Source organism: Trematomus bernacchii, unplaced genomic scaffold (genome assembly GCF_902827165.1).
Source record: "Trematomus bernacchii unplaced genomic scaffold, fTreBer1.1, whole genome shotgun sequence".
NCBI lineage: Eukaryota > Metazoa > Chordata > Actinopteri > Perciformes > Nototheniidae > Trematomus > Trematomus bernacchii.
In genome coordinates, this window is record NW_022987690.1 from 20,001 (window position 1) to 256,806 (window position 236,806).

General features: G+C 41.7%; 7 protein-coding genes and 1 non-coding gene across 9 annotated transcripts in view; 3 read left to right on the plus strand and 5 right to left on the minus strand.

Annotated features, from left to right (window-relative positions):
* The first annotated feature begins 28,501 nt into the window (after nucleotides 1-28,501).
* Nucleotides 28,502-28,574, plus strand: trnak-cuu. The gene has a single exon. It is a non-coding gene; the product is annotated as a tRNA-Lys (tRNA).
* Nucleotides 28,575-38,910: 10,336 nt separating this feature from the next.
* slc5a6a (solute carrier family 5 member 6a) lies at nucleotides 38,911-117,769 on the minus strand. The gene is made up of 19 exons (XM_034138303.1): nucleotides 117,575-117,769; nucleotides 117,036-117,460; nucleotides 76,813-76,879; nucleotides 73,769-73,975; nucleotides 71,889-72,110; nucleotides 71,369-71,434; nucleotides 70,137-70,188; nucleotides 69,905-69,972; nucleotides 69,412-69,566; nucleotides 62,610-62,750; nucleotides 62,176-62,305; nucleotides 62,002-62,090; nucleotides 61,496-61,608; nucleotides 61,103-61,170; nucleotides 60,860-60,946; nucleotides 60,592-60,776; nucleotides 60,198-60,301; nucleotides 42,149-42,276; nucleotides 38,911-42,061 (listed from the first exon to the last, which is right to left on the minus strand). The coding sequence occupies exons 4-19, from the start codon at nucleotides 73,892-73,894 to the stop codon at nucleotides 41,861-41,863; spliced, it is 1,935 nt and encodes a 644-aa protein (XP_033994194.1). The 5' UTR covers nucleotides 73,895-73,975; nucleotides 76,813-76,879; nucleotides 117,036-117,460; nucleotides 117,575-117,769; the 3' UTR covers nucleotides 38,911-41,860.
* Nucleotides 54,246-55,365, plus strand: LOC117489077. Its single transcript, XM_034138304.1, has 2 exons — nucleotides 54,246-54,403; nucleotides 54,450-55,365. The coding sequence occupies exon 2, from the start codon at nucleotides 54,520-54,522 to the stop codon at nucleotides 55,303-55,305; it is 786 nt and encodes a 261-aa protein (XP_033994195.1). The 5' UTR covers nucleotides 54,246-54,403; nucleotides 54,450-54,519; the 3' UTR covers nucleotides 55,306-55,365.
* Nucleotides 117,770-120,223: 2,454 nt separating the features above from the next.
* rpl7l1 (ribosomal protein L7-like 1) lies at nucleotides 120,224-127,764 on the minus strand. Its single transcript, XM_034138305.1, has 6 exons — nucleotides 127,680-127,764; nucleotides 127,179-127,287; nucleotides 126,893-127,056; nucleotides 122,140-122,277; nucleotides 121,950-122,059; nucleotides 120,224-120,775 (listed from the first exon to the last, which is right to left on the minus strand). Exons 1-6 carry the CDS (start codon nucleotides 127,691-127,693, stop codon nucleotides 120,567-120,569), a joined length of 744 nt encoding a protein of 247 aa, XP_033994196.1. The 5' UTR covers nucleotides 127,694-127,764; the 3' UTR covers nucleotides 120,224-120,566.
* Nucleotides 127,765-130,637: 2,873 nt separating this feature from the next.
* Nucleotides 130,638-139,110, minus strand: LOC117489075 (transcription factor 24-like). 2 transcript variants are annotated; one of them, XM_034138301.1, is made up of 5 exons: nucleotides 137,657-139,110; nucleotides 137,139-137,291; nucleotides 132,494-132,658; nucleotides 131,451-131,521; nucleotides 131,122-131,217 (listed from the first exon to the last, which is right to left on the minus strand). In XM_034138301.1, exons 1-4 carry the CDS (start codon nucleotides 137,801-137,803, stop codon nucleotides 131,474-131,476), a joined length of 513 nt encoding a protein of 170 aa, XP_033994192.1. In that variant the 5' UTR covers nucleotides 137,804-139,110; the 3' UTR covers nucleotides 131,122-131,217; nucleotides 131,451-131,473. The 2 variants fall into 2 exon arrangements, with proteins under 2 accessions (XP_033994191.1, XP_033994192.1); XM_034138300.1 differs by lacking the exon at nucleotides 131,451-131,521 and having other exon boundaries at nucleotides 130,638-131,217.
* Nucleotides 139,111-141,964: 2,854 nt separating this feature from the next.
* ephx1 (epoxide hydrolase 1, microsomal (xenobiotic)) lies at nucleotides 141,965-156,541 on the minus strand. Its single transcript, XM_034138308.1, has 9 exons — nucleotides 156,420-156,541; nucleotides 151,862-152,056; nucleotides 149,737-149,917; nucleotides 149,422-149,640; nucleotides 149,212-149,341; nucleotides 148,917-149,131; nucleotides 148,725-148,833; nucleotides 144,342-144,464; nucleotides 141,965-143,059 (listed from the first exon to the last, which is right to left on the minus strand). Exons 2-9 carry the CDS (start codon nucleotides 152,042-152,044, stop codon nucleotides 142,849-142,851), a joined length of 1,371 nt encoding a protein of 456 aa, XP_033994199.1. The 5' UTR covers nucleotides 152,045-152,056; nucleotides 156,420-156,541; the 3' UTR covers nucleotides 141,965-142,848.
* Nucleotides 156,542-156,834: 293 nt separating this feature from the next.
* On the minus strand, nucleotides 156,835-158,341 carry srp9 (signal recognition particle 9). The gene is made up of 3 exons (XM_034138310.1): nucleotides 158,075-158,341; nucleotides 157,857-157,925; nucleotides 156,835-157,582 (listed from the first exon to the last, which is right to left on the minus strand). Exons 1-3 carry the CDS (start codon nucleotides 158,144-158,146, stop codon nucleotides 157,463-157,465), a joined length of 261 nt encoding a protein of 86 aa, XP_033994201.1. The 5' UTR covers nucleotides 158,147-158,341; the 3' UTR covers nucleotides 156,835-157,462.
* A 30,128-nt stretch (nucleotides 158,342-188,469) lies between these two features.
* Nucleotides 188,470-236,806, plus strand: part of enah (ENAH actin regulator) — a gene marked incomplete in the record, with an annotated part of 176,162 nt that continues 127,825 nt past the window's right edge. Inside the window, 1 exon segment of the mRNA XM_034138311.1 lies at nucleotides 188,470-188,862. Coding sequence (XP_033994202.1) covers nucleotides 188,858-188,862 — 5 coding nt within the window.

Below are 236,806 nucleotides of genomic sequence, written 5' to 3' on the forward strand. Positions count from 1 at the left end.
AAACATATAAAGCATATTTGTCCACTCATATGTTGATAAGAGTATTAAAAACTTGAAAAATATCCCTCTAAGGTACATTTAGAACAGATAAAAAATGTGCGATTAATTTGCGATTAATCGCGATTAACTATGGACAATCATGCGATTAATCGCGATTAAATATTTTAATCGACTGACAGCCCTAGTATTTATACATAAATGTAGATATTTATGAACATCTAAATATAGTTGTTAAAGTCAGGCCTGTAGAGGCTAAGCCAACGCTTTAAGCCTCTGAGGGTCCGCTATGTTGGCGTAATTGACGCACACAAAGTTTGCTGCTGAATAAAAGTCCGAAACAAAGTTTCCAGTTCGAAACAGTCAATTTATTTCCTTTTTTACTGGTTTCCATTTAACTTGCTTCTTTCCATCATTCACCACACGATATTACGGTTCACACAATACCTTTTACATTTGTTTGTAATCCTGTGTTTGTGTGTGTGCCCCGTGTGTGCTATGTGTGTGTGTGTTCTCCGTGTGTCGTCCGTGTGTGCTCCTTGTGTGTGTGTGGTCCGTGTGTGGTCAAAAACTGTATGGCCTTCAGGCGGAACCTCTAACCAACAAACATAGGTTCCTACCTTTATACCCACAGTGTTAATTGGCTCCTACACACCGGCCCCTAATTGGTAGTACAGGTAACAATTCAAAACAATTAAGGAGCCAAATGTGAAAATCATTTTTCAATACATAGAAATGCACATCCTACACTTCTTGTACTAAACATAGTTTAGTAATAGGTCGCACAATAATGTTGGTCTTGGTCTGTAGCTTTACAGAGCGCACCAGTCCTCCTTTGTCAGGAAAAACGTCCAATACTTAGTAGTCCATCTTCCAGAATCGGATCCAGCTTGTAGATGGAACTGTGTCTGCTCACTGTTCCTGTTTCAGATGTTAAAGAAGTGATTTCATCGTTAAACCTATGCTGCTGACCGTAGCGTATTATAGCCAACTCGGCTTCCAAGAGATCTTTAGGTGTCAAGATGTGGCTCTCCGGGTTGACTTTGGGTTTCAGTCTTTTCACTTGACCAGCTTGTGCAGAGGGATTCAAATCCTTTCTTTTACGACTCAACTCCAACAGAATTGTCTTCAGCCTGAGAAACCAGGCCACCGACACTTTGAGCCTTTTCCAGTCTGAGAAGTAAGTCATGAGCTGGTCTGTTGCATCAAGTGATTCATTGACTATGATATTAACCGAGGTATCTTTTCTGACTTCTAGGTCAACCAAATCCAATATGACATCACCGCCATAATATGTAGGCCATTCCTCTTTAGACTTTACAAGAAACGTGGGACCCTCAAGCCAACTGCGGCTCTTCAGAAAGTCAGGGACCTTCATTCCTCTGGATGCAGCATCAGCTGGGTTGTCTTTGGTTCCTACACATGCTTCCATTGACATGGTCTTGAAACCTCTCTTATGGTTGTGATCCTATTTGCCACAAATGTGTGGAAACGCTTGTCCTCGTTGTTAATGTACTTCAGAACTGAAGTACTGTCTGTCCAAAACACAGACTCATCCAAATGAAGTTGAAGCTCTGATTTTAACATCATATCCACTCTGGCAGCCAGAACAGCAGCTGTTAGTTCCAGTCGTAGGAAAGAAATAGGAAAGCAACATGAACATCGCCTTTGCAGTTCAGTAGCCTGATGTAAGTTACAGTCCCGTAGCCATTTTCACTGGCATCAGCAAAGTGATGTAGTTGAGAGTGTATGGGTTCACCGAAGTCCTTTGGCTTCATACATCTGTCCACTTTGAGTGATGCCAACAACTTAATGTCCTCCAACCACCGTCTCCACTGTTGTACGATATCTAGTGGCATGGCATCATCCCATCCACAGCTTCTCCTGCAAAGCTCTTGTTGCATTATCTTGGCTGGCAAAGTGACTGGTGCCAAAATACCCAAAGGATCATACACCGAGCTTGTTGTGGATAGCATGCCATGTCTGGTTAGAGCCTGCTGTTTCACTTCCATCTTAAACTTAAAGGAATCTGACTCGACGCACCAGAGTAGTCCCAAAGCTCTCTCAAGAGGAAGATTGTCTCTATCCAGATCCAGGTCCTTTAGCTCTTTAGCCTTCTGCTCTTCTGCGATTGTCTGCAAAACTGCCCGACTATTGCTGATCCATTTTTCCAGCACAAAACAGTCATCCACATAGAAATTTCGCTTAACCGCTTCAACAGTCTCAGCAGAAAAGTCAGACTTGTTGTCGTCAGCAGTTTTCCTTAGCGCATAGCTAGCGCAACTGGGAGAAAAGACAGCCCCAAACAAATGCACCGTCATTCTGTATTCCTGGATCTCTCTGGTGAAGTCTCCCTCTGGCCACCAGAGAAAACAAAGGAAATCTCGGTCTTCTTCTGTGACTTTGACCTGGTGAAACATAGCCCGTATGTCGCCCATGAATGCCACAGGTTCCTGCCTGAAACGAGTGAGAACTCCAAGCAGTGAACTGTTGAGGTTGGGACCTTGATAAAGTACATCGTTTAATGATGTTCCTTTAAATGTGGCACCACAATCAAACACCACTCGGAGAGAACCTTTTCGTGGATGGTAAACACTGTGGTGTGGGATGTACCATAATTTTCCACTGCCACAGTGCTGCTGTGTTGGTACCTGTTCAGCATAACCCTTTTCAATCACTCCATTCAGAAAGCTGGCATATTCCTTATGCAACATTGGGTTACTCACAAATCTTTTCCTCAATCCAAGTAGCCTTTGCTTTGCCACTGCAAAGTTGTTTGGAAGAAGGACGTCAGGTGTTTTAAGGGGCAACTTCAGGCTGTACCTGTAGTGTTGCAGATGTATTCATGATTTCCATAAATTGTTGGTCTTCCCTTGACATCTCTTTTTCCTCTGAGGGCTTTTCATTAAAGTCATGATTATACTGACTGCTAAGCATGAGCTCCAATTTGGAAATAGAAATCCTATTCACCACAACAGAAGAAAGTTCCATGTCAACATCGCTGCCATTGCTGCTTCCATTGCTGCTTCCATTGCTGCTTCCATTGATGACCCATCCCAACACTGTTCTTATAGCGTATGGGCCATTTCCACAACTGTTGACAATTTCCCAAGGTTCCAATATCTTGGGAGCGTTGGTTCCAATCAACATGTCAACATTGGCATTTATGCTGGGGATATGAACTTTTGACAAATGATTCCACCTCTTCACATCTGCGGCTGTAGCAATGTTTTCTTTGGTTACTGGCATTTGCTTCTGTGTGAGGACTTCTGGAAGAGGATAAAAGTTATTTTCCTCAAGACCAGATACCTCCATCCCAAATAAGGAGTAAGCTGGAACAACCTTTTTCTGTCCCATAGTCTTCAAATGAAAATTAGTTATTTTTCCTGTGATGTTTAATCTGTGCATGAGATCTTCTGAGCAGAATGTGATTGTGCTTCCAGGATCTAAAAATGCATAAGTCTGTATAATCTCACTTCCCTTTGTGGATTTGACCTGCACTGGAATGATTGAAAGAATGCAGCCATCATTTCTGGCCCCTGTACGTCCACATGTCTGAGGAGGGGTTTGTGATTTAGCGGTTTGTCCCAATTCCACATTAAATGTATTTATGTGGAGCGCAGTAGGATGTTGCTGTTATGGCAGAATGTTTAATACAGCGTATTTTTGATATTCATTAATGATCACATGGTATTCCATATGATGTGTGTTACTGAGTTGGGTCACACACAGTTAGAGAGACAATGGTCGTTCTGAATTATCAATAGATGTATTCATTTTAAGTGAGCTGACACCGAGGGTATAGGAAGTTCAGAGAAGGCCTCAGGTTATAAAAACAGTTAACCTTTGTTAGTTAACTAATCCTAAGGATGTCATGAGATGATGACGTTTAAACATATACAGGTATAGCTTTCAGAGAGAAAAACATGTGACATTTGTGTGGTTGGCTGCATGATAAAATGTGTGTGCGTTAAACATGTTTGTGGAACATGTTCGTGTGTCATTTAGAAAAGTATATATAGCCCTGTGTTTCTTGTTCTGGGGGGGCTTTTCCGCGATTGGCTGCTGTGGCAGCAGGTGATGTACTTCCCATTATTGTTTGTTTGTTGCAACAACTAAATAATAATTACTTATCAGCTATATCTGTGTTTGTGTTTTATTGATTCCTCTCTGTTTCATTCTTTCCTGTTGTGTTATGCTGGATATCTCCACAACATTTTGGAGGTCCTACCGAGATGCCAATGCTGGGGGTTGCTGTGTTCCTTCTCTGGGGGTCTCAACTCACCCTGATCAGGCAGCTACATAGAAAGCTGTGGTAAAATCTCAAGGAATTGAGAAACCAGACTTGAGACTTCCACAGAAGAAATGCCGACTCACAGTAAGCAGAATGTATTTGGAATGAAATTGACTTTTGAAGTTGTATTGGTTATTTTTCCAAATTTAAGAAAAAAAGCAGAGGAGTGCTCAGCTATGGCTGAGATATGTTTGTTGATTGTTCTGTCTGCTGGTTGTCATTGTTGATTCGTAAAGGTCTTGTTTTATGTTGATAAATGTTTATACTAGAGAGATCACTGTATCTGACCTCGTAGTCTGCCTGAGAAGCTAAAGGTTTGACTGAGGGGATATGATCTTTGCTAGCCGTAAGGACATGTTATGCTGGAGGAATCACTGTATCTGACCTCGTAGTCGTGAATTCTGCCTGAGAAGATCCTAATGATTGTCTTAAGGTTCAGATATTCATTTGGCTGAGGGGATATGATTTGCTTTGCGAGCCAAGTGCACATCCGGTCCGTTCGGTAATTAAGAGATTAATAAGCCCGATCTGAGTTCAGGGAGTTAAAAGTATAAAACTTGCCTGGCGACTCTGTGAATTCACTGAATACAAAAGTGGAGGTTTCCATGTTTTGTCAGGCCGTAATATAATGTAGAGCCTGTGATAAAGCGCTAAATGTTTTGGTATACCATAGTTTGTTGTTAATTGTTCAAAGAAGCCCCCTTCTCCTGAAAAGGCTGAGAGCTCCAGCCGGGGTGTGTCTGTATTTGTCTGTGAAAGTATTTCCCCCTCTTTCTGATTCTGTAGAAGAGGAGACCCTTTGTTTTATCAGCCGTGAGAGCAGCAGTGTGTCTGTTTGCTCTTTTCTCTGATGCCTGAAAGAAGGAGTGAGTTTAAAAAGAAGAAGTAGAAGATCAATGAGTGATCTGAAGTTGGAGTGAATACATTGAAAATAAATAAGAAACAATGATTTGTTGTTTTTAGCATAGTTTTTGTAGGATACAGTTACGTCACATTGTGGTTTTTATGAGAAGTTTTGAGAACTGATTGTTACCATTGCATTGCATTGTGAATTTCATGGTATTTGTCATTAACTAAGAATTGTACTTAATTATATTTCATACAGTAACATTAAGGGAAAGTAAAAAGAGATTTACTGAGTATATGAAGTAGCTATATTGAAATAAAAAGATTTAGTTTTATTTTCACCTAGAATTAAGATGTTTTGAAAAGTCTAGAGAGAGTAAAAGTTATATAAAGTTAACTACTATTCTGGAAAATGTTCCTATGGTTTACTGTTTTATGAGTAACATAAAATAAAAATAAATATATTTACTAGATATAAGAACAACATGCTTATCTAGGTTAACAGAAAGTTGCTATTAACCAGTTTCAGCTGCAACTATCCTATCTTTGTTCTAAAGAGAACATAAATTGAATTTACAATTAATGTTAAGAAAGTTCACAATGTATACCATTAAAGACCGTTTTGGATTAATAGGGCGTGTTTGTCATAAACATTCATGCTTAGATGGAATAAAGTGTTGAGATGTTCTCAAAGTGGGAGTTTTCACAATGCCTTCTTTGTTTTTATTGAAACAATTAAGTGATAAAGAAAACTGTTCCGTGATGATTTCTGTAGGTTTTAGCTTTAGTAATGAAGATTACATTTTGTGAGGAAACTTTTCCACCAATAATTCCTTTAAGTGTTCCAAAAAATATATTCATTAACTGAAATCAGATTACTTGTTTTTCAAATATGGGCTGAATACAGTTAGTTTTGTATTCTGTTACAAACCTAACCATGCTTGTAACACAACTTGGATAAACAATTAGAAAAAGAATAGAATAAGCAAATAGATAAAAGATGAGTCTATAGTGGTTAAGGAGGGTTTCCTTGTTTTGCTCATTGACTTAGAACTGAAGTAAAGAAGAATAGTGTTTTATGAGAACTGTCATTCCTCATGGTTTTTAAAGATAAATCATCAGTTTTTATGGACTTTGATGTTAAAATGGATCATGGTAAAGAATTAATACCTTTTTGGTTTCGAATTTAAGAAGATTTTAAAGATGATGTTTATGTTCTTTTCCTGACCAGAATTTAAAAGCAGGACGTCAACTAGACAAAAGAGATTTTACAATTTAGTTTTACTACATTTAACGAAGTAAAGAATCTGGGTAAACTACCACCGTTAGTTTGTTTTAACATTCACATGTTTCAGCATTCCTGACCATATAGACACTCAGCCATTTTGTAACCCGTTGGGGGAGAGATTTAAATTGAGTTTTTCTCTAGTAGCTGATTGGCTGTGATTACAGCAGCACTGGATAGTTGTGCGCCACCTTTGGGTTGGACTCTGAATCAGTGTGTTGGTGAAATGTTGCTCACTACAGAAACAGAAGAAGTGTGCAAAGAACGCATCTCTGAGGAGGTTTTGACATTTTGCTTGTGCCTCGTTGTCAAGGCAACAGTGGTGTAAAGAGGAACTGCAGTTTTGGGGATTTCTACTGTGCAGAGAACAACGTGTGTCTGCTGATTGTACCACATTGATCCAAGAGTTTCCTCCCCTCCAGACATCCCAATGCCAAAAAGAGTTTCCTTGATCCAACTGACTACAGCTGCAGGGGACAACGAATCACTGACTGTTCTCATTATGAAAAGATCTTGAGACAGGCTTGTCTCAGACTGTTCAGACTCTGAAGAAATGATGCAATGATTTTATAGCATAACTGTGCAAGAGTTTTCCAGAGGGTGGTGCAGAACATTATGTTTAGTGTTTAAGAAAAGAGGCTGCTTGTTTAACGATGGTCTGGAATACTGAAAAGATTAAAGTTTAATATCCTTGTTTAGCATACAATACATCTGATTATTTTATCACACAGAATAATCTTGACATATAAACTAGCTATGGGTAAAACGTGTGGTCGTTATACCATTGTTATCATGAACTAAAAATAAATAGGGAAATAGTCTGGTTAAAGAAGAACATATTTGATATCCTAGAGAGGGTTAGTTATATTGTGAATACTTCACAAAGTATTTACTAATGTATTTTGAAGAACAAATAACAAAAATAACAAGTCCAATTTTGTTTTGTTTTGTTTTTAGATTAAATTGTCCATTACCAAAACTGTTCACCTTAGGTCTAGCTTTAGACTTTGATAGTAAAGGAGTATTTAGGCTTATTTTTATATATCTGACATTTTTGAAACATGTTGGCTATTTCCTAGATGGAGAGATGGCATTACTCTCCAATTGTTAAGAACATTTCTGAAGATTTAATATTTGTTCCATTTCTAATATTCCTATTTCAAACGTAATTTTAGAGTAACGAAGGCTGATGCTGAACTTGGAAAACATGTGTTTGCATGTCGTAAACAAAGAGGCTTTGTTTGTTCAATCACCAGTTAAATCTGATACAGTAATAATGATTGATTTGGCTAAAGCTTAGTTTAACATCCTGGTGAAACATTATGAGATATGTTCACTTTTAAGGGTAAACAAATTGATTAAAATGGATTATTGTTATTATTATTGATTAAATTGGAATATTAATTAAAAAGGCCGTTATCTGCAGGTTCACTTAGGAATGCCTTGCATGAACATTTGTCAGGCTTTGTGTTTCCTAGGGGCAGTACATTAATGAAGTTTATTGATAATTTGTTTGTTTAAACATCTGAAGAAAATTGTGCTGCGAACACGGGAAAAACTTTGTTGCATTGTTTGACATCAACACAATGATGTCACTAGTAAAAACTCCAGCTGGTAGAATATCAAAGTGCACTACTAAAGGACATGAGATCTCGAGACTGACTTAGACTTTGCAAAGACTGAATGAATGTGAATTGATTTGTCAATTCCTGACTGTTACAGTAAAACTGACCCACCGACGAAAGGTGATTTTATTTTGGGATGCACACAATGCTTTTGGCAATGGTTTTCTGACTATGCCATATTAGTTGAACCATTGTGAGACATGACGCATGAACTTTGTTTGACTCTGCATGATCCCTGCATGGCTTGATGACTATGTAGCTTGATTTTTAACATTGCTGATTCTTTTCGACAGGAGAACGTTTTTTTTTCCTTTGTTTTAGGTGTTCCTAATGATGAGTCATATAGGACTTTGAAATAACATTGTATGTGAAGATGGGTACTCTGAAGTATCTTACTTGGGGAAACATGGTCTCTATGGTTTGGAGGACAATGTTTCCAGGAGGGGTATAATGGGTTTCTTGTTCAATTTAGTAATTTAATTTCAAGATGTATTTGATAATATTTTGTTTCCATCCCAGTTGAAATCTTTCATTATTTCTTCTGTGACACATTGGTTTCAGATTTCTTTGAATTCTTGTCACGTGAATCTTTTAACCCTCACATGATCCAGAGGGCAAATGAAACTTGTCGCCTAAAAAAACTTTTTCCCACATGGTTAAGCTCTCGATTGGGTTCTGCTAAGACGTATGATTAAATGTATTGTTCAAAGTTGGGATCTGATTGGTTTCAGCACCGTGGCTGAACAATGTTGCAGGAGATGTTTGTTGTGTGTTTAGGAAATTGTGGGTAAGTATAAAACACAACACAAACAACATTTCATGGTTTCAAGAAGTTTAAAAATGATAGATAAGACTCTAAGACCTAGTGGTCGACTGTAGGCTGTTAACCCAGAATGCAAGTGCTATTTTCTGCCCAGGTTAAAGCTGTTTTTCCCCTTGCAATCTTGAGGAGGGAAGATGGATCATTCTGAGGCAGACTGGAGTATCAATGAAGGCAGCTGGATGACTTCCAGCTATTCTTCTACTGCTATTGTCTTATGGGTTTGGGTCAACACGAAGTACAAAACCCAAAACTTCTGAGATGATTTACAGCCAAGTATATTAGTAATCTCAACACTCCAGAGAACATATAGAAGATCCACCGTTAACTGTTCTTTTACTGAAGTCTCAGTTTTTCTGACTACAGTTCCGTCCAATTCAAATGATAATGATGTTGCTTGAGATGTCATCAAGGGATTTTGCTATGAGATGGGACACCACAGCATGAAGGCTAAGATAGATATTCCATCTAAAGGCTACGCATGGAGATCGGAACGTGCACATCCTGAAGAAGTGATTACTGGACAATATAACAGAAGTAGAAAAGGATGGACGACAGTTACATCTTGCTATAAGTGTTTTGGAAGATTTTTCATTATGTATAATCAAGTATTAATTGTATGTTGCTTTGTTATTAGGCTATGTATGTAAGTTTGTTAAACTTGAATGGGACAAATTGATTTTTTCCTCTTAAACATACTGAGGTTTTTAAATGATTTTCCATTTAAGTAGAGTAGGATTAGCGCAATTGTCTTTTCTTCCACTTTTTGTGTTATAATCAAAAAGGTGGTTTTTTTGGCTATTGTGAGTAGGTACAGTACAGGTGACCTGTGACTTCTGCCTTAAGTAAAATGATTACCCATTGATAAATATTTTTCAGAAAGTCATTTTGGGCTTTCGAGGGCGGAACTCAGTAGGTTACTTGTAATAATAATCTTTTTTGATTAAGTGATCTTAATTAATAAAAGGAGGGAGTGTTATGGCAGAATGTTTAATACAGCGTATTTTTGATATTCATTAATGATCACATGGTATTCCATATGATGTGTGTTACTGAGTTGGGTCACACACAGTTAGAGAGACAATGGTCGTTCTGAATTATCAATAGATGTATTCATTTTAAGTGAGCTGACACCGAGGGTATAGGAAGTTCAGAGAAGGCCTCAGGTTATAAAAACAGTTAACCTTTGTTAGTTAACTAATCCTAAGGATGTCATGAGATGATGACGTTTAAACATATACAGGTATAGCTTTCAGAGAGAAAAACATGTGACATTTGTGTGGTTGGCTGCATGATAAAATGTGTGTGCGTTAAACATGTTTGTGGAACATGTTCGTGTGTCATTTAGAAAAGTATATATAGCACTGTGTTTCTTGTTCTGGGGGGGCTTTTCCGCGATTGGCTGCTGTGGCAGCAGGTGATGTACTTCCCATTATTGTTTGTTTGTTGCAACAACTAAATAATAATTACTTATCAGCTACAGTATATCTGTGTTTGTGTTTTATTGATTCCTCTCTGTTTCATTCTTTCCTGTTGTGTTATGCTGGATATCTCCACAACATTGCTTTTCACAAACCTCACAGATCAAGCGTTGTTTACAGTCCCGGCTTATGTGTCCAATACACAAGCATCCAAAGCAAATTCCTTTCTCCTTTAGAAATTGAATTTTGTCTCTGTGCTTCCTTTTGCTGAACTGCTTACATCTGTCCAAACGATGAGTATTGTGATCACAACAATGACACACCAAGCTCTCCTGTGGTTTTGAGTTATTTGTCGTTTTAATTCCGACCTCACTCATTGGGAATACTGTAGCGGCAAAACTACTTCCTTTCATTCTGTTCTTTGATTGTGGCTGAAACATGTTGAAAGATTTTATAACAACTGATGTATGTCCTAAATCCTCGATGTCTCCAAAGATCGGATCAGAAAGGACCCGTACATGTCTCTCAATGAATTTGACCAAGTCAATGAAATGAGCTCTGTTGTTTGAGGCTTCCATGATGTTATGAGCTTTGTTTCTCCATTGTTCCCTTAGTTTGTATGGCAACTTGAAGACAACCATTTTCATATTGGAGGGCAAATCCAACTCCTGCATGTACTGAAGTTCTTCCATCACATTAGCACATCCACGCAGAAATAAAGCATAGGCTTGTAGTGCTTTAATGTCTTCTGCCTTTGTTATTGTTGGCCAAGCTAGAGCCTTTCCTATGTAAGCAGCAGCGATCTTGTACTCATTCCCAAAATGTTCTTGCAACAGACCCTTTGCCACAATGTAGCCACGTTCTGGAGCCATGTGCTGGCAGCAAACGGTAAACGTAAACGTTGCTGGTGAACCAGTGCAGCTGTTATTTCATTTTGCTTTTGCATTATCGTGAATAAACCTTCAGGTGCAATTCGATTGATTTGCTGATGGTGATTTTCCTGTTGATTTTCCCATGCAGTTGATTCACCAGTTATCAACCCATGTGATGTTCCTAGATAATGTTGATTTTGTACATAAGCATTCAGCTTGCTTTGGTCCCATGTCCATCTTTGTTGGTTTGCTGGATGATATTTTCCATGATGTGGAATCATACTCCTTTGCCAGGGGGTTAAGTATGTTTAACGATGCCATTTTCCCTTTTTCCTTTTCCAGGTATGAGTTCATTCCATTTGTTGGTGCAAGAGACGAACGTCGTAAATGTGAACCCTGTAAAACTGCTAGCCTAGCAGTAGATACAGCTAGCTCAGTTTCCAAATCAAGCTGTTCCTTTCTCCGCTTTAATTGTAGCTTTAATTGTAGCTCCTGTTCCTGCGTTCGGCGTGTTGTTGTCCTCCTCCCGGCGTCAGGTAGAAGATGAGCAGCCGCTCTCAGCGTTCGATAAACGCAACGAAAAATGTCCTCTTGATAACTCCAAAAAAGGCTAGTTTTTGACTAACTGTAGAGGCTAAGCCAACGCTTTAAGCCTCTGAGGGTCCGCTATGTTGGCGTAATTGACGCACACAAAGTTTGCTGCTGAATAAAAGTCCGAAACAAAGTTTCCAGTTCGAAACAGTCCATTTATTTCCTTTTTTACTGGTTTCCATTTAACTTGCTTCTTTCCATCATTCACCACAAGATATTACGGTTCACACAATACCTTTTGCATTTGTTTGTAATCCCGTGTTTGTGTGTGTGCCCCGTGTGTGCTATGTGTGTGTGTGTTCTCCGTGGGTGTTTCTCAATCGCGAGTAAAGCTGCTCCAGAGCCACTATTTCAAGCATACTACGTCATCGAGTGCCGCCGAAGTACTGTTCCAATCTCCAGCATACTTGGAAATCTACCGAGCCCGGCGTACTCCGTTTGGAGAAATATTGAGGCTGCACATGAGTAGACTCCGCGGTCTTAAAATCCCCACAATGCTTTGCGCACGGACCAATATCCCCAAATCTGTGACGGAAAATGTAAGGCGGGGCCTCTCATATGACGCACACCTGCACACTTGCTAGCGTGTTCCACTCTTCGTTTTCCGAATGCCAGGAAGTATTCTTGACTCGATTCTGAAGCAAGATGCTCGGCAGACATGTGCTACCAAGCAAGCGTACTCGACATTGAGAAACACCCTTTGTTTTCCGAATGCCAGGAAGTATTCTTGCCTCGCTTCTGAAGCAAGATGCTCGGCAGATGCTCGGCAGATGCTCGGCAGACCCCCCGTGTGTCGTCCGTGTGTGCTCCTTGTGTGTGTGGTCCGTGTGTGGTCAAAAACTGTATGGCCTTCCGGCGGAACCTCTAACCAACAAACATAGGTTCCTACCTTTATACCCACAGTGTTAATTGGCTCCTACAAGGCCAGTAATGAGCTCAATAATTCACATGTATTATTACTTTATAAATTAAGAGCACTAGGCGTCTATTACAAAACCTTTGAAGGAATCGTCATGCATTCTGAATGTTTCTGTACTTTAAAAACAGGCTTCATGGCTCAAGATCCTGTTCATACTAATTTGTGAATTTAACATCCATATTCACTCTTCAAAACTGAAACACCAACAACATTTTTTTTAAAGCATTGCAGGCCTAAAGCTCCATGTCAGTGACCTATATTTAATTTCTTCCATCAAACTTTAAAAATGGCAAACAGCATGTTTTTAAAGATTTAATCTTTTAAGAAACAAAATATCAACTTTGAACAGAAGGTTTTAAAAACACGTTTTTAATGCAAATAAACTTGAAACATAAACCTATTTGTCATTTCAAAATTCACTTTTATTGTCTGTGTGAAAGGCACAGTAGGCTATGAGCGAATACATAAACATTAAACAATTACAAAGTCGTACAATACATACCATGTGCTACTATCGATTAAAGGAAACCTAGCATGCTATATTTAAATGATATATTGTAGGGCCATACCTATATAAGGTATATTTATACGTTTCTGTTTTCAAAATACCAAACAGATCATGCATTTTAGCCATGCCTCATTTCGCTCTATGTGCTGTTTGCTGTCTACGGGTCTGATTCTGCTGACCACGCCCCCCTGCAGGAGAGGGGAGACGTGCTCTGATCAGCTGCTGGGCTGTCAGAAGAGGGGGAGAAAAAGAGATCTCCGTCCTCCGTGTTATTATAGGCCTATAGAGTCGTTATTCATTTGTTTTAAAGCTCAATAAATAACAAAGAAGACCTTTGACCGGCACTTTTCTAATTTTGTCCGGAAGATTTAAACTTTAACGGACATCTTGACCGGCGAAAGAAACTGAAACTGAAACTCTGCCGCACGGTCCCCTCGTTCCTTGGAAGAGGCGGAGAGGTGGGTGTTTGTCATCTGCTGGTGGACTAACCGGAGAGAATAGGCTTTGTTTGAGACAAGCGAGACCTGCGCAGACCTGCGCAATTGCGATCAACGTCTTGCTAGTGCGTTGCATGATGGTTAGTCATTTTGTCCGACTTGCTCTGGAGGCTCGCCTACATGAGACGTTGAAATCTCGCGGGACAAAGACGCCCGCAGACTTGAGAGCGAGGCGCGGCGAGGCGGCGCAGTTTCTCTCCACGGGCTGCGGAAGCGAAATGCTTGATGGGAAACGACTAGCTGGTATCTCGAGCTGAGCGCTCATTGGTGGTTTTTACCCCGTGCTGGTGATGAAACTCTCCATTGGCTCGGCAAAAGTGTGTTGTTGTTTTGTGTCGCCACTTCCATTCACATTTTTCATCATTGTTCCACAATGTTTATCATCATTAAATTAATATCTATATATTTTATACTATAGGCCTACTTGCACTGCTTACCGTTGTCATACTTTATATATCTTAGCATATTCATACAACACACTGTTCATACTAGGCTAGGCTACTATGTATATAGTGTACTATTCATACCCCTCACTGTTTTTTCATCATTCAATTCATTCTATATTTTATTCTGTAGATTGTGTACTTTTCACTTTACTGCTTTTTGCACTCCTGGTTAGAAGCTAAACTGCATTTCGTTGTCTCAGTACCTGTAATCTGTGCAATAACAATAAAGTTGAATCTAATCTTGAGCAGGAACAAATGTATTTACTTAGTACATATCTGACATTAACGATTAAACACATTTGTGCATTCTTTATAAATGCAAACCGAGTCAAGCCGACTCCGGATGTGGCGGTATGCACCTTAAAGTTGTTTGCAATCCGCCAAAAAAACGAGAGAAGAAGAAGAAGAGGAAGAAGCCGACTCCGAGCTGTCCGACTTCAGGCGAGCTTTTTGAGACCTCCCCCGGCTGCGATCGGCTATTCTCGTCTACTTTCGAGGCGAGCCGCAGCTCGTCTCAAACAAGCCTAATTACAGTGCTTGCCTCGACGGGGAGGGATTGCATTGAATTAAAGCAGCAGAAGGAGCAAACGCTTGCCTCGGGGAGGGAGAAAGAAAGCCACAGCGGAGAATAAACAGAAGGGTAACCATGGTAACCAAGTCTTCTTCGCTGCTTTTGTGGCAGACTACAGCGCCACTTACAGGCCTGGCATATGTACTACAGCGTCTCCAGCGCTTTCGAACGGCAATGGCCGTGGCTGTCTCCTCCTGATTGGTGGAGTTGGCCCAATAGCCGTAGCGCCACTGTCCTGACGTCAGGACAGTGTTCAAATCTGGATCAGTTTTTATCAGATCTGATGCAGCCCCTTTTTTAGAGATTTGGGTATGGAGGAAAATAGAGAGGGTTGTGTTTTCTGACACTTGGTGAGTTCCCTGGAACACCGGGGACACATATTCATGTATAAAAGACGTACAAAAGTGCATTTTGCATGATAGGTCCCCTTTAAGTATGATGAGAGTTTTCAGCCTGCGACCCCCAAAATAACAGTACCAGAGACTGGCGACCCCCGACGGGATAGTGATCTCCAGTGTGCAGGTCTCCCTTGAAAAAGAGATCAATGATCTCAATGGGATTTCACCTGGATAAATAAAGGTTTTTGAATTGTGCTGGGCAGTGTGGCTGCGGAGGGAGCCGAGGGCACCACCGGAGGAGACGAGCGATGACAGCAGCATCACCGTGGTGCAGAACGGGGAGTACCTGGGCACGGCGCCGCTCCCCGCACAGACTGAGGGGACTTGTTGCACGGAGCCCATCACCGGGGAAGCTGCCGGACCGAGAGTTTGATCGTGCCTGCGGCGGGAGAAGGCGGTCTGCTCGGCCTGCCCTTGGCTCTGGGGTCCCTCCTTAAACAAATAAATAAAAACCTTTTAAATAAAATATTCATCTTAACAGATAAGATTTGATCATTTATTTTAAACGTCAGGCCTACAGCATGGCCACAAACCCCATCTAAAAACAGAGGCTCTGTCCTAATTACCTGATTGCATCTGTTATGCCCCACATATGGGGAAAATATCAGACAAGAAAACAGACACGTTGTTAGTTTGCTTCAAGTCCAATGTATTATGCCAACCAACGACATAGAATAGAATAGGGTCACTCTCACTGAAAGAATAACTTTTACCACGTTTTTACAGACAATATTGAGAGTAAGCGTATTGTGCCTCCTATGTACAAGGTTAACATTGAAAGTGACGATGATATGTCCCAATGCGTCTCAATGTACATGTTACTCCAGCTGCCTATCAGTTTACTCCACTCAAATTGCGCAAAACTCGCGTTCCATGGACAGACATTTAAACACTCAAATTACAATAGATGGAGCTCTAGACTAATTTATAAAATTTGTAAAAATGTTGTTAACACTCTGGGTGTGTGAGACGAGTGAACCAAAACGTAAAACCTCCGCAATTAAAACAGTTTAATCGAGTTTGAGCACTAATATACCCATGTTTTGAACACTTTAGCGGGGTAAACATGTTATCTTTTCACTCTGGGTGTGTGCTAGAAGTGAAACCACACTTAAAACCTCCTGAATTAAAACATTTCCCACGACTTTAAACACTAATGTGCCCATGATTCAGACACTTATTCCTGGGTACATGTGTTATCTGTTCCCCCCTGGGTGTGTGTATGTCTGCCTGTGAGTGTGATATGCTGCTTAAAGCCGTGATTCTGCTGTTTTTAGTTTCTTGTACATTTAACAAATTAAATATGATTAATATGTACATTGTCCTGTCTATACTGACACGTTTATGTCCATAACTCCGTCTGTTTATTGAGTCCAATGTACACCGTCTAAAAACGACAATTATGACTGAATTAAAACAGTTTGACCTTATTTTAACACTCATGTAGCCAGGTTTGCAGCGCTGCTCACCGGGTAACACATGAATTACACTCCTGTTGAATTAAAACATTTCCCACGACTTTAAACACTAATGTGCCCATGATTCAGACACTTATTCATGGGTACATGTGTTATCTGTTCCCCCCTGGGTGTGTGTATGTCTGCCTGTGAGTGTGATATGCTGCTTAAAGCAGTGATTCTGCTGTTTTTAGTTTCTTGTACATTTAACAAATTAAATATGATTAATATGTACATTGTCCTGTCTATACTGACACGTTTATGTCCATAACTCCGTCTGTTTATTGAGTCCAATGTACACCGTCTAAAAACGACAATTATGACTGAATTAAAATAGTTCCCCCGACTTTAAACACTAATGTACCCATATTTTGCCCACTTATTCCTGGGTTAATATATTATATTTTCTCCCTGGGTGTGTGTGGCACCATCTGGTGGAACATTTGTGAATTACACTAGAATCCAAAACTTTAATGTTTTTTATCTTAGCGAAATAATGGTTTAATGACCCCAATGTAATGATCATTTATGATTCTGCAGAAGTTGTCTACACGTGTATTTTTTGTCAATATGAGATGCACTGTTTTCATGTCCCATGTACATGTCTGTACATATGGCCTCACGCACTACTAACACAGAGATAAATAGTAGCAGTTCTTCAATACATTATATTAGATGCACATTCCATAACTTTTTGCATGGAAAAACCCCTCAACTTCACTGATGTTTAGGTGATCTAGTATTTAGTATTGTTTAATGGAATGTATATCAGTGTATTAAAGTAAATACTTCATTTATTTAAACCAATATCTTTCTTGATTCTTTGCACAGTATGAAAAAAGAGTATTTGTACCTGTGCTGAAGTTCACTGCTGTGAGGAGTCCAGTTCTGTCTCTCACTCTCTGGTCCAGGCTGTCTGGATCACCTGGAAACGTTAAACAAACAGATATATGTAAATTACCATGTGTACAAAAAATATAACTGATTGTCTTCTGTTGAACATGTTGCATTGTGTATTGTCCGAGTCAGGGTCCTTTTTATTTTACTGTAACTTTGGAAGAACAAATTAAATGCAATGAATAAGCTTCCTTTTAACTGAAGCACACATAACGTCTGATCTAATATTTTTAACAAATCATCCCTAAAAGCATTGACTAGGCTATTCATCGTCCTTAAATCAGGGATGAAAACTCATCAGGTATGAAAAAGGTGACAAGGATCCGAGCCCCCCGACCCCACGGAATATCGGCTTTAAAATGAGGAATAACAGAGGATTTTAGCAGTCAGAACAACTAAAGCAGCAGTGTTAATAATAACAGAAACGCCAAAGAGTCACATCTAATAGAAATATATAAAAGCATTTATTTTAATTGTGTAGCAGTCAGTTTATACAGTTGAGCATTTTTTAAATGTATTTTCATGCCTCTGTGCAAGGCTTAGTCTTTCTATCTTTATAGCCACTGGTGTAAAGTAACTAAGTTCATAAACTCAAGTACTATACTTGGGTACAATTTTGAGATACTTGTACTTTATGTAAGTATTTCAATGTTTTGCTACTTTGTTCTTCTTCTCCTCTACAGTTCAGAGGTAAATGGTGTACTTTGACTCCACTACATGTATTTAATACCTTTAGTTACTTGACAGATGTGGATGAATGATGTGAAATATAATCAAGTGTTAAATCAGACTTTAGTTCCACCTGGAGTAAATTCACAAGCTACCCTGCAGTATACAAAGTCATTCAAACTAGCTGCACCTTTACCAGCTTTGAGAACACTTTAATGATCAAACATTATAAAACATATCATACTATCAGACTACTTTTGGTACTTGAACTATATTTTGGTGATAATACTTTTATACTTTTACTTGAGGAACATTTTGAATGCAGGACTTTTACTGTAACAGAGTATTACTACACTCTGGTACTTTTACTCAAGTACAAGACCTGAGTACTTCTACTTTTACTCAAGTACAAGACCTGAGTACTTCTACTTTTAATCAAGTACAAGATCTGAGTACTTCTACTTTTACTCTAGTACAAGATCTGAGTACTTCTACTTTTAATCAAGTACAAGATCTGAGTACTTCTACTTTTAATCAAGTACAAGATGTGAGTACTTGTACTTTTAATCAAGTACAAGATCTGAGTACTTCTACTTTTAATCAAGTACAAGATGTGAGTACTTGTACTTTTAATCAAGTACAAGATCTGAGTACTTCTACTTTTAATCAAGTACAAGATCTGAGTGCTTGTACTTTTACTCTAGTACAAGATCTATACTTATACCACCTCCGTTTATAACCTATGAAAAAAGCTATTAGAAAACGAAGGCTAAAGCTAACGTTAGCAGATATGTGATGCTAGTTAGCTAGCTCAACGATAATATTGCTACAGGAAAACTTTTCAGTGCACATCACGCTCTGCCGCTCCGACAGGGAGCTCTGCTGTGAACACCCCGTTCTAACAGCTGTTCACCAGCGGTCCAGTCTGTGCCACAGTGACTCCAGACCACACAGTTAATATTAACGAACGCACCCGTAGGTAATGTAGCTGCTGAAGCTAGACCATCATCGCGGAGCAGCAGAGCCTTATTATACACACATGAGCAGAGCCGACAGGCAGGAAGACTCGAGCACACAGCTCGCGCTTCATTATAATATATAAAAAAAGAACACCATGCGTGTCATGATGGCACATAACAGCTCGCGGCCGCAGATTAGTCCGGGTCCCAGACCCCCCCCATACCCCAAAGATATTGTTATTGCAGATCGACATGAATCACACAAACTACCTATTTTGGATTCAAAACGGCGAATTTCGCCAAAAGGTGACAAGTTTGCATCCCTGTAACTTAAATGCAGGCATTAAGTTACATGTTCACGTTCTACAGCCACAATTAGTCGGTTTCACAAGTGTAATGAAAATCAAATAAATAGTAATATTGATGTGTGCTGATTCTCTCGCGTCCAGGAAGAAGTTTAAAGATTAAGAGACAAATGAGTCTCTGTAAGGGTTCAAATTGGTTACTTTAATTTAAGCAGCGTGGTAGTGAAACAGACAAAGGGTAGTTGGGGGGACAAAAGCAGATGTTGTCCCGCAGCTGGTACCAAGGCAAGAGAGCGAGCACACGTTGATTCTCCCGCTTGCATCTCTCCTTCGCTCCTCCTCTCTGGGGGCCGCCCACCTCGATCTTCAATCGCGCATTACAGAGGATTTCGATATTTTGTATTCATTGCTCACTTCCACACGCCTTTTCTCCTCCTACTCTCTTTCATTACTTTTTATTTAATACTTTATAAACAGCTGTAATAGTTAGTTTAGAAACACTTTTACGGCACAGTTCTCATTTTCGGTAACTCCCTCTGACGTCATAGCTACTCACGTATGTGAAAACACTTTACGATTAACTGTACCTTCATTTAATATTCAGCAGTAATAATATCTCGACGTCTATAGATGTAGTGTTAAAGTCCGTAGGTTTTGGTGTGCAACACTCCATGTCATTTTCACTTTACATTCAGAAAACGTATTATTATTAGCCACATGCTAACTGCTAACTGCTAACCGGCTATGAAGGGTTTTCAGAATAAAAGCTTGGCATTGAGATTTCCTGAGAACTTCCGGGTTTTTTCACAATAAAACAGCTTTTAAACTGACGATATGTTTTAGACTAAATGATGCTATTAAACATTGATTTTAATTTCTAACAGTAAGCATTGGTATTACAATACTTACTATTTATTTGATACCAATTTGGTAATACAATTAATAAAAACAACAAGGTTTGGGTTCGTTCTTCAGATTTGACGTTAACGTGTAAGCTCAATAATGAACTCCAGCTCAACAAAACATATTGTAATATAGTAATCATCTTGAAATATGACATTAATAATTGTAATATACACACATCTTATTGTGAGGTTGATTTCACATACACTACGCTGCTATTCAACACTATTTGACGTTAGCTTGCCTACATACTCGAGCATAGCGAATTTAAATGAACCTTAGCGATGCATGCAGTTACCTACATAATCAAATATCTCTCTAACTTACAAGGATGACCTTATTTTACCAACCTCAAACAGAAGCCGTTTGTTTTACAGTATTATCCCACTTAAAGGGCCCATGTCATGGCCATTTCCACTGATCATAATTACATTGTTGAGGTATACTAAAATAGATTTATACTGTGCAATTTTCCAAACTCACATTGGTTTCGCATACAGCATCTCTGTAAAGTATGTGTATTCAGCAGTATTCACTCTCTCCACTAAACGACTCGTTGGAGCTCTTGCCCCCCCCCTCCCTGTGAGCCTAGTGTGCTCCGATTGGTCAGCTCGGCCACTCTGTTCTGATTAGTCAACCACCAGAGAGGCTCCGCCCATGTCTAACAGTGCTTTTTTCGGCTCGCTCTCGGAACATCAGTCTTATAATGGCGTCGGTACAGCCGTATATTTTATACGCTAACTAACCGAACTGTACCTACAACTGTTGTTATAGAAGAGTAAGTTATTTTTACCTGTAATAAACTACTACTGTTTGATGAGAAATCAAATCATGGTTTGCTATATATGAATGATATGTTATAGGAGCAAATAATTCAGGGAAGAAAGGATAGGCCTAAGTATTTCCATCAAACTTTATTTTTAGAAATGTACAAAATGAACATAAATATACATATATACACGGTATATCATCCATTCCTCCCCGTTGTCGGCATCTTGCCTATCGCAGCCGGGGCTTTTTAGGACGAGGCCTCAGTGTGGTAGTCCCGTCCCAGTCATGTATTTTCCGCCAGGATCTGGCTGGACGAAATCAAATGCAAATCACAAAATATTAGAGAAACTTCGTTGTTTTAGATTCGTTAGTAGTAGTTGTGGTAGGAGTGTGGATCTATCTAATCCATCTATATAATCAACACAGTAAGCTTGCCAGCTAATATGCTAACCTAGCTTTCTTGTTTACCTTGTTAGCAAACACGATATGAACGTTAGCTCGGAGGTACGGCAACTATAATGGAGTGTAATAAAACTACTATGAACAAAAGCTAGTGGTTCATATTAGGCTAGCAATAACGTGTTTATAATTGCAATCTTATACGGGTAGTCTGCTACGTTCGGTCATTCATTGTAACTGGCATGAATACGATGTTTCCCGCTAGCATGTATAGCTAGCCTCGTTAGCTATACATGCTATCAGCGTCGGAGGAAAGCCAACTGTAATGTACCGTCCTTTGGGGGTCTGTGAGCGGGCAAAGAGAGGGGATTTCCCCGTTGTCTCTGCTGGAAGTGTGAAATAAACGTAGTTGTTTGATGTTCGTCAGCTTGCCAGCTGGATTACAATGCTAATCTGATTGATTGATTGATTGAAAAGTTTATTAACAGCTTGTATATTGGGTACAGTACAGTACAGCTCAAAACATACAATTGTTAAGGGGATGCAGACCAGAGAAAGACTTTCGTCTTGTTTACATCAGGGTCCCCCATTTCCAATTTATCATATCATTTAAGACATATAAGACATATTTGACATGCAGATGGCTTATTTACAATTTACATACAGCTGGTTTTTTACATACAGATGGCTTATTTACAATTTTCATTTTAGATTTCGTTCTAATACATCCTAACCGGACATTTAAGACATACCAAGTCTACAGATATACAGTTAGTAACAGAGTCTAAAATGCGAGTATATACATAGATGGGGGGGGGGGGAAGCTGTCCATTGTACGACAGGTTGAGATTTGTACCATTACCGGGGCCAGTTTTGCAATGCTCTCCCCCGAAGGTGCTCTTTAAGAGAGGTTTTGAAGGTAAGTATAGTTTTACTTTCCTTTACAGTTGTGGGAAGTGCGTTCCACCTTGATGTGGCGTAATTGCGAAACGTGTATTCCCCCTTTTTTGTGCCAAATCTGGGTTTTACATGATTTGTGGAGCTCCCTCTGGTGTTATGATCATGGTATTCCTTGACCTTTGGGAAGGATTTTGACATGTACATGGGTACCATAGAGGTGTAGTGGATCTTGTAGACCAGGCCCATTGCAAGTAGCTGTACTCTGTCGTCTACTCTAAGCCATCCTAGGTTGTCAAAGTGGGCAGAGGTGAGGTGGGTTCTAGATGAAAGGTCAAGCAGTAGTCTGACCAGTTTATTTTGCGATGTTTGAAGTTTTATTTTTAGCGCCTCGGAGGTGCTATGGTACCATGACGTGCAAGCATAGACATAGGACCCTTGAATGAGTGCTCCTGCCAGAGTTTTCAGGGTGTTTTTGTTTACCAGAGAGGAGATCCGGTATAGGAATCTAGTTCTTTGATTGACTTTTTTTATTACATTGGATGCCATTTTGTCACAGGAGAGGTTTGCCTCAAGAATAGATCCTAGGTATTTAATTTCCTTCTTACTTGTGACAATAATGTCACCCACTGCAACTGAGAAGTCGTCGGATTTGCTGAGATTATGTTTCGAACCGAAGAGAATGGACTCTGTTTTACCCAGGTGTAATGATAATTTATTATCTGCGAGCCAGGTGCAGATTCTGCCGAGCTCGGAGCTGAGGGTTTTTTCAACCTGCAATCTGCTCCTGTCAGAGACCAGCAGGGCTGAGTCGTCCGCGAACAGGAACAAGTTGCAGTCACATGCTGATGACATATCATTTGCATAAATTAGGAACAGTAACGGACCTAATATGCTTCCTTGTGGAACACCACAGCTCACTGGGAGGGGGGGGGACAAAGTACCGTTTACCTCCACCATCTGTTCTCTCCCCTCCAGGTAGGATTGCATCCAGCTCACCGATAGTTTATCAAAACCAATTGCTTTTAGCTTGTCAATCAGAATGGGGTGATTAACAGTGTCGAAAATCTACGTTTGCTAGTTGTTCAGTTGTTCAATATGCTATACTATACTATGAACAACAGATAGTGGTTCATATTAGGCTATCAAGCACATGTTTACAATTGCAATCTTATATGGGTAGTCTGCTACATTCATTGTAGCTGGCATAAAAACAATGTTTTTCCGAGCAAACTCATGTCTAGCTCTTAGTAGCCTTGTTGTTTAGCTCGGTAGCATACACGCTAGGAACGACAGCTATATTGTAATTACGTTTCGCGACTGACCGTACGGTAAATCACCTGGAGTATACTGTCTATGAGTATTTCGTGTGTGAATGCAGACATTCTCCTGCTATGAGATATATGTATATAAGGCCATCTGCTGATATTAGAGTTGATATGGAAACGCTAGCAACTTAGTTAGCACAGTTAGCACTGGCTTAGCAGTCCGAAACATGTTTACACATTTAAACAGTCGTGGTAGATACCTTGTTTGATAAATACACAAATAACCAGTGACGTGCGGTGAGGTTCATGGCTGGTGAGGCACTGACTCTTTCAGAGTCCGATTTACAAATATTATATTTTGACCTTAATCGAAATATTCGGTTATTTTCAAAAGCTTTTTTTAGTCTGATGCTTCGATTCATTTTAAACAGACCGATCAACAAAAGGATACCCAAAATCTAATTATTGGATTGTTCTTTCTTAGTAAGATCCCATGTTCATTACAATTGTGGTCTTACCTTGACTTGAAGATGAAGTCCATGCTATCCTTCTGGACAACAATCTCCATTACTTTTTTGTAAAAGTCCTCCTTATCTCCCTCTAGTTTCAAAACAAAAGTCTAGTTTGTTGTTTGCGTCTACCGTCTCTGCGTAGAATAACAGTAGCAACAAGAACCTGTGGGCTCACGTGCGCCCCCTTCAGTGCGGCAGAGGTTATGGCTGCCTCTCCTGGTGCTTTTTTCATTGCCGTTGTATGATGAGACAAGCGGGCCTAAATATCATATATACGTGAAATAAGTTATTTAGACACTATGGATGGTGAGGATAAATGTAATAAAGGGATCTACAAACATTACATTAGCCGCGTTCACACCAAGTACTTTGCCGTATTTAGTGCCGGCACTCAGAGCCCCGGCACTTATGACCCCAGGGCATTTAGTACAGATCGCGTTCACACCGGAGTACTTTTCCCTGAGGGAAGATTACACAAATGAGCCGCTCACGTCACTTCGTCTTCTTCTGCTTTGGGTTTACTGGCAGGCAGCAAACAACTTCACGGCGTATACTGCCACCCGGAGTCCCCGGCCGGAAGTCCCCGGAGTTGGGGACTGGCTTCAGTAGAAGCTGCTGGGACTCCCAGCAGCTTCTACTGAAGCCTTCCGAGTAAATCGCCAGAACGCCGACACCTCCTCATCTCCACCGCTCCCATGTTTTGTTTTGCGTTGCCATAAGTTAGTCTCTCTGCGTTTGTGCGCTGGGCGAATGCTAATGCTAATAATGCTAATGCGAGGATAATAAAATGGCGGCTCTACAAAACATTTCAGAGTTGTACGGGGCGTGGTTTGCAATTCGCCCAGCCAACCAGAACTGGGGCACTTTTTCCCCCCAGGAAAGTACCATCTCTCAGCAGGCACTAAAAATGGGGGTAAAAGTTCCCGAGATTAAGTGCTCTTTTTGGTGTGAACGCGACATAAGGGGTACTAACGGAACTAAACGCGAAAAGTACGGTGAAAAGTACTCCGGTGTGAACGCGGCTAATGGTGACATACAGTGAGATGGTAACAGGCATGCGCTTAGGGCCTGCTTTCCATCCAGTTTCTGTGGGGTGACGCATTCTGAGGTGAGGCAGAGCTCATCTGTGCCTCACCTCACACCACAGTAAGCAAATGAGCCTGGCTTGAGCGCGCTCACAAAATAAGTGCCCGCGCTACATTAGTACCCGCGCTCCAGTCAGTTACTGTGGGCTTACGTGAGGCAGAGCTCGTCCCTGCCTCACTCCTCATCGCTCCATTGTAGTTGTAGCGGAGTTCGGCCAATTTGCTGATTTTGACTATAAAAAGCGATTGGAATTATACAGAAATCACACTTACAACACAGATCAGTGGAGACATTTTATTATTATTACTATTTAGTTTTTCTTTAGTTGTTTTTCTGTTACATTGGAGTATGACAGGTGAGGCACACACACACACACACACACACACACACACACACACACACACACACACACACACACACACACACACACACACACACACACACACACACACACACACACACACACACACACACACACACACACACTCAGGTGTACCTGCAGGTCTGCTCCAGGTTCTGCCAGGTGAGGTCGGTGTGGTTGTACTTCAGGTCGTTTGCACGGATATAACAGCCTCCATTCATGTTAGGGTTAGGGTTAGGGTTAGGTTGGGGGAAAGAATCCGGTAACCAGACAGAATCTGATTACACGTAGAGCTCTGGCCATCCGGGGACCGACATCGGTGTTAAAGTTGGGGCTTCCTGTGCCGACAAAGTTGTTTTTAGTTTAGTCATCAGTAGTGGTTCCTTAGATCATTGAATGTTTCGACCCTTCACTAGACATTCTCACTTAAAGTGGACCTATCATGCTATATTTAAATGATATATTGTAGGGCCATACCTATATAAGGTATATTTATACGTTTCTGTTTTCAAAATACCAAACAGATCATGCATTTTAGCCATGCCTCATTTCGCTCTATGTGCTGTTTGCTGTCTACGGTTCTGATTCTGCTGACCACGCCCCCCTGCAGGAGAGGGGAGACGTGCTCTGATCAGCTGCTGGGCTGTCAGAAGAGGGGGAGAAAAAGAGATCTCCGTCCTCCGTGTTTTATTATATAGAGTCGTTATTCATTTGTTTTAAAGCTCAATAAATAACAAAGAAGACCTTTGACCGGCACTTTTCTAATTTTGTCCGGAAGATTTAAACTTTAACGGACATCTTGACCGGCTAAAGTAACTGAAACTGAAGCTCTGCCGCACGGTCCCCTCGTTCCTTGGGAGAGGGGATGTAATTCTCTCCGGTTAGTCCACCAGCAGATGACAAACACCCACCTCTCCGCCTCTTCCAAGGAACGAGGGGAACGAGGCAAGCGTTTGCAGCGGGAGCAAATGCTTGCCTCGGGGAGGGAGAAAAAGTCAGGACAGTGTTCAAATCTGGATCAGTTTTGATCAGATCCGTTGCAGCCCCTTTTTTAGAGATTTGGGTATGGAGGAAAATAGAGAGGGTTGTGTTTTCTGACACTTGGTGAGTTCCATGGAACACCGGGGACACATATTCATGTATAAAAGACGTACAAAAGTGCATTTTGCATGATAGGTCCCCTTTAAGCTTCTTTTAAATGTTGAGAAAACCAAGGTAATGCTCTTTTCTAAAGCTAAAAAGACTCCAGAGACTGCTTTGGATATTGTTACTATGCAAGGACAAGTACTCGAAGTGGTTACCTGTTATAAATACCTTGGTATCTGGCTTGATGATTGTCTTACTTTTAAACTTCAGGTCATTAATCTGCTTAAAAAGCTGAGGGTTAGACTAGGTTTCTTTTTCAGAAACAAGTCCTGTTTCTCTTTTGAAGCCAGGAAAAGGCTAGTCACTGTGACCTTTTTACCTGTGCTGGACTATGGTGATTTGATCTATATGAATGCACCTGCCCATTGCCTGGAAAGGTTAGATGCCGCCTATCACAGTGCTCTGAGATGTGTTACTAACTGTAAAGCACTTACTCATCACTGTACCCTGTATGCCAAGGCAGGTCTGCCTTCACTTACTGTACGGAGGCTCAGTCATTGGTACATATTCATCTATAAAGCTATGTTGGGTAAACTCCCAACTTATATATGCTCTTTGATCTCACAGAGAGTGGGAAGTAGCTATTGCCTGAGATCCCAGGATGTGTTTTCATTACATGCGCCAAGTGCTAGGACTGTTTTAGGTACTAAAGCTTTTATGTGCGCTGCTCTTCTAGCTTGGAACACTATGCACATTTTTTTGAAACTGAGCATTTTGATTCCCTTGCATTATTTTAAAGCGCGGCTGGATGAAATGTTATTAGATACCTGTCATTGTGAATAGGTTGCTAATTTATACCCCTGTAATTATGTTGTGATGTCCTTTTTGTTTTCTGTTGTTTTTATGTGTAACCAATGTACTGCAGGTCTCCCTTGAAAAAGAGATCGTTGATCTCAATGGGATTTTTAACCTGGTTAAATAAAGGCTACAAACAAACAAACAAACCCTCGCGGTGACCCTGACTTGGCTTTTCCACATCCCAGCCCACACGAAGAGGCATGTTGTCCTGTAAAGAACTGAAGGTTGTTAATAGCAGTTATGCTTAGGGTACTTCAATTCTGCAACCAAGGACTTTCTTTTCATTCCTGCTCAAAGTTTGTCTGGTGACAATGGAAAATATAAAGGGATTTCTTTCCTTTCTTGATTTTGTCTGTCAAAAGTGCATTCGTTGAGCGCATTGCCATGGTCATTGATTGTAGTTCTCCTTCAATGATTTGAAGCATGCACTTGGTAGCTTTGTCATGGATGTTATAATGATGACCGTACGAAAGTTCAGTTGCCATGGTTCAGGGACAGGCTTATCCGAAAGTGTTTCCAAGGGCCTCTTGGTGGCATCCTCGTTCATGAGTTGATCAATGCTTGCCTCCTTTGGTGAATAAAGGCCGCCTGTTATTGAAAATTCTCTCCGTCGGGGAATCGAACCCTGGTCTTCGCCTCTGCGTGACAAGCAGAGATACTGTCCACTATACTAACGAGGAATGCTCTAGCAGCGATCCTAGCACGTCAATCCTAGCACGTCAACCCTAGGTGGCGCTCCTCGAGGGGTTACAGGTCATATCCAGGATAGCATTTGGGTTCAGTATACAGTTGCTGTCACGAAAGTCCATGACGCTGCAGCTGTGACTGGATCCAGTGTACAATCTCTCAGTCTCAGAAATCAACATGTGGTCCGTCGTTTTGAAGGTTTACAATTAAATATCAATGTTGCATCTACGCGCAAACGTGTACGTAGCTTTTCAGCAGTTTCTGTAGTTTAGTGGTCATTACCATCATTGGTGCTAGCCCGGCTAGCTCAGTCGGTAGAGCATGAGACTCTTAATCTCAGGGTCGTTGGTTCGAGCCCCACATTGGGCTGTAGTGTTTTAGGGTGTCTTAATCCTAGATCATTCAGACCAGTTTTTTCGAAACCTTGAACCTTTCACCTCCAGGTTTGACTAAATGTGAACACGGCAGAACTAGGGCAAAACGAGAAAGCCTAGAGAAGGGTGTTTCGGATTGCCCTTCAATCAAACTCTGTACCCCTTTTCTTGCAAGCGGAATGCAATCGGCCCTTCCATCTGAAATTAAAAAATCTTGGTCTATTTTAGCATTGTTACTAGCCCGGCTAGCTCTCCCTGTCGCCTGTGAGTCGAGCTCATTCTTGGTAGCGACAGCCAATCACGTTCACGTCTGCTACCAAGAATCTACCAAGAATGTAGAGCTCTGGCCAATCAGCGCCCGTATTGCTACCAAGAATTGCCCCCGCAGCAACCAAGAATTGACCAATCAGCGTCTCCGTAGGCAGGCTATACTCTGCGGACGCCGCGAGCGAGAGATTCACTTTTTCCCAACATCACGAAAGCAAGTACATTGTAACATCTTGGTGAATACAAGATCTTTGATTACGGAGATCACGTTAATGACGTAATGCATGTGTGCATGTTACGCGCCAGTTGAATAAAGATGGACACTCGGAATGTCACAAGTAGTCCGCTTCATCTGTTTATGTAGACACTTATATGTCCATAGAACAGAATATTACATGGTGTCAGAGTTAGTTCAGTTATCATCGACCTGACGACGGAAGATGGAGAACACAGGCGTTCCAACACCACGAATGGACTGGGACTCGTCTAATCTGCCGGACGCATGGAGAAAATTTCGGCAGCATGTGCAGCTAATGTTTTCAGGCCCGCTACATGCTAAAGACGAGGAGGAAAAATGTAGCTATCTACTCCTATGGATTGGGGAAAAAGGCAGAGACGTCTTTAACACATGGACTCTCACAGAAGACCAGAGTAAGGTACTAAAAACGTACTATGACGGTTATGAAGCTTATGTAACTCCGAAAGCAAATCCCATATTTGCGCGCTATAAATTTCATGAAAAAATCCAAGGAGACAGTGAGAGTTTCGACCAGTTTGTAACGGAGCTAAAATTGCTAAGTAAAGACTGCAACTACCCAAACAGTGAGGAAATGATTAGAGACAGGATTGTCTTTGCTACAAACTCACAAAGAGTGCGTGAAAAACTGCTATGTCACGGTCCAGACTTGACGCTAGAGAAAGCCATTGACATTGCACGTTCACATGAGCTATCACAGCAGCAGCTAAAGACAATGCTAACCCCCGCTGCTAGCCACGACAGTCGCTCTGCTCACGCAGTTAGCAGAAAACCTTTTAGAGCAGACCAAGCATCCCGTGGGCACAAGACGACATGGAATGATCGTAACAGCACCGTGAGGAGCAAGGAATGTGGAGCATGCGGGAGGGAGCACAGTCGCACTGAGGAATGTCCAGCAAAGGGTCGCCAATGCAGCAAATGCAATAAGCCCAACCACTTTGCTAAAGTGTGTACGTCACAAACACAGCAGCCACAGACGAGATATAATCCCAGAAAATTGCATACCATCTCAAACAGTGCCGAACAGTCACTAGAAGAACCAGAACTCTATATTGATGCTATCATAAAAGAGCATGAAAACACAGATAGAGAACAGGCATATGCAGAAGTAGAAATAGGAAAAGCGAGGCACAAACTGAAGTTTAAAATGGACACTGGTGCTCAGACTAGTATTATACCAGCAGACACATTCCGCGAGATATATGGAAGTGTAATACTAGGCCCCCCATCAAGCAAACTCTCAGATTATGGTGGGCACAGGATAAAAGCAGAAGGAACATGTAGACTGACATGTAAACACGGTGAGAAAACAGCCATGATAGGTTTTGACATAGTCCATACAAAAGCTCCACCTCTGTTAGGCTTAAGAGCATGTCTAGATTTAAACCTAGTCAAAATGATACATGTAGTTGATGCAAAGCCGATAACACACACAACCATGATGGAAGAGTTTGCTGATGTGTTTGAAGGCATCGGACTGTTTCCACCAGTGGTATGTCCACCTCGTCGCATCCCATATGCTCTGCGTGACCGGCTCAAGAATGAGTTGGACGACATGGAAAAACTGGACGTTATCCAAAAAGTCACAGAGCCAACTGAATGGGTTAATGCACTAGTAGTGTTGGAAAAGCCGAAAACAAATAGGCTGAGAATATGCCTAGACCCCCGCGCCCTGAACAAAGCCATCCAAAGACCCCACTATCCACTCCCTACTCTAGATGACGTCACACCAAAACTGGCTGGAGCACAGTATTTCAGTGTACTAGACGCCAGATCTGGATACTGGAATATAAAACTCACACACGACTCATCTATGCTAACCACGTTCAACACGATCTACGGCAGGTACCGTTTCAAGAGACTGCCTTTTGGAATCATATCTGCACAGGATGAGTTCCAGAGGAGAGTGGATGAGGCCTATGAGGGGCTTCCAGGCGTTGCCGCCATCGTAGATGACATCATAGTCTACGGCCGCACCAAAGAGGAGCACGACGCTAGCCTGCGTGCCATGCTGGAGAGAACCAGAGAAAAAGGCATAAAGCTGAATCAGGACAAGTGCAACATCTGTGTGCCTGAGGTAAGCTATTTTGGGCACAAGCTGACACGAGAAGGCATCCGCCCTGACCCGAACAAGATTAAGGCCATCAAAGAAATGCCTAACCCACAAAGTAAGGCAGAGTTGGAGACCATACTGGGCATGGTCACTTACCTTTCCAGGTTCGCCCCGAGAATGTCAGAGGCAACAGCCCCACTCCGGCAACTGATAAAGGAAAACAGTGAGTTTCCGTGGGACTCAAATCATGATGCAGCCTTCCAACGAGTAAAAGACATCCTAACACAGGAGCCTGGCCCAGTACTCACCTACTTCGATCACACAAAGGATGTGAAGTTACAAGTCGATGCTTCCAAACACGGCTTAGGAGCTGTCCTGCTCCAGGAAGAGAAACCAGTCGCATACGCATCAAAGACACTGACTGAAACTGAAGAGAACTATGCTCAAATCGAAAAGGAGCTATACGCAGTGCTCTTTGGATGTAGGCGGTTTCATCAATACCTGTATGGACGACAGGTGATCGTCGAGTCAGATCATAAGCCACTTGAGTCAATCATGCGTAAGCCCTTAGCAGCTGCACCACCGCGTCTGCAACGCATGATACTGCAGCTACAGAGATATGACATCACTATCGAGCACAAACCAGGAAAACAAATCCCCGTCGCAGACACTCTGTCCAGAAAGCCACTTGAGTGTTACGACCGCTCCATGAGTGAAGGCATGGACTACCAAATACACACTGTGATCAGCAACGCTCCGGTAAGCGACCGCAAAATGGCAGAGATCAGAGCCGCTACAGCCAAAGATGAGCAGCTCTCAGTGCTGAGACAGGTGATCCAAGCAGGGTGGCCCGAGAAAAACAAAAAATGTCCACCTGCAGTCTCAGAGTATTGGAATCATAGGGATGAGATATCAGAGACAGATGGCATCCTACTGAAAGGAGAGAAAATCATCGTGCCGCACTCACTCAGGGCTGAAATGCTTTCACGCATTCACACTGGACACTTAGGGATGGAAAAGTGCAAACAACGTGCAAGAGATGTGCTGTTCTGGCCAAGGATGGGTAAGCAGATAGAGACATTAGTAGGGACCTGCAGTACCTGCCTTGAGCGACGCAGCTCACTCCCAAAAGAGCCTATGATGTCACACCCAATCCCAGAACAACCTTGGCAAGTAATAGCCACTGATCTGTTCACATGGAACAGTACTGACTATGTAGTTGTAGTTGACTATTATAGTAGGTTCTTTGAGGTAGAAAAAATCACCAGCCTCACCTCCTCAGTAGTCATCCAAAAGCTGAAGGCCATGTTCGCTCGATTTGGAATACCGCAGACACTAGTCAGCGATAATGGACCTTGCTACAGTTCACAAGAGTTTAAAACTTTTGCTCATGCATGGGACTTCAAGCATGTCACAAGCAGTCCTCTGTATCCACAGAGCAACGGGCTAGCAGAAAAAACAGTTCAGACTGCCAAAGCTCTCATGGACAAAGCACACGCTCAGAGAACTGACCTGTACCTCAGCTTGTTGGAGTATAGAAACACACCAGTGGATGGTTTGAAATCGCCAGCGCAGCTACTCATGAGCAAGCGTCTGCGTTCCATCCTTCCCACCACTGAAAAGCATCTACAACCAGAGCTTGCCTGTCACAGCACCGTTCACAGCAGGAGAAAACAGTGTCAAACACGACAAAAACAATATTATGACAGGAATGCCAGATCACTGCCTGCACTACCAGTGGGAGCCACGATCCGCTTCCAGCTTCCAACAGGGACATGGAAACCTGCAACAGTAGTCGAGCCAGCAGGTACCCAGAGATCCTACAACATCTGCACGGACGGAGGTCACAAGTTTCGGCGCAACAGGCGTCACCTTCTACAAACGTGTGAGAGTGACACAGATCAGGAGACTCCATCAGACGAGCAGTTGGAGCCTGAGAACACTGAGACTTTGCAGCAGGACACTGAGAAACAAACAGGCCCCAGAGAGCAATCACACATTGTTTACAATAAAATCACAAGATCAGGCCGCATAGTGAAGCCAAGAGATGTGTTAGACCTATGAAAAAAGAAAGGAGAGGGAAATGCAATACTGACAGTGCACTTTGAGTGAATCTGTTTATAATGCAACACTGACAATGCACTGTGATTTTTGTTTGTTTAGAAATTTAAAAACAGTTTTGTTTCAGAAGCAGTACGACATGCTCTATTAGAATTATTTCTGGGCAACTGTTCAAAAAAGATAAGTTTAACTGCAGAAGTGTTTACTAAATGTTGATGTACCAGCCTTATAATATTCCCTCAGTGATAGAGTAATCACAATTAGTAGATATAGTGCCTTAAGACGCACATTCATTTTAAATGCTTTAAATGCATATGGTTATAATTTGTTATGGCAGCTATACTATTCTTTTCTAAAGAAGGGGGATGTAACATCTTGGTGAATACAAGATCTTTGATTACGGAGATCACGTTAATGACGTAATGCATGTGTGCATGTTACGCGCCAGTTGAATAAAGATGGACACTCGGAATGTCACAAGTAGTCCGCTTCATCTGTTTATGTAGACACTTATATGTCCATAGAACAGAATATTAGATACATAATCCTTTAAATATGTTGTCAATGTTTATAAACTGTCATATTAGATGTATAGATATATTTTAACTAAACAACATGTTGCACAGGGACATTTTACTAATGACTAGTGAACCGGACATGTCCCGTAACCGTTCCATGTATGTGATGTTTACCGGTAGCGGATTATTATGTACATGTATCGTCAATTTAATGTTGACATATCTGGCTAAATAACATGCCTGTTTATGACATTACCCAGTTTAAGTTAAGGACTAACATAACTACGAGCTAGAGAGAATCTCGGACGGGACCGGACGGGACCGGACGGGAGCGAGCGGAGCTTCTTTTATTTACTTTTTTTTCTCCGTCACCGGTGGCAGCGACCGACGTGTTTTAAAAGTGAATTTAGTCTTTAAGTGAGCTTTAACAGCATGATATACAAATAAAACAAGAGCAAAACAAATCTTGCCCTTGACTGTAACCGGACACCTGTTTTTATTTTACCATTAATTGAAATACTAAACCTCACTTGTAAACAATGAAAGTCCGGGGGGGACAGTGAAGAGAAGTTACAATGCAGTTAACACCACCTTTTATTATGAAATACTTGTACTTGAGTAGGCAGGCCTGTTTCCATTGTAAGGTACTTTAATACACTATAATTGAGAGGAAATTATTAAATAGTTAGTATGAAGGTCGAGTTTTTCATACAAAATATAGGCTATTTATACATTTCGATTGATTGATTACATTTAAATGCATAATCTGCATTTGTACTCGTTTTTATTCATCTTTAATTTGTATTGTATGTAGTCATCAGTTTTTCTTTTAATCAATATGTAATCTTTTACAGCTTGTTTATTAAATATTTATTATAAATTACATATTTCTCAGTTTTAAAAAAAAATATGACTATTTTCGTATTCTCTAGATCAGCGGTTTTCAAAGTGTGAGGCGCGCCTCCCTGGGGGGGCGCCAGAGATGAGAAAAAAATAACGAGAACAAGATGAGTAAAGTGTCACTTGCACACTTTTGGCTGTCTGTGGAGACCGAGTTCCCCCACCTCGCCAAAAAGGTTGTAAAAGTGCTCATTCCCTTCACCTCCACCTACCTGTGTGAGTGCGGGTTTTCCGCATTGACTTTGATCAAAAGCAAGTACCGGTCAAGGCTGCAGCCAGAGGATGATCTGCGTTTATTCCTGTCTACATTGCATCCCCGCCAGAGTCCTGCACGGGTCTGATTTTCAAGACCCGCTCACGCCCCGCACCTGCAACGAGCAATACCGAACCCGCCCCACCACCCGCACATATTGCCAATTAGTTCCGCAAACCGACCCGACCCGTCGGCACAAGATCAGCAAACCGACCCGAACCCGCATATCCTAGGAGCACTGAAAACATGCAATTATTAACACACGCAGTTGCGTATTTGGCTCAAAAAGCGTGGGATGTTGGTTATTTTCTCCATCCAGGATGACACCAAAAGCCTCCTAGATGTTGGATTTCGCTCTTGAAGAGTTATTTACAATGCTGTATTCTCCGCTAGAGCTTCACCTCAGCCATTTCGAATGTGGCGCGCTCAGCAGCAGATTGATGCGGTGCAGAGGTTATGATTATGCGCGGTCCCGCGGGGAGAGGTCTGAGGAATCTTACCACCCGCGAATCACTTTTTTTGCGGGTCATCCGTCGGGTACCGACCCAATGCAGGACTCTGATCCCCGCAGGACTCTGATCCCCGCATCATCCACCTGTGCGCATCAAAGACGCAGACTCATTGTTCCCAGCACTAAAGTATGGGTGAGTGTAATAAGGAGGCAAAGTTGATGTTCAGTGTGTTGCCGGGAGCATATAAGGATTCATCCACGATGTTGAAAATGTAAAAAATGTTTAAAACAAATATTTAAAACAAAAAGATAAAAAGGTTTTAAAAAGTTATTTTTTAATGTTTTTAGGAGGTGATGCTACTCAGCCAATCAAATCGGTGCTGTCAGTGAGTCAGCACGATAGATTCAAACACACAGAGACGAGACAAGAAGAGAGAAACAGTTGGAGTAACTTCAAATGGCGTGCTCAAAAAAGAGAAAGGTAGACAGCGAAAACAGAGCATTTAATGACATTTGCTCTTACTGGACCTCTTTGAAATGCAATTGAATAACCCTGCATTATAGCAACAACAACAATAATAATAATAATAATAATAGCAATAATAATTGGGAGGGGGGGCGCGGCTGTTCTCATGTTCTCTGAGGGGAGGCTCACCTTCCCAGACTTTGAAAACCCCTGCTCTAGATGGAACCACGCTTTCGAAAACGGGACGGTATTCTTAACTTGAGAGACACTTTGGAAGCAACAAAGGTCAAGAAGTCTAACAAAGATATGCCGTGGATTCAACCTCTTTCCCCAGAGGAAGTGATGGACAAGGCCAGAACAGCCATAACAGCTCTACGCACAAACTGGCTCCAGTGTGAAGGGAGGGCACCGCCTGCCAACATACCGCTGTGCCAGAGGCTCTACTTCACTGGAGTCATTTCACCTGCACCTGAACCGGTTCATCCCAGGTAAATATGTGTTTCCCTTTTCTCATCCTATGGTTAGATTAATCACCATTGGATTGGAATAAATAACATTGTGTGCTGTGTTTTTATCTATACAAATGTTGAAATGATCTGAAATAAAAACATGATACATTTCAAAATGTACTTTACAGGTACTCTGGCAAGTGACACCTTTTTCCAAGTCTATCTTTTGGATGGACTGGCATGCTGGAATGAGGACCGGGCTATGGCAGCAACAAGGGATGAGCAGCAGCATCCACACTGCTACAATCATCTTCTTCGCCATGCTGTGAATACTCTGGCAGAGGAGGTTCAAGGGAAGAAGATCATCCCTTATGTGGCCACGAAAATACACTGGTAGATACATATTTTATTTGCTTGTAGTATACTAATAGCCTACCATTTTATCACTTGCATTATGTTTTCTGATTGATATGCAAATAACATATCATCTAAATACCAAGAGTAATTAGATTAAGTCATTTATATTTAAAATCATATTATATATATGATGGTGTATTATCTAATTGTATTTTTATTTGATTTTAAAGAGGAACTGATGGGTGTGGAGTACCTTTACCAGCAAACTGGTCAAGTTCTTCAGGACTACAAGCTGGCCATACAAGAGTCAGAGAACAGCGAGGTGGCAATAGAGGTTCATGAAGGTCATGCTGAACCTGAGGAGTTTCAGGACTTCACTGTCCCCACCTTCCACCTTCAAAGGTTACCTGCAGCCTCATCAAAAGCATCGTCCTCTTTATCTCCGTCTCCATCCACCAGCACCCTGTCCTCCCTGTCTGTGGTCCCTACATCGACAGTGTCACCTCCATCTACCAGCACCCAGTCCTCGCAACAATCCACCTCAGTCGATGTAAGGACCAATTTACCTTTCTTATGTTTATTTACATGCTTGTAACACAATCTGGGTTATGTCAGCTACAATTAATAGCATTTGTTGTTGCTATCAAATATGTTTTAATTATCTTTCATTTTAGGATTGTGTTGGCCCTGACAATATCGAGGGGTATGGAGCCGTCCAGGAGCTGGCAGAGTTTTTGTTTGGTCTCCGAGAACACCTACTGGCCTTAAGTGGAGACGAGTGCGCCAAAATAATCACTCTGACCTGAGCAGCTTCTTGTGGCAATGCAGAAAGGGACATCTCTGTATCCTGGCAGTTTGGCTGAGCCTCACACCTTTGTTCTGCCACCAAACACTGCTGGTGAGGCAAAGCTCCAGAACAGATCACAACCAGTGGCCATCTCACAGGCCCCACCACAAACCTCCATACTATGCTCTTCCCTTCCTTGCACCGACTCTGCAACTCTCAACACCATACATGGTACCATCTGTGCAGCTTCCTCAAGTGCCTGGACCCTCACAGGTTGTGCCTGGAAGCTCTCAGATTATGCTTCTCAACATGCCATTGCCATCAGCTACTCAGGCGCTAACATCCGGTCAGAGTAACGTGCCGTACACCACACAGCAGTACAGGAAAAGAAAAGAGGAGAGGGAGCAATCTGGATCAGGCAAAAGAAAATATGTCAAAAAGACAGATGCCATCATTTGCAAAAACTGCAACAAAGACAGGAAGCCACCAGCCCACTTACAGTTCTTTGGCAATTGGTACTGTAAAGAATCAGAGACCCAGTCCTATGAGGACTGGAGGACTGTGCTGGAGCAAAGAGGGTATGGGAAAAAAAAGAGAGGGGATGCACCTTAAAGGACCACATGCTGTGAGCAGGTGCAACTTTTTGCACTGTTTTTATTGTATAGCTTTATTTTACACTTTACAATACATATTGTAAGAATTGTTGTTATTATTACTGTTGTTTTAAATATATAAATACATATAAAACAAGTATGGATGTTTCTGTTTTGAATATTTCATCATCATATTTCACTTTCATTATTGTTATATTATACTTTGTTCTTAAGTTTTAATACATTTATTAAAAGTTGTAATTATAATAAATGCACAACATAACAATAATCCTCATACATATTTGTCATATTACTTATATTCTAAGTACTATTTTATGTTAAGTACATCTATAGAAGTACTGTACAGTGATGTACTGACTTGCATGCTCCTTAATACTGCACTACATTTGAGAGGCAAAGATTTGACTCTGAACCTCATTGATTTGATAACATGAGTTACTTTAAAGATTTAGATTCTGTTACAAAGTACAATAATATAAACAGACAATGAATCATGAATGATTATGGTGAAGAACTGAAATGATCCATTCATTTTATTCACAACCTACCCAAAAGTATGGTAAAATAATAAATAAGCTCCACCTTTACATTTATGCATGTTCTGACATACAAGGGATAGAGCGGGATTCGAAACCGGCTCGCAGGGCGTATTTCGGCTACTTTTCGGTTATCAAACATAGAGTAAAGCGCTATGTCTTTGGCGCACCTCACTATCCATTAGACCACCACTATCAAACCCAAAGATGAGTCCAAAATATGTCAATGCAAGGATAGAGCTTCTATCGCACAAAGAAAATGCCATTTATGTGTTCTTGGTGCATTTGGGAGCCTCTATAATGACATTCACTACCAATAGCCAATAGGTGGGGATATGCACAAAATGTACACAAAATAGTAACTGAATTTGTCATTTTTTTAATATCATCCCAACTCAAGTACATCAAACTTATACATCTATTAGTCATACATCCAAACAACTATGAAACATGTCAGCAGATTAAATTGTACATCTTTTTTGTCTCATGACAAAGGGCGAATACATCATTACCATTCACTTATTTGTCTGGACTTGGTCCACTCCTCCACAGACGTTTGGAAGTGAGCTGATATTCATGCCAATATCATGTTAATTTATGGAAACTAAATCAGGACACAAGAAATAACATTTAAAAAATGAAGGCACAGCCAAAGCAGTGGAGTCATCTTGACGTCAATGCTTTGGGTTTTTCTTTTCTTTTTTTGGAATGCATAATAGAGAGAATTCTTGTGGTTGGGAGAACAAACATAATAAATATTGTTAAAAACAATATTTATTGTTGCAAATTATAAAACTTACAAAGTGTGATTTCTTTCTTTTATAAATTGTATACAAAATCATTTAATTTTGCAGTCCAAACTAATTCATTGTTAGAGAATGAAAACGTAATAATGGTGAAATTAAAATCAGAATAATACTGTTAATTAACAAAAACTGCTGGCTTCGGTTGGAATATCAAGACTGTGTTAATTGTGCTTTATTGGGTGTGTTGGTGTAAATTAGTATCACAGTGTTCCACCCATTCTAGGTTTAGAAAATACATCTTCATCTTCAGCAATAATATCAATACTAATGTCTGCACTTAAATGATGTTACCCTACATTATAAAGCGGTTTTATCTGGGCATAATTAAAGGTAACATTACAGGCACACACTTCAAGTAATTTCAGGTATATCACAACTCTATGCATTATGAATACATTACACATTTGCATGTCCTTTAAAACATGTTAATAAAAACTGAGAACCAATAAAATGTCTTGAAACGTGATTGTGAAAGTCAGCATATGGGATGTAGCACTGAAAAACATTCCCCCTGTGTCAAATAATGTAGCAGGGGATGCTGTTTTGACATTAAAAAAAAGGAAAATGTCATGGTTCTTGCATATAGAATTCCATATTTTAACTTCTGAAATGTTGCTTTATATTATATTGTATTATGATTCTGATTTATACAAATTTACAAAAGATCTGAAATATATTTTGTGTTGTTAAAACAATAGTTTAAAGTAATCCATCTTCTATATGCTTTAAATAATTGAGGTATTTCCGAGTATGATTGTACAGGCATGTTTAAACTGCTACACTGGGTCTGCCATTTACTTCACATACAATTGCAACTCCAGCAATGTGTATATGTAGACCAACGCAACTGTCTAAATGTAGGAGAACATTTGTATTATTGCATTTCATATGGACTTTCCATGAACTGAAAAACATGTTCTTTGGAAACATGTGACAATGGTTTGGCACTGAACATAGTAAGCCACATGGCTGACTCAAAACATCACCTATCTTCTAATACAATAAAAATGGATAACTCAAATGCTAAAATGGGGTCGGTCAAGAATTCTGTGATTCCAAAAAACATGATAACAGTGAAACAATTAAGCAAATGAATCGCATACTGGCACAGACAACAACCTGAAGTATGAACAGAAAGGCACCAACAAAAATGTTTAAACACATGTGGTTCCGTGTTGATAGTCATCCTACAGTAGAACTTATTGAGATAATACTAAGCAGACACCTTACAGGGTAAATACCAGCTCATCAGAGAACATGGAGTCAACCTATCCTGACAGTCATGACTGCTGGAGACATGATTACTGTGACTGTGAACACAAACTGTGTACTGTATTTTAAAAATTAAACTTGAGTTTTGATGCTTTACATTGTTATGTAAAACATACTGCTTCTTTCTCATAGATGGCATGGCTTTCCTAATTCATTTAATGGGCAGCATATTGGTCTTGGTTATGTCAATGAATGTGAATTATTTGTACTGGCCAAGCATTATGCCAAGGATTTACCAATAACATTATGGCAAGTAATGTATTAAGAGCAACTAGGAACCAATCTAAAATATTTTTTATATCTTATTCTCAACAAGATCATCTCAACCTCCCAAAGCTGTGTGTTAAGATCCGAGCAAAGATGGTGTGTCATGGTGCCAGAGTGCTATATATATATATATATATATATATATATATATATATATATATATATATATATATATATATGTGTGTATATATATATTTATACACACACACAATTATACATATTCACATTCATACATACCTTTGCTTTTGTCCACTCTAAAGCAGCTAGAAGGAAACTTATTGCATTGAACCAATGCATGTAAAGACACAATACCACACTACTGTTGTGCCTTTCAGTCTTTTTACATTTTGCTCCTAAACTTATTGAGATTTTAAGGCTCCATTTTCACTATGAAAATAACACAACTTGTTAACATAATTTACATAATTATCTATTAAAGGTGGGGTAGGTAAGTTTGAGAAACCGGCTCGAGATCGCTAGAATTTGAAAATACACAACCGGAGAAAATCTGCCACTTCCTTACAGAGCCCCTCCTCCAACACACACGAACGCGCACATGACCAATGAGGGCACGAGATAAGTTTGTGCACAGATGGAAGGCTGACAGGCAGGTAGGCCATCCAGTTATTTTAGCCGGGCCGGCTAAAATGATTGGTCGTACTTTTTACAGTACTACGGCTTCCACAGATGATATTTTTTTATGGATTTGTTGTCAAAGCACTTAAGATATTCATTGCTATCGGGATGTTAAGAGCATTCCATGGAATATAACAAAAAGTGTATCTCGAGCCGGTTTCTCAAACTTACCTACCCCACCTTTAACTACCTGATTTTTTGTCAAACAGAATCACTTTGGAACAGCTCATTGTGCAAGAGAGTGAAGCACTCTTATCTTCAAACTGCACACATATAACTTTTTTCTCACAAACACATATCTGAAAGTGTACACCTGTCATAAGAAGAAAGGATCATAAGGCCGTCTCCTGAACCATATGAGTGGTCAGCTGACATGAGGGCAGAGCCATCCTTATTTCCAAGTCTTCCTGCTCTGTTTGTGCTCTGTCACTCTCCGTCTCTTTGTCCTCTGTCACTGTATCCTCTTTGCATTGAGCTGCTTTGTTGCCATCTTTCTTGGCCCTCTGATAAGGCAAGGTCTTTGTTTCTTTGGCCTGACCAACAATGATTAAGCATTATTAAAAGTACAGCTTACAGTTAACAAACAGAGAAAACACTTGTGAGTGTAAATGTGAGGTTACCTTATGTGGATTGGGCAGAGGAGTTACACAGCAAAGCTTTTCTCTGTAGCGTTCAGGCAGGAAGAAGAGCAGTGTGCCCATCACTGGAAACACTGTGCCAGGCATCAGATCCTTCTCCTTCATAGGGCCTAAAGTTTTAGAGAAACACCAGTATAGTAATGATGAGGTATTCAAACTAGGGCTGTCAGTCGATTAAAATATTTAATCGCGATTAATCGCATGATTGTCCATAGTTAATCGCGATTAATCGCAAATTAATCGCACATTTTTTATCTGTTCTAAATGTACCTTAGAGGGATATTTTTCAAGTTTTTAATACTCTTATCAACATATGAGTGGACAAATATGCTTTATATGTTTGTTTATTATCATTTGAACAATGACAAATATTCTCATGAATATTAAACACAACAACCTGAACATTACAAATATTCGCCTCAATTCAACCTGGAACCTCTCTCATACAATAATACTGTGTGTGTGTGTGTGTGTGTGTGTGTGTGTGTGTGTGTGTGTGTGTGTGTGTGTGTGTGTGTGTGTGTGTGTTTTGGAGCTATGTGCCGCTCAAGGCATATATGCTCGAACGTGTGCTGCCTGGACGCTGCAATCATGTAGCGCGTACTATCCGTGCTGAGTGAGCTGACTTTTCGTACAATGTCCCACTGTCTGGCTGCAGACTGCATAAAGTCAAGTGCTCGGCGCAGTTGTCGGCGAAATGTCCTTGAAACAGCTCCTTAGCGCAGCTAGCTAGCACCAGATGCTAACAACACGTAAGGTGTGCCTCGCTCGCGCGAGTCGCGCCACACATACACACTCCCTCCCGGTCCTCCCGATGGCCAGTCCGGGGCTGCCGGTGAGCGTGGAAGTGTGGTCTGCCACAAGCGGGCAGCAGGAGCGGGGCTGTCAGCATCAGCTTGTAGATGGTATTTTAAACTCGATGCGCTCTGAAACTACGGGGCGGCGAGGACAAAAAATACACATGCGTTAATCACGTTAAAATAATTAGTGGCGTTAATTTTTTTTTGCGTTAACGCGTTATTAACGCGTTAACTTGACAGCCCTAATTCAAACAAAGGGCCAATTTATTTGAGAGAATGCTGCAAAGTGACACAATTAACATGACATGGCCTCTGACATATAAATAAAAACCAAAGGCTTAATTAGAAGCACACAGTGCAACTACCTGTATGCTTGATCTGGGACAACGTCAGTGTTTCAGAACTTGCCTGACAATCCTCCAACTTTTAAGATTTATTTTGTAAAAAAGTGATATAGCAAGAATTGTTACATCCATAGTTACAACAACTAAGTAAACTTAACTCTGAATAATTCATTCCACAAACGTAATTTCCTAAATTGTAAAGGAACACATTCCGACACAATGTTTCCATGGCAACATTTTCACTCCTGTTTCTAATACAAGTTCAATGTTCACACAAAAATGTGTCAGATCTTCCAAGTTGCACAATTGGGACCCAAAAAATGTATTGAAATTTGGTCTGTGGTCATTATTCAATTTTATATTTTTGAGTTAAGCACTAAATTAAAAAGGTAAGAAAAAGCTAATTGTTTTTTCTTTTTATTCTCAATTGAAAAGATCACAAATGCACTGCCATTAAATGTATACTCTACACTGTTAGATACATCAAACTGCTAACACCTTCAGTCATTTACTTATGACTGTGGCTTTCGGCCAGGTGAGGATGTTGTCAGGTGTCCAATGTGTCCCCATTGGTCATGAAATCCCACCCGCTCGTTTTAAGACAGTTCTTTTAAGTTGCGGACACATCAATATAAATATATATAATATATATATATATATATATAAAAGACAAGTGGATTTTGCATAATAGGGGACCTTTAAGATGTGAGTCTTTTTATACAGTACAGTGTTACTTGATTGTAGGACTGTGCATCTTCACTGGTCTCACGATTAGATTACGATTATTCTGTCAACGATTCGATTCGATATCACGATGCATAACAATGCATAACAATGCGTTGCATCATACATTTTCTATATTACTGCACATGGCTACTTGTTCATCAATGAATACATGCAGTCAAACAAATATTAACTACATATTTTCATTATTTAGAAAGTGCATCGGAAAACAATAACATAAATGTCTTGAAATGAAATGGTAAACCAAAATAAATAAATTGTATTTTGAATTGTTCCATCCTCAAAAACAAAACAAATACTTCTGCAGTCTAGCTGCAGCTTCCAGCAACTGTCTTCAGCTCAAAAAAAGGACACTGAATGTCCTGAATGTGGCATCACAAACATGACTGGAGTCTGAAAACAGACTTACGTTCCTCTGTCTTACTGTTACATCCAGTGAATCTATGAGATTAAGTCAGCCTCATCACATCTCATCAATCAGAGATCAACATTTTTTAGTGAATAATAACGTTTTTTTTAATTATTTCAAGCACTTTTTAAGTATTTATAATTTGAATTCAGCAATATGTTATTAGTCTGAATGCCAAAACTTTGAAAACTATTTTATTCAGGGAGGGTGGGGCGGTGAGGAAACAGTGATCACTGAGGTTTTGTTCCTGCCTTCACAAACTTTACACAAGTATTTATCGTCTGAATATAGCGATAAGACGTTCATACTCTGCAATCCACATGACAGTAACGCATGTAACGCATGTTTTTCTAAGAAACAACTCTGTGCACAGCCGCAGCGACATGGACTGATTCAGAGTGGGTCATTCTGCCTGTTGGTTCTGGACTGATTCGGAGCGGGTCATTCTGCTGTTGGTTCTGGACGGATTCAGAGCGGGTCATTCTGCTGTTGGTGCTGGACGGATTCAGAGTGGGTCATTCTGCCTGTTGGTTCTGGACTGATTCGGAGCGGGTCATTCTGCTGTTGGTTCTCGACGGATTCAGAGCGGGTCATTCTGCTGTTGGTTCTGGACTGATTCAGAGTGGGTCATTCTGCCTGTTGGTTCTGGACTGATTCAGAGCAGGTCATTCTGCTGTTGGTTCTGGACGGATTCAGAGCGGGTCATTCTGCTGTTGGTGCTGGACTGATTCAGAGTGGGTCATTCTGCCTGTTGGTTCTGGACTGATTCGGAGCGGGTCATTCTGCTGTTGGTTCTGGACGGATTCAGAGCGGGTCATTCTGCTGTTGGTGCCAGACTGATTCAGAGTGGGTCATTCTGCCTGTTGGTTCTGGACTGATTCAGAGCGGGTCATTCTGCTGTTGGTTGGTTCTGGACGGATTCAGAGTGGGTCATTCTGCTGTTGGTGCTGGACTGATTCAGTGGGTCATTCTGCTGTTGGTGCTGGACTGATTCAGAGTGGGTCATTCTGCCTGTTGGTTCTGGACTGATTCAGAGCGGGTCATTCTGCTGTTGGTTCTGTTGTGCACCGACAGAAATGCTAGAGAGATGCATGTTATTTACGTTTGCTTTCTCTCATTCCAGGCTTCCTGATTATTTTCACCTGTGTCTCCTGTGCTCATCAATGTCAGCCCCGCCCCTGATTGGTCCCACCTGTGTCTAGTTACCCTGTGCTTATATTCCCCTGTCTCCCAAGTGTTCTTTGTCAGTTCGTATTGTCTCTTGCTATGGTCAGGTCTATGCTCTTTGTACTCTTGTAAAGTTTGATTCCTCACTACGTGAGCGCTTTCATTTTGTTCCTCTATTTTTGTCATCTCGGTTAGAGATTTGATAGTTACCTTTTTTGTTGTTCATTGCTGTATTTTGGAAAATAAAGTATCTTACTAATACTTTACCTCTGTCTCCCGGGTCGTGCAATTGGGTCCTACATCCTAAGTGTCTGAGTTCGTAACAGAACGAACTGACCATTATGGACCCAGCCGACCCAAGAACGCTTCACGCAGCGCTGTCAGCACAGGGCGTGAAGATCTTTCATCACGAGGAACAGCTGGGCCTAGTCAACCAGGAAATGCAAGAACTAAGAGGACGCCAGGCCGGGATTCAGGAAGCATTATCCACACAGATGCAACAACTGGCTGTCCAAATGAATCATTTTTTCACTCACCAACAGACTGCTCCTCCGGTGACGTCATCCACAACTGAGAGGTTGCCTGTCAATGCTCCAGCTGATTTCCCAAGTCAGGCTGTTTCTTCCCCTTTACGGCTGGCTCTTCCGGAGAGATTTTCCGGAGATTCTTCTAATTGCAGAGCCTTTTTGGTACAGTGCGATCTGCATTTTCAACACAACCCAGGAGCCTTTTCATCGGACCATGGTAAAGTGGCGTTTATTGTGTCTCATTTAACGGGAAGAGCTGCAGCCTGGGCTGCTGCAGCCTGGGCTACTGCAGAATGGTCAAGAGAAACTGAACTATGTTACTCATTGACCAATTTCATAGAGACTATGAGTCGTATTTTTGACCACTCATCGCCTGCTACAGAGGCCAGCAGAAAACTTTTTCATATACGCCAGCTCAACCGCCAGGTGGTTGATTACGCCATCGAGTTTCGCACAGCAGCAGCGGACAGCGGATGGAATGTTCCGGCTCTTCGTGACGCCTTCATGACGGGACTTTCGGAACCGATAAAAGACCAGCTGGCTCCACTGGAGACACCCCGGGATCTGGAATCTCTCATCGCCGTGGCCATCCGGATCGATAACCGTCTTCGGGAAAGAGAGAGGGAGCGTCGACGCAACCGAGACGTTATTCCCAGCTCCCAGAATGCATCTTGGTGGGTCGCGCCGCCAGCCGAGGATGTCCAGCCCATGTTACCACACCGTCAGAGGATTACACTTCCGAATGACTCCGGGGAACCCATGCAGCTGGGAAGAACCAGGCTTTCTCTGGAGGAGAGGCAGCGCCGTCTACGGGAGGGTTGTTGTTTCTACTGCGGCCAGTCGGATCATCAACTCGCTTCATGCCCGGGAAAAGATCGTGCTCACCAGTCAAAAGGAGGGCGCTGGTGAGCAAGTTTCCCGCAGACTTTCCTCCTCGACCTGTTACGCAGGTAAACATTTGTATTAACAATCAAACCATTGACCAGGGTGTGTTAATAGACTCAGGGGCTGACGAAAGTCTTATGGACTGGGGCGTAGTAAATCAGCTAGAAATAAAGACTGTTCCGCTATCTCATCCTATTAATGCCAGTGCCTTAGACGGCCGCTTGTTGTTCACAGTCACCCATTGCACTGAGCCCATTCAGATTACTGTGAATAAGGACCATACCGAGAGCATGCAATTCCATATTTTTGAGTCGGCTCAGCACCCGATTATTTTGGGGTTTCCATGGCTAAAGATCCGCAATCCTCACATTGACTGGCGTTCAGGGAAAATTAAGGAATGGGGAGAGGATTGTATGGGCAGGTGTAAACTTTCACAACCTGTTAATGCACCAACAGACTCTCGTAAAATCATTATAGATCACCCCGACTATCCTGATCTACAGAAGGTACCTTCCTGTTACCATGATTTAAAGGAAGCCTTTAACAAATCCAAAGCCATGTCGCTACCTCCTCACCGAGATTTTGACTGTCCCATTGATCTCTTACCGGGAGCCCCCATTCCCAAGGGGAAACTTTATTCGATTTCGAGACCTGAGAGAGCAGCAATGGACGAATACATTTCCTCTTCACTCAAATCAGGAATTATCCGTCCTTCATCTTCTCCAGCCGGAGCGGGATTTTTCTTTGTGGGAAAGAAAGACGGGTCTCTGAGACCTTGCATAGGCTACAGTCCACTAAATGACATTACGGTGAAGAACCGCTATCCTCTGCCACTCATGACATCTGCCTTTGAACTACTTCAAACTGCCAAAATATTCACCAAGTTAGATTTAAGAAATGCATATCACTTGGTTAGAATAAGAAAAGGGGATGAGTGGAAGACAGGATTCAACACTCAGAGTGGTCACTATGAGTATCTAGTAATGCCCTTTGGACTATGCAATGCACCGGCTGTGTTTCAAGCTCTTGTGAATGAGGTTTTACGGGAATTTTTGAATATTTCAGTGTTTGTGTATCTGGATGATATTCTGATTTTCTCCCCAGACACTAAGTCTCATGTTAACCATGTCCGTCAGGTTTTGCAGAAACTGCTAGAGAATCAGTTATATGTCAAGGCAGAGAAGTGTGAGTTCCACACAAAAGAGGTATCCTTCTTAGGATACATAATCTCACCTAATCATATGCAAATGGATCCGGCTAAAATCAGTGCAGTATCCCAGTGGCCTACACCAGACTCCAGGAAGAAGGTCCAACAGTTTCTAGGGTTTGCTAACTTCTATAGGAAGTTTATTAGGAATTTCAGTTCTGTTGCTGCCCCTCTACATGTTCTGACTTCTCCTAAGGTTCCTTTCAAGTGGACTCCCCAGGCGGACTTCGCTTTCCAACGTCTCAGAGAGAGATTCACATCAGCCCCCATACTCACCATTCCAGATCCCCAGCGCCAGTTTATGGTCGAGGTTGATGCTTCCAATGAGGGAATTGGAGGAGTACTGTCTCAACGTTCTGCAGAAGACAACAAGATGCATCCATGTGCTTACCTGTCGCGGAAACTGACAACGGCAGAGCGGAATTACGACGTGGGGAACAAGGAACTGTTAGCTGTAAAAGCTGCCCTCGAGGAATGGAGACACTGGTTAGAGGGTGCAGAGCAGCCGTTTTTAGTCTGGACAGATCACAAGAATCTGGAATATATAAGAAAGGCTAAGCGTCTCAACTCCCGTCAGGCCAGGTGGACACTATTCTTTAGTAGGTTCAATTTCACCCTCTCTTTTCGTCCCGGGTCTCAGAATCAAAAACCCGATGCTTTGTCTCGTCTTTATGATCCGGAACCACTTGCGGTAGAGCCCAAGACCATCCTTCCACTTAACCGTGTGATCGGAGCCTTTTCCTGGCAAGTGGAGTCGGACGTAAAAAAGGCGAATGTCAAGAATCCAGCACCTAGCGAGTGTCCCAACAATCTGCTGTTTGTTCCTGAGGCTCTTCACTCCAAGGTCATCCACTGGGCTCACTCATCTGTGCTTTCGTGCCATCCGGGGGTAACAAGGACAATGTTCAGGATACAACAACGTTTCTGGTGGCCAGCCATGAAGAAAGATGTGGCAGAGTACGTAGCGGCTTGTCCGGTGTGTGCGTGTAATAAGACCTCATCACAAGTCAAGATGGGCTTGCTCCAGCCCCTGCCGATTCCCCAACGTCCTTGGTCACACATTTCAATGGATTTTGTGACAGGATTTCCTTCATCCAGAGGCAAGACTACGGTCCTAACAGTGGTGGATCGATTTTCAAAGATGGCTCACTTCATCCCATTGACCAAGCTTCCCTCTGCCAAAGTCACCGCAGAGGTCATGATGAATCACATATTCAGGATCCATGGATTCCCTGATGACATTGTTTCCGACAGGGGTCCACAATTCATTTCCGTTTTCTGGAAGGAGTTTTGTCGACTCATAGGTGCCACCGTCAGCTTGTCATCAGGATATCATCCTCAGTCAAATGGACAGTCGGAGCGTCTGAACCAGGAACTAGAGACTACGCTACGTTGTCTCGTCTCCCGGAACCAGACTACCTGGAGTGACCACCTCACATGGGTCGAGTTTGCCCACAATACTCTTCCTACGGCAGCCACAGGTCTCTCTCCATTCCATTGTGTCAATGGTTTCCAGCCTCCATTTTTCCCTAACAACGAGGAAGAGGTGAGGGTTCCATCGGCTCATGCCATGATCAGACGTTGTCGACGAGTTTGGGCTGGTGCTCGCCAGGCTCTTCTCCGAAGTTCAGCTCGGATGAAGGCTGTTGCAGACGTCCATCGCAGGGTCGCTCCCTCCTACAGACCAGGCCAAAATGTTTGGCTTTCCACTAAGGACTTACCACTCCATGTCGCCTCAAAGAAACTGGCTCCGAGATTTGTGGGTCCTTTCCCGGTGTCCAGAGTCATCAACCCGGTGTCTGTACGCTTGCAACTCCCCAGAACTATGAGAGTACATCCGACGTTTCACGTCAGTAAAATCAAGCCGGTGTGCGAGAGCACACTTGTTCCCGCCTCCAAGCCCCCTCCACCGCCCGAGTTCTTTGAAGGGGGTGAGGTTTACAAGGTCCGTAAGCTACTGGAGGTCCGTAATAGGGGGAGGGGGAAGCAATTCCTGGTAGACTGGAAGGGTTACGGTCCTGAGGCTAGAAGCTGGGTAGCTGCGTCATTTATCGTAGACAAGACGCTTATCCACGATTTTTACAATCAGCCTGGGCCATCAGGAGTTGGCCCTAGAGGGGGGGGTACTGTTGTGCACCGACAGAAATGCTAGAGAGATGCATGTTATTTACGTTTGCTTTCTCTCATTCCAGGCTTCCTGATTATTTTCACCTGTGTCTCCTGTGCTCATCAATGTCAGCCCCGCCCCTGATTGGTCCCACCTGTGTCTAGTTACCCTGTGCTTATATTCCCCTGTCTCCCAAGTGTTCTTTGTCAGTTCGTATTGTCTCTTGCTATGGTCAGGTCTATGCTCTTTGTACTCTTGTAAAGTTTGATTCCTCACTACGTGAGCGCTTTCATTTTGTTCCTCTATTTTTGTCATCTCGGTTAGAGATTTGATAGTTACCTTTTTTGTTGTTCATTGCTGTATTTTGGAAAATAAAGTATCTTACTAATACTTTACCTCTGTCTCCCGGGTCGTGCAATTGGGTCCTACATCCTAAGTGTCTGAGTTCGTAACAGGTTCTGGACGGATTCAGAGCGGGTCATTCTGCTGTTGGTGCTGGACTGATTCAGAGTGGGTCATTCTGCCTGTTGGTTCTGGACTGGTGTTGCTTGTGTCGGTGGAGAAAGCAGACTGCTCCTTGTTTGGTGTCTCTGAGCCGCTGTCACTTGTGACACTGTGACAAAGTGGCTTGGGCCTAACCCTATGGAACAATCAAACCAAATGTGTGCAGTACACATACTCAACCCTGCAGCAAGTGTGAATATGGTCTGGCAAGAATGTTATGGGACGCCAGAGGCAGGGACGTGCACAGGTACGGGCTAATGTTGCCCGGGCATCGGCCTGTTTTCCCTCTTTGGCTGACCTGCCCCTTTGGAGAGAGCGAAAGTCTTTTTTTTCTGTTGTCACCGAATCAACATAAGCTCACAATTAGTATTATAGAGTCTCGCTGCAATAAAACCAATAAAAAACACACCTTGTCAGCGCTCAGCGCTGTCATCTGCCACCAGTCACGTGACTTTGTTTACAATCTGACAGCTGAAAGCAAAGGAAAGCCCTCCGGCGGCCGGCCTCATATGGCAAGGTGAAATAAAATTGTAACAAAGTTGATGTTTCAATGGTGTGGCGCTTGTTCGCAGCAATACAATTATTGTAGCCTTAGCGTTAGCATTTAGCATTAGCAGCCTCATTCTTCTTCTACTACTTCTTTTACTTATTCTTCTTCTCCTTCTTCTTATATGTAATTGCCCGTGAAATTTTGAATGAATATCTCGTTTCAGTGTGAACTCATTCCACAGTATGACCACACAAGTGTTTTAAACCAGGTACGTTTTTATTATTTATGTTCTATATCGCTATGTGTGCGATTACATGTTTTACATATTGTATTGGTGCCGGTGCGTTAAAGACCCAGGGACGTGCACAGACATTTGGAGGGGCTATATATTTTATTATCAGTATGTCTGCACAGCAGTTACAATGGTCAAACTACATTGAAACAGAATTGTCCCCATTTTTTCTTTAATAGTTATAACATTACATATTTTTAAGAGATATGGGCCGCAAAACAAAAAATGTCCCTTGTTTTCATTTTAAAAATCAAGTCACTGAATGCAAGTAGTCGCCTTAGCTTATTTTGTTATGAGATGATGATGTGAATTACTGTTCAAATTAGTTAATGTAATAATAGTTTGGTTATTTTATGCATAGCCTAATGTTACATTTCTGTGCTTAAGAATGCTTTCAAGACAGAGAGTGAAGCAGAGAGAATCTGAAGGAGGCAGCTAAAAGGACTGCAACTTTGCAGAGCTGGATAAAAGGTGCCAGCAGGGCATCTGCAGGTGAAGCACTGTGATTATGTCAAGCAACTACATAAGTTGGAGTACACTAATAACTCATTAAAACAAATATTTAAATCAGTGATAAATGCAAAGCCTCTATCTGTGCTGAGTGAAGTTAATATTTCTCTGTTGGGGGCTAACCCCAAGCCTCCAGTTCAGAGCGCATTTGAGAGCTTGGTGATCTAGTAAAAGTGCAGGTGTTTACAGGTCTTACGGTGGGGTGGAGCTGAGGAGGCCAATCAGCGCGATCACAGACACCTGGCCGGAGCCGAGGTGCTATTAAGCCCAGCTGCCCGGAGTCACATGGCGGTCCTGACTCTCTCCAAGCCGGCTGCAGAAGGACTCTCGCTCTGGTCCTTTACACTCGTCCGTCTTCTCCTGTTTTTGGTGTTTGCTCTTTGATGATGATCAATAAAGTGCCGTGGTTTTTGGAACCTTTGAACACCTCTCTTTGTTTTCCTGTTGTGGCCAACGGGCCGGTCATAACAACTGGGGGCTCGTCTATCGTGAGTATGAACCGGGAGTTGGTTGGGTTGTTTGGCGTTAGCTGTGCCTGATTTAGCCTGTGTTCGTGGCTAGGTGGTAGCCTGAGTTTTTTTGGGGGGGGATTCCCTCTGAGGACAGTGACGTAGGTGACCTTATATGGTGTTGGGTGTGCACTCTATGGGTGCCTAGGAGTTATTTTGGGAGCGCGTATGGTCCCGGGTTTGTGAGATTTGAGGAGATTTGTTTTTGTCCGGTAGCGGTGATCTGTTCTCCTAGATATTCGCAGAAACATATGAGGTAGTGGTCCCATCTGTGTACACGATACCTGTAGGAGTGTTTCCCCTGGTAGATTCAAGAGGTGTTTCCCCTTTGGGTTTCGTCTGGGGGGGGCTTTGATAGTGTTGAGGTACGTTGGTTTGAGCTTCACTTTCCCTTTTCCCTAAACTTGCTCGGGAGCACGTCCAAAGCTGCGGGTGGAGTTGCCAATTGCTGGTTGCTTTACCGGGCTTATGGGTTTAAGTGCATAAGTACCCACCGCTACGCCTCATGAAGACTAGGGGGGGAGTTGTGTAGTAAGTTTATGGTTAGGAAGTCAGCTAGCAGGGCTGCTCATTCCTACTGTGTGCACAGGTGGGCTAAGAAATTGCATTTCCTCTGTGTAAGCTATTATTGGGTAAAAATGGAGGATATTGTGGGGGCGTTTGTGGCTGCACCTTCTGAAGGATTCCTGGATCAGTGCACCAAGGATCAATTAGTGAGCATAGCTCAGTATTATGGTTTTGAAGTTGGCGATAAGAGAGTGAAAGATTCTGTGAAAGCGAATTTGAAGGCTTGTTTGTTGAAGAGCAAGGTGTTTGATACTCCTGTCCCCGGGCGCACAGTAGAAATGGCGGGTCAAAGTGCTGTTTTGAGTTTCGACCAACAGAAGGAGTTACTCAGATTACGCTTAGAGTTGGAGACGGAAAAGGAGTTGGCCGTGGAGAAGATGCGACAGGGCATTGAGCTTGAAAGAGCGGTGTCCTTGGAGAAATTGAGGCAGGAAACTGAGCAGGCTAAGTTGGAGTTTCAGAGGGAGAAGCTGGAATAACTTAGAGAGGGCAAAGTAGCGGCTGATGTCCTGTTTCCTGATAATTCAGCTAGTCAAAGCGGGACCCCAGGGAGGTCAGTGGATGAGTTGAATGATTTGAGGCTGGTGCCCAAGTTTAATGAAAAGGATCCGGACATTTTCTTTTCGATGTTTGAGCGTCTCGCAGGTGTAAGGGGGTGGTCTGAGGCCACTCGCGTGTTATTGTTACAGTGTGTGTTAACCGGGAGGGCTCAGGAGGCTTATTCATCTTTAAGTGGCAGTGACTATTTGCGTTATGAGTTAGTCAAATCTGCCGTTCTTAAGGCTTATGAGCTGGTGCCTGAAGCTTATCGTCAGAGGTTTAGGAATTGGAAGAGAGGTGATAAATCTCACCTCGAGTTTGCTCGGGATATTTCCACCCATTTCGATCGCTGGTGTGCGGCAACTGACGTTGATTCTCACGGGGCGTTGAGGGATCTCATTATTCTGGAGCAATTCAAAAAATTCTGTACCGGAACACATTGCGGTGTATATTAGTGAGCACGCAGTCAGGACAGCTGCTGAAGCTGCTGCATTAGCAGATGACTATGTTTTGACACACGTTGGTGGAGGTGCTGCCGTACAAGGCAGACAGTGGAAATTCCTCCGGTATGGGAGCGTGGTCTGGTCGTCCATTGAGATCTGCTGGGCAAGAGAGAGGGCATGTACGTGGTGCACGTGAGCCTGACAATGTGTGTCATTACTGTCATGAGCAAGGGCACTGGAGAAAAGACTGCTATGCATTTAGGGCTAAAGCTGAGCAGGAAGGGACTAGTGGTAGTCCCAGGCCAGCAATGTTCGTGGCACCTGTCGCTGAGCAGGTGACTGGGCGTTTAGACAGTGAGTTGAAACCACAGGGGTCTAGCTCAGAACTGCAGTCTTATTTGCCTTTCATGACTGAGGGTTTTGTGTCTCTGGTGGGGAGAGATGAGAAGGTGCGGGTGAAGATATTACGCGACACCGGATCATTTGATTCGTTCATTTTAGCATCTGCCTTACCGTTTTCAGAGGACACATACATGGGGTTGTTCATTCCGATACTTGGAATGGGATTAAATGTTCTTCGGGTACCTCTCCATAAGATGATGCTGTTTTCGGATCTGTTTCAGGGTGAAGTAGCGGTTGGCGTGCGGCCAGCTCTGCCCATAAATGGGGTCACGATGATCCTGGGTAATGACATTGCGGGTAGTCGGGTGTGGGCTGATGGGGCACCTCCTGCTTTCGTGGCGCCAGTGCCCCTGGTTAGTATTAAGCCGGACAAGAGCGAAACGGAGTATCCTGACGGGTTTACAGCATGCGCTGTGACACGGGCAATGAAACATGGGCAGGCGGAGGACATGAGCTCAGCTGACATCGAAGAGGCCTCACCGCAGCATGGGGTGACGTGTCTGATGGAGAGTGTTCTGCCTGGTGGGGAGGTGAGAAATCATGCTCGGGGGTATTCGCTTCAGAAGAATATTCAAATGGGAAACTGGATACCTCAGTGGGAGCATTTTGCTGGTGAACCTCTTTACCAGGTTGGGGGGCATTCCAGGCTCCGTGGCATGGCGAAAAAGAGGAAAAAAAACAAACACATGTAACACGCTAATCAGCTGAACTATTCAGTGTTGGGGAAAACAGTGACTGATTGGTAGTTTTTTTTGTTTTTTTCTTTATCATTGTTGTGGGCACTATGTTCTGGGTTGAGTGGTTGATTTAGGTGCCAGGGTTCCGATGGGGACCCTGACTTTATGGGGGGGGCTGTGACGGCCCCAGAGCCTGTGTGCAGGTGTGTTTACAGGTCTTACGGTGGGGTGGAGCTGAGGAGGCCAATCAGCGCGATCACAGACACCTGGCCGGAGCCGAGGTGCTATTAAGCCCAGCTGCCCGGAGTCACATGGCGGTCCTGACTCTCTCCAAGCCGGCTGCAGAAGGACTCTCGCTCTGGTCCTTTCCACTCGTCCGTCTTCTCCGGATTTTGGTGTTTGCTCTTTGATGATGATCAATAAAGTGCCGTGGTTTTTGGAACCTTTGAACACCTCTCTTTGTTTTCCTGTTGTGGCCAACGGGCCGGTCATATCACTGGGCAAAACACTTCACCCCAAATTGCTCCTGTGGGGATTGCCCACAGTATTGAGTATGTAAGTCGCTTTGGATAAAAGCGTCTAACAAGTGACATGTAATGTAATTTAATGTAACATATTTATTTTCACATGAATGACTATAGATATAACCTTCTCCAATCTAAAATGATACTGACTGCACTAGTGTTCAGTTGTCTTTGTATGTTTTTATAGCAGTAAAGAATGAAGTGTATATGTTACTTAATTCTGATTCTAATAATTCTGTTTAAGAATACAAATATATGTTAAGTGTTTATTTTGGAGACAGCTCCATCTTTGAACTCCTTTATAGTGTGAAAAGGAGATCACAACGGTAATAATGCTTTCATTATTTGAACACTTAGCAACAATAAAGAGCTCTAAAACATTCTCTTAATTGTATTTGATAGATGGTGAGCCTGAGACAAAACACAATGATGCCCAGAACAGTTCAGACTCGGAGAATGAAGAAAGGATAGAGACAGAATCTGAAAATGAGGAGAAAGAGAGAGGAATTGAGAATGAAGAGATAGGAAGTGAGGACAAAGAGATGGAAGGGGAGGATATGGAGATTGAGAGGGAAGAGATGGAGAATGAGGCAGTAACATCAGAGTCAACAAGAGTGAAAGCACCTTCAGAATTTGTTTTTTTGCTACAGCTACCAAACCCCACCGATCCAGCCCATGTTCAGAAGAACAATATCAAGTACAATTAGGTCTTCGTCAAATTTTCAAACTCAATTGGACCCTGTCGTCCTCTGGTCCAGTTCCAGAAAAAAATCAAGATGGGCGGTCTTTTCAGGGCCACTGGTATGATGAAAACCCCTGGTTGGAGTATTCTCCACAGAATGATGCTATGTACTGCTTCAGCTGTCGCATTTTTATGACGATAAGTACAAGAGTAGGTCTACAAGGAAGTCTGGAGCAGGGTTTCCGTTAGCCGGTAATTACCGGTTTTTAGCTGGTAACATTTATTAAAAACCGGTAAATTCAAAACCTGCCGGTCAAAATGTCCGGTAATAATTAGGGATGCTCCGATCGATTGGCCGCCGGTCATTATCGGCCAATATTCACTCTTAATAGTTTGATCGGTGCTCTCTATAAAGGCCGATTAGGAGAGCTGGATCTGATCAATATGGACATAAACGCGAGTGAAGTATAACCGGACGCGCGAGAGAGATCAGATCAGCTGCTGAGTCTGACGGAGACACGCAGCTCTGCATGATCACCTGAAGCCCCGCCCACTGTTTAGCGAGCTGCATGAGAAACTGACGGGCTGTCAGGAGAGAGGGAGGGAGAGAGGAAAAGAGAGGATCCGTTTCTCCCGTGTTATTATCCAAAGTTAATGTACACTTTTGAATAATGTACTTTATCTACTACAAGTAGTTTGTTTGAATGTAATAATTATGTTGTTTGTTGTTTGTGGAAGCGCATCATTTATTGAAAAATAAATCTGAACTTTTCGATCTGTTACGATTATAAACTGAAGCAATATAAAAATGACTCCCATGAACTGAGTTTTAAACATCAGCATATCCGGTCATAGTCCGGTAATTACCTGCTAACGGAAACTATGCTACACAATTCTGAATTATTGAAACATGACCGGTAAGTTTCAAATTTGTCCGGTAAAATTAATTCTTTCCGGACATTTGACCGGCAAGAAAAAATCCTAGCGGAAACCCTGGTCTGGAGGTGTAAACAAGTGGAGGCAGGCAAAAGTAAGAAGGAAGGAGCACTGCTGCAGTGAATCGCACATGATTGGCATGACCAAGTGGAATGAATATAAGATACATCCATTGAACATGGCTTTTGCAGTAGCAGATTCGCAGATGCAAGCAGCAAAAGAAAGAGAGAGGCAAAAAAACAGAGAGATCATCTTCCGGTTAATAGAGATCATATTATATCTTGCAAGACAAGGCTTGGCCTTCAGGGTTAGAGATGAAAGGGGGGGTGCCTTTTTCCAGTTTAGAGCAATAGCCCCTCCAAATGTCTGTGCACATCCCTGGCCAGAGGTAATTGAAATTGCACTGCTCAAGAATACTTTCCAAAGCTCACCAACAAAGATAAAGGTAAACTGAGTGAGCGAATTAACATTCTCCTCAAACTGGAGTGTGCCAAGGAAGACGGTGCTCTGCCAGGGCTCTCGTATTTGGATACAGCTCATGGGGTAAGAGAAATAATTGAAAAGCTTCCCTATAACCTACAAGAAAAGTGGCCTAACCTTGGAAGGAAGTACAAGGAGGATTACAGAGTAGACTTCCCTCCTTTCTCTGTCTTCTCCAAGTTTATACAGCAACAGGCAAAGATTAAAAACGATCCAAGCTTTATTATATCCACACCAAGCAGCAATGCCTCCTTTAAGACCAAAAAACCTACGAGGTACAACAACAAAGCCTCTGTGACTGTGAAAAAACAGACATTCCAGAAGGCATCCAAAGCAGTCCTAAGTAAATGTCTGGTATCTTCTGTCATCCACAGTCATTAAAATGATTTACTAAGGGACCATTACAAAAACAAATGTCGTTTTCACCATGATAGTACACTCAGCTGGAGGGTCAATGTTGAAGGACTGTGCTCTAGACCAGGGGTTCCCAACCCCCAGGTGTTACTGCCGGGCCCCGAAATAGCTGTGAGTTTATCATAATATTTGCAGAATTATAAATATATAAAAATATATTTATCATAATGTTTTTTTCAAAAAGTGTTTAATTTTCGCACTTATACCAGTCATATTATTTCATCCAGTAGCTAGTTAAACTTCCACCAGAAAACAGTTGAAAATGGCTTTTATGGTGTTCCGAGGGATTCGGCGGCTCAGCCTAAGGTCTCAGCCTCTCGTTCGCACGAGAAGGTTACCGGTGCGCCAAGTAGGAAGAGGAGCGCACAGGAGACGACCGTTTCATTGCAGACTGTTATGTTTATGTGGGGAATAACGTCGTATTTTTTGCTTTTCCATTTTTCTGAAAAACAAAAAAACACCGGTTCTTTTTTTTCTTTTTTTAAAACGTTGTTAATATGTTTTGGATGCATATTATTCTAGTATTTGTTCAGGCTGTTACATACAATTAGCCTATGTTGCTACCTGCTGGTGAGTAAATATTAAAATCAGTTAAAATTGACAACCGGTCCACGACCGGTTGAAATATCAGCCTGAAATTACAATGGTCTTTAATGGAGACATGTTGAATGTTTTTGTCACTTCATGCTCTCAAGAGGCATTTTGTTTAATTATTTTTGCTTAATTATTTGTCATTTTTCAAGCTACGAGATGTTTTCCTAAGTTTGTCATGAAAAAAAATATGAAGGCAAATTTCAAGATTTCCTACACTCTAGCTGTGACATCACGCACTCTAGGTAATGTTAAAATCTGAAGAAGGCCTCTGTACCAAGGTCTGAACAATGTTTAATATCTCTAAAAGTAAGAATCAGATTTAAAAGTTGTGTTGCACAAATAATGGCAGAAAGATGTGTAACATTTTAAAGTTGGAATGAGGTTTCTGAGTGAAAGTATGAATGAACAGTTAGCAGTTGAAGTCGCATGAAGATTGTTCAAGTCTGAAGATTTTCTCCATTGATTTCAATGGTTAAAAATGTGATGAATTATGGGATGTATCTCTGGAATTATGAAAGTTATGAATGAGAAAAGTAATAGCCATCGATTCCCGACCGAGCTGAACGTTTTGATGTTTGAACGGAGTTTCTGCGATGTTCAATGCGGGAGAAGAAGACCGGCAAAATAACGGGCGGAATAATAAAGAATTTCGTGCATAGAAGAACAGATAGTTGGAATGCTGTAAACAAGTTCAGTGTCACTCATTTGTATTCCTATTTCTGTATTGTCACAGTTTTACAAAAATCAAGAGTCATCTTCACCGCAAACAAAAACATTAAATTAAAAGCATTGTCTTGTTTTGCTTCACCCAAAAGGTTTTATGTCAACCTGTATTGGTCCTTAATAAAATAAACACGCCTGGCTTACTTCTTCGTCCTCAGTCTACGAGACCAGCCCTTCTCAGTCTGCATAGTTGCTCTTGAAGTCCACTAGTCGGATCTTCAATGCCTCCTTTGCTGCTTTGCCTGCTCTTTCTTTAGTTTTATAGCCCTTCTTACATGCAAGATCTCTCTCCTCCTACTATGGGGTTGCTTTCCAGTTATTCCGCTGGGCCTTGTTCAGTTTTGTTGCCTTAGCACTGGAGACCCAGGGGATTTACTGTTAGACAAAACAAACTGTCCAATTGGAACGTTACGTAACACAAATACCAATATCGTGATAAATATACCGTGGACTTGTTATCGCGATATTATCGTACCGTGAGTTTTTGGTATCGTTACATCCCTAGTCCATACAGTCTTGGAATTGAACATCCAATCAAATAATGTAGTGTGTACCTGTTAGCAAGCTGACCAAAAGTCCCACTACCACCACCACGGTGGAGTTGTGGGCACTATACCACATGTAGGATAGCGAGTAGAGTGCCTCCACACCTGTCGGCCTGAAGGAAAGGGGAAGATGAAAGACAGAACGATGTTAGCACTAACCGATGATCATTACATGACTGACCTTATGCAGTTTACCTATAGTGTTAAATGAAATAAATGCAGTAACTTTAAATGCAAAGTAAATAAACGTTAATTGTCACACATATACACATGCACATAACCAACAGTTACATTTAGACATTGCTTTTATCCATCCAAGAAGCAGTCGGCAGCTACTTGTCTGTGCGGGGACTTAAACTGTTGACCCTCCTATTTACAAGCTACTGCAGCCTGCATGCGTTACCTCAGCTTGGCTGTGGTGGCGCTGACCAGTGTGGTCATGACAGCGGTGGTCATGTTGTCAAACAGGGGCAGATTTGTGGTGTTGAGGGCTCCCATTGCGTTGGCCTCAGACATGCGCAGCAAAAAGCTGCCAATGCCGATCCAGAAGGCCATGGCAAGGCCTGCTACCAACCCGACCAGTGCACCCTGTAGAGGTAATACATGGGTTTGTTCAAACCTCATCTTGAACCAAGCTTGTAAATAATAAAAGCACAAATGAAAGAACTCACAGTAGAGTTTGCCCACGGAAAAAACAATCCAAGGCAGAAGACGCCAAGCAGAGGACCACCAATCATCCCAAAGATGCTGAAGGCTGCCTGAGGACACAGAACATGGGTAAAGGTGTCGATCATTTGTGTGATAGGTAACTGCACTGAACGGCTGCATTAAATAAACAAAACACTTTTTACCGAGTATTTCCTTTTAAACTATTTTAGAGAATGTCATTTTTCTTCATGTCAAGATTGTGTTACCTGCAGAACAGATCCCATAATAGAGGCGACGTAGGCCATGGCCAGACACACCAGGCCATATACCAAAGCTGTGGGCCAAGCACGTTAGAAAGAAATATTTTTTGTTTACACATGCTACATCATCAGCAGGTTATATACTGAAAAGTAGGTTCAAGTATAAACTGAATTTAGCATCGTTAAGCAGCATTTGAGTATCTAGACTTCTTTATAAAACACAGTATGCTTGGCTATAGACTGTTACTGATAAGTAACAGTAGGACATGAGAACAATTTAAATCTACACAAATATTTTATATTCAACAGTATCAAGATATTTAATACTACAGTATCTAGTAGTTCATGCCAAAAATGTTTGGGAAAGGTACAATAAGTTCATTAAAGCACTTGTCTTACCGAGTCCCTTGGACAGCAGCGTAGCTTTGGCTTCAGTCATGTTTGGAAAATGAGGTTTAATCAGGTCCTCCATGGTTACTGTCGCTAGGGAGTTAAAGGCTGATGATATAGTACTGGAAGGAGACAATAATGGGATTCAATTAACAACTGGGAGTTTGTAACACATTATATGGCTTCTCTTTGCAGCACAAGTCTTTAGGATATTGATGTATTGATGTATATACTGTAGTATTAAGAAACTTTCTAAAAATGAGCAATACTCATTTCATGTCCAGCTGATGTTAGAAAATACACTCTTGGGAAACAGTGAAATTCCCTATTCAATTTCAAAAGGATGACATGATAAATTATAACTGACAAAGACATAATGATGAGTGGTGCAAGTTTAGAATCCCCTTCATTGTTATACCTAACTGCTGACACAAGTACACTTTAAAGTAAGTGATGCTGTTTGTTGCTTTGTTGTTGTTGCGTTGTTGTTGTTGCTTTGTTGTTGGTTCATTTACCTGAGAGCTCCACTGAAGAGACAGGCTACAAACAGTCCTGCAAGCCCGGGCAGATCCTTGAACACGTCCATCACAAAGTACAGGACCATCTGCACAAAGCAACACAACATCAGGATATGCTTCCAAAAGTCAAATATAACAAAGACACATTATTCCTTACAAATGAATGTTAACCTGGTCATTAGATTTGACAAAGCCCTTGTCCAGGGGGCTGTCCTCTCCATACCGAGCAAACATGACCAGGCCCATCATACAACCTAAACATAAGACAATCTGCTGGCATGGGAAAACTATGTAGCAGGACCTAGAAGGATATGGCAAACAAGAAGACTGTTAACAATAAAGAAAATCATAGAAAAGGTACACAATGTAACAATATAAAAACTGTAAAATACTTACACAAATTAGCAGTAATTACAAATAGATAGCCTGTGCAAAAGCAGCATGTTGTTGAACATGTTTGTACAGTTTGAAATGGTTTTGCTTTTTTGTATTTAATGTTTTTCCCTTAACTCCAAGATCAAATACGCAACAGTCATTGTATCATCTTCTTAGAAAACAGAAAGGGTTGACCTAGCACGTTGTTGTGAGACATTGATGGTACTCACATAATGGCCTCTTTTTCTGTACGAGAACTGAGGTACCTCTGGACCTGGGCCTGGTTGACCCCGTATAGAGCCAACATCAGGAAGACTCCTCCCACACCTAGTGTCCAGAAGGTATGGCGCTCCAAAGGGTCGGGGTTCAGGCTACGGAGGCAGAGAATCAATATAACATGATATACCTTAAAATTCTCCTATTATACTATTTTTAGGCATATATTATAGGTTTCAGATAGGGATGCTCCGATCGCCAATTTTGGTGCCGATCACCGGGAATCAGTATCGGCCGATGCCGATCCGATCGAGTGGGTGGGGGCTATGGGGATCTTCCATTTAAAGGGATGTTTAAAACTCAGTTAATGGGGCTCAGTTAATGGCGCTTCCACAAACAACAACCAACATAATTATTACATTAAAGGACAGGTGTCATGGCCATTTCCACTGATCATAATTACATTGTTGAGGTATACTAAAATAGATTTATACTGTGCAATTTTCCAAACTCACATTGGTTTCGCATACAGCATCTCTGTAAAGTATCTGTATTCAGCAGTATTCACTCTCTCTACTAAATGGCTCGTTGGAGCTCTTGACCCCCCCTCCCTGTGAGCCTAGTGTGCTCCGATTGGTCAGCTCGGCCACTCTGTTCTGATTAGTCAACCACCAGAGAGGCTCCGCCCATGTCTAACAGTGCTTTTTTCGGCTCGATCTGAGCGGAACATCAGTCTTATAATGGCGTCGGTACAGCCGTATATTTTATACGCTAACTAACCGAACTGTACCTACAACTGTTGTTATAGAAGAGTAAGTTATTTTTACCTGTAATAAACTACTACTGTTTGATGAGAAATCAAATCATGGTTTGCTATGTTATAGGAGCAAATAATTCACGGAAGAAAGGATAGGCCTACTAAGTATTTCCATCAAACTTTATTTTTAGAAATGTACAAAATGAACATAAATATACATATATACACGGTATATCATCCATTCCTCCCCGTTGTCGGCATCTTGCCTATCGCAGCCGGGGCTTTTTAGGATGAGGCATCACTGTGGTAGTCCCGTCCCCGTCATGTATTGTCGGCCAGGATCTGGCTGGACGAAATCAAATGCAAATCACAAAATATTAGAGAAACTTAGTTGTTTTAGATTCGTTAGTAGTAGTTGTGGTAGGAGTGTGGATCTATCTAATCCATCTATCTAATCAACACAGTAAGCTTGCCAGCTAATATGCTAACCTAGCTTTCTTGTTTACCTTGGTAGCAAACACGATATGAACGGTGGCTCGGAGGAACGGCAACTATAATGTAGTGTAATAAAACTACTATGAACAAAAGCTAGTGGTTCATATTAGGCTAGCAATAACGTGTTTATAATTGCAATCTTATACGGGTAGTCTGCTACGTTCGGTCATTCATTGTAACTGGCATGAATACATTGTTTTCCGCTAGCATGTATAGCTAGCCTCGTTAGCTATACATGCTATCAGCGTAGCTCGGAGAAAAGCCAACTGTAATGTACTGACCGTACGGTAAATCACCCGGAGTATACTGTATGAGTATTCCGTGTGTGAATGCAGATATTCTCCTGCCATGACAAACATGTAAGGCCATCTGCTGACATTGTAGTTGATATATTTAAACGCTAGCAACGTCGTTAGCCCAGTAAGCACTGTGTCAATGGCTTGTTTAGTGTAATAAAACCACTATGAACAAAAGCTAGTGATTCATATTAGGCTAGCAAGAACATGTTTAGAATTGCAATCTTATATGGGTAGTCTGCTACATTCATTGTAGCTGGCATAACAACAATTTTTTCCCGAGCAAACTCATGTCTAGCCCCGTTTTTTAGCTCGGTAGCATACACGCTAGGAACGACAGCTATAATGTAATTACGTTTCGCGACTGACCGTACAGTAAATCACCCGGAGTATACTGTCTATGAGTATTTCGTGTGTGAATGCAGACATTCTCCTGCTATGAGATACATGTATGTAAGGCCATCTGCTGATATTACAGTTGATATATGGAAACGCTAGCAACTTAGTTAGCACAGTTAGCACTGTGTCAATGGCTTAGCAGTCCGACACGTTTACACATTTAAACAGTCTTGTTTGATAAATACACAAATAACAATGCAAACTTACAGGTTGTGTACCCGAATCTTCCCCTGCTCCAAACGGTCCAAAAAACTAGGAATAGCATCGTCCTTCAGTTTCAAATGCTGTGCATATCCGGCCTCAAACTGGGCAATGTTTTGGAAGCTTACGTCTGTGAAATGCCGCGCACACAGTAACGTTCTTCGAACCTCTGAAGGAACAGTGTTAAACAGAAATTTCAACCACTGACTTCGTCGTGGTTCTTCCGTCGGTAGGACAAACAGCTCAGATTTCTCCTCACATTTCAGGAAACAGGTCCTTGGCATTGGCATGACTGGATCGATTGTGAACTGAACCAGAGCTTCCAACAGTAAATGTTAGGCTGGCAGAGGGTGCGGCCAGCGCCGCTGGGTGTGGCCATAGCTCTTCCGGATTGGTCCATTTTGTTCCGGGTACCGCATTACATCATGCGGTACCCGGAAGAATCAAATGGACAGTGACGTATCTCCAACGAGGCGTTTTGGGGAGGTATTTTCTGTGTTAGAGTTTTACTCGCTACAGGGTGTACTTTGAGGGTTTTGACTCTGCACACCGTTTACATGCATAAAAACCTTCATAACACACAAGGGGACGGGTAATAACCGGAAAAGCATGACACCTCTCCTTTAAAATGAAGTACATTATTCAAGTTTACATTATTTTTTGATAATAACACGGGAGAAATGAGCGGAAGCGCTCTCTTTTCCTCTTTTCCTCTCTCCCTCCCTCCCTCTCCTGACAGCCGGTCCCTATCCGTCTCATGCAGCTCACTGATCCAGTAATGAGTGACCCGACAGTGAAGAATAAATATATTTATAACTAGTTTAGCTTGTTCCAGAGGTAGATAAAATAGCTAAGTGTGTTAGGTCTAACTCTTAGTGTGTGTTTTGCTCCGCTCACCGGTCCGTCACAGCGGGCGTAGCTGCAGGATTTCTGCTTCACACACGTTGCATACCGCTATTTTACTGTCTTTTTCGGACACCTTAAAATACTGCCAGACTGGTGAAGCCATTTTGGCGAGCTTGTTTTGCCGCGCACAGAGAAAAGTGTCATGTATTTTACGTCATGTGATCGGCTCTCCCGATCTGCATTTATAGAGAGCACCGATCGATCGGCAGAGAGCGAATATCGGCCGATATCGATCGGTGGCCGATCGATCGGAGCATCCCTAGTTTCAGATATATAAAAAAACATGTCTCTGAAGCTCAAAATACCAAACAGATCACCCATTCTAGCCATGCCTCATACCCAGAGATGGGGTTGTTACTCAAAAAAAGTGATATATTACATATTACTTATTACTTTAAAAAAAAGTATATATATCCCCACTGCCCTCGTTAAAGCCTGTATGCCCTCTACTTGCCCCTTGATCACAAGAATCATTAACCCGTCCCTCGCAACTGGAACTGTACCGCCAAACCTCAAAACTGCTGCAATAACACCAACACTCACAAAACCTGGAGCTGACCGAGATGACCTGAATAACTACAGGCCCATCTCTAATCTCTCCTTCATCTCAAAAACCCTTGAAAGAGTGGTTGCTGCCAACTTCAAGAACACCTGGACAAAAACAACCTTCATGAACCCTTCCAATCGGGTTTCCGCTCAAAGCACAGCACCGAAACAGCGCTGGTAAAAATCACCAACGACCTCCTCCGTGCAGCTGACTCTGGACTGCTCACCATCCTAATCCTCCTTGACCTCACAGCTGGCTTTGACACCATCTCACACCCACTGCTTATCAAACGTCTGGCAGACATTGGGATCACTGGTACTGCACTCTCGGTTTTCATCCTACCTCACAGACAGAAAACAATATGTCCGTCTCAGCACCCACCGGTCAAGCTGCTCCGCTGTCTCACATGGTGTTCCTCAGGGGTCAATATTGGGTCCACTCCTGTTTATTATCTACCTACTCCCCCTTGGCACTATCCTCCGTCATCATAATGTCCATTTCCACTGTTATGCCGATGATACCCAGGTCTACATTTCCTGCAAACCCAACACTGCCCTCCCCCCAACCTCTCTCACCAACTGCCTCCAGGACATCAGGAGCTGGATGAGCAGGAACTCCCTAAAACTCAACGGCAGCAAAACCGAAGCCCTGCTGGTTGCCACCAAAACCACCCTCTCCAAAACCTCATCCTCCCCTGCCTCCAACCTCATCATTGATGGCTACTCCATCCCCTTCTCTGGCCAAGTTAAGAGCCTTGGTGTCATCCTGGACAGCTCCCTCTCATTTTCACCTCACATAAATAACATCACCCGGACTGCCTTCTTCCACACACGCAACATCTCCAGACTCCGCCCATCCCTTTCTCAATCAAACACTGAAGTCCTGGTCAATGCATTTGTCACGTCCCACATCGACTACTGTAACGCCATCCTCTCAGGCATTCCCACCAAACTCATCAATACATTTCAAATCATACAGAACTCTGCAGCCCGGATCATCACCGGCACCAAGGCCTCAGAACACATCACCCCCATCCTCATCCAACTCCACTGGCTCCCTGTTCAATCCCGTATCAACTTCAGCAACAGCCTATAGCCAAAACTTAAAACTTAGGCCTACATTTGCACACATATAACAATGACTATTGCAATAAGGAAGACATAACACAAGTCTTTCTTTTTATGCTCTTTAATAAAATAGGCTACCACAAGCTAACAGTCGGTGAGAGAGCATTTCAAGATTTCACCATTGTGCAAAATGCAACATTTCCTCTACTATAAAGGATGCTACAAGCCTGTCCATCTCTGCTTTGGTTACCGGTCCAAATTCTAGTTTTTGCTGCTTCGGAGACGGCACTCGGCACACACTCAACATCCTCACTCTGGGTTCGGGGTCCTTAGCTATTAGCTTCATGGTTAGCATGTTGTCTTTGCAGGCGCTTGTGGAGGTTTGACGTTGTGTTTGCAGCAGTGGATAAAAGCTTCTGGCCTGGACACAGTTTGCACCTCACTATCACATTCCTGTCCTTTCTTCAGATGAACTCAAAATAATGGGCATACCTCCGGAAACCCCCCTTGTCTGTCAAAGGGAGAATCTAGTAATTATTTATGTTAGTAGGCTAACTGTAGTGTGACTGAATTTATAAAAGTAACGAAGTAACACGTGTCGGGCAATGTTAGTAACTGTAGTGTGATTACTGCATTTATAAAAGTAACGCCCAACTCTGCTCATACCCCTCTATTTCAGCCCTGTTAGAGAAGTGCTGATTCGTAGCTTTAAAAAAATTAAATAATAATAAATAAACGAGACGAGACGAGAGCTCATGCAGGAGAATTCTACCCAGATACCCTAAACACTGCCGTGATTCAACGCCATATCATGTTCAAAACCACATCAAGGATTATTTCTGAAACAGTATGGAGCTCAAACACTTTCTCTCCGCGGGTTTACCCCAAGGACAGGTGTTACCTTGGTTGGTTATTGGCTAATGGTTACACAAGCCAAAAAATCGTTATGACATCATAAAGTGGCCAAAATCAGCTCATTTTCAGACAGGCTTTTATATAAATGGATCAGGACAAAAAGAGAGTGAATGGTTTTTCCTAAAACTTTCAGAATCTCTTTACACAGATGGGACACATGTTTATGTATAAAGACATGCCAAAGTAGATTTTGCATAATAGGCGACCTTTAAACAATGCACATGATGAGAATTATGATTAAATAAACCATTATTGTACATCTTAAAAGTGTTCTGTTTTTGTGAGTAGGATCTCCTTATTAATAAAAAAAAACCTCTGAGTATTTTTGTCCTAATCTTGGTTTTTGTGTTTCACGTTTCCTGTTTTGTTTTGAAATGTATTTTTTTCTTGTGTTTTACCTTACTTCCTGAGTTTTTTCCCACTTGACTGTTTGTCTGCCCTCCCTGATCCTATCCACCTGTGTGTTATAACCTGCTGCCCTCGTGTTTTAGCCTGTCCTCTCCAGCTGTGGCTTGTCAGTGTGATTAGTTCTGTGACTATGGTTGCCGTCGCGTTGTCCAAAAATCAGTAATTTTTCCTAGTCTTTAAACAAGTTATTCCGTTTTATTTTCTTGTTTTGTTTTCCTTTTAATATTTTTTTACCATGCCTGGTCCTCCTGTTTAAAAAAAAAATTTTGCGTTTTTTCTGATCAGTTTTAGTAAAATAAAGCTTGCTTTAGGTTTAAAGCTCTCCTATTATACTATTTGTAGGCATATATTATAGGTCTCAAACAGCATCAAGGATTATTTCTGAAACAATTTGGAGCTCAAATGCTTTTTCTCTTGAGGTGAGTTCCATTTTATATCCTGCTTTTTTACACATACTCTCTCCAGTACAGGTTAGCTCTGGGTGTTAGCGATGCTTGCTAATGTAAACACAGACCATATTACTTCCAAAACGTCACACATTGTTTCTGTTACAGCGATGTTTCGGATAGGGCCGTAGGTGTAAAGCCAGCCCACATTTTAGTAACGTCGTCATGACCGCAGCGAATCTACAGCTCCGTTGTCCCCGTTTTTAGAGATGTGGGTAAGGAGGAAAGAGAGAGTTGTATTTTCTGACACATTGTGAGTCTCCTTACACACCGGGGACAAATATTTATGTATAAAAGACATCAAAAAGTGCATTTTGCATAATAAGGGGACCTTTAATACACTGTGACATGTAAAAGGAAGGAGGACCAGACTACTCACTCCAGTCCAGCAATGCGACTGCCATTGGTCGCTTTCCTCCACACCTCTGCTATGCCCCCCGCCTGATTGGCCCCCACAACGATGACCGCCAGCTGGCCTGCAAACATGACCACTGTCTGGAACACATCGGTCCAGATTACTGCCTTCAGACCGCCCTGGGACAAAGAAGCAGTGGATCCACTTAATATATCAAAATGATCATCATTAGGAATAATCTGCTAAAGTGTGCGTTGATTGGAATGAATGATATCTATGTTCAAATAACCGGAGACAATAAAAGAAAAATAATAAAGTCATTAAAGCAAACATAAGTTATTGACAAGAACCTCCTTCCTCCTCTACATTATTGGATTGGATTAGATTATTAGATGTACACAAGATATATATGTTCTTGTTTAAATAAATTGAACTTTTTTTTGTTTTTGACCAATATTTTGTCTCAATAATCACTGATGAAATTATCACTGGGATGAGGTAAGATTAAGGTACTCACCAGAGCAGTATAAAGAGTGCACACCAAGCCCATGGCCAGCACTGCCCCCCATAGGTCAATGCCTGTCACTGCAAGTGATCAGACAAGAGTATTACCAAAACCGGCACACACGTTACTGAACTACAACTTGTACTGCATTCAATACCATCCATCAGTAACCGTTGGCACCTATTGATGTAAAAATGATTTGATAATGTTGTGGTCAAATATTTAAAGAAAATGCTAGTCCTACCTGCATTGAGTGCCAATGCCGGGGCATACAGCACAACCCCCATATAAATGACCTGCAGAAGAAGAAAATATAAACATTACAGAACAGGGAAAGTCACAAAAAAACGCTGAACTCATGAGGTCATGATTCACATATCAGATTATACCTGTCAACATTTAAAAAGTTCTGACACTGAGGAAATTGATTAAAGGTGGGGTAGGTACATTTGAGAAACCAGCTCGAGATCGCTAGAATTTGAAAATACACAACCGGAGAAAATCTGCCACTTCCTTATAGAGCCCCTCCTCCAACACACACGAACGTGCACATGACCAATGAGGGCACGAGATAAGTTTGTGCACAGATGGAAGGCTGACAGGCAGGTAGGCCATCCAGTTATTTTAGCCGGGCCGGCTAAAATGATTGGTCGTTCTTTTTACAGTATTACGGCTTCCACAGATGACATTTTTTTATGGATTTGTTGTCAAAGCACTTAAGATATTCATTGCTATCGGGATGTTAAGAGCATTCCATGGAATATAACAAAAAGTGTATCTCGAGCCGGTTTCTCAAACTTACCTACCCCACCTTTAAGATAAAGAGCGATCTTAATCCATTTTTGGAATATGGCATGTTGCATTGTTGGGGGAGCCTGAATGTTCATTGCCAACAACTACGCTTCATTTGCTAGTAAACAAGGAAAAATAACCTTTAAGCAATTCACCATCAAAAATTGTTTCTACACATTTCTGTATTTATTTTGGGCAATTAATAATTGTGTTGATTGGCATTGATAATAACAATTCACACTATTAATGGAATGCCATGAGTTCCTGAAATTACTGAATACAAATCACATAACACATTTGACAAGGGTCCATTTGGGCTAAGGTTTCAGCTAGGCTGCAATATAATAGGCACTGTTATATCTGTACAATTCTCAAAGTGGCATTATTTAGATAAACTTTTTTATTGCTGTTTTTGCCTTTCTTAATCAATGTTTTACTATCTCAACGACTTAATTTAGTGGTCTGCTTGCTTTATTAAATGGGAACTTGGAATACAATTATGTTACACAGTTTTCTGCGTCAAATAATTATTGTCTTTACTAAAAACTTCCATTTAGCTGACATAACGCCCAAGGTGGTGGTCATTTTATAAGAAGTAGCATCAATAAGTTCCCTCCTGCAAGGCGTTGGCATAAAACCCCAGAAAACGAATTTACAAAGTTAGTATGAGCCAAACCAGGATACCATCTGAAAGATGAAGGTCACAGTCCCACATATGCGAACCGTCTTGTTAAAGCGCAGCTCCAGATACTGTCGAGGGGAGACAATGTCAAAGGGGAAAAAAAAGATAAACAAACGGCTAATTAAAATATTTTTTTATATATGTTCGGATTGTGGATGTTTGTCAGGATCAGAGCTGCAAATTTAGAGCCTTAATATCAAAGCCAGATTTTTCAAAGCCAGATTTTTCCAAACCAGATTTTATCTCAGATTTAAACTTTTAGTTCACAGGACATCAGTGCAGTACTGTTATCTGGTCAATTCTCATTTGTGTACTTGAGGTTCATGAGAGAAACAGCCAGACCGGAAGGAGATCACCCTAACCTTTTAAAGATGTTCAATCTTGAGACAAGAACATGCGTTTTTCTGTTGAACTTCAATGACAAGCAGAGATAAGAGGACTGATACACATTTTAAGCTCTGATATCTTGAAAACTAAAAAACTGCAGACAATCATTCCGAAAAATGTGCATGTTGTGTGTACCTCATAAGCGCTGGACAGACGAAGTCTATAGAAAACTGGTATGAAAACATGAGCCGGGATGAGCAGGCCTAAGAAGTAGGAGCAGCCCAGGAACCAGTACTGAGTCCCAAAGGTGTACACCTCAGATGGAGCACCAAGGATTGCCACAGCCGACTGGAAAGTGGCCAGCAGGGACAAAGACACAGGCAGGCAGCTCATGGAGCGATCAGCCATCAGGAACTCCTAGAAACAGACAGAATACTAGAAAATGCATTTCCTGCAGAAAATGCGTGCGAATGCTGTAAACTGTGAACATTTGTGGCTGAATTTAGCTGAAAATGCAGAAAAAGCTGAATATGTTATTAGCTGAATGGTAGCTGCTTCTAGCTACAAAAATGCAGAAAAAGCTTAATATTTAAAAGAAAAGGTTTAAAAAAAAAGGTATAAACAACATGTATAGCCTTGATGTCCTGAAATAGCTGAATAATGTAATAGTTGAATGGTTTCTGCAGCTGAAAATAGGCTGAAGGAGTTACATATCAGATGTAAGTAGTAGTGAATGAATTTGTATTAGGAAGAGAAAAGAAAGTAAAAAGGCTTGGGAAAGCAGCAGAATATTTTGACTGCAAACTTTTCGACTAAAACCATACGTCACCAATAATGTATAAAATATGTGGAACCTGTTGAAGTCAGTATGAAGTCTCCATCAGACAGAAAATAATAGGCTGAGACAGTCTGTTAAAGTCCAGTATGTTTGTCAGTGTTTGTTTCTGTGCTGAGCACCTAATCATAACAAATAATCATAACACCTGTGTGAGCCCAGAGATCAAAGCTTTCAATCTGCCCAGCAACACCATGGTTACCAGCTGCAGCACTGAGTGTCATTAAGAATGCATTGAGGATCATATCTGACAATTTTGCCACCTGTTCAAAAACTATCGCTCCTATCAAAAAATTAACAGACCGTGAGCATCAGGGAACCCCAATGAACTGATATATGTTTTTTTTTTGGGTTTTGTGTGGTAAATGTGAAGATGAGAGCAGTTTGTCTAAAGTGTACTTCTCTCTGTTCTGAAGAAAGATCCGGATGTTTTTAACATGGGAATCAATTGGGAGCTAGGTGGACTTTTTGTCTCTTCATGCCCTCAAGAGGCATTTTGTTTAATATTTTTTCTTTATTTTATTTTCCAACCGAGGAGAGGTTTTCCTACGTTTTTCATGACAAATTATGTCTGAGGAGTGTAGGGTTTGGGAATTATGGCAGGTTTAAAACATTTTTTGGGGCGAATTTCAAGCTCTCCTCCACTCTGTTTTGAGATCAAAGCACTCTAGACTTAACGAGCTGCTCCATCCACACTAATGTTAAAATCTGAAGAAAGCCTCTTTACCAAGCTCCAAACTAAGTTAAATATCTCAAAAAGTGTAAAAGATATCAAAAATCTGAATAAGAATTGAATAGCTGAAGGTCTTGTGATCATTTTAAAGTTGGAATGAAGTCTCAAGCTGAAAATATGTGGAAGGAGAAGCATTTGGCGTAAGGTGTAGGAAAAGAGAATTTGAAGAGTCGTCCCATTGACTTCCATGTTAAAAAAAGAGTTTAAAAAGCTGAATATTTCCAAAAGTATAACATTCTTTTAAAGTTGAAGGTTTCCCATCGATTCCTGAAAAGGCTGAATAGTTTAATATTTGAATGGTTTCTGTAGCTGAAAATAAGCTGAAGTTATGGAGAGCCAAAGTATTGGCTGAAATAATAATAAGGGGATGCTGTGGCACAGCATGCACACTAATTAGTGTCAAGACTATCAAATACAAAAACATAGTGTGCCCCTAAAAGCTTAAAATTGACCCTGTCGTCTTATTTGGTTAAGAATCAAAGTAAGGGAAGTATGTTTGAAGTCTACCTGTGTTGTGCGTTGGCGTCCACCGGAGAAGGCATGGAAGAGTCCGATGCCAGTTGAGGCTACTAAAAGTAGGGCAAAGATGACGTAGTCCACTGTGGTGAAGTGCATTTGGACTACCCCTCCCATGATGACAGTGGATGCGGGGGGCCAGGGGAGTGATCACGACAACACAGAGAGTACTTCACCAATAGGAAGACTCAGCGAGAGCTGGAGAGGAAACAACAGGGTAAGTTAACTTCCTCGCACAAAGAACTGGGTAGCAGTGGTTCAGATGTAAACTCAACAATTAGCAGTGATTATCTTGTCTTCAACAATTTTCTTTCATCTTTAAGTTTTGTAAAAAGCACTACAGAGCAAGAGTAATATGTGTTTGTCAGTAACGGGCCAGGCAATTCAACTTGGCCTTCAGGAGTTTCCTACCTGAATTAATCCACCTCTTAATACCATCATTATGACGTCACGGCTATAGAAACCATTAATATTGTACAGAAACGCAGAGTAACAGGGCGTTTCATCAGAGACAGGTATCTGATGTAGCGAAAATCAATTAATAAAGCAAGAAACCCAAATAATACAAATCAACAAGTCTCCTTTCGTTGCAGCCACATACATAATCTCTAGCAGAAGCATCAATATTTACTTCGTAAAATGATCAAATGGAAAATAAATATCCAAACATTTAAATAAAAGCCATTCATTATAGCCTATACTCACCAAAAGTGATTATTTGTACAAAAAATCTATCCTCTTTTTTTTCCTCAAGAAGTGTTAAATTACTCTGATTATCTGAGTTTTCAGTTATTTTGTTTACTAAAATGCTTTGAGCATTAATGTTTAATAGTAGTGCATTTACAATGAATCTTTTATTTACAATGCAAGAGTTTCCATATTATGGTTCAACCATTTAAATGTGTTGTTTTAGATGCATTTGCAATATTTTAAGCTGTGTTGTGTTACACAGGCTGGGTTTTTATGATACCCTTAGATCAGAAGATTCTGGATTCTGGATTCCGGGATGGCGAGCTACCATTGATAACCTGAACTACTCATCTTTCCGCTACCAGTGGTAGGATTTTGAGAGGACTTTAAAGGAACCGAACAAAGAACTGATTTTTTATTTTTGGGGTGCACTCGAGTGTAAAGCGCTTTAAAAACAATTAAAAATATTAACTGCTGGCAGACTGTTGCTTATTCCTGTGCCAATATATATATATATTTTCTTCATGAAATCTCAGTAGGCTATTCACTCAATTCACTCTGGTGTTCAACTTCATTTATTACCCATCCTTTAAGAACCTGGAATACTGGTCCAGTTTTCACACATATCAGACTGGTTACACAGGCTAATGCTAAGAGTCCAGTCTGTCCAGTCATATTTCTGGCAAAAACCATTGTGGAGCTCCGTTTCCCTTTGCATGGTTCCTTATGCAGTAGATCCACTTGGGTTTCCCCAAAAGTTTTCAAAAGCAACGTTGCTTGTAAGTGTCCAGCAGTGCTTTAGTGTCTCGCTGCTGCCTTGGTTAGACAACTCAAGTTTACAAACCCTCTATGGCTCCAAACAGCAAGTGGATCAGTTGTGAATATCAGGCGTTCAAAGCAGTGTGCAGTGCTCCTCGGAGGCTGAGAGGTACCGCTGTAGTTAGTGAATTGAATTGGCAGACAAACCCTTTCCCTGGCTAAGACAGGCTTGCTAGCTTCACCAAATCGATTTCTCCTCCGCTGTCAGCCATTGTGGGTTGAAAAAAAACGCTTTCAAATCTAAACACAAATATGCTACCTTGTGCAGGTTGCCAATGACACTACAGATGCCGTTTGCTAGCAGGTCGCTACCTGTCGCTACACACGCTAGAGTTTAGACACTGTTTATCCATTGACAATCCAATCAGAGGACAGGAAAATGCCGACGTCATCGTACGCCCGCTGGATGGCCCCGGTGACTCGAAATCCGATTGGTCATTGCAAATGTTTCATTGCCATTTATTCTAAGCTACAAAGAAAAACTGCTGATTCTGAAGGCTTAAGGGCAGATTTATTTGACCCAGCAACACATTCTGACTGAAATATGATTGGATAAAAGCTCCAGCATAAACACAACCATTACTGGACGCAGCCCAAACTATATTAAAACGTTAGACGACGCCATCGGCACTGCCTCACCATCCACACTGCCCTCTCACACCTGGACCAGAGGAACACATAATATGTGCAGTGGCGACTCACCTAGTGTCAGCAGAAAGTAATGCAAATGATAATTCCCAAAATATGCAAAACAAATATATGTTAAAATATATTTTAAGATCATGTTTCGACAGTGTGCCTATTGAGCCGTGTTGAGCGATGTGGGGCAAGCCCCTCTCTTTGCTGTTCAAATGAACATGTACTGTAAAAACTACACTGCGCATGCTGAGTATTTTTCTATTCAATTTGTGAGGCAAAAAAATAATCACCATAGGGGCACTGTGCTGCCATACCCACCAAACGTCATCTCATAATTCATAGAGTTGATTGGCTGTAAGTACGTGTGCCGCGAAAAGTGTATGTGAACAGGAGACGAGAGAGAGCAGCTTATAGCGATTCAAATCAGTAAAACGGAAAGAAAATGAATGAAGTTGACCATCTACTTCAGCTTTGGTAAGTTCATTTTATGTCATATATTTTGTTGATCTTCTGTGTTTTGCCTATAGGCTATTGCTCTGCTGGATCGATTGATATTGTGACCTCAGTGATGAGTGTCTTGTGTTTTCCTTATACCCCCCCCCCCCCTCTCTCTCTATCGGAACCATGGATAGCCTACAGCTATTTGTTTACGTGTTTAAAAAAGCACCAGAAGCTTATATATACACATCTAAGTTGTTCGTGCCCCACCACTTTTGTACATATAAAAACGCCACTGCATATGTGAGAATGCTGTTCATTGATTACAGTTCAGCTGTTGAAAAACACTTAAAAGACTTGTCAGAAAAAATACCAACATCAAAGTATACAAGTTGTTCACACTTGAATAGAAGAGTAAAAGCTCCAAAGAAAGACAGCAAAGAACTTACCGTCCCCTGAGTTGAAGCTGTTGCTGCTAGCTGACACCCCGAAGTTCTCTGTTCCCACTTCCAATCACTGAGAAAAATAATTTACCACACATAAGTAATGCATTAGAAATATTGTTACAAAAGATGAATCACCTTTACAAAAACAGCCATTTATTTTTTATCGGGTTCATATGAATTTAACCAAACAAAATACTATCCTTTGTTATATTTTTACAAGAGATACTTTATCAGTGTTCATTTACAGTTTTCACTTTAGGGGCCTGAGTTTTTAGCTCCTCGCTGTGCTCATTTGAAAATAACTATCATATTCCACGACACATAAGACCATGTTTTCTCTCAGAGAGTGCTGTTGAGCTGCAGTCTCAAACCCTACTTATGAGAGGAACAGCAAAGAGGCAGTTAGCTGCAGAGAGGTGAAATGACAGTGAGGGGAGGTCACAAGGAATAAGACAGGATAGAAAATTAGACATTAACTGTGTGTGTCATATACCACATAGTAGGATTCAGGATCTCCTTTGAAGAAGGAATCCAGGCCAAGAATGACTTCTGTCAAGCCCTGCCAACTTTAAACAAGCCCCTGGGAATAGAGCGAGATTATGAAACGGGTAGTGAGGTAGTAGGTAGTACTGAGGTTATTGCAAGTTCCGCTTTCATTATGTGATGCACACTGACCACTTGTAATGACAAGTCTACATATATAGACATTGACCCTATAGCGACTGTAATGGCGAATACATTTTTTGGGAGTGTCTGAAATTACTTTGTGTTATCAGAATAGATAGATAGATAGCAATGGGGAGTGGGGCGGTAGGGGGGGGTTGTGCGGTGCCTTGCTCAAGGGCACCACAGAAGGGCCCAGGAGGTGAACTGGGAGCTCTCCAAGTAGCAGTCCACACCATATTTACGGCTCCCAGTCCAAGCCCCTACTGAATGAGCCACTGCCGGAATAGTATCCATCTGGCTAAATAACATTTGGAAAGACTAGAGGTGCTGTATTTTCAAATTCAATTTTCCCTAATTGACTCCAAATAGGAATGAAAGTAGGCCTTCATTTGTTTTGGGAGGAAAAGCATGTCCCATAATGTAGGTTATTTAATAAATGTGACGTGACTCACAGTTAACGGCCATGCAGTGGGTTTGAGATGTGAGTGAGTTGCTGAGCAAACACAATATGAGCAATTTAGAACATTTTGGGGGCAGAAATACTATTTTCACACGTTCAATGTTCCCCTTCAATATTCCCCTTTTCGACATGGATATAGGGCTCTCCCTCGCCCTCCCTTCGGCAAATCAGACCACATCTCATTGCTGCTGCTGCCTGCTTACAGGCAGAAACTTAAACGGGACAGACCGGTAACTAAGTCAATACAACGATGGAGTGAGGAGTCAGAATCAGCTCTGCAGGATTGCTTTGCATCTACGGAGTGGAGTGTGTTTGAGGACAACAACATAAACACACACACGGACACGGTCATCTGCTACATTGGGAAATGCATTGATGACGTGGTACCAAAGGTTTCTGTATGAACATTCCCGAATCAAAAGCCCTGGATAAACGGCGAGGTGCGTTTTGGAGAGCTGGAGATTTGGAGGAGTACAGGAAAACTAGATATGAACTCCGGAGAGCTATCAGCAGTGCAAAGAGACAATACAGAGAAAAAGTGGAGGCTGACTTCAGAGGCTGTAACACCCGGAACATGTGGGCAGGACTAAGAACAATGACAGACTACAAAGGAGAAGCGGGGGGTGCTGTGGGAGTGTCTGCGTGCGCATCTCTCCCATATGAGCTGAACAGTTTTTTTTGCACGATTTGAGAGCAGCCAGGCTGTGGAGGCACAGAAGGATCAGGAGCCCTGCCCTTTTGTTTTACACAGGGCAGATGTGTGCAAATCCTTTATAAAGGGTTAACCCACACAAGGCTCCTGGACCTGATGGCATCCCTGGCCGTGTTCTCAGGGTGTGTGCAGTTCAGCTGGCAGAGGTGTTCACAGACATCTTCAACAGGTCCCTGCTGCAGTCTGTAGTCCCCACATGCTTCAAACACTCCACCATCGTTCCTGTCCCCAAAAAGACAAAATCACCTGCCTCAATGACTACCGCCCAGTAGCACTCACCTCCATCATAATGAAGTGCTTTGAGCGGTTAGTCAAATCATTCATCACCTCCTCCCTCCCTGACTCTCTGGACCCCCTGCAGTTTGCCTACAGAGCAAACAGGTCCACAGACGACGCCATAGCCCTCACCATCCACACTGCCCTCTCACACCTGGACCAGAGGAACACATATGTGAGAATGCTGTTCATTGATTACAGTTCCGCTTTCAACGCTATTGTGCCCTCCAAGCTGGTCATCAAGCTCAGAGACCTCTGGCTCAACAGCGCCCTCTGTGACTGGATCCTGAACTTCCTGACGGGCAGACCCCAGGCAGTGCGGGTGGGAAACATCACATCCTCCACCCTGATCCTCAATACCGGAGCCCCTCAAGGCTGCGTGCTCAGCCCTCTCCTCTACTCCCTATTCACACACGACTGCGTGGCCACACACAGCTCCAACACCATCGTGAAGTTTGCTGACGACACGACTGTCATCGGCCAGATCACCGACGGCGACGAGACGGCGTACAGAGAGGAGGTCGACATCTTGGTGCCAGGATAACAACCTCCATCTCAACGTCAGCAAAACCAAGGAGCTGATTGTGGACTACAGGAAGCAGCAGAGAGAGGGTCACGCGCCCCATCGCCATTAATGGGACTACGGTGGAGAGAGTCAGCAGCTTCAGGTTCCTCGGTGTCCACATCACTGAGGACCTGACAGGGACTCATCACACCACCACCATCACCAAGAAAGCTCGACAGCGGCTCTTCTTCCTCCGCAGGCTGAGGAGGTTCAACATGGACCCCAGGATACTCTGCAACTTCTACAGGTGCACCATATAGTATCCTTACTGGCTGCATCACGGCCTGGTACGGCAGCTGCACTGCCCTCAATCGTAAGGCTTTACAGAGGGTGGTGAAAACTGCACAGAACATCACCAGGACGGAGCTGCCATCCATGGAGGACCTTTACTTCCAGCGGCTCAGGAAGAAAGCCCTCAGGATTACAAAAGACCCCCATCACCCCAGCCACAAACTGTTCTGTCTGCTGCCGTATGGCAGGCGTTACCGCAGCATCCGGACTATAACCACCAGACTCAGGGAGAGTTTCATCCCACAGGCAATAAGACTGCTAAACAACTGAACTGTTGAAACAACATCTGTTAAACACCTGAACTGTTGAAACAATATCCATAACATTCATCTGCTACTTAGAAATTATTTATCTATTTATCTAATATAACATATTCCAATAACTTGCATATAGACTCTTATTGCACTATTTCACTATTTCACTTTTTTAAACTATTTTTGTATTTACTATTTTTTATTGTGTTGCACTGTTGGAGGACCCTGTGACCTAAGATTTTCATCGTCATAACTACCCTGTAGCTATGTTCGTATGACAAAATAAAAACCTTGAACCTTGAACCTTGAAGTTTGGTGCATTCTGATTGGCGTACACGGAAATCATTACCGCGAATGTGGATAACAATCAAAATGTGTTCAACTAAATTACCAATGAGATAAATCTCTTATGGCGCAGTTCCACTACAGCGCAGAGCTCGCTTTAAGCGTGCCGTGTCGTGCCGAGCCCGTTTTTGGTTGCGCTTCCACTAGGCCTAGTTCCGGCCCGGCCCGGGGCCACTTTTTCACGTCTTTTCTGGCCCGAGAAAATTGTGGTTCTATCGAGGCCAACAAACAGGGCTGAGTCGGGCTGAGTATGCTAAACTAGAGAGAGGAGCGCTGGCAAGGGGCTACAACTACAACAAGATGGACATATTTGACCGTGATTTAATTGTAATACACGTTTCAAAATGATGCCGAAGTAACAACATATTGATACCGGTTAGTAAAAACCATGAATTAATGCTTTGTCAAGTCTGCAGACAGACGGCAGGCGAAAAACCTTTTAAAATGAATGTTTTTCTTGATGGAGATTGGCTAAGCTAACGCAGTATATGCTCCGACCGTCCACACTCACAACAACGGCCTATACAGACATAAATAAAGCAGCGACTGTATTCACCATGACACAGGCAGTCTGTGGTGTGTACTTGTTTAACTTTTGTCGAGTTTCTGAACATATATAAGGAGCTGTGAGCTCTGAGTGCTAACAGCTAACGGCTGTGTTGTGTTTCTGGAGTTCTCTGAAGATGACGTCACGGCTCCGCCTACACTGCGTTACTATAGTAACTACCCCAGTTCCTAAACTGTAATGGAAGCGCAGCATGAAGTGAGTCGGCCCCGTTAAGGCCAAGCCGTACCGAGCCGTACCGAGCGTGGCCGAGGCCGACCGTGTAGTGGAACTGCGGCATTAGAGGCTAAACTTGGCTCATAGATGTGACGTGTATCAATAATGAAGTCCAAACCAAAGTTAAAGGTTTATGGATATCATATAGTACAGAATATATCAGAGCTTAGCTCTCCCTCATTGTCATGCCACAAACCCCCACATACAACAGGTGCCCTAGATACCATAAACCACACCCATGTGACAATTACCAAAGTGTGTGGTGTCAACAAATAATGATTATAACAAAACAATAAACACAGGTTAACTGAGCATTTTGGCTCCTACATTAGGTGGAAAAATACTGAACTGCTGATTGACTGCCATGATATTGCCTGGCCTATTTTTGTATAACCAGTGGTAAATGATTGTGTGTATTTAAAGTTACCTAGTATCCTCATATGTTAATGTCTTACAAGGAAATAGATTGCCATAAAGATAGGAATGCTGCGTCTCATTTATGTCTGCCAAGTGCCTAAACATTCCTTAACGAGGACCACACTCAACATGATAGAAATACTCCCTGCAGAGTCTTATTCTTTTGGTTTTATAAAACTTTTAATGACAAATTACTATCTTTTGATTATCTTATTATAATATGTGTGAATTGGCCTTTTTACACGTAACAACACACATATAGAGGAACTTTATGCTCTCATCCTTTGTGCTCCACACACGTATTAGCACATGTATAGCATGTGGAGATGTTCATGGACCCTAAAAATGCATTGCAAACTGATAAGACAAATCAGAGGGTGTTTTCACTATTACAACATCTCATCACAGTTTTGATGAGTCCAACCATTTTCAGACTTAAGCATCGACAAGGCCACTGTCGATGAGAGCAGCAGTGATTCCCCTCTGTAGAATGTGTGCTACACACATGCTTGTATGATAGTATTCATACTGCAGCACTATCAGTTGTGATGACCCTGTTCTGCCATCTCTCACTCGAGCGCATGGTTCAGCTATATGATTTTCTTGCGATTTCACCACACCAAAAGCGGAGGAGTGCAGAACATGGATCATGGATCAGCAAGGACGGCGCTAAACTGGGGCTGACTGGGGCTAAAGCCCCATCACAAATATGGGTAGCCCCGGTTCAGCCCCGTCAGGTGTCATTTGGAATATACAGCTAGGCCTGTCGCGATAAGCAATTAATTGACTTATCGTACGATAAATACAAATGAACTCGATAACTTGCCTGGCCGGCAGACACAGCGCGCCGGCCCGGCTGTGAGGGGCGGGGCTCACACACAGCCAGGTCAGATGTTCGATTGGTCAGCCAAATGAATAATATAGAGACAAGCAGGAGACAACGTGTGACTTACTCGAGGGGAATTTTAAGTTAAATGGAATTGGTTGCAAAACCTAATTCCACATCTCCGGTGTGGGAATATTTTGGATTTAAGCCAAATCAACGAGGCGAACCTAGGGACTTGAATGAGCCGGTATGTCGCATTTGTTTTAAAAAGGTAGCAACAAAAGCTAGCAATATGACCAACCTTAAACTGCACCTGAAACACACAACCACCCCATTCCGTTTTCCCAGCTGGGTGCAAACACGGCAGAAAAAAAACCAACATTTTTTACTACTGCATTTTCACAAATGCAAATCGCGTGTTTTGGCCACAAGAGAGCTCTGTTTTCCAGCCTGAGTCTATTTAATTTATTGTTTTGGTTGTGTGTGATTTATTTAATAAAAGTTTTATAATTTAATTTATTTGTTTTATTTATTATATATAATTTGTATATTTAAATATTATTTCACATTTCATTTGTAATGTTGAATGTTCAATAAAAAAGGATGTACTTGAATTATTATTATATATTATCATTATGTCAGTGGTCTGAAATGGTCTTACAACGGTGCCCACAATATTATCGTTTATCGCAATAATTTCCGGGAAAATGTATCGTCCAACAAAATGTATTATTGTGACAGGCCTATATACTGCGGTAAAAAAGTTACATACTGTAGGCTAATGCAATTGCTATCAATGTGTTTTTTAAACTCTCTGAACAAATAAAAGAAAAGAAGGGGAAAAAAGTACCATCTATGTTGTTTCCACATTGGCCTACCTCTCAAAAGTTAATGAAAATTATAGTCGGAACAACTACTCAAACCGTAATACACAAATATTGGATTTTTCCGAGAAACACAACGTATCATTAGTCACATAATGTCGTACCACCGTTGTCAGATCTATGCCCATTGCCAGTATACAGCGCAAAGTTTGCACTGAACCACAACAACCTACAAATCTCTCCACTCCCTAGCCCCTGCATACATCTCTGACCTCCTTCAGCCCTACACCCCCTCTCTTCAGCTGCGGTCCTCCGACAACGGGCTGCTCTCCATCCAGCGCTCCAAACTGAAAACCTTTGGCAACAGAGCCTTCAGTGTCGCAGCCCCCACCCTCTGGAATGCTCTCCCCTCTGCTATCAGGAATGCCGACTCTCTGGACACTTTCAAAAAACAACTCAAACACCATCTGTTTACTCTGGCTTTTGGCCTCAGCTAAAATACAGTACCCAGCAACCCGTTATTTTTTTTTAACCTGTGTATCTGTGTGAATTATTATTTTGTTGTTTTGTTTCCCATTGTAAAGCGTCCTTGGGTCTCTTGAAAGGCGCTATAAAAATTGAAATTATTATTATTATTATTAACAGACGCATCGTCGTTTTTTAAAACAACACTGGCGAGTCATTTATTTATGTATTATAAATATTTCATGTGAAATTAAATGGTTGGGCAATTTTGAATAGTGCGCCCGTCGAAGCGTCGTTACGAATGTTCTACTGTGAATCAGGACACTATCCCTCACCGATGTTGTTAGTTTGTCATCAACAATAATCTTCTAAATCAATGTTCAGTTGTGAGTGACCATTATACATTATATATTATATTATGTGAGCTGCACAGGCCACACTGATTTATAAAATAATTTCAGGGTAGTTCAAAGCAAAGCACACATTTTCATTCTCACCACCTTACCACCACAAACACTGCATGTAATGTTCTCACATGATTTTCTGTCCATCACATTTTGTGATAAGCACAAACTCTTAAAAGTAACTTTTACAACACTACCCAAGATGACCCTGGCTGCTTTCACACTGTTTGTCTGTTAAAAAAATTAAAACAATAAAAGCATGGTTAAACAAAAGTAGTAACTTTTACAAAAGCATTTTGGACTTTGTTATCGTCCATTTTTATATATTACCCATCATTTTTGTATCAAAATTAGGTATATTTTAAAGAATTTGATTGGCATTCATTTAAATTAATTGTTAAATTATAAATATACAGAACCTGCTTTGAGTTTATGCATTTATGGGTAAATGGAGAATGATAAAAAGACAGTGTGTGCTTTCTTTTCATGTCACAAAAGCACAAAGCAGTCACAACAAAGGCCACTAAAAAATATTATGGATACTTTGCCTAAACAGCTAAATATATACAGTGTTTGCCACGGAATGCCAACTTCTCAAGGCCGTCTGTGCTCTGCTGAGACTCTGCAGACTGAACAACAGCGCCAATTCAACGTTTTGGACTGAGGGAAGATTTCTCCCAGGGTAATGATCAAGAGTCCAGAAGACTCTTAGACTTTATACCAATCCTAAAAAAAAACTTGCTACACAGGGAGGAAGTCCAACAGCAAGTGAAGCCCTATGAATTTCTTTAAAGTTACAGCAGATGCATCTCTGTCAGTGTTTTAATCATTCAAAAATGAAGTACCTCCTCCAGATTTGGGCATCATAATAAATAAAAAAACAATGATAGCTTACGTGACCTCGTCAACATTACTAAGGCCCAGCAAAACAGATGAACATTGACTAGTGCCTTTTGTGAATGTCACCTAATTTGCCAGTGGTCCGACGAGGGAAAATAAAGCTAACATCAGTGGATGCATATGTTTGGTCTACAAAACGGTGATTTCCCCATTACTTTCCCTTGTTTTTACTGGTTCCTGGCAGAGCACGCACGCAGAGCCGTGAGCAATCTTAGTTGAACAAGTGATATGGAGCTTTTACGCGGGGATGGGAAAGAATCAACAGCTCCCATGCACTGGCGCCTGGGAGAATGTTCACTTCCATTATTTTCCACACAAAGCAGCTTAGCACTGCTGTGATATGGGCTAGATGATACTGTACTTACAAGATAAATCTCCATGGTTGTGGTGACTGATAAAAAAAATATTTTGTATAAGTCTCGACAATGCATAACCAAGGTTTGTAATTTAGCAATGGAAAGCAAAATATATGCATATACAAATGTGACAATGGTTTGCACTGATTATATGTAGAAAGGGAAAAAGAAAGAACAATGAAAAATACAAACAAACAATAACAACGACTAAAGTAATCCCCTACATTCACTGCCAGTGAGCCTAATACACATGAATATTAACCAGAAATGTTGATAAGTTAATATATAGGCATGTAATACATATGCATATACATACAAGCTCAACGAGCTTGGAGGAGAGCCAAGGACAGATATTGCCGCCGTTCAGCAGTTAAAGCATTTATTTCCTATAGCCCCAAATAGGGCAGCCAGAGGATTTGGATCCGGTTCAGTACTGAACACCTGGGACATGCTAAGGCGAGGGCAGGACCAGTACATATGAATGAGAGAGGCTTCAGCATTTTGGCATTTATCACAGTAGGGACTAACTTCAGGATACATATCGGAGAGTTTGACTTTCGAAATATGAGAAATATGCACCACTTTTAACTGAATTAACCACGAAGAGACGCTCGAGAAGGAAAAACATTAGGATTCACGGGGTGAAGGAAGGAGCGGTGGATAACACGCAGTCGATGATTACCTTCGTGGAGACACTTCTTAGGGAGAAACTGGAGCTTCCCCGTCACTGATACTCCAGATTGAACAAGCTCACCGTGCTTTGGCGGAGTGACCACCAAGAGATTCGCCACCAAGGTCTATTGTGGTGAAACTACTACGTTTCAGGAATAAAGAGGAGCTTATTAAGAGGGCATGGCAGAAAAAGGGCAGGGCTCAACGCTAACTTTTAAAAGTGGTTGCCAGGCTGGCAACCAGGCATCAGCTTTTGGTTGCCAAAACTGAAAATACGGTTGCCATTTTTAGTCACCTTATATTTTAAATAATTAAGATACTATACAGTTATACATCAACTTAATAATGAAAATGTGACACAAAAGAATGTTGAAATGCTTTACAACAGGGGTATTCAACTAAAATTCAACGAAGTTAGAGAAATTCTCCCCATGCAAAGGTCCGGAACTTCAAAATGTCTAAGTTGCTTTATGAATTAGTGTGATATATATTGAAGTAACCTGTAGCTTTATCAACGTCTGCATGTAATCAACAACTGACTGTCAATCAAATAAAGAAAGTACAATTCATAAACAACAATATTTATTGTCAATTAACATTGAACTATACAGATATACAGTAAAATACTGTGGATATGTGTAATGTTCCTCTCGGGCTGCATTTAAAAATAAAATAGAGAAAATAAATAAAATAGCTTTTGAAAATGTGTGCATCTTAAAAGTGCTTAATTTTAGATAAATAAAATAAAGTGTAGCAGCAGCTTGAGTTTCCCTTTTTCTTTGTTAACCGTTTCACATCATGACTTAACAGTTTCAGACGATTATAGAACATATCAGTCTTTACACATCATAACAATTGAACAGTTTTAAAGTTTCTCTTTCTTTCCCTCTTATATTGCAGTCACTCACTCGCTTTTTTTTTATTGAGAGAATTGAGCTGGAGCTTGTCCTGCCAGGAGTTTAGATCTGGGCTGAAATGGTGTCAGGGCCATTCTCATACACACATGCAGGTGCTCATTGGTTAGCCTTGGTTAGCCTCGGTTAGCCTCGGTTAGCCTGCCCTGGAACGATATTTATTTTTTGTGACCTCAGTTCTGACTTGAGAGGGAATGTTTGTTCAAACACTTTGTGTTTTGTCTCATAGTGGCGTTTTGGCACTTTTAATGAGCGCCACGGTCTCTGAACAAATGAGACACACTGGTTCTGTGCTCCCAGTGGGCAGGATGAACATGAATGAGTCCGTCCACTCAGGGTTAAAAGCTCTGTTCTCACTGTCCACTTTCCTCTTCTTGGAGAGCGCCATGTGTCATTATTTGTCTCTCCCTGTCTGCCGCTAACACGCCTGCTCACTCTCCTCTCCGCTTCTCTCCCTGTATCGCTAATTATTCTCTTCACTCACTTTCCTCTCCGCTTCTCTCTGCCGCTCTCTCGTCTCTTCTTCTGTGTTTCTCTCCCTGTATCGCTCACTCGTCTCTTTCGCCCCCTGTCGGCGGCGGTTAAAATAGAATCGCCCCGTCAAAATTGAAATCCCCTATTAATGTATTGATTATAGGTCCGGGTCCGTATAGGTCGGCGTCTGGGTCCGGATCCGGACCGCGGTCCGCCTGTTGCCGACCCCTGCTTTACAATAAGTAATTAACACAATTATTTGAAACTAAAGTGGTAGTAAACTTGTCCACCCTCAATTGCTGGTATATAAAAATACCAGTAGTGCAGCTGTTGTCATATTCTTCATAGATCCCCCAAAAATGAATTGAGCAAGTCGCTAGTTTCGTCATCGGTTGTCTCCCTTTCAAATGTGGGTTTTCTTGACCTTTGTGCAGATCCCCACTATAGATCCATTGGCCCTTCAGCATTGAAGTCTTGGATTGGCCAGACTAATACATTTCTAATGTTAAATAAATGAAAACCATTCACAGTTAAGAATTAGATATTAATTATTAATGCTGTAAATTATTTATTAATATGTCTAACTATATTTAAAATGCGTTACCTTTTTATAGAAGTGATTATATTTGTATGCCAATATTTTCCTATGGTAAAGTTTCGTTTTGCACTTTTATTTTGGTAGTAATAAGATCGGGACTCTTATTTTGAAGGAACTTTTACCAGAAGTGAATGCACAATGGAATGTACATACAGGGTTCTTACACCTTTTCCAAAGTCAAATTCAAGCACTTTTCAAGCATTTTCAAGGTGCATTTTCAAGCTTTTCAAGCATCTTACAGCTGTTGTAAATTACATATTTATATACACATACTTATACTCAAATGATTATTTCCCTACCTCACATTAAATCAGATGTTCTGTTTCATAATAGCATTCTACATGAGGATGAAAAATTAAAAATTTTAGAAAAGAAAACTAAGTTTAATATTTCAAAATGAGTGACCCATCTGTACGTAGACTGGGCATCCCATATAACCTGGCTGAGCCAATATAAAACAATCAGCCAAATAACTTTTCAATATATTATTGATTACTATTTTTGAGGTACTTTTAGGTTGGCAGTAAACACAAGTCAGAGGTAAATGGTGTACTTTGACTCCACTACATGTATTTAATACCTTTAGTTACTTTACAGATGTGGATGAATGATGTGAAATATAATCAAGTGTTAAATCAGACTTTAGTTCCACCTGGAGTAAATTCACAAGCTACCCTGCAGTATACAAAGTCATTCAAACTAGCTGCACCTTTACCAGCTTTGAGAACACTTTCATGATCAATCATTATAAAACATATCATATACAATTATTAGGGATGCTCCGATCGCCAATTTTGGAGCCGATCGCCGGAATCAGTATCGGCCGATACCGATATCGCTCTCTTTTCCTCTCTCCCCCTCTCTCTCCCCCTCTCTCTCTCTCCTGACAGCCCGTCAGTATCTCCTGCAGCTCACTGATCCAGTAATGAGCGACCCGACAGTGAAGAATAAATATATTTATAACTAGTTTAGCTTGTTCCAGAGGTAGATAAAATAGCTAAGTGTGTTAGGTCTAACTCTTAATGTGTGTTCTGCTCCGCTCACCGGTCCGTCACAGCGGGTGGAGCTGCAGGATTTCTGCTTCACACACACGTTGCATACCGCTATTTTATTGTCATTTTCGGACACCTTAAAATACTGCCAGACTAGTGAAGCCATTTTGGCGAGCTTGTTTTGCCGCGCACAGAGAAAAGTGTCATGTATTTTACATGCAACGATAGCCTAATCTAAAATGCTCTACTACGGCGTACCTTTCGTGTGGTGTGTGGCTCGTCAGCGCAGACTCTCGCATCGTTATTGTTGCACACTTTGCAGGAGGCTACTCTTGGGCTTCGCTTGACCCTCGTCTTAGCCATGGCTTGTATTTGTCTTCTGCTAGCCAACGCTCGTTGAAACGGCAACCTCCTGGCATACTGTCATCTATCACTCTCATCAGAATGCCCAGGTCACACACGTAACAAAAACACTTGCCGGTCACGCGCATTGCGCGGGAAGGTCGGAGCGGAGCTGTTTTATGTAAAAGCGAAGCAATTAAGCGCGCTCCGACTTCTTTATTTTCTTTTAATCTAAAAAGCGAAGTAAAGCATTTACAATTTCAAGCACTTTATCCCAAATTCAAGCACCATTCCCAAAATTCAAGCATTTTTCAAACCTTGAAAACACCTTGTACAATTTCAAGCATTTTCAAGGATTTCCAGCACCCGTAAGCACCCTGTACATATATATTTTGCCTCCCAAGACTTTACACATTTCCTCTTTGCTTTTCGTTCGGGTTCATCTTGCGCTTTATCAGTTGAATCACTTTGAACATTCGTTTGAGATGTTGACTGGTTGGCCGAACTTTTTACCCCACAGTCAAACAACTTAATTTGCTTCGCCATTTTTTGTAAAACAAACACACGGCGCCCCACGCACTAGGGGTTTACCAACTAATCGACTAGTCGACTACCTCTACCACTAGTCGACGCTGTAGGCCCTAGTCATCTAGTCGTGAACAAAATGGAGGCAAACGTGGGAGATGAGAATGCCGACATTGGCGCTGCAAAATGCTCCAGCAAAACACGTCCGACATTCAGGGGTCCTCATCTTATGCGCAAATGCGCCGCACCTATGCACTCTACAGTTTCAGTTTTAGCTCCAGCGCTAAAAGTTCACGAGCGTGCTCCACTAGCACCCCCTCTTTGAACAGCTGTTTGGACCTCATTTCGAGAGCAACAAGAACACACGGGTCAACAGTGGCGCGGATGAGCTACGGGATTACTGCCAGCAGACACCCCATATCCCCACAATGGATAACCCTCTGAAGTGGTGGGCACAAAACGCGAACCGCTTCCCCCGTTTAGCCAAGCTTTCCATGAGCTACCTGGCTACACCAGCACCCCAAGTGAACAGATGTTTTCCCTGGCAGGCACCACTGTCCCCCGACAGCGGTCAAGCCTCCTTCCCTCACATGTTGATGCTTTGGTCTTCCTTAACGCAAACCAAAAAACCTGGAAGGGTGGACATCGTTATCGAGGAGGACAGTGACAGCGAGTAAAGTGTTGCGCAATGCGCACTGGATTTACGTTGCATTTATGTTCTTAACAGAGTTTTTGCAGTAGATTTGGTGAGTCCAGTTACTGTTTTTTATTTAATCAGCCATGTAACCCATGTAACCCAAATTAAAATGCTGCTTTGTTACAGTGTTTAACGTAACTGTATGCATTGCAATACAAAATACAGTTTTACACCTCTCTTTGTGTGTCTTTATTATGACGTAACAACTAGTCGACTAGTCGACTACTATTTTGAAAAACTTGTCGACTAGTAAATATTGGTAGTTGTGAAACCCCTACCACGCACGCGAGTAAATGTGCATCGCTTTCTGGCTCCGTAATCACACCAATGCACGTGCAACTTAAGTATCAGGTTCCGACTGGTCACAACAATAATTAAATATCACTCTTAATACAACAAATAATTAACATTTATCTATTTTGGGGTGCACATTTAGCCGTTTGCTGTCCTTATTTCTTCATGTTAAAAAGTGGTTGCCACAGATGGCAACCAAAGGCCAAGAAGTGGAATAATTAAAAGGTGCAATACGGGCACGCCTCTTTATGTTTAGAAGTAGATTTGGAATATTTTACAATAGAAAATATTATATATTTCAAAGGAGATGTATAGGCGACTGTGTATATACACGTTTACAGATACAGATACACTCCAGATATGACTCCACCCAGCGGATTCCAACCGAAAACCCAGCGGATCCCAGTGACTGGGGGCGTTGCCAAATTGCTAAGAGGGCGTTGCCAAATTTCCCCATTTGTTCAATTTCAGGATTTAAAGGTCCCATGTCATGGCCATTTCTACTGATCATAATTCCATTGTTGAGGTATACTAAAATAGATTTATACTGTGCAATTTTCCAAACTCACATTGGTTTCTCATACAGCATCTCTATAAAGTATGTGTATTCACCGGTATTCACTCTCTCTCCTAAACGGCTTGTTGGAGCTCCTGCCCCCCCCCTCCCTGTGAGCCCAGTGTGCTCTGATTGGTCGGGAAGTTGCGAGGCTTGTTGCTGCGATCTGCTGCGAGGAGCGGACAGGCTTCCGGGTCGGCGATACAGCGAGAACAAGCGAAACTCATCCTGAGCACACACAAACACTCACAGCCGAAGTAAAAACAATAAGTGTGGCTTGATATTGAGTAAGAAAAAGGTTTATAACGCTGTGAGAATGGGTCTGCGGAGAGCATTTCTCCGCGATCCCAACTTAGCAGCCCGAAAAACGTTTACCCATTTAAACAGTCGTGGTAGATACCTTGTTTGTTTTAAACATCATAAATACACAAACAACAATGAATACTTACAGGTTGTGTACCCGAATCTCCCGCTGGTCCAAACAAAGTAGGAACAGCATCGTTCTTCAGTGCCCTACGCTGTACATATCCGGCATGAATCACTGAAAGGTTTGTGAAGCTTTGCTTCGTGAAATGCTGGCAGAAGGTGTGGCCTCTGGGTATTCACACGTCACAGTACCCAGGAAGTAAACAATGGAAAATGAGAAATCTCCAATGAGGCGTTTTGGGGCAGCATAGACAGGTCTTTTCTGTGTTAGAGCTTTACTCGCTACAGGGTGTACTTTGAGGGTTTTTGACTCTAGACCTTAGTTTGTTTGCAATGTTTGCAGCTCTGCAGTTGTGTTTGCTGAATAATGTAGCATTTAATCACTTATTTGTTTAGTTTTCACAGGCTACTATAACGAAAAAATATCAATATTTTAGATCAAATAAAGTATATCTAATCTTATTCTTAATATCTTAATTGTAATTCAATAATATATAGTCTTTATATATTAAATAATCATAATAATAATGCAAATGTTTACACTTCTTTATTTTTTATGCTAATACTTTTACCTTTACAATAGTTTGCTTTAATATGCAGTATATTTTTTGTAATATTGTTGTGGTGTTCACAGTACAGTAGATCGAATTAAATCAACTAATACATTATCATGTATTATACAGTAATGTATTGTATTATGAATAGGGCTGTCAAGTTAACGCGTTAATAACAAAAAAAAATTAACGCCACTAATTATTTTAACGCATGTGTATTTTTTGTCCTCGGCCGCCCCGTAGTTTCAGAGCGCATCGAGTTTAAAATACCATCTACAAGCTGATGCTGACAGCCCCGCTCCTGCCGCCCGCTTGAGGCAGACCACACTTCCACGCTCACCGGCAGGCCATCGGGAGAACCGGGAGGGTGTGTGTATGTGTGGCGCGAGCGAGGCACACCTTACGTGTTGTTAGCATCTGGTGCTAGCTAGCTGCGCTAACGGATATAAGGAGCTGTTTCAATGAAAACAGAGGAGCGACATTTCGCCGACAACTGCGCCGAGCACTTGACTTTATGCAGGTAGCCAGACAGTGGGACATTGTACGAAAAGTCAGCACACTCAGTGCGCGCAACATGATTGCAGCGTCCAGGCAGCTCCCGTTCGAGCATATATGCCTTGAGCTGCACATAGCTCCAACAGTGTGTGTACGCACGCACGCACGCACGCACGCACGCACGCACGCACGCACGCTGTAGTTTCCCCACAGCAGCAGACGCACATTCATGACGTCCGCTGGTGCATCATAAATACGTCGATTGTGTAAGTGCAGTCGGATTCTCAAAGCACTGCAGTCTCTTCTCCTAAATCCTTTTGAATTCTCCTATCCACTATTCATTAACCCTGAAAGGGTCTGTCGGCCATCATCGGTGTGACAAAGCTCTACCATCCCCCCTCTGTTAACAAGAGATAGTAGCCTATGTTTCAAATAATTGTCCATCGGAATGTGACAAAAGTCAAAAGTCTACCATCCCCCTTGGGAGACTTTTTCCACACATTCCGATGGGCAATTATTTGAAACATAGGCTACTATCTCTTGTTAACAGAGGGGGGATGGTAGAGCTTTGTCACACCGATGATGGCCGACAGACCCTTTCAGGGTTAATGAATAGTGGATAGGAGAATTCAAAAGGATTTAGGAGAAGAGACTGCAGTGCTTTGAGAATCCGACTGCACTTACACAATCGACGTATTTATGATGCACCAGCGGACGTCATGAATGTGCGTCTGCTGCTGTGGGGAAACTACAGTTTTCTATACAGCGGACTACATGATGCATAATAAGAACAACAACAACCCAGCGCCGTATTCTATCTAGATACTTTGCACCGCGCTCCCACTTGTTGTACCTGGCAGAGCAAGAAACACTCCAGCCTTTTATTTAAACTTGTTTGAAACATATCTAAATATGTGCGTCCCGGGCCATAAATGCAATTACGCTGTCAGTTTTCAGATAAAGCCACGGCATCACAATTCTTCTGTATTCTACAGAATCAGCTGTCTGCGGGAGAGAGGAAGAGACAGATCACTGCTTAAATATGCAAACCTACAGTTAACTTTACTGCTGGAGAAGAGAGATCAGGGGGGGGGGGGGGGGGGGAGAGCTGTGGCTGATGGGCCATTACACACAGCTGATCACCTGAGAGCTGCCGTTTCATTCAGACTATTTAAAAAAAAAAAAAAAAAACGGTCTGATTTCAACATTGCACAACAATGAACTCAATGTGTGATTGTTATAGCAGTAATATTAAACACTAATAATACAGTAGACTATTAACAATAGTATAATATTATAGCCCGTTTGCCCATGGTGAGATGACGAGGCTTCATTAAAATTAAACCTCTTTTTAGTGAATTACTGAGTTTGGGCAAGTTAATAACGTTTTAATGAAGTTGACTACAGTATATTCATATTTGTCAGTGCTTTCATGTCAATTCGGCGGAAACATAAACATAAATGATCGTGAAGATGATGATTAAAGTGGACCTATCATGCTATATTTAAATGATATATTAATACCTGAGGCTTAAAACCCGAGGGCACCGAGCCTTCGCAGCAGCTGGCCCTAGGCTCTGGAACACTCTGCCCCTCCATGTGAGGTCGGCCCAGACTCTAGGGGTTTTTAAATCTACACTAAAAACACACTTCTTCTCTCTGGCTTTCTAGTTTTTTATTTAGTTTTTTATATATATCTGTTGTAATTTATTGTCGTTTATTGTGATTGTAGTAATGTGTTTTTATTACATGTACAGCACTTTGGCTCGGCCAAAAATCGCTTTTAAATGTGCTTTATAAATAAAACCTGATTTGATTTGATTTGATATATTGTTGGGCCATACCTATATAAGGTATATTTATACGTTTCTGTTTTCAAAATACCAAACAGATCATGCATTTTAGCCATGCCTCATTTCGCTCTATGTGCTGTTCTCCAGCACTGTTTTTGCACAGGGCTGATTCTGTGAGCTGCAGCTGACCACGCCCCCCTGCAGGAGGGGAGCGTGCTCTGATCAAGTCAGAAGAGGGGGAGAAAAATAGATCTCCGTCCTCCGTGTTTTATTATATTATTATAGGCCTATAGAGTCGTTATTCATTTGTTTTAAAGCTCAATAAATAACAAAGAAGACCTTTGACCGGCACTTTTCTAATTTTGTCCGGAAGATTTAAACTTTAACGGACATCTTGACCGGCGAAAGAAAACCTAACTGAAACTTTGCCGCACGGTCCCCTCGTTCCTTGGAAGAGGCGGAGAGGTGGGTGTTTGTCATCTGCTGGTGGACTAACCGGAGAGAATTGCAGTGCTTGCCTCGACGGGGAGGGATTGCATTGAATTAAAGCAGCGGGAGCAAACGCTTGCCTCGGGGAGGGAGAAAAAAAGCCACAGCGGAGAATAAACAGAAGGGTAACCATGGTAACCATGCGCGGGAAGTCTTCTTTGCTGCTTTTGTGGCAGACTACAGCGCCACTTACAGGCCTGGCATATGTACTACAGCGTCTCCAGCGCTTTCGAGCGGCAATGGCCGGCCGTGGCCCAACCCCACATTCCCCTGATTGGTGGAGTTGGCCCAATAGCCGTAGCGCCACTTTACTGACGTCAGTAAAGTGTTCAAATCTGAATCAGTTTTTATCAGATCCGTTGCAGCCCCTTTTTTAGAGATTTGGGTATGGAGGAAAATAGAGAGGGTTGTGTTTTCGGACACTTGGTGAGTTCCCTGGAACACCGGGGACATATATTCATGTATAAAAGACGTACAAAAGTGCATTTTGCATAATAGGTCCCCTTTAAATTAGGATTAAAAATCGGTAGTGAGAGCCGTGCTGCATTTCCTCCCGTCGGATGTGATATAAAAACAAACCGATTATTTGTGTAGTTGTAAACTCACGTGGATTAAACCACATTTATTAGTGCTTTCATGTCAATTTGGCGAACATATGATACATTAAATGATCGTGAGGATGATGATTAAAAATCGTTTGTTTGAACCGGTCTGCATTTCGTGATGAAAAAACAAACTGATGGTTTTGTAGTTGTAGTAGGCCTACGCCTACGTGGATTAAACAACATTATTTTGTTAAATAAAAACATGGTGATGTTTTGTAAATGATTACATGTCTCTTATTTAGCACAGAATATGATCCTATCCGTGACATATGGATCTTAACAAAGATCCGCTATATCAGATACCTGTAGATCTATCAGCTGTTTATTTCACATGAGTTCCAGTGTGGCAGCTTTTTAATCACTGCTCCCCCTGGTGGATCCATGATCCATTGCAGCTGGTTTCATTATAATTTAATTTATTTATCAAGGGCGCGTATCAAGTCCTGCGGGGGTTTTTCCTTTCAGCAGGGGCCCACCCCGTGCCCACATGGGTAGGGGCGTCCGAAATGAGGTGTTACATCTGTATGGTTAGATGTGATTATTTTACAGCGAATTAAGGAGGTATACATGCAACTCTCATATTACATTTAGTTTGGATTACTTCAAAAGATAATTATGGTGATGAACAGGGCGCTCTCTTTAGGTATATAATTGATTTACTCACGGTTTTAAGTTAATAGTGGTAATTCCTCAAAACAAAGTTAGAGAAGTCGGGGAACTTACTTATTTTCAAAGATTAGTCGGGGGATATATGGACTATGCTAGTATTAGCAGCGAGGGCCCTCTGCCCCTAGAGGTCAGAGGGCATCCCACTCAGGGCTCGGAAAAGATGCAGACCTCACTTATGGAAGTTATTTTGTTATGTTACTAGAGAGAGTTTCCTCCATACCTGTATTATAGTTAAGCCCGATTGCCCCCGCCAGGGGTGTCTCAGGGCTTCTTAACATTTAACAACCTATTAATGTTTCATACCCACTTAACAGGAAGAAACTCAGCTAACTGATGATATGAACAATTTTTACCTAAACAAAACAGAAATCTAACGCCAAGCATCTGAATTAGCCCTAAGCGAAAGAGTGCTAACGCAATAGTTTGTTTGGGTCCCTCACTTCCGTTTCGCTTCTCATGCACTGATTCACTAAGCTGAACAACCAATCAGAGTGATTTCTTTGGCCGACGGCCTTTAGCCGACAGCCTCCCGATTCAACATGTTGAATCGGCGGCGGAAGGTGTCGGCACGGCCGAAAAGACACAACGGTGCGGGACACACCAAGACACACCAATCTGAGTAGGGCGACACAACGCTCATCGACGGCCCGACATCTATCGACGGCCGAAATCGGCTTGGTGTGTAAGGGACTTTATGAATTTATTATGGCTCTTCTGAACATGTGATCAAATATTCTGGGTCAAAAATATACATACAGCAACAGTAATTATCAATGTTGGTGATGTAGAAAGTTATGTCAATCAATGTAGCTTTGTGACCTGGCCTCTTAACTTATTGTGAGTGATTATAATTGACTATGGCTGGTAACCCATTTAAATAGGGCTCATCTGATACAATCATTAGAATCTCCATTCTGAAAGGAGTAATAATTTACAGTACACTGCAGATATATGGAGGAAATGGAACATTTGAAAGAGAGAATAGGACTTTTTTCTGAATGTCTTATGTTATTTTACTCATTCAATAATTCCTCGTATTCTATTTTATTTGTTGTGATTTACCTATTTGGTTTGATTACCATTCCCCCCTCCCTCAGTTTGCTATTATTCATCTCACTTATAAAACAGATTGGAAATGGAGGACAGGGTAAAAATATATGTAGGGAGAAGAGTCGAAATAAGCAGATGACTCACCCCTAGATTCCACCGGGTCAGTCTGCGGCGCGTTACGGGCGCGTTACGGGCGCGTTACGGGCGCGTTACGGGCGCGTTACGGCTGCGCCGCGGTGCTCACGGCGATCGCGGCCACTCTAGTCAATGGGTGTTATTCCACCACACGCGGCGCGTTACGGCTCAGAAGCGTCCCAGAAGCGGCTCGGCGCAGGGCTCCTCTAAAATTAGGATCGAATCCTATTTTTGTCGCGGCGCAGCCGTAACGTAAAGTCGGGCAGGCAGGAAGTGGAACTTTCAGAGCATATATAGCATATATATATAGATATATACACACACACAAACTAATTTTGCAGACCCTATCCCTCCGTAGTCTTTCAAGTAGGAGGAGAAATGCCAGCGTTCTCCTCCGGTTTACAGGCACTGTGTAAATTATATATATAGAATAATTATGATGATGAATGCATTTTTTTACCACTAAAATACAGCAACACATCTTTGATTCATGTCGTTTATAACTGGAATATTACAGTTATTATTAACTTTGTCTGTACAAAGTAGCCTGTCCAGGAAATATGCCCAAATCAACAAAAACTGCGAGCCGGCAGGCAAGACGCTCCGCTTCTGAAATGCTTCTGAAACGCGCCTGGTAGGGTATGACGCCGGAGGAGGCCGGACCAAAACCGCAACGCGGCGCAGACGGACCCGGTGGAATCTAGGGGTAAGGAGGGTTGAATGTGTATATAGATATCAGGGTTTCCGTTAGCCGGTAATTACCGTTTTTTAGCTGGTAACATTTATTAGAAACCGGTAAATTAAAAACCTGCCGGTCAAAATGTCCGGTAATAATTAGGGATGCTCCGATCGATTGGCCGCCGGTCATTATCGGCCGATATTCACTCTTAATAGTTTGATCGGTGCTCTCTATAAAGGCAGATCAGGAGAGCTGGATCTGATCGATATGGATATAAACGCAAGTGAAGTATAACCGTACGCGAGAGAGAGATCAGATCAGCTGCTGAGTCTGACACGCAGCTCTGCATGATCACCTGAAGCCCCGCCCACTGTTTAGCGAGCTGCATGAGAAACTCACGGGCTGTCAGGAGAGAGGGAGGGAGAGAGGAAAAGAGAGGATCCGTTTCTCCCGTGTTATTATCCAAAGTTAATGTAAACTTTTGAATAATGTACTCCATCTACTACAAGTAGTTTGTTTGAATGTATCAGTGTTAATTTCGTCAACGAAAACTATGACGAAAAATGTTCGTCAACGACCTTTTTTACATGACTAAGACGAGACGATGACGAGCTAAAAATAGATTCTTGATAACGAAAATTTGACGAAATGTATATTTAGTTTTCGTTGACGAGACGAGACGGGACTAAAGGCCCCTACACACCAGGCCGATATCGGCCGTCTTGCGTTGTTGGGCGAAAACGGGTTCCTTGTCGCCCAAAGTCAATTTGGTGTGTCCCGAACCCTCGGCCGTGACACGCCTTATTTGGCCTTTCACGATCGACACCCGGCCGTGTTGGACACAAGCTATCGGGCCAAGAAACCACTCTGATCAGCTGTTCAGCTAGCAAATGAGAAGCGAAACGGAAGTGAGGGATGTAAACAAACGATTTAAATGTCCTCTCTTACCTCCCACACATAGCAGGGACATCTCTGATATCGGCGGGAGCGTCCCCGGCTGTCCTCTGCTGAGAGCTCCGTGATTTGTTTGGTCAAGTCCGGTTTTTCATCTCATCGTAAATTTAGCAAGAAGTGGCCATTATTACATTGCTGACTCAATAAACTACACACCCGCCAGAACACTGCGATCATCAGATGCAGGTCTATTAACTGTGATTTGATAGTATGTCTGCACTTTATGTGCTCATTTCATCATTCATGTATTTTTATATTCTAAAACATGTTTCGAACGGCACCCGCTATTTGTTTGTATATCAGTCTGTTCTTCTTCTCTGTCTTCCGGTTGTTGCCTATTTTGAATGACGAATACACACTACCGCCGCCTGCTGGTAAGGAGAGTTATTGCCACTCACGCATGCGCAGTTCGTACGTGCTCGGCTGTAGTAAAGCGGTGTATTTCAGTGCGACACACGGCCAATACGCAGGAGAACTCGTCGATGGATCTGTCGGTGTCGGATGTCGGCGAGTTCTCTGGTGACTGCCTGGTGTGTCAGGGCCTTTAGGTGTTAATGGTGGACTATCGGACATTCAAAATGCAGGGTATTTCCCCCCAAGTGTCCGTCTTGTCTGTCAAAATGCATCTTACATTTCTAACTTGCAATATCATTATTTCCGCTCTCTTCACTCCAGAAGAGCGATCTCCCTCTCTCTCTGTGTGCGGGGGCGGGGCCTAACAGACACGCTGCAGCGGCAGAGATCTGCCGGGGACGGAGCGTTCAGAGAGTATAGAGACACTCTACAAGACTCGATGTGGACAAAGCTCGTTTGCCATGTGTTCGCGTTAGCGCGTTGACACGAGTAGAGTAGTCTGTCCAAACAGCCGGCCAAAAGGCGTCATATTCAGTCGGAGAAATGCACAATTTTCGACTTCCTTAACTCGTAGCTCTGTTGCCCCAATTACGAGTAACGTTATCACATCAGGTGCGCAGAGGTGGGAGAAGTACTCAGATCTTGTAGCTAAGTAAAAAAATACCATAGTGTAGGAAGAGTTCCTCAAGTCAAAGTATGATCATCAAAATATATTTAAAGTAGCAACATTAAAAGTAGTCATTGTGCAGATTGGTCCATTTCAGAATAATATACATGATATGTTTTATAATGATTGATCATTAAAGTGTTCTCAAAGCTGGTAAAGGTGCAGCTAGTTTGAAGGACTTTGTATACTGCAGGGTAGCTTGTGGATTTACTAAAGTCTAAGTTAACACTTGATTATATTTCACATCATTCATCCACATCTGTAAAGTAACTAAAGGTATTAAATACATGTAGTGGAGTAGAAGTACACCATTTAACTATGAACTGTAGAGGAGTAGAAGTACACAGTAGCAAAACATTTAAATACTCCAGTAAAGTACAAGTACCTCAACATTTTACTCAAGTACAGTACAATATTTTAACATAATTATATATATTTCATTTATTTCACATGTAAATAAAGCAATTAATTCGGTTAACAATTTGTTCGTTTTTTCCTTTAAAAAATAACAAAAAGTACCTACAAGAATACCATTAAAGTACCGGATCGATAAGCAGTATTGATAAGACTAGTAGTACCGTAGAAAACCTTAGCGATACCCATCCCTATATATTACACAAGTAAAGTGTTAAGAGAGTGAAATGTTGCTTTACGAATTTCAACACTTGATGCTGCCACCTTGATTACAATGTCAGATACCTGTATTTGCCCAACTGAATTGGTTTAAAGAGAGAAAACATTTTGACTAAAAGTAGACTAAAACGTTTTGAGTTTTCGTCGACTAAAACTAGATTAAAACGTTTTGAGTTTTCGTCGACTAAAACTAGACTAAAACTATGAAGGATAGAAATGACTAAAATGTGACTAAAACTAATAACCATTTTCGTCTAAAGACTAAGACTAAATCAAAAACAGCTGCCAAAATGAACACTGGAATGTAATAATTATGTTGATATATTCGATCTGTTACGATTATAAACTGAAGCAATATAAAAATGACTCCCATTAACTGAGTTTTAAACATCAGCATATCCGGTCCTAGTCCGGTAATTACCTGCTAACGGAAACTCTGCTACACAATTCTTATTATTATTATTGAAACACAGGCCCGGACTGGGCATCGGGAGGACCGGGAGGTTTCCCGATGGCCTGGCCTGCTAATGGCGCATTTCCACTACACGGCCTCGCTCGGCCTCGCTCGGTATGGCTAGGCCTCGTTAGGACTGGCTCACTTTATGGCGCATTTCCATTACAGTTTAGGAACTGGGGTAGTATCTATAGTAACGCAGTGTAGGCGGAGCCGTGACGTCATCTTCAATGAGAACCCCAGAAAAACAACACAGCCGTTAGCTGTTAGCACTCAGAGCTCACAGCTCCTCATATATGTTCAGAAACTAGACAAAAGTTAAACAAGTACAAACCACAGACTGCCTGTGTCATGGCGAATACAGTCGCTGCTTTATTTATGTCTGTATAGGCCGTTGTTGTGAGTGTGGACGGTCGGAGCATATACTGCGTTAGCTTAGCCAATCTCCATTTAGAAAACACGCATTTTAAAAGGTTTTTCGCCTGCCGTCTGTCTGCAGACTTGTCAAAGCATTAATTCATGGTTTTTACTAACCGGTATCAGTATGTTGTTACTTCGGCATCATTTTGAAACGTGTATTACAATTAAATCACGGTCAAATATGTCCATCTTGTTGTAGTTGTGGCCCCCTTGCCAGCGATTCTCTCTCTAGTTTAGCATACTCAGCCCGACTCAGCCTCGTTGTCTCTGGCCCTAGAACCACGATTTTATGAGGCCAGAAAAACTGTGAATTAGGACCCGCCGGCCGGTACTAGGCCAAGTGGAAACGCAACTAAAAACGGGCTGCTGACGTCACAGCCCTCTTAAACCGTGCTCCGCGCTGTAGTGGAAACACGCCATAAGTGGCCTGAGGATTTTTTTTTTTTTATGTATGTATTGTGAACGCAACGCTGCGCAAATGTGGGTCTGACTGCCTCACAGAGGGTGACTGGCTGTCTACATGATGTGGCCTGCCGACATGGCCACTTTCATACAGATCATGCCCTCGATTGGTCTCTGTGTGTCATTCAAGCTCGGGAGGGTGTGTGTTATGGCGCGTTTCCACTGCAGTGTATGTGTGGCGCGAGCGAGCGAGAGAGAAAGCGCGCGCACCGGTTACGTGTATTGTTGTTGTTAGCATCTGGTGCTAGCTAGCTGCGCTAACAGATATAAGGAGCTTTTTCAACAACAAGGTGGAGGAGAGTCCTCTCCTGTCAGACTGAGAGACTGATAACTACAGCTCAGGTGAGGTAAAGGACTCTGAGTGTTTAGATAGTTAACTTAGTCTAAGTTATCTCTGTGGGTCTCAAACGGTTTGGTCACCATTTATGTAAACACATATTTCCATTTGAGGGGGGAGTGATTAGTAAAATATGCATGAATAATAATAATAAAACGTTAACTAGGTGAAAAAAGGTAAGATAAACTTTTAAAACTTGTTGAGAGCTAAAACTAGTATTTGCTTCTGCCTCAAAGAGGAGCGGAGGGAGACAGGTGAGGCTGGTTCAGGAGCCCAGACACACTCACAACTATAAATGAACCAAAAACAAGTTTCAATGTTTTTTCATATTGGATATGGTATGTTATTGGTTATGGCCATGTTTTTATGATTTTATGATTATTTAAAATGTATACAGTTATGTTTCATATGGGTGTAGTCTCTTTATTTCCCCCTCAAAATGCACCAGATTGATGCATTTAAGTCCAACATTTTTTTTTAAATCTTACCGGGGGAGTTTATAATCCCTATAGGATTTGAGGTCCACCCCCATATGTTCCCATATGTTCACATGAATAGGTTCCTAAATAGATTTGCAGATTTTTTTTAAATAGTAACCCATGTCCATATGTTTATTTTTGGGTAGTAGATTTAGAGGGCTATCACTATGGGCAGCAACGCTGTAAATATTGACAAATAAATCCAGCAAAATGGCACAAAAAACTGGTAGTGGCCTGGCTGGGTGTATAATTCCCGGCCTGACTTATTGTCCCAGTCCGGCCCTGTTGAAACATGACCGGTAAGTTTCAAATTTGTCCGGTAAAATTAATTATGTCCGGACATTTGACCGGCGAGAAAAAATCCTAGCGGAAACCCTGATAGATATATATTTATGCATATTGGGAATATACATGTGAATACTAGGGCTGTCAAGTTAACGCGTTAATAACGCGTTAACGCAAAAAAAAATTAACGCCACTAATTATTTTAACGCGATTAACGCATGTGTATTTTTTGTCCTTGGCCGCCGTAGTTTCAGAGCGCATCGAGTTTAAAATACCATCGACAAGCTGATGCTGACAGCCCCGCTCCTACCGCCCGCTTGTGGCAGACCACACTTCCACGCTCACTGGCAGGCCCGGACTGGCCATCGGGAGGACCGGGAGGGAGTGTGTATGTGTGGTGCGACTCGCGCGAGCGAGGCACACCTTACGTGTTGTTGTTGTTAGCATCTGGTGCTAGCTAGCTGCGCTAACGGATATAAGGAGCTGTTTCAATGACATTTCGCCGAGCACTTGACTTTATGCAGGTAGCCAGACAGTGGGACATTGTACGAAAAGTCAGCACGGATAGTGCGCGCAACATGATTGCAGCATCCAGGCAGCTCCCGTTGGAGCATATATGCCTTGAGCTGCACATAGCTCCTCCAACGATCCATCACAGTGTCTCCACGCGCACGCACGCACGCGCACACGCGCGCGCGCACGCACGCGCACGCGCACACACACACACACACACACACACACACACACACACACACACACACACACACACACACACACACACACACACACACACACACACACACACACACACACAACACACACACACACACACACACACACACACACACACACACACACACACACACACACACACACCACACACACACACACACACACACACACACACACACACACACACACACACACACCACACACACACACAACACACACACACACACACACACATCACACACACACACACACACACACACACACCAACACACACACAACACACACACACACACACACACACACACACCACACACACACACACACACACACACACACACCACACACACACACACCACACACACACACACACACACACACACACACACACACACACATTGTATGAGAGAGGTTCCAGGTTGAATTGAAGCGAATATTTGTAATGTTCAGAGGTTGTTGTGTTTAATATTTATGAGAATATTTGTCATTGTTCAAATGATAATAAACAAACATAAAGCATATTTGTCCACTCATATGTTGATAAGAGTATTAAAAACTTGAAAGATATCCCTCTAAGGTACATTTAGAACAGATAAAAAATGTGCGATTAATTTGCGATTAATCGCGATTAACTATGGACAATCATGCGATTAATCGCGATTAAATATTTTAATCGACTGACAGCCCTAGTGAATACACAATGGTATTGAAACAGTATGTATGAAAATGAAGTATTGACTAATGGAAAGATTTCTACGCTTGTACCCTGAATCTTTCTCTGGCAATTTACATTATGATTTGCTGATGGCTGTAATTTTCATTGTTTAATTTTGAGCAACGCAGCTAACTTGGCTAAACAGATTTTAGTCATCCCTTTGATCTTCATCCATTAAGTCTTATAATGCAAAATATTGTTTAAAATGTTCTGATTCTGTTGCTTGTCCAATTTGGTTAAGTGTAATTTGGGCTCACTGTTGGCCCTGCTGGTGACTAGAAAACATTGATTTAAGGGGTTAATTCCAACCAAAAGATACATTTTGGCTTTACTGGGGGCAGCGTCAAGACATAGTTATAGGATATCTGTTTACACACCGTCAAACTTTTTTACAAATACTTTTTGGAATACCACATGGATATAGAGGAGAAGAAATGTCTGAATGCAAAAATGCGTAATTCTATGCTTTTTGTAGAAACTATTTAACATATAAGTTTGGGTGGCGTGGATTGATCCCAATGCATATGCTACCAACAATTTTAATAGACGTGTATGCATTTTGCATGCTTACAACTAGGCTAATAGGAGAATAATTTGACTAATGATTAAACTTTCAGCTGAACCCTGGCCTGTCCTGTGAAATAACCGAGAGCAAGGATTGTAAAACAAGATACAGACGAACAAGCAAAGACAAGGGAGGTACTGACAAGTGAAATAAGAATTGCCACAACTGATTAACAGGTATTTATCTGTTTTTAAAGACACTTTTGAAAATGTTGAAATGCATGTCTTCCATTGAAGACTGATTGTATCAAACAAAACGTGACATGCACGTGTTTACGCAACACCAGATAATAATGAAAGGAGAATGGTGTAAGTTCAAAGCTTGTGTGCAATCATTAGCCTGCAGAAGCATTGATAGTTTATCATGCCAGATTATTGGAAAAAAGTGTATCTGAGTAAATACACAATACTTTTAACTACGCTCAACTGCTGGTAAATAACTGTCAACCAGAAGGTCAAATGTGACCCTGAAATATTATACATTATTTTTGCATCCCAAGACTTACATTGTTTCACATAAATACAAAACACAGCATTCAAATACATCAGACATAACAAAAAGTGGTTTAAGTGCAGACCATTTAATCCCACCTTTTACATTGAATGTTTGACTCTGCACTGAGTCCTACTTGGATCCAAAACTTAGGAACGAAAGTTCTTTAACCTTGTCAGTTCAACCCAAGGGTTTAAATCATCTGTGTGATGGAAAAACCTAATATATTTTTTAATGAAATGAGAGGAGTCTGCTCTAATATTAGTAGAAAGAAAAGTAATCTTTTAGTAGCCAATACGCAGTTTGAAACTGTGACTCAAACATGTGACCCAAAACCTTTGAAAAGATCCGTAGCATATGAGCCGTCTAGCTTCAAGATGAACGGAGAGAAAACGGATTACATACTGCAAACCACTTTGTATTGGAGAATTGAAGTGTAGACAACTAGTCAATTATTTCAGAATTCAACAAGAAAGGTCAGGACTTGGAGTCACGCCACCCTATTATCCCTGCACATTAAAACCTTTGACAAACTGTCCAACTTTGTATGAGGAACAATTTACGGTCAGGGAAAGTGCTTAGACTGTAGCCAAAACAGTTATTACAGAGTGTACCGAGAAAGGCTTTAACCTAAACACAATCAAAGAGCCATGTGATGTGATGCAGCAGTATTATATTTGATATTTAAATCTGTTCCATGCTTAATGCGTTTCTAACTTAATAGAATGGAAATCATGTTGCCGTGTTTAATAGAACAGCAGTGTAGTAAATATTTGCCACACACTTAGTATTTAATTATTATTTCATAGACAAATTCATACTATCGTATTAAACCACTCTGTCTTTAGTCCATAGTGTTGTCTGTTATCAGGGTCCGAGCAGTTAAAGGGGGAACTCCGGTGGTTTAACGCTTACGTTTTATTTAAAACGCAAAGATATAGAATTGGGGATTTACAGGGGACAGCATCGGGATCTACACATCTGAGCAGACAGATATGACCTGCCCCACTGCTCCATTCTGGGGCCTCTTTCTCTTTATCATCTACATGCTCCTAGTGGCTCTGATTACGTAAAACTCCAATATCAGTAATCATAGCTATGCAGACGACACACAAATGTACATAACAATTTCATCAGGTAACTATGGTTCAATTTAAAGGTGGGGTAGGTAAGTTTGAGAAACCGGCTCGAGATCGCTAGAATTTGAAAATACACAACCGGAGAAAATCTGCCACTTCCTTACAGAGCCCCTCCTCCAACACACACGAACGCGCACATGACCAATGAGGGCACGAGATAAGTTTGTGCACAGATGGAAGGCTGACAGGCAGGTAGGCCATCCAGTTATTTTAGCCGGGCCGGCTAAAATGATTGGTCGTACTTTTTACAGTACTACGGCTTCCACAGATGAATTTTTGTTATGGATTTTTTGTCAAAGCACTTAAGATATTCATTGCTATCGGGATGTTAAGAGCATTCCATGGAATATAACAAAAAGTGTATCTCGAGCCGGTTTCTCAAACTTACCTACCCCACCTTTAAGCAGTAAATACATTGAATAAATCAATTGGATTGGATATGTCAGAACTTTCTTAAATTAAAGAGAATACAAATAAAGGTCATTGTTTTATAGAGCAATGATTTAAAATCTGCACTGTTTCAATTGCCAACAAAGGAAAAGAACAGAAATCCAGGACTGGGATTTCAATTTGAATACGCACTTCAAGACAATTACAAAATCAGTCAACCAGTCTACTATTCACCTTAAAAATATATCTAGGATTATAGGACAAATGTCACACAGGTTTTGAAAATACGTGTCCATGCATTCATATATCTTCAGTAGACGCTAAAGGCCCTGACACACCAAGCAGTCACCAGAGAACTCGCCGACACCGACTGTTGCGTCGCCGTGTTCTCCTGCGTCTTGGCCATGTGTCGCACTGGAACACACCACAAAGACTTCAGCCGAGCACGTACGAACTGCGCAAGCGTGAGTGGCAATAACTCTCCTTACCAGCAGGCGGCAGTAGTATGTATTCGTCATTCAAAAGAGGCAACAACCGGAAGACAGAGAAGAAGAACAGACTGCGTGATCTAAACAAACAACAAATAGCGTGTGCGTTCCATTTTCACTCTCGTCCATCGAAAACATGTTTCGTGCGGTACTGGAGCTATCAGCCATTGGAGTGTTGCTTGTGGAAGACATTCTCAAGCAACCGATTTGCTTCTCATTCGCTAGCTGAACAGCCAATCAGAGTGATTTCTTTGTCCGACTGCCTGTGTGGCCTGTGCGTCGGCCATGAAAGGCCAAATAAGGCGTGTCACGGCCGACGGTGCGGGACACACCAAATTGAGTTTGGGCGACAGGGCACGCTTCGTCGTCCGACTAACGAAAACGGACGATTTCGGCCTGGTGTGTCAGGGCCTTAAGGGCGCCGCCCCACCTCTTCCCAGTTCCCACATTCTAGATTGTCATCAAAAAATACTTTAATTTGATTATTTTTATACTTATATATTTTTAATGATCAAGTAGCCACACTCCATATTTTAAGTCTGTGCGGGGACTTGAACCGGCAACCCTACGGCTCACAGTCCAAGCCCCTACTGACAGATAGGAGCAGCACGGGGTGCACACAAGCTGTAATCATAATCACGATTATTTTGGTCAATATTGATATCACGATTATTAAATACGATTATTCATTGACTTTGATGTAGAATGTGATGGCATCTGTTATATTTGCGAGCTGGATGAGTAGGCCGTTGCACTGTTTAACGGGCAGCGGAGCCGCTGTCTGTAGAAAGAGAGAGAGAGACGCTGAGCTGCACCGATCAGCTGAAAGAGAGAGAGAGAGAGAGACGCTGCGCTGCACCGATCAGCTGAGAGAGAGAGAGAGAGACGCTGAGCTGCACCGATCAGCTGAGAGAGAGAGAGAGAGAGAGCACCCAAAGAAAAACACACACACACACACGTGTGTTGAAGTATCACTATATATATATATATATATATATATATATCAATAATATGTACAAATTTGAAATGTATGTTAATGTTGTTAATTATTTTGTATTTTGATGCTTTGGCAACATTGTTTCATTTAACTTTCATGCCAATAAAGCCCTTTTGAATTGAATTGAGAGATTAATCGGGGTACCGGACAATTGTTATTTGTTCTTTCTCGGAACCGAGTTTTGCTTCCCAACCCTGCCACTGTGCTACACGTCCCGCCCCACCCCCGTCTAACAGTACAGAAAGCGGCGAGATGCATTTCCTTAGGAATCGATAAGCAGAACCGAAACGCTGGGTTACGTATTGTAACCCTTGTTATATTAAAGTAGAGGTGTCATGGCCATTTCCACTGATCATAATTCCATTGTTGAGGTCTACTAAAATAGATTTATACTGTGCATTTTTCCAAACTCACATTGGTTTCTCAAACAGCATCTCTGTAAACTACGTGTATTCACTGAATTTCACTCTCTGCCTTTAACGGCTCGTTGTAGCTCCAATAGCTCCAGCCCCCACCCTCCCTGTGAGCAGAGTGTGCTCTGATTGGTCGGGACGTTGTGAATCGCGCTGAGCTCCGTGGAGGTGTTGTTTCCTTGTTTAGGATACATAGCGAAACATAGCCAAACTCATCCTGAGCACACACAAACTCACAGCCGAAGTAAAAACAATAAGTGTAGCTTGATATTGAGTAAGAAAAAGGTTGATAAACGCTAGGGATGCTCCGATCGCCAATTTTGGGGCCGATCGGCGATCACCGATCGCCGGAATCAGTATCTGCCGATACTGATCGCCGATCCGATCGAGTGGGCGGGGCCTAAATGGAAGATTTAAACATCACTTTAAATCTTCCATTTAAAGTGATGTTTAAAACTCAGTTAATGGGGCTCATTCACTGGAGCTTCCACAAACAACAATCAACTTAATTATTACATTCAAATTATGTATATTATTCAAGTTTACATTCACTTTGGATAATAACACGGGAGAAATGAGCAAGCGCTCTCTTTTCCTCTCTCTCCCTCTCTCCCTCTCTCTCCCCCGCTCTCCCTCTCCTGACAGCCCGTCAGTATCGTCTCATGCAGCTCGCTGATCCAGTAATGTGTGAGGCCGACAGTGAAGAATAAACATATTTATAACTAGTTTAGCTTGTTCCAGAGGTAGATAAAATAGCTAAGTGTGTTAGGTCTAACTCTTGTGTTTCGCTCCGCTCACCGGTCCGTCACAGCGGGTGGAGCTGCAGGATTTCTGCTTCACACACACGTTGCATACCGCTATTTTACTGTCTTTTTCGGACACCTTAAATAATGCCAGACCGGTGAAGCCATTTTGGCGAGCTTGTTTTGCCGCGCACAGAGAAAAGTGTCATGTATTTTACGTCATGCGATCGGCCCTCGCGATCGGCATGTTTAGAGAGCACCGATCGATCGGTAGAGAGTGAGTATCGGCAGATCTCGATCGGTGACCGATCGATCGGAGCATCCCTAATAAACGCTGTGAGAATGGGTCTGCAGAGAGAATTTCGCGAATTTCGCCGCGATCCCAACTGTCTGTTATCAGCCTGCAGCCAGGGAGGAGAAATCAGCAGAGCTGCCTGTGTGTGAGGAAGTCCGTGGATTGGTCAATTTGGACCAATCAGCGGGGGCTTAACGTAACGGCTCCGCGGACGTAAGGTAACGGCTCCACGGATTGGTCCATTTCGTTCCGGGTACGGCATGACATCATGCCGTACCCGGAAGAATCAAATGGACAATGACGTATCTCTAACGAAGCGTTTTGGGGAGGTATTTTCTGTGTTAAGAGTTTTACTCGCTACAGGGTGTACTTTGAGGGTTTTGACTCTGCACACCGTTTACATGCATAAAAACGTTCATAACACACAAGGGGACGGGTAATAACCGGAAAAGCATGACACCTCTCCTTTAACACAGGCGGAGCCCTCTACTGGACTCTATGGGTACTACCCCCTATGCAAGCATTCACCTACTGAGATTTCTATTAGGGATGCTCCGATCGATCGGTCACCGATCGAGATCTGCCGATACTCACTCTCTACCGATCGATCGGTGCTCTCTAAACATGCCGATCGCGAGGGCCGATCGCATGACGTAAAATACATGACACTTTTCTCTGTACGCGGCAAAACAAGCTCGCCAAAATGGCTTCACCGGTCTGGCATTATTTTAAGGTGTCCGAAAAAGACAGTAAAATAGCGGTATGCAACGTGTGTGTGAAGCAGAAATCCTGCAGCTCCACCCGCTGTGACGGACCGGGGAGCGGAGCGAAACACACAAGAGTTAGACCTAACACACTTAGCTATTTTATCTGCCTCTGGAACAAGCTAAACTAGTTATAAATATGTTTATTCTTCACTGTCGGCCTCACACATTACTGGATCAGCGAGCTGCATGAGACGATACTGACGGGCTGTCAGGAGAGGGAGAGAGGGGGAAAGAGAGGGGGAGAGAGGGGGAGAGAGAGAGGGAGACAGAGGAAAAGAGAGCGCTTCCGCTCATTTCTCCCGTGGTATTATCCAAAGTGAATGTAAACTTGAATAATATACATAATTTGAATGTAATAATTAAGTTGATTGTTGTTTGTGGAAGCTCCAGTGAATGAGCCCCATTAACTGAGTTTTAAACATCACTTTAAATGGAAGATTTAAAGTGATGTTTAAATCTTCCATTTAGGCCCCGCCCACTCGATCGGATCGGCGATCGGTATCGGCCGATACTGATTCCGGCGATCGGCCCCAAAATTGGCGATCGGAGCATCCCTAATTTCTATAGACGTAGCTGGCCCCGGGACGGGCCTACCTGAATGCGTGCGCATCTCACCGTATAAAAGGAGGCCTCGCCTCCTGACTATCATCCTACACCTCTCTTCAGCGAGCGATATAGGACAGACAGTGCCCTGAGTAGAGGGCTCCGCCTGTGTTAATATAACAAGGGTTACAATACGTAACCCAGCGTTATATCTCTCACAGGCTCCGCGCCTCTACTGGACTCTATGGGTACAGTGGGTGGAGCCCTGATGTATACGCGCACTGTCGTCCAACAACATCATTCCACCCTACTGCCCCTGACCGGCTTTTCTGGTCAGCAGTTGCTGCCCCACATTCTCCTTTAACCCGGTTGTGACCGTGGAGAAGTCTGGGCTGCGGCTGACAGAGTACACTCTGCTGCGCTTACCTCGCAGAAAGTGTGCTCAAAAAACAGTGCTGGGGGCCCCCCCCCCCTCTGCCCATAGGCAGATGGGGAGAATCCCCAGCCCTGTATGGGCTCACTGTCCCTAAGGATCACAGGGAGAGTGCAAGTGCCCATGCCCCACACTCAAACACTGACCCCGTACACTGATCCCAGGAGATCAACACGGTCCTCTTTGGAAAGTGCCATGCGGCGTGATATCCCAGGGACATCACACGGCAGGCAGCGGCGCCGGCGGCCTGTGATGAAGTAGGGTCGACCCTATATCATGTGAAGCCACCGAGCACCGGTCCCCGGGGAAACCGGGCCTGGGGCAAGGCCCGTGGACCAAGCTACTTATTCGGCCTTGCGGCCCAATAATCGCTCTAGCAATGATCGAGTAGTCCACACACCCGCCGCCATGATCATCATCCAGGGAGAGTACAGCGCACCGCGGCCACCCTTTTACGAGGGCCGCGGCCACTCTCACGAGGGCCGCGCGCCCTGGGCGGTGGACTTCCATGGACTCCAGACCCGGAAGGAATGGCGAACGTGAATGGCACCGCCTCGGCCATATCTTGGTCCCCCAAACACTCGAAGCAGAAGTGGTGGGGATCGGCGCCCGCTATTTAAGCCAGGGCACGAAGGACAGGCAGGCCCTGGTCTCCTGAAGGTATGATAACTCTTTCTTCTTCTTTCAAACGTCTTATCTCTGCTTCAGATGTTGCCCGCTCGCTGAAGAGAAAGGGATGATAGTCAGGAGGCGAGGCCTCCTTTTATACGGTGAGATGCGCGCGCATTCAGGTAGGCCCGCCCCGGGGCCGGGTACGTCTATAGAAATCTCAGTAGGTGAATGCTTGCATAGAGGGTAGTACCCATAGAGTCCAGTAGAAGGCGGAGTCTGTGAGAGAGATAACTAACATTTCTAAACGATACAGATGGAATCGAAATGTTGGAAACGGAACTGGATTTCGGTACCCAACCCTACTCACAACCTGGCCGAGAGGGCTTTTAGGGAGGGGCGAAATCGCAAATGTGGGGAGGATGTATAACGCAAGACAAATTGAGAGCATCAATGCGAAAGGGAATGCAGCAAAATAATCGTTTTATTTCGATTACGTTGTTTTCGTAATCGAGATTAAAATACGATTAATTGCACAGCCCTAGGATAAGGATCCATTTGAACATGGGTAAGTGTAAATATTTAGACCCTCCAGAAAAACGCGGGCTAAAATCCTTGATTATGCGGGCTAAAATCCTTGATTATGCGGGCTAAAATCCTTGATTATGCGATTAAACATGCGGGGTTTTTATGCGAAATATGCGGAGAAGTTGCGAAATATGCGGAAATATGCGAAAAGTTGCGAAATATGCGGGAGGCGGAAAAAAGGTGATTCTTCTGTGAGTTGTTTGACTTTCTTGTCCGCAGCAGCAGAAAGCATTTTAGAATGTTTTAATGAACCAAAGTGGGTCGTCACCGTCGATTTTCTTTTATGTTCCAACACACAGTTGCACGGGGTGCAGAATAGTTTCCCCCCACTTTCGTGCAAGACATCTGCGTACTGCTTTGCCCGGTCTTTAGCAGAAATGTTCGTAGGCGAATGGGATGGATTCGATTTGTTCATCTTGGTCAGAGCCGTATAATAGTATAATTATAATAGTATATAATAATAATAGTATAATAGTAGGCTATATAATAATCTATATGGCGCTGATCTTGTTGCTTTTCTCTCTCGTGTGAGTTCCACACATTCACTCTACGGTGTTGTTTACCTGCGCGAGCTGATGACATCACTACTTCACGTTAACTTTTTTTTTCCTCAATTTTGTGTGGAAAAATGCGGGGATTATGCGACCTTTTAAGAAATATGCGGCCTTTTAAAAATATGCGCTATTTTGCTGATTATGCGGTAAATTATGCGATCGCATAATCGCGTTTTTCTGGAGGGTCTAAATATTACAGTAATAGTGTACTTGCACTGTATTGGGAACACTGCGAAAAATGAACAATAGGTGTGTTGATCATTTTTTGTTATCGATAGTCATGAACTTTTTTTGGGACAAAATAGACTCCATTAGTAAACTAGTTTTGTTATGTGTAAACATTATTTTGGTGTGTAAAAGTGAGGTTACATGTGTAGATGAATAAGATAATGCTTTTTTTCGTCCCACAACGGAGACATTTGCAGTGGCTATAGACATGTATTTTATCATACTGTTCTGTACAGATGAGATTTTGTCGTAGACTTATTTATATGTGTTTCTGTGATTATTTTACCATACTGTATTGTACAGATGAGACTTTGTTATAGATATATGTATATGTGTGTCTGTGATTTTATACTGAATATAAAGCAACTGGAAATACCTGTGTGTGTGTGTGTGTGTGTGTGTGTGTGTGTGTGTGTGTGTGTGTGTGTGTGTGTGTGTGTGTGTGTGTGTGTGTGTGTGTGTGTGTGTGTGAGAGAGAAAGAGATTCCTGTCCCACCTCCCAAACTTTATTTTTAGTGATGCATTGTTATTTGTGCTTGAGAAACATTCCACTTGAACTTTATTTCAATGAACTTAGTAGTAATTATTGTCCTACATTTTAATTTGTTTTACACAGAGGTTTTACAGCTGCCTGGGCCTAGTGGCCCACAGGCGGCGTTTATCCAGCAGCCAGAACCTCCTTCTGTGCCTGCCACCAGGTCAAGATCTACCGTGGCTCAAGGGCCTTCACCACTGCCATCACCAAGGACCAGCGGACCAGCATCACTACAGCTGCCTCCACCTCCATCTGTGCCTGCCACCAGGTCAAGATACACCTCGGCACAAAGGCTCTGCCACAGCCATCACCATCAACCCAGACACCAAGGAGGTCTCGTATAGCACAGGTTCCTCCAACACAGCCACCAGCAGCCCAGGCACCATCACCCCCACCTACACAGCAGCCAGCTCCACTGTCTTGGAAGACAGACAAAGACCCTGCCACCCAACACTGCTCCCCCTGTCTTTACATTTATAATGAATAGTTGGTTGAAAAGTTCTGATTTTCAATATTGTAAATAAAGAGATTTTCCAGTTTCTTATATTTATATAAATAGCTGGTTGAAAAAAATGTATTTATAATAAATTGTTGGTTGAAAAAAGTGCTAATGCTCAATTAGTATTTGTAACCATCACATGAATACTTCATGACTTAGTATGTAGTATTAAGTCATGAAGCAGTCCTGATAGGGCTGTGCAATTAATCGTTTTTTTTTTTTTTTAATCGCAATTACGATTTTGGCCTGCCACAATTACAAAAACAACATAATCGAAAAAAACGATTATTTTGCTTTGCTAGGTTGTGACAGTGCACTGCAACATATTTTATGTCATTTATATATGTTTAGTAGCTTGTTGAAGTGCGCTCCAAAATGTGTGTTGATCTTTTTTTATTGGTATTTATTATTTTGATATTATTTATTTAACTGTAAATATAAATGTATCATTTATTTAATTTATTGGTTTTTCAGTTGAATTATACGTTCAGGGTAATCAACAGTTAAACAGATACTGTTCAAATTATTATTTTAATTTCTTTTAAAGTTCAATAAATGGACGTTTTCAAAGTCAATGAATAATCGTATTTAATAATCGTGATATCAATTATTGACCAAAATAATCGTGATTATGATTTTTGCCATAATCGCACAGCCCTAAGTCCTGATGTATCTCAGTCCCTGCTGTGATGAAAGTAGATATATGATATACAACTATTTTACTCAAAATTTACACATTTTCATTTTAGACATGAATTACACATTTATATACAGTGTAATTCATATATTTCACTACTTTTGTGATCCTAAGACTTTGGTAAACCAAATCTAAAACACCAAAACAATTGGATGACAGTAAATCTGTGTTTTCACAAGAGTTTTGAAGATTTCCAAAAATCGGATGTCAAATGTTAATGATCTCATCACACAGTGCTCTAAGGTGAGTGACTTGCCTTTCTAGCAAGACCAGAGACTGTCCTGAACATTTTGATATGTAACACATGCAGAGGTGCCATGTTATAACAGGTACAGTTCAAATAAGATTTAAGGAGACATCTAAAAATCGAGAAAATACCCTCCAGAGGGTTAAAGCACACATCAGAAAAAACTAAAAGGCATGAACAAGCTAGAGTCCACATGGATGATGCTATGTGACTAGCCATATTTAGGAAAGTAAACACAGTTGTCCAATGAAGGCTACAGGATAGGGATCAGTAAGCATCATAAGGAGCTTGACTAAAACAGGCACATCCTTTCTAAAATAATAGACTGCATCAAGTTCTGTGGTGCCTTTGAGCTAGCCCTGCGTTGTTAAACGAAATAGGTTTTTACTTTGTGTATACGTTTGCTTACATTTTGGTAGAGCCCCCACTGGAGAAAAATGCACCAGCCGCAACAGGTTAAGACGGCACTGAATGGTTTAGGGCCAAAATGCATTTCTGATCTGCCACATTATAATCCCTACCAGGTCCGCTGCAACTTTAACTTCTTTAAATGAAAATGTAAGACTTTTTCTTTTTGCCTCTGCCTTTTATTAAATCAAAAAACTATTCATATCCTGCAATGGGTTCCAACTTCTATTCTTGTATTTTTATACCTGTCTTTTTCTGTTTTGTATTGCTATTCGCTTGGCATTTTATTATGCGTTTCATTTTCACTATGTATTTATGATAAACCAACATACTTCACACATGTATCGCTCTAACGCTTCGTTTACTGACACAAGATTAGTGTATAACGTTACATTAGGGACATGTTCTATAGACAGACCCTCAGCACACACGCGAACATGTCATTCATTGAGCTGCAGTGACTGCTAGCGACACTAGCAACTGTTAAAATCGGCATGACAGTACCAGAACCCAGAGTTCGCGCGGTCCTGTGTCATGTTTAACGTTAATAACCAGAACACATGCTCCTACTTCATGCTACAACCGCGTGCACCAACGTGAGCCTACCCGGTAAACTCGAGCCTCCAGTGACGTCAGGCTTCAGAAGTGTTGTAACCGTCTTCATATGAACACCGCGTGGGTTCAGCGGTCTGACGGCCTGAGCTCGGATTGTCCTCTGCGCTGAAAGGACCCTCTGCATCGAGACAGCACATCACTGGGATACTCGATGGGATGTGCGCGTGGGTCATGCGGTGAAGGACCGCCCACTCTCCTTGACACCCGACTGGGTGCTGCCTTCACGTGCTCCTCGTAAACTAGCCCTCACCAGCGGAAACGCGTGCTGCCAGTTGTTTCAACTACACGGAATATAAACGTTGCAGTTTAGTCAAGACAACGCGTATGTGTGTTTGTCGTGATTGAAACTGGATGACATCAAGTGAAAGTGGCCGGTTCATCTTATTCATGACGTCAGTCTGTGTTAACCGCTGCACCTGGGGGCAGAGAGCATTATAGTAAAATAAAAATAAATCTCCATGGCAAGTCCTTTATTTGGTAGGTTTAATGACGGTCTGCAGAATACCAACACACCACTGTCTCTTTCTTACCTGTTGTTTTCAACATCCATCTGACAGGAATATCGTCGACCAGGGAGCACATCATTCAGTGACCGCCTCCTCCTCAGTCCCAGTGCGCACCACTGAAGCGCAGCTGCATCCCCCTCAACTTCCCTGCTGTCTCAGGTCTCATTGAATCTAGTGACACTGACACCAGAGGCCTGTACTACGAAGCTGGTTCAACCTAACCTGGATATGTTTGAGTTAGCCGGTTGGCCCAATCCAAAACATACGCGCTCTCGCTAAACTGTACTACGACGCTGGTTATCAAGTGGATCGCTCAAGCCAGCCGTGTCCTATCTAGTTAGGTGCACGTTCACATGAACGGGGTGGTATATAACATGGACACGCATACTGACAGCGCAGCGTCATACTTCCTGAATGAAAAGTGAACTTTAATATTAGTCAAATATGAAGAAGTTAAACTTTAAACATCCATGACTTAAACACTTTATCCAGGATAAAAGCCACATAGCAAGGTGAATACAGCTGGTAAAAGAAAAAGCGTTTGAATGCGCACATTAACAGGTGTATGATGTCACTGCCCCGTCCAAGACACGAGTGGATCTGACTTTAATTACATTTGACTCGAGTGTTTCGTCAACTTAAAGGTGGGGTAGGTAAATTTGAGAAACCGGCTCGAGATTGTTAGAATTTGAAAATACACAACCGGAGAAAATCTGCCACTTCCTTATAGAGCCCCTCCTCCAACACACACGAACGCGCACATGACCAATGAGGGCACGAGATAAGTTTGTGCACAGATGGAAGGCTGACAGGCAGGTAGGCCATCCAGTTATTTTAGCCGGGCCGGCTAAAATGATTGGTCGTACTTTTTACAGTATCACGGCTTCCACAGATGACATTTTTTTATGGATTTTTTGTCAAAGCACTTAAGATATTCATTGCTATCGGGATGTTAAGAGCATTCCATGGAATATAACAAAAAGTGTATCTCGAGCCAGTTTCTCAAACTTACCTACCCCACCTTTAATGTGTTGCTTAAAATAATACTTCTTCATACAGTATGTGACACTGAGTGTTGCACGGCCAGATACGGCTCAAGAAGCTGACTCAAATAAGGAAATATATGATACATTATGATGTGATATATGAATGATAATGGGACACATCGACGTCTGCACTCACAGTGCCGCGGACTGTACTTAATGTTACTCTGATCCGGTTACTTATGTTGTGGCAGATATTTAAGTAAGCTTTCTTAACGCTAATGTTATAATAGTCAGATTGCTCTGAAGATGGGAGGGGATATTCTATTAATTTTCACGTTCACAGTCAGTTGATTTTTGCCGGCCGTCTTTCCTGCAACGGCAGTTTTTCTGTATTTCCTCTATCCTGTAATATGACTTGATAGCTTTAAACTCCGCACACGGAGCTCTGATTGGTCAGCAGGCGGTGCATTCACTGAGTTGATCTCGTAGCCTGCAACCTAACCTCCTCCCGAAGAGGTTAGCCGCTCAGCATAAGTTACCATGGAGATCTAGCTCGCTAAAAAGAGAACCAGCGTCGTAGGACCGGAAAGCCCAAGTTTTCCCTGAAGTTAGCCGGCTAAGCGAAAATACGGCTTCGTAGTACAGGCCTCTGGGGAGGAGGCTGTGAAAACATCGCAATCTACTGCCCCATTTCCTCATAATAATAAACCATAATCCTAATCAATGTGGGGGGTTTTTTTGCCAAAGGAAACCATTATGTAACGTTGCTTTCCCGTTGATCAAATCTACAGGTGAGTATAGAGTAGTATTATGCCGCATTTCCACTACACGGTCGGCCTCGGCCACGCTCGGTACGGCTCGGTACGGCTTGGCCGCGTTGGGCCTTAACAGGGCCGACTCACTTCATGCTGCGCTTCCATTACAGTTTAGGAACTGGGGTAGTTACTATAGTAACGCAGTGTAGGCGGAGCCGTGACGTCATCTTCAATGAGAACTCCAGAAAACACAACACAGCCGTTAGCTGTTAGCACTCAGAGCTCACAGCTCCTTATATATGTTCAGAAACTCGACAAAAGTTAAACAAGTACACACCACAGACTGCCTGTGTCATGGTGAATACAGTCGCTGCTTTATTTATGTCTGTATAGGCCGTTGTTGTGAGTGTGGACGGTCGGGGCATATACTGCGTTAGCTTAGCCAATCTCCATCTAGAAAAACACGAATTTTAAAAGGTTTTTCGCCTGCCGTCTGTCTGCAGACTTGACAAAGCATTAATTCATGGTTTTTACTAACCGGTATCAGTATGTTGTTACTTCGGCATCATTTTGAAACGTGTATTACAATTAAATCACGGTCAAATATGTCCATCTTGTTGTAGTTGGAGCCCTCTTGCCAGCGCTCCTCTCTCTAGTTTAGCATGCTCAGCCCTGTTTGTTGGCCCCGATAGAACCACAATTTTGTCGGGCCAGAAAAGAGGTGAAAAATTGGCCCCGGGCCGGGCCGGGCCGTAACTAGGCCTAGTGGAAGCGCAACCAAAAACGGGTACGGCACGACACGGCACGCTTAAAGCGAGCTCCGCGCTGTAGTGGAACTGCGCCATTATACATTTGGGCTAGCAGTGGAGCAGGGAATCCACAGATCAGGTCCCCTGTGGAAACCAGTGACAACTCATCTCGTGTAAAACATATTTCATTGCAAAAAAAGGGTTTATTGTAAATACAACATATTAACAATTGTTAACCAATATTAACACACTGAAAACTATTAAATGTATTAAATGATTTTTTGACAGATGGACTGCCCATGATATGCGAGTCCAGTCTGACCTTGTGATGTCTCTCAGCTTGGAACCAGAAAAAAGGCCATACAGATATATTTATATGAAATAGGACTCGGGGTGAAATACATGAGCTTCTCTGCCAAATAAACAAACCAAACACATTTTTTTATATCTTGTTTTGTTGGCATTTGCGTGGTAAGAAATAAAAGCATCCTTATAGATTCGGCAGTGTCCATCTTGCATTGGTCCCTCAGTTGAGTTGTCTGATGATAGCATTAATGTCTGTATTGCGAAATCCAGGATTTCCCAGGTCCTTCAGAAGCCCAGCCTTATCCTTGGCAGCGTGACGAGCCACTGACAGCTTGAACGGCAACAGGAAGTTGTTGGCAGCCCGGAAGCCTTTACCAACCAAGTAGATCTCGTGAATCAAGTCCTCCAAACAGATGATACCATGTTTACCTGGGGAAAAGTGGTAGAGGAGTTGAGTAATGGGAAGGAGTGTCAAACGGACAGGCCGAACATGCAAATACAAGCTGTGAAGAAATGCTTAACACCATCTGTATTATTCATACAGCTTAATAATATAATTATTTTTATTCCACTCTTTATAATTGTTTTAACCTTAATTCATTAGCCAGTCTAAACCCTAAACTTGTTATTAAAGACATAAAAATACAAACATTAAATTTCCTTATTCTGCGTCAATAGATGAACAATATTATTTATTTAATATAAACCTTTACAACTATTTGCTCGATGCTATACTATATTGCTGACGACACGACCGTCACCGGCCTGATCACCGACGGCAATGAGACGGCGTACAGAACCCTGATATCTTGGTGCCAGGAGAACAACCTCCATCAACGTCAGCAAAACCAAGGAGCTGATTGTGGATTATATGAAGACAGAAGGGACAGAAGGACACGCCCCCCCCATCGCCATCATAAGGAATAGAGGAGAGAGTCAGCAGCTTTAGGTTTCTCGGGGTTGACCTCACCGAGTACCTGACATGTTCTCATCACAACCGTGGAATCACCCAAGTATCTCGACAGCGGCTCTTCTTCCTCCGCAGGCTGCGGAGATTCAATCTGATCCCCAGGATACTCTGCAACTTCTACACTTGTACTATGGAGCGTATCCTGACCAGCTGCATCCACTTATTTGTTCTTTTATAACAAAATGCAGTGTTTTGGGCCACAATCTCATTTGACTTTGTTTTTGGCATATCTTATTCAATATAACCTATCTATAATTTACTTATTTCTGCACTTACTTGCACACAACTCACTTGCAACATCTTATTTATATTTTTACTTGCAATATTTAATCTTAAATTGCTTTGTTGGAGTAGCCTGGGCCGTACGATTTTTAATGCCAAAGCTACACTGTAGCTATTTTTCACTAGGGATAGTGCAAATACAAATACAATTTTTGAATCCTTTAACCTGTTAAAGCCTTAGAATGCTATACCTTCAAGTATTTCAGCACACACGCTTTAAATGATCCTTTGAGTGGATCGAATGTAACCATCAGTGGTTAGCACCCACTGATGAGCATGATGGAAACTTTAGCCTGATGTGTGTGCTGGTGGTGAGCCTGCCATCATCATGTGGCTGAGGAAGAGACTTACCCATGTGCTGCTCAATGAAGGTGTTGTCTGTGAGAGGAACTCTCCTCCGGCCAACCCTAGTCTGTCCTCTCTTCAGGATGAGCTCACGAACAGACTTCAAGTTGGGAAATCTGTTGGAAAAATTACATAGGTTTATTATAAGCAAAACAAAAGAAAACTAAGCTTAGCATTTCAGTCACTCATCACTCACCCCCAGGCCACATAAGGCTCCAGCATCTTCATCATTGCTACAGAGGTCTTGTTGATTTTGACGAAGGTCCCGCTGAAGATCTTCCTCAGCCTCAACATGTGAACCATCTTCATCACCTTTGGACTAACACCTTTAATCCTAACGGGAGAGCATCATCACGATTAACAAAATAGAATGAGATGTATAATATTCCATCACATGTCACTTGTTAGACACTTTTATCCAAAGCGACTTACATCAGGGTTCTTACACCTTTTCCAAAGTCAAATTCAAGCACTTTTCAAGGTGCATTTTCAAGCTTTTCAAGCATCTTACAGCTGTTGTAAATTACATATTTATATACACATACTTATACTCAAATGATTATTTCCCTACCTCACATTAAATCAGATGTTCTGTTTCATAATAGCATTCTACATGAGGATGAAAAATTAAATTTTTTAGAAAAGAAAACTAAGTTTAATATTTCAAAATGAGTGACCCATTTGTACGTAGACTGGGCATCCCATATAACCTGGCTGAGCCAACATAAAACAATCAGCCAAATAACTTTTCAATATATTATTGATTACTATTTTTGAGGTACTTTTAGGTTGGCAGTAAACATAAGTCAGAGGTAAATGGTGTACTTTTACTCCACTACATGTATTTAATACCTTTAGTTACTTTACAGATGTGGATGAATGATGTGAAATATAATCAAGTGTTAAATCAGACTTTAGTTCCACCTGGAGTAAATTCACAAGCTACCCTGCAGTATACAAAGTCATTCAAACTAGCTGCAACTTTACCAGCTTTGAGAACACTTTCATGATCAATCATTATAAAACATATCATATACAATTATTAGGGATGCTCCGATCGCCAATTTTGGGGCCGATCGCCAGAATCAGTATCGGCCGATACCGATCGCCGATCCGATCAAGTGGGCGGGGTCTATGGGGATCTTCCATTTAAAGTGATGTTTAACACTCAGTTAATGGGGCTCATTCACTGGCGCTTCCACAAACCAACCAACCAACATAATTATTACATTCAAATGAAGTACATTATTCAAGTTTACATTAACTTGGGATAATAACACGGGAGAAATTAGCGGAAGCGCTCTCTTTTCCTCTCTCCCCCTCTCTCTCCTGACAGTCCGTCAGTATCTCCTGCAGCTCACTGATCCAATAATGAGTGACCCGACAGTGAAGAATAAATATATTTATAACTAGTTTAGCTTGTTCCAGAGGTAGATCAAATAGCCAAGTGTGTTAGGTCTAACTCTTAATGTGTGTTCTGCTCCGCTCACCGGTCCGTCACAGCGGGTGGAGCTGCAGGATTTCTGCTTCACACACACGTTGCATACCGCTATTTTATTGTCATTTTCGGACACCTTAAAATACTGCCAGACTAGTGAAGCCCTTTTGGCGAGCTTGTTTTGCCGCGCACAGAGAAAAGTGTCATGTATTTTACATGCAACGATAGCCTAATCTAAAATGCTATACTATGGCGTACCTTTCGTGTGGTGTGTGGCTCGTCAGCGCAGACTCTCGCATCGTTATTGTTGCACACTTTGCAGGAGGCTACTCTTGGGCTTCGCTTGACCCTCGTCTTAGCCATGGCTTGTATTTGTCTTCAGCTAGCCAACGCTCGTTGAAACGGCAACCTCCTGGCATACTGTCATCTATCACTCTCATCAGAATGCCCAGGTCACACACGTAACAAAAACACTTGCCGGTCACGCGCATTGCGCGGGAAGGTCGGAGCGGAGCTGTTTTATGTAAAAGCGAAGCAATTAAGCGCGCTTCGACTTCTTTATTTTCTTTTAATCTAAAAAGCGAAGTAAAGCATTTACAATTTCAAGCACTTTATCCCAAATTCAAGCACCATTCCCAAAATTCAAGCACTTTTCAAACCTTGAAAACACCTCGTACAATTTCAAGCATTTTCAAGGATTTCCAGCACCCGTACGCACCCTGTTACATATATTCAGTATAGTGGACAATCCCCACAGGAGCAATCTGGGCTGAAGTGTCTTGTCCAAGGACACAATGACATGCAGACTGCAGTGGGCCTCAAACCAGCCTCAATAGATGAGTCGGACTGGGAATTAACATTGCACTACATTAAAATATTTCAATAAACAAATCATAACCATAGACGGCATTTAAATCTCAACCCACATTAAGAACTAATTCAGGAACATTTTTGTGCAGCAGACACCATCGCTGTGAAAAGTCAGGCATGGTTTGGCTGTGGCTTGCAGCATACACTCTTTGTAATGGGGCATTTCCACCATGGCGCGGAGCGCGGTTTAAGCGTGCCGTGTCGTGTCGGGCCCGTTTTTGGTTGCGTTTCCACTAGGCCTAGTTCCGGCCCGGGGGTACTTTTTCACCTCTTTTCTGGCCCGACAAAATCGTGGTTCTATCGTGGCCAACAAACAGGGCTGAGTCGGGCTGAGTTTGCTAAACTAGAGAGAGAATCGCTGGCAAGGGGGCTACAACTACAACAAGATGAACATATTTGACCGTGATTTAATTGTAATACACGTTTCAAAATGATGCCGAAGTAACAACATACTGATACCGGTTAGTAAAAACCATGAATTAATGCTTTGACAAGTCTGCAGACAGACGGCAGGCGAAAAACCTTTTAAAATGCGTGTTTTCTGAATGGAGATTGGCTAAGCTAACGCAATATATGCTCTGACCGTCCACACTCACAACGGCCTATACAGACATAAATAAACCAGCGACTGTATTCGCCATGACACAGACAGTCTGTGGTTTGTACTTGTTTAACTTTTGTCTAGTTTCTGAACAGATATGAGGAGCTGTGAGCTTGAGTGCTAACAGCTGTGTTGTTTTTCTGGGGTTCTCATTGAAGATGACGTCACGGCTCCGCCTACACTGCATTACTATAGTAACTACCCCAGTTCCTAAACTGTAATGGAAGCGCAGCATGAAGTGAGCCGGCCCTAACAAGGCCCAACGCGGCCTAGCAGTACCGAGCGAGGCCGAGCGTGTGGTGGAAATGCGCCATAAGAGAAGTAAGCCCTGAGACACAGTTTTGTGAGAAAAAAACCCCCGCAGCCCCCTCTACCGGGGGCTCTTGGGCTAAACAGGTTAACCTGTTAAGCACCAAGCCTGTTTTTCATGTTTCAGGCTCGAAAATGACTACAACTTAACTTCTAAAAGGGTTATATGAATAATTTCTTTTATCAAAGCAATGTTACATCTGTGAGTTGGATGTAGAAGTGTCAGAATCAATATAGATGTTTTTTATTTTAAAGAAAATTCAGATTTTACATAGTAAAAAACTGTAAATTATAGTGTCCGTCCAAAAATTATTTTTTACTTATAGTGAAAACTACCCTTGGATGATGGGTTAGTAGACTAAAAGCTTTAGGAATCCAAAGTACAACATATAATAAGTACCCTGTATCAAGATTGATGCAAAACAAGTGACATTTGACCTTTTTAGAGAGGTTTAGCCAAAACCACTCCACCTCTGAGGTGATTTGGGTGAAAATGTTTTTTTCCCCATATCTCTGGCCCCCCTTGGTCGATTTGGATGGTTGACACCTCTTTCTGACCGTTAGAGCCAATAGAATCGAAGGGGGAGGCCCACATACACACACGTTGTGAAGAGAAGAGGTGGGGGCTTCCCGCATGCAGGTTTGCACCAGAGTGAAGCGATCTCTCGCTCTGACATTTGGAAACGAAAAAGCAGTTTTATTGCTTATGGATTATCAGAAATAATTTCAAAGAGGACACAGACACATTGGATTAACCTATGGATTAACTGCAGCATCGTTTTTTTATCGTTTTAATGCCATTGAAGACCAGTTTTGACCAAGGTAAGCCATGTTAGCGTTTCTAGCTACCTAGCACCACATGTTTTGATGTACGTTTTCGTTTATAGCGTCGCAAATGTTTATCACTGAGTGTTGAGGTGGGCACCCCCAGATTCTGTGTCTCCAGGAGATGCTAATCGAGGGGTTGGCTATGCATCTAGGATAAGTAATAAGGGAGTTATGAGTGAGTTTAGGTGCAGTGATAGGTTACATTTCTTTGCTCGTGGCTAATTCAGAGGCTGAGTGTTAGCATTGTGGGGTTTTTTTGAAAAAAAAAATTAAAAGATCAGTTAGCTGAGTTTCTTCCCATTACATGGATATAAAACATTCATAGTTTATTAAATATTAAGATTCCTTAGACGTTGTTTCCTGCAAATGACGCATTTATCCGCCCGGTACCGGGGGGGCGGTGCGTAACAGGTTAAAGGTAGGGTAGGTAATTCACTTCAGAAACGCTTGTTATATTCCATGGAATGCTCTTAACATCCCGATAGCAATGAATACATTAAATGCTTTGACAATAAATATATACAAATATTTCATCTGTGGAAACCGTGGCGCTGTAAAAAGCACGACCAATCACCTGAGCCGGCTCGGGTCAGATAATTGGATGGCCTACCTGCCTGTCAGCCTTCCATCTGTCCACAAACTTATCTCGTGCCCTCATTGGTCATGTGCGCATTTGTGTGTGTTGGAGGAGGGGCTCTGTAAGGAAGTCTGAAGGAAGGGGCAGATTTTTTTCGGCTGTGTACTTTCAAATTCTAGCTTACTCGAGCTGGTTTCTCCATTCTTACCTACCCTACCTTCAAGTCAAATGTAAAACAAGCTGAATTTAATCGACACTCAATCTTAAAAGGGAAGTCCTGAAGGTTAGAGCCACAGGAGGCAGGACAATCCTCTGACAGTACTCACTCTCTGATGCGCACAGCGAAGGCCAGCCTGTTCTTGGCGGGGGGCAGGGGCCCGGGGGGGCGCTGCTGACTCCTCTGGATGCGAGTTTCATCACGATGCTTCCTGTGGCTGTCTTTCAAGAAATCTTCTAATCGTTTAAACTTTAATGGTTTTCCTTTTGATATCTGGAATGGTGTAGACATGGGAAACATGGAAATATCCAGCAGTACATTAAAACAAGTAGTATGCACAGTTGAGCCTGCATCACGTGACTGTTAACACTTTCTTACAGCCTGCTGACTCTTACCTTTCTCTTCTCGAGCAGTGCTATCTTAGCCTGAGTGGCTTTGATGGCCTGGTATGCTTTCCTCTTCTTCAGCAGATACTCAGGAACCAACTTGATCACCTTCTTTGACCTGCCAACAGGAGCACACACTGATCACCAGATATATGTGTGTGTGTGTGTGTGTGTGTGTGTGTGTGTACATGCAGCTTCAGCTTTACGTGTGGGGATTATGTAATCTATCCAAAGAACATACAGCATTAAACTACCAAGAACACACTACAAACAACTAGTTTCGGATATTAACTTTAAATCACGCCATGATCTCTCCGTAAAGTGGACTCGTGAAATCCGGCTTCTGCAAACTTCTTCTAACCATGACAACGGCTTCTAACAATCATCGCGATCAATATGGCTTTAGATTCAACCGGTAAATCCTTGACTTGTTACAGAGACTCGAAACAAAACAAATGCAGATAGATAAAGAACGGATTGAGATAGATTACATTTAACACAATTACATACTCAGTTTCGGCCATGGTGGTATCTGGAGAGTCAACAGTCGCTCGGAGATGACGTAAGAGCAATTCGTGTTTTATTTTCCCGGTACTGCAGTTACTACAGTGCCACCCAGCGGTCATTAAGAGCATTTTATCCTGCTCACGTCACATGTAGGCTATACAGGACAGTAAAACTGAGAATACAACCAATATGGTCCTCCAGCCTGTTTTATTTACAATGATATGTTCAGAATTCTTCCCCTGCTTTCAACTTATTGATGTCTAAAATAAAATCATGATATCCGTATTTGTGGAAACGCTGTATGTTGAGACTCAGTAAATATATAGTAAAGTGTTCAAAACACATAATCATATGTAAAGGTCATCTCTGTCATGCTTTTTAACAACACGATTACAAATAACACATACCAAGATTATCAATATGACACATTCATAAAGAACATCAGGCCATTATTAACATCCAGATGGTTTCTGTAACAATAAGGGGTTGACACAGTGTTATGGACTCATTGACACTGTACAGTAATACAGTGGGATGAAAGTCTCTTTAATTATGTGTAAAAGTACATTAAAACATGTAATGCAGAGCTTAATGGAGACGCATATTGTGTTTGTGAAGATAAGACATTTCAGTTTTTAACAGCTTTCTTAAAAAAAAAAAAAGGTTTTAATTTTAGGCCAAATAATTTAACTCCACACAATACGTTTCAAACGTCAGGATATGTTGCTCAGACATGTATTTATCACATGATTTAAGTATGGTGACATGAAAATGAACAGCATGCCTGAGATTTCTGCTCAGATTTTAATTCCCATTGGCTGAACTGGAGTTAAGCTGCAGAACAACCTGTGAGCTTAAATTATTATAGGCTTAATGCTTTGGCTGTTTACTGAAATCGGCTTTTAAAAAAGTGTCAAATAGCAGCGCTGACCTTTTTCCATCAATGCAAACGTAAAAAAGGAAAAGGTAAGTGGATAAACCATGTTTAAATGTGTGGAAAATATTTACCAAAGCTTCAAGCTAAAGAGTAGCGTAGTATTAAAAACATTTTGCGGTTAAGTGCAATTTAAATCTCAATATGATCAAATATGTGTTTATAACAAATAAAAGCTTTCACCTTCATCTCCCCTGTTGCTCCCCTTTGTCCTCCTGTCTTTTTCTGTCCTCATGAACTATTCTCACATTTTTGTCTCCAAATACAGTTGTCCTTTCTCTACTGTTATCCTCCACCCTCCCCTCTTCTTCCTCTTCTTCCACCCTGTCCTCCTCTGCCTCTGATTCTACATGGCATCAGAGGCCTGGCCAAAGCAGGGGGATTGTGGCCTCAGAGCTCCATAAATCCAGCCTGTAATCAGCATGTCCCGGCGATAATGAGCAGGATATGTTCTCACCTCCCAACATGGGAGATGAGTTGTCTTTACATGGAAGCATGAGCACTAACACACACAGCCGCAGCCTGTAAATAGAGATGCACCCGCGACTAGTCTGATAGTGTATGTTATAATGTATATATGAAAATATGTGATTAGCCAAAATGGTTGTAAATATTAATATAAATATGAATAAATAAATAGAGCATGAAATATTTAAGTGGAATCCTGAGTTTAAACTGTGAAAATTGTAGATATAGTTTGAAAAGCTGCAAGTGTTTAGTTTAATATTAGGAGTTGAGCAGTTGAGATTGGTTTAGATTGTTGAACTTCAACAAAAAAAAATAGACATAGTTATCAGTTTATGAAGGAGCAAAACATTTGAAAGCCCATAAAACCACATTCTGAAACTAGAAATGTTGAGTACTTCCTCGTTTTTAGTTATTTAACATTGTGGATCCAATTTATTTAGAAAATTATAGATGCCAACTTACATGTGTTTTGCAAGTTGCATAATGAGCATTATTGCTTACATGAACAATATATTTAAGCAACTGTTCGGCAGAATTGGACCATATTGGATTGGTTTTGGCATCTTTGGGGGTTTTTTATAAATGTTTTGAGCATATGTTTTTCCAGCTATACGATCAAGCTTTCACTGTCATTCTGTAAACTCTGCCTTAGTAGTCAGACCCAAGCATCTCCAAATGAGTCATCACTACACACAGGAAATCGGGGGGGGGGGGGATTTACAGTGCTGGCCTTGAACATTGGGCTGTTGCGTGTGGAGCGGAGCCCATCTTGTTCAAGGAGGAGAGAACTTCAGTTTGTCTGCTCTCATCTGATGCATGCCTTTCCTATCCACCCTGCAGACATATCTGTGATTTATTGGTATAGATTTCAATGCCGATCACTCACGTCAGCAATTTGTACTCATGCTGGTAAAAATATGATACTTTGTAATTTCTCAGTTCAGAAACTTCAAATACTTTGAAAAAGGAAGACAGTGGAAACCTTGTCTTGTTTTTTAATGCAAGTTGTTGTCCAGTGGAACCTAGCTAATATAAAGCTTTCTTTTCAACTATTTTAGTTACATTTGTTAATGTGTGGTTTTGTGACTATTCATAGAGCAGAAGTAAGATATGTTAGCTCAATTTGGTAATTAGCTTTAAAGTCCACAAAGTTTGATTTACAATTGTTAACATGGGGTCTCTAGAAAAAAATATCAAACACACACAAGCTGTTACTGACTGTGTTTACTCAAAGAGGAAGGTTACATTGTGTGGCAAGGTCGTAATTAGAACCAAGTCATCATTACTGTGGAGATAAAAAGTGATCAGACAGCAGCTGTGTTCCCACAACATCCTCCCACTGCACATCTGTGAGTCCATTACACACACACACACACACACACACACACACACACACACACACACACACACACACACACACACACACACACACACACACACACACACACACACACACACACACACACACACACACACACACACACACACACACACACACACACACACACACACACACACACACACACACACACACACACACACACACACACACACACACACACACACACACACACACACACACACACACACACACACACACACACACACACAGGCTTTTGCAGATACAAACATAATAGTCACAGGAATAAAGAAAAATAAACTGTTGCCAATTCTTGAATGAAATAATGAAATGAGAAAGGTTTATACTTTTTCAACAGCCTTGGCTCAAAATGTGATTGTAACTGCATATTGTCCATCTCCATCCAACATATGAAAATCTTTGCCTTCCTTTTACTTTTGATGGCTCAAAAGTTTTGATTCTTTTTTCTGTAGTGTTCTTAAAGTTAAACTGCAGAGCCTACCTAAGCAACATCATTCACATTACAGTGAATGTAGAAGGAAGGAAGCTTCTTACTGACAGATAAAGACATACTTCAAATAGAAGCTTCTTATGCTCCCAATGGCAGCTGATTAACATTTGAGAAGGGGGAAAGTAATGACCCCTCTTAGCTATCACTCTTTGTTTGCTTCTTGGCGGGGGGTTAGGGGGTGTGTTCCATCCTGTCCGGGAATAGGCGTGACTCCTGAAAGCAGCTCGGCCACGCTGCCACAATAGAGCAGGGAACGCATGGGCCACTTCTGAGGAGAGAAATAACATCATTTGGTTATCTCTTAATGCAATAGAATAGCACCATGATATTTGATAAACGCAAAAACAACCCATAGCAACATATATGCCACTTTTGTCCCAAGTTACATCTCTCGTGCTACACACAGGCTACCCAAACTTGAAAGAATACCTGCATCAATGTCTTCTTGGCGGTTGTTTTTATTACAGTTAGTATTCCCCTAAAGTCACAGCCCCAACCTACCTCAGAAGAGAAGGGGACCTCGGTCACAGCCCCAGTGAAGGCCCTGAGCCATTACAGTAGTCGACTTTTTCCTATATTAAATAAAGAAATATATATATGTACTGTATATATATATATATATATATATATATATATATATATATATATATATATATAAATGTTCAGGCGTATCCTAGACCTAGGGAGCATTAGAGTGATTTCTACAATCTTTGTCCTTGCAATGACTTACATATTTTAAATGACAAGACAGCATAAATCCATTCACACACATAGTCATGGCACAGGCTGCCATATAGTACAACTAAAACACTCACACATTCAGACACCAGTGGCCATGCCCCAGGGATACTCGACATGTTTAATGCAGGGATTGGGGGTCAAACCTCCCGAGCCATCAATGTTCCAGAACTTAGGACTGTCTACTTGGAGTGTTTCATTCTTGTCTTTACAAGGTCACAATAATCAAAAGGCAAAATAATCTTAACAAATTATAAGAGGTTTTATGTACTTAAAACTGGATAATACAAATGTGTCATCTTGGTAATATTAGAGTTTTCATGTACTTATAACCAAATCAAATAAGTTCATGATCTAAAGGTAATATATGTGGTTTCAACTAGCCTGTTGTAATTAGCTGAGATCGACTACTTATAATCAGTGGCTTTTTTCAGGTAATATAAGTGAATTTATACAGATACAACCAAATTAAATAAGGTTTTCAAATAAAGGTTATATTAGTGGGATGTTTTATCCTCTTATGAGCTAGGACTTTCTAGTTCTCATTAGTCGTTTTATCTAGACTACTAAAATGTAATAACATAATCAAGTTATCTAACTTTTTTCAATATCATAATAATATCAGCCACCTGACATGATGCACAGCTGTTGGTATAGGTACAGTTGCATCTTTATCCAATCTTTCTGTGCGATAGGGCTTGTCCCAAGAACAGTGTCCTAAGTGGATAATCATTTATGTATCAGCAAGTCATATAATCTCCTCTCTGAGAGCAGCATTCAGTGTAATGCACTCAGCATGATTGCACCTTAACAGGATGCAGGTTTCCCCCCGGCTGGGAGGGAAAGGTGTGCTCAGCTTGCGTCCGTCCCTGGTCCAATGTCTCCGTCAGGAAAGCTATGTAGTTAGTAGCCAGAACCAAAATGTCCAGCTTGGACAGTTTGGTGTCAGGTGGGACTGAGGGCAGAGCCGCCTGTGGACAGAGGATCAAATCAGCTTACAACTGTCTATACACTCAACTGAATTCATTAGCCTTCAATTCCAAAGGACCCAGACCATACATGTTTGTAACATTTTGTGTGAGTTTTAGAAATAGTGTGTGTGAAGAGTTGTTCCAGGAATTGTGTCTACACCATTTTGATCTTTACTCCTGAGCCACCAGCTCTTCTCCTCAGGAGGTGGAAAGTTCCTTCCAAGCAGTCCCATGATCAGTGATGGAAGAAGAATTTAGATCCTTTACTTAAACTGTACAAATACTCTGTTGCATTGAAAAGGTAACTTATGTGCAAGTAATACTCAGCAAAATGAAGTTAAAAATAACGTATAATTGAGGCCTCAATATATCTGAAATTACTTACTTAAATATTTGAAATAATAATAAATACTACATTTCTCTCAATAGTCTATAATTGACTATCCTGTTCATGTATTGTATGTATTCATAAAAACACCATCATATTTTCAACCCGGTATCACGGCAAGACGTGAACATGTGACGATCTACCATGCTGGGAGACGTGAATATGTCACGGTTTCGTCTCTTCAAACGTGACAGTTACACGGTATTGTTAACATGGCCCAACCAGTGGAGAAATACCCGGAAGTGCCAAGCAAATGGTCTACCAAGACTATTGGTCGGTTTTTATTGTCAAAATTAGATGTTTTTCATTTATTTTTTAATCGTCACACTCGATTTCGCCGATTTTCTTGTTGCCCTAGCTGGTCGACACCTCTTTTAGCAGAAACAAAGGCTACATTAATGTATTAAATCGATGTTAATCCATGTGTGTGGAGCATAGACTGTATATATGGGTGTGGAGATGTGTATGTGGAATTAACGGACGTGACGTTGTGCGATTGCGTTGCCAGGCAACGCAATTTACAAACTCTTCAACTACAACCCTAATTATATTTAAAAAACATTTTAGAAGGCCTCACGAAATACTTTAATGTAAATTCAAATGTAAATGTGAAGGGATGTGTGTAATGTGGTGATTGACATTATTCACCCACGGATCTATGGGTTGGGGGTATTGTTCCGCATGGACATTTAGTTAACCGGACTCCTGTTGATGTGAAATCATAAAAGGACTTGTCGTTTTTAAAGATATTACTGATTTTCTTTGAATATAAGAATGTAAATACTGAGTTGAGAGAATAGTCAGGGGATTTGGGTGATGGGAGACACATCTATGGATTCAGAATTTCAATAGCTTACTGTTAAATGACGGATATACCTTTCTGTCTGTGATGTTTTACAAATCAGATATTAGAAGTAAAACATGTGAAATAATATAGCAATATCCTGTACAATTATGTGAAAACATGAATAAAACTACACATCTTCAGATGTTATACATACACAAGTGTCCTACACTAATAATACAAAGTTATTATGGCTGTGTGTACCTTGTGTGCACTGCCTAGTGGTTAAAGCACGTTATTGAATTAGTTGTGTATATGATATGTCAATGAACCTTAGAAAATCTTAAAATCTTGAAAGGGATGTGCAAAATAGCCATTATATACAGTCTTTAATTAACTATTAGTAGAGAATAACGAGTAATGAATATACTTTATAGGGATCTGCAGATAAATGTTTAGTCTTCTCAAGCACCAACTATCAAATATCTCGCCTGATTGTTGGCACTTGACAATCACCTTTCCCTGAATTTTACTCAGGTGTAACTAAAGCCTGATTTAAGGGTTGTTTATATTTCACATCATTAATCAGAATCTGCAAAGTAACTAAAATAAATGTAGTGGAGTAAAAATACCAGGTTAACCTCTGAATTGTAGTGGAGTAGAATTGCTGTTTTGTTTAGTAATGGATATTGAATATGGAATAAAGGTTTTGACAAGACCTGGTGTAACAATAATCAAAAAGGACATTAAAAGAGCTCCAGATGTTAATGATCTAAACAAAACAGCACACCTGAAATGTATATTTAAATACTTTATTAAGGGCAGTGAATTCGTTTTTTCTGTATGTTTTTCAAATCAGTGTTATACAGTAACGGGCCGTCTCCACGGCAGCGTTAAAAAATCTTGAAACGCTTCTGCCCATTCACTTTGAATGGGGTGACGTCACTTTTTTTCGCTTTCGCCGAAATGCATTGTGGGCAGGCGAGCGGAGATTCTCAGGATTTTCAAGATCCAAAGTTGAACAATGTTCAACTTTTGAAGCTGAGGAGGAAGCGTCAGCCAATCAAATCCCGTGTACGCAAATCTGACAGTTCAAGCTCTAGCCAATCAAACGGCGTGTATGCTGGGAGAGACATACCGCAGATCATTTCCTCATATTCCAAAAAATGGAGGAGAAATTAGCGGTAGCGAATCAATCACCCGGTGCTTTATGACCAGACCTACCGGGATATAAACCGGAGGAGCCAGGCATGGAGGGAGGTGGCAGAGACAGTGGTATGTTTTCGCCTGTTTTGGGGAGTTTATATCCAGTTTACTTCGGGCTTTTTGGCTTCGTATGTCGCGGGCGGGAGATTCATGTGATTGGTTGATCGCAAAAAAATCCCCAAGCTTCAGATACGCCCACCTCCAAGATTTTTTTAACGCTGCCGTGGAGACGGCCCGTAAGTGTCATAGACAGTGTTACATTGCTATTATTATCCTTAAAATATATGTAAAACAAAACCACTTATGATCTTTTTATTTGAGTGGTTTACTAATGACAGTTAATTCTGTTTTTGCTATTGATGGTTTCATTTTTGTGAAAAATAATAAAATTATAAAATGCAATAACGTGCTTTAACCACTAGATGTGCCTTTCTATCAGCTGTGCACCGTTATGGTGTAAATCCTATCTACCAATTGGATCAAATATAAAAGTCAGCCGAATTAGTGTTGATACTGCAAGGAGACGTATTGTGTGAAAAGAAATCTAAGATGTTGTTTAATTGCTGATATATTTATGATCCACGTCACGTTTTCAGTTTTGGCGGCAGTGCTTCCTGTTTGTCTAGAAGTCTTCTCATCAGGGCTCTATAAATAGAGAACTACGGCAGATATGTCATATTTAATGCAGCCGAACCGTGTATTACAATGCCGTTATGTGATGACCTCCAAAGAGAAAAGCAAGCAAACTCGGAATAAAGTATTATTTTATTTTTAAAAATGTTTTCGGATTTCACATCAACAGGAGTCCGGTTAACTAAAATGTCCGTGCGGAACAATACCCCCAACCCATAGGTCCGTGGGTGAATAATGTCAATCACCACATTACACACATCCCTTCACATTTACATTTTAATTTACATTAAAGTATTTTGTGAGGCCTTCTAAAATGTTTTTAAATATAATTAGGGTTGTAGTTGAAGAGTTTGTAAATTGCGTTGCCTGGCAACGCAATCGCACAACGTCACGTCCGTTAATTCCACATCCACATGGATTAACATCGATTGAATACATTAATGTAGCCTTTGTTTCTGCTAAAAGAGGTGTCGACCAGCTAGGGCAACAAGAAAATCGGCGAAATCGAGTGTCACGATTAAAAAATGTATTAAAAACATCTAATTTTGACAATAAAAACCGACCAATAGGCGCGGTAGACCATTTGCTTGGCACTTCCGGGTATTTCTCCACTGGTTGGGCCATGTTAACAATACCGTGTAAGTGGGTGTTTCTCAATGGCGAGTAAAGCTGCTTCAGAGCCACTATTTCAAGCATACTACGTCATCGAGTGCCGCCGAAGGACTGTTCCAATCTCCAGCATACTTGGAAATCTACCGAGCCCGGCGAACTCCGTTTGGAGAAATATCGAGGCTGCACATGAGTAGACTCCGCGGTCTTAAAATCCCCACAATGCTTTGCGCACGGACCAATTTCCAAAATATGTGACGGAAGATGTAAGGCGGGGCCTCTCATATGACGCACACCTGCACACTTGCTAGCCTGTTCCACTCTTTGTTTTCCGAATGCCAGGAAGGATTCTTGCCTCGCTTCTGAAGCAAGATGCTCGGCAGACATGTGCTACCAAGCAAGCGTACTCGCGATTGAGAAACACCCACTGTCACGTTTGAAGGGACGTAACCGTGACATATTCACGTCTCCCAGCATGGTAGATCGTCACATGTTCACGTCTTGCCGTGATACCGGGTTGCATATTTTATACGTTTTAATAAATCCTAATTTTATAAATGTAGTGAAGTTCAAAGTACAATATTTTGAATTAGTAAAGTAGAAGTTTATGCTGGCATGGAACAAATAATCAAGTAAAGATTAGATTAGATTACACTATATTTTCATTGCAAAGATTACATGAAATGCATCCAACAGCAAAGAGTAGAGAAGTGCATGAGGTTTCAATAAATTCACATTACAAAGAATGTTGTAGTAATGTACATACATGTATGAATATTAATAAATATCTTTAGAATGCATATTTAGTGCCGAATAATGAATGAGAATACTGGGAAGGGACTGATGTATGTCCAGTGTACCTGAAGGCTGTGGAAGGCCTGTCGTAGGTTCCGAACACGGCTCCTCTCTCGCGCTGCATTTTCTGGAGAGTGCTGACCCCTCATTGTCCCGGACCGAACTGCAGACTCGCCACAAGAACCAGAGTTTAACCTGGACCCAAACACAGACTGCGCCTGCAGCACAGGGTGGAACAATCAAATCAAACCTAGTAATAGAGAACATTTATTAAATTAACAGTTCATTTAGCAACATCCTTTTACTTACTTTCAAAAAAAGTATATAAGTCAAATATATCATAATTTGTTCATTCTAAAATACATTTTGCTACAAGTTGTATGTTGTCACAGTGAATTGCTGAAAGATTCAATGTGAAAATAAATACAAAATACATTTGACTCAAGAACATTAGTTAGTTTCATCCTTTTTGCTTTAATTATTACTTTTATGTCTTGGTAATTATGGTAGTAATAATTAAGAAGGTTGTGCAATATCCCGCTGGTGTCTGTAACCAGGGACCTTTTGAAGGTTTCAGACTCACCCACTTCCTGCGTGTGCTCTGCCTGTGTGGGGATGCTGGGCCGCCCCCCCTCCCAGGCTGCTGCCTCCAGGGCTGAGCGGCGGAGTTGGACACAAGCTGATGGTTTGCTGAAACCGACATAAGACTTTCCAGAGGATTCCCCGCCATCAGTGCTGAAGCAGACTCTCCTCAAGTTTTTTTTCACTTTCTTCAGTCTATTTGAATTGGCAGGATGGAAGCTTGCTCTCCCGTGTTGAAGATGTTTGTATCATCCACCAACTGCTCTGGTAAATCCTCTAAAGAACAAATAGTCTGAGGTCTTCTTTACATCCAGGACATTTTAAAAGTCTGTGCACATGTTTCTATTTCTACTGAGGACCATTATGTTCAAGCATCTGTCGACTTCAAAAGGCCTCTGTGGGTAGCGGTTCCACCCAGACCACTAAAAACCCAACGAAGTGTGTCTGCCTCTCTGTGCATCACTGTTCGTTCAGAGGATTCCTCCCAGCCTGCCTCTCTCTCTCCGCTGGTTTCCTTATCGGGTGAGGTAATGTGGGGAACTTCATGCTGCCCTTATCTCAGCCGCCCGGTCATCTTGATCCTCCCCTGGCTGTTTGGCTGCCAAGAAGAGCAGGCAGTCAAGCCGGTGGGGGAGAGCAGCTCTGGGAGGGTGTCCCGCGCCAGGGCACCAAGGGGCTTGGGAAACTCTCGCTTTGCTTACAACTGGACAGAGTGGAAGCTCAGGGCAGTGCGACATTCAACATTACCAAACAGAGGCAGAAGAGCATTTTGGTTTGTAGAAGACCACCTCATCATGATAAGGTGACATTCACTTGCACAGAGCTGCAGGTTTGAATGACATGAACTCAGCAGCATTGAATAGAACTAGCATGATCTTAAATCAACATTTTCACAATAATATGTTTTTTATGTTTGCTTTTTATATCATAATTGTAGTGTACAAAAATCAAGTAAGTACACAAAATAGATAATAGTGTCATCATCTGACACTGTATATAAATGTAAACTCTATGCTTGACAATTGGTATTTATCAGACAAAGATACACTAAAATAAAAACTGTCTTCACCATGCTGATGGGTGGTCCATTACACCAGAGAGGATCTAAGATTAGAAACCCTCAGCAGAAAATGACTCATGTTACACAAAACATCTGCATTTCACACCATGAAATGTTCTTTTTTATCTGAGTCAACAAAGAATCTTACTGATAAAGTGTACCAAGTTATCTTTAAAGCGCCTCAAAGGATTTCCCCTCTCCTGTAGTGTGTTCTATAGGTTTCTGTGCATGTAAAAGTCAGCAAAGGCTAAAATCCCAAAGTTCCCTCCAGAGGGGGTTTCTCTCCCACACACTGCTCCTCCCTGCATGAAAGGCCTCAAATTGGACTCCTTTGTTTTCTTTCTGAAAGTGGTGACATCACTATGTAAAGGCCGCTACACACCCACCTGAGACCAAAGAAGGCGTACCGAAGGCGTCCCAACTTTTACGTCAGCTTCATCGCCTGCGTCGGCTGCGTCGACTACGTCGCCCGCTACGCCGCCCGCCTACGAACACACCGCAAATACTTCAGTCGACGAGTGGCAATAACCCCTAGATTCCACCGGGTCCGTCTGCGCCGCGTTGCGGTTTTGGTCCGGCCTCCTCCGGCATCATACCCTACCAGGCGCGTTTCAGAAGCATTTCAGAAGCGGAGCGTCTTGCCTGCCGGCTCGCAGTTTTTGTTGATTTGGGCATATTTCCTGGACAGGCTACTTTGTACAGACAAAGTTAATAATAACTGTAATATTCCAGTTATAAAACACATGAATCAAAGATGTGTTGCTGTATTTTAGTGGTAAAAAAATGCATTCATCATCATAATTATTCTATGTATATAATTGACACAGTGCCTGTAAACCGGAGGAGAACGCTGGCATTTCTCCTCCTACTTGAAAGACTACGGAGGGATAAGGTCTGCAAAATGTGTTTGTGTGTTTGTGTGTGTGTATATATCTATATATATATATGCTATATATAGCTCTGAACGTTCCACTTCCTGCCTGCCCGACCTTACGTTATGGCTGCGCCGCGACAAAAATAGGATTCGATCCTAATTTTAGAGGAGCCCTGCGCCGAGCCGCTTCTGGGACGCTTCTGAGCCGTAACGCGTCGCGTGTGGAGGAATAGCACCCATTGACTAGAGTGGCCGCGATCGCCGTGAGCACCGCGGCGCAGCCGTAACGCGCCCGTAACGCGCCGCAGACGGACCCGGTGGAATCTACTGTCCTTAACAGCAGGCAGCGGTAGTGTGTATTCGTCATAGAGTGGCGAAGTCCCTCCCCTTCCGGTTGAGCCCCATGGGACCTTATTTCGGAAAAGTTATGCATTGAAGTCAATGGAGAGAGAAAGATTATCTTTCGATCCCGTTTGAATTGTGCCACGAATTACACATATGATGTTTGTCAATTTAAAAGATAATTTTGCAAGTAAAAAAAAATAAAATGTGTCTTAAAACTGTGAAGTAACACATTTGTTTGTGTGAACCGCTCAATGAACTACATCTCTGGTCTCACAGAACAACACACGTCACCAAGATGGCCGTCACTACTGTCAACAAACCGATTGGCTACCCTCACACTATCACCACAATGAAACACGTCCTGAAGAATGTCATGCAAAGCTGCCTGCCTGCCTTCGATTCTCTCTGAACTGCCCGGTCGTTTTAATGTTTAATGTCAACCATTTGTGCAGATAGCATGAAGTAGAGAAGATCGCTAGCGTTAGCGTTAGCATTTCTCCCCCGGGCTTAAATTGTGTATTATAGAATGATCACACCGGTGACAGTACTATTCAAAGGGTTCACGAAATATGACTACTACGCTTACTGTTTAACATTTTGGGTTACTTAATGTTACTTCATGTTAAGGCTAATAAAAATGACAAGGCTGTAATGCTAACTAACGTGCTAGCTACTAGCTAGGTAGCTAACTTGATCTACACACTCCTCTTTCATCAGACGGGAAGCGAAAGAACAAGCAAGACCCATTGCTGGTATAATAACAACCTGGTACTAAGCACACAGGCATCTTGTGAAAGTTATCTTATCTTAGCCAGCGCCATATAGATAGATTCTATCTATATGGCGCTGATCGTATATATACGGTATTATACGTGTATCGTCGTGTCTCAATTGTGACATCACTTACGCGACTCTGGGATTTGTAGTCTTTCTAGTTTCGTATTTTTCAAAGTCTTATATTTCAACAGTTTTAAGACAAACTGTGACTTTTTTGACATGGAAATGATTTTTTAAGATTGACAAACATCATATGTGTAATTCATGGCACAATTCAAACGGGATCGAAAGATAAGTTTTCTCTCCCCATTGACTTCAATGCATAATTTTTCCGAAATAAGGTCCCATACCCCGGAAGTAAGTGGGAGGGACTTTGCCACTCTATTCAAAAGAGGCAACAACCGGAAGACAGACTGCCTTTTATACACCAAGAGAAGAAGAACAGACTGAGTGATATAAACAAACAAACACAGCGTCTGGCCAGGCGGTTTGTTACTCCATTGTGGCAGATGAGGCATTTCCCCTGAAGGAGCACCTGATGAAGCCCTATCCGAACCGCAGGCTAGCTGTAGAGCAACGCATCTTCAACTACAGGCTGTCGCGGGCTCAGAGGGTGGTAGAAAATGCCTTTGGCATCCTAGCCAACCGTTTTCGGGTCTTTCTCACCACCATAAACATTCAAGACACTGCCAAAGTGGAAGCCATCGTTTTGGCTTGCTGTGGTCTGCACAACTTCCTGCGCACAGAGAACTGTAGCGCATACATGGCGGGAGTTGTTGACCAGGAAGGACCCGATCATGGCATTTTCCCAGAAAGATGGAGACAAGACCCTGAACTACGGCAGGCCACCCTGCCACACACCACCAATAGTCCAGCTCGAGCCAAGCAGCACAGGGATGAACTATGCCAATATTTTAACGGTGCAGTGCCTTTTCAGTGGGATAAGATATAGCAAATATGTCTAAAGAACTGTACAATGTCAACAATCGACTACAATACGATAAAAAATAGTGTGCAATACAATAAAAAAAAGAGTTTGCCAAATATGTCTAATGCTGTGTTATCAATGGCTGTAGTATCAAGGTACGAAATAAAGTTCTGTATTGCCTATCCTGCTATTTGTGTTTATTCTTTTAATCACACAGCGTTAATAAAAAATAAAAAATGTGCCTACATAACTGTAAAATTGGGTCAAAATTGGGTCAAAATATGGATGTATTTCTTGGTTCACAACAAACTGAAATGTGTTCAAGTGTTGAAATGTTTCTATGTCACAAGCTGTAATATTACAGCCGCTAACAACTTTATTTGAATTTGATCATAGACAGAACATTGTGTCTTAATCTTAGATACAAGTCATACTGACCATCTTGGAACGGTAGCAAACATTGCAATTCATTGTAGACTGGAAAGGGTAAAGAGGGAAAGATTCGATCAGCATTTCATTGTAAGATATAATGTTATTTCAGAAGATTCCAAAATATGTGATTTACAAGGCATTTCCACACATATATTGAGCATGCCAATGTTAAAATCTCTTAAATTCTCAAAGACTTAGCAACGTTCACCACTTAAGTAAACTATCTTCATACAGCACATGTCACTTCTTCAAGATCAACCTGATAATGTACATTTTCTCAGAACTATAACTGTAATGTTAGGCTATGATGTGAAGAACAGAGGCTTATATCAATAGAGGGAGTAAGCAGTGCTTCACCTGTGACTTATATAAATTGAAGTACGACAGCAAATTAAAGTCAATCAATGTCAGTCAATTACTGAGACAAAATGTGAAGGTTAATGCATAGCAAATACATCAATGACACTTGTGTAATACATAAAAAGCACCCGACTTTATCAAAGCTTAATACACTTAAATGAATTTGAAAGGAGAAATACAGTCAGATTAAGAGGTGTAAGGCACCATGGCTGTAGCTTCATGTTATCAGAGGAATGTCCAGGCTGTCAGCACCATAATACCACACCATCTTTCTGCCTCTTTACAACAATTGCAGACACAAACATGCAAACATGTTCTAGTATTACACAGCATTAGACTGGCTTAATCACCAAGAAGTATGATTAGGAAATTCACTAATAGTAAGGATTCCACTTCTAGAGAAACACAGTGCAGTCCTTACTGTTGCTTCTTCTTCTCCACCAGCTTAATGAACTTCTGGATGTCTTCGGCCATCAGCTGGGGCTCTTCCATGGCGGCAAAATGGCCTCCACGGGCCATGGGCGTGAATGTCACCAGATTGCGGTATTTCTGCTTGACCCATAGTTTGGGAGTGTGCATCAGCTCATTGGGGAAGCAGGCAAAGCCAGTGGGGACAAATACAGTCATCCTGTGTCGAGACAATGTGGTAACAAAGAAAATATTGTTGACATGCTGCTAATACATGAAACTTGTACACAACATATATTGCTGGATATCAGTTAAGTCAAGGAAACTTCTAAAATGATGAAAATATCCTGTCAAAATATACCATTACTCAAAACTTGAATGTATCTGCTCAGAATTTAAAGTGGACCTATCATGCTATATTTAAATGATATATTGTAGGGCCATACCTATATAAGGTATATTTATACGTTTCTGTTTTCAAAATACCAAACAGATCATGCATTTTAGCCATGCCTCATTTCGCTCTATGTGCTGTTTGCTGTCTACGGGTCTGATTCTGCTGACCACGCCCCCCTGCAGGAGAGGGGAGACGTGCTCTGATCAGCTGCTGGGCTGTCAGAAGAGGGGGAGAAAAAGAGATCTCCGTCCTCCGTGTTTTATTATATAGAGTCGTTATTCATTTGTTTTAAAGCTCAATAAATAACAAAGAAGACCTTTGACCGGCACTTTTCTAATTTTGTCCGGAAGATTTAAACTTTAACGGACATCTTGACCGGCGAAAGAAACTGAAACTGAAACTCTGCCGCACGGTCCCCTCGTTCCTTGGAAGAGGCGGAGAGGTGGGTGTTTGTCATCTGCTGGTGGACTAACCGGAGAGAATTACAGTGCTTGCCTCGACGGGGAGGGATTGCATTGAATTAAAGCAGCGGGAGCAAACGCTTGCCTCGGGGAGGGAGAAAGAAAGCCACAGCGGAGAATAAACAGAAGGGTAACCATGGTAACTATGGGCGGGAAGTCTTCTTCGCTGCTTTTGTGGCAGACTACAGCGCCACTTACAGGCCTGGCATATGTACTACAGCGTCTCCAGCGCTTTCGAACGGCAATAGCCGTGGCTGTCTCCTCCTGATTGGTGGAGTTGGCCCAATAGCCGTAGCGCCACCGTCCTGACGTCAGGACAGTGTTCAAATCTGGATCAGTTTTTATCAGATCCGTTGCAGCCCCTTTTTTAGAGATTTGGGTATGGAGGAAAATAGAGAGGGTTGTGTTTTCTGACACTTGGTGAGTTCCCTGGAACACCGGGGACACATATTCATGTAGAAAAGACGTACAAAAGTGCATTTTGCATGATAGGTCCCCTTTAAGTATTTGTGACTAGAAAATTGTGGCCCAGGACTCATTTAAACTAATTTAAAATGATAATCAACATCACACTGTTTCTACATCTGCTTTATAAGAACCAACACACAGCATTGGTCACATCCAACTTGGTGTTTGTCACTCACTTAGAGTGAGGTGCGTTGAGGCCTTTGCCAAAGTTTTCCTTGTAGAACCTCATGGAGGAGACGATGCAGCCAGATGTCCAGTAGATCATCACATTAGTCAGCAGGTCGTCTAGAGAGAACTTCCTGCAAGAACATTTAATATGACAGTAAAGAGTCTACCGAGAGGCTACCATCATTCATCCATATTTTCTGAAACTGAAGATATTTGATCAGTATGACTGCTGAAACATACGCAGTTGCACCTGATGCTATTTAGAACTTATGACAAGTTTGGGTACCACTTTACAATAAGACTACCCTTATAAAGGATTCATAAAGGGTTTATAATTAGGTTGTAAACACTTTATTAATCATTAAGAACCATTTATAAACCAGTTATAACATAGTTTTCATACATCAACACAGGCTCACTATTTGGCAAGATGACTACGCCTTATATTGGCAATAGCTTACTTTGTCTTCTTCATCAGCCAGCATCATTGGTATCTGTTGTTCACTGAGTTGATTCCCCCCCCATCCATCTTGATGTTTCTTGGCATCTCTTTATGACCATTTATTTATGAGTTACTAACATTTATAACTGCCAAAAGGGAGCCTTGTAAAGTGTGAAACACATTCCCATTTATTAATGAGTTACAACCAATTGTTATTGTAAAGTGTTAAACAAATCACCATTTATTAATGAGTTACTACCATTTATAATTTGTTTAAGTTATATTAAGCCTTAAAGGTCGCCTATCATGCTATTTTTAGGCAATAGCATAGCTCTCAGATATATAAAAAAATATAAAAAACATGTCTATGAAGTGTTTTGGTCAAATAACCAAACAGATCACCCATTCTAGCCATGCCTCATATCCCTCTATTTCTCTTCCTGTTACAAAAGTGCTGATTCTGGGTATAAACAGGTCTCTCTTGAGAATGAGACCCTGTGTCTCAATGAGATTTTCACCTGTATAAATAAAGGCAAACAAATAAATAAAAAATAAAGCTTTTTTTTTTAAACTGAAAAATAAATAAATAAGAGGGGGCGGAGCTTATGCCGGCTCATGGGGGACTTGGCAGATACTGTCTAAAATGCTGCGGTGATGAAACGCAAGGATTATTAGATCAAGGATTATTTCTGAAACAGTATGGAGCTCAAAGGCTTTCTCTCTTGCCGGTTATACCACAAGGTGAGTTCCTTTTTATTAATTGTATTACCAAATTGGTATCAAATAAACAGTAAGCATTGGTAATACCAATGCTGATAAAGTAAACTATTTTATTTGAGTATTTGTGTCTGGGAGAAGGTACTGTTCCCAGTTCCTATGTTCGGCAGTTATAGACTGGGCTTTCTTGTACAAGAGAATTTAAAAAAATCAATATGGACCATTACTGTATAATTATCCTTAAATGATGTTATACAATGCACCTAATAAACAAGTATGGCATTTTGAAACATGATGTGCAACAATTTTTACTGTAATTTGTGTGCATTTTGTTGTTAACTAAGATGATGTTATGATTTATTTTTTGTTAGTATGCACGTGGACGCTTTGGACATACTTGGAGAAGGAAAAATGGGTCTTCGGAATGATGGGAGTTAAAGACAAAAGGCGGAGACTAGTGTTGAAACTAGTGGAGAAAAGATCAAGATGCCACCTTGTCCCTCTGATTAGACGGCATGTTAAGTCAGGAAGTAGCATTATTAGTGATGAGTGGAGGGCATACAGGAGAGTGCTGAGTAACATGGGGTACAACCACTACACCATAAACCACAGCAGGTAGTTTGTGAACCCCCAGACTGCAGTCATACCCAACATATAAAAGAGCTAGGTCGACCGTCAAAGGACATGTCCGTAGACTGAGAGGAAACCGTACAGAGAGTTTGTTGGAGGAACACCTCAAGGTTCTTGAATGGTCATCTTGGCTTGGCTCTGCTCACCCTGATGGACTGCTTGGACGCTTGTTCAAGGATATACACAAAGCCTTTCCAGTCTGAGTACCATTATGTCTTACCAAGTCTTTCATTTATGTCTGAGAAAAGCTTTTATGTTTAAATATGTGTATCAGTCATACTAAACAGTCATTACTTTGAGTCCTAATTTTCTTCATGTGTGAATAAAACGTTTTGCCTGGTTCTGTTGCATCTTACTTTGCATTTCATGTGAAAAATGTGTATTAGGTCAGTGTGAATGTTATAACTCATGCATAAATGTACATGTGTATTAAACTTAAAAACAACGCACCCTTTCAGTAGTTATAAATGTTAGTGACTCATCAATAGATCGTGATGTGTTTCACACTTTACAATAAGACTCCCTTTTACCAATTATAAATGTTAGTAACTCATTCATAGATGGTCATAAAGAGATGCCAAGAAACATCAAGATGGATGGGGAGGAGAATCAACTCTGTGAACAACAGATACCAAGGATGTTAGCTGATGAAGAAGACGAAGTAAGCTAAGTAGCCAATACAAGGCTTAGCGGTACAGATAAATGTGGGCTCACTATTTGGTGCTGAGGTGCATAGTGTGTAAAAGTGGCCAAAGCTCTGCTGACTCAATAACTACAGAGTTCCAGATTTATATATATATTAATATCAGCACCAAACTGTGGGAGCTTCATGGGTTTTCATGGCTGAGCAGCTGCATCAAGCCTTTCATCACAAAGCACAATGCCAAGCGTCGGATGGAGGGGTGTAAAGCACGCCGCTACTGGACTCTGGAGCAGTGGAAACGTGTTCTGTGGAGTGACCAATCACGCTTCTCTATCCGTCTGATGGACGAGTCTGGGTTTGGCAAATGCCAGGAGAACGTTACCTGCCTGACTGCATTGTGCCGACTGTAAAGTTTGGTGGAGGAGGGATAATGCTATGGCTGTTTTTCTGGGGTTGGCCTCGGCCCCTTGAAGCGGATTCTTAATGCTTCATCTTACCAAGTCATTTTGGACAATTCTATGCTTCCTACTCTGTGGAAACAGTTTGGGGGAGGACCTTTTCTGTTCCAGCATGACTGTGCCCCAGTGCAGAAAGAAAGGTCCATAAAGGCCTGGTTGGATGAGTTTGGTGTGGAAGAACTGGACTGGCCCTGTCATAAAAGCTCCTGTAGTTCCAATACTTTTGTATATATAGTGTGTGTATATATATATATATATACACACTATATATACAAAAGTATTGGGCCATATATACATATGAGAGACTAAACACTAAGGGAAAGGGGGGGATCCGGGATGAAACGACAAAGATTCAGGAGAACATCAGGAAGTGACAGGGGGAAAATGGGCAGTGGCTGTGAATGAAAAAGCTAAGATCCCGTGGGACTTCCATATCCAGACTAATAGAATGATGAGGGCTATCCAACCGGACATCATGGTGGTGGACAAACAGCAGAAGAAGGCAGAGAAGCTTGGGAAATATCAAAATGGCGAGATGGATTGAGGAGTTGAGGAGGCAAAACATTGAACATTGAGAAAGGGAATGGGACTCTCACCTTTGTGTTTGTTTGTGTGCATTCCCCCTTATGCACATTCATGAAATGCACTTAATAGGCGCGTTCACACCGCAGTACTTTTCCCACTTTAGTTCCGATATAGTTCTGAAATGTCGCGTTCACACCAAAAAAATCCGGAACTAAAATGTGTTCATCAGAACCTTTTTTACCCCCTTTTCCGTCCCTGCTAGAGAGCAGGGACTTTCGTGTGAGAAACAGGTTCCTATGTCTGATTGGCTGGGCGGATTGCAAACCACGCCCCGTAAAAATCCCAAAAAGTTTTGTGAAGCCGCCATTTTATTATCCTCGCATTAGCATTATTAGCATTAGCCCAGCGCACAAACGCAGAGAGACTAACTTATGGCAACACAAAAGAAAACATGGGAGCGGTGGAGATGAGGAGGTGTCGGCGTTCTGGTGATTTACTCGGAAGGCTAGAAGCTGCTGGGAGTCCCAGCAGCTTCTACTGAAGCCAGTCCCCAACTCCAGGGACTTCCGGTCGGGGACTCCGGGTGGCAGTATACGCCGTGAAGTTGTTTGCTGCCTGCCAGTAAACCCAAAGCAGAAGAAGAAGAAGTGACGTCAGCGGCTTCATTTGCCTAATCCTCCCTCAGGGACTTATTCCGGTGTGAACGCGATCTGTACTTAGTTCATGAGAACTAAAGAGTTCTCATGAACTAAGTTCTGATGAACCTTTGTGGGAAAAGTACTGTGGTGTGAAAGCGCCTTATGACTACACTTTTTGCTCCGTTCCGTTTAGTCATGTATTTCTTGTAAAGCATAATGGACTACAACTACATTTCGTTGTGCATCCCTGTGTGGCAGGGAACATTCTCATAGTAGAGAATAGTATGTTTAAGGTCGTGGTGAAAGCAAATATCAGCACCGACTTTATTTATCTGTACCTGGTGAGTCCTCCGTCCTCCAGGTTCCTGAAGTCACGGCTCGTCCACGTGGAGAACTTCTCCAGAATGTAGGCAGCCAGGCCTACTGGGGAGTCATTCAGTCCTCGACCTGAGAGAATATTAAACCAGAAACAAGAAAAATGATAAACCAATTTAAGATGCTATCAATCCTTTTCTACTCTATGTCCTTACCCACAGTGTCAGGCTTGGTGGCCTGGATGTGCATGTAGCCAGACTCTTTTATGGATTCCACCACCAGTTTGTCCATGCAGGGGTAGAGACGCTGAACATCCATGTCAGTGAAGCCAAACAGTTTTGGGAAGCGGTTCCCAAGCATGACGGATAAAGCCATGGGCAGCCCCGGTTTAGAAGGGGGGGCGAAGTTCACATGCAAGCCTCTGACAGTCCTGGGGTATGAAATAAATACCGAAAAGATTAAACACTGCGATGTATAAATACCTTTACACAAAGAGTGTGTGTGTCTTACTTGGGCTGCAGCTGAGCCATGTTGGTGGTGACCAGCCAGCCCCAGTCTCCTCCGTGAGCGTAGAACTGCTGGAAGCCCAGGCGCTGCATCAGTTTGTGGAAGATGTGTGCCGCACAAACTGAATCAAAACCTGTTCTCACACACACAAAATGTCAGATATTCTTGTGTTTTTATAAATTTATATTTTCCTATGAATGTCTGCCAACTCACCTTTCTTATGTGGTGCTTCTGAAAACCCGTACCCTGGTATGGAAGGACACACAACCTCAAACACCAGGTCATGTGGGTCTGTGGGTTCTGTCAGCAGAGGAATCAGTCCATAGAACTCATAGAAGGAGCCCGGCCAGCCGTGAACCATTATCAGAGGAATGGCAGCAGATCCTACCGGCACCTTCTTGGGCTTCACATGCAGGTAATGGATATTAACGCCTGGGTGGCAGTCCAAAAAGGAAGAGGAAGAAGAGAAGAAGATGGGGTTAGAGAAGGACAACATCTTCTCCATGACTGTGTGCAATTTAGACTCACCTTCAATGTTAGTTTTGAAGTGGGAGTACTGGTTGAGCTTGTCCACTTGTCCCCTCCAGTCAAAGTCATGTCTCCAGTAAGAAACCACCTTCTGCAGGTACTGGGAGTTAAAGCCATAATGAAACTGGCTGTCCTCCAGTGAAGGGACAGGGCGAGTCTGGTCTATCCTTGTGTACAGGTCCTGCAAGAAGGAAGCAAGAAAGACAGAGATAGACAGTATGTGCAGGGGAACATGAGTAAATGCTATGGAGTTATCTTGATTGATGGCTTGAGGAGTACTGGATAACGGGATTAAGTAATCTGCATACAAACAAACATACTTTATTCCCTTGCAGTTATATATAAAAAAATAATGAGATTACTGGTAGATTTAAAAAGAAAATGGGGATTAGTAGCAGGATTACAATGTTACAATACATTTTCAAATAACGAAAAGCATATTAAGAAGTACAGTTAAAACTAGTCTAAAGTGAAACCATCATCGTGGCCTCTAGTTAAAAAAACACTTTCTTTGGGTGGCGATTGGAATAGGTAGTAGGCTGGTTGAATTTGCTTTTCTTTTTTTTCTTTTTTTTTTATATGTTCTTTTTGAAAATTCAGTAGGTGGATACTTGATTTGTTTAAAATACTGTCATCGCCTAATCCATATACTTTAGTAAACTGAAAAAGTGCATATTTCTGCTTTGTATGCTATACTGTTCTGTAGGCTAATACTTTAAGTGTGAATCTATAGGCCTGCTGCCTGAATCTGCTTTATGGTTTTCACTTTATCTGTGTATGTTCCTGGAGCGTTTAACCCCTTGGTGCGGTTCGTTTGGGTTGGTGTGATTTGACCAATTGTTGAACAGCATTTCCGTGCACATGACTTTTGACTACAGTTTATAGTCCGTTTGAGGTTTGCCTGTGTGAACGCAAACCGAACCTTCTGAAAAATGAAACAATGTAACAAACTTGCGTCGGGTGCGCACCAAAGAAGCGACTATTAGGTGTGAATGCGACCTAAGGTTCTTAGGTGTTCTGTTGTCTTCATTCATACACTTGATTAAAAGCCTTCTTTTGATATTTATTTTTACTGTATTTATTTGCATTGCATTTGATATTGAGGTAATTCAAAAAGTAATCAGGTTACATTACTTGTATGTTGTGATACTTAGGCTGGTGCCCCACGAGGACGCATACGGGAAAACGCATACACAAACGCAATCGCAAAAAAAGCTTCCGTCCACACGCAATAGACACCGGATAGTGTCTGTTCACAGAGACAGCTCCGTTTAGCTCAAACCGCTGGAAAAGCTGCAGTACATATGCCGAGCCTGTACGTGGCGCTGTAACTTCCTCCACAAAAGCAGCGAAGAAGAATGGTTGTCATGGCTGCACTTCTGTTTATTCTCCGCGGTGGGGGTCGAGGGAACCGGGCAGAGTTTTTCGCCGGTCAACGTGTGTTAAAGTTAAAATCTTCCGGACAAAATTATAAAAGTGCCGGTCAAAGGTCTTCTTTGTTATTTATTGAGCTTTAAAACAAATGAATAACGACTCTATATAATGATATATAATAATAAAATACACAGAGCCTGTTTGAGAGGTAATTAAAATAGCTAAGGGTGATGATCTGACTTGAAGTGTGTGTTTTGCTCCGGCTGCATCACAGCGGGAGGAGCTGCGTGTCTCCGTCCTGTCAGATTAGACTTCACTCACGTTTATGTCCATATCGAGATAAAGATAAATAATCTGAATTCAGTGTGCAGTTTACTTTGACGCGGGGGTGAGCAGCAGAGGTGGGGGGAGGCGGGCCTATTGCGTCATCATTATCAGAAAATGATCGTATAGAGGCTACCACACGGAGCCGTTGGACCCCCCAGAGCGCTCCGTTCCCAGATCTATCCACCTTTGGACCCGTTGTCGTTTGCGGGGTCCGTTTCTATCTTTTAGTTACGGCCTCGTGTGGCAAAAAGGGCTATACGCAAGAGAAGTATGCGGATACAACCCGTTTTCGTCCTCGTGGGGCACCAGCCTGAGATTAGGTTATTGATTTACATTTAACATGTAAATAGTCATTGTAACAGGATACTTTTTCAAAGTAACCCTCCCAACACTGCTTGAGTGATAAACTAAAAGGGAATCTAACCTCCAATTCTTTATCACTGGTGCTGACTTTAAAGGGATAAATAGTGACGTCCTCCCCCCCATCAGGGGGTGCACCGGGCCCCCACCAGCCATCCTCGGTCTTCAAGACCTGCTTCCTGCTCCTCTGAACCAGGAAGCAGATGAGTCCTCCAATCAACAGGCAAACCAGCAGCTCTGTGAACATGGTGCTCCGTGTCTGGGGGTGAACACAATGATGTAAAGAACAAATAAAAGATGCAAAAATATTTACCATGCATATAACAAAACACAATATAACATTTCAACGGTTTGATTTATGTTTGCTATGACAGTAAACTTTCATGTAGGAAGAGAGTCAAGTTAAACTTGATACCTTTTGAGATATTGTTTCCATTCCTTTGTTTATGAGTTAAAGGTCACCTATTGTGCACAATCCACTATTCATGTCTTTTATGCATAAACATGTGTCCCCTCTGTGTAAAAAGATTCTGAAAGTTTCAGGAAAAAAGATTCGCTCACTTTTTGTCCTGATCCATTTATATAAAAACCTGTCTGATCAGATTTTGGCCACTTTATGATGTCATAACGTTTTTTATGACATCATAAAAAACGTTTGGAATTCTACCAGGTCTGTACATTTTAGCAATTTTGACTGCAGGAATAATGCGTTAGTGTGATCAAGATATTTGGCATTGTGAATGATTCGTATGGCTTTTTTTTGTAAAATAGATACTGAATGTATTGAACTTTTGTAGTTATTGCCCCAGATTTCAGCACAGTAATTCAGATATGGTAAGACTAGTGAACAGTAGAGAATGCAAAGTGATTTCTGATCTAGGACTTGTTTTACTTTGTTTAGTATGGAAATGCTTCTTGAAAGCTTTGATTGTACATGTTGTATGTATAATTTCCAACTTATTGTGTCATCTATAAGAAGATGTCATCCCAAGAAATGTAATTTCATGGACTCTTTCAATTTACATTAAAACAGTTTCTCACAAACTGCATTCAAACCATATATTCATTGTTCAGTTGGTTTTAGTAAGACAAGATGTCACATCTTGTTACACTTCAATAATTATTTATTATGTTGCTCATAGGATAAAAGGACTGACCAAAGGACATTTAGAGAAATTATCCTATCAAAACTTTTTTTTTAACCATTAAAGGTAGGGTAGGTAAGTTTGAGAAAACGGCTCGAGATACACTTTTTGTTATATTCCATGGAATGCTCTTAACATCCCGATAGCAATGAATATCTTAAGTGCTTTGACAAAAAATCCATAAAAAAATTTCATCTGTGGAAGCCGTAGTACTGTAAAAAGTATGACCAATCATTTTAGCCGGCCCGGCTAAAATAACTGGATGGCCTACCTGCCTGTCAGCCTTCCATCTGTGCACAAACTTATCTCGTGCCCTCATTGGTCATGTGCGCGTTAGTGTGTGTTGGAGGAGGGGCTCTGTAAGGAAGTGGCAGATTTCTTCCGGCTGTGTATTTTCAAATTCTAGCGATCTCGAGCCGGTTTCTCCAAAATTACCTACCCCACCTTTAACATAAAAACGTTCTATGGACATCTAAGGAAAAATGGAAATCTTCTGGCAAGATCTTTTGTTAGGTCCCCCTATTATACTGTTTTTCATCAATATATTATAGGCGTAAGGAAGTGGCAGATTTTTTCCGGCTGTGTATTTTCAAATTCTAGCGCACTCGAGCTGGTTTCTCCAAAATTACCTACCCCACCTTTAACGAGTGGGGGGATATAGTTCAAGGAGACCATTTCAATTCGAAATTCATAGGGTCCGTACAACCAGAAGAACATTTTGTATCTCAGCCTGTGGAGTGAGACTATGGAACAGTGTGAATGTGGAGCTAAAGCGATGTCCAGACATAAACCAGTTCAAGAGGAAATACAGAGAAATTATTTTCTCGAGGTACAGGGATGGGGAGGGTGTTTGACTGTATGTCTATGTATATGTATGTGTATATATGTATATGTGTATATGTGTACTGTATATATACAGTACACATATACATATACACATACACATTCACACACATATATGTATGTGTGTGTATCAGTGGCGGCCGGTGGTCTTTTTTTTTGGTGGGGCTCTTGACGTACCGTAAGTGACCTACCCGGGGGGTCCGGGGGGTTTCCCCCCGGAAATTGTTTTCGAGAAATGACCCCTTAAATGATGACTTCTGGTGATGTTAGAGGGGGGGGGAAAGGAGAAATCGAGGCTTAAAAATATGAGAAGACTGATCAATACCTCCATAATCTTCAGTGTGGAAAATATTATTTATCAACCTCAACATCTACTACTTTACCAGGAATTTGTGTTCTCAGAACTGGTCTGTTTTTTTCTTTCTTAAAACTGTTCATGTTTTATGAACCAACACCTTCACCAAGTAGCTTTACAGTGAACTGCATGTGAGATATAAAATTAATAGCATCTTTTCAGTAGCATTAATTATAAATATTTAAGTGGTTCAATACAAGTCACTACAGCATTTCAAACTGAACTGTGAATAAATGCAATTTAAAAAAAATAACCACAGCACAAAATGTCATAAATTGTGTTTTTTCTTTGTTTCTCTGAGGATTATTTACAAACAGGCTTATTTACATATAGCAATAACTCAGAAATGAAAAAGCTACATCGTCTAACACGAACAACCAGTTAGCATAATGATAATATATGTGTTATGTACAATGTAACTGGCAAGGCTAGAGCAAGAAAGAACATAAAGTTTGCAAAAGGTTTAAATAACTTCAAGTATCTGTCTTCAGATTACGTGGAGGTTTTAGTCCGATGGGAAGCAGATTTTAAGCGACACCGAAGATAAACCAAAAATGTGGTGGAGCTGCAAACCGTGTAGTGTTGCTGGGACAGAACAGGAGCTATAACCGTTGGAAAATACATCACAGACAATGCAACAAACGTGGAGACAGAACAATCACTTCTGTGATAAATGCCCACTTATTAATAAACTTCTAACAACCATGGGAAACCTCCTCTCTACATATAAAGTGATATCCAAGCATGGGAAACAAAAGACAGCATTTACCTGTTTGCATCCAGCTAGCCAAGCCTTTCTTGTGTACCAGCTACTTGTGAAGCCTCGTGTATAAATGTTGTCTTTTTCACGAGATTGCTGCGATATATTCAAATCGGGTTGGTCCGGTGCAAGGTCTTTAAGCAACAATTTATCTGCCAAACTTCTCCTTTCGAAAGGATTGGAGATTAGCTCTTGAACAGAATTAGCCGGGGACCGAGGTCCGGAGACTCCACCTGCACACGAAGCCATCCTCATCAACTACTGCGTCAACCGGATACGAGTCACTGTCCAAACTACTCACAGACTGCACTGGGCGCTGACATTGGCGCCTGGTGACCGTCATCTTTGACGACGCTGATTGGCTGAAATTATATTTTCGCGGCATAGTTTACACGTTACAGATAGCAACAGTCAGCTGCTAGTGGCTGATGCTGCACTGGTTGAAGGCTCCTCTCTTAGCGCCCAGACGAGAGAAGGTGCATGGGCAAGGCCAGGCAGGAAACATGTGACTTATCAGTAACTTTAGACATCGTAACACAATTTTAAACGAGATTTTATTGTAGATTATACATTTTACTGATACCAATTATATAATATTTACCTTGTTCATTAAAAATAAAAATAAAAACATATATTTTTTTTTAAACATATTTTTTTTTTTTTATTTTAATTTTAATTATTATTATTTTTATTTTTTTTCAATATGGGAAGAGGTGGGGCGGCGCCCCTAGCGCCCCTATGGACCGGCCGCCACTGGTGTGTATGTATATGTGCATATATATATATATGTGTATATGTATATATGTCAATCAACAAGTAAAGCAGATTCATAATAATAATAATTAATAATAATTATTATTATTTATAATTATTTATAGATTATAAATAAATAATTTAGGGACAAGGGGGTGAGATTAAATAAGTTATACTTCTTCTCACTCCTTTTCCAACACTAGACTGTTTATGTTGCTAATGCTGTTGTTGTAAATGTCACTTTGTTTTGTTTTGTTTTACATGACTATGCACAGCAACATTTCTTTGTTTTTTGTAATTGTTTATTTTACTTTACTCAAAATCAAATGTATCAATCAATCAATCAATCAGGGGGCACTTTGATTTCACAACTTTGTAGAAAAAGCAGCCAAACAAAGGTGTCCTGTGGTGCAGCTGATCGGATCAGAGAGCTCAAAGTCTGCACTGTTTAACTCTCCATGTACATCCAGGACACCGAATAAAGACCACTATGAATGGACTCTAACGAGCCGTATCATACCGTGTTACTGCAGACACAATTACATTACCATGTGTACTTCAGATGCTGCTGGATAAAGTCATTATTTTCCGGCATAGATCTACAAGTTTACGAATGTAATAAATCCTCAAGAAGGAAAGTCCACGTTTGCCCCCGCACTGTTTTTGCAGTGAAGCGTTTGGAGTCACTTAAAGCGGGACCTGCTACTGTATGCTGTCCACTAAGTGCTGCAGATAGAACATTATAGATGACACAGAAGGAGTTTACCTGCTCGACGCTGCTCTCCTCACTCTCTGACAGCGGGGGGTGCTTCAGGATGCGTGCACTATGGTTCTGGTGGGCTGTAATTCATGGCGTATGAAGCGAAAAATATGGAGGGTTGAGTGGACTGTGTGAGGGGCGTGTGGAAATGCGAGAGGTGCATGATGGGATATGTAGTATTATGCCGATTAAGAACAGTTTAGCGTCCACAGGTGCTGTAGGGATTGGGCCTCCCCACAACCTGTAAAAGGCTAACATTATTTAGACACAACATTCCCCACTGAGAAAATCCTGTTTAAAAGAAACACTTCCTGCCGGTTTGGTTAACTCTTTTACAGTACCCCCCCATTGCAGACAATTAAGGTTTTTAAACACGTTGCAAACAATACCAACACAAGACAAATATATCAGAGATACTGGCTGTGCTGGGGTAAACAAACATTTATTGAAAATGTAACATTGATTTTCAGAAGAATAAATTGGCAATCAGAGGTGTGGGGGCTTTCTCCACACTGGTTAGAAAATCAAATGGTCCTGCTTCATTAATGTCCATGAAGAAAAACTAAAAGATCAATGTGCTGAAATCCAACCTACAGCTACATATCCTGGATGAAGAAAATAGAAGAGACATGCAGTGTCTTAATCACGCTCATTTTCACCTGCTTTAAAATGGAAATGCAGGCTCTAAAGAAATCAAGGTGCCAAAGCTACACTGCAGCAGAGGATTTGGACATTTGGTCCTACATTACCACAACCGTTCTCAACTTCCACCTCTGCATTTTCTAAAATGTCCCAGCAGCTTACACTGAGCTTACTTTATAGTAACACTATTAGGGGCGGGATCACAATGCCTGAAAAAACCATGATAATAAGATTTTAAATGGAAAATGTATAACAAAAAATAAAAATCCTGAGAGAATCAAAAATGGACAGTATTGATATCACATCTCTGATATATTAAATCAGCATAGGCAGCCACATCCCGTCTCTCAGACTCCACACTGTGCACTTTGTGTCCAGCAGGCTCAGTCCAGTGCTGCAACAGTTCTTCAATCTGTGTCCATGGAACCGCTGTGCGTCTCCTTGGACACCATGAGTCTCATCAGTTTTCCGTGGAGTTTCTCAATCTTCTTTACGTCCTGGGCCTGGTCTGTCTTGTACTGTAAACACTGTTGGAATGGACAGAAGACAACATGAGAGACAATATTCAATTGAGGTGACATAATTATGGTCGCAATATCTTATATAATAATTAAAGTCGCAATATCAGAAAAAATATTCTAAAATGTGCTCTCCTGCCCGTGCCTTCATGCTGCCTGGAAATTGAGGACTACTTAATCTTCCTCGACTTCCTCAAGGCCCATCAGTCCAAGCTTTTTAACAGAAATGTAAAAATAATACATTTAGCATGAGTTATTGTAGACCACTCATGGCCTCACTCACCACAGCGTTGTCGGTCACTTTGATACACAGGTTTCCGTCGCAGTGTCTGTACTTTAGAACCACCCGAACCTGGACACGTTAAAGTCAAAGATCAGAACCACTTGAACATCTAAACATGACACAGCTTTGGCTGCTGGGCACATTCACTAGCCACCGAGCTATCCAACTAACACTCGGTCCTTAGCATGCTAAGCTACTTCACATGTAAAGTGTTTCACCTTCATGGGGTCTGTCAGATACAGCTTCTCTGCTGCGCGGGAAAACTCCTCCCAGGTCTGATAATAAGGCATTATCAACAAAGTACAGTGGCTATTTTTTATAATTATAATAAAACAGTAATATTGTTTCTGAATGTGTCGACAGCTCTGCTAACAGAAGACCACATCAGCACTAGTGTAAACACAGCCAATCATATTCAAGAGAATCTCCTTCTTCTTCTTCTTTTGGTTTAATGGCGGTCTACAACCCAACGTGTAAAGGTGCATGCTGCCACCTACTGTACCGGAGTGTGTCAAGACTGAAAGACAATTTATTTAAATTATCAAATTAAAGGAAACGTTTAAAAAATAAATAATAATTCTACTAAATAAAGCCCTTTTAGTGGAACTTCTCCCAGCTCCACTTAGACCAAACATAATCTCTTCTGGGGTTAACGTTTCAAAATAAAAGCCTGTTACCCATAAATTGTGAAGTTTCTTGTATTATTGAGGAATATTGAATAGTGAATACAAATCAAACATATGGCTGACTTATTTGGTAAATCTAATTTTGTGTTTTTGAACCGCTTATCTATGGAATGCCATTCAAGCCAAAAATAAATAAATACATAAATACTTACATAAATACTTAAAGGTGGGGTAGGTAAGTTTGAGAAACCGGCTCGAGATACACTTTTTGTTATATTCCATGGAATGCTCTTAACATCCCGATAGCAATGAATATCTTATGTGCTTTGACAAAAAATCCATAAAAAAATGTCATCTGTGGAAGCCGTAGTACTGTAAAAAGTACGACCAATCATTTTAGCCGGCCCGGCTAAAATAACTGGATGGCCTACCTGCCTGTCAGCCTTCCACCTGTGCACAAACTTATCTCGTGCCCTCATTGGTCATGTGCGCGTTCGTGTGAGGAGGGGCTCTGTAAGGAAGTGGCAGATTTTTTCCGGTTGTGTATTTTCAAATTCTAGCGCACTCGAGCTGGTTTCTCCAAAATGACCTACCCCACCTTTAAATAAATACATATATAAATACATATGCCTATGAAATAAATAAATATGGTTGTGAAATAAATTCTGAAATAAATAAATGAGGCAATAAATATATATATAAATGTACATTTAAATACACATTTATTTATTTCAAGGGACTTTTATTTCATAATGCCACATTTATTTATTTCAGGGGACTTTTATTTCATAATGCCACATTTATTTATTTCAAGAGACTTTTATTTCATAATGCCACATTTATTTATTTGCATTTCTTATATTCAAATGAACGGGGCGTGGTTAGCTCACAGATCCAGACCAAAGCAACAGCACCACAACCAGTGGCGGCTCCAGAGTATTTTTGTTGGGTAATCTATGGTAGGGCTAACCCAGAGCCGTATAATAGAAGAGTTACGACATCTCCGTTCACTCCAATAGAGTGGCGAAGTCCCTCCCCTTCCGGTTGAGCCCCATGGGACCTTATTTCGGAAAAGTTATGCATTGAAGTCAATGGAGAGAGAAAGATTATCTTTCGATCCCGTTTGAATTGTGCCACGAATTACACATATGATGTTTGTCAATTTAAAAGATAATTTTGCAAGTCAAAAAAATTAAAATGTGTCGTAAAACTGTGAAGTAACACATTTGTTTGTGTGAAAGGCTCAATGAACTACATCTCTGGTCAACCACACACGTCACCAAGATGGCCGTCACTACTGTCTTGTCAACAAACGATTGACTATCACCACAATGAAACACGTCCTGAAGAATGTCATGCAAAGCCTGCCTTCCTTTGATTCTCTCTGAACTGCCTGGTCGTTTTAATGTTTAATGTCAACCATTTGTGCAGATAGCATGAAGTAGAAAAGATCGCCGATGCTAACGTTAGCGTTAGCATTTCTCCCCCGGAATTAAATGGTGTATTATAGAATGATCACACCGGTGACAGTACTATTCAAAGGGTTCACGAAATATGACTACTACTCTTACTGTTTAACATTTTGGGTTACTTAATGTTACTTCATGTTAAGGCTAATAAAAATGACAAGGCTGTAATGCTAACTAACGTGCTAGCTACTAGCTAGGTAGCTAACTTGATCAAGCCACTCCTGGTCGTTTCATCAGACGGGAAGCAAAAGAACGAGCAAGACCCATTGCTGGTATAATAACAACCTGGTACTAAGCACACAGGCATCTTGTTAAAGTTATCTTATCTTAGCCAGCGCCATATAGATAGATTATATCTATATTGCGCTGATCTTAGGTATCTGAATGGTGGAGGTAAACAATTGTGACATCACTTACGCGACTCTGGGATTTGTAGTCTTTCTAGTTACGTATCTTTCATAGTCTTATATTTCAACAGTTTTACGACAAACTGTGACTTTTTTGACATGGAAATGATTTTTTAAGATTGACAAACATCATATGTGTAATTCATGGCACAATTCAAACGGGATCGAAAGATAAGTTTTCTCTCCCCATTGACTTCAATGCATAACTTTTCCGGAATAAGGTCCCATAATTATTTTGCAAGTAATTACTCAGACTCAACAATCATATTTACAGATGGCTCCAAAGATCCAGAGACAGGGCGTGCAGGGGCAGCAGTTTATATCCCAGTGAGTAATACACATATAAAGAAAAGGGTAACAGACCATGTGTCAGTATACACGACAGAGTTGTGGGCATTGGTGTTGGCATTGAAATGGATAGAGGGGAAAGAAATACATAATAGTGTAATTGCATCGGACAGTTTTTCAGCATTATCGAGTATACGATCAGGCAGATCTTCATTTAGAATGGACATAATAAATGAAATATTTCTAATTTTATATAAAATGCAAATCAAAGGCATAGCAACTAGTTTCATCTGGGTTCCTGCTCATGTTGGTGTGGAGGGTAATGAACAGGTGGATATTCTGGCCAAACAAACACTCAGAATTATGAACATAGACATAGAAGTTCCACTTAGCAAAGCGGAGGTTAAAACATTCATACATAAATATGCACAAACAACATGGCAAGAACATTGGGACCTTAGTGATACAGGAAGACATCTTTATAAAATTCAAAGGTATGTGGGGGATGGAAGGAAGGTGGGGTTTAAAAGAAGGGAGGAAAATGTCATTTCTCGGATGAGAATAGGTCATACAGGTCTCAATCATACATTGAGTAGAATAGGAAAGCATCCAACCGGAAAGTGTATACACTGTAGCCAGCCAGAAACTGTGGAACATGTTTTAATGATTTGTGGGAAATATAGTGTTCAGAGAGGTGTGTTTTTCCAGACACTGAAGAGGGCAGGATTCAGTGACTTGTCGATGTCGTGGCTGTTGGGGAAAACATCAGGCAATATTTATTGTGAGATTATTAAGTTTTTAAGAGAAACTGATACATTTAAAATAATCTAGAGTTTTGGTTCTTTTTTGTTTTGTTTTGTTTGGTTTGTTTGTTTGTTTTGTTTTTGTTTGTTTTGTTGTGTTTTATTTCTTTTGTTTATTGTTTTCTGGATAGTCTCTTGTCCACACTCCAGTCCAGTTGGTGGCGGTAATGCACCTATAAGTTGGTTTGCCAACCGCCAATAAAATCTAAAGAAGAAGAAGAAGAAGATAAGGTCCCATACCCCGGAAGTAAGTGGGAGGGACTTCGCCACTCTATGGCAAGCCCCCAGGAAGTGCGCCGGACTCTGATGAAAATATTCGTGCTGGCCAAACGGCGGTACTACACTTCCTTTTGGTTGCCAGGCCCGGAAACACTTTTTCCCATTGACTTACATGGGGAAAGAGTGGTCTGTAACTCGTTGGATAATTTTTTTTAAACTAAATAAACTACCCAGTATGAACACTTGTATAGCCCTTATTAAAAACATTCGTTCCTCAAGTTGTAAAAATGTGCTAATAACGTTATTCTGAGAGTTATTTCCCTCTGCATTATGAACGCGCATCTAACCCACGGGACCGCGCCGCCCGGCACGTTCATGTTACGTGTTCAGCACTACATGCGTTTATCTTGACCCATGGATGCACAATAAGAACGGACCCATATCGCCTTACTGCCAGCCCACGGAGCTGTAATAACGGATATATTGCACATGTTTGCTGTAATTCATCATTTGTAAAATATTATACTACATGGGCTGTATGATTAAATCTTGTACCGTAAATCTTGTATTAAATAAAGTTAATATTACCGACGTAGATTAACGTCCCTGTAGCTTCTTATTGCACTTGCAATATACCATTAAAGGAGTTGAACGTTGCTGTTTGCTATTACTATAATACCACGCAGGGATAACCAGAGTTTACAACCTTTGCATGTGGGCACAACACGTTTTGACCCAGATTAATTAGCTATACCATGATATCGCCCGAGGAAGTCGTCATACTTATACATATATAAATAAAGATATATGTGTCAAAGCTCTAATCAAATTAACAGTTGTATTAATTATACTTGTATATGTATATATATATATATATATATATATATATATATATATATATATATATATATATATATATATATGTATATAGCCTGTGTTTTATATTTATACACACAAATGAACAACCTTGTGTGTGTCAAATAACAAGTTGTATTGTAGTGTTTATTTTAGTGTTGTGTTATGCTTATCCACATTTTGATTTCAGAGCACAGGAGAATGCTGGGCACAACATAAAGCTCAAAAGTGAAGCTGGCAATGCTGAACAAAACCATCTAGTTATAATATTTATTCAGCTGAAAAAGTCAAAGCTCTACGAAAATGTAATTAAAAATACATAAGCATTTTCAGGTAGAAAATCAGCATTTTATATAGAAATTCACAAAAATAAGAAATGTATACCTCTTATGGCTGGCATTGTAGAACTAGGTGGAAAAAATAGTGACAACAAATGTAAATACAATTTATATAGATTAAAAGGTAATATATATAATATTGATTGCAATTATTAGATTAAAAGATCCACCAATTATGATCAACAGGAAAGCCCTCTGAAGGCATGTTGTGGTTTGAAAAAAAGTTGAGGATGGGGTCCAGACAGTTAAATCAGGAGAGACTTCATTTTGTTTAAAGAACATTTATTGACACATGTCATATGATAAATGTTAAGTCTTTGGCGATTAGACCCCGATCCTGAAATCTTATATCTAAAGGGGGAAATGCAGCCGTGAGCATAGGGAACCTCCCCGGGGTCTAGACACTGGTGATGATGATGAAGATCTGGATTTGATGAGGAGATGGGATGAAGAGGAGGTGTGATGAGGTCTTTGGATTAGCTCTCCTGGCTCTGGATATGATGAACGGAGGTGGGTGGAGAAGAGGTGGATGGGGAGGAGGTGGATGGGGAGGAGGCGGGCGGCAGCATGAACACCTGAAATCACAGCTGACTGCAGGAGAGAGGAGAACCATTTTAAAGTTTGGCTGCAGCTCGGTGTTTGGCTGCTGGAGAATGAGGTGAATGTAATAGGTTAAAGAGAACGCCTGTGATGAGCTGATTATAAGCAGCTGCGGAGTGAATGTATACATACCCAGTCTTACTCTTGAGTTACCCACTCTTACTCTTGAGTTGTTTTACTCATCTTCCCCAGCCTCACCAGCCTCACCCAGCTGTGGTGTGTCTGTTCTCTTTCTTCTCAATTTTGGATGTGGCCCAGGAGGAAGCGCAGCCACTTCAAGACACTGGTACGGGCCTACGTGCTGACGACACGACCGTCATCGGCCAGATCACAGACGGCGAAGAGACGGCGTACAGAGAGGAGGTCGAAAACCTGACATCTTGGTGCCAGGATAACAACCTCCATCTCAACGTCAGCAAAACCAAGGAGCTGATTGTGGACTACAGGAAGCAGCAGGGAGAGGGACACGCCCCCATCGCCATCAATGGGACTACGGTGGAGAGTCAGCAGCTTCAGGTTCCTCTGTGTCCATCACGGACACGGCTGCATCACGGCCTGGTACGGCAGCTGCACCGCCCTTAATCGTAAGGCTTTACAGAGGGTGGTGAAAACTGCACAGAACATCACCAGGACGGAGCTGCCACCCATGGAGGAGCTTTACTCCCAGCGGCTCAGGAAGAAAGCCCTCAGTTTATGTTAATGTTAGAAATGTTTTGGCACATTTGTTCCTATTCTGCTAATGGTATATTGCAGGATATTTAAGTTTCCCATGTACTTTTTAAATTAATAATAGTATGTTCATCTTGATGTTTAACTTGTAATATTGTAATCATCTTAGTTAGAAATGCTGTTTCCACCCCAACCTCTGCTGCTGAATGATTTTATATATTGTTACTAAAAGTGCTTGTCTTTGATATTATAATGATTACACCAGAAAGTCACTCTTTGTGAGATTTATTTTTTCACATTTTTCCCAGCCACAAGATGATTTCATTCATTGGAGGCCTCAAAGCTGGGTGAAGGTATTGATGCACGGATCAATGCAATCCTTTACAACAGCATTCCACTATGGTTGGGGATGTCTGTAAAAAAAGGAGAAATAATCTTAAACAAAACAAGTGTCGCAATATAGGGAAACAAACTGTGACAAAAACATATCAATTAGTTCAGAATCAGAATACATTTACATTATTACAGCAGAAAAGAGCCAAAGACAGCCTAATGTTACTTAAAGTATGCATACAAAAAGTATTAAAGATTAAAAACAAGAAATTATAATAAAAACAGTTACACATTTTACAAAATACACATCCTGTAACAGTTTGGAGGATTTAGCAGCCAGGTATATTACACAGTTTTAGCGGCATATATATATATATATATACACATGGTTGGTATTTAACAACAAGGGGTGTTGTACTGTGTGATATTGGTATTTATGGAAACATTTTACACCTTTCCTTCAAGTATTATACGTTGTAGTTACTTGTTGGGTACTTAACATGAATAATCACAGTTACTATCCTTTCACTCCATCACATTTCAAAGAGAAATAGGCTATTGTTATTTTAACTCCACCACAGTAATCCATCATCAGCTTTACTTTTTAGATAAAGATTTAAATCACAATTGATCATAACTCAAAATACATATATTTTTATATATTACCAAGTGGTTTCATGTAGGCTACAACCCACACAAGTTTCATGCTAAATTAAGCTCTGTTGCTTGGATATCACTAGATCCTGTTACATCAGCGTAATATAAAAGTACATAACGACTGATGTGTAAATTAGCATAATTACTAGCTAGCCGCTAGCTGCTAACTGCCGCCTCGTCGTTAATATCAAATCCATCATAACAACCCATTACCATGCTGTCATGAACGCGCGGTGCTGTTACGTGTACGCAAATTGACGTGCTTGATGTGAGCGAGCATTTTGGGGGGCATGTTTAAAGTTGCGCATGCGCTATGAGCGCACATACGGGTACTTCTCAGGCATGCCGGGTAATCTGTGACGTTTCGCTCTCTCAAAAGTTGGGCCATTTTGTCATCATGCGCGATTGAGCAACTCTCATAGGAATGAATGAGGCCCCGCCTCCCACGCTGTATCCAGTTCTTATTATACATCCATGCTCTATGGACCATGGATGTATAATAAGAACTGGATACAGCGTGGGAGGCGGGGCCTCATTCATTCCTATGAGAGTTGCTCAATCGCGCATGATGACAAAATGGCCCAACTTTTGAGAGAGCGAAACGTCACAGATTACCCGGCATGCCTGAGAAGTACCCGTATGTGCGCTCATAGCGCATGCGCAACTTTAAACATGCCCCCCAAAATGCTCGTTCACATCAAGCACGTCAATTTGCGTACACGTAACAGCACCGCGCGTTCATGACAGCATGGTAATGGGTTGTTATGATGGATTTGATATTAACGACGAGGCGGCAGTTAGCAGCTAGCGGCTAGCTAGTAATTATGCTAATTTACACATCAGTCGTTATGTACTTTTATATTACGCTGATGTAACAGGATCTAGTGATATCCAAGCAACAGAGCTTAATTTAGCATGATACTTGTGTGGGTTGTAGCCTACATGAAACCACTTGGTAATATATAAAAATATATGTATTTTGAGTTATGATCAATTGTGATTTAAATCTTTATCATTGTTCATTGTATATGTAAGTTATTTATATGTATGTAAGTTTTGTCTCGTGTGTATGTACTGTTTGTGATCGTTGTTGTGTCCTCACTCGTGGCCTGCACCTTGACGTGGTGAGTGGGCTTTAAACTAAGACAGGCCATTTATGTTTGAAATATCATGCTAACAAACCTGCAATTACAGAATTGAATGATAGTGGTTATATATGTTCATGTCTTGCTGACATTATTTGTTATCCTTTTCCGCATAGCCTCTCAGATGGATTCCTGTTTCATCTGTTGGTGTGCCACTGTCCAGTGTCTGCCGGCTGGCTCCCTCTCAGAAAAGTGCCATCTTCTGTCAACAGGAAGAACTGAGCCTCCCAACCAGCATTCTGACCATGAGTCTGACTCACTAAATGAAGCTCAGCGCAAGTTCTTTCAGGAAGACTGGGTATGTATACATTCACTCCGCAGCTGCTTATAATCAGCTCATCACAGGCGTTCTCTTTAACCTATTACATTCACCTCATTCTCCAGCAGCCAATCACCGAGCTGCAGCCAAACTTTAAAATGGTTCTCCTCTCTCCTGCAGTCAGCTGTGATTTCAGGTGTTCATGCTGCCGCCCGCCTCCTCCCCATCCACCTCCTCCCCATCCACCTCTTCTCCACCCACCTCCGTTCATCATATCCAGAGCCAGGAGAGCTAATCCAAAGACCTCATCACACCTCCTCTTCATCCCATCTCCTCATCAAATCCAGATCTTCATCATCATCACCAGTGTCTAGACCCCGGGGAGGTTCCCTATATGCTCACGGCTGCATTTCCCCCTTTAGATATAAGATTTCAGGATCGGGGTCTAATCGCCAAAGACTTAACATTTATCATATGACATGTGTCAATAAATGTTCTTTAAACAAAATGAAGTCTCTCCTGATTTAACTGTCTGGACCCCATCCTCAACTTTTTTTCAAACCACAACATGCCTTCAGAGGGCTTTCCTGTTGATCATAATTGGTGGATCTTTTAATCTAATAATTGCAATCAATATTATATATATTACCTTTTGATCTATATAAATTGTATTACATTTGTTGTCACTATTTTTTCCACCTAGTTCTACAATGCCAGCCATAAGAGGTATACATTTCTTATTTTTGTGAATTTCTATATAAAATGCTGATTTTCTACCTGAAAATGCTTATGTATTTTTAATTACATTTTCGTAGAGCTTTGACTTTTTCAGCTGAATAAATATTATAACTAGATGGTTTTGTTCAGCATTGCCAGCTTCACTTTTGAGCTTTATGTTGTGCCCAGCATTCTCCTGTGCTCTGAAATCAAAATGTGGATAAGCATAACACAACACTAAAATAAACACTACAATACAACTTGTTATTTGACACACACAAGGTTGTTCATTTGTGTGTATAAATATAAAACACAGGCTATATATATATATATATATATATATATATATATATATACATATACAAGTATAATTAATACAACTGTTAATTTGATTAGAGCTTTGACACATATATCTTTATTTATATATGTATAAGTATGACGACTTCCTCGGGCGATATCATGGTATAGCTAATTAATCTGGGTCAAAACGTGTTGTGCCCACATGCAAAGGTTGTAAACTCTGGTTTATCCCTGCGTGGTATTATAGTAATAGCAAACAGCAACGTTCAACTCCTTTAATGGTATATTGCAAGTGCAATAAGAAGCTACAGGGACGTTAATCTACGTCGGTAATATTAACTTTATTTAATACAAGATTTACATCATACAGCCCATGTAGTATAATATTTTACAAATGATGAATTACAGCAAACATGTGCAATATATCCATTATTACAGCTCCGTGGGCTGGCAGTAAGGCGATATGGGTCCGTTCTTATCCATGGGTAAAGATAAACTCATGTGGTGCTGAACACGTCACATCACATGAACGTGCCGGGCGGCGCGGTCCCGTGGGTTAGATGCGCGTTCATAATACAGAGGGAAATAACTCTCAGAATAACGTTATTAGCACATTTTTACAACTTGAGGAACGAATGTTTTTAATAAGGGCTATACAAGTGTTCATACTGGGTAGTTTATTTAGTTTAAAAAAAATTATCCAACGAGTTACAGACCACTCTTTCCCCATGTAAGTCAATGGGAAAAAGTGTTTCCGGGCCTGGCAACCAAAAGGAAGTGTAGTACCGCCGTTTGGCCAGCACGAATATTTTCATCAGAGTCCGGCGCACTTCCTGGGGGCTTGCTATGGACCCGTTTTTTTACAGCAATGGCGGATCGTGTAGCCGTCAATAGTTCCCCGGAAGTTAGCTTGCCGCTGACTTCCGGGGAACTATTGCGGCCAGCAACACAGTAGAGTTGCAGCATAATAGACCGTTCGTGATGGACTTTTAAAGGTAAGAAGACGTTTAAAGATTTATATTGCGGATATTATCAGCACATCTGAGTCAAATGAACATGTGTATTAAAGGATGTTAGTGGATTATCCCTAAATCAGTAGATTTAGGGAACGTTTACAGATAACAGATTAGGCTAGGATACCGGATAAAGTTAGCAACACACGTTAACCATGAACAGCCTATTAATCCGTTCTCCTAATGTTATTTCATCCAACGTTGTGGAATTAGAGAAAAAGGGCTTCTAAACGTGATTTTTTTTGTGGGGTGGAGGAATATAATATTAGTTAAATATAACATTGGGGCACGTGTGATTGTAATGAGTGGAGGTGGAGAAATTACGATCTCCATTTTGGAGTAGACCTACAAGCTAGTATAACAAAGTTAACGTTACACAATAATAAGGAAGAGAGCTATTTGTGTGATACATCGCTATTGATATTAATTTAGAGTGCATATTTGAGACTTCCAAACAGTAAACACAAACGTAATTTATGGGTGAGTGTTTTTAGTGTATTAAGTTGATTATTACCTGTCTGTATTATGTTGCAGCTCAGCTGATTTTGAAATGATGGCAAAGTGAGAGTGAAAACACAAGGTACATTTAATACTACTGTTGTATATAAGTAAGCATACTAAACATGTATTCTATCACTGTATTCTATAAGTAATCTTGTTAGTGTATATTAGTAACCTACTGTATGGCAGGTGGAGGGGCAGTGATGTTACAGGTGGAGGAGCAGGGATGTTACAGGTGGAGGAGCAGGGATGTTACAGGTGGAGGAGCAGGGATGTTACAGGTGGAGGAGCAGGGATGTTGGCTGGGTGCTGGCAGGTGGAGGGGAAGTGATGTTACAGGTGGAGGAGCAGGGATGTTACAGGTGGAGGGGCAGTGATGTTACAGGTGGAGGAGCAGGGATGTTACAGGTGGAGGAGCAGGGATGTTACAGGTGGAGGAGCAGTGATGTTACAGGTGGAGGAGCAGGGATGTTACAGGTGGAGGAGCAGGGATGTTACAGGTGGAGGAGCAGGGATGTTACAGGTGGAGGAGCAGGGATGTTGGCTGGGTGCTGGCAGGTGGAGGGGCAGTGATGTTACAGGTGGAGGACTTACTGGACATGTATACACTCATTACATACTGTACGTAAAATACGACCAAGAATGTGAGACAACTTTATACAAATTCATATCACATCCATTACTGATGCCATTTGTCATACTTTGTTAAACTCACAAATAATAAAGTTCCATAACTTCAGTTGGAAACAAAGACCACACCTTATCCCTCCCCAAGGCAATTTCCCATCCAATAGGTGTGCTATATAGGTGTGTATAACCCTTTCTCCTGTCTGTTCCTCCCTCTTTCAGCACAAGAACCAGAGGGGGATTCAATAGAGCCTGAATACCTGCACTGAGACCCTCACCCTGCACCCTGAGTCTCAACTCTCAGAGTTTTTCAAGCCTTTCCCTGTTATTTGTATTAAACCAAACATTAAGCTTCCCAATGGTGTGGTCTTCGTTTTGTGAAAAAGTGCAAATGCAGTGTTTGAATATGATTACCTCACATATTTTGTTGCGGCTGTCTGTTTTGATTGTTAAATTGCTCCTGCTGACTTGAGCTAGCCATTTTCCCTCCTCTCTGTGTCAGTGGGGAAGCCGTACATTCTGATTCTTACTCCTTTCTCTGAGCGATTGGAGCATCCCCAGGCAGCACAGCAAACCATGGTGGAGACGATATGCCAGGACAACACGGAGGAAAAGGCACAGACAAACTGCATGACATGCTATTCAATGTTTATTGAATTCCATGTATTTACAATGGATGTTCCGAAAACAACACTTTTAACGTCATAATCATGTTGCTGTTAGTCCATTGTCACCTGTTGGTCTCCTGTCCTTTCTGAAAGGCATAAAGAGTACATTAGTCATTTAGATTACTTATGTCCTCAAGTACCATGGGATTACTGAAACCACCATGAATTAAAAAAAATGGTAGAAATTAATCTAATTTTGAAGCATTCCTTGCCATCCCCTCCCTCTAAATATATCAATAAACATTAGGAAGTGATGCTCCTGACTACCATACCTGTTTAAGAAGATAATATTTGTTTTAAATAATTCAAAGCAATACACAACAGCAACAGGCTCTTTAACCAAGGCAACAGCCTAACATGTATATATGTTAACAAGTAAACTAGCTGTTCACACTATTCCTATTATTATCCATAAATATTAGCAGATTCTATTTTTTTTTTTAAACATATTGATGTAAATACATACACATATCGGTATGTTGTATAAATATTGCAACTCAAGACCTTTATTCACTACTTATTACCAAAAATCGTAGTTCTATCTCCGGTAATCATGCATTCATATGTCCCGCCACGAACTTCCGGGGAACTATTGACTCTCCCTGAACCACGTGACGATCAAGCATTTTGGACTTCCGCTGTTGTAACTCTTCTATCTATATGGCGCTGGGCTAACCCATACAGTGGTGGGGCTCAAGTCAGTATTTGCAATGTAATTACATACACGCTATATCGCCCCCTTGACAGTGAAACGCCACGCGTGAGGTTTAGATTATTTCCCTGTCTCAATCCAAATTGAACTGTATGAAATAAAAAGGCACATTTGTCTTGTAGTAAATAAAAAGGGTGACCTGGAGCCAATCCTGCAATTTCCCCACAGGTGAAAGAGTTGACATGCTGAAAACCCAACCCCTGCAGGAGATTTTTTGAAATACTAACATAAAATACACATTCTGGTACTCTCTTGAGAAGAAAAATAAATAAATCTATTACTACACATTTAAAAAAATGAATGCCATTTTTGTTTTGTGTTACTTTGTTCTGAAAGCTGAACCTGCTGCTCCTCACAGAGAGAAGAGGGAAGAGGCTGTGTGAATTACTTTACATTGTGGATAAGGATGGATAGCCCCCATTGTTCTGTGTGTCAAAATGAAAGACAGCCCACACACCTATCAATCATCAAACCGTGGGGTCTTATTTCATTACGTGTTGATTTCTATCAACACGTAATGTTGTATCGATGTATATAGAGCCGTTCTCATTTCATCAAATCCCCCTCCTCGACTCCTCGGTCCTCCGGAAATGAATTTTAGCGCGCCATGTTGAAGGACATCTCATTTCTCTAAATGCACATCGAGGACCGAGCATCGAGCGTCGAGGAGGCTCTCTGGAGGAGCTATAACCGAGGATACACATTTGCTTGGCACTTCCGGGTATTTCTCCACTGGTTGGGCCATGTTAACAATACCGTGTAAGTGGGTGTTTCTCAATGTCGAGTAAAGCTGCTTCAGAGCCACTATTTCAAGCATACTACGTCATCGAGTGCCGCCGAAGTACTGTTCCAATCTCCAGCATACTTGGAAATCTACCGAGCCCGGCGTACTCCGTTTGGAGAAATATCGAGGCTGCACATGAGTAGACTCCGCGGTCTTAAAATCCCCACAATGCTTTGCGCACGGACCAATTTCCCCAAATCTGTGGGGAAGATGTAAGGCGGGGCCTCTCATATGACGCACACCTGCACACTTGCTAGCGTGTTCCACACTTCGTTTTTCCGAATGCCAGGAAGTATTCTTGCCTCGCTTCTGAAGCAAGATGCTCGGCAGACATGTGCTACCAAGCAAGCGTAGTCGACATTGAGAAACACCCACTGATGGGCAAGGCCGTATCCACCATTGAGGTCACCGAGGTCCGGACCTCGGTAATAATTTCCGAGCTGTGTATATAACAAAACGTGTGAAATAACTGCACTAAACGGGGTTCTTTGTAGTACTTCCATTTACTGCCAATGGGGGCGCTGCATAACTACGTAGCCTCGAATAAAGCAAACAGAAGAAGACGACATGTATCAACAAACCTCTGCAGCCCGGGCCCTTTCTCATGTCTTCAAATGTTCCTCCTCGACTCCTCGACTCCTCGGTCCTCCGGTAGTGACCCGGAAATGAATTTTAGCGCGCCATGTTGAAGGACATCTCATTTCTCGAAATGCACATCGAGGACCGAGCATCGAGCGTCGAGGAGGCTCTCTGGAGGAGCTATAACCGAGGATACACTGATGGGTCCTCCACGGCTCCTCCGTGGATGCATTTCCGGGAACAGAGATGTTTCAAAGAGTCGTGACTTATCTCAGCCAATGACAGCTCTGCATGCATCCCCTGGATATTATTTTATTAACTGCTTTCATCGCGACGCGATGTTTACAGTGAGAACAGCTGTGAGGTCCGTGCAGAAAGCAGAGCAGTGTGTATAATATATATCATATCACTCAGTATAACAGGCCTACTCTCTTTATTTGCTTTAGTTTAGTAGATATCTACAAACAAAGTCGATATTTTTCTAAAACCATTTAGTGCTTCTGCTTCACATAATAAAATACACAACGGCTGTAGCCTGATTATATGTTTTAGGAGCTGTAGGTGCGTGTGTGTGGTGTAGGTGTGTGTGTGTGTGTGTGTGTGTGTGTGTGTGTGGTGTAGGTGTGTGTGGTGCAGTGTGTGCGTAGATGCAGCGGACAGACAGGTCTCAGTTGGTTTGGTGTCCTCTGCTTACTTGTAAATAAAACTTTTGGCTCGTCATTTATTTCCCTCATTGTAGCGACCAGAGAGGGGGGGGGGATATATCCAGTCTCTGATAGTGTTACGTTATTATGAGAGTGCTCTGTTTGATTCTGAAATTGTATATATTTATATAAATATATACATATATGTGTGTGCGTGTGTCTGTGTGTATGTCCGCATCTGTAGCCTGTTATTGTCTCATTATACCGCACTGTGAATGAATTAAAAGTAAATATATAAGTCGTCATGAACACATCTGTCCATCAGACAGAGGGCTGCTGTGCCTCCTGTCATAATTAACGGACGTCTCTTTAATATGACCACTCAGAGGAGAGGAGTTCTCATTTCTCTAACCGCCTGCTGCTTCCCCTCCTCTCTCCTCGGTTCCCCTCCTCGGCTCCTCCGCTCGCATCTCCTGTGGGCGGGGCTAAGTCTCGAGGATAGGAGTCGAGGAGGGGAGTCGAGGAGGAACATTTGAAGACATGAGAAAGGGCCCCGGACTTGTATCGGAGCAGCGGAGGAGTGATGAGGTATCTAGAGATGTGAGTCCAGCGGGCTGCTTGTGTTTCTGTTCCTCACAGGACATCATATGACCAGCAGATGCTGTGTGAACGCTCTACGTTAGTAGTCAGTGGACGTCCGACAACATGCACACTAACTTATATTGCAGCTATAGGCTATACTTTGGTTTACATTGCGTGAATAAACTAGCTAGAGAGCTAAAGTAAATTACATTCATCCAATGTCAGAAGGATTACCTTTTAACAAACGTTGTAATGCTTTTCTTTCATTTCAATTTGAGTAAAACATTGAAGATATAACATTGTATTGTTTTCTTTTTACACTGACTCAGATATAATGAAAAGACTACTTCAGTCGAAGCTCAGCTTTGGTAAGGAAGAGACAGGACAGGCAGAGAGAAAGAGAGAGAGAGAAAGTGATGGAAGTCAGGGAGGAACTGCAGGTACAGTCACACAAAAGAATGTAGGCTTAATAACCCCATCTATCTATCTATCTATCCATCTATCTATCCATCCATCCATCCATCCATCCATCCATCTATCTATCCATCCATCCATCCATCCATCCATCCATCCATCCATCCATCCATCCATCCATCCATCCATCCATCCATCCATCCATCCATCCATCCATCTATCTATCTATCTATCTATCTATCTATCTATTTATCTATAACAATAGTCTTCATTTACACTATAGACAATAGGCATAATTTTAAAACAACATATATCTATTGCAGTTATGATGTCATAATAACATACAATTGTATAAAACACAATTTGCTTACATCTTTGTTCTCTTTTGAGAATCAAACAAAACAGATTTAAATAAAAAAAGAATGCAAACAAACAAGTCAAATGAACTAAATTGCTGAATTGCTTTTAATTCACTGGCAGGAGCGACAAGTGAGGAGGAGCAACAAGTGAACAACGAGGGAGAGATTGAACAAAGAGAAAGAGTAGAGGACAGAGAGAGTAATGAACAGGAAGAAGACCGAGAGACTAAAGAAGATGGAAGAGAGGGGGCAGGTTATGGAAAGGAGAGAGACATGGAAAATGAATGTTGACAATGTTGTGTGATCATTTGAGCCTCTTCTGCATGTTCAGATCATTCATAGTAACAATCAACTGATTCTTATGCATTACACTTTCAAAAATAATTGTTGCTGCAGCCCACTGACATGGTTTGAAATCAATATATTATCCAATTTGTGACCCCCCACAGGCCTTAAAAAGCACCTAACTAGATCATGAAAATCCCAAAAATCTCAGGGGGGGTATACCCCCGAACCCCCTTATCATGTTTGGACCTCGGTATTTATGAAATCCTGGATACGGCCCTGCTGATGGGTCCTCCACGGTCCTCCACGGCTCCTTCGTGGATGCATTTCCGGGAACAGAGATGTTTCAAAGAGTCGTGACCATAGACTGTATATATAAATGGACGTAGGGTCCGTGACGTCACCCATAGGATTCTGCAGAGTTGCCGAGAAGCCCTTAGTAGGCGGAGTCGGCCACTAACGGCTCGACAGTGACGTCTGAGTCTAACTCCCGCCTGCTCCAAATAAGGACAAAGAGGCGGAGCCGAGGCGGGACCTTCTGCCTCCAGCTGGGAAGTAACAGAGCTAGCTCAAGCTAAGAAGCTAAGCTAACATGCTTTCCCATCAGCACACTGCCGTCACATTTTACGTTTCTAAGGTAAGCGGACATGAAACTATTCAGCAAAACTATAAATAATAATCTAAGTTATTGAGTTTTTAGCATAATACTTCAGAATCTTAAAATCCCTTAACGTTTGTATGCAATGTGCTAAATGCAACACTGGAATCAAGCAAATATTAATATGTTTGCATGACATTAGTTATTTATATTTTGCTATCACTTAATTATACGTTTAATACATTTAAGTTAAGCTAAGGTGCATGTGATGGTAGCTAGTTAGTGCTCTTACCTGTGAGGCCTCCTCCAAACAGTATTATAACCAGACTGTATCATTAAAACTATAAGTACCAGTTATAGATCCTTGACTTTAGACAAACAATTCAAAAGACAAAATGTATTTAAAGACCAATCTTTATTTGAAGGTGCCTCTTAACCTGAGATATTAGTTATACAGTAATAGTATTGACAATCTAAAAAAACTGAGCAACTCAACAGTCAACTTTATATTTCTTATTGTCTAAAGCATTTATTATTTTCATTTTCCCCTCTCATATTCAGTGTGGACGGATTGAGACAGCGTGGTGTCCAGAGAGCTGCAGAGACTTCAGGGAGAAACCTCCGTGTGATGGACGTCCAGTCTGTTGGTTTGGAGAGGACTGAGGGTCGTTCCTCTGCGAGAAGGACCAGGCCTGATGGAGGAGCCCATGCTGGGCATAGCTGATACCAACTGCACAGGCCTTGTCTATCACTTTATTTGACTAAATGTGTTTACTTATACATTTAATAGGTTTACACCTTCTGTCCATATGTGCTTTTTTATTTAAAACATGTTTGATTAACTTTTGGTTCAGATTTCAATAAATTGAATTTGTATTTGCACTCCTTTTGTCCATTATTCTTACTGAAAATGTTAGATTACACATTCACATCCGACTGAAGATTGGCCCCATTTATTTGCGTTGCAAACTCTGCGGTACAAGGTACATGTTGTGAAGCTCATAAAGTGAGGCAAATAGAATTAATCAGCTGATGGAGTGTAGATGTGGAAATAGGTGCATTCGATCAGCTGACTTCACAATAAAAGTAGTTTCTTAGTGAATGTCCTGTACTGGTCTTAAAATCTCATAACATCAGCTTTTAATTTTCCTCTTGGATGTTCTTCTTGACCCTCAGAGAAGGAGAAAATGTTGAGTCGTGTCTTTCAGGCATGTCCTTTCCTAACAAAAATTACAGGAAACATAAAACATATTATTGCAGAACAAGTGTGTTATTTATGAAAGAGGTGTGCTTGTGTTTAGGGGCTGTAGATATAATTATTTTGTAATTGTAATGTTTTATTTTATTTCAACAGTGAGCTACAAAGAGAATCAGATTATGAATGAACAGTATGACATTCATCAACATTGAAATATATTTTATTATCAAAATAATATTTAACTGTTATCAAAACTTAGTGCAACTGTAGAAGCTTGCTCTGTTCTCTCACTGAAATCATAACTTTTACCACGTTTTTTACAGACAATATTGAGAGATAAATAGCAGTTGTCACTAATAGCTTTGCCTTCAATACCTTAAATTAGAAAGCTGACAGTCATATTGCTTGTTAACATCTAAATGTAACCCGTTGCATGGAAAAAACCCTCAACTTCACTGATGTGTAGGTGATCTAGTATTTAGTATTGTTTAATGGAATGTATATCAGTGTATTAAAGTCAATACTTCATTTATTTAAACCAATATCTTTCTTGATTCTTTGTACAGTATGAAAAAAGAGTATTTGTACCTGTGCTGAAGTTCACTGCTGTGAGGAGTCCAGTTCTGTCTCTCACTCTCTGGTCCATCCTGTCTGCATCACCTGGAAACTTTAAACAAACAGATATATATGTAAAGAACCATGTGTACAAACAATATAACTTATTCTCTTCTGTTGAACATGTTGGATTGTGTATTGTCCGAGTCAGGGTTCTTTTTATTTTACTGTAACTTTGGAAGTTGTGTTACCAATGCTGTTGTGTTACTGTTTATTTGATACCAATTTGGTAATGCAATTAATAAAAACAACAAGGTTTGGGTTCGTTCTTCAGATGACTGTGACGTTAACGTGTAAGCTCAATAATGAACTCCAGCTCAACCAACCATATTGTAAGTATATCTAAGTAATCATCTTGAAATATGACATTAATAATTGTAATATACACACATCTTATTGTGAGGTTGATTTCACATACACTACTTCAACGTTAGCTTGTCTACATACTTGAGCATAGCCAATTTAAATTAACCTTAGCGATGCATACAGTTCCTACCTACATAATAAAATATCTCTCTAAGTTACAAGGATGACCTTATTTTATCAACCTCAAACAGAAGCCTTTTGTTCTACAGTACTATCTCACTTAACGCTTAACACTTGTCTATTTCATTTTAACCTTTATATATACAGTCTATGGTTTTAAGTTAACTTGGAGGATACGATTAGCATCGTTAGCACCGATGTAGCTACCACTCGCTTACACGGTAACCCAAGCCTTAACATTCATTACGTAGCTGATTAAAATCATAAACACATAAATAAAGTACTCGAATTTCACTTACCGCAAAACGGCATTCATGCACCGTCTGTTTTAACCGCAGAGCGAGTCACAATAGTCCGATATATAAGCATGAAGAACAAACAAACACGGCCGGGATCAAGTTGTGTTCCCTGGATGAACTGACCAGGCAGAGTCCCTGTAGCTTCACGGACGGAGCAGCTAGCAGAGAGACAAAAAGCTAACAGCAGCAGTCACCTGACAGAGCTGTCACTCAATGTGACCACGCCCTAATTTATGCAAAAACTTTAAGACCTAATATAAATAAAAGGGTCGTGTTAGAAAACAATTCACTCACAGATCCATAATCATGAAGGTGGAATCTAACTATATTCATAATAATATTTATTGGATCCATAGGTAGAAACATGTTTTTTTAGGCTGTGAAATTGGGCATTTTAACATGGGGCTCTATGGAAATTGCTCCTTTCTGCAGTCAGCGCCTATCGGCCAATATATGAACTGCAGTTTGTGGCACTTCCGCATTGGCGTCCCGGCTCTTCCCCAGAGTTTGCCGCTTGGTCGTGACGCACGGCCGGACTGATCTCAGCCAATCACAGCTCTGCATCACAGCTCTGCATTGTCCTGGATATTATTTTATTAACTGCTTTCATCGCGACGCGATGTTTACAGTGAGAACAGCTGTGAGGTCCGTGCAGAAAGCAGAGCAGTGTGTATAATATATATCACTCAGTATAACAGGCCTACTCTCTTTATTTGCTTTAGTTTAATAGATATCTACAAACAAAGAGTCCATATTTTTCTAAAACCATTTAGTGCTTCACATAATAAAATACACAACGGCTGTAGCCTGATTATGCTTTAGGAGCTGTAGGTGTGTGTGTGTGGTGTAGGCGTGTGTGGTGCAGTGTGTGCGTAGATGCAGCGGACAGACAGGTCTCAGTTGGTTTGGTGTCCTCTGCTTACTTTTAATACTTGTAAATAAAACTTTTGGCCCGTAATTTATTTCCCTCATTGTAGCGACCAGAGAGGGGGGGGGGGGTATATCCAGTCTCTGATAGTGTTACGTTATTATGAGAGTGCTCTGTTTGATTCTGAAATTGTATATATTTATATAAATATATATATGTGTGTGTGTGTGTGTGTGTGTGTGTGTGTGTGTGTGTGTGTGTGCGTGCGTGCGTGCGTGTGTGTGTGTGTGTGTGTGTGTGTGTGTGTGTGTGTGTGTGTGTGTGTGTGTGTGTGTGTGTGTGTGTGTGTGTGTGTGTGTTAACTTTATCCATAGCAACCAGAAGGGTCACACCTAAGGCCAAAACTAGAAGCACTATTTCCTTATTTAGCTTGTGTGGTTTCTATTCTCCATCCTTTGGTTATATTATTTGATTTGAGTACATTGAAGAATCATCATGAGAATGTTGAGCAGGAGAACGAGTGAATAGCACATATAGGCCCGTTAAAAAAAATCTGTTTTAAAGACAGACACGATTCAACATAACTAAGCTGCTGTATGTATACGCTATATTTTGTAAAGAAAAAGATCAGCAAACATTGAAATTGTTGTGTGATGTTTTACACAAGGATCAAACTGTAAAGGCAACATTTTTATTATCAGCTCTTCAGCCTTTTCTGCTCCAACACACAAGTGGTGTAGGTTGTCAATAGGACTTCATGATAAGAATCTATTTTCAGTACATTTGAACTGATGAATTGAATCATATAGGATCAACTATGACACTGACCTCTTTTATTTACATATTTTAAAATTCTGAAATATGAAATAGATGTGAGGTAAAACCCAGCTGTATGATTGAGGCGTCAGCACACCATCCACTCCTCAGCAGCTCGGCTATTGTGATCCAATACCCTGAGACAATACATATCAGGATCTGAGGCTTCAGACCTCTGTTCATAAATATCCTAAGCCTTCCATAAAAATACCCTTGAAATGCAGCACTACTAAGCAAGTGTTAACACCTGAGTATTGTACTTAATGAAAGGGAAAATAAAAAATGTTAATCTAATGTGCGTAGATGCAGCGGACAGACAGGTCTCAGTTGGTTTGGTGTCCTCTGCTTACTTTTAATACTTGTAAATAAAACTTTTGGCCCGTAATTTATTTCCCTCATTGTAGCGACCAGAGAGGGGGGAGGGGATATATCCAGTCTCTGATAGTGTTACGCTATTATGAGAGTGCTCTGTTTGATTCTGAAATTGTATATATTTATATAAATATATATATGTGTGTGTGTGTGTGTGTGTGTGTGTCTGTCTGTCTGTCTGTCTGTCTGTCTGTCTGTCTGTCTGTCTGTCTGTCTGTCTGCCTGCATCTGCATCTGTAGCCTGTTATTGTCTCATTATACCGCACTGTGAATGAATTAAAAGTAAATATATAAGTCGTCATGAACACATCTGTCCATCAGACAGAGGGCTGCTGTGCCTCCTGTTATCTTTAATGTCTCTTTAAAATGACCGCTCAGAGGAGAGGCGTTCTCGGTTGCGGTCGAATAGTCAAAAAATCAGCTCCTAAATTCTAACCCTATCGTCTATCCCTTAACCTCGGAGTGAAACGTCACAGGGTTAAGGGATAGTGGATAGGAGAATTCAAAAGGACTTAGGAGAAGAGACTGCGGTACTTTAGAGAATCCGACTGCACTGTCACTATCCGACGTGTTTATGATGCGCCAGCGGAGGTCATAAATGTGCGTCTGCTGCTGTGGGGAAACTATGGAAACTACAGTTTTCTATACAGCGGACTACAACATGGATGTTTAATAAGAACGAGGGACTACTGTAAACTCATCTAGAGACTCTGCACCGTGCTCTGATGCTGTTATGCTTTATGAACGGGGACAACAGAGAAACATATTCTTCATGACCAAAGTTGGAATTTAAATAAAAAAGGAAAGTGAAACTTATGCTCGTCACCCTCTCCCTCCGGTCCACATTAATACAAATGATCCCAATATGTATGACTGTATGAAAAGATCTTAAAATCAATACAAATGTATTTATTATAAACGTTAGTCCTTAACATCTATCACTGTGTATATCACCATTCAAACATCTTTTAAAAGTTGAACAAACCCCACACAGCTCAGTAAAGACTGTGAAATGTTGACTTTATTTGATCATTTCAGTAAAAACTAACGTTCATATTTCTCTTTTTGAGTATAATACTGATGAACGTTCAAAACAAAGCACTTTGGCAACTTACCACATACGTTTTAAAATGCTTAATAAGCACCGTAACTTTCATGATATCATTTCTCGTTCATAATCGGTTGTTTCCGTGAACGGCAGACTGTTGTGTGACGGCAAATGCTGCGGCCGCAAGGCATTGTGGGGCAGCAGCCGGCCCGGCTAAAATAACTGGATGGCCTACCTGCCTGTCAGCCTTCCATCTGTGCACAAACTTATCTCGTGCCCTCATTGGTCATGTGCGCGTTCGTGTGTGTTGGAGGAGGGGCTCTATAAGGAAGTGGCTGATTTTCTCCGGTTGTGTATTTTCAAATTCTAGCTATCTCCAGCCGGTTTCTCAAACTTACCTACCCCACCTTTAAGGTGCTTATTAAGCATTTTAAAACTGATGTGGTAACTTGCCAAAGTACTTTGTTTTGAACGTGCATCACTATAATAATCAAAAGGTGAAATATATCGCTCTAATCGCTCGCGTTTCACCGCGGCTATCAGCTGTGTTTACTCGCATCATTCAAACAAGACGTGCTGGCCAGGGGGCGGGGCTTATATCCATGTAAATACTATGAATTAATGCTTTGAGAAGTGTGCAGACAAGACGGCAGGCGAAAAACCTTTTAAAATGCGTGTTTTCTGAATGGAGATCGGATCGATCAGGCTAAGCTAACATTGTATCTGCTCCGTCCACACTCACAACAACATGATACAGACACAGATACAACAGTGACTGTATTCCCCATGACACAGACAGTCTGTGGTTTGTACATGTTTAACTTTTGTCCAGTTTCTGAACAGATATGAGGAGCTGTGAGCTCTGAGTGCTAACAGCTAACGGCTGATGTTTTGGTTTTCTGATTCAACGTCAGTGACGGCAGGCTGAGATCTTCACCGCTGATTGGCTACCGCGAGAACGCGCCACGCGAATTTGTTACTTTACTCGTTACTTTACTCGCAGGGCCGGCCCGCCCCTCCCTACAGGCAGATCACGCAGACTGCTAAAGTTTCAAATGTCCTCTTTAGTTCAGTTTCCATTGTCGCATAAGACTGATCCAGATAGCTCTGACCATGGCTGTCCTCTGTCTCCTGCTATCTGTATTTTGCGCAGTATATCTCTGAACGATGCGATGGTGATTCCACTGTGCAAATGGGCAACATTACCTCTACTATGAAGGATGCTACAAGCCTGTCCATCTCTGCTTTGGTTACCGGTCCTCCAAATTCTAATTTGTGCTGCTTCGGAGTCGGCGGCGGCGCACTCACAACATCCTCTCACTCTGGGTTCGGGGGTCCTTAGCTATTAGCTTCACCATAGCATGTGTTCTTTGCAGGTGTTTGTTGAGGTTTGACGTGGTGTTTGCAGCAGTGGATAACAGCTTCTCACCGTCACATTCCTGTCTATTCTTCGGACAAACTCAAAATAATGGGCATACCTCCACCCCTCGAAAGTTATCGCTGACTCAGCCATGTTTATGGAGCACTGCACGTGGAGAAGTGGACGCGCAAGTCGCGCAGATTACGTACATATAAACCTGCGGCGGAAACCCCTCTTGTCTGTCAGTGTGATTATGACTGATTTTATAAAAGTAACGAAGTAACGCGTGTCGGGGCAATGTTAGTAACTGTAGTGTGATTACTGAATTATAAAAGTAACGCGTTACACTACTCCGTTACCGGCAAAAGTAATATTATTACAGTAACGCGTTACTTTGTAATGCGTTACACCCAACTCTGGTCGCGGCCCCCCTTCAATCGCCTCAATCGTGCCGCGGCATTCGCGTCAACCGCGTCAACCGCTTCATGCTCGCCGCTGGAGCGAATTTGCGTCTGTCCGCATCTTTGCATTGACTTTACATGTAATCGCGCTGCCCCCAAAAATCGCATCGCGTCCGGTGTGAACGCAGCATTACACTCGTGTTTTTTTATGTCAAAATAAACAACATGGTGCTGAGTTTCATCATGCATTTGAGACATCCTTCATATCCCTCTATTTCAGCCCTGTTAGAGAAGTGCTGATTCTGGGTCAGTAGCTGCTGGCCCCGCCCCCTTTGGAGCCACATGCAGCAGAGCTGCAGAGAGAAGAGAAGGCTGATAACTCAACAGATTCTCAGCAAAATGCTGCTGTGATTAAATGCCACATCATGTTCCAAACCACTTCAAGGATTATTTCTGAAACAGTATGGAGCTCAAATGCTTTTTCTCCACAAGGGTTTACCACAAGGTGAGTTCCTTTTTTTATATCCCGCTTTTTTACACATACTCTCTCCAGTACAGGTTAGCTCTGAGTGTTAGCCATGCTTGCTAATGTAAACAAAGATCACATTACGTCCAAAACACGTCGCGCATTGTTTCTGATAGCAAAGTTTCTGATAGGGCCGTGGGTGTAAAGCCAGCCCACATTTCCGATATAACGTCATATCAGACGCAAATCTGGATCAGCCCCGTTGTACCAGCGTTTTGGGTAAATTATGAACCATCCAGAACTCTCAGGTCTTCAGGGACTGGTCAGCTTTCTGTCCCCAGAGTCAGAACTAAACATGGAGAAGCAGGGTTCAGTTATTATGCTCCAAATATCTGGAACAAACTCCCAGAAATCTGCCGGTCCGCTGCAACTACTTTTAACTACTTTTAAATCCAGGCTGAAGACCTTTCTTTTTGCCGCTGCTTTTAATTGAACTATTCATATCTTAAACTGCACTGTAACTTTTATCCATGTATTTTTTCTTTTAATGTTTATTTTATTATCTTTTCTTTTTAATGACTGATTTTAAATGCCATTTTCTTAATGTCTTCCATTTTTGTAAAGCACTTTGAATTGCCTTGTGTTGAAAGGTGCTATATAAATAAACTTGCCTTGCCTTGCCTTACGGAGGAAAAGAGAGAGGGTTTTGTTTTCTGACACATTGGGTGTTCCCTTCAACACCAGGGACACATGTTTATGTATACAAGACATCAAAAAGTGCATTTTGCATGATAGGAGACTTTTAATGGTGCATTACCGCCACCCTACTGTTCCGGAGTGTGGATCACACAGTATGCATAGGTGTAGATTCTAAATCCCTTTAAAATAATAATAATAATAATAATAATACAAATAATACCTCAAGAACAGCGTGCTAATGTGCTCGCTAATTTATGCTGAGTAGCCTACTCCTTTTAAATTGACATCCTGTATTCCTAACTCCTTACATTACATGTACTTGTTAGACGCTTTTATCCAAAGCGAGTTACATATTCAATCCTGTGGACAATCCCCACAGGAGCAATTTGGGGTGAAGTGTCTTGCCCAGGGACACAACGACATGCTGACTGCAGTGGGGTTTGAACCTGTGACCAAGGCTCTATCCACTGCGCCACACACCTCCCTTAAAATGTGTTACATTCTGCATCTCAGTTCTACATGCTCTACTGATTCCTCCTCTTGACATTCCTCACACAATCCAGTCTGGTGTTTTCCTATCAATCTGAATGTATTGTTTAGTGAACAGTGCCCCAATCTCAACATAGTCAACACGGTTTCTTCTCTCCTATAACCACTACACAGGTGGGAAGTAACTTAGTACATTTACCCAAGTACTGTACCTATGTATAATTTAGAGGTACTTGCACTTTACTTGAGTATTTTACTTTGAATAAATTCACAAGCTGCCCTGCAGTATACAAAGTCATTAAAAATAGCTGCACCTTTACCAGCTTTGATATGGGGCGGTGGTGGCGAAGTCGATAGGGACTTGGCTTGGCAACTGGAAGGTCACCAGTTCGAGTTCCGGCAAGACCAAGTGCTACCGAGGTGTCCCTGAGCAAGGCACCGTTCCCTACACTGCTCCCCGGGTGCCGGACACGGCAGCACACTGCTCCCCGGGTGCCGGACACGGCAGCACACTGCTCCTAACACTAGGATGGGTCAAATGCAGAGGAACAATTTCGTTACATAGTACCTGTACTGTGAAATGACAAGAAGAGCAATTTATTAATTTATTATTTATAAAACTTTAATGCATTAATAATTATAAAACATATCATATTGGGGGCGGCAGTGGTTCAGTCTGTAGGGGGTTGGACTGCAATGTTGATCTCTTATTTATGCTGAGGCACGCGAGACATGCTGTTAAAATAAGAAGGAATGTAGCCCATTATGAGGACAGAAAAGTCGTGGAACATTTTCGTTCGGACAATGAAAAGAGACATTGACATTTTACACGGATACCACAAGAAAGATAAATTCACAGAGGACTTTGTGGAGGGTAGCACCCTCATTGAATCGAAGGCAAAATAAAATATAATTTTGTGAACAGGAAATGTTAAAGGCTGGTTGATGACAATTAATGTTTTTTTAGTTAATCTTGTTTACATCAGTGTGAACAGTTATATTTTGTTGTTGGTTTAAAAGCATTTTTTGAGGATGAATTATATTTGGATTATTACTTTTATGTTTTAAGTCACAAGCCAGATAAAATTGGCCCAAATTGGACAAAAATAACACTTTTCTTGTAAATAAATGTAATAAAATGTCAATTTGCCAAATGTTATAATTAAAGGTTAAAAAAAAAAAAGAGGGTTGGACTTTGGACCGAAGGGTCGCCGGTTCACGTCCCGATCGGACCAAAAAATACGGAGTGTGGACTGGTACTGGAGAGGGGCCAGTTCACCTCCTGGGCCACTGCCGAAGTGCCCTTGAGCAAGGCACCTAACCCCCAACTGCTCACTGGCGCCGGCTAGACTGGCTGCCTCTGCTCTGACCTCTCAATGCATGTGCATGTGTGCATATAACTGTGTGTATTTGTATATGTATGTGCATGTTGTAATCATAACTGTGTGTACTTGTATGTATCTGTATTTAAAAAAGCATGTGCGTGTATAACAGAGTGGAAATTGAATTTCCCCCTTGGGGGATCAATAAAGGTCCATCTTCTTCTTCATATATATTATTCTGAGATGGACCAATCTGCACAATGACTACTTTTACTTTTGGTACTTTAAGTATATTTTGATGATAATATTTTTTTACTTTTAATTGAGTAACATTTGAAATGCGGAGCTATCACTTGTAACAGAGTCCTCCTCCTCCTACACTCTGGTACTTTTACTTTTACTCAAGTACAACATCTAGATGCCTCCCTTCCCCTTCTGTGTCCAGCCTATTTTGCTACATTTGATTCACACTCTCCCAGATTTCACACTTAACCTCTAACTTACTAATACTTGCATTTCCCTTCTTTAAAGCCCTCTTTGCCAGCTCATCTGCTCTCTCATTCCACCTCCAGCCCACATGAGGAGGAGCCCACAGATACTGAACCTGTACTCCCTGAGGACTGCTTGCAGCATATCTTGTAAAGATTGTGCATGTCGCCCTCTAGTGGGTGCACCTTAAACTGACTGAAGACGCTGGCCTTCCCAACACAAAGTATTTAAAGTGCTGAAAATAGTACAAGAACTTGAAGTGAAGTTGTCTCAGTCCATAGGAACCAAGGCTGTGGACTGGTGCCCAGAGTGCCACTACACCTCCAGGGCAGTGCCAAGGTGAACCAGTGCTCTGTATATTGGTTCCCTGATACTTGGATGGGTAAAATGCAGAGATTATATTTAGCTGTGTTTGTGCTGCTGTTTACTTGTTTGACGATTTAACTTGAATTAAATTAACATTTTTTATTTTCCCTTTCATTAAGTACAATACTCAGGTGTTAACACTTGCTTAGTAGTGCTGCATTTCAAGGGTATTTTTTATGGAAGGCTTAGGATATTTATGAACAGAGGTCTGAAGCCTCAGATCCTGATATGTATTGTCTCAGGGTATTGGATCACAATAGCCGAGCTGCTGAGGAGTGGATGGTGTGCTGACGCCTCAATCATACAGCTGGGTTTTACCTCACATCTATTTCATATTTCAGAATTTTAAAATATGTAAATAAAAGAGGTCAGTGTCATAGTTGATCCTATATGATTCAATTCATCAGTTCAAATGTACTGAAAATAGATTCTTATCATGAAGTCCTATTGACAACCTACACCACTTGTGTGTTGGAGCAGAAAAGGCTGAAGAGCTGATAATAAAAATGTTGCCTTTACAGTTTGATCCTTGTGTAAAACATCACACAACAACTTCAATGTTTGCTGATCTTTTTCTTTACAAAATATAGCGTATACATACAGCAGCTTAGTTATGTTGAATCGTGTCTGTCTTTAAAACAGATTTTTTTTAACGGGCCTATATGTGCTATTCACTCGTTCTCCTGCTCAACATTCTCATGATGATTCTTCAATGTACTCAAATCAAATAATATAACCAAAGGATGGAGAATAGAAACCACACAAGCTAAATAAGGAAATAGTGCTTCTAGTTTTGGCCTTAGGTGTGACCCTTCTGGTTGCTATGGATAAAGTTACACACACGCACGCACGCACGCACGCACGCACGCACGCACGCACGCACGCACGCACGCACGCACGCACACACACACACACACACACACACACACACACACACACACACACACACACACACACACACACACACACACACACACACAGGAACATATGCTTACTGTGGTGATATCATCAGGATGATGCAGCTTCAATTCTGAAGGAGGGCGATTGTACAGTAGCTACCAATTAAAACCTAATTGATACAAATCAACAAACACTAGAACAACTGCATATTCTCTATCACGCAACAATAAAAAACCGGATTGAAGTATAGGTCTTTAATCCAGGTTAACAGCAAACTACTGGAAGCTTCATGACACTTCATATTATGTGACTGAACTGGCGTGTGTGTGGCACCATTTGAAATGAATTCTGGTTTACTGTAGTCATGCAATATGCATATTTTGTAATATTTTCAGTTTACTTTGGTCCCAGTTCAACATCAAAGACACATACCCCTACAGCAGGGGATAAGACTCGGTTGTCAGGGGCAACCTGTACGTGCTACGTCCCACAAATTGCGTCAATTGGTGCCTTCAGGTACTGTGGGAAATGAAAGACTAAAAAGTTCAGCGCTTATGAAAGACGCAACTAAAGAGTTTCTTATGTAAGCCAAACATGTAGATGTTAATTTTAGAGGACGGACAGCAGAGGCAGTATTATTATTATTATTGTTATTATTATTATCCTAAGACTATCTATCAAATACATGGGCAGTGTGTTATAACCAGAAGCCTACAATGAAATGTAAAAAAGGGTTTCACAGGGAATCAAGTTTATCGTGGTGCTGTCAAAAATAGTTCCCCATTCAGTGATGGTAGCCTAAGTTGTTCACTCCGTTATCAATATGAATATGCAATCATAGACTTGATTTGGGAAGGAACGTGCCATGTGTCCTTTAATAAAGGATGTAGCAGTGATACAGTAGACATTGTTCGGTCAGTAGTGTGGCCATGGAACTTCAGAGCAGGAGCATTTGGCGTGGCCATAAACGCAGGACGTGTTGCAGGCAGCAGGCGGGAGCGGCAGCAGCGCGGCTCGGCGCGGCACAGCGCGGCACAGCGCCGCATCACACCGACACGAGTGTTCCAGAGAGAGCCGAGAAACGCTGCGATTCTCCGCTCTCTGCCCACGGACTCTTTTCCTCCAGCGGGGACGCAATGCTCTGGATTATGTAGGATTCGAGGGTTTCTTTTATCATCTCACTTTTTTTTTGTTTGTTCTTGTTTTGTACTTTCACCGGATTGCCTGCAAACTGGGAGCCGTAGTGCCGCCGGAGTAGCCCCGTTCATCTGTCGCCTACGGAGGGGGGGAACTTTAGTGGAAGTCACCCGAGAGAACACACGGTGTGACAACATTTGGCCGGACAACACTTTCCTCATGAGGTGAGAAGCTGCCAATGGTTTAAAATGGGAAATAATATGTATATTCATTGGGAAAATATATATATTTTTTAATTTTTTAATTAATTTTTTTAATATTTATTTATTTATGTATAGTATTATAGAAGATTCGATCACAGTCAGGAGCGCGAGGAAATCTCAGCTGAACATGTTGCTGTGATGACAGACAGACAGAGAGACAGACAAAGACAGAAAGACACTGACACACAGAGAGAGAGACAAACGGAGAGAGAGAGAGAGAGAGAAAGACAGACAGACAGACAGAGAGAGAGAGAGAGAGAGAGAGAGAGAGAGAGAGAGAGAGAGAGAGAGAGAGAGAGAGAGAGAGAGAGAGAGACTGACTGACAGACACTATGCACATGCACTGTCTCTACTTGCATGTTAGCCCTATTTCAAGCTCCATATCAATGTCAGCTGTATCGCACACTCGTTGAACGCGACACTGTGCGACACTGTGCGACACCACACTGTGCTACACTACACTGTGCTACACTGCGCTACACTACACTGTGCTACACGGTGCTACACTGTGCTACACTGTGCTACACCACACTGTGCTACACTGTGGACGTGTATGGGGTTGGAATGGCGCTGCTGCTCCCACACTGCATAACAGGGATTATCTCAGCACTGGTGATGGGTTAGCATTTATCTGATGACACATTGGGATACACACACACACACACACACACACACACACACACACACACACACACACACACACACACACACACACACACACACACACACTATAATCCATAGTCCATAATACTTTTGGTGTTTGTTTCTAAATCCCCTGTAACGTTATTGTGGGACATAGCTCGGAGCCACAGGGCCTTTCTTATTTCTCTAATTTCCCCTCCTCGAATCCTCGGTCCTCCGGTAGTGACCCGGAAATAAATTTTGGCGCGCCATGTTGAAGGACATCTCATTCCTCTAACATTTAAATGCACATCGAGGACCGAGGATCGAGCGCCGAGGAGGCTCTCTGGAGGAGCTATAATCGAGGATACACTGGCGGCCCGTCCACACAGCGGCGTGCGTTAAAGCTTCAACGCTTCAGCCCATTCACTTTGAATGGGGTGACGTCACGCTTCGCCGAACTGCATTGTGGGAGCGAAGCGTAAAAGTTGAGCAATGTTCAACTTTTGAAGCTTCGACGGAAGCGTCAGCCAATCGAATCATATGCCATTACAAGCTCTAGCCAATCAAACCGCTGCTTGTGTGTCCGGGGCGGGAGATTCAGGTGATTGGTTGTTGGTCTAGCTTCAGACAAGCCCGCCAGCAAGCGACAACGCCGCTGTGTGGACGGGCCGTGATGGGTCCTCCACGGTCCTCCACAGCTCCTCCGCGGATGCATTTCCGGCAACAGTGATGTTTAAAAGAGTCAGAGGGCCTAGGTATAAAAGTCACGGATCGCCACTGCTTCACATAATAAAATACACATTGGCTGTAGCCTGATATTATGCTTTAGGAGCTGTAGGTGCGTGTTGTACATTGTGTAGGTGCGTGTGTGTGTAGATGCGGCGGACAGACAGTTCTCAGTTGGTTTGGTGTACTATGCTTACTTTTAATACTTGTAAATAAAACTTTTGGCCCGTAATTTCATTTCCTCATGAGCTTCTCGTTGTAGAGTGAAAATGGAACGCACACGCTATTTGTTGTTTGTTTATATCACGCGGTCTGTTCTTCTTCTCTCGGTTATCACGCAGTCTGTCTTCCGGTTGTTGCCTCTTTTGAATGACGATTACACACTACCGCCGCCTGCTGGTAAGGAGAGTTATTGCCACTCACGCATGCGCAGTTCGTACGTGCTTCTTGGCCGTCGGCTGAAGTCTTTGCGGTGTGTTCCAGTGCGACACATGGCCAAGACGCAGAGACGCGAGGCGACACAACAGTCGGGGGTCCGTCTGTGTCAGTTCTTTGGTGTCAGCTTGGTGTGTCCGGGCCTTAAGACACGAAGATAGGAGTCGAGGAGGGGCAATGAGTGAAATGAGAAAGGCCCACAGTGTTACCACTAGGGCTGTGCGATTATGGCAAAAATCATAATCACGATTATTTTGGTCAATAATTGATATCACGATTATTAAATACGATTATTCATTGACTTTGAAAAAGTCAATTTATTGAACTTTAAAACAAATTAAAATAATAATTTGAACAGTATCTGTTTAACTGTTGATTACCCTGAACGTATAATTCAACTGAAAAACCAATAAATAAAATAAATGATACATTTATATTTACATTTAAATAAATAATATAAAAATAATAAATACCAATAAAAAAGATCAACAAATATTTTGGAGCGCACTTCAACAAGCTACTAAACATATATAAATATGATAAATAAATTAGACTATAAAATAAATTAGATCAAATATGTTGCAGTGCACTGTCACAACCTAGCAAAGCAAAATAATTGTTTTTTTCGATTATGTTGTTTTTGTAATTGTGGCAGGCCAAAATCGTAATTGCGATTAAAAAACGATTAATTGCACAGCCCTAGTTACCACCCAGTGTCATGGTCAGGGACAATGTGCATGAAACCACTTTTTGTTAGTTTGTGTTGACTGGTCCTCTCCTGAGGAATTGTTTGCAAACATCTGCTGAGGTTGTTAATGAGGCAAAACGTGTTGCTTGAACTTGATTGTGCTGGACAGATACACTTTATTAAATCCAAATTGGGAAACCTTTTTATTACAGAAGCATGTAAAAAAAGACATTTCAGATTTAACTTAATAACCTCGATCAGAGATCCTATAATATACATTAAAAAGTGTGCAGAGTAGTTGCAGTTTAAAAGAAAATGTAAATGCAATGAGTTTGAGTTGTTGGGATTGTTCAGGGTTATTGAACGGAGAAGAACCGAATAAAATCTTGATCAGATGTTCATTGTCAAACTTCAGACGGGCCTTTAATGTTCTTCTTGAGCAGGGGGCCTTCAGGCGCTGCAGGGTTTGATCCATTATGGTGTAGTGTGTTACCAATACTTTTATTGGTGACTGTGGTCCCAGCTGCCTTGAGATCATTAACAAGTTCCTCCCGTGTAGTTCTTGGCTGATACTTCACCTTTCTCATGATCATCAATACCCCAAGGGGCGAGATCTTGTGTGGAGCCCCAGACCGAGGGCGATTGATGCTCATTTTGTCTTTAACAGTTGTCTCCTTCTCTCCAAGCTCCTTTCTGGTGGTCTTGTAGTAGAGATGGGCGAGTCCTGATTCATCCGGATCATTAACCCGGATCCTAGAAATGAGCTGGTCGTGACGAGTCTCCCCTCTCCATTAACCCGAGTCCTTTGAGTCCCACACTTGGTGTGACGTACAAATTAAAACTATAAATTGCGTCACTCGCTACTCTCTTTATAACATGTAAAATCACATTACAACGTACCCCAGTCCATCTGCCTACCCTTTAGCAAGTAGGATAGCTGCCAGAAGTGATCGTTTGGCTCAGGGGAGGAGACGCGGATCAGTGAAACTTCCTGCAGACTCGTGGGGACTCAGAGGAGCCGACGGCTCCTAACCGTAATAGCATAGCAGATCCAGAGATCCATACTCGCCATGTGCACGAGCATAGCCCCTCCTCCAGCACCCGGCTCCCGCGGCTATATTATGCACGAGTCAACAGCAGACTCAGAGATTCGCAAATCCTGACTCACTGTGCAAAACATAGCAGACTCGTGCAGACTCAGAGCTGTAACCATATAGCAGCAGATCCAGAGATCCAGCAGACTCGTCATCATGCACGATTCAACAGCAGACTCAGATTCGCTAAATCGCAAAATGACCCTTTTTTTTGTGATCAATATGTTTTATTAAAGCAAAAGACACCACTTTACACACATTTAACACATACAAACACCAGTATTGCAATGATTACGCAGTCCATGAGAAAATATGGGGGGCATATGATTAGATATAATTATATGTTTAATAATAATAATTGTATAATTAAGACATTTTATATATTCTAACTGTTTTGCAATTTTCTATCATTTGTCATTGTTTGTTTCTTTTTGTGTGCTATGTTCAAAATAAACGTTTTGCCAAGTAAGATCCTTATTGGAAATGCAGCTATTACACGCAGGAGACTGTTGCACAACATGACAATTTTGTTAGAAGTCTACACTGAAACTTCATTTAGAGCCGGAAACATAATGGACTTAATCAAAATCGCGGGATCCGTGAATCCAGGTCAATGATCGAGAGACCAGTAGCCTACGAGTCAGCGGAACTTCACAGACTCAGATTCGCAAATCCTGACTCACTGTGTAAAACACAGCAGACTCGTGCGGACTCAGAGCCGTAACCATATAGCAGCAGATCCAGAGATCCAGCAGACTCGTCGTCATGCACGAGTCAACAGCAGACTCGGATTCGCAAATCCTGACTCACTGTGCAAAACAGAGCAGACTCGTGCGGACTCAGAGCCGTAACCATATAGCAGCAGATCCAGAGATCCAGCAGACTCGTCGTCATGCACGAGTCAACAGCAGACTCAGATTTGCCAAATCGCAAAATAACCCTTTTTTTTGTGATCAACATTTTTTATTAAAGCAAAAGACACTGTGTAGCGGAGGTTAATATAACGTCAGTTTTCGGTTTCACCGATAGGATTTCTACGGTCTTGGTGATGCTGACTCATATGACTCAAATGACTCGTATGATCCGGATCTCTTCAATGACTGACTCAGAAGACCCTGAGTCCGTAAAAGGATCCAGATTTGCCATCTCTATCTTGTAGCCAATCCCAGCTCTTTAGTCTTGCCCATGGTGGAGAGGTTGGAATCTGATTGATTGATTCTGTGGACAGGTGTCTCTTATACAGGTAACACGTTGATATTAGGAGTACTTTCTTAAAGGAAGAGGACTTATGTAACCGTCTGTGAGAGACAGAATTCTTGTTGGTTGCAAGGGGATCAAATACTTATTAACCACAGTTAAATTAAAATATAATTTTATCTTTTATATAATGTCAATTTCTGGATTTTCTTTTTGATATTCTTACTCTCACTGTTAAAATAGTAAGTGGGTAAACTTTCAAAATCTGCAGGGGAGCAAATACTTATTTCCTCCACTGAATATACATATATGTATAGTATACTGTTTACTATATGCTGCTTTTATGATGAGGGAGAGTTTTGTCAGCAGTGCACATCACAGCCTCTTTCCAACTTTTTTGTAAATTTCCCCTCTGTGGGACGAATAAAGGTATTCTGATTCTGAACTTGGAAAAAAGTTACTTTTCCTCTTTACGCACAGCCGTAGTGCTTATAGAGAGCCGAAGTCCCTCCCTTTCCGGTGGAACTCCATGGGACCTTATTTCGAAAAAATTATGTGTTGAAGTCAATGGCGAGAGAAAAGTTATCTTTCGAATTGAATTGTGCCATGAATTACACATATGATGTTTGTCAATTTAAAAGATAATTTTACAAGTAAAAAAATATATATATTGTCGAAAAACTGTGAAACCGCTCAATGTACTACATCTCTGGTCTCGCACAATACACGTCACCAACACCAAGACGGCCGTCACGTTAGTACATTTCACCTCTTTCTTTCAGAATGAGGCGAAAAGTATTAAACGAGGAGAAAATCACTACAAGTCTGGGCATGTTGAGAGCTGTATATAAACAAAAGGGGAGTTAGTCGGTTCCGTAAGAGCCGAGGTGAGTGTTAAACGAGTGTAATGGTAACGTTAATGTCAGCTATCTAACATTAGCTAACAAGGTATACTCCCGTGTTTTGTTTAACCTGTTAAGCCCCAAAGCCCCCGTCAGCGGGTCTTTTTTTAAATCTTTAAATTTTTAATACATTTTTTTTATTTTAATTTTTTTTTTTTGAATGGAATGAATACCTATGGTGATAATTCAATGTAATACATCATTTTTATAGTCTGGTACCTGAAAAAGGTCAAATGGCACTGATGGAACCAGATATACCCAAATGTGCCGAAAGCTTATTCCGCCTGGAACTTATTTTTGCTAAACCTCTCTAAAAAGATCAAATGTAACTTGTTTTGCCTCAATCTTAATACAGGGTACTTATTATATGTTATAGTTTGGATTCCTAAAGCTTTTAGTCTACCATCCCATCATTCAAGGGTGGTTTTCACTATAAGTAATGTTTTTTCTTTAGGCGGAGGTAAGAATTTACCTTTTTTTACTATGTTCCATCTGAATTTACTCTGACTGAGAAAAATCTATATTGATTCTGACACTTCTACATCCAACTCACAGATGTAACCTTGCTTTGATAAAACAAATTACTCATATAACCCTTTTAGAAGTGAAGTTGTAGTCATTTGTTTTGGGCATGTCATTTTCGAGCCTGAAACCTGAAAAACAGGCTCGGGGCTTAACAGGTTAAGCAACTTGTTTTCTCGTTAAGAACTGCGTGATCGCTGTGTATGCTGTGGATAACATTAGTGTTGGCAAGGACAAGGTACGCAGAAAACTAGTTGCTAAAACAAAACACAGGAGTGTACCTTGTTAGCTAATGTTAGCTAGCTGACATTAACGTTACACATTACACTAATTTAACACTCACAGAAACCTTGTACAGCCGGTCCCGCATGCTGGCTCTTACGGAACCGACTAACTCCCCTTTTGTGTAATAGCAGCTCTCAACATGCCCAGACTGTAATGATTTCCACCTTATTTAATACTTTTCACCTCATTCTGGTGTTGGTGACGTGTATTGTGCGAGACCAGAGATGTAGTTCATTGAGCGGTTTCACACACAAATAAGTGTAACTTCACAGTTTTACGACAAACTGTGACTTTTTTTACTTGGAAATGATTTTTTAAGATTGACAAACATCATATGTGTAATTCATGGCACAATTCAGACGGGATCGAAAGATAACTTTTCTCTCGCCATTGACTTCAATACATAATTTTTCCGAAATAAGGTCCCATGGAGTTCCACCGGAAAGGGAGGGACTTGGGCTCTCTATGGACGTGTGCACTTTGACAACAGTGGACTTGGTAAGAACCAAACGTTTGCTTAGCTCGTTCCCCTCTCAGTCTGCAACTTAAAGGTCTCCTATTATGCTATTTTTAGGAATATATTATGGGTCTCAGATATATAAAAATACATATAAAACATGTTTATGATGTGTTTTGCTCAAAATACCAAACAGATCATCATATCCCTCTATTTCAGCCCTGTTAGAGAAGTGCTGATTCTGGGTCAGTAGCTGCTGCCCCCGCCCCCTTTGGAGCACGTTGGCACACTGTGAGCTCCAGAGAGACGAGAGAGATTTCTACTGGCAGATACTCAGCTAAATGCTGCCGTGATTACTGTAAATGCTTCATGATTCATGTCTGAAACCACATCAAGGAATATTTCTGAAACAGTATGGAGCTCAAATGCTTTTTCTTTTGCGGGTTTACCACAAGGTCAGTTCCTTTTTTTATTTCCTGCTTTTTTACACATACTCCAGTACAGCGTCAGCTCTGAGTGTTAGCGATGCTTGCTAATGTAAACATAGACCATATTACTTCCAAAACACGTAGCGCATTGTTTCTGATAGCGACGTTTCTGATAGGGCCGTGGGCGTAAAGCCAACCCACATTCCCGATCAAATCGGACACAAATCTGGATCAGCTCCGTTGTACCCCCGTTTTTTGAGATGTGGGTACGGAGGAAAAGAAAGGGTTTCGTTTTCTGACATTTTGTGAGTTCCCTGACACATATTTATGTATAAAATACATACAAAAGTGCATTTTGCATGATAGGAGCCCTTTAAATGTAGATGTTTCATTTGGAGATGATGTTTAAGCTTTTGGGACGATGGCACTGTTGGATAGCTCTTCCCCAGACACCAAGCATAATGGAGTCGGTGAGTCGGATCCTGTTGAAAGTAAATCAAAAAAAGATAACTCGCTGTATTACCTCTGGTTCACCGTTTTTTCTTTCTTTTGACCACCATTCAAACTAGGCTCTTCATCTGGGTTAGAAGTTTGTCCAGGACTCAGTTCAAAGTATTTTTAAAATATGTAATAATCTTTTGGGACGATAATGTGAAAGTGGATAATTTACCACAGAACACGTGACGATCTTTAGAAAACTTCTGCATATGGCATGACTCTGAGTTGTACTGAAAGTCTGTGGTGTATAACAGTGACGTGCGGTGAGGTTCATGGCTGGTGAGGCACTGACTCACTGAGTCAGATTTACAAATATTATATTTTGACCTTAATCAAAATATTCGGTTATTTTCAAAAGCTTTTTTAGTCTGATGCTTCGATTCATTTTAAACAGACCGTTCAACAAAAGGATACCCAAAATCTAAATATTGGATTGTTCTTTCTTAGTAAGATCCCATTTTCATTACAAATGTTTTTCCGTTACATTGGAGTATGACAGGTGAGGCTCTGCCTCCCCTGCATCCCCTGACTGCACGTCGCTGGTGTATAAGGTGAACAGGTGAACCAACCTCCATATCAGACAGAACACTGCCCAGTCTAAAAATCTGCAGGCTGTCTGTCAGAGCTGTTTATCCAGGAGATGGTGGATAATATGTCATGTAATTATGTGTATTCAGTGAGAACACATGTAGTTTATTTTCACTTTTCTTTTTGTGGATTGCAAGGGAATTGTAATTGAAATTATTTCCAGTTTAGTGTAACTATTCTATAATTCTTATATTTGATATAGATAAACAGAAGTGGTAGGGTTAGGCCTGGGCCTCATGAATAGCCCTAAATGTTTTAATATAAAACTCCTCATACTGTTGGGATGGGATTTCAAAATTGCCATATACATTGTGTGTATTGCGATATATACTAATGTTAGGGAATAATTTGCTTAGGTATTCAACCTTTGACACAGTTCATCGTTTTCTCCTTTCACTGTCTCTTTTCCAATGGCATAGGTCTACGGCCTTGGGTATTGCTGCTATCTCTCTTAAGAGGGGCAGTTTGGGCGCATTTTTGAGGCCCTGGCGCACATTCTTTTCTATGGACGACAGCTCTAGTTAGATTCAGGGCCCATATTTGTTTCGTCTCGCTGATGAGGAATGTTGATTATTACACTCAGAACTAGCTAAATACATGGGTCTGGGGTAGAGATCTTCAGAATTGGTTTGACAACCGCTGTGTCAACTCGTGGCACGCGACATGTCTTGTGAATTTTCCGGCCGAAGCTCCAAATAAACCATCAGTGTTTGCCATCAAAGTTCCTGCTCTCCTCGTGTCTCCATCACACCTAATATTATTGTGATATTATTTTGAGGCCATATCACCAAGCCCAACGTACAGTCCATGCCCGCAAGGTGGTGTTTCTACACATTTGATGTACTCAGTGATGCAGTCTGTCCTCACCATGTGGCACCTAAATCCCACCCCAGTCAGTGGTCTTAAAGCAGTCCTTCTGAGTCTACATACTCACAGTTCTTGTGGATTCAGGCTGCCCTTGAACCAGAGGGACATACTTTGGTGTCAGCAGGATGAGGTTGTGATCAGATCTGGGGGGTGGACAATGTTCCTGTGTGCATCCTTAATATTTGCATGTGGGAGGTCTAGAGTTGTATTGTCTTGAGTGGGGCAATTTACATACTGAATGAATGAAGGTAATGTTTTCATGTGTCCAGAGTGACATGATTAAAACACCAGCAATGGCAACAAAGCATTGGGATGTAGAGTTTGAAGTTTTGCCACAGTCAAATGAATCTACCCACCCACCACCTCCGCATCAGCTGATGAAGAAATGTACACAGCAACAACAATGGCATATGAAAACTCCCTCGGCAAGTCACATGGATGATCCCCACAGCTAGCATTTAAATGTCCTGGCTACAGAAACGTTCCTTCAGATTCACCTGTCTGGGATTACAACCCTGTTTACTGACATACAGTTAAATCCCTCCCTTTCTTTAACCACTCTGTATAATGTATATGTCCGCCTGCACAATCGTGAGCTGCGCTGTGGTATGGGACGTGTGAGCGCAGCAATGTCTCCATAAAACACAGAATGCTGCACTCAAGGTATTCACACTTTGTTTTCTACTGTGACATAATGACATCACTATGTTAGACGCTTCTATTGTCTAATGCTCTTAACACAGCTACGGCAGAGCCAGATATGAGCGGAGGCTGAGTTCTTATTAGGCCTGTCACGATAATTAATTTTGTTGGACGATACATTTTCCCTGAAATTATTGCGATAAACAATACAATACAGCTTTATTTATAGAGCGCTTTAAACCTCCAGACCAAAGTGCTGTACAGGCAAATATACAAAACAAAACATATAAAAAGTAACACAGCTCAGCTCCCACACCATAAAACAAGTACAAGTAAAAACAATAGACAATTTAAAAGCAATAAAAGCAACGCTCTAAAAGATGTTAATACGCTAAGGAGAAGAGGTGGGTTTTAAGAAGCGATTTAAAAGCAGGCAGTGTGGCGGCCTGTCTGATGTGCAGGGGCAGATCGTTCCACAGTGTGGGAGTCGCTACAGAGAAGCAACGGCCCCCTACGATAATATTGTCGGCACCGATATATATATATATATATATATATATATATATATATATACACACACATACACATACACATACACACAGTCCACTGTCCATACAAAGACCCAGATGCCTCAACAGGCCATATCCAAATCTGTATTTCAAAGATTTCGAGCAAGGAACACCACCATGTTTGCATTGTCGGGCAAATGCATCTTTGATTGTAAACTGTCGGGAAGGTGGGGGCTCTCCATCTTCAGCTGCCGTGTTTGCTCCTAGCTGGGAAAACGAAATGGGGTGGTTGTGTGTTTCAGGTGCAGTTTAAGGTTGGTCGTATTGCTAGCTTTTGTTGCTACCTTTTTAAAACAAATGCGGCATGCTGGCTCATTCAAGTCCGTAGGTTGATTTGGCTTTAATCCAAAATATTCCCACACCGGAGATGTGGAATTAGGTTTTGCAACCAATTCCATTTAACTTCAAATTCCCCGTGAGTAAGTCACACGTTGTCTCCTGCTTGTCTCTATATTATTAATTTGGCTGCTACGCTGTTGCACGCGGAGTGTCCTGACCTGGCTGTGTGTGAGCCCCGCCCCTCACAGTGCGCCAGGCCGGCAGCCACAGCGCACCTGGCTAAAATGCTGGTCACATCCTTATGTAAACGGCAATTTATCGAGCTCAGAAAAGTTATCGAGTTCATTTTTATTTATCATACGATAAGTCAATGAATTGCTTATCGCGACAGGCCTAGTTCTTATACATTTTTTTTGTTTCTGCCTGCTTAGCCATTTTCTCTGATGGGAACTGACACTTTGTTGGGACCTTTGTATGGACACCAAAGAAAAATGAGTTAAAGACAAGTGGCTGTAACATTTTTAACAGTATTCCTCAGGACTGCTTTCTAAACAACACACAGTTCCAGTCAGATATTGACAACAGTTACTGATGAAAGATGGGGTAGTTCCCACTAGTGTTAATTTCGTTGACTAAAACTATGACGAAATATGTTCGTCAACGACCTTTTTTTCCATGACTAAAACGAGACGATGACGAGATGGCACCGACGGCAGTAAACAATAACTGTAACGAAATCAACTTGCAATATCGTTGACGAAAAGTGACGAGACGAAAATGTAGTTTACTAAATAAAAACTATGCCAAAATCTCTCTTTAATTTCGTTGACGAAAAATGAGGAGACAAAATATTATCAAAGACAACGTTACATCTCTGATAGTCAGTTTTTCTCCCAGCAGTTCCATTTCCGGTGCTGCGGCTGGACAGCAGCTGTGTGTCTGTGCTGCGCGCGGTGGTACATTTGAATTACAACGGGCCAGCGGCACACTGGGAACTGTCAGGAAGACTTGGGTCTAACTCATGGTCTAACTAACCTTATTTAACAGAAAATAAAATGGCAACAACAGGGCTTGGGAGCTGTGGTCGCGTTAACCGAATAACCCCCCCCCCCGTCAGCGCGAGTGAGTGACGAGTTGTAGACAAAAAGTAGACTAAAATAATTAGTTTTCTTTGACTAAAATAAGACTAAAATGCTCAGACTTTTAGTCTACTAAATCTTGACTAAAATAGTTACTGTTTTCGTTGACTAAAATAAGACTAAAATGCTCAGACTTTTAGTCGACTAAAACTTGACTAAATAAAAACAGGATGAAGGTGACTAAATATGACTAAAACTAAAAAGGAAATTTAACACAGGACTAAGACTAAAACTAAATAAAAAAATAGCTGACGAAATTAACACTAGTTCCCACTTTGTTCGACCAATCTGGCGATACAGCGTCACAACCTGTAACGTAGCTTTATTACTTGTGGATTTATTACTAATGTAGCTACTAATGGCGATTGTGGAGCTGTTGTGAAAGTCCAGTTGCTGTGCCCAGCAACTTGCCCTTAAATTGTGGTGAAATATATGGATATGGTTTTTGGTTCACAACACACTGAAACGTTTTCAATAGGGCTGTCAGTCGATTAAAATATTTAATCGCGATTAATCGCATGATTGTCCATAGTTAATCGCGATTAATCGCAAATTAATCGCACATTTTTTATCTGTTCTAAATGTACCTTAGAGGGATATCTTTGTTTATTATCATTTGAACAATGACAAATATTCTCATGAATATTAAACACAACAACCTCTGAACATTACAAATATTCGCCTCAATTCAACCTGGAACCTCTCTCATACAATAATACTGTGTGTGTGTGTGTGTGTGTGTACACTGATGAATCGTTGGAGCTATGTGCAGCTCAAGGCATAATATACTCGAATGGGAGCTGCCTGGACGCTGCAATCATGTTGCGCGTACTATCCGTGCTGAGTGTGCTGACTTTTCGTACAATGTCCCACTGTCTGGCTACCTGCATAAAGTCAAGTGCTCGGCGCAGTTGTCGGCGAAATGTCATTGAAACAGCTCCTTATATCCGTTAGCGCAGCTAGCTAGCACCAGATGCTAACAACAACAACACGTAAGGTGTGCCTCGCTCGCGCGAGTCGCGCCACACATACACACTCCCTCCCGGTCCTCCCGATGGCCAGTCCGGGCCTGCCGGTGAGCGTGGAAGTGTGGTCTGCCACAAGCGGGCGGCAGGAGCGAGGCTGTCAGCATCAGCTTGTCGATGGTATTCACTCGATGCGCTCTGAAACTACGGCGGCCGAGGACAAAAAATACACATGCGTTAATCGCGTTAAAATAATTAGTGGCGTTAATTTTTTTTTGCGTTAACGCGTTATTAACGCGTTAACTTGACAGCCCTAGTTTTCAAGTGTTCAAATGTACGTTTGCTATCAGCTTTAGCTAGGCTTGCCAGTTATCTGAGTTGATAATACCTTCTGTGCCGCTGTGCCTGCTTAGCTATTGTCAGTGTTAATGTAGGCAGATTGAAAAAACAACAATGTAGCTACTGCGGCTTTAAGTGTGGAGCTGTTAAGTAAGTTAAGTTGCTAGCAGCGCTGGCCTCGGATAAGTTGCTCGCTAACGTTATACAGTTAACTGTTGTGCATAAAGTATGTATGCTAGCTTTACCTAAAATTGTTTAGAAATATGGTGATAATAATAATAATAATTTATATTTTTATAGCGCCTTTCAAGAAACCCAAGGACGCTTTACAATGGGAGATAGAATACATAAGTAATAATAATCACACAGACACACAGGTTGAAAAACAGGTTGCTGGGTACTGCATTTTAGCTGGGGCCGAAGGCCTGAGTGAACAGATGGTGTTTGAGTTTTTCCTTGAAAGTGTCCAGAGAGTCGGCATTCCTGATAGCAGAGGAGAGAGAATTCCAGAGGGTTGGGGCTGCGGCACTGAAGGCTCTGTCGCCAAAGGATTTCAGTTTGGAGCGCTGGATGGAGAGCAGCCCTGTGTCGGAGGACCTCAGCTGACAAGACGAGAGGGTTATGTTTTTTGCGGGTGTGTTTCAAGGTTCAAGGTTCAAGGTTCAAGGTTCTTTATTTGTCAAACGAACATAGCTACAGTGTAGTTATGTCGATGAAAATCTTGTGTCACAGGCTTCTCCAACAGTGCAACACAAAACACAGATAAACAGAAAAATATAGTGCAAGTAAATAGTAAATACAAGAAGAAAAATAGTTTAAAAAAGTGAAATAGTGCAATAAGAGTCTATATGCAAGTCATTGAAATATGATATATTAGGTAAATAGATAAATAATTTTTAAGTAGCAGCCAGATGAATATTGTGGATGTTGTTTCAACAGTTCAGGTGTTTAACAGTCTTATTGCCTGTGGGATGAAACTGTCCCTGAGTCTGGTGGTTTTAGTCCGGATGCTGCGGTAGCGCCTGCCAGACGGCAGCAGACAGAACAGTTTATGGCTGGGGTGATGGGGGTCTTTTAGAATCCTGAGGGCTTTCTTCCTGAACCGCTGGGAGTAAAGGTCCTCCATGGATGGCAGCTCCGTCCTGGTGATGTTCTGTGCAGTTTTCACCCCCCTCTGTAAAGCCTTACGATTGAGGGCGGTGCAGCTGCCGTAAAAGGCCGTGATGCAGCCAGTCTCTTTGTGCACCTGTAGAAGTTGCAGAGTATCCTGGGGTCCATGTTGAACCTCCTCAGCCTGCGGAGGAATAACAATAATAATAAATTATATTTCTATAGCGCTTTTCTTGAACCCAAAGACGCTTTACATTATGAGGGAGGGTAGACAAACAAGGACAGGCAAAAACAAACAAACAAAAAAAACAAAACAAAACAGAAAAAGCAGTCAGGAGGAAGTTGGTTGAGAGGGGGGGGGGGGGGGGGGCTTATGGATATACAGAGTTGAAGAGGTGGGTTTTGAGGCGGGACTGGAACAGGGTGAGGGACTCAGACTCACGGAGGTCTTGGGGGAGGGAGTTCCAGAGCTTCGGGGAGATTTGGAGCCGATGAGTAGGAGTTCAGTTTTATTGCTGTTGAGTTTGAGGAAGTTGTGTTGGGGGGGGGGGGGGGGGGGGTTGTGGGGGGATTTGGTGCTGAGGTAAATCTGTGTGTCGTCGGCGTAACAGTGAAAGTCCAGGTTGTAGTGGCGGAGAATCTGACCAAGGGGGAGGATGTAGATGATGAAGAGGAGGGGGCCGAGTACTGAACCTTGGGGAACACCTTGGGTGACTGAAGCTGTGGCAGAGGAGTGGTTGTTGAGGGAGATGAAGTGGGATCTGTCGGAGAGGTAGAACTGGAGCCACCTGAGTGCAGTACCTTCAATACCGATATCCTGGAGTCGGGTGAGCAGGATTTTGTGGCTCACGGTATCGAAGGCTGCACTCAGGTCGAGGAGGATGAGGATGTTGAGGGAACCGGTGTCAGCAGAGGTGAGGAGGTAATTGAGGACTTTGATGAGTGCCGTTTCTGTGCTGTGGTGGGGACGAAAACCAGACTGAAGGGGTTCAAAAAGGTGATTTGTTTGGAGATGGCGGTGGAGTTGTTTGGAGATGATGCGTTCTATTGTTTTTGAGAGAAAGGGGAGGTTGGAGATGGGGCGGTAATTACTGAGGGAGGAGGGATCCAGACCGGGTTTCTTGAGGATGGGAGTGACAGCAGCAGTTTTGAAGGCAGAGGGAACGGTTCCTTGGGACAGGGAGGAGTTGAAAAGGTTGACAAGGTAAGGGCAGAGGACGGGGAGGCAGGACTTCAGTAGAGTGATGGGTAGAGGGTCAAGCGAGCAGGTTGTGGGTTTGGAGGAGCTGATCAGTTTGAGTATTTCAGGGGGGGTAACCAGAGTGAACTGGGAGAGGCGGGGAGGTCCAGGGAGATGGAGGGAGAAATTGTGGCGGTGGATGTTGGGGGAGATGTTTGTGTGTGAGATGCAGTGGATAGGGAGAGATTAATGGCAGTGATTTTGTTAGAGAAAAACTGGAGGAATGAACTGCATAAAGTGGAAGTGGAGGAAGGGAGGGTGTCAGCACGGGGTTTGAGGAGCTTGTTGACGGTGGAGAAGAGGGTCCTGGGGTTACGGGAGGGGTCGGTAAAGATGGTGGAGAGGTAAGCAGATTTTGCTCCGTAGATGCAAAGCAATCCTGCAGAGCTGAATCTGAATCAGCAGTGAGATGTGGTCTGATTTGCCGAAGGGAGAGCCTTATATCCATGTCAAAAAGGGGAATAAACATGGTCCAGTATGTTTCCCCCGCGCGTCGGGCAGCTGATGTGTTGGTAGTACTTCGGCAGGACCTTCTTCATGTTGGTGTTGTTAAAATCCCCGGCCACAATGAACGCCGCCTCTGGCCGTGAAGTCTCGGTCTTGTCGATAATCCCAAACAGCTGATCGAGTGCTGTGTTGTTGTCAGCGTGTGGCGGAATATACACTGCTGTTATCACAACAGATGTAAATTCTCTCGGCAGGTGAAAAGCCTGGCATGTGATAATGAGGTGCTCTAAATGAGCGGAACAGTCCGAAGAAATAATCCTCACATCTGTGCACCAGTTCTTGTTAATCATGATACACACACCGCCTCCTTTACTTTTCCCCGAGTTAGCAGTCCGGTCCTGGCGGAAAATAGTGAACCCTTCAGGAACAATGGCGGAGTCCAGGATAGCGGGGTTTAGCCAAGTCTCGGTGAGAATGAACACGTTACAGTTCTTAATGTCCCGTTGAAAAGCAATCCGACTTCTGAGTTCATCTAGCTTATTTTCAATGGATTGAACATTATCCAGAAGAATACTCGGAAGAGGGGGTCGATTCTCTCGTTTCCTCAGTCTGACCATCAGCCCGGCCCGGCACCCTCGCTTTATCTTCTTCTTGCGTCTCTCAGGTATGGCAGCAACAGGTAGCCATGGCGGATCTCCATTGTCTGTCGGTGGGCTATTGTCCACAAGGTTTCTGATGTGAAGAAGTTCCTCTCTGCTATATTGTATAGCAGAGTTGGTGCGGTCGGCTTGCAGGTTGCGAACCATGTTAAAAGCAGACGGCAAAAAGTAAATAAACACTGAAAAAATATGAAAAAGGGCAAAGTTGGAGAGGAGCCAAAGGACAACGCGGCCATCTTCACCGGCGCATATTGTTTACATTGTATTAGGGGTGTAACGGTATACGTATTCGTACCGAAATTATTCGGTATAGGCCCTTCGGTTCGGTACACGTGTGTACCGAATGAATATAACGTTACACGTAAAAAAAACAACCAAGTAATCTCAGGTGCTGCGTCGCAGCATTCAGTGTAATTTACTCACATTGGGTTCAACGCGTCATAGAGCGACCAAGTCATTTTATTGGACGAGAGGCATACTATGAGAGCTGGTCACAGGGATGCGTTCAAATTTAGTCAGTAATTTGAGGAACTGTCGAAATGGCGAATGCAGATAAAGTTGAGCTCGAAAATCCTCCAGCATCATTGAAGTCTCCGGTTTGGGAACATTTTGGTTTCGCAGTTATCTACAAGGATGACGGACAAAGACAGGTGGACCGAACCAAAGCTGTTTGTCGGCATTGTTCAACTAAAATTGGTTACGCGGCTGGCAATACATCAAACTTGCACACTCATTTGAAAAGGCATCACCCGAACGTGAATATCACCGGTACCAAAAGAAAAATGACTGAAGTGCAAACCCAACTCCCACTAGCATTTAAGCCTCCACCACTCACAAAAAGTTCAGACCCAGCCAAAGCTATTACCAACGCCAAATATCCTTATGTTGCCATGTTAGCAAAGCGCTACCTGGCTGTATCTGCTACATCTGTCCCAAGCGAGAGGGTGTTCTCCACAGCAGGAGACATTGTTAGTGCCAGCAGATCTGCCCTTTCGGCAAGCAATGTGGACAAGTTAATTTTTCTTAAAGAAAACATGAAAATACAATGACAAGCAAGCAAGTCCTAATGTCAAGCTGGCTGCTTAGGTGAGTACTAGTACAGTACAGTTCAAATACAGATTATTTCAGTTCATCGAAATGCTGCACCTTAATGTTTATTTTATTATATTTTGTATTTATTTGAGTGCATATTCACAGTTTAATAATAATTAAAAACCCCAAACTAATATTTTATGTTTTGTGAGTACTAGTACAGTAAAGTTCAAATACAGATTATTTCAGTTCATCGAAATGATGCACCTTAATGTTTATTTTATCATATTTTGTATTTATTTGAGTGAATTATTCACAGTTTAATAATAATTAAAAACCCCCAAAAAATATTTTATGTTTTGTGATCATTTTTTCTGCTGTACCGAAAACGTACCGAACCGTGACCTAAAAACCGAGGTACGTACCGAACTGAAATGTTTGTGAACCGTTACACCCCTACATTGATCTACCTTGTGTGTATTTGAAGTGAAACATGTAGTGTGGATGGGACCTACCCCCTTTAAAAAAGCCCCTAATTGAATCCAGCTGCTGGAGCTTCTCTACAGGCCAAACTCCAGTTAACAATGGCTTTGTTTGTTTCATGATGTGTCCTTGTTCCAGAATGGAAAGTACTTCATCATACATTTTTCTTCTCTTCCTTATACTTTTTAAAACCTTTTTCACTAGTTGCTTTTAAACCTCTTCTGTGTGTTGAAGCATATCTCTTGGCCACTGAAAAACCATGCCATGACTCATACGGGTCATGGCATGACCCAGGTTTATCCACAGTTACAGTTTTGGGTCAATTGACTATTCTGCACACACTGCTGGACTCACCAGATGACTTGGAGACATACGTTTGCAAGTGACTTGTGTAGCAGACACATTTTGCAGTTAAAGCCCTCAGAAGTCCATGGATTTTCATTTATAGCTGACTCAAAGCTGAAATATTGGTGCTCATCATTCAGCAGTTAACCAAATGTTACTGATATCTGTGTGACCCTCCTATTACCTTTATCATTCTTATTGCTTCCAATTTCTTCCTGAGAACAATACCTCCTTCATGGCTGTGCAGGGCAGAAGATCACATGGCTGCGAGTTTTATGCCGGCTTCTATGGTAAAAAATACCTGGCCCGAGGACATTCCTGAAGCATGAGGATGAGAGTGCATTTAAAATAATTTACGTTTGTTTTCCTGCCTTGTGTCAGGCAGCACATAGCGCTGATGTCAGCTTATCTGGAGTCTCTTCATGGTAAAGGGGCTGTGAAGTGTCACGGTAACAAGCTTTGACAACTGCTGAAATACTTTTTTTCAATCTGAGCTGCAGGTTTACGTTCACAGATGAATGATAGAGTTGAGGGGGATGTTTTGATCTGTTTATGTGGAGAAAGTCACTCAAGAGTTCATATTGAATACATCTAGTTGAGGTATTAATGAGGTCAGCCTGAGGCTAATTTAAAATGAAAACACGTTGTTAAAAGATTTCTTTAATAACAGCTCTGTCGTAAAGTGGAACTAAAATAATGGACGATCTGGCTTGGCAATGGTTTGGTGTATCCAGTGCCTTCAAAACCATCCAGCCCCCGCTCCTGGGAGACAAGCTACAGCTCTTGGGGGTGGATCCCCACCTCACCTCCTGGATCCTGGACTACCTCACCAACCGTCCACCGTACGTTAGGACCCGGGAGCGTCAATCAGACACTATCATCAGCAGTACGGGGGCCCCCCAGGGGATGGTGCTGGCACCGTTTCTCTTCACCCTCTACACTGCAGACTTCACCCTCTTCACTGCTACCTGTCACCTGCAGAAGTTCTCTGACGACTCTGCCTCATCTCCAACGAGGACAACAGGAAGTACAGGGGGCTGACGCAGGACTTCACCCTCTGGTGCCAGAGGAACCACCTCCTTTTATGGTGTGGTCTGCTGGGGTAGAGCGTCTGGGCTGCTGACAGGAAGACACTGAACAGACTAATAAGGAAGGACTCCAGGGGAGTCCGCTGGACTTTTCACGCACAACCATTTCACGCACAACCACCAGAGACGTGTTTCCCCAGCCTCATGTGCTGCTTCCTGTCAGACAGGAAGTCTGCTATCCACCTGCAGGTGGAGTCGGGCCCATGCAGCTGGGAGAGCTTGTCCTGCAGCAGAGCCGGGATGATGGTGTTGAAGGCAGAGCTGAATTCCACAAACAGGATCCAGGTGTAGGTTCCTGCTGTGTCCAGGTGCTGGAGGAGGAAGTGAAGGGCCATGTTGACAGCATCATCTACAGACCTGTTGGCTCTGTAGGCGAACTGCAGGGGGTCCAGTCTGTGATGGATTTGATGTGGGACAGGACAAGGCGCTCAAAGGACTTCATAACCACAGAGGTCAGGGCGACGGGTCTGTAGTCATTTAATCCTGTGATCCTTGTTTTCTTGGGAACCGGGATGATGGTGGAGGTTTTGAAGCATGCTGGAACGTGGCATGTCTCCAGTGAGGTTTTAAAGATGTCAGTAAACACCGGAGAAAGCTGATCAGCACAGTACTTCAAGGTGGAGGGGGAGACATTGTCAGGGCCAGCAGCTTTTCTGAAAAGTCTGTTTACATCTCTCTCTTTTGCCCCTTTCTGTTTATTTGTACCTTACTTTGACCATCCGTTCGCTGTTATTGATCATTGTGGAGAGCAGGCAGACGTTTTGTTTGTTATTATAGCAGCTATCGGATGGAATCAATACATGGGCTGCACAGGTTGTCATGTCCGACTATCTCAAGTAGAATCATAAGGAAAAATACACCGGTAAAAAGTGCCTGTAGAAAACGGCTTATGCCACAATAGGATAGCAACAAGTAGTCAAGATAGTCAGTTTAGCTTCGGTTGCTATGCTAACATCACCCATTTTATACCAGAGAAACCTTCATAACAGCGTTGTGATGCCAAACAGCGTAAATTCATATTGAAACACATTCACTTATGGGGAATTGTGGATATTTATCAGCTGCTTGTGTGACAGTCAGACAGTGAATACTTTACAGCGGCCGCTGTCGTGAGTAAACTCCGGTGGACGAGCAGCACTGCAGCGGTCCGGTTCTGAACCAGAAGAGCGCAAGCACGGAGCTAGAACGGGAGCTGCGTTGGTGTGAAAGGGGCATTTGATAGAGAGAAAATTTGGAGTGTCGGGGGAGGGTAGTGGTGAGGGAAAGTGGGACACTGTAGGGGAGGGGGACGTAGAGGTGCGAGACTGAGGCCACACAGAGACGAAAACTAACCGAATTCGATATCAAAAAAGTCTTCCGTCCACACGGAATCGGCTCAAGAAACCTGTCCGTCCACACGAGACCGCTCAACCCGCTGGAAACACTGTAGTACATATGCCGGGCCTGTAAGTGTCGGAAGTACTTCCGCCACAAAATACACCAAAAGCAGCGAATAAGACCCCCCGAGCATGGTTGCCATGGTTGCCTGGTTGCCCTTCTGTTTATTCTCCGTGGTGGATTTAGCAACATGTAGTTCTCCATGTCCACTTGTTGCTGATGGTTGTGGTAGAGGAGCTGTTGATTTTGCACTAACATCTGTAGCATGGTCAGTAGCGTCTGGAGCACGAAAGCAACCCTGTGATCCGCCATTGTTGTTGTTGTTGGCGAAACACATCAGCAATGACGCGGGTGACGCCGGCGTGAGCAGCAGAGGTGGGGAGAGGCGGGGCTATGGCGTCATCGTTATCAAGAAATGATCGTATAGGGCGTACACACTGAGCCGTTTGGCCCCCCAGAGCGTTGCGTCCGCAGATCTACCCACCTTGGGACCCGTTATCGTTATCGTTATCTGCGTTTCCCTGTCGGCTTCGTGTGGACGAACCGTCTATAACAGGGGTGTCAAACTCAATCACAGAGAGGGCCAAAATTAAAAACTGGGAGTACGTCGAGGGCCAAACAGGGTGAACATTTATTGAAAAGGGTATTGGATAAAGTGCATATTTATCAAATACATATTAAGGTACACTGTAACAAATTACTGTACAAATAGATTGAGTTTGATACAGTAATTACTGTTAACCTAAATTAATTACTGAAAACTGTAAATGTTCATGACTTGAGGAACAAACTAAACAGCAAGCTACTATGCAAAATAACGTTTTATTTTCAGATTAAACTTAAAGGAAATTCTCAAAAGGCATAAAATATAGCTGTTTTATCTCAAGGTAGAACAAAGAATAATAAGAAGAGGAAGATTTGACCTCTGAGCACAGTGCTGTATTAGTTTTAACAGTAACAGTTGCACTATACAAAAGCAGTTGGTACATGTAAATGCCAAAGTTTATGCACATGAGCCAGATATTTGGCATCTTTTCTTGGCTGCCAGTTCGTTAATGTCTGGGGCTAGGTTCTGTGCTGTGGAAACCCTCAGGATGGAGTGAAGGTGTGCATCTGAGAGACGACTCCTGTGGGGGCTTTTGTTCATCTTCATTACAGAGAAAAGCTGCTCACACAGGTATGTGCTTCCAAACATGCAGAGCATTTGAGCGGCATGAAGGCGGAGTTGAGGCATGGTTTCAGGGAGGAAGCTTGGAAACTGTGCAGCGCCCACAGAGTGATACTTTGCCTTGAGTGTGTCATTACACTGGAGGTCAATCAGCTCCATTTGGATGTTCACAGGTGCACTGTCCACGTCAACTGCAAATGGGTTGCTGAGCAGTTCAAATTTACATCTCTGAGCTGCAAAGTCGGCAAATCTCCGTTTGAACTCCGTGCCAAGTGCGCTCAGTTTAGCAGCAAAGTGCGCAGTCGGGAGAACAGAGGTGGACACATATGAAGGTAGATATGGTGCAAAATGCGAGAGCGTGTAAAACCTGAGGTGAGCACTTGCAGAAAAGAAATCTGAGCTTGTGTGCATACACTTACACTTGTATAACATATCCACATATCTGTGAACCACATTTGAAGTCACAGAAGAAAAAAAAAAGTTTTGTAGCTTGTAGAAAAAAAATGAACTTAGTGATGAAATGTTCACTTGCAGAAAAATATATATTTTTTAAATATATTTTCCATTACAACTGCAACTTGGTTATTACAACCTCTCAAATCAGTCATTACAACTTCACGAATCTGCTCTGTGGCAGTATAAATCGACGAATCTGCGGCCTTGACTTTTGCTACACTTCTTGCGATGAATGTGTCGCAAAAGTAATTTTCACCTGTAGATGTGGGGGAGGGAGGGGGGTTGGAGCGAAGGGGCGGAGCTATCACAACGACGAGGCTCGGGTCAGTCACACAGTCACAGCCATAGTCAGGTCGAACCAGATGACTGCGGGGCTAACGGTCCGTGTCGCTACCAGTCCGCTGACATGGCGCGTCAATCAACGGTAAGTTTTGCCCATCACTTCCCCAGTATTACTTTGAATATTATTATTGTGATTGAGGATGAAATCCGCTATGAAGACCACCGTTTTATATCGTGCGGTTTAGCGGCAAAATAACGCTAGCTTTGTTGAATTTATGCAAGTAGTGGTTGTAGTCTATACAGCAGTAATTAATATATTATAGCCTACTGCTTTGGCACAAATGGTTGATAACCGTTTATGAAAATAAAACCAATTGAACTGTACTGAAATAATGACACGTTTTATAATTGTCTTGGGCTCCTGCTGTGTTTTTAAAGCCTTTGTAAATTATCCATGCTATTTTCTATTTAGAACGAAGACTTCAGAATCTTAAAATCCCTTGACGTTTGTATGCAATTGTGCTAAATTCAACACTGGAATCAAGCAAATATTAATATGTTTGCATGACATTAGTTATTTATATTTTGCCATCACTTAATTATACGTTTAATACATTTAAGTCAAACTAAGGTACATGTGATGGTAGCTAGTTAGTACTCTTACCTGTGAGGCCTCCTTCAAACAGCATAATAACCAGACTGTACCATTAAAACTACAAGTACCAGTTCTCGATCCTAGACTTTAGACAAACAATTCAAAAGACAAAATGTATTTAAAGACCAATCTTTATTTGAAGGTGCCTCTTAACCTGAGATATTAGTTATACAGTAATAGTATTGACAATCTAAAAAAACTGAGCAACTCAAAGGTTCACTTTTATATTTCTTATTGTGTAAAGCATTGATTATTTTCATTTTTCCCCTCTCATATTCAGTGTGGAGTGTGGGCGGATTGAGACAGTGTGGTGTCCAGAGAGCTGCAGAGACTTCAGGGAGAAACCTTCGTGTGATGGACGTCCTGTCTGTTGGTTTGGCCGGAGAGGACTGAGGGTCTTTCCTCTGCGAGGAGGACCAGGCCTGATGGAGGAGTCCATGCATAGCTGATACCACCTGCACAGGCCTAGTCTGTCACTTTATTTGACTAAATGTGTTTACTTATGTGTCCATATGTGCTTTTTATTTAAAACATTTTTGATGAACTTTTGGTTCGCATTTCAATAAATTGTATTTGTATTTGCACTCCTTTTGTCCATTATTCTTACTGAAAATGTTAGATTACACATTCACATCTGACTGAAGATTGGCCCCATTTATTTGTGACTTTGCAAACTCTGCGGTACAAGATACAGGTGTTGTGAAGCTCATAAAGTGAGGCAAATAGAAATAATCAGCTGATGGAGTGTACAGATGTAGCAGCTTATTTCAGACTCCAGCTCACAGCTTCCTGCCTGCTACCTGCCTGTTACCTGCCTAAGACCAGGGTTGCGGTCGAATAGTCCAAAAATCAGCTCCTAAGTTCTAACCCTATCGTCTATCCCTTGACCTCTGAGTGAAACGTCACGGGGTTAAGGGATAGTGGATAGGAGAATTCAAAAGGATTTAGGAGAAGAGACTGCGGTACTTTAGAGAATCGACTGCACTTTCACTATCCGACGTGTTTATGATGCGCCAGCGGACGTCATAAATGTGCGTCTGCTGCTGTGGGGAAACTATGGAAACTACAGTTTTCTATACAGTGGACTACAACATGGATGTTTAATAAGAACGAGGGACTACTGTAAACTCATCTAGAGACTCTGCACCGTGCTCTGATGCTGTTGTTTAATGCTTTATGAACGGAGACAACAGAGAAACATATTCTTCATGACCAAAGTTGGAATTGAAATAAAAAAGGAAAGTGAAACTTATGCTCGTCACCCTCTCCCTCCGGTCCACATTAATACAAATGATCCCAATACGTATGACTGTATGAAAAGATCTTAAAATCAATACAAATGTATTTATTATAAACGTTAGTCCTTAACATCTATCACTGTGTATATCACCATTCAAATATATTTTAAAAGTTGAACAAACCCCACACAGCTCAGTAAAGACTGTGAAATGTTGACTTTATTTGATCATTTCAGTAAAAACTAACGTTCATATTTCTCTTTTTGATTATAATACTGATGAACGTTCAAAACAAAGCACTTTGGCAACTTACCACATACGTTTTAAAATGCTTAACCTGTTACGCACGGCCCGCCCGGTACCGGGCGGATAAACTCGTCATTTGCAGGAAACAACGTCTAAGGAATCTTAATATTGAATAAAACTATGAATGTTTTATATCCATGTAACGGGAAGAAACTCAGCTAACTGATCTTTTTAATTTTTTTTTTCAAAAAAAACCCACAATGCTAGCACTCAGCCTCTGAATTAGCCACGAGCGAAAACATGGAACGTAATGCGGCACTTAAACTCACTCAGAACTCCCTTATTACTTATCCTAGATGCACAACCAAACACTCTTTTTTGGTGTCCTGGAGACACTGAATCTAACAGTGCCCTCCTCAACACTCAGTGATAAACATTCGCAACGCTATAAACGAAAGCGTACATCATCACATGTGGAGCTAAGTAGCTAAACACGTAAACATGGCTTACCTTGGTCAAAAGTGGTCTTCAATGGCATTAAAACGATAAAAAAACGATGCTGCAGTTAATCCATAGGTTCATCCTATGTGTCTGTGCCTTCTTTGAAATTATTTCTGATAATCCATAAGCAATAAAACGGATTTTTAGTTTCCAAACTCCAGAAGGAGAAAATCTGCAAATCCAGTTTCAGTTCTAGACGCGTAGCCCCCACCTTTTCTATTTACAACGAATGTGTATGTAAGCCTCCCCCTTCGATTCTATTGGCTCTAACGGTCACAAGGGTATGTCAACCAACCAAATCGACCAAGGGGGGCCAGAGATAGGTCAAATCCACCCAAATGACCCCAGAAGTGGGGGTTTTTGGCTAAATCTCTCTAAAAAAGTCAAATTTCACTTGTTTTGCATCAATCTTGATACAGGGTACTTATTATATGTTGTACTTTGGATTCCTAAAGCTTTTAGTCTACTAACCCATCATCCAAGGGTAGTTTTCACTATCTGTAAAAAATAATCTTTGGACGGACACTATAATTTACAGTTTTTTACTATGTAAAATCTGAATTTTCTTTAAAATAAAAAACATTTATATTGATTCTGACACTTCTACATCCAACTCACAGGTTTATCATTACTTTGAGAACAAAGATTATTAATTTAACCCTTTTAGAAGGGAAGATATGGTCATTTGTTCTGGGAATGTCATTTTCGAGCCTGAGACCTGAAAAACAGGCTCAGAGTGGAACAGGTTAATAAGCACCGTAACTTTCATGATATCATTTCTCGTTCATAATCGGTTGTTTCCGTGAACGGCCGACTGTTGTGTGACGGCAAATGCGGCGGCCGCAAGGCATTGTGGGGCAGCATTTTCTCCTCTCCTTTAGGTTAGGGAGGTCCAGTGGTTCCTAAGCTAAAGGAGGTTATAAAGGAAGTTTGAAACCTCCTTTCCTTTCATTTAGAGAATTCGAACGGCACTTATCATGGCTGCCACTGAGGGACTTCCGGGTCATTTCACTCCGTTAGGAAGGTTCCTAAGCTAAATGGACTATTCGACCGCAACCCAGCATCTGGGAATGTTAAGCCCTCCCACTATTTTCCAAGAGGGCGTTGCCAGATTTTCAATTTCAGGATTTAACCAGGAGATGGCGCTTCATTCACAAATACAGAAAGACAACTTTTCATGGACTTTCAGTTTTGTTTAGAAGAGCATTTGAACACATCAATATTTTAGATCAAATAAAGTATATCTAATCTTGTAATTCAATAATATATAGTCTTTATATATTAAATAATCATAATAATGTAATTGTTTACATTACACTTCTTTATTTGTCATGCGGTCTACCTACGCTGTAAAATGTATTATCTCTTCGATTTACACACGGCATCTATTGCACTTCTGTCCATCCTGGGAGAGGGATCCCTCCTCTGTTGCTCTCCCCGAGGTTTCTCCCATTTTTCCCTTTGAAATGTGGGTTTTTCTCTGGAAGTTTTTCCTTGTACGATTTGAGGGTCTAAGGACAGAGGGTGCTCATACTCATACTGATATTCTGAACAAACTGTGCTGTTGTATTTGCTGTAAAGTGTCTTTACTGTAGGGTATTTTTATTATATGTACAGCACTTTGACTCGACCAAAAATCGTTTAAAAATGTGCTATATAAATAAAACTTGATTTGATTTGATTTGATGCTCATACTTTTACCTTTACAATCGTTTGCTTTAAAGGTGGGGTAGGTAAGTTTGAGAAACCGGCTCGAGATACACTTTTTGTTATATTCCATGGAATGCTCTTAACATCCCGATAGCAATGAATATCTTAAGTGCTTTGACAAAAAATCCATAAAAAAATTTCATCTGTAGAATGCCGGCCCGGCTAAAATAACGGGATGGCCTACCTGCCTGTCAGCCTTCCATCTGTGCACAAACTTATCTCGTGCCCTCATTGGTCATGTGCGCGTTCGTGTGTGTTGGAGGAGGGGCTCTATAAGGAAGTGGCAGATTTTCTCCGGTTGTGTATTTTCAAATTCTAGCTATCTCGAGCCGGTTTCTCAAACTTACCTACCCCACCTTTAATATGCAGTATATTTTTTGTATATTTTTGTGTTTGCTTCCTCCTGCTCCCTTTCGGACACATACTGTATGATTTATTATTATTATTAATATGAAGATATTATTAAGATAAGATAAGATAAGATGTTATTTTATTGATTGAACATTTTAGTTTAGAATGTGCTATCCCACGGTAATTCAGGCGCCGTTTACACAAGGACAAAACTGCTTGTATCTGCATAGTTTCGCGTGCGTATAGCCCTATTATTTACACGAGGCCGATAGAAACTGACCCCACAAACGATAACGGGTCCCAAGGTGGATAGATTTGCAAACGAAACGCTCTGGGGGGTTAACCGAGTCCGTGTAATCACCTCTATACGAATATTTCCTGAAAAAATAACGATAGCCCCACCTCTCCCCACCTCTCCCCACCTCTCCTGCTCACTGCTGTAGCATGGCCAGTAGCCATCTGTAACGATCAACTATCAAAAATAGCTGTGTTAATTAAACGCACAAGGGGTTCTTGAATGAAATAATATTATAAAAGGCAAACCAGAATTGTTAACGCCCAATATACTCCTTAAACAAAATAAACAGAGTCAGATTTCATGCATTGATCCATTATATTGACAAAGGAGCGATCTCACCCGGTGTTTGTAGAGAATATCTCTCTTTCTGAGCGCGTCCTCTCCACGGAGACGTGCTTCTTGGTCGGTCGATGCAATATCCACAGATTCGGTTTCTTTCAGTTAACTTCCCCGTTGCATTTATCCATATATTTACATGCTGAGGAAATTACTATATCCCGCTGAATACCAGCAATCGCCACACACACTTCCTCCTGTCAGTAGCTACTGCTAGTGCTACTGCTACTGACCATGCTACAGATATTAGTGCAAAATATACAGCTCCTCTACCACAACCATCAGCAACAAGTGGACATGGAGAATTACATGAACTACATGTTGCTAAATCCACCGCGGGGCATAAACAGAAGGGTAGCCATGGCAACATTGCTGCGGGGCTGCTGCGGAGTCTTCTTCGCTGCTTTTGGTGTATTTTGTGGCGGAAGTTACAGCGCCACTTACAGTCCCGGCATATGTACTACAGCGTTTCCAGCGGTCTCGTTTGAACAGACACTTTAAATGAAACGAATGCATGTGAATACTTTTTTGAATACGCATACTGTGCATAAACGCAAACGTTCCCGTGTGCACAACGCCTTAGAAGGCTCACAGGTCACATTCCGACCATTATTTAAAACAATGGGTGCTTTCATAATAATGATGAGAAACTATGAAATAAGAAATGAATCAAATTAAAATGTAATTATCATATCATATATTATATAGTGTATTGTATTATTAAGTAATATCATACATTAACCCCATTATAGCAGATGCCACATTGAATGGATGAACACATTTATGCATCAATAATTACAACAGAGTATTTCTAAATACAAGTTTGAATCTAATCCTCTTATTTTACACAATTGACAGACAGTGTTATTTGTACGTCAATAGTCATATATTGTCATAACCTTTTTGTGTGAAATAATTAATATTATTATTATTTCCGCCCACTGTTTGGCGAGCTGCATGAGAAACTGACGGGCTGTCAGGAGAGAGAGAGAAGGAGAGAGGAAAAGAGAGGATCCGTTTCTCCCATGTTATTATCCAAAGTTAATGTAAACTTTTGAATAATGTACTTATTATTATAGTGATGAACATTAAAAACAAAGCACGTTGGCTGATTTTGGACCCCCTCACTATTTGTTTTCACTACTTTAATTAAATGTTTGATAAGTGCATGCAGATCACAGTACAGTATGCTCGTTCAGTAAAACACGTACACAGATAAATGATTTTGTATTCCAAAAATCAGGAAGTAAAGTCCCCTGGTTTGTGACAAGATGTGAAGTCAACAGATAGTCACTCAGAGGGGGGTACTATTTCTTTTCAAATGCATATAGGCAATGCCATTCATTTACATGTAGGCAACACTGCCCTTCCAGTCAAGAATTTGAATTTGAATGGGATGGGGAGACGTGTGTGATTAAAAATGAGTGGCCAAACTAGGACTTAGTTTTTCAAAAGAGAAAATGCAGATATTACACTCAGAAAAGAAATGGTAGACATATCAGTACTCTTAGTGCCAAGTTGTCTCAGACAATCTGCATTTCCTAATGTGGGACAGTTCTGTGCAAAATGTGGGACACTGAAAAGTCTATGTTAAAAAGCCTCAGTCACCTTAATTCATGTATTGAAAACATCTCAGGTCAGTAACACTGAAAGCTAAATGTGCAATACCATGTTCAGCTATGTTACTATTTATAATGTTATTGTTGTTACAACAGAAGATGTTTTTCTTTATATTGAAGTTAAATGCATCAATCTGTGACACTTTTATTTTGTAAGATAGCAAGGGGGGGCATATTGTGATAACCAGGCCTGTCATAAAATGCACCCCACCCAAAAATATGTTTGCTATCCCAAGATAGCAAGGGGTGCATAACGTGGCAAAAATATGCTGACAAAGACTATGTAAACATATATTTTGATTATTATATGACAAATATGTAGAATTAAACAATACATTTTAGAGCACGTGTATACAGACAGGACGTAACAATAATAACAACAAAAAAAGATTAAAAAAAACAAAAACTGAAAAGGAAGTGACGAATGAATTTCGACACCACTACCATCAAATACGGAGCGAATAGTTTAACCACAAAAATCAAGACTATATGAGCTACCACTAAACAACTCACAGTCTGAAAATTACCATTAATAAAAACCCTGAACGTTTACTTTTCATTTTAAACATCGTTTTAAGGTTTAAACGTGTCATTTAGGAACTGCGACAGCATAAATATGCGAACACAAACCTACAGACTGCTGGAGAAGAGATATCACAGGGGGGGGTTGGGACACACACATTCCGATGGCCAATTAGTTTTAAACAAAGAGTATACTCAACATAGGCCTACAGTAGGCAGGGGGGTGGGGGCAGTTACAAACTAACGTTCATATTTCTCTTTTTGAGAAGAGCAATATGAATATGTTAGTGGCTGACCCAGCCCCATGGTCTGTCACAGTAGTGCGGGAAAGAGAAGTGCACTGTTTTGCCTGGCTGGACCTGTAATTTACAGGAAAGGAGTGCGCGCTACTAAAGAGACGCGCTACCATGGAAACCAAACAATGGTGTAGCTGTATTGAAGTCCGAGTGGAAACAGTAGCATTTGGAGCGTTATGTTTGAATGAAACAGCCAGGTCGTGACTCACAAAAAAAAAAGTGTTACTTCACTAACTGTAAGCTTGTCACTCAGAGTAACCTACAGTTAACTTAACTGCTGGAGAAGAAAGATCAGGGGGGGGGGGGAGAGAGCTGTGGCTGATGGGCCATTAGGTGTGTAAACACACAGCATTCAGACTGTTTAAAAAATGGTAACAACGGACTATTTTTCTTAGCGGATGCATGTCAATTTAAATCAATACATACAACTATTTTTTAAATCAATAAAAACATTTTCTAAATCCATAAAAGCATTTCAATTAATATTGGGAGTCATGTCGTTACTTTGTTGAGAATGTGGCCATGTAATAAGCGGGATAATTTGCAGCGACTTGGTCATTATGGGGATAAATAACACCCAGGGATACGCATCGGGATCCTGACCTGCCTGACAAGGCTCCATTAAAATATAAATATCTTTAGTAAATTACTGAGTTTAGGCACGTTAATAACGTTTTAATGAAGTTGAATACAGTATATTCATATTTGTCAGTGATTTCATGTCAATTCGGCGAACATAAACATAAACGATCGTGGTGAAGATGTTGATTAAATTAGGATTACAAATCGAGAGCCGGCTGCATTTCCTCTCGTTCGTTTTTTTCGACTAAACAACATTATTTTGTTAAATAACAACATGGTGATGTTTTGTAAATGATTACATGTCTTATTTAGCACAGACTATGATCCTATCCGTGACATATGGATCTTAACAAAGATCCGCTATACAGTAGTACCAGACATACTGTACATCCAGCTTACTGTATCGAAGTTGATTTCACATGAGCTCCAGTGTAGAACCCCACTGCACCCCCTGGTGGATCAATGATCCATTGCAGCTGGCTTCACAATAATTACATTTATTTATCACGGGGGCGGTCTCAAGTCAGACTGGAGGCTGTCTCTTATCGCGGGCAGATCACGAGCCGATCACGGGCCGACCACGGCCCTCGCGTTTCAAACTGTCCAAAATAAGCTGCTACATCTGTAGATGTGGAAATAGGTGCATCCGATCAGCTGACTTTGTTTTCACAATAAAAGTAGTTTCTTAGTGAATGTCCTGTACTGGTCTTAAAATCTCATAACATCAGCTTTTAATTTTCCTCTTGGATGTTTTTCTTGACCCTCGGAGAAAGAGGAGATGCTGAGTCGTGTCTTTCAGGCATGTCCTTTCCTAACAAAAATTACAGGAAACATAAAACATATTATTGCAGAACAAGCGTGTTATTTATGAAAGAGGTGTGTTTGTGTTTTTAGGGGCTGTAGATATAATTATTTTGTAATTGTAATGTTTTTTGTTATTTCAACAGTGAGCTACAAAGACAATCAGATTATGAATGAACAGTATGAAATTCATCAACATTGAAATTTATTTTATTATCAAAATAATATTTAACTGTTATTAAAACAAGCTTGCTCTGTTGTCTCACTGAAAGAATAACTTATACCACGTTTTTACAGACAATATTGAGAGATAAATAGCAGTTGTCACTATGCGTTAAATATCTTTGCCTTCAATACCTTAAATTAGAAAGCTGACAGTCATATTGCTTGTTAACATCTAAATGTAACCCTTTGCATGGAAAAAACCCTCAACTTCACTGATGTGTAGGTGATCTAGTATTTAGTATTGTTTAATGGAATGTATATCAGTGTATTAAAGTCAATACTTCATTTATTTAAACCAATATCTTTCTTGATTCTTTGTACAGTATGAAAAAAGAGTATTTGTACCTGTGCTGAAGTTCACTGCTGTGAGGAGTCCAGTTCTGTCTCTCACTCTCTGGTCCAGCCTGTCGAATCACCTGGACACTTTAAACAAACAGATATATGTGTAAAGAACCATGTGTACAAACAATATAACTTATTATCTTCTGTTGAACATGTTGGATTGTGTATTGTCCGAGTCAGGGTCCTTTTTATTTTACTGTAACTTTGGAAGTTGTGTTACCAATGCTTACTGTTTATTTGATACCAATTTGGTAATACAATTAATAAAAACAACAAGATTTGGGTTCGTTCTTCAGATATGACTGACGTTAATGTGTAAGCTCAATAATGAACTCCAGCTCAACCAACCATATTGTAATATCCAAGTAATCATCTTGAAATATGACATTAATAATTGTAATATACACACATCTTATTGTGAGGTTGATTTCACATACACTACTTCGACGTTAGCTTGTCTACATACTTCAGCATAGCGGATTTAAATTAACCTTAGCGATGCATACAGTTACTACCTACATAATAAAATATCTCTCTAAGTTACAAGGATGACCTTATTTTATCAACCTCAAACAGAAGCCGTTTGTTCTACAGTATTATCCCACTTAACGCTTAACACTTGTCTATTTCGTTTGAACCTTTATACAGTCTATGGTTTTAACTTGCAGGCTACGATTAGCATCGTTAGCACAGATGTAGCTACCACTCGCTTACACGCTAACCCAAGCCTTAACATTCATTACGTAGCTGATTAAAATCATAAACACATAAACACTCGAATTTCACTTACCGCATTCATGCACCGTCTGTTTTAACCGCAGAACGAGTCACAATAGTCGGATATAAGCATGAAGACACGGACCGTTAGCCCCGCAGTCATCCGGTTCGACCTGACTATGGCTGTGACTGTGTGACTGACCCGAGCCTCGTCGTTCTGATAGCTCCGCCCCTTCGCTCCAACCCCCCTCCCTCCCCTACATCTACAGGTGAAAATTACTTTTGCGACACATTCATCGAAAGAAGTGTAGCAAAAGTCAAGGCCGCAGATTCGTCGATTTATACTGCCACAGAGCAGATTCGTGAAGTTGTAATGACTGATTTGAGAGTTTGTAATAACCAAGTTGCAGTTGTAATGGAAAATATATTTAAAAAATATGTATTTTTCTGCAAGTGAACATTTCATCACTAAGTTCATTTTTTTTCTACAAGCTACAAAACTTTTTTTTTTCTTCTGTGACTTCAAATGTGGTTCACAGATACGTGGATATTTTATACAAGTGTAAATGTATGCACACAAGCTCAGATTTCTTTTCTGCAAGTGCTCACATCAGATTTTGTACCATATCTACCTTCATAACACATCGCTTGACAGTGCTTGGCAACACGGAAAGTGTCCAAAGTTTCTTTGCTGCATCTGAGTCTCCCATAGGCGCAGCTTTGTTTGGAATGCTCTCATACATGTCCGTAATGACACGGCCCTGCCCCTGAAGCTGGAGGTTTAGCGCATTGAGATGCTTTGTTGTGTCACACAGAAAAGCCAGCTCATATCGCCACTTTTCGTCCCGGAGATCTGTGGTGTCTTTCCCTTTGCTTTCAAGAAATGTGCAGATTTCCTCACGTAGCTCGAAAAATCTATTCAGAACTATTCCTCGACTTAGCCATCGCACCTCTGTGTGATACGGAATGTTGCCATGTTCGGAATGCATTTCCTCTAGAAAAGACTGAAACTGTCGGTGATTTAAGCCTCTGGCTCTGATAAAGTCTACAGTCTGTGTTACGGTGCTTATGACATGATCCATATCAAGAGCTTTACCACACAGCACTTCCTGGTGTACTATGCAGTGATACACTGTCAGATCACCGGCACAGTTCTCCCGCTGCATCTTCTCCCGCATCCTCCCCACCAATCCGTTCTTTTCACTGCGCGTCGCAGGCTGTCGCCAGTCCCGTCAGTTTGTCCCAGGGCAGTTTCAGTTCATTGACACATTTGGACACTTCCTCAAAGATGTCTTTCCCCGTGGTTGTGCCATGCATAGATTTGATCCCCAAAAGTTCCTCTGTAACACCTAAACTGGAGTCTACTCCACGGATGAAGATTGACAGCTGCGCTGTATCTGTCACATCAGCGCTCTCATCCAAGGCAAGGGAATAGGCAACAAAGTCTTTCCCCTTGTTCATTAACTGTGTTTTTAAATCGTTGGCCAGCTCACACACACGATCAGCAACAGTATTTCTGCTCAAGCTTACACTTAAAAATGCTTGCTTTTTGTCTGGACACATGACTTTGCACACTTTTAACATGCACCGCTTTACAAACTCTCCCTCTGTAAACGGCCGGGCTGATTTAGCTATTTCTTCGGCCACAATGAAACTTGCTTTCACGGCAGCCTCACTTTGTGATTTGGCTTTTTTGAACAAAGTCTGCTGTGATGCCAGAGTCTTTTTGAACTCCTCCACCTTCTGCTGTTTGTCCACTCGCCTGTACTTGTCCTGGTGTTTCGTCTCATAGTGCCGCCTGATGTTGTATTCTTTAATAACGGCCACGCCAGATCCACAAACCAGACAAACTGGTTTACCACTTATACTGGTAAACATATACTCTGACTCCCACCTGTCTTGAAAGCCCCTGTTTTCAGAGTCCACTTTTCGTTTGGCCATTTCATTTGACAGGCTAATAAAAATGTAACTAGAAGTGACAAGCGTAGATTACTTCTGACCTGTGAGTACAATAGAAAGAGAAGGTGAATCTCCCGCGCCTGTGATGTCAGTATCAGCGGTTTGCGCACCGGCGGGCCAGTTGTTATATGATGATTATGACATCTCGCGGGCCGGATATAATTGTACCTTGACTTTGACATGTCTGGTCTATAAGATAGAGAACTGTAGCGGATACGACCCGTTTGGTCTCCGTGTGGCTCCAGCCTGAAGCTGTTGGGAGGTGTCGCGGGGGATGGTGACAGGACTGAACTCTTTGTCTTTGAAGCGGCAGTAAAACTGATTCAAGTCGTTTGCAAGGCGCCTGTCGTTCAGGCTAAGGCCCCGGCCCCACGGGAACGAAAACGGGTTGTATCCGCATATTTCTCTTGCGTATAGCCCTTTTTGACACACGACGCCGTAACGAAACGATAGAAACGGACCCCGCAAACGACAATGGGTCCAAAGGTGGATAGATCTGGGAACGGAGTGCTCTGGGGGGTCCAACGGCTCTGTGTGATCGCCTCTATACGATCATTTTGTGATAATGATGACGCAATAGCCCTGCCTCCCCCCACCTCTGCTGCTCACCCCCGCAAAAGTACACTGCACACTGAATTCAGATTATTTATCTTTATCTCGATATGGACATAAACGCGAGTGAAGTCTAATCTGACAGGACGGAGACACGCAGCTCCTCCCGCTGTGATGCAGCGGGAGCAAAACACACACTTCAAGTCAGATCATCACCCTTAGCTATTTTAATTACCTCTCAAACTACCTAAACTAGTTATAAATATGTTTATTTTTACTGTCGGCCGGGTCACTCATTACTGGATCAGCTGCTGCATGAGACAGACACTGACGCTGTCAGAAGAGAGGGAGGAAAAAGAGAGACAGGCTCCATGTATTTTATTATTATATAGTCGTTATTCATTTGTTTTAAAGCTCAATAAATAACAAAGAAGACCTTTGACCGGCACTTTTATAATTTTGTCCGGAAGATTTAAACTTTAACACACGTTGACCGGCGAAAAACTCTGCCCGGTTCCCTCGGCCCCCACCGCGGAGAATAAACAGAAGTGCAGCCATGACATCCATTCTTCTTCGCTGCTTTTGTGGAGGAAGTTGCTGCTTTTGTGGAGGAAGTTACAGCGCCACGTACAGGCTCGGCATATGTACTGCAGCTTTTCCAGCGGTTGGATCTAAACGGAGCTGTCTCGTGTGGGCAGACACTATCCGGTGTATATTGCGTGTGGACGGAAGCTTTTTGGCGATTGCGTTTGCGTTAATCCTATGCGTTTTGCCGTATGCGTTCCCATGGGGCCGGGGCCTAAGGCTTTTGGCTTGTAGTTTGTGATCTGTCTTAGGCCCCATCCACACGGAGACGAAACGGAGACGATTTCAAAAAAGTCTTCCGTCCACACGGAATCGGCTCAAGAAACGTGTCCGTCCACACGAAACCACTCGAAACCGATGGAGACGCTGTATGTATATGTATATGCCGGGCCTATAAGTGGCGCTGTACTTCCGCCACAAAATACACCAAAAGCAGCGAATAAGACCGATGACGATTATTATTATTAATATTATTATTATATTATATTATATTATTATTGTTGGTGATGGTTGTGGAAGAGGAGCTGTAGATTTTGCACTCAAATCTGTATCATGGTCAGTAGGGTCTGGAGCACGAACGCAACCCTGTGATCAGCCATTGTTGTTGTTGTTGTTGTTGGCAAAAGGCATCAGCAATGATGCGGGGGTGAGCAGGAGAGGCGGGGCTATGGCGTCATCGATTCAGGAAATGATCGTATAGGGCGTACACACGGAGCCGCAAGCGTTTCGTATCCAGACTTACCCACTTTGGGAGCCGTTTTCCAAGTGTATCGGTTTCGGGCTCCGAAGCCGCGGCTCAGTTTCGGCTTCGTGTGGACGAACCGTCTATACGATAAAGAACTTTAGCGGATACAACTGAAATCGTCTCCGTGTGGACAGGGCTACGGTGGCCCTGAAGTGCAAGACACCACAGCATTTCACAAAACGCTGCAGCATTTCACAAAACACCACAGCATTTCAGAAAACACTGCAGCATTTCAGAAAACACTGCAGCATTTCAGAAAACACTGCAGCATTTCAGAAAACACAACATAATTTCAGAAAACACCACAGCATTTCACATTGGACGGAAAGGGTATTCCTTTAGGGAGAACACTTCTTGTTTGTGATTGGACAGAGCCAGCCAGAGAAGCACTGCTGTGATTGGTTGTTTTTGCTGCCAGTCAAGAAATGACGCTTCGTGATTGGTCACCACCCGACAGCGCAACATGTCCCAACACATCAGCCGTTAGCTGTTAGCACACACTCAGAGCTCACAGCTCCTCATATCTGTTCAGAAACTAGACAAAAGTTAAACATATACAAAACACAGACTGTCTATGTCATGGCGAATACAGTCGCTGCTTTATTTATGTCTGTATGACGCTGTTGTGAGTGTGGACGGAGCAGCTACAGGTTAGTTTAGCCTGATCGATCCGCCCCCTCTCCAGCACGTCTTGTTTTGAATGACAGGAGTAAACACTGACAACTCGAGCGATTAGAGCGATGCGAAAAAAAACATGAATTAGTGCTTTATTAATTCATGGTTTTTAAGGGGCTTATCTCCATGTAAATACTATGGTAGACTACCCAATATTCGCATCGCTCTAATCGCTCGAGTTTCACCGCGGCTGTCAGCTGTGTTTGCTTCTGTCATTCAAACAAGACGCGCTGGAGAGGGGGCGGGGCGTATCTCCATGTAAATCCTATGGGAGGTACCAACTACAACAAAATGAACATATTGACCGTGATTTAATAGTAATACACGTTTCAAAGTGATGCCGAAGTAACTACATACTGATACCGGTTAGTAAAAACCATGAATTAATGCTTTGACAAGTCTGCAGACAAAACAGCAGGCGAAAAGCTTTTAAAATGCGTGTTTTCTGAATGGAATCGGATCCATCAGGCTAAACTAACCTGTAGCTGCTCCGTCCACACTCACAACAACGTCATACAGACATAAATAAAGCAGCGACTGTATTCGCCATGACATAGACAGTCTGTGGTTTGTACTTGTTTAACTTTTGTCTAGTTTCTGAACAGATATGAGGAGCTGTGAGCTCTGAGTGCTAACAGCTAACGGCTGATGTTTTGGGACATATTGCGGGTGCTGACCAATCACGAAGCGTCATTGCTTGACTAGCAGCAAAAACAACCAATCACAGCAGTGCTTCTCTGGCTGGCTCTGTCCAATCAAAAACAAGAAGTGTTCTCCCTATAGGAATACCTTTTCCGTCCAATGTGAAATGCTGTAGTGTTTTCTGAAATGCTGTGGCGTTTTCTGAAATGCTGTAGTGTTTTCTGAAATGCTGTTGTGTTTTCTGAAATGCTGTAGTGTTTTCTGAAATGCTGTAGTGTTTTCTGAAATGCTGTGGCGTTTTCTGAAATGCTGTAGTGTTTTCTGAAATGCTGTTGTGTTTTCTGAAATGCTGTTGTGTTTTCTGAAATGCTGTTGTGTTTTCTGAAATGCTGTGGCGTTTTCTGAAATGCTGTGGTGTTTTCTGAAATGCTGTGGCGTTTTCTGAAATGCTGTGGTGTTTTCTGAAATGCTGTGGTGTCTTGCACTTCAGGGCCACCGTACGGGGCCTTAGTCCACGCCATACAGAAGCAGAGTAATTTGCTGAGAACTGGTGTTGAAGTTTCTCAGAGTATTGTCGTTTAGCATCTCTCACCGCCTTGCTAAAGACGTACTTCGATTCTCTAAAACGTGCCTTATCACCACTTCTGAACACCTCCTCCTTTTGCAATCCAAGCTGTTTCAGTTTTGCTGTGAACCAGGGCTTGTTGTTATTGTAACTCACCCTGGTGCGTGTTGGTACACAGATGTCCTCACAGAAGCTGATGTATGACGTCACAGCCTCTGTATATTCATCCAGACTTTGAGTAGCAGTCCTAAACATATCCCAGTCAGTACAGTCCAATTTCACACAATTATAGGGAGGCAGACCTATACAATTTATTTATTTATTTATTTATTTATTAATTGTAGTTTACAATTTAATGTCAAGACATTTATGTTATTGATTTCTGATGCACTTTCTAAATAATTAGAATTGAATAAGAATTCATATTTGTTTGACAGCTTGTATTCATTGTTGAACAAGTAGCCATGTGCAGTAATATAGAAAATTGAGGATACAACGCATCGTGATGCATCGTGATATCGAATCGTTGACAGATTAATCGTAATCGAATTGTGAGACCAGTGAAGATGCACAGTCCTAGTAAATAGCTGTGCAATATACTGTATACTTCCACCTGACTGCTATATCTCAAAACTGTTCCTGCTACTGGATGTGTATTTTGTAAATATTAAAATCTTTAATATTAAAGATAGATAAATATATTATAATATATTTTTGCATGCTTCTTTGCGCTTGCTGTAATAAATGTAAATTTCTCCTCTGTGGGACGAAAAATGTTTTTCTGTCTTTCTGTCCAAAGAAAACATTGACTACATTTTGGCAGATAAATAATACTAGTTACGTTGTCGATTTCTCTCACAAAATATAACAAATACATTTAATGTATTATTATATGGCTGCCCTTGTCTAAAGATAAAACAAATATATAACAGTATAACATACAACTTAATTAATCAAATCATAAAAACAATAAAAGATTGAAAATAAACGTTATTTATATTTTAATATGTATGTTAATAAATATTAGAGCTGTGAGCAGCGTTGTACGGTATCAGGTTCCTGGCCCACCTACAGGTCCACTCTCACACTGTTCTGGTTGAAATGTACTTCCTGCAAGTGTCTGCAACAAACCGTGCATGAGTTATGTGAGTAGGCAGAGCTAAAATTAAGAGTGCGCGACAAAGTGTCACTAATAAAACGGGAAGTCTCTGCTCAGTGCTAAGAAAACTCCCACAAGAGCAAGGTTCACGAGTTATGTGAGGGGGCATGTTCCAAGCATCATCCAAGAAACAGAAACTCTTTGCTGTGTGCAATGATGTTTTCTTCTGACGATTTTGATTACTTCCTCAATGTCTTAGGACAAAGCGCTACCTTCACAGGGAGGCGTCTCATTGATTGTGGTGTCGATAAGAGGGGCTGCTGTTGACTCATCTATTCAGCCTTTTTTTTTTTATATACTTTAGTTTGTGCATAGGGGGAATTACTTTCACCGTACATTATTACCAGATTTAAATTTGTCTGACTTGTGCTACGCTCAACTAAAGATGTTTCGAGTCGACCAATAGTCGTCAATTCAGGCGATTAGTCGACTAATCGTTGCACGTTTATGATATATAATGATTTCAAAGGCTGATAAAGAACGTTATTACAACAGCATGTTGCTTCACATAAAATATAAAATAAAACAGTAATAATGAACTTTTGAAATATAAATTAAATGTTACACAGAGAAAGATCATGGGAGTCACAGTGCACCGTGCGGACGCAGCGGGCCCCCCGTCAACGGTATAAACAGCAGAAGCTCCGGTAAGAATTCTTATTGTGTGTGTGAACAAGCAGCGAGTCCACACACTGAGCATTTAGGTCTAGTTTCTATAATTCATATCTGAGTATAACAACCCAATAAATACGACACAGGGAACGGAAACACTGACAAATATGCGCCTCAGTTTTCTGAGGTCAGAATTGTTATATATTATAGGTCTATATATGTTGATACAAAGCTAGGCTACTGCCTGACTCACTGCTGCTGTTTTCCTCAGAGTCTGAGAAAGTAACACACGTTGTCGGGATAATTAAGCTCCGTGCTTTGTTATGAAGCTGGCATTCAGGAAGTTGCGATGTGATGGTGGGTATGGAGGACACTTTTTCCTGCGGAGTTTGCATGTCACCTTGTGGGGCTCGTCCTTTAAACGCTCAGAGATCCACACTTTGGACATCCTGCCCGATAAAATGTACTTAATGACCAGGCTCCGCTCTGAATGAAGTCTGAGGGGTTTCCAGCTGACCGGCTAATTGGGGGCAGCCCTAACTTCAACAGATTTCCCTTGTCAAAGTCCAGTAAATACCAGCTAATTGATTGCAGCGTGCATTTGACGTGTAGAGTATGTACAGTATTAGTGTGCACTAGGAGAGTTCACAGACTGTCAGCTCTAAGCTCCAAATATTTCCCCTGGTGGGTGATTGATAGGAGGGTTGTGTGTTCAGTGACATCAGTGTAGGGCAGAGATAGCTCAAACAGTGGCACTGACGTCAGTGCATTCTGTCTCAGGTCAGGGTTGACTTTTTATATTATATATATTCAATGAATGGTCAAGGCCTAATATTTGCTCAATATGTCAGATGGACCAATTTTTGTATAGATTTTTATGAAACATTTTTGGCCTGAAAGGACTTGCAAAGCTATAAAAAGCGTAATACCTCTCTCATATGTTAAGCTGAGCCCCATTGTCTGAAGGTGGTGCCAGTCTGCCGTGTGTGTCTGTTACCATGAAGCTCAATTTGGACCCACTACATGCCCATGCCTTTAGCTCAGCTGAGCCACCACAGCTTGTGAATGTGCATTGCTCTGCTCTACCAACCTCCCTCAGTTGTCTTCTTCTGAGATCATATTTTCAATTTCAGTTCTGTTGGTCAATGGAAGCATATTTGTTCTCTTCTTTTGACGAGTTCGATATAATTATACACATGACAATGCTTCCAGTAATTTACGATACGATACGATATTATATTACTTTATTTGTCAGATCAAGTCTGAAATTTGACTTGCGTCACAGCAGCTCCATGTCCAACATCAACCGACAAATATCCAGTCAAAAATACATGAAACACAAACAACAAATATGTAACATAACAGCAGAGAGAGAAAAGCTGCTCAAAGAGCCTTCAGCGTGCATTTGATCTGGGATTTAGCTCTGTATTTACTGAGAGGATTGACTGATGCACAAAGGAGTGCTTCAGTCTGACCTTATTGAATCAATTTCACAAAATAATCTTAAACGAAACAAAACCCTAAAAACCCTATTATTTTCCCTTCCCTGTAGTGTGTTATGTTTTGGTACATGTACTGTAAATGGTCAGCAAAGGCTAAAATCCCTGTGTTCCCTCCAGAGGGAGATTCTCTCTCACTTTAGATATGTTACTTTGGGCTCTGGGAAACTGTTATAGGCATCATTTTAGTTATTTCTGGACATATTAAAGAAAATCCAATTTATCAATTAATGTAGTAATTGGGATTGATTACATTTACTGCAAACTTGACCTGGTGAACCACATTGTCTTTAGACCTGAGAGAGAATGTCAGAGCCATGCACACCCACACAGCGCTGAAAGTAGAGCAATGCTGGGAACAGACCTCTCTCACAGCAAACTGTGACAGCACAACGCAAGCCAGTGGGTCTGAAGCAGCCATATGATATCATTTACTGTATTCATTTGACCTGTGCACAGGTCCTCTATTGAGGTGTCAGAATAGGCTTGTGATGAGCAAGGCCTCATAACCCTTCACCGGGGATTGCTGCACAGTGCACAGCTGATTTCTGTCTCACTTGATCCTGAATGACTCTGACACCCCAGTGTCAGAATTACTCTGACACCCCGAACATAATGGCTTTAAGAGATCAAGGTGGCTGCATTCTGTGGGGTATGATGATAAATGCCTGGTTCTCCTCTGATTGAAGAGATGATGGGTTTAGATGTTGGATGAACACCATGAACCTTTATACTTTATTTAATTTTAGATTTAATTGCAGACATATATATTTGAAATGGTTTGATTTTGGTCTATTTAGTTATTAAGGACATACGCTCTTATTTGAATGTGTTTTGTCCTTAAGAAAGGATTAGCACAGGTGATGGTCGACTGATTGGTAAGGACGAAGTGAAACCCAGGGTCCCGGGCACCCTCCCCCTAGGGACACCTATCCTTGCAGCTGAATTGATGCTGTAAAGCAGGCCTATCCAACCAGCTACCCACGGGTAGAATACACCCTTCTGAACTTTTGTCTGGCCAGCAAAAGGTTGCTTGCAAATCGGAATGTGATTCATTCTTAGTGTAAATGCAAAAACAAATCTCTTTTATGATGATTCAAACAAGCCAACTTATTGTTCAATTGTAACAATGTATCAAGATATGTGTGTTGTGTTAAAGCACCTTATGTATGCTTGGAAGTGTTGAGGATACAGTGTTTCCCCTAGGATGGAGTCATAGCAGCGGTGCTAAGGCACGTGGGCCCAGCATAATGTGAGCGCGGAGTACATCAAGGCCGAAAATTAGGATGAGAGCCAACGGTCAAAAAAATGTTTTCCCCTCCCAGAGCTACCAGCGCAGCGCCCCCCAGATCTGGCGCCCTAGGCCAAAAATCGGCCCTGCCTACTACATACAGTGGCAATGTCTCAAGATTTAGCAAAAATACACCTTTATTGAACATACACAAATACTACAAATCCACATAACAAACAATCAAAAATGAAAAAGGGTCGCCACTTATTGTATATAGGGGAAACACTGGGATATTATAAACAGGGCTACTTATTGTTAATGTGATGAATACTGTTTTATTATATTCTTCTTTATTTCTACATTAGTGGACATGGACCTGTTGGGAAAGAAACTCATGTCTCTCAAGCCTTGTGATTATAGATTTCCTATTTTTCGTATGAACTGGTTGCATTCTGCAATGGTGATACAATTAAAGTGAAAAAAGGGATGCACGTGACTACTTGGATGGATGGATGGATGGCTAAGGAAGTTGAATAGACCTGCTGTAAAGGATCTTTGGATGTGGCTGAAACACTAAGTAGCTGGGGAGCTCAATATCAATTTTCCTTTTATAGTTTGGCTGTCCAGAGACAGCAGAGAGGTAGTCAGTGAATACATCAAAGTGGATTTCTACACAACACATGTTTTCAATTTTCATTTTTATCATGCTCCAGTTCTAAGTTGGAGTGTGTTTTTGTGTGTGTGTTTGACCGGAAGCAGTCATGTACCAAAGCTATTGCCTAGCAATGTAATCCTGTTGGAACAGTCTATAAGAAGCTGCTCTAAAATCATTCAGCTATTAAAACATCTAAATGTAATTTTACGGTATTGTTACTAAAACACACGTATTTTATTGTGAACACAATTGGACTTCCCATGAATCATTATGATGTAATAGTTCTTAATCATCAGAGTAAACATCAGTGGTTAATCTGTATTCTGCGGCACAATTGATCTCAGATAAATCATACAATTATCACATGTGCAATAATTATTACATTCATGTTTCTGTAAAACTCAGAATGAGGGAAATCTTGTTATCTTGCTCTGATCTAAAGCAGGGGTTTTCAAAGTGTGGGAAGGTGAGCCTCCCCTCAGAGAACATAAGAACAGCCGCGCCCCCCATCCCAATTATTATTGCTATTACTATTATTATTGTTGTTGTTGCTATAATGCAGGGGTATTCAATTGCATTTCAAAGATGTCCAGTAAGAGAAAATGTCATGAAATGCTCTGTTTTCGCTGTCTACCTCTTTTTTGAGCACGCCATTTGAAATGACTCCGACTGTTTCTGTCTTCTTGTCTCGTCTCTGTGTGTGTTTGAATCTATCGTGCTGACTCACTGACTGCACCGATTTGATTGGCTGAGTAGCGTCACCTCCTTAAAACATTAAACAACAACTTTTTAAAACCTTTTTATCTTTATGTTTTAAACATTTGTTTTAAACATTTTTAAAGGTCCCATGTCATGCTTTTCTGGTTATTACCCGTCCCCTTGTGTGTTAGGAAGGTTTTTATGCATGTAAACGGTCTGCAGAGTCAAAAACCCTGAAAGTACACCCTGTAGCGAGTAAAACTCTTAACACAGAAAATACCTCCCCAAAACGCCTCGTTGGAGATTTCTCATTTTCTTCCTGGGTATAGCTACGTAGGGATACCCAGTAGCCACGCCCAGAGCTATGGCCACACCCTCTGCCAGCCTTTCACGAAACAAAGCTTCCCAAACCTTTCAGGATTCATGCCGGATATGTTCAACGTAGGGCACTGAAGAACGATGCTGTTCCTACTTTGTTTGGACCAGCGGGAGTTCGGGTACACAACCTGTAAGTATTCATTGTTGTTTGTGTATTTATGATGTTTAAAACAAACAAGGTATCTACCACGACTGTTTAAATGGGTAAACGTTTTTCGGACTACTACGTTGGGATCGTGGAGAAATGCTCTCCGCAGACCCATTCTCACAGCGTTATAAACCTTTTTCTTACTCAATATCAAGCCACACTTATTGTTTTTACTTCGGCTGTGAGTGTTTGTGTGTGCTCAGGATGAGTTTCGCTTGTTCTCGCTGTATCGCCAAGCCTGTCTGCTCCTGCAGCAGCCCGCAGGAGTGGGTGTGTCTGTGTGTGTGCGAGCAGCAACGAGCCTGTCAGCTTCTCGATCAATCAGAGCACACTGGGCTCACAGGGAGGGGGGGCAGGAGCTCCAACAAGCCGTTTAGGAGAGAGAGTGAATACCGGTGAATACACATACTTTATAGGGATGCTGTATGAGAAACCAATGTGAGTTTGGAACATTGCACAGTATAAATCTATTTTAGTATACCTCAACAATGGAATTATGATCAGTAGAAATGGCCATGACATGGGACCTTTAACATTTTCAACATCGTGGATAAATCCTTATACGCTCCCGGCAACACACTGAACGTCAACTTTGCCTCCTACTTGGGTGGGAACAATGAGTCTGCATCTTTGATGCGCACAGGCGGATGATGCGGGGATGCAATGTAGACAGGAATAAACGCAGATCATCCTCTGGCAGCAGCCTTGACCGGTACTTGCTTTTGATCAAAGTAAGTATTATTCAAATTAAAATAAAGGGCGGTGCCGTTCTGTGATTCTCCAGAACACACAGATGGCCAGTCCGCCCCTGCCACGACCGGTCCATGAAAATCCTAGCTTCAAATAATCGTGGTCATACTTCCTCCGTTTTCTGCCAGACGCTGTCTCCTCTCTCACTTTAGGTAAAATCGATCCACGTTGCCGCTCGCATAAAATTAGCTGAAGTTAACTAGCTAGATTGAACTGTTTCTCGTGATTTTTTTCTCACGCTGCGCCTCCCCTGAAGCTCTCTGGCGCCCCCCCGGGGAGGCGCGCCTCACACTTTGAAAACCGCTGATCTAAAGGATACCCACAAAGATGTAAAGAAGAATGGAGTGAGGGCTTCAGTTTCTCTCCCCGTCATCTCGAAAACAAGACACCTATTAAAGTTTCAGAGGTCCTTCTGTACGGCAGCCGGCAGTCACTGTGTGTGTGTGTGTGTGTGTGTGTGTGTGTGTGTGTGTGTGTGTGTGTGTGTGTGTGTGTGTGTGTGTGTGTGTGTGTGTGTGTGTGTGTGTGTGTGTATATATATCCACTGTTCAGACTCAAACTAACAGCGAATGTACTTACCGTTATTATGTGTGACAATCCGACGGGTTGATCCTCTGTATCTGGTTTGCTTATTGCACATATTTTATTGCATTCTATTTCAATGTAAATGACTGCTTTATATTATTTTCTATTTTACTATATTTTGTCTTATTCTTTTGTAAGTTATTATAGTGTCCTTAAAATAGTTCGCTATCTGTGGTTTTTAAATTTTTGTTTTACTTTTATGTATGCACCACGACACCAAGTCAAATTCACAAACACACGCATACACACACTCTCACATTGCACCAGTATTAAAAGCATAGGCCTACACATAAAACTAGAGAATGCAATTCCTGAAGAAATTGCTAGTGGGAATGCTTTATGCTGAAAATCTGACGCTAAACTGCTATGCTGAAATGTAATGTGTAAGAAGAAAGTGAAGAATTTAGATTGAAATGATACATGAACACTGGGGGCTTGAATGTGTGATGAGAGAAGAAAAGAAAGTAAAAAGGCTTGGAAAAGCAGCAGAATATTTGAACTGCAAACTTTTGAACTAACTTGATGGTGAATGATCTGTCGCCATGCCAACGGCATTTGATGACATCCCATAATACGCTTAGATGTGTGGATGGCTGCATCGTTACCAAACCTGTGAAGTTTTGGGCTGTTTGGAGCATTTTCACTGAAGTTATGAGAAAACCGTGTTTCATGGCGAGCCTTGTGTTACCATGGCAACGGCATTTGAAGAAACCCCATAATTGACGTAGAGCTGTTGAGGGCTGTACCGGTGATATACAAGCGAAGTTTGGAGGACGATCGGACCGTGTCCATTGGACTTACAGCGACATCGTGCTTCATGGCGAGTGGTCTGTCGCCATGGCAACGGCATTTGATGACACCCCATAATACGGTTAGATGCGTTGATGGCTGCATCGTTACCAAACCTGTGAAGTTTTGGGCCGTTTGGAACATTGTGTGTGAGAGAGAGAGAGAGAGTGTGTGTGTCTGTGTGTGGTAGAGAGAGAGAGAGATATTGAGATTGAGGAAGATATTGAGGAAGAGGAAGATATTGAGGAAGAGGAAGATGGAGAGAGGAAGATATTGAGGAAGATGGAGAGATGAGAGGAGAGGAAAG

Coding starts and splice junctions, on each gene's coding strand:
- LOC117489077 (XM_034138304.1), top strand. CDS start 54,520: ATGTTCGTGGCACCTGTCGCTGAGCAGGTGACTGGGCGTTTAGACAGT.
- slc5a6a (XM_034138303.1), bottom strand. CDS start 73,894: ATGGGAGGGGTAGTCCAAATGCACTTCACCACAGTGGACTACGTCATC. Junction 69,973..70,136: donor GGCATTGGCACTCAATGCAG/GTAGGACTAGCA, acceptor GATCACTTGCAG/TGACAGGCATTGACCTATGG. Junction 69,567..69,904: donor GCACTCTTTATACTGCTCTG/GTGAGTACCTTA, acceptor TCTTTGTCCCAG/GGCGGTCTGAAGGCAGTAAT.
- rpl7l1 (XM_034138305.1), bottom strand. Junction 127,057..127,178: donor CACTGCTCGAGAAGAGAAAG/GTAAGAGTCAGC, acceptor ACACCATTCCAG/ATATCAAAAGGAAAACCATT. Junction 122,060..122,139: donor GAGCCTTATGTGGCCTGGGG/GTGAGTGATGAG, acceptor TTTTTCCAACAG/ATTTCCCAACTTGAAGTCTG.
- LOC117489075 (XM_034138300.1), bottom strand. CDS start 137,803: ATGGCGGGGAATCCTCTGGAAAGTCTTATGTCGGTTTCAGCAAACCAT. Junction 132,659..137,138: donor AGGCCTTCCACAGCCTTCAG/GTACACTGGACA, acceptor CTCTGTCCACAG/GCGGCTCTGCCCTCAGTCCC. Junction 131,218..132,493: donor GAAACCTGCATCCTGTTAAG/GTGCAATCATGC, acceptor TTCTCTCCTCAG/AAGTGGCCCATGCGTTCCCT.
- ephx1 (XM_034138308.1), bottom strand. CDS start 152,044: ATGTTCACAGAGCTGCTGGTTTGCCTGTTGATTGGAGGACTCATCTGC. Junction 149,342..149,421: donor AGAAGCACCACATAAGAAAG/GTGAGTTGGCAG, acceptor GTGTGAGAACAG/GTTTTGATTCAGTTTGTGCG. Junction 143,060..144,341: donor CTCAACGCACCTCACTCTAA/GTGAGTGACAAA, acceptor GTCTCGACACAG/GATGACTGTATTTGTCCCCA.
- srp9 (XM_034138310.1), bottom strand. CDS start 158,146: ATGCCTTATTATCAGACCTGGGAGGAGTTTTCCCGCGCAGCAGAGAAG. Junction 157,926..158,074: donor ATCTGACAGACCCCATGAAG/GTGAAACACTTT, acceptor TAACGTGTCCAG/GTTCGGGTGGTTCTAAAGTA. Junction 157,583..157,856: donor AAGTGACCGACAACGCTGTG/GTGAGTGAGGCC, acceptor CCATTCCAACAG/TGTTTACAGTACAAGACAGA.